Source organism: Spermophilus citellus, assembly GCF_964194105.1.
Source record: "Spermophilus citellus genome assembly, chromosome: 17".
Classification (NCBI taxonomy): domain Eukaryota; kingdom Metazoa; phylum Chordata; class Mammalia; order Rodentia; family Sciuridae; genus Spermophilus; species Spermophilus citellus.
The window spans coordinates 67,850,470-68,138,827 of NC_138199.1; the positions used below are offsets into that span (position 1 = coordinate 67,850,470).

Genomic DNA, 288,358 nt, shown 5'->3' on the forward strand with positions numbered 1-288,358 from the left:
GTGACCTTTGAGATAAACCACAACAGTCCTAAAGTTTAATATTGTGGCTTATAATTGTTACAAAGTAGCCCGGTGGGTTTTGCTGAAGGACCGGTTTTAGGTAGGTTTCAGTGACTGTCTCTAGTAAGATAATATTTAAAAACCTCTAGCTCTAGGAATATGGTGTGTGTGTGTGTGGGGGGGGGAATTGCCAGAAAACAGCTTACTAATTTGTTTTTATCCCCAAATTATATATGAACTTCACCTTTGTATTTCCCTCTCACTCTCCTGGAGAGGAACACGGCTGATTCCCGGAGGCATCTCTATTTACACGGCTTCCTCTCCCTTGCAGATTGAACTGGCCATCCTCCGGTTTCCCTACGATTCCTGGGGGACCCCATTTCAGCAGCTCAAACAGGTGGTAGAGGAGCCGTCGCCACAGCTGCCCGCAGACAAGTTCTCCTCACAGTTTGTTGACTTTACCTCACAGTGGTAAGACAGCCCCGTCTCCCCGCTGCCAGGGCTGAGGAAGGTGGTGCGTTCTCATGACTTCCCTCCACTGGGATTGGTCCATTCTGCATACATTCATTCTGGAAGCATCTACGGAGTCTGCCCTCCATGCTTGAGAATAAGATGCCAACATCACAATCCTGGCCCTCCCTGAGCTCCACCAAGTCAAGTAGGGCAGTCTCATGAGTCAACTGTTGTAGTGCAGTATTACAGTAGGGCAGGTCCAGGGGTGGAGATATGCTTAGGGTATTCGGAGAAGTCAGAGGGAAGGCATCAGGACAGAGTTTTCTGGAGGAGATGAATCCTGAACTGAGCCCATGGGAGGTATTCTCCAAGTAGAAGGGGGAGTATGGGAGGGAAGGGATTCTAAAGAGAAGGAATATCACACACGATGTCCACAAGCAAGAAACTCCCTTATGGAAGCTGTGAGCAATTTGATGTTGTTTAGAGCATAAAGAGAAACGTGGTGAGAATTCCTGGAAGCCCAGGGATGGGGAACAGAGGCAGAGATCTCCTTGGAAGAGACAGTGGTGGTTCAAGGGTGTTGCTGTGCTACCTAGAAGTGTGCAGAATCTTGGCTTCTACAGAATGCTTGCTCACTGCAGAAGTACTCACCCAGGAGGGCGCAGCAGACGATGTTGGGGATCTGGGAATACAACCCAAAGAAAGCTGGATTCAAAGAAAGTTGTCTTAGAAAGAGGGCAAGAACCACATTAAGGTGGTCAAGTTTTGTTTTCCATGGAAATTGCCGGTGCCATCAAGGAAAGTAAGAAGGGGGATGGTATTCTCCAGACAATCCAGTGATTCCTATCTGCAGTCTGGCCAGAATGCCCAAGGTCACGTGATAATGACCCCTGCACAGAGGACTTCCAAGGTCAAGCACATAACAGAACCAAGTTAGTTTATCTGGGCATCCTGAGAAAGCGGCTGAGAATTGGGAAGAAGGAGAGAGTCAGAGCTGGTGGCAGTCGCAGCGGTGCCTCCTGGTGAGGAGCAGTTTCTGACCACTCCCTGCCATGGAGGGTCCTGGAGCTCTGTAGATTCCGAAGGGCACAGGGAAGTCGGAGCGACCTCTTCCTCACAGCATTATTCCTCGGCCTTCTTGCTCTTTGGAAGGAGCATTGTGAATACAGCTTTTATTGGGAAACATGATGACATGAGAAAGGCTCTTGTAGCTGGTGAAACTAAGGCCTGTTGGACTTTTTCTGGTCCCAGGCCACTCTCACACTGGGTGTTTTCCCTAGTGATTTATGAGGCTGGCCCACGGTGGTTTGGTTTGGTTTTGATTGGGCTGAATGGCCAGAGAGGGGCTGGAACTCTTGGATAAGACACGTTGGGTGTCTCTAAAATAAACATTCTCTGGGCTCTTGAGGTATGTCCCCTGTCTGCCTTCCTCACGTGAATGGGCTGGGTATATCTGCCAGTTGAAATGGGGGTCATGATTTTGCCTTCTGGATTCAAAGAACTTGATTTTTTTCATTGTTGTTTTCTTTTGCCTTATCCTCAAATGTTTAAATGTCACAGAGGAAAAGGGTGAGTCATCTTCGATATTGAGCCCAGTAGTTCCTAGGAGGAGTGGTGATGGGGAAGGTTCTCATCTAGGGAAATTTCTTCAAGCTTGTCTTCCTGTTCCTCTTCTCCCACCCCTCCCCCTTGGCCCAGGATTCTGGATACTTTGGGAAACTTTGGTAAGAAGGATGAGGCTGGTGTGAAAAGTTTGAGAAAGAGAGATTTCCACTGTGAATCACCCATTCAGTCCAGTGGTTCTCAACTCTGGCTTCTCATTTATACATCTCTAGCAAACATTCAAAGCACTGTCTCCAAAGCCTCACCATCACAGATTCCAATTTAATTGGTCTGGGGAAGGACCGATTTCAGTACTTTTCAATGTTCGTAAGTCATCCTAATGGACTTCGAATATACCTGCTGAGAATCCTGGGTTTATACGAAAGATTTATGGACCTGCTATCAATTGCTTCTCGTTCAGAATTACACCTCTCTGTAATTTTTTTTTTCCCCAGGGATGGGGATTGAACCCAGGGGTGCTCTACCACTGAACTACAACTCCAACACTTTTAATTAATTTTTTATTTTTGCTGAGGCTGGCTTGGCACCTGCGATCCTCCTGCCTTAGCTTCCTGAGTTGCTTGAATTAGAACTGCACCCCACCATGCCGGCCTGTAGTTTATTAAAAAATCATTCAATTAATTGATTTTTCTGTATCAAAATGCTTTTTTTCTCGAACTTAAAACCTCCTCCAAAGAAATAAGAATGAGATCATTAAAGCTTCTTACAGTATTTAAAAATGAATGCATTGAGAGAGGCCTGTTTTCTAACGTCAGTGTGTGCACACACATGCAGAAACTCCTGAGGCTTGTCCTGTTGCTCTTTCTATAGTGACTGCACTGTGTCTATGCTCCTGCTACGATGCCTGTGTGTTGTCCATCTGAGATCTCCCTATCTTTCTCTTTTTTTTGCATGTCTTGTTAATCCAATCATTTTTATTTTCTCTCTTTCTCTTTTTCCTCTCAATTTTAGTTCCAATTACCATAGTTTATTCATTCAAATGTTTCGAGTGGTAGACAAGTTCCTACTTACCTGGAAATTTTACTTTGGTTAATGCTGTGTCACTTCATTTACATTCAGGAAGTCAGCTTGTCTTGCTTATGGGGCTTATTAAAGTAGTAATAATAATAGAAACAAAATTCAAATCGCTCAGTTTAAAGTCACCAAAGTACAGATTTTTATTTTTTATTTTTCAAAGCATCAGTAGTATATCTCTGGGAGAAGCTGATACTTTGGAATATTAATTTTGTAAAATAATAGGTCATATTTGTTGATGCGGGGAATTGCAAAATAGCAGAGGAGCATTAATTATGAATTTTAGGAGCATGCTTACTTATCCTCACTTGGACTTTAGGAGAGTGTACCTTCTCCTATTTGTCAATAATTATTTTTCTTTTTGCCTGCCCTCAAGCATCAAGATATTTTCTTTGATTCCTCCTCAGGATGTACATCAAACTTTTTAAGGCCTCTGAGTTGAAAATTGCATGGATTTCCCCCCAGATCTTATCACTGGCTTGGGTATTTATGGAAGCAATTTTATTTTTTATGTATAGTAACATCTGGATCCATGCCTCATTCAGTAACAGCTTCAATGTTGCACCTGTTTTGCTATTGACAGTTTTAAAGTTGGTCTGGAGCAGAGTAGAAAGAACGAAGAGGTGACTGTTTCTGAAGAACACCTATTGCTTTTTTTTTTTTCCTTTGAATTTATAATTGACATTTTTAGAAAACGTAGATTGGGTTACTTGCAATTAAATATCAAACAAAGGAATATTTTACAGGTATTCCTGAAGAACACCCCTTCCTTGATGAAGAGCAGGACACAGCCTCTGAGCACCTTTTCCTTTATTGCCTCATCTTCCACTTTCCTCTTTATAAAGCTGTAATCTTTATAAATCACCCTTTTTCTGAGTGACTGCCATATTATATTTTTACAACATAATCAGGCTTTGGTCCTGTGAGTGATAAGGGAACTCCAGATTCGGGAAGTAACATTTTGAATCTCAAATTTCAAGATAAATATATCTCTCTGTATTTATTTCTTCATCCTTATTTGGGATAAGGGTACAAAAAAGGCTTGTTACTCAGAGCCTAAGGGATCTGTCAGAGCATTGATGACCTTTGGGGGCTTGCATTCCACCCAAGCATTTGAGGGCATCCCAGTGTGGCATCCAGGGACTCAACTTGGACCGGGATCTCAACCTGTGACCTCCACCCATCAGTACCGAGTGATGCTTGTCAGATAACAGCTAATCAGGTGCATGGGGTGAAGTGGCATCCACAGGTGTCTCTGGAGCCCAGAGGTCCAGGTGCTATAATGCTACTGCAATAACTTCAGAGAAACATCTTAAGGAATGAAAGGAAAGTGAAGGCATCATTGTTTATGAACTTGAAGAGAAGCAATGATTCCTTATAGACTCTTCCATTTTGTAATTATTTGGAAATTGGACTAGTGAATGAGACTTTCCATCCTTTTTCTCACACATGGTTTTACTGTAGAGTATTTTAAAAGTTTCTAAGGTAGACAGTGCTGACCAGATAGGCCTTGTTTGGGGGATTCATAATAAAGTCTAATAGAAAAGCCTTACAGTCCAATCCACAGAAAGGTTCACAAATGAGTTTATATAGTTAAAAAAAAAAAAAGGCATCTCAGCAGGTTTTTACTTTCCACCACAAACTCTTCCTACTGGTTCATAGAAGGAAATCTCTGAAAATCAACTGTAGCACTGTCCAACTCAGAATAACTAGTACGAAACAGAGACAATCAAATATAGTCTCCTACTTGTTCAGAAAGGACAGCAGAAAGAGGCAGTGGATATTTATTTAGCTTTTGACAAATGGATAGCTTGAGAGGCACAGTGTGTTTTTATTCTGTGGATGCGCCAAATAGCCCTTCTTGGAAACAATCGGTGGGAATTCAAATAGGCAGAAATCCTCTGGTCAGCACAATCTTCAAGCTAGCAATTCTCAAGACAGCACGAAGCTGGTTTTTAGTGTCAGCTACGGTCAGAGGCGTGTGTTGTGGCATTTGGAAGAGGAATTAGGGCAGTTAGCTAATTGTATGCTTGAAAATGACAAGCCACTTGAAAATTCAAAAGTCTGACTTTCATCCAAGAAGAAATTGGTGTAGCTTTGAACTCTGCAGTTGTTATTTTATACTGAATTTCAAGCACTTCCTATTAAACATGGAAAATTTGCTTTTTTCCTACCTAACCTTATCCTGGGTATTTGGCTATTCTTAGAGCATGTTTTGAAGTGTTCTCGATTTAAAAGATGGGGAGAAACTCAGAATGGGTTGCACCAGATACAGGAATTCAATAAACAGTGCTGCTCTGCTGTGTAAGTGTTTTCCTTGAGTACTCTGTTGTGGAGCTTGGGGTGAACTTTGACCTTTGCAATCAAGGGCCATAAGCCAAAATGTCACCTATTGGCCAGCAGGCTCTGAGGTTTCAGAAATCTTAAACACTTTATGATGGACCAACTTGGGGGCTTTTGCTACTTCTTTTTTCTTTTTTTTAATAATGAAGATTTTCAAAGAAGAAACTTTTCTGGGGACATTTTCCTCACCTGCTCTGAAAGTGAAGATAAGGCATCTAGAATCAAAATCACTTCTACTTAAAAAACGAGAAGCCGTCAATCCCTCTTACCTGTTGGGAAGGAAAAGTTCACTTCATTATCTACCAAATAATGAGCTCAAAAATCAGCAGACCCATGAAGATCCGTAGTTGATAAAAGAGGCCCCTGTTTTGACATTTGAGACACGGGCTCTTTCTCTTTGCTGGTCATTCCCTTGGTTCTGTTACTGACCATGAAAACCACTCATGGAAAAGTGGGCAGAGGTGCTCAGTGACAGTGTCTCAGATTCAGTGCAGAGTTAGGGTCTCCAGTGAGATTCCAGAATCAACCCCTTGAATACTATATATGGGTTTGATATTGTGTGTGCTTCTTGTTATCAATTTAGCAAGTTAAATTGTTGAGCCTATAGAGAAGAATTTCTGGGTTTTTATTTGCTTTGATGAACAGCTAGAAATTTAGGACTTGTACACATTAGACTTTTTTATTTTATTTTTTTAACTGGGGTCTATATGCAAGTGAGCAATACCCTGGGACCACATTGCTTCCGCTGGGTTTCTTTCTGGGTAAACTAGCTCTTGAACTTAGGAAAACTTTTGCTTCTGAGAGTAGCGGGTAGAAAAGGGTAGAAGGCAGGAGGTGGCAGTGAGTGACAAATGAATCAGATGGAGAAGATCCTTCCAGGTAAATTCATCTAAGAGGAGATGAGCAGTAGCAGCCAGGGAGATACCCTAGGATCTAAAGTCCAGTTTCACTTGTACTGTGACATTTTAGACAGAATAGTAGTGGGGGACTGCCCTGGGCATTATATCATGCTTAACAACATCCCTGGCCTTTACCTAGTAGATACCAGTGACCCTCTGCACCTAGCTGTGCAACCCAAAATGCCTCCAGATGTTGCCAAATGTCCTTTGGAGGGCAAAATCACCTTCCTTTGGGAACCATTAGCACTGACTCTCAGGATGCAGATGCAGGCAAAGCCATCAATGGGAGTTCCAAGGCTCATTCATTTCACTCAGGTACACATTCCCATTATCAGTCCGACTGTGACAATTGGTAATTCTATCTAATGCACTCTTGTTTTTATCCTCAGTTGAGATGAAACTTTCTCTCATAGGTTGTCTGGTCACTGAGGTCACTAGGTCCTAGGTCTGCCCTCAGTTCCAGATTGAAACTTCTCTCCTCACATCTACCTGTACCCTGTCTCAGGTCCCCTGGCTTCTACCCACAGCACTGCCTGGAATAAACTGGTAGGCTGCTTTTCAGTTGCTTTGGTTCAAAAGCTTCTCTACCCCACCCCCTCTCTATCTTTTTTCATTTCATTTTTTTTGAAACCCCACAGTTTCTCAGAGCATCTCAATGACTTCATCCTCTGTGGTTCTGTACCTGGCTCCCTCATTATGATGAGTTTGTGTGGCTGGATCAGAGCAGAGCTCATGTCACACATACCAGGTCTCATTGGCTCAAAGATGACACATTAGCGCAAACCCTAGCATTCTTATGATCAGTCACATTTCTGTTCCTTTCACTGCAGGCACAATTCCTTTCCATTCATGTATGATTGTGTGGGCCAGTGGGTGCAGGAGGATGTAGATGGACTTGCAAAACATTGTTTTCAAAATCATGATTCTCTCCATTCTATATCCTGGAATTCCAGCTCCAAATACGCCATTTCTCTTCTTCCTTTTTCTTTTCTTTCCATTTTAAGGCCAAGGGTTGGTAGAGGATGGGGTGGGTTGGAGATAGGGGTGATGGGTTATTCTCTTCATCCTGCAATTTTATCACTGTGGCCTCTGGTATCCAGGGTTATTTGAAAGCTGAACGATCAAAATGCACTTGACAGTATTCACAGTAGTGCACGACCACGAAGTATTTCTGAAAAGAATTGCTAAGTCACGGAGTGTGTTTTCCTTTTTATCAGTTAAGATGCATAAGCAAGTAGTTTTAGCCTAGAGACTTTATAGGTTTATTTCTTCTCTCTGAGGCAGGTTTGGCTAGGAATATATTGAAGCAAATTATAAACTCAAGGGAACTGGAAGCTGCAAGAACCAAGTTTCATTGAAGACAGTGAAGGGATAACAGATGCATCATAGGAAACACTTGCCGATTTCTTTGCCAGGGGAGGTGGGATTAAAAGCTTCCTTGAAGGAAAGTAGCTATTCATTTTGAAATAGAATGACTGCAGCTCAGAAGGGTTAGTCTCAATGTCACTGGTAAAGTGTCAAAAAATAAACACACACACACACAAACACACACACACATACTTGTCTTATTAAGGGTGATTTAAAGCATAATTTATCTTTGTAACAGAACCATCAACATAGGAGGTTCATATTTTCAATACATTTTTAAAGCTGGTTTGGTTCTAGAGTCTTAGTTTAGTGATAAATGGTTTCTACATTTTAATGTGATTAATTTCTTTTTTCCCTTTAAGCTTGAAGAAGAATTCCAAAGAGCGGCCTACGTATCCAGAGCTTATGGTGAGTGTCAGCCCTGTAAATATGCCCAAAGTTATAGCAAGGGAAGTAACTTCAACCTAAATTATGGTCAGATAACCACATTGGAAGAGACATGATTGATTCATGGGGACACTCGTGACAGGAATTGGACTCAAGAAAAAGTGAAGAACCTTTCATTCATCCTATGTCCTTTATAAACATAATAAAGCCTTTCCTCTAGTTGATTAACCTGTAATTATATAGACAAAGGGTGTCTGTGAAATTTATATTTTCAAATTTAAAACCTACCCATGGTCACAAAGTACTATATAAAATGAAGGAAAGCATGGCCTTCAGAGATTTCAATAATGAGAGGAAGAGGTGCTATGTGCCTACTCAAATTTTGATAATATATCCAGGATGAATTAGATGAAGTTCTTTTGGCTGGGTGGCTAAGGGAGGAAAGAATCACTGTTTTTTTTCTCCTCCTGTTTTTCATTTTGGTGAAAAGAAGTAGGAGACAGTATTATGAATTGGATTCTACGATCTGGCATTCACAAGTTGTCATTTGCTCTACAGTGAAAAGAGGGATGAAATTCAAAGCTCAGCCTGGTTTAGAATTGTTTCTCTTCCCTGGTGGTAGCTGCCACTCTAGGAATTACCAGAGGGTCTTTGGTACAGATGGCAAGGATCTAAACTTGGCAATGCTCTAAGTATCTTTTGAATGTGGGAGGAACACATTAGGTGAAGGGAATATCACACAATTCAGACTATGTATGAATTGGTGTTAACTCCTTCCTAGACTTTACCTTAAGCAGGGGAAGGAAGAGTTAGGTTCACGTGCAATTTCAATAAAGAGAAGAGCACACGCTGACATCCCTTTTTACCGGAGCACGGTGTGATGTGGCAGGCATGGGATGCTTCCTCCCATCCTGTCCCACCCACACCTGTCAAAGCCAGCCCAGGGACATCACAGAATGTGGACATTCCTGGCATCTCTTACCAAATGGTGTGCTGAGGGGGCTGAGATATTTCCTGACTTGGAAATGTCAAGTCAGAAGGTGCTCCGGGGACTCTGGTTGAGAGGGTGTGTGCTCAACAGGGCCACCCATGTGGATTTTCAATTCTTGTGGATAGGCTTGGGTTTAAGTCTGGACCATTTTCCTAATGGATGAACTTGGGCCTCCATGGTCCCCTTTAAAGGACAGTGCCCTGTGCTTGACACTCGGTAGCTTTCTTAACTGAGACCCACAATTGAGGAAGAAGAGAAGATGAGAAAACAGCATTCTATATGCTTGGGTTAAATATTTCCTCCCTGACTATGTTTCTAACAGCCAGAGGCCTTTCCAGTCCTGGCTACTCTTTTGTGGTAGTGTGACACCTAAGCCCTTTTAAAATTAATTTCACACAAAGTTCAATAAATATAGAACGATTCCTGTAGGATCTTATGGAATCTGTAATCCTATTTTAAAACCTCCTTGTTTTATAACTAATTTTGGATAAAAGAAGAACTTTCAATATAATTCTCTTTAAAATGTAGGACATTTTTTTTTTCTTCCAGACAACCTATTATAAGAAAGTTCATTAGAACACATTAGAAAAAATTCAGGCTTAGTGTACATTGGCAGGGAATGTTGACTTCTACCTTTCCAGTATATTCTAACACTGTGGTATGTTTTGGCATACATATCAACGTTGTAAGATCATGTGGGCTCCCCCCCCCCCGCCCCCGCCCCTTTCTCCTTATAGCATTAGTCTTTGTGGTCCTGGAAATGAACTTGCCTCTTAAGACCATAACTATTGCCTGCTTTCCTGTGGAATTGAGGTTTTTAAATGGAAAATCTGAGTCCAGACTCCCTGACTTCAGTATTGGGAAACACGTGCTGGGAGGCTATTGTTTAAGATTTTTAGGAGTTTGTGAGGAGGTGGGAGAGAAAGAAAAAATCATTTTTTCAGATGAAGGACAGTGTAATTAAGGCTTAACCCAGACATGGACCACTTAATGGAAATCCCAAATGACTTTCTCCCTGACTCAGATTGAGGGCTATCTGTGCTTTAAAATCATCTTCTCTGCTTGTTCTCCCAAACTTCAGCTGGGGGCCATGACTCTACAGGAATTGTTCTTCAAGTGTCAGCATTAGCCAGCTAGATAGTATTTTAGATTCTGGGGGAGCTACAGCTGCTATTATGACTCTGGAAATCTGCTGTTATAACCTGAAAACAGCCATATTCAATATATGGGGGGGGGGAAGGGGTGTGTGTGGTTGTGCTCTGATAAAACTTTATTTAAAAAACAGGAAGTGGGCTAGAGGTGGTCGTGGGCTGTCCTTTCCTAACCCTCTCCTAGATGATAACCACCATAAATGATAACCAGATCATTCAAGTGATTGTCCCGTGGGGTCATTATGTTCTCCAAATATCTTAAAAGTACTAGAGTAGTAAACAAGGATGCCTGGACCACAGAAAACATCATCATTTTTTTAATAGTAATTTTTTTAAAAAAAATTTTTTAGTTGTAGGTGGACACAATACTTTTATTTTTATTTATTTATATGTGGTGCTGAGGATTGAACCCAGTGCCTCACACGTACTAGGCATGAGCTCTACAGCTGAGCCACAACCCCAGTCCCAGAAACCATCATCTCGACAGCTGAGATGTGCATAGGCTCTGGAGACCTATTAGAGATATAGCTTGCCCCTTTGCTCCTGATGGTGTGTCCATGGACGGCCTTGCTGACCTCTGGCTCTCACACCCATTTCCAAGCCTGGGAATAAACATGCCTGAACATTTGTTTTCAAGACTGCAGGCTGGCTTGTTTAATTCATTCACACATTCAGGCTACAGCCACTGAGCTAATAGCAGCAGGACAGAGGTGAGGTGGGGGGGCTGACTGGCATTAGAAGTGATCACCAAGACAATCTGAGGTTTGGTGTGTCCTGTTTTGATAGTAAAAAGGCTTTTAAGTACATTAAACATCTCCGAATGTTAAGAGAATGTGGGAAAGCTAAAAAGCATGATGTGAAGACACTTGGTAAGTGCGCCGTGTTAAGTGGGTTAGGAATGGAAAGTGGTACTGCTGCTTGGTAGTTGAGGGAGGCCAGGATGAGAACCTTGCCTCTGGACTCTCATTGAATATTCTGGTGTCAGGCTCAGAGCCGGTATCCAGCCTGTATTCTCTAGCTAAAGCAGGAAACCTCCTTTCCATTTTCTGAGTCACAGTCCTTGCAGGACAACCTGCTTTTTTTTTTTTTTTTTTTTTTTTTGCGTTTTCTTTGTTCCTTCCCCATTGCGTTGTTCCCTAAACTCCCACGGGTGGGCATTCAGTTCCCCACAGAGCTGACTCATCCAGCCCTCTACTGTCAGGCTTAAAGAATTAGAATTAGAAAGCCAACAGCACGGCAACATGATGGCTGTAAATGAAGTCTCCAAGTCAGGGAAAAAGAGTGAGTCACCCAAATGTCTGTATGCTAAGTGCTCACATTTAGTCCTGACCAGCCATGGCAAATACTACTACCAGACAGTTGGGGATGTAGGGGTGGTGGTGGGGGACTAGGCACTGGCTACCAGAGGGAATTCCCCCTTTGAGTTGGTTTGATTGGGTCTGTCTCTACGAGGAGTCCTGGTGTATCTCTAATATGAGGTGGACGGTACCCCCAAGACAGCCAGCCAGTTCAGGAGGATTGTTGTTCTGCCATGGAGAAAATGGGTTGGTGTTCTGAATTGTTTCTGAATATGTGGCCTCTTGCTGTCCCTCACCTTTTCCCGCAGCAAAGTGCAGGACTTCATTTTGTTTTTTACAGTCTGCTTAGTCTGAGCTGCATGCATACAGACCATGCTTCCCTTTCCCATCTTTAATCTCCAAGTTGAATTTACTCGGCACATACCTGTAGTTGGTAGTTTATTTCCCAGATGGATCAACTCTTGGTCAAGAGGAGACGTAAGTCTAACTCTTGGCTGTAGGTATGGCTTAGAAAATGGCTTTGACTTTGTCCGTCCTGACTAGCCCTCCAAAGTCAAGGGCTGGGATGCTTCCTTGCACAGTCATGGATCAGCAGAGTTGGTGTCTTAATTCTACTACCCATTTCCTGAGACATGAAAATACCTGAATCTATGGAGTTTCCAATTATTTTATAGCTCTATCGGTCTAAAATGACTTTTTAGGGGACCAAGTTGTAAGTCAGAGTGTTAGATAGATGGTCATTGCCAATCTTTGTATTTGACTATAGATGGGATTTGTATAGCATATTTAATATTTTTTTTAAAGAAAGCAATAGATTCTTGGTGGTGGAAACCTAGAGATATCAAAGTGGGAGGAGTGGAAGTAAAGGTATCTTTAAGGTATTTGCATCCCTAGATGTGTACTTATTTTGGAAAGGGTAGGAGGGATCTCCCTTCCCCCTGATAGGGATACATAACTCATTTATTAAACAAACTTGTTCATTTGCTTATCTCATGTATTATCAGTGACAAATATTAATCCATGCTTTTTTTTCTTTCCTTTCTCAGCAACATCAATTTTTCACCCTACATGAATCCAAAGCAACAGATGTGGCATCTTTTGTGAAATTGATTCTTGGAGACTAGAGAGCATTGGACTTAAATTGGTTGACCCTACTGTGGATTGGTGGGTTTATGGGATGAAGCAAGTTCACTACAGTGCCAAGAGAAAGTCATCTTTGAGATAATTTTGCCCTGCCTCTCTGAGGGTTTTCTCTCTCTCTTTTCTCTTCTTTTTCCCCTCCTAAGGGGGCCTTGGAATCTATAGTATAGAATGAACTCTCTAGATGGATGAAATATGATAAAGGCTTAGGACTTAAAAAGGTGATTAAATATTTAATGATGTGTCATATGAGTCCTTAAGCTTCTCAGATTTCTCTTGTTCTTTATGGAATGAATGCATTGGCCCTGGTAAAAAGGTGCTACAGGTAGTGATGAAACTGTAAGTAGATTTGTAGTTTGTCCCATTTATTATTTTAATATTTATGTTTAAGCGCTTGGTTGGAAAGATCCCACTTTACACAAGAAGACAAGGTTGGGTTGGCAATATTTATAGGGCTTTTATTTTTTAAGTTCGATCATGTCTATGGTCCAGAAGAAATTATTTAATATGCATCTTTAAGAATATTATAAAAATCTCAAAAAAAAAAAAAAGGAGCTCTTCCTGTGAAATGTCTCTTCCTCTCTCCCAGACTTCAACTCCATCTTGGGTGATGACCATGTGTTTTAAGTGAGGTGTTGAGGTATCCTATTTCTGCTCTTTTTCCAAATTTGTAAAACATAAAAAATCACTTTTATCACAGCTCAAAGAAACAAGTTTGGTTCTCTTGACATTTGTGGTATAGTATTCAGTGGAAAGTGATTTGTGATGTGATTTTATATCTACCTGTCTATCCATCTGTGTGTGTGTGTGTGTGTGTGTGTGTGTGTGTGTGTGTGTTTGTGTGTGCGCACTTGGTAAATCAAGTTCCACCAAGGGGCCTCTGTGAACATCTGTATTCTGTAGGGAGGTCATTTGTTGGTCATGAGGAGAGATTGCACACCACAGAGAGAATCGCGGTGCCTTCTTCTGCTTCTGGTCCTCTTGCCGTGGAGACGCCCCAAGGATGATCTTTGTAATCAATTTGCTTTTTTCCATTTGTTTGTTTTCCTGTTCAATGAAGAAGCCTTATTATGAGTGGAAGGGCTACAGTTGTAGAGAATTAAAGGCCGTCAGTTGTTCCACGATACAATGAACATGATACAATGAAGGCTGAATCAGTTCCTAGGAATAGACTGTTCCATTTCCACACCTTGTTCCTAAGCAGCCGGCAATTTAGCAAGCCCCACCCCGAATTCCAAGCAGGTTGGCTTAGCAAAAAAAAAAAAAAAAAAGAATTATTTGCCATGGCTAAAGACACCACAGGGGTCTGATATGGGGCTCTTGATTCCTCAAGGACCAAGGAGTGAAATGATTGATGGAGAAAATATAGACCTTACACTAGTAACTAGGACCCAATTCTTTTGGACATTGTGTTTATATAAAATGACTCTTGGAATACAAAGACAAAGGATGTTGATTAAAAAAAAAAGAAGAAGAAGAAGAAGAAAGGAAGGAATGAAGGAAGGAAACTATGCTTTCTTTCCTTGTCTCAAGTTCTCTGATCTGGAGAGGATTGCTCCTTCAAATCCTCCTTCCCATTTCAGATTTTTGAAGTGCAATAGTATATTATCTGTTTGTATTGTTCCGTCTTGTTCTTGACCTCTTGCTCATGGAAGTTGCTCAGAGTGAGTAGGACACTTTCATTCCTTCCTCATATTCTCTTCTGAGACATGTCTGTTTGATTCAACATTGGCTTTATCTGCTTCAAAGCTACCTCTGCCTTCATTTTTTTTTTATTTTTTCCTAGCCAGAAAAGGCGCATTATCCTTGTAATTAGAGCCATTCAGTTTCCCACCCACCTTTCTAAAGCTGGAAGTTCCTCTTCTTTGAGACTGAGAGAAAAGTTGCAACTTTATTCCTGCTCTATTTACCCATTTTATGAAAACAGAAAGTACTAGGAAAGTCATCTAGGGTCACTCAATTATAGCTTTCTTTCTTTTCTTCTTCTTTTTTTTTATGGGTGGTAATATTGTAGATTAAACCCAGGGATATTTTACTGTAGAGACACATCCCCACTCCTTTTTCTTTTTTCTTTTAAGACAGGGTCTTGCTAAGTTGCTGAGGCGGGTCTCAATCTTGCAATCCTCCTGCCTCAGCCTCCCTGGTTGTTGGAATTACAGGCATTATGCCACCACGCCTGGCTTTGTTTTAGCTTTTGGTAAAATGTAGAAAGCAAATCATCTCCCTGGCCTGCGTCAGGTTACGCCTGCCTGTTTGTCTCCTTTGAATCATTCTTAACAACAACAACAAAATGTTTCTCATTTGTATGTCTCTCTAATCTGTGGGCCCAGGGCCAGAACTGCCAAAACAGTCATAGTTGATAGAGAAGTTGGTCTGTGGTTGTCAACCCTGGTACACTTTGGAATTCTGGAGGAGCTTGTGCATACTGTCAATGCTAAAGCCCCACAGCCACCAGAGACCTAGATTTAATTGGTCCCATGGTGAGGCCTGGGAATTGGGAGGTTTCTCAAGCCCTTGTGTGATTCTGAAGTGCAGCAGGGTTGGGAACATTGGACTAGTAGTACCTTTTAGGGAGATAACTGACTTCTTTAGGGAGATAATCACCTTCTCTTTAAGGTTTGCAGAGAATTACAAGCGATTATAAAGAGGAAAAAAAGCTGCTGTTTCCTTTCCTGTCCTCCCCCGTTGGAATATCCTTGTCACCACCAGGAAGCCATGTTCCTGGGATATTGCTTTGAAAATTGAAATACCTTTTCCCCAGAAAAGCAGTATTCTACGTGGTGGTGATTAGGTATCTCATGTACTAAGGAACAATGTCTCGATAGCCCTAGGAGTCTAAATTTTAAAGCCTGGTTTTATTTTTCAAGAACCACGTGTAAATCCTTAACAACCAACTTAAAACAACGACAACAACAACAAGATACATAAGCTGTGTCTGTCAGGAGTTTCTTGTATATACAAGCAGATATGTATATAGAGAGGAAAAAGATATCTATATTCAGGAATGAGACTCAGATTATTTAATTGTCTGCCACCACAGGCCATCTCATTATCAGCCCTGTATGTATCTATCAATGCATTGCAGAATCAGTATAGCTGTACACCAGGGGTCATGCTCATTTTTACAGAGGTATTCGATTTGGTATCATATAATTGTCTGTGTATGCATTTTCTTGGTATTTGTGAACATACCCGTCTGTATCCCTCTCTCTGCATGTGTTGTTGATTTAAAAGATGTGCCAAAAACCTAATGTGAATGATTTTTAAGACAATTACTATATGTGTGTATCTATTAATGAGTGTTGCTCTTCAGAGAAGCTACCTTGAGAGACTATATATATATATATGTATATATATATATATATGTATATATATATATACATATATATATATATACATATATATATATATATTTATATAAATACTTTTACTAAAATATTTTTGTAATTATCTTCCCAAAATTTATTTCCTCCTCTCTATCATTACTTTAGAATTACTGCTTTTTTTTTCCCCAAAAAAATACTAGGTTGTCTCCAGTTTGACTCACCTGCCTGGTTTATCTGATTTAGCACCAAGTGGTGTTTGGCAATTTCTAGAAATTAAATCTGCTCTCAGAGCTGAAGTTTTTAACATCACCATCGTCTAATAGGCTTAGAAGAGAATTTCAAATGAAAAATTTGCCCCATCCTTCCCAAAAGTTATGCCTGTTTTTAAGCAAAAACAACCTTTTGTAATAAGTTTAGGTCTCCCCTTAGTGGCTACTTTGATGGAGGAGGAAAAAACTCACATAGATGTATATATTGACAAAATATCAAGACAGTCACTGACTTTATACATGGTGTCCACCTATTAGCCATGATTGAAGGCCTTGACCCGAAGGAATAATCCATTATTTTAAAGATTGTATGTGATTACACTGAGAAGCTCAGAACCAACTGGTTACCCAGTAGCTTTTGTCTCAGTGAAGCCATCTGAAATGGAAATGAGTATATGTGGGTCCAGCTCAGAATTGGTTGTATATTTCAGTTCTTGTGTGTCCTCCAAGCCTAAAGAAAAGCTCATATGTTCCAGGGGCTCCCAGACTTTCTGTTTGTGATGCCATTATTCGACTTAGTAATTGTTTCAATGGTGTCCTTTCCCCAAATACTTAACAGTTCAGTGTAGGAAGTAATTATGTTCCAACAGTTTAACAGTTGTAATTTACTCTGTGTCCTGCAGATGTCGCTCTGCTTCCTTCAAAATTTATACAAAATTTATACAACATCTTAGCGTGTTTGCAGTGGGCCGCACAGTGTCTCAGTCAACAGTCTGGGGACCAGAGATCTATGCTCTGCTGATGTTTGCTCTGTCTCCACTTAGTTACCTTCAAAGTCTAGTTCTTGTTCACTCTGGTCTCCATATTATTTTGCTCTTTGTTTTGTTATTATTTTTTTGCCTGTCTCTGGCTAATTCACTTTTTAATGAGATTTGCCCCCCCCTTTGGCTATAATTCATCAGTTCTGCATTGTCAGATGTCATAATCCACAAAATAAAATAAATATTGATAAGCACCAGCATGAGAGAAGGCTAGTACAAGACAGGATCTCTGAATTTTCTAAATGAAGTTGATTTAATGTTTGGAATTTAATCAGAGAGGGACTAATTAGTTTTGTAATTATCTTTGTTGAGCAAGGGACTTCATTATCTCTGCTTAGAGGAAGTTTTCTGTTTCTCTCCAAAGTGTCTAACACAAAGCATCTTTGGCCTGAAAATACAATGAATAACTAGTTCCTAATTTCCCACTCAAATGTTCTTTTGCTATGTAATTCCCTCTGGCCTAAAAGTAAGATTCCTATATTCATAAAATGCTTTGTAGCTGGTATTCAGATCAAGTAAAATGAGTTAAACCTTTGTGCATGGATTTGGACTTCTTAAAATCTATGATGACTTCAAGGAATCTTCTACTTTTTTTTAAAAAATTAACAAGTAAAAAAGGAACTCAAGTAAATGTCACCTTATAATGTTTATTTGTTTTTAAATGGAAGGTATAGTTTTCAGTTAGACCCCTGAGAGAAAACCTACATATTCAGATGGAAAAATGCCTGATTAAAATCTCAGAAGAGAAAGCCACCAAACTTGATGGATAAAAAAAAAAAAAAGAGAGAGATATTTTATTCTAGAAGTTACACATTCCTCTTTCTTAGGGGTCTGTGTGTGTTTCAGCCTTGTTCAATGTACTGACAGCTAAAGATCCTCTTTGATTTTTCTTTAGTTTTCCTTGGAGTATTCTGGATTCCTTTGGGAATTTTTTTAAAGCTAAGACATTTTCCCTAGGAAAATGCACATCATACGTGAAACACATAATTTTGCAAACATTTCTTTGTTGGGGACAGTTCCCATAGGATCAATAGCTTTGTTCTTTATAATGTGACTGTGACATCTAAGAACAGATTGCCAATCTTTCTGGGAAGGGCCAGACAGTATGTATTTTTGTATTTCATATGGTCTTTGTTGCAACTACTTGGCTCTGCCGCTACAGTGTGAAATTGTCCAGAAACAATACATAAATGAACATGGCTATGTTCCAATAAAACTTTATTTATAGAACCAAGCAATGGGCCAGATTTGGCCCACCCATGATGGTTTGTCAACACCTGTCTTAGGCCATCAAACACAAAGTTCTAATTGATTACACAAGATAGAATTTTTCTACTTAGTGAATATTTAGCTCAGCTGTTGCCAAAGGCAGATTAGGAAGATGGACATAGGAAAATTAATTCATAAATAAAAGTTGTCTGTTAGTTGCCTTATGCAAGTATTAATTGTTCTAGAAGCCATTGGAACAGTTTTCTACAGGTTAAACTGAGTGCTTAAACTTTCCATTTCTATGCAATCACAACATAACTGACTTCAATTTGGATATGAAAGGCACATTCTCTTAGGTGTTAACTGTACCCTTGGTTCTTAGCTTCTTCATATTTTCTTTCGCTGTGCTACAAATCACATGCAAAAAGAATCATGAATCCTAATCATTTTTGAACTGTAGTGGGATTTGGGAATGTGGTAGACTGAACTTCACTCAGAAGTAGGAGACAGATATAGTTCTTAACATCTTTCAATTCATCCACCTCATCTGTAAGGTTGTTTTGGGGTCAAAATACTTATGGTCAGGGGGCCTCAGAGATGCAGGTTCTCCGTGTGATGACAGACTCCTGTCCAGCCAGCCCTTGTATAGTCCATCCCCTATGGACTGGGGGTGGGGTGGGGTGGCGGTACTCTTCTTTTTAAATCATCAGCAATTTTCTGTTTCAAGGGCCTGTTCAAAATACTTCTTTCTGATGTGATGTTTGCTGGGTTTTCAGCCCTGGTTGAACTTCTGGGCCCCAAAGCCCATGGTGACAGCTCTGGTTCCCCACAGGCCGAGAACAGCTGGATAGTGGGTCTCAGTGTTCAGGTCTTGGATCCTCTGAGCTATACAGAGTGCTGGCAGATGATGTCAGCCATTGACCTGAGCTTTCTTCTTTCTTCTTTCTCCTGGATCAAAACAGAACACATCTTAAAGCTTTAGTCTCTTTATTATTATTATTTTCCTTCTTCATCATCAGGTAAACATAAATAACATTAGGAGACTCCTTAAAAAGGCATTGGACTAGATGATTTACCTTGAAAAAGGATTTCTCTTCACCCAAGGAAACACAACCTGAATCCCAGAGTCCTCAGTGAAATTATCCTCCCAGGGGAAGCTCATTGCCACCAAATCCACCACTCACTACTTGTTTCTGGTGACGACAAAAAAGAGGTGTCCTTTTTCTGAGGTTAGAAGTCACTATTCGCAGCTTTGCCAATGTCCTTAAACCATTGCAGGTTTTCCAATTGAATCCTTGGAAATCAAGACTTTAGTTTGGGTTCATCTTTTCAGTTCTTGGCCCCCCAATTCCTCTGAAAGCCTCTTTTTCTTAAGTTAAAAGGACTTTAGTCTAAGCAGAAATATAAAGAAAGGTCAAGGAATTTTTGTTTTGAAGAAGCCGGTATCACCTTGTAACACAAACATGTTAATAGAGTTTTAAAGTATTCAGCCTAATTCCTTGGGACTTTCGGTATCTTGTCATTTGAACTTGGTTCCTGCACCCTTTGTTTTGAGGAGTTTACAGTTAGAATTTGAGATGTGGACAGGTTTTTATCACTGTGGGCCGTTCATTCCGACATGCTCTGGGTTTACTCCACTTTATACGTTAGTGCTCCTGAGGTCAGGGTCTCTTTCCAGCAACGAGGCTTTTATGGTTGGAGATTGAATTCAGGGAAAGTGAGGACAAGGGTGGGAACTTACCTGTGTCTTGATGTCGGAAACAGAGCTTCCTCAGTGATCCCCAGTGTGGGTGGCTTAGACCAGGCCAGCAGCCGTCTTCTGTCCTCTTTCATGGGCTTTCCTTGGCTTTCGACCTGGGAGGGTCATAGGTGACCTGGGCTGACTTAACATTTCTGTGCAAAGGAACTCATCTGGTCATTTTCATAGACCAATCATTAAAACCAACAGTTGTGCACCTGTCTGTCTAAATGAAATCTATTGTTCCCAGTTTTTGAAAACATAAAGAATACCTAGGAGAACTAGTAAAATCCTAAAAAAAAAAAAAATCTCATTTGAAACCAGAGTCTTTAGAATAAGAACTTCTGTTTGGTCTTTTCAGCAGAGTAGCTGATTTGTTCTCTTAAGTAATAGTCTGTTGTGGTCAGAAATGAATAATTAGCATCACTTGCTCATTACCAACATTTTCATTGGAATCACCAATATATTTCAGCAAAGCAAATCAGACCACTGTTTTAGGTGATTGTCACTGGACTTGAGAGTTCAAGGCTGAATAGGAATGTGAAGTCATGTTTAGGGGCTGGGAGAAAAGATTAATGCAAACAGTGCTGTTCAATTAGGAAGCCCTTGGAAGAGCAAGCTGACAGACAGGTGTGTCTTTGAATTTACTTGCAGTATTACAACATGGTAGACATCATCTCTTATGGAAAAACTCATCAAGAAGGTCAACCTGTATTATTACTTTTTTTCTTAAAAAATACTGAACTATATAAATATTCCAAGAGTGACCTTTATTGAAATGTCAGGAATTTTGTTTGTTTGTTTGTTTCTCTAGTGTTGTTGATTCTAAAATTTTGCCATTCTACACTAATGGCATCTACCCCAAAAGCCAACAGAGGCATGATCCGATGGCTGAGGACAAGAAGCCTGATGTTGAAAGTACTTTAAGAGCATATGGCACACCCATCGTCGGCTGCTTTCAGAGTAGAGAAATGTGAATACAAAATCTGAGCCCATAACCTTCAGTTCAGATGACTGATCTTTGAGGAAGGGTGGATGCCAAGAAAGGTTCTCAGAAGAGGATGCTTTCTTTCTTTCTTTCTTTTTTCCCCCACAAGGCAGATCGTTGGGAATGTTCTTAGAAATACACTACAGGTGTCTGCCAGGAGAACGAGAGTAACTGTGAAGTCCAGTTCTCAAGGCTGATTTGGATTTTCAGAAGCAGCAACTTGGGGAGAAGTAGTTGTTTTATTTTGTTCTCTTCTGATGTCACCTTGTCTGTCCTATCCTGTGTTCAGTACTTCTGAAGGCAGTGGTTTCAGGCCATGTTCAGTGGTGCCCTTGGAGGAACCTTTAGGGGAGAGGTGGTGGTAAAGTTCAACTGGGCCCATCAGAGTGTACATCAACCTCCAATTGGAGCTTTTGGCCACCAGTATTGGTCCCTTTAACTGGAAGCCTCCATGATTACTAAAGCCTTGGGAAGGAAATGACCACTTGAGGACCCTGCACATCCCCAAGCCTGTAAAATCTTATAGTTGACCATGTCTGCAAGACCCCCCCCCTTCCAACCCCCCTCTTTTTTTCTTTCTCTATTGAGTATGCTGACAGGGCTAGGGAGGTATGGCAGCAAGAAGAGAGGACCGTTCATTTTAATTTTTAAACAGAAATTATTTCAGAGTAAATGCACAAAATCAATACCAAGCCATAGGGATCCTGAAATAGGTTATTTTCCTAAAGTAGTTGAGAACACCCTGATCCTCATTTACTCTCCCACTGATGGGGAGTGGTGTGACTGGACTCTTGATGGACAGTATAATTTTTAAATTTCCAGGTTTGCAGAGTCAGGGGTTAAAATTTGTGTGCATTGGCCTATAGGAAAACTAAAGCGCTTGGGTCAATTGTGATACAGCCTGGGCTCCTGAGATGGGAGCTAACAGAGCACCTCATGCTTGCTATTACAGAGGTGCTGTGTGTGGTTAAGGTTGCAGAAACTCTTTGGCCAACAGAGATGGGAAACTTCAGCCGTGTATGTGTCAGGAAGGGGGCACAAGGGAATATTTAGACACCGACTGAATCTTTAGGTGCCTTCTACATACACACAAAGGTTGGTGGTAAATTCTGGCCCTAATATGTTTGCCACTAAAGGAAATTTCACAGCTTGGGTTTCACAGAGCTATTTTTGTAACAATAGGTACATCATAAAGTTGTATTTGAGCAACAATCTGAAGCATTCTGGGCAATTTTCTGTGTACAACCTATGTGAGAAGGATTGATTGAGAAAATTTGGACAATTTATCTCTTGTATTACCCCTGTTTCTGATTTATTTCTTTGTCTCAAATTTATTTTCTGAATGGAGTGATTTTTCTATATGAATTGAAATGTCATTTTAATAGATTATTTTTAGAGGAAAAATATTTTCTTTGCGCAACGAACTTACACAGTAAGAACGTGTTTCCTACTCTGCAGAATCATCAAATTGGGTCATTTTAAAGCTGACCAGAGGTGTTAGAGATGTAGTTTTGAATTCTTTATTTAAATACAGGAAAAGTTTTTTTTATATATTTTGTGAAAATAGATGGTAGACAGAGCTTCTCTATGGATTTGAACTTTACAAGAATTTTAATAAAATAGGTGGACTTCCCAGCTTCCTCTGTGCTTCCGTTTTCTAGATGAAAATGCTGCTTCTGTTTATTGATCTAGTCTCTGCGAGAAAAGAAAAATCAACACCTTTTCTTACAGTCTGTGGATTTTATCATAGACAATTGTATTTGTATGTATGATCAATTGTTCTCCTATGTTGCACCTGAATTTTGTTTTTAAGCCATGTTTATTGTAAAGAAAGCTGGTTGGGCCAGTGCAAGCATGTCTGATGCTAGAAGGAAGTAATTCCACATGCTAGTTAAGAGCCCCCTACCTCTTCTTGCTACCTGAATGATTCTGAAAGCAGATCAGAGAAGTTGTGCACACCTGTACTTTGTAACTCACACCTTTAGCACTTCATCTTAGTGTCTCTGGAGAGTTTGAAGTTGAAGAATGAACAGTGATTTCCCTGGACTCTCTCCATCTTTGCTGCCCTGTGCAGCATGCTGCTGAGCTTTCCCGGTTGGAATCATCTCTTCTCTGTGGGTCGAGGTGTCTTTTCTTTATGAATGAGGTGGGCTGAGCTGTAGAGTATGGAATTCATTAGAAGCTTCTCTACAGGGAGGACCTCTGAAGCATGTGGGTGGAATGTTTCCATGCCTCTAAGGTGAATGTTAAATTTAAATTCTGGCTCTGGGAACTTTTTTTGCTTATGAGCTAGAGAAGTGAAGAAGAAACTGGGGTTGGGGGTTGTGGACTTCGTGTTTTCCTATACGGAAACAGGTGGGGCAGACTTCCTCAGGTGAGAACCTCGCTCATCATCGTGTGGGGGAAGGGAAGTGATGAATGTCAGATGGTAACTTCCATACGCCCCAGCTTTGTACTGAAAACATACCTGTTTTACAGGACGGTATAGCTTTTTGAGCTTTGCCTGTTGACTGTGGGGGCCCCAGATATTCTCATGTTAGCCTGACTTTCCTGTTATCTAGGTTGTGAGCATTTTCCTCACTTTGGAACTATGGCTTATCATGATGGGGATGCTGTCTCAAAATCCTGAACCAAGGAGATAGCCCATGCACAGGGCTTGGAGTAGACACAACATTGGTGTTGATGTAGCTTATGTATTAATAAGAGTTCCCAGAAACAGACGGGATTGTGGGAAAATGTGGCTCTAAAGAAATCTTGTTAGTTTATAACATTTGGAACAGCTGCTTTCCTGGGTTGCTATTCTTTAGAAAAAAAAAATCGTCTTTTCATGCAGATGGTACTGATGGTATCCATAACAGTATGGATTGACATCTAACAGTCAATAAGCGAGGAATTATAATTTTTGCCTTACAAGTATATAGGCCATTCTGTGATGAAATTTCCTATTGTAAAAAAAGCATAATTTTATCTTTCCCGTCTCCTTTTCCATCTAAGAACCCATTAAAGGAAGAGTAAGCTTCTGATGAACTTTGAAATATTTCTTTGAACCTGTGTTTTTGACCAAGGAAATGACCGAGATGCCAAACCAAGTGGCTTGTCACGTGGTTCCTAAGGGCTCCCCCTGCATCTTTCCTCTCACCACCCCAAAAAGGAAAATGAAATTGGGAGACTAAGTCAAACTTGAACTCCTCTGTTGATGAGGAGCCTTCACTTTGATTTCCTATCTCAGGACATTCTTCAGTTTCAAACTGCTGCTGGGGAGGAAGGACCAGCTGCCAACCTTGTAACTGGTCTCCAGATGTTTGTGCGTGTGTATGTAAAACTTCACACCGTGTGTGTTGTGTTCAATGTCGTGTCAATCTATGAACTGACTCAAGCAACCGTTTAAGGATAGCAATGACAGTGATAATGACAAAAAAAAAAAAAATCACCCAACCAACTCTCTCTGTCAAAGCGTTGGCTGTGAACTTTCATAGCTGGGACAAATAACATCGATCAGCCTTCAGGAGCAAGGTGTCCCTGAAAGAAATGGTGTGTTGATCTCATAAGAAAATGTACAATGAATAAAAGACATTTGGAAAAGCGAGTCTGCCTGTTCCTTTGAATTGTGTGTGGAAATCCTGGGTTTCTGGGAATGCCGCGCTTATGTGTATCAGGCCCTCTGGGGGAAAGCGCCTGACTGGTTATTCCTTCATTCTTCCTCTGCTCTTCTCCTGTCTCTACCATCCCATTTCCAACGGAGAGCAGAACAAAACACAGCCACACGGTTAGACGAGTCCAATGAATACGCATTTGGAAACCGTTCCGTCTGGGGCGTGCTTCGGATTCTGCATGCTTACAGACAGTCCAGGTTAGGAGGGAGCCCCGTGAAGATTTTATTATTAAAATCAAATGGCCTGTGGCAAGGATGAGCCCAGATATCTTAAATGAAAAGATTAAGACAGCTCTCTTGTGGCTTGCGTGTGTGCCTGACACTGAACCGTGAGGCTAGCTACTCATTCAAGTCCTTCCTGGATCTGTGGGTATAATGTTAGGGAAGTTTGCTTTATAGGATTAGGCAGTGCCTTGAACCAGATGTTCAGTGATGGAAAGAAAATGTTAGTTTAAGTAAATGTATTTGGGTTTGCAGAGCTCTCTGATTTGTTCGATAAGCCGAGACCCATTCGCTGTGTATCTGCCTTAACTCATTGAGTCCCAAGTTTTCAATTATGTGAATATTTCAACGAATGACATAGGTACATTGAAAAGAGGCTGGATGTCGTGTTGACTGAAACTAATTTGCCCCACCAAAGTAACTGTCCTCATTCAAGATTTTGAGGGAAACTGGATTAAGTGGAAAATTGCAGAAAGGCCATTGGATTGAATAACAAAAGCATTTGGGGATTTATCCATTGAAACAGCAAACCCCACAATAGTTATGATTTCTCACAATTCTGTGGGTCCACTGGGAATAGCTGGGCAGTCGTGGGTCATCTCTCATGTAGCTGCTGTCGGATAGTGGCTTGGGTAAGTCATGGAGAACTTCTTCATTCACATGTCTCTTCATTGAGGAAGCCCAGGCAGAAGCTTTGAGTAAACTGTGGAGCATAATTTCCACGGTTAGTACTGAAACATGTGCTTCATAGTGGGGGCGGGGCGTCTTTGAAAACTAGCTACCATGTTTTGTTAGTTCAGTACAGTTGGAATGTACTGGTAAACTTTAAAAATTGATCTTTTCCCCTCTTTTCTAAACTGGTAATTAAAAGGTTGTGGGAAATGTGCTAAAATTAATGATGAAATTAGTTCCCGTGGAGTAATCATCCACGATTTCAAGGAAGTTAATTTGATCAAGATAATGTGAACCTGTTGGAGGTAAGTTAGCCATCTCTGCCTGAAAGTCTCGAACAGTAGTTGGCATTAAAATGACACAAGAGAGAATTAAACATTGACACAAGTGATTCACTAAACTCCTGTCTGTACTTTCCACCACCCCAGATGGTCATGGTTCATAAATACTTACCGAGTAGGTGTTTTCCCCTTAAATGGAAATAGTGTTGTTTTGTCATTTTAAAATAATATATTTTCAGAAAACTCAGAGGATACATGCAGGAAAATAAACATTATTCATAATTCTGAGTTAATTGTTCCTGCATTTAAAGAATACATTGTTCCATACGTTTTTCCCTTAGAAAACACACACATACATACACACACTTACAAAAGCTTAATGGAATTATACTATTACTACCTGCACGCGTTCCAAGTTATATCAAGGGCTTTTATCAAGTCTATAGATGTGGATAGTGTTGTCAATGGCTATATGATTCTAACATATATAGATATGGACAGATATAGGTGTATATACCTATATTTAAATATAGATCGATTATCTGTCTATCATCTATCACTGTTTCCTTGTTGGAAATTTCGATCATTTCCTTTCATTTGTTTTGATACATATGCTCACATCTTTATGCACTACACTGATTGTTTAAGAGGAGTTTTGAACAGGTGAAGGACCTCACCTCCTGCTGAACATGAACACTGGTTTTACTTCCTTGTTCCATAGGCTCTCCTCTCCCACCCTGCAGGTGCCCATGCCCCTCAGGTCCAGCTTAAACTACGGCTGGTCTGGCAAGAAACCCAAAGCAGGGATTGGCAGCACAGGAGTCTACCCACACTTTGATGGTAGACCTAGAAGAATATTCTCTGAGTAAAATGGAGCTTAAGGAATGTCTCTCAGGAACATCCACAGAGGAAGATATGATTAGGAAGAAGCTATTAAGAAAAATTATAGAGCCTAGGAACAGAGAAATGGAATCTGCTTCTAAAAAACAAAAGTTAGCTTAAAAAAAAAGTTAACGTCCCTTGTTTAATATTATTAGATTCATGGAACAGGCATCCATCACAATTTTCCAATTAAAAAGATAGGTGCCAGTGATTATGTGAAACCCATTGTGGGCAGGACTTTCCACTTGGTCTGAAGTGCATGTAAGACCATGTATCTCAGTGGAGCTATAGGCAGAACACAACAAAACCAGATGAACGAAGCTGATCGTCATTGACCTCATAAGATCAGCCTTGGAAGCCCTTTTCAGATGGGTGCAGCTTTTCTAGCTCTGGGAACTCTGCACTATCCTGGAGTTTGCCTTCTATGCCTTTGCTCATCAATGCCACCTATTCCCATCACCAGGAGCTCATCAGCAAAGCAGAGAAGAACCTGAAGTTCAATGCCATCCGCAGTGATTCATATTCCCATTAGTTAAGAAACACTGGTCTCTGTCTCATCCAGTTGTGAGGGTTCAATTATGAGAGCTCAAATGCTGTAATACTCCTGCTATTTACCCTCATGTTACAGAATTCTGGAAGTGATCATAAAATGTATAAAGTACAGTATCTATACCAGACAGAAAGCTATGTGTGTTAAAGTGTGTTTAAATGTACCAGCACTCTGGTTAAACTTAACCTGGTTTGCTTGCTTTCTATCTTTGTCTGTCTCTCTCTCCCTCTCTCCATTTCATTGCAGAATTATTGAAGAGAAGTTTTGGGAAGAAAAAGAAAATGACCAGTATTGATGAACACATTTGTACCAGTTGTAGATAAAATTATTTTTATAGATTCCCAAAGCGATCGTGCAGGTTTCATAGGAGATGATGACCTACAAGAATGCTACTTCCATTCTTCCATATTCACTGACTTGCTGGTATTGTTGACATGGTCCATTTTGTCCCTGGGTTTCCTTGCATTGAGCATCAGAAAATTCTTTGGCAAGTGGCATCTCTCTGTCCTCTAAGGGAGGACAAGGCTGACTCAGAACCTAATGCTAATTGCCTAAGAGTAGTCAGTTTAGCTTAAGCAGTTGGTTTTCCTAGGAGCCAGTGACCCTGAAGACTGGGAGGCCAAGCGCTGCTCTTAAACAAGAACTTGCTAAACCACTTGACCTTTTCAACAGCCGCAGAACTGTTTATCGGGAGCATACCATCTCTTTTGGCTCCTCCAATTTGGCAGCTAGGATAGTCAAGCCAGTGACATTGTGTGCTTTAGAAAAACTTCTGAATAATTCACAACTTCCACCATAAAGTGGCTAAATTAAACCCACTAGTCAGATAGTCATCTCCGGTGGGTCATCCTCTCCTTGAGCTGATTGGCTTTTTGGGACTTACTCACTGGAATCCAGTGAGTCATTGTGGGAGATAAATGTAAATCCCAATTTGCCAGAGCCTCTGGTCTCTGCTTCCCTAAAAACTTCAGTTCATGAAGAAAATGATGAGCTCTGTTTCCAGCCACAAGCCTGGAGCAAGTGGCAATGTCTGCTTTTATTTTGGATTGAATTCAGGGGCGCTCAACTACATATCCACACCCCCAGCCCTTTTTAATTTTTATTTTGAGACAGAGCCTCACTAAGTTGTTTAGGGTCTTGCTAAATTGCTGAGACTGACCTTGAATGTGCGATCCTCCTGTCTTAGCCTCCCTGGTCGCTGGGATGACAGGCATGCACCAACACACAGGGCTAGCAATGCCTGTTAGTCAATAATAACAAAGAACATGAACTCTCCTCATTTATGGAAGTACTTCGCCAAGAATAAAGGAGCCAGTGTGTTTTATTTTAGCTTATTTGACAATTGTGTGCAAAAATATCCAGGCTGCATGACATACCTTCGCAGGATAATGTGAGCTGAAATATGACTTGGTAGTGCTAATGGAGTAGGCGGAGGATCATTTTAAAAGAGGGAAAGTGGCTGAGCAAAGGATGGAGCTTGTGTTTGTTCTCAAACAAGGAAGGGGGTTCTCATGTAGGGCCACGCAGGCCTTGTCAAATGCCAGTCCTACCACCTGCTAGCTAGGTGATCTTGGACACATGCCTTGATTCCCCGTGCCTTGATTTGCTCTTCCTTAAAATGGAGATGATAAGACCTACCTGAATGCTTGTGTGAATCAAATAAAATGCTGCCCATAAACCTAAGCGGTTTAGTGTCTGCCACAACATTGTCACTCAATAAGTAAGTTCTTCTTATTAATTAGTAATTATATAGTCATTATATGCATAATAGTTGAATTGATATTATCAATATTGTCTTTGGATGGTTTAAACGACTTTTCAGAAAATAGAACTCAGCAAAAGCGTAGATAAAAAGATGACCAAGCCGTTTCTAGTTGGAGGCACTGTAGAACCTAGCTACAGATTGTTATCACGATCATTCCTGGCTGTTGTTGGTTGAACATGGAAGAGTAGACATTTGAGCCAGATCTCAGTGTCAGGAACAATCGCTCACATTTTTTTCAGGGTGTATGTAGATTAGCAACTTTGTTCACCTCCTCACATAAGTGGCAAAGCCAATGTTGTTACTTCTGCAAACCCTGTTTTATGAGATGAGGACGGTGACGGGGTGTTTTCAAACAGCAAATTCAACATGTACATTGAACATGTTTTCAGGGTATTCACTAAGATTGAAATATGTTACATCAGAAGAAAAGAGCAGGCTTCATACATTTTTTTTTTTATAGAGATTAGGTCACAGGTAAAAAAATACTATAGACTGTCAGAATATGCTTTAAATAATGAAGACATAAAAATAATTTCAGGTGGGTGTGATGGTGTGTCCCTTTAGTTCCAGCTACTTGGGAGGCTGGGGTAAGGGGATCACTTGAGCCCAGTGAGGAGTCAACCTGGGTGGTCTATGAGACCTCATCGCAAAAAAAAAAAAAAAAAAAAAAAAAGAATTTAAGCAATTTTTTTTTTTTTGCAATTTATCAAATACTTCAGAGATTATTCCATGTGGATTTAAGACTTTGGAAATCGTTTGTACTTTATTTTTGTACTCTGTTCTCAGAGGACATTCCACCCATTTGTCAGTGGAGAGTGGAGCTGTTGATGTGATGTCATCCAGTCCTGGGTTTGAATCTCTGTTCTACTTGCTTTTTGGGGTCCAGGATCCATTTCTTAAACATTCTAAATTTCGGTTTCCTTCTTCAAAAAGGAGAACACAGAACTGTAGGGGGGAGGGAAGCATGAATTATGAAGATATGACACGGAGAAGCTAGCACTGTGCCTGGTGTATACAGGCAGACCTCACTTGGGTGGTGACCTTAGTTATCAGAAACGGGTGATGCAGTTCCCACATGTGTGCATTTCAGTCCATGTGGTGCCACACAGAGCAATGACTGTCCTTCGTAAGCTCTCAACAAGTGGCAGTTCTATGTGATTTTGATAAATTAAAAATGTCAATAAGACAGCACCATTTCAACCTCATAAGGAGATGCCCGAAGTGACAATCATATTAATAACTTCAGCTTCCTTTCACTTAATCCTCACAAAATGTCGATAAGGCACACACTGTTGGTGCCACCCTTTCTAGAGCGGAGGAAAGGAAGACCCAGAGATTCCATTGTGGGGGTGTGGGGAGGTGGGGGTGTCTGGCCTCTATCTTGTACTGTTTAGATTTGCATTAAAACAACAACAAAGTATTCTCTAATTTTCTTGACCCTGAGAATAATTGTTTAGTCTTTTAGTTTCTCCAGGGAGAGCAGTGTTTTAAATGGACCCATCTGGGGAGCTGGGCCCTCCTACACTGGGCCCTCCTCCTGGGTGATCCTTGGACCCAACTCATTGGGACCAAGCTCTAGACGGTTCCGGATCAGCCTCGCCAGCAAAACTCGAGAGGCCATGCCGAGTGGGTGGCGGGACTTGGAGGGTCAGGTGAGTAGGCAGACAGGCATGGGGGGGTAGGTGACCAGGACTTCAGCAATTGGGTGGCTTTGGGGTGATGTTGTGTTAGACTGGGGTAAGACAGAATAGAGACTTGGGTGCTGATCAGAGCTAAGAAAAGGGAGTGTACACAGAAACTTCCACCAGTGTGCCAACCTGAGACAGATGGAGGAGCAGAGTCGGCAGCGGAGTAACCTGCAAGTATCCCTGTGGGCTTGACCCCTTGCAAAGACCCAAGGGAAGGATACTGGGGGGTCCAGTGCCAGAGACAGGCAACCCGCAACTCTACAGACAAAACGACAAGACCACCAGGTCTGGGGAGCAGGATTAGCACAGCACATGGGGAGAGGAGCTGGTCAGAGCGACAGCAGCAGCCAAAGCTGTCCTTCTGCTCTCAGGCTGAGCAGGCTGGGACTAAGCCTGAAGGTGACGGGGTCGGATGGATCCAACTGAGAAAAGATTAGAGATTTGGGGCCTAGGAGCCAGGGCGCATGACCTTGGTCTTGAGGCCATGGCAAACATCTGTGTTTCCCAGCTGAGGACAATGAGATCCCATTCTGACGACAGGCAAGGTGTGGGCCAAGAAGCTCAGGAAGGAGTCTCACGCAGCCACGTCCATGTTTATAGCAAGTCAGTTCACCATAGCCAAGCTATGCAACAGCCTAGATGCCCTTCAACAGATGAACAGACAAAGAAAATGTGGTGCATATGCACAATGGAATATTATATCAGACAAAAAGAAGAATGAAATCATGGCATTTGCCAGTAAATGGATGGACCTGGAGACTATCATGCTAAATAATATAAACCAGTCCCCAAAAAAACAAAGGCCGAGTGTTCTCTCTGATATGTACATGCTCACCCACAACAAGGGAAGTTAGGGAGGGCAAGAACAGAAGTTCATTGGCTCAGTCAAAGGGGAATGAAGGGAAGGGAGGGGGATTGGAATAGGGAAGACAGTAGAATGAATTGGACATAACTTTCCTATGTTCCTATTTGAATGCATGACCACATGTACTCCACATCAGGTTCCACCACAGAATGGAATCCTAATTGGAATGGGTTCCTAATTGGGATGGGTTGTGCTCCATGTAGTATGACGTGTGTTCAAATACACTCTACTATCACGTATATCTAAAAACAACAAACAAACACAAAGGAGTCTCAAATGGTGTGTTTGACACTTTCGGGAACTTCTAAAGAGGTGTCTGAGATGGGGCCACCCCCTTGAAGGTGGCTTTATCCTTGGGAGCCTGGGGTTATAGGAGGCAGTTCTGTTCCTGCCATTAGAGTGAGTGTGAAAAATAGGCCCAGCTGTTGATACCAGTGGAGACAGAGCCTGTGAGCTGCTTTTGTCCTCAAATTTAACAGAGAAAAGGAAAAGATCTCATTCTTTAAGAAGCATGTCAGAGACAAACCCACTGTCATTCAGAAAGGCAGTCATGCCTCATGACTGAGAAAACACATTGTCCCCCTTGATCTGTGTCTTCAATTTCCATGGGTCGAGTTAGATATCCATGGTCAACTGTAATCTGAAAATACGAAGTAAAAAGTTCTAGAAATAAACACTGCATAAGTTCTAAATATTATACTGTTCTGACTGGTGTGGTAAAATCTCATGCCATCTTGCTCCGTCTCACTGGAGACACGAACCCTATTTTTGCCCAGTGTACCCTTGTGGTATGTACTACCCTCCCTTGGTCATTTGATAGCTGTCTGGATTATCAGATCCATTATAGGGGATCTCAGGACTGGTGTTGAATTAACTTTTATGTAGTGGCCTGAAGTATAGCTATCGCAATGAATGATTCCATCATTCACTTCACTTCATCTCATTGTAGAGGTATTGTATCTCAAGAAACAGAGTGAATACAGTCCCTCTTTACAGAGCGAGAGAGACTGCATTTACATAATTTTATTTCATTTATTATTAAATTGTTCTATTTTATTATGAATAAATAATAACTATTAATTGTTAATCTCTTACTATACCTAATTTATAAATTAAACTTTATCAGAGGTATGTATGCACAGGAAAAAAAGTATGTTATAGGGTGTGTTAGTATCTGTGATTTCAGACATCCAATGGGGGTTCCCCTGCAGATAATGGGAGACCACTGTACCCTTTTAGCTCCTTTAAACTATTACAGGGATTTTTATGAAATGGCAGCAGTTTTAAGAATCAGATGGGAAGATTTAGGGCTGGAGGTGGGGCTCAGACTTCCAAGTACACAACCCTGCCCTGGTGAACCCCGGAGAACAGCTTCTGTGTCTGAGATAGTCTGGCACTTAGTTAACAAATGTCTCTTGTGGTCAGAGTAAGTTATGGAAAATGTAATGTTAATGTCTTTCACATGTGTAGAGAAAGCTCATTCAGAGCCAAGTGATACCTAACATTTACTAGGTGTGTGTGGGGTGGCAGGCAGGGGGAGGTGAGAAGAGGCGGGAACAGCTCCATTGAAACTCTCCATTTATCCTCTTATTAATCCAGAAAAGACTCTGGGGCATTCACTTATGGAAACTTTGGAGGCAGATGGAAATATTTTAAGATGTAGAATACACATGGGCCCATAACATGAATTTACATTTTCCTTGCAGGAGAAAACACAATGGATCTCTGCATTACCCTTTGGATGTTTGCAAAGATTCAAAGGGGAAATGATATTTTATGCTGTGATGTCTGGGTGGTTTAGGCAGTTACTCCATAAGATAATTATTTGGGGAAAACAAGAAAAATTGACCAATCGTTTGGTCAATTCAGCAGCCTTCTTTTTCTTTTTCCCCCAAATAATTATGTCTTTTGAGGGAAGAAATGATCGAATCCATAGGAGATGGAATAACTGTTTAAAGTCATTTTTTATGAAAAAGCTGCATCCATTTTAAATTGTAAAGTTATCTTTGGGAAGATATCCTGACTTCAACCATTTACTGAGTGTGGGGCATTCTTCTTAAACAATGAACTGGCCTCCTTGCCAGAGCAGAATTGTCTGCAACAAGATCTCCGTTGTAGCAGCTGCATGCAGTCATTTCCTGGGCACACGGATCAGGACGTAACACTGTGCACATCAAACAGTGCTGAGCCAAGTTCAAACACATGTTCCAAAGAACCACACTGCAGGTACTCAGCTCGATACACCGCCCCATGGTGTGACAGTCACTGAGATCCACTCTTGTCCTTGGCCCAGGTGGACCTGTGTGAGCCCCTTGCAGCAGTGCCAGGGACCTGGTGCCTGCTGAGTGGACAGCAGTGGAAAGCATTCAGAACAGGGTGACTGTGGCTGTCTTGGGACACATGGATGGCTTCAAAGAGGCTCTGGCCTTGTAAAGTGAAATGCAATTGGTGTGGTATGAATGTATGTGCATTTCCCCAAGAGGATTCAGAGCAGTGAAAACTTGAAACCAATATAAAAAGTCCAAAATCGACTTCTTACTCTTATCAAAAGAAACACTACTTTTATTAGTATTATAAATTTTAGCGACATGCTCTGTCTGCTATTCAGGTAAGTAAGTAACCAGATGACTAAATAAACTCATCAACACCAAACTTCATGCTAACTTTTCCACAAAGCAAAACAAGGTCTCCTTATGCACTCTCTATATGCTAAATGTACCCAATAAAATTTTGTATTATACCTTAATATATAGTATACAGATATCATATAGTATACACTATATGTATACATATGGGTATGCATGCTTCATATCTACTTTATACATTGTATAATAATTGGTATGGTATTATACTATGCATTATAATGAAATATATTAACATAATTAATATAGACTTTAGTCTATAACAATTATATAATTGACATATTAATATATAGACATACTATACCTTAATAAATATTGCTTATAATAGTTTTGCTATACCAAAGGCAATTTATTCCCCAACTAAAAGAGTTTACAAACTAAGTGCTGGTAGAGAAGAGTAAGTTTTTGACCCAACATGGCGGCCGGCGAAGAAGCAGTATTTTCAGTATCTCCACAGTAACGCGTTCAGAAAGACCCATTAATACACCTAGAATCTACCTACGGAGGGACTTCTAGCAAAATTCCGTGGAAAGGAGACCTGCCGGGAATCAGTAAGTTTATCAGAGGTGACAGTTTGTCCTAGACGAGTGAATCTTGGCCACGCGGTGCAGGGGTTCAGTCTCACTGCCAGCCGCCGCCAAACGTCGCCTCCGGCGCTGCCTGCCCGGTTCTGCAAACAGCCCCAGGCAGCCGGGCCCAGCGCAGCGATAAGGGTCCCCGCCCGCACGCCAAACAGCCCCCCACCCACCCAGCGCAGGAGGCGACGTGAAGGGAATCTAACCAAGCCTTTATGAAATAGCGAACTGGGCTGCATACGGGGGTTGCTGAAGTGCTGAAACTGGTGCTCAGAGTAGCGGCTTTAATAGAGACTTTGCACAGCTTGTTAGAGCTCCTTTCACCATTAGTCTGTAGTGGACCACCCGAACAAGCAGCAGAAAAAACAAAGAGATTGAAAAAGAGACGCTTGGCTCCCTGACGCTTTCCTGTTCAGAGCCACGGGCGCTTTGCGCCCATATGCTTCCTCTTTCACTTCGCCCCCTGCGGAGAAGCTGAATGGGTAATCAGCAGTGGATCTTAAGTACCTGAGGCAAAGAAAGCTCAGTACACCCCGCCCTTTTTTTTTTTTTTTTTTTTTTTGAATAATGTCTATACAGGGAGAGTTAGTGGTCTGAAATTGTTGGCTGGGCTGGGGTTTCGGGGCCGAAAACCCACTCCACGGGAGCCGCCATTTGCTTTCGGCATGCTGCCTTGATGGCCTTGTCTGCACGGTCCAGCAGCCACATCTAGAGACTGGAATTGGGCTGCATGCCGAGCCCTGTCCTCTGAAGGCTGGACCACGGCCTCAAGCGCCTCGGTCGCCTGTTCCCTGCTGCACCTTGGGGCAGAGCCTGCTCTGGGGTCGTTGGGCATCCCCCTGCAAGGGGACCCGTGCTCCGGAGGAGGGGGTTGGAGAGCCGCAGCGGCAGCCGCTTGGGCCCCAGGAGCTAGGCACCGGGCCGAGGAGCAGCGGAGGCCGCGGCGGCGCTGCTAAGGTCGTGGACCAGCGCGGTGCCCAAAAACGCGGTTATCGCTCCCACCAGGACTGACAACAGAGGTCCCTTGCACCAGCTACCAGGGGAGTTGCTACCTGAGGGCAAACAAACTCGCTGGGGGTCCTCAGCCCCAAGCCCTGGGGGTCTGAGGGAGGAAAACAGAAAGGGTGTGCCCAGGCATCCTGGAAAACAGGGCTCCCAGGAGCAGCAGACCCGGCGTGTGGCCAGTAATGTGGTAAGCATCACAGGCGAGTGGGGCCTGGATTGAGGAACCACAAGAGAAGGACCTAAGCACTCAGGACTGGAGACTCGCACAGTATGGGAAGAAGAGCTGAGGCACAGTGATCGGTTTCCACCTATCAAGAGGAGAAGCCTGGCCCAGCGGGCATAGCTCCACCTACTGGAAGAGAAGTTAATCGAGCTCTATGACTGCATTTATTATTATTATTATTATTTTTTTTAATGATTATTATTAGTATTTTTTTTTATTTTCACTTTTTGTAGTTGACGTTGTTGTTGTTCTTTAACTTTCTTATCAATGGTTTCAATTTTTTTTAATTCTTTTTATTCTATTATTATTACTATTCTTTTTTTAAACTTCAATTTCCATTTTTTAATACCATTATAATTTTTGTTTGTTTGTTTTAAATTTTTATTTTTTCGTTTTTTCTCTCTTTCATCTCACTTTTCTCTTTTGTCTATTCATTTCTTTTCAACTTTCTTATTCCCCCTCTCTTGAACCCCACCTGCCTACACTCACTCTCTTTAGTGACTTCTTCCCTTCCCCTCTAATACCTCTCCTCCCAAGCATCAAATAAATTTATAAGAGTAAACAGTAACTCAGCAGTCAAACAGAACAAGAAGTATCATGAGCATAAAAAAGCAAGGAAGAAAAGGAGTACAAACAATGCAGGACAGCCTAAATATTCAGGAGGACCTGGAGTCATCAGAAAAATGGCCATATAAAGAACTCAAGGAACACCTTAGACAGATGGAAATGAACCTTAAAGATCACATTGAAAAGGAATTACAAAAACAGATAAAAGAAGAAGTTAAGAATCTTTATCAGGAGATAGAGATTATTAAAAAAAATCAAACAATAATTCTAGAAATGAAGGAAACGATAAACCAAATTAAAAACTCAATCGAGACTATCACTAACAGAGTGGAGCAAGTAGAAGCCAGAACGTCAGATAATGAAGACAAAATATATCAACTTGAAAAGAGTCTAGCCAACTCAGATAGGCTGGTAAAAAATCACGAGAAAAACATCCAAGAGATTTTGGATAACTTAAAAAAACCAAACTTACGAGTCATCGGGGTAGAGGAAGGCACAGAGATTCATGCCAAGGGAATGAATAACCTGCTGAATGAGATAATTACAGAAAACTTTCCAGAAATAAAAAAGGAAACAGATATACAAATTGTAGATGCATACAGGACACCGAGCACACAAAATCACAGTAGACCAACGCCAAGACACATTGTTATGAAGCTATCCAATATACAGAACAAGGAGAAAATATTAAAAGCTACAAGAGAAAAGAGACAGATTACATTTAGGGGTAAACCAATAAGGTTGACAACGGATTTTTCATCACAGACGCTGAAAGCGAGAAGATCCTGGAACAATGTATTTCAAACACTGAAAGACAATGGATGCCAACCAAGAATTCTGTATCCAGCAAAATTAAGCTTCAGATACGACAACGAAATAAAAATCTTTCATGATAAACAAAAGCTAAAAGAATTTGTAGCCAGAAAACCAGCATTGCAAAGCGTCTTGAGCAAAACTCTACACGAGGAAGAAATGGAAAACAATAACCAAAACCATCAGCGGGAAGTGCCTCGGTAAAGACAGAGGAAGGGGGGAAAGCTAATCATGGAGAAACAAACTAAATTAGGGTGAAAAAAAAAAAAAAGATAAATAATCAAACATGGCAGGAAGTACAAACCATTTATCAATAGTAACTCTAAACATTAATGGCTTAAACTCTCCAATAAAGCGACATAGGCTGGTAACATGGATTAAAAAAACAAACCCAACAATATGTTGCATCCAGGAGACACATCTGATTGGAAAAGACATACACAGACTCAAGGTAAAAGGTTGGGAAAAAATATACCAAGCACACGGTCCTCGTAAGCAAGCAGGCGTGGCCATTCTCATATCGAATAAAATCGACTTCAAGACTAAGTTAATCAAAAGGGATAAGGAAGGACATTATATACTGTTAAAAGGAACCATTCACCAACAAGACATAACAATTATCAATATTTATGCACCAAATAATGGCGCTGCGACGTTCATAAAACAAACTCTCCTCAAGTTCAAGAATCAAATAGACCACAACACAATAATCATGGGTGACTTCAACACACCTCTCTTACCATTGGACAGATCCTCCAAACAAAAGTTGAATAAAGAAACTATTGACCTCAATATCACTATCAATAACCTAGACTTAACTGACATATATAGAATATATCAACCATCATCAAGTGGATATACTTTTTTCTCAGCAGCACATGGAACCTTCTCAAAAATAGACCATATATTATGCCATAGGGCAACCCTCGGTAAATACAAAGGGGTTGAGATAATACCATGCACTCTATCAGATCATAATGGAATGAAACTGGAAATCAATGATAAAAGAAGGAAGGAAAAATCCTACTTCACATGGACAATGAACAATATGTTACTGAATGATCAATGGGTTACAGAAGACATAAAGGAGGAAATCAAAAAATTCTTAGAGATAAATGAAAATACAGAAACAACATATCGGAATCTATGGGACACAATGAAAGCAGTTTTAAGAGGGAAATTCATTGCCTGGAGGTCATTCCTCAAAAAAAGGAAAAACCAACAAATAAATGAGCTCACACTTCATCTCAAAGCCCTAGAAAAGGAAGAGCAAAACAATAGCAAATGTAGCAGAAGGCAAGAGCTAATTAAAATCAGAGCAGAAATCAATGAAATTGAAACAAAAGAAACTATTGAAAAAATTAACAAAACAAAATGTTGGTTATTTGAAAAAATAAATAAGATCGACAGACCTTTAGCCATACTAACGAAGAGAAGAAGAGAGAGAACTCAAATCACTAACATACGGGATGAAAAAGGCAATATTACAACAGACGCTTCAGAAATACAGAAAACAATTAGAAATTATTTTGAAAACCTATATTCCAATAAGATAGAAGAAAGTGAAGACATCGATAAATTCCTTAAGTCATATGATTTGCCCAGACTGAGTCAGGAGGAAACTCACAACTTAAACAGACCAATATCAATAGATGAAATAGAAGAAGCAATCAAAAAACTTCCAACCAAGAAAAGTCCAGGACCGGATGGGTATACAGCGGAGTTCTACAAAACCTTTAAAGAAGAATTAATACCAATACTTTTCAAGTTATTTCAGGAAATAGAAAAAGAGGGAGCTCTTCCAAATTCATTCTATGAGGCCAACATCACCCTGATTCCGAAACCAGACAAAGACACCTCAAAGAAAGAAAACTACAGACCAATATCTCTAATGAACCTAGATGCAAAAATCCTCAATAAAATTCTGGCGAATCGGATACAAAGACATATCAAAAAAATTGTGCACCATGATCAAGTAGGATTCATCCCTGAGATGCAAGGATGGTTCAATATACGGAAATCAATAAATGTTATCCACCACATCAATAGGCTTAAAGATAAGAACCATATGATCATCTCGATAGACGCAGAGAAAGCATTTGACAAAGTACAGCATCCCTTTATGTTCAAAACATTAGAAAAAATAGGGATAACAGGAACTTACCTCGACATTGTAAAAGCTATCTATGCTAAGCTTCAGGCTAGCATCATTCTGAATGGAGAAAAATTGAAGGCATTCCCTCTAAAATCTGGAACAAGACAGGGATGCCCCCTATCACCACTTCTATTCAATATAGTTCTCGAAACACTGGCCAGAGCAATTAGACAGACGAAAGAAATTAAAGGCATAAAAATAGGAAAAGAAGAACTTAAATTATCACTATTTGCGGATGACATGATTCTATACCTAGAAGACCCAAAACGGTCTACAAAAAAACTACTAGAACTAATTAATGAATTCAGCAAAGTGGCAGGATATAAAATTAACACACATAAATCAAAGGCATTTCTGTATATCAGTGACAAAACTTCTGAAACGGAAATGAGGAAAAACACTCCATTCACAATAACCTCAAGAAAAATAAAATACTTGGGAATCAACCTAACAAAAGAGGTGAAAGACCTATACAATGAAAACTACAGAACCCTAAAGAAAGAAATAGAAGAGGATCTTAGAAGATGGAAAAATATACCCTGTTCATGGATAGGCAGAACTAACATCATCAAAATGGCGATTTTACCGAAAGTTCTCTATAGGTTCAATGCAATGCCAATCAAAATCCCAATGGCATTTCTTGTAGAAATAGATAAAGCAATCATGAAATTCATATGGAAAAATAAAAGACCCAGAATAGCAAAAACAATTCTAAGCAGGAAGTGTGAATCAGGTGGTATAGCGATACCAGATTTCAAACTTTATTACAGAGCAATAGTAATAAAAACAGCATGGTACTGGTACCAGAACAGGCGGGTGGACCAATGGTACAGAATAGAGGACACAGAGACTAACCCACAAAGCTACAACTATCTTATACTTGATAAAGGAGCTAAAAACATGCAATGGAGAAAGGATAGCATCTTCAACAAATGGTGTTGGGAAAACTGGAAATCCATATGCAACAAAATGAAACTGAATCCCTTTCTCTCGCCATGCACAAAAGTCAACTCAAAGTGGATAAAGGAGCTAGATATCAAATCAGAGACTCTCCGTCTGATAGAAGAAAAAGTTGGCTCCGATCTACAGATTGTGGGGACGGGCTCAAAATTCCTTAATAGGACACCCATAGCACAAGAGTTAATAACAAGAATCAACAAATGGGACTTTCTTAAACTGAAAAGTTTTTTCTCAGCAAGAGAAACAATAAGAGAGGTAAATAGGGAGCCTACATCCTGGGAACAAATTTTTACTCCTCACACTTCAGATAGAGCCCTAATATCCAGAGTATACAGAGAACTCAAAAAATTAGACAATAGGAAAACAAATAACCCAATCAACAAATGGGCTAAGGATATGAACAAACACTTCACAGAGGAGGACATACAATCAATCAACAAGTACATGAAAAAATGCTCACCATCTCTAGCAGTCAAGGAAATGCAAATCAAAACCACCCTAAGATACCACCTCACCCCAGTAAGATTGGCAGCCATGATGAAGTCAAACAACAACAAGTGCTGGCGAGGATGTGGGGAAAAGGGTACTCTTGTTCACTGCTGGTGGGACTGCAAACGGGTGCGGCCAATTTGGAAAGCAGTATGGAGATTCCTGGGAAAGCTGGGAATGGAACCACCATTTGACCCAGCTATTGCCCTACTCGGACTATTTCCTGAAGACCTTAAAAGAGCACACTACAGGGATACTGCCACATCGATGTTCATAGCAGCACAATTCACAATTGCTAGACTGTGGAACCAACCCAGATGCCCTTCAATAGATGAATGGATAAAAAAAATGTGGCAATTATACACCATGGAATATTACGCAGCACTAAAAAATGACAAAATCACGGAATTTGCAGGGAAATGGATGGCACTAGAGCAGATTATGCTTAGTGAAGCTAGCCAATCCCTAAAAAACAAATACCAAATGTCTTCCTTGATATAATGAGAGCAACTAAGAACGGAACAGGGAGGATGAGCAGGAAGAAAAGACTAGCATTAAACAGAGACATGAGGCGGGAGGGAAAGGGAGAAAAAAAGGGAAATCACATGTAAATGGAGGGAGACCCCCATTGTTATACAAAATTACATTTAAGAGTTTACTAGGGGAATGGGATAACAAACATGGAGGGAAATGAATTACAGTAGATGGGGTAGAGAGAGAAGATGGGAGGGGAGGGGAGGGGGGATAGTAGAGGATAGGAAAGGTAACAGAATACAACAGTCACTAATATGGCAGTATGTAAAAATGTGATGTGTAACCAATGTGATTCTGCAATCTGTATTTGGGGAAAAAATGGGAGTTCATAACCCAATTGATTCTATTTTATGAAATATGATTGGTCATGAGCTTTGTAAAGTTGTGAACATCCAATAAAAAAAAAAAAAAAAAAAGAGTAAGTTTTGACAACAGAGAGACCAACCAAAGAGTAAAAGATAATTTTCAAATATTTGTTACTATTTCATAGTACACAACTGTCCATAAAATATTTGTTTTTATTGTGTTTTGCATTTCTAGAAAACAAATTGTATTAATGTTAAGGGTACAACTTGAGGATGATGTGGAGATGATGTGGATGACGTGGCATATATATATATATATATATATATATATATATGCACATAAGTTGGAAAGAGGAGGTTGGTAAAGTTTAACTAAATTTTTTTAAAGCTACCCAGTGACAAACTTGCTTAAAATTTATAGGCATATTTTGATCAGCTCACTATGTAGTATGGTTTTATGACTATTTTATTCCATTCTTCCTTTCTCCCTCAGTCTCAGCTGTGGTCTCGATCTCGAGTATTTCTCTGGCTCTGAGGAACAAATCATTTCAGTATGATTCCTGACTTCTCTCATATGCTGCCTCTCTCTTTTCTTTCAATTTAAAATATTAACCTATTTTAACATCTTCATAAAAAGTAGATAACAATAGAAAACTTGCAATTCTCTCCCACTCCTTTCCATATAAACTTCCTTTTGTGTTGATGCATGATCAAGCTCCACACTAGGCTGTGGAGAAAAGAGCTATCCTTGGGTCGACCAAGTTTCCATCAAAAGACACTTTCTAATGCACTTGAGAATTCACACATCATCGTATCACTCAGAGATCAATTAAAAGTTAGTGTGCTAGTGTTTATACATGTTTTACATCGATGTAAATAGTACAGAGAATGCAAACTTAGCCCCCTGAGTTGAGGACTGTATCAAAATTTCATGCTTCACTTTTAGGAAAAGAATTTAAAGTGACCACAAGAGGGCAGCAGAACACACCGGATTCCCTTGATCCTCCAAGGGAGTGTGTTCTGCAGTTTGGCTTCCCACTGTGTGATGGAGGTAAATCCAAGAACCACCTGAGTAGCTGGGATTTGAGCCATCTCAAAGGCTGGCATCTCTAGCACAGATACAGCAAGTCTGGGTGGGGCTGGGGCGGGAGAAACTTCACTTACTGGGATAACTGAATATATGAGACAGCAGCTTTCTAAGTCCTTCTTAAGAAGGGTAACTGGTGTGAGGATCGCAAGTTCAAAGTTAGCCTCAGCATCTTAAGGAACGTAGCAAGAACCTGTCTCAAAATGAAAAGAGGGCTGGGGATGTGGCTCAGTGGTTAAGTGCCCCTGGGTTCAAACTAACAACAATAACAACAACAACAACAACAATAATAATGATGATGATGGAAGGGCAACTGATATTTGACACCCGGGGAGAGCTGAAACCTCACAGTTGCTCATTATACTTTCCAGTGGAGCAAATTGTAAATTCTTCTTCCTCCTTTTACTATTAAGATTTTCCTATATTGCAGGGGCAAATAACAATAGGGTAAATGTCCATTAGCTTTAACATTTTAAAGTAGGAAACAGACCCTCTTGCAGAGGAAACACTATTTACTTGTGAATCATAGTTACCAGGCTCTTTTCAAAAGGAAGCCTTATAAAAATGTAAGAGTCCAGGTTACTGGTCAAACCTGGGTTTTATTGTTGAGACTTTCTTATACAACTGTGGGCAGATTTCTTAACCTCTGGGTGTCTTAGTTTCTTCAGTTGTAAGATGGGGATAATGGAGTGGGTTGTGTTAAATATTAAGTTAAATAACATTTATCTTGGTGCCTGCCATATGGAAAGAATCCAGTTAACTAAGCAGTTATAAAATTATTACAAAAGATGAGTGGCATGTAGTAGTGCTGAGTAATTATTTCTTGGTAAGCAAATGATCATATGCTATTTTGTTTAATTCTCACATCTAGTGTGTGAGAGAGTTTTTTTCCCCCTCCACTTTTATAAATTAGAAAGTTGAAATTCAGAAAGGCTGATCATCTGACTAACATAAATTGAAGGAAAGAGCTGGGATTTGAACCCATGACTTTCTGCCTGCAAGCCCATGTGCTTCCAACCACCCTTAGGCAAGTAGAATACCATCATCTCCCTCCCGCCCAGCTTTTGGTAACTCCTAAAGTCACTCGAGCCACCTGAAGCCTGACAGATCTTTAAAATGGCTTAGTGATTTTACAAGGTCAGCACAGGGCAGAAGGCAATTCCAGGGGCAAATGACAATAGGCTAAAGCGTTCTTACAGTGAAGATAACGTGCACCAATCAGACCAATGCAGCCTGTGGGGGCCGGTGGGAGCAGCTTCTTGCAGTCCTGGAGAGAGCGGCTGTTACCCAAGGGTCTCAAACCCAGACTAGCCGTGACTGGGCCATCAGTCTAGGGCAGCATACTTTAAACTCACGATGACCTCTGTTCGTGCATGTCCTCGTCACCTAGTGCCACCCTGGTCTACAGGAGCAAGAGGCTGTTGAGACCAGTTGGCTCATTTACAGGGAAGAGATACATGCCACCTGGAACACAATGTTCCTGAGATCTGTCCGTCTTTATAAAGAAATATTCATGAAATGCAGACTTTGCTCCACCTGGTCTCCCTCAATATCATGTAGACCCACTTTTCCATTTTCATTTACATGCAGATGGAAACTGGCTTCTCACCAGGTGCACTGAAGAAGCACACTGAGTCTACTTACTAAATTAAACTAAAAATACAAACATGCCAACCAGCAAACCCAACCCAACCCAAACCTCTTTAATGAAAGCAGACTGATGATCCCCAATTCTGAGTCATTTTAGACCAGCAGTTTCTCACCTAGGAAAGAAGCCCAAATTTTCAAAGGAAAAGGCCACTAACCTAGATACACTCTTATTCCTCTAGATTAATGTTAGGGAAACTACACACGCCTTTTCCTTTAGCTCTTATTTATTTTTATGAATTATTTGACAGAAACTCTGGCGTGCTCCCCAATAGGGAAAAAAAATAGCTGTCCTCTGGTCCTCACGAATTCATGGGATATTGTGAGCATCCCAAAGGCAAACCGGGGTCTGATCAAGATCCTTCCTGGTCAGTATTCTGTTGCTGAAAGTGGTCAGATGGCACTTGGCCACCATGACATCAATTTTAAAAGGTTAGAGCTAAACGGTGAATGTCCTTAACATATCTTAATTATCTGGTGACTCCTATTTGAAAGTGGTATTCATTTATATCCTGAATATAAATTAACTTGTTTTTCATTTGAAATTGAATTGCTGTGGTTTGGGGAGAATTCTGAGGGGACTGTACTTGTTTTACTGAGGGTGGTCTTCCAGCGCTTGGTCTCTCCACTGGAGTCTAGCAACCCTGTCAGAACAAGGGGTAAGGGGGCTCTGGGGCTGGGTTGAGAGTCTCGAGGTTGCCTCAGGTTTTCCCTCCATCCTTCAGCTTCTTCCAGAACCAAGTATATACTCCGAAGAGTACTGTCTATGTGCTCCAGAGAAAGCTCTCTGGTGTTGCTTAGGGTATTATCAACCTGTGAATCCGACTTCTATGAGCCATTGTTACATGGTTGGTTGATTCTCATGACATGTGATTATCTGAGCAGACGGGAAAGAATTCTACGAAATATATGCATGGGATAATCTGATATGGGAAAATGCAAGAATTATACTTCATCTAGAGGTTTCTCTCTGCACTCTTGATCAATTATAGAATAGCTTCTCTTGTCTTACCGTGCACTTAATTTTAAAAATACAAGTATAGGCTTGATAAATTTTTATAGAGGAGATTCTTAGGTCGGGCTTCAACCTGGGAACGTGTTTCTGATAAAAGAGTAACCCAGAAAGACAACATTTATTTATTTATTTATTTTTTAGTTCTCAGCGGACACAACATCTTTGTTTGTATGTGGTGCTGAGGATCGAACCTGGGCCGCACGCATGCCAGGCGAGCGCGCTACCGCTTGAGCCACATCCCCAGCCCCCAAAGGCAACATTTATTTACTTAATCAGTGTCTATACAGCTTTCCCCCAAAGCTGCAGAATTGCATGGTAGCATGCCTTGTACCAAGTGGTCTCCACAGGGGATCTTCAGTAGGAAAAATTGATAGACAAACAAAACAAAACAACAACAACAACAACAACAACAACCCCAAACAAGCAAGAGAATCACTGATGTTGTTTTCCCTCCCCTTTGTTCTTCTTCTCTTCCCTCTATTTTCTTATTTCCCCCTTTCCTATCTTTCTTCTTCTACCCTCTCTTCCTCCTCCTCCTCCTTCTTCTTTAAGAAATGACATAATTTAAGACACTGCCACAGGTGATTTAAAATATATATTTTAATCTTCCTTTTTTTTTGGAAATGACCTAAAAGGGAAAAAATGATGCAAAAGGGGTAGGCAGGTTGGAATAGCTCCGTCTGGGTGAGCACCGATGTTCTAAGAACAACTGGACTTCCTCAGCAGGACTGGGTGAGGGTGACTGGAGATGTCTGCCCATTGTCAGCTGCTGTGCTGTGCTTGTTTGGAAAATGATGAGCTGACTGAAGTGTGTGTGTGCGTGTGTGTGTGTGTATGTGTGTGTGTTTCTGAACCACCCATGCCCTCAAGGGAGTGGCTAAGTAAGGACGTACCTAAGGAATGGCACGATGAAGCACCGTCCTGGAAACTGAGGGACGTGTGGTAGCTGCGAGTCATTTTGGACCCTCAGTTACACTCACAGATGTCCGCTGGTCAGCCTCAGTCCTTCAGGCTGAGACCTCTCCATCCTATTTTGACTCTCCATCCTCAGGTTGTTTTCCTCTCCCGGTGCAGGGGAGTACTACTAAATCCGGTCATCAGGAAAGAAATGCAAAACAGGATAATCTGGAAATCTACTTGGGAGAAAGTCCTTTTGCCCACTCATATAAACATGTTGGTCTGACCTAGAAAACAACAAACAAACAAAAACATAGCAAGAAACAAAGAAAAATCGCCCCAAATGACAAGAACCCAATCAGATGAGATCAAAAAGCAGCCTCTCCCTCTCTCTGCGTTGCAGACTTTTAATGTAATTTAAAAAAATATTAAAAATAAAAGACTTTCATGTAGTAAATGGAGATAAGTAAGTGGAAGAAATGAAACTCACCTACAATCCTACCATTCAGAAACTTCTGCTGAAGTTTTTGGGTAAAGGCTTTCAATGTGTGTGTCTGTGTCTGTCTTCTCTCCTACACAAGTCCGATGCACACAAATATAAATTTGCAAAAATGCAAATACGTTTGTCTTTTGTTCCTCTTAATAGGGACATACATTGTTATGGTGTGGATATAAGGTGTCCCCCCAAGCCCTTGGCTAATGCAGGGGTATTTGGTGGTAGAGTGATTGGATTGTGAAAGGTGTAATCTAATTGGTCATCCTAGTTTGAATGACTCGGTGGAAACTGTAGGCAAAGGTGGTGAAGCTGGAGGAGGGGGTCACTGAGGGCATGCCCTGGAAGGGTGCATCTTCTCTGGGACCCCTCCCCTGACCCCACTGTGCTTTCCAATCTTGCCATGAACTGAGCAGCTTTCCTCTGCTGGGTCCTTCCACCATGAGGTGCTGCCTGACCTCAGACCCAGAGCAATGGAGTCAGCCATCTGTGAACTGAGATCTCTGAACCTTGGAGCCCCAAATTAAACTTGTCCTCCTCTAAGTTGTTCTTGTCACAGTGACACAAAGCTGACCAAAAAAACTCTTGTTATAATAACTATGACTGTAGGCGTGCACCGGCTATCACCATTGGGTGTGCAAGGTGTCTCACAATACTTTTTTCTTTCTATGAATTGTTTTATAAAAATTGTTCTGGTAATTATTTTTTTGGGGGGACATTTCAAATTCTTACTTAGGATAAAATTCCTAGAAGTAGGATTTCTATGTTACAGGTTAAGAACATTTTGGAAACATCTGTTATTAAATAACACCAAGATACCAAAAGGTCTCACCCACCTGTTTCCCTCATCAGCAGTGTGTGAGACTACCCAGCTCCTCACTGTTCTTGAGTATAATCATTGAGGCTAAAGAAAATATCAAAAGATGGGTTTTCTAGAGAAGAAAGACTGGGCAGTTGATTCTGCTGTTCTGAATATCCAGGATTTATTGCTGAACCAAGGTCTTTTCAGGAATTCACTTGTTACCAAATGACTTCGAGTCACATTCAAGGCAGAGGCCTGCACAGTGGTCCTGCCAGTAGCATTGTTCATTCACTTACAAGAAAGGTCACGTCTTTCTTGCTTTATTCAAAGGGGCGGAAGCTGGCTTGCTTCCAGGTGGGATATCCTGATTGGAAGTTCATGCCGACACTCAGTTTTGCTGCTTCTTAGCATTGTTGAGATTCGAGTTCCTTAATGTGTGCACATGCTGGCTGGCACACACATAGCGCACCGCACACACAGTCTGCGTTAGTCATCCATGTCGCTCCAGTGTAAGGAGGGGAGAGGAAAGAGGCTGAGCACTTGGAAGTTCTTCCTGGTAAACCATATCAAAGATCAGCATTGGCTCATGAGCAGCTGTTACACTAATTATTCATAGTAATAGAAATGAGTAATAATTAAAAAAAAATCATGAGGGCCAGCCAACACTGCACTGAGCGCTATAGAATGTACTTAGGTCAAAGTCCTTGTTAGACCTGTCATAAGAACCTTGCAAATAATATCTTACATTCTCAGAGCTCTTTAGAGTTGACAAAGGATTTTTATATTGATAAAATCATGCATGGTGGGTGGGATCATGCATAGTGGGTGATCAGATTGGGTGGTACTTCATGCATTTACCTGTGTTTGAATAATGATCCATTTTAGGCTTTCGGAAGGCTCCTTCTGTTTTAGTTTTGCAATTTAAATCCTTAATTTTTTTTTAAAGAGGGGTTCAAATTTTTTATCCTATTGCTTAATGGGATGCAATAAAAGATGTGCTTAGCTCCTATGACACATTTTAATAAATCTAAAAGACATAAAAGTCCGATGTGTGACAAGATACGCTTTCTCTCTGTGCCTGTCCCCTGCAAGTCAACATGAAAAGGTCCTTTGGGTCTCGGATGAGAAAAATCCCCAAACATCTTTCATGCACGGCTGGAAGTGTAAGACATGGATACTGGCTGCAATCCAGTTCAAAGGGGAATTTCAAGAGCTGGTTCACATATTTGTAATTTTCCAGTTTCAAGCACACACTTCCTATCCCAGCCAGTAAGGCTTTCTGGGAGCAGCCAGTAAATTGCTCTTGCGGAGGGCAAAAGCTTCTTGGTATCTAAATGCCATAAAGCACTGTGGGGTGTTTTCAGATGAGGAGTGCGGGAGATCATTAATTTTGCCACCACGGTATTGTTAGCGCAGTTCTAGACTCACAACGTTTTATGGGTGTGGTTGGCATGATTAGTTTACTGGGGGAATTGTTATGAATTATTGGTATTGTCATTCCACTGTGGAGAAGCCCTAGTAAACTAGAGGGACTTGAAAGAGGTAGGTATTTGCTGTTGCATTTGTTTTTAATTCTACTTTGTAAGCTGCGGTGTTTTCTTAAGTGTTTTGGAAATCTACCGAAATATTTAATTCCCTGAAAGACATGCCAGGGCCGAGGATCAACAGAGAAAACTTTAGGGAGCAGGAGGGTCCAGAATGTCTGGGAGCACTGCCATAGTAGAATGTGTGACCGTCTCTCTGGACTGATTCTGTCAAAGTCGGGGGGCAATGGGTTAAAAAGAGATCATCAAGAGCCATTTGGTTCTGAGGTTAAGAGTAGCATTTTAAAAGCCAGAGCTATCTGCTAAGAGAAATCTCCCAAGACAGACACATATCATATGTTCCATACCAGCCACATGGCCCATTGACAGTGCCTTATGGGCTGTCCATCTTGAGAGGCTGCCTAGCTGTGACCACCTGTAACCAAACACAGTGACTGTGATTCCCCAGAGACTTTTGTCTGAGGAAAGGTAGAGAGCTGAGAGGAGCCGAGGGCTTTTGTACAAGAAATACATCAGTATGTACCATCATAAAAACCTCACAAATAATTTCACAGCCCTCACTGGTGGCTACACACGGTCCCTGAACTCACTGAACAGTTTCTCATTCTAGGTGGTTGGTGTTCTAGGATTTGGACTTTCTATAAAATGTACCACATTGACCACATGAACTACAACTTGTCTGTAGTATGACAAGTACCTCTTGAGGCTCTTTTTATATCAGCATATATAGAACCATCTTCTATTTTAAACTGCTGCGTTCTATTCCATACTGTGGATCTATTCTACATACATGTTCATTTTCCTATCAATGGATATTTGTGTTTGTTTCTGATGCTCCCTCTAAGAAAAAAATGTTCCAGGTTTCAGAGGTTGTCAACTATTTTTTGCTGAGACAGAACAAGGAGAAATGGTATTCTAAGAGTTAGGACCACCAAACACGTATTTTTTGAGACCACCATTTGCATAAGTAAATGCAAGAGACTCGTGTTGTTCCTCACACAGTCTGAGAGGCAAACGGCTCCTTTATATTAAAGGATGTTTGTAGCCAACCTGGGGACACTTGTATTCATTCCACAGGACACTTAGGTTATATTAACACTTCTGTTTTTCCTCTCCATTCTGCAAGGATGAGGGGAAAATAAATTTTCAAATATGTTTTAGACTTTAGTGAGATTCTTCTCTTAAACATATGCTTTTATTACTTCTCAGCATTCAGTAGATTCATAGAAACTAGTGTGCAAAGCGAGCATTGTGCCTTTAGTTGATGGCAAAGCTTATAACACATTCTTTGTAGCCTCAGGGTTGGTACTGAATTCTACTTTCAGTGACGGTGTGACCTTCTTCTTCTGTGACTGAGACTTGGGTGCTGGTGCTATTTTATGTGCATATAATCCAAGTTTCCGTAAAGCGCAATTCCTATTAAGGGATATAGTGATTTGATCACATTATCCATGACAAGCAGAGGAATGAGATGATCTAAGGTTATATATATATATATATATATATATATATATATATATATATTTTGTTTCTGTGTTTCTGCTTTTTATTCCTTTTTAGCAGAAAAGGAAAATCTACCTAAGACCAATGGAAAGTTCTAATGGTGGCATTGTTACAGAGTGACTTGTGCCATTTAAGGTTTCAGGCCTTCTATATCATAAAGTAAATATCAGGTGTTTCACAAACAATGAAAAATTGGCTTTGCTCTCATGACTGGTCACTGATTCCATGTGAAATAGAAGACATGGGTTCAGTTTGGGGTATCTGAGAACAAAGAGCATGGGGAAAATTGTGAAGATAAACGCCTCTCTCCGGCGGTCTCTGAGGGCAGAGTTTATCTGGTTTGCCTGGTGTAATTTATTTGGGAATTTCAGACATCTGAAAGGGTCCTGATGGAGTGAGCTATTGGCTCTGAATTTTGACACTCCTAAGGGAGATAACTTGGACTTTTGTGGGAAATTTCATGATGATGTGTGGTGCATTTTCTTTTCTGGGAAAGCTATGTTTTGGAAGTATGATGGAGGGAGTCTTTCTGGAAGGGTCTAGTTTGGACCGTTTTCCTGCTAGCTTCCCGAATGCTGCTTGAAGTGATCACATCTTCGGGAATACTCATGGGGCTCTGAGATGGGCAGGGACTCTTGGATTATTCCCTAATGGAGAGGTATGGCATTTCCAGTCACTCACTCCTGTGGGGGCTCGACTCTGCACAATGAGAAGGAATTGTCCTTTGAAGGAGCCTTTTGATTTGCTGAGCTAGCTTGAGTACGGGCCCTGTGACTTGATATGACTTACTTTTTGTTCACAAAAGGAAAATAAACCAACCTCCACCTGTCAGGTAACCAACCAGCTTATGGACACTTTACTGTGCACTTGGTGCCATGTCCTTCTGGGGATATGAAAACACATTATCAGAAGTTTCCGAAGGACCTCATCCTCCCATCCTCCTCTCTCAGTCAGACTTTCCATTTATTTCTACCTAAAAGTCCCAAGTCAGATAATATTCATGACTGTGTCCTGCCTTCCCAGAAATCCCAGCATATCTGGAGCTCTGGCCTTGCAGTGGCTTGAACTTGACTTCTTGCCCAATCCTCTTCCTGTGTCCTGGACCCCTTGCAAGTCAACTGTTTTTTGTTTTCTTCCTAAGTGGATGTCTGGCCTGTCCCTCCAAATTCTCCTGTCTGTTCCAAGGGCAGTTCCCAGCTCCCCTTGTCCACTGGATTCGAGTTCTGTACCCTGGATCTGCTCCTGTCTTGGTCTCACTTTGGTGATCCTGATTCTCATTCTGTGTCTGGGATTCTGTCCTCCTTTCAGGTAACAGCCTGGTGCAGAGCTATGGTTTATACCACCTGCTCTGATGTTCTCAAGGGGGAGGTTGTGCAAGAAGATGTACACACCTTGGTTAAAAATAACGATCTCTTCAGGAAAACTGGAGGCATTATTCAGAGTAACTCTGTGTTATAGTTTGGATCTTGAACATCTCCCCAAATCCCATGCATTAAGACCTATGGTGTGGTGTTCGAACCTTTAAGAGCTGGGACCCGTTGGGACATCTTGAGGTTATTGGGGGTGCCCTTGAAGTGATAGTGGGACCCTGATCTTCCCCTCACTCTATTTTCTTCCTAACAGGAGATAAGAAGTTGTATTCTGCTACACGTTCCCCATCACTACCAACCAACACCCCCACGAAAGACCTAAAGAAATGGGTCTGCCTGATCAGAGACTGAAAGTTCTGAAACCATGAACCCAAGTGAACACTTTCTCTTTCTAAATTGACAATCTCAGGTATTTGTTACAGTAATGGGAAGCTGACTAACACCATGAAAACATATCTGTGTTGTCCATCATGGTTAATGCCTGGTAGTTAGAATCATATTCTGGAACAAGAAAGTCCTGATTCTGTCTCTTTTGTTTCCCATCTGTGCAGCTTTGAAAGTTATTAAGCATCAGTTTCCTCAAATGTAAAATGTGAATGCAGCAAACAAATCCCATAGGATTGTTGCAAACTGGAAAATGTATGCAATATCCTTGGCATATAATAGATGCTTAGTAAATGATAACAATTGTTTTCACCATTATTATTGTGTCCAGGGAGATTATCATTGCATGATGTAACAACTTGGGAGTTAGGCTACAAGCTTCAGTTAATCCTTTTAATTGATTACAACAGATATTTATTAGGCATCTTCTCTTAGAATAGGATTGTGTTAGGTACTCTACGGGATATGAAGTTGAACAGGATAAGATTCCTCTGAAGGAGCTTGATATCTGTTAGGAAAACACACAAAACAATATTAATAAACGGGCAAATTTCAAGAACGACTCAGGGGGTGCCAAGACCAGTGTGTGTACATGGTGCAGAAGTGGGGGTTGGGGGTGAAAAATGAGATGGCTAATGGCCCAAAGAATTGGGGTTCTTTATCAAGTAAAGGATATCTGAACTGGTCTTTGAATGTTTCTGTAGACAAGGAAAGGAGATGCAGGAATCTGTGCAGACAAATATGGAGGTATAAGGACATTTCATGGGAAAATCATCTTTCAGTATTAATTTTGGGATCTTTGTATGTACACATCTGGAGACCATGGGTGGTCTCACATGTCATTTCCAGTGAGTTTAGATTTTATTGTATGGCAAGCAAAAGCTATTGTGCTGGTTAAGGTTATAATTAGGTTACAGTTCAGGGAAGAGTGGCTGAAATGGTGCATGAGATCATTTGGAGCTGGCATAGACCTGGAGGTCGTGAGCAGAGGGAAGAAACTATTTGTCAAGATGAAAGGAAAAACAGTATTAGACTATGAAAGAAGACAAATATGAGAATCACTTAGGTGGTTGTAGCAAGTGGGTTGACTGAACGTAGAAAAGCGGGTGGAGGAGCTGGATGTCATCTGAATTGGGGATCCTGGGGAAATGGGATGCCATTACCATAGAGAGGAAAGGAAGGAGGAGGATAAAGAAAGCTGAGCCATCTCATTTTGTGCACGTAGGAAAGGTGTCTAGTACCAACAAGATGTCCAGGGGAAGATATGGAGCACACAAATGGGAAAGCCTAGTGGAGGAGTGTTGCTCCATTGGCCAACTTGCTATCAAATCTATGAGGGCAAATACAATCCTTTAACTTACCTGGCCTCAGTTTCCTAACTTGAAAAATGTCATTAATGATAGCCACCTTATCCGTCACCTAGGATGGTTGTTAAGTCCAAATCTGAATATTGCTAACAACACAACTTCAGTGCTGGGTAAATAAAACAGATCATCATCGTTAACAGTCATCATCAAAGTCCAGAGCGGACACCGTCAGGGAGATTTTTAGACACGTTTTCCCACGGCTTCCTATAAAATAGGAAATCTCTGTGAATCATAGATGTGTTTCTTCTAAGGTGACAATTCATAGAGAAAGCAAGCTCAACCGCATAAACACATCTATTTCTATTTTAAACTCAAAAGTGCATCACCCAAACCACGAAACCCCAAATCAAATTTAGCTCCTTCCGAGAGACCTGCTGGGAAAGTGGCTGGGCTCCCAGCCCAGGGTTGTTTCAATGGCTCTTTCCTCTCCCCTCCCCACGCCTTCCCCCCCAGCACACCTGTTTTCAGGGCTCCTTCCTCTCCAGTCCAGGCGTTTTGATCCTGGTCACGGCCACCTGTTCAGGATGACGCACATTTAGCCCTACGCACGTCCTTGGCCTGTTGCTGTCTTTAGGGTCCCCAACTGGGTTGATTCACCGCGTGGGACATTATTTTTAGTCTTTATCTCTTGGTGGTTTTGTTTTCTTTCCGCCACCCCTTGACCCGAGAGCTGGAAATAAAGTGTGCCTTCCATAAAGACGAGAAAGTTGTCCGCCTTTTCCTTCCTGCTCACACCAAAGGCGGGGGCCAGGGGAGAGCGGGCAGTGTCAGCCCACCAAGCCCTGGACACCCAGGAGCTGGGTAGCGAAGCTCCCCCATGTGCACTCTCAGCAGAGCGGTGCACCGCCCAGGCCTCTGGAAGGATCTGGAAAATGATCCAGGGGAATAAAATTTTATAGAAATGTCTTCTTTTTGATCTGATTGTTCAACTCAAACATCTGGATATCTTGCCTTATTTACTTACTTATTTACTTATTATTATTATTATTATTATTATTATTATTATTATATACCAAGGATTAAACCCAGTGGTGCTCAACCACTGAGTCACATCCTCAGCCCCCCTTTTATATTTTATTTTAAGAAAGGATCTCATTAAGTTGGTAGGGACTCACTAAGTTGCTAAGGCTGGCTTTGAACTCGTGATCCTTCTGCCTCAGCCTTCCAAGTTCCTGGGATTAGAGGTCTGCATGCCTGGCTCCTTTTATTTTATTTTATTTTTTAAAATAATTTAAAGAAATTCATAGGCACAGTGAGAAATAATTGCTTTTAATGTGAACTGTTATACTTGAAATATATATACGTGAAATATATACTTCATTGGACCTAAGACCTGTGGGAACACAATATGGGAGAATGTTTAGAAAATGGAAAAAAAAATGTTAGTTTATTTTTTCTGACTCTGAAATGTGCACATACATAATTCTAATAAGAGAGAAAGAATGAAGAAAGTGAAAAACACAGTGCACCTAGCATCCTTCTCAATAAAGGAACCCATTTTTGTGTCATTATAGTTCAACCAATTGCCTGTGGATGAACTTTTAAAAAATTAAAAATCAATGGTACTATCATTAATTTTTATGTTATCTTAGTGACTTTTTCTATCATTATCCTTCAGCTTAAATTCTAAATATCAGGTTACTGACTCAAGACATACACGTTTAAAATATTTTATTGAGATACAGTTGACAAGTAAAACTTGCCTATGCTTATATTGTATACCATGATATATGTATACAGCGTGAAATGAAATGGTTAGATCAAGCTAAAGTATCCATCACCTTGCATGCTTACAATTTTTGTTGTGAGAACTATTTCTTTAGCAATTGTCAAGTATATAACACATTAATATTAATGATAGCCACCCATCTGTTCAGAAAGACTGTGCAAATTTACAATTTCTACACAAGCATGGAAAATTTCCACTTTCTCAAACACTCCCCAACAGAGGGTTTTACTCATCTTCTTAATCTGTGTGGCTCTGAACATCATCTTTGTTATCAGATAACTTGAATATTTTTGTATATATTTTTCAACTACTTATATCTATCTTTAATGCTTATATTTCATCTTTCTCATTTTTTTTCCAGTAAAGTTGTTATCTTTTATTAATTGGTTTATAATAGTCTTTTCCCATTGAATATTAATTTGTTTTCTCTTAATGTATGTATCTCCTCCCTGTGTTTTATAAAAACAAAAACCTGAAGGAGGATGACTTTAAATCTCATGACGCTTTGTGTTGATAGATATATATATATATATAAATATAAATTGGGGGGGGTGGGCTTTAAATAGCCATGTCTATCAGTCTTTTCCATAGTGATTTCTGCTTTTTGTGTTTCCCACTAGATGCTGTTCCTGTTGTTGGGTATAAGGCTTGTTCTGGACAGGGTTTGGGGCTCATGGGACAAATTAATCCTCCCTTCTGTCTCATGCTGGCAGAGACTCCCAGAGGTGAGATCACTTGCACAGGTAACTGGGACTGACAGTCACAGTTATTTCACAGTGGTGTTCAGGAAGGTGATAGGGCTGAGGGTGGAGGGCTCACCACCCAGCTTGTTGAGAAGGAGAAGGAGGGTGGAAGGAGGGTGTTAGTTACCTCTCTCTTCTCATATTCAAGGTGAGCTCAACACCAAATTGATTTAAATCCTCTAAACAAGAAAATGATAGTTGTGTGGCTGTCTTGCTTCCAGACAGGTGATTTTCAGGATGTCAGATGGGCACCAAGACACTACCCATCGGTTCTTTGTTTTAGTCTATTAACATTATTATTTTTTAAAACAAAGTAGCAATTTCAATTCTTGCATCTTCATCAAATTATACATTTCTGGAAGAATAATTTTAATAATGACAAAGTGAATCTTCAAAAGTTAAAAACTTAAAAGATTAAAGGCACCTGCTCACAAATAGGTTTCAGGCCAAACAGAAAAGAGGAAGCTGAGATGCTAAGGAGATTCACAGATGAGGAGTTACATTGGAACTTACTGGAGACAAAAACTTTGAGAATTTTCTGTCACTTTACCACTTCTAGGCTTACCTTTATGTTGATGAAAACTAGGCTCAGACATTAGTTAAAAAATAAACAAACAAAAAAACCCAAACAACTCTCTTCCACATCAGCCATGATTCATTAGAATGCCCAAAGCTTTTATCCATCAGGTGTGCAGACGGGATGAAATGTGAAACTGTGGACCACCCAGGGGCTTACACAGCCTTCTTCTGGTTTTCATTCTCTCCAATAAATAATGAAGTTATAACTTTCATCTCTTTACAAAGAGAGTGAACTTCCAGGGAAGCTTGTTTTCTCTGCCCATTGTAGGAAGCTGTCCTCACTTATGTCTGCAGGTACAAAGCGACAGAGGGAATAAAGCCAGTTGACAAGGTAACCCAAGAAACAGGAGCTCACCTCTGCTCTGCACACCAGAACACCTGACATCTACGTGCTTCCTTCAGCCTGAAAATGCAGAAATCATATGGACTCACTTCTAAGTCACTTAGGTGTGTTGGCACTGTCTCTTTTAGGGTTCTCTTCTTTATAGCCCTAATGAGACAAGCTAGTGTATTTATATTGAGCTCTGTAAGATAAGTCTTGTTTCTTGTTTCTTTAATAATCCATCTCTTAATCCTCACATAATGGAATTCGAATTTCAAACCCCACTGAAACCATTACTTTGGTGGGATTAGGGATAAATTCAGCATTCATCATTAAAGGTAATCCAGATGCCAGGTACACTGGCATACACCTGTAATCTCAGCTACTTGCAGGGGCTGAGGTGGGAGGATCACAAGTCCAAGATCAGCCTGTGCAACTTAGGAAGACCCTGTCTCAAAATAAAATAGATAAGGAACTGGGGGTATAGCTTAGTGATAGAGCACCCCAGAGTTCTGCCTCAAGTAGCTCAAAAAAAAAAAAGTAATCCAGGGATAGGATGGTGTGGTTTTAAAAGGTCAGAGAAACAATAATAACAACAAACTACATATTAATTATTAATAAAATAACAATCAGATAACATAATAATCATAGAATATTGGGATGCCTAGAATAACTGGTTGATTGACTCATCCAACACATATTTATTGAGTACCTGTTAAGTTTTACACCTGGTTCTGTGTGCTGAGGATTAATATGGAGCAGACAAGTTCCTTGCATACTCAGAACCAATTTATCCTACAGTTACCGGGGTATAGATTGCAAACAGAAAAATGCAGAGACAAATAAGATTATTTTAGATAATAATAAGAACATGAATTTAAAAAAAAATGGGAAGAAGTAAGAGATTGTGTTGTGTTAAGGAAGGTGGCCAGGACCATTGTCCACAAGTTGGTCAGGGCAGGCCTCTCTGTAGAGGTGAGGATGGCACTAGGATTGGAAGGATGAAGCACAGGCAGACTGGGGGTGTGTTTTTTTTTTTTTTTTTTTTTTTTTTTTTAGCAGAGGAAATAGTGCAAAGGCCCAGCGGCAGCAATAAGCTTGCTATCGTGTCTTCTGCTGTTTCTAGTCTCTCTCTGGTTTATTTCTACGACAATCTTTCCCACTTGCAACATGAAGTATATATTACAAAACATATTCTAATTAATCACTCACAGTGACACAGGATACCATTCCGGTCTGTGTATGCATGGGACCATGAGAGAGAGATGGAGGGAGAGATTACTTACCTAAGGAGGTGAGACACCACTGGGGGTGTCTCCCAGTGGTGTTTCAGAGACCATGTTCTGCTGATGTAGAGAAGCCTTCCCGGCACTCTTTGAATCATAACGCAAGCTGACTTGAATTTATAAATGTTTAACCCAATGAAATCACCATCTCCCTAGGGCTGTGCATGATACGCCCTGGGAACAATCGACTTTCAAGGCAAAAACTATTTTTCTTCCTTTGCTTCATATGCCATTTAGGATTGTCTCAGCATAACATGGTATTATTGAGGACTTTAGCAAGAGGGAGAAAAAAAAGGTCTCTGGTCATAATATGATTGTTTGCAGCTCTCAGACGCAGGATATCATATAAAACAGAATTTTAATTTTGTTTATTTTCCAGCTTTCGAAGTGACCTCGGCATGTATCAATGGCGCGGGCCAAGAAACTGTTTATTTCCTGCTCTCAGACGTCACATTGCTTCCTTTCACACCTTGGAATGTCAGAAATCTAGCTTCTTTCTCTCTGAGATGTTTTTCTCTTAAAGTATTATTATGGTGACAGTGGTATTCTGTTTACTTGTTGCTGAGTAGTTTTCCAAACCTGGTGACAATAGAAATAAAAAGTCACTCCCGCCCCGCCCACACATTCTCCTTCCACCACCTGACTTCACCAAGAACAACAAAATCAATTCTTGCAGTCCTCTCTGTTGCAAAGAAAACTTTCCATGAATGTTATCTAGGGCTGGAGATTTAGGACCAAAACACGTTTTGGACATTTATAATGTTTGTCTTGGGTGTAGAACAGGCAAGTGAATACCCTGGCCTGGGTGGGTATCTAATTCTACTCTCTATTAAGGAGCAATCTTGATAGATGGTTGCAGGGTGTTATGGTTTGGATCTGTAATGATCCCCAAAGGCTCAGGTATTGGTCCCCAAGGCAGCAATGTTCCGAGGTGGGGCTTTGGGGAAGTGGTTGGATCATGAGGGCTCTGACCTCCTCAGTGGATTAATCTATTGATGGATTCAGAGCTGATCCGTAGATGATGGCAACTACCGAGGTGGGACCTGGTTGAAAGTTGTTAGGGACATGCCCTCGGGGTCTTTGTTTGTCTCCTGCACAGCCCTTTTCTGCTTCATGTGAGCAGCTTTGCTTTAACACATCCTTCCTCCATATGCTGCTCTGCCTCACCATAAGCCCAGAAGCAAAGGGCTATCCATGCACTGAAATCTCTGAAACTGAGCCCAAACAAAATTTTTCTCTTTTAAGTGGCTTTTCTCTGGTATTTTGTAACAGTGATGAGAAGCTCACTAACCCATGGGGTCTTTACTAAAAAGGCAGAAGAGATTTGGTGGCTGAGGTAGTCAGTGCTTACAAAAATAGCCACTTATCCTTGCTTCTGATTCCCAAGGCTGATTCCTTGCCTTTGGTTGGATCTGTTGACCAGTTCCGTCAAATGAGGTGCGGACACTTTCACGCCTGGTCAGAAATGACTTTTCGTGACTTTTGAGATCTCTCCTCCTGTGCTGCAGAAGCCTTGGGAGATGAGGGGTTGAAAATTGGAATCAACAAGAAGTTAACCTTTTCCATGCTCACTCACCCAGTTTTGGGGGTTTCCCTTGTTACCTTACAAAAGTCCAGGTTAACCTATTACACATATAATTTATTTAAAAAATATCAGAATGCTCACCCAAATTTTGATTATGGTTCAAAGCATAACCTTGGAAACCAACCCATATGTAAAGAGTTTTTATTTCCACAATCTCATCATTCTCATCCATGTGATTTGTTCATATATCTGGAAAAATATTTGGTTGCCATGGTCAGTGGTTCTTTGTACAATGTAAAGTATTCCTGTGGGTTTTGAAATGCCCAGACAACCCCAGGGATGTTGATACTGCTGGTTACCGGTGAAGAGTTCTGCTCCCTCACATGCTGAAGTATAACATTGGAGAAGCAGGGTTGATTTTAAAATAAGTAACATAAGACTTCTCCCAGGAGGGAGAGGGGGGCCATAACTGGTTATCCTGGTATCCTAAGAAGTGAGGCGTCTTTTTTATATGTCTTAGGCTCCCTTTGTTCTCCTGCTGTCTTCCCCTTATCTCTCTCCTTCCTGCATTGTGACTAGGCCCAGGAGATGCTCGGTGGGATAGCCAAAAGGTGAACAGCAGATGAGTTGGAGGGACAAGGTGGAATGATCTGGGCAGGAAGGGGGCATAATTAACAACTCCCTGTAGAGAGGGATAATCCCTGGGACAGGTTGGAGCTGGGGAAGGTCATCCTGATAAGGGTGGAGGGAGGACTCTGAAGGCATTTCAATCCCTCTCCAACTTCCCGGACTCACTCAATTTGGCCTCCTTGATCCGATCTGACTTGATTTACCTATTTATGTGACTGTCTAATTCTGGCTTCAATATGAGAGCCAAGAAGGAGAAAAATGCAGAAATAATTTCCCTTCAGAGTTATGCTTTTCGAACACAGTGCATGGTACGTGGAAGGTTTACAGAAATTGTGCTGGGGAGCATCATTTAAAATCCTGACATCACTGAGCACAGTGGCACACACCTGTAATCCCAACGGCTCAGGAGGCTGAGGCAGGAGGATCACAAGTTCAAAGCCACCCTCAGCAATTTAGCAAGGCCCTAAGCAACTGAGCGAGACACTACCTCTAAATAAAATACTAAAAAATGAATGGGGATATGGCTCAGTGTTTAAGTGCTCCTGGGTTCAATCCTCAGTAACAAAACAGACAAAACACTGAGGCCTCTAAGAAAGTGGAAATCAGATGAGTGCAGGTTGGTCTTGAAAGGCAATGGAAGGGGAAATTTCACCCCTGGTATCTCCCAACTGGTACATTTGTGTCTTGATGCTGTCAGACTCCTGCTTCTCAAGTGTCCTCCCTGCTTGGTGTTATTCTAAGTGAGCTTCCCCCCTAATTTATTTTCTCAACTTCTTCTTAAACCTGCCTGTCCTGGATGTCACTCCTTCCATAAGTTCCATGATTCATTCGCATGCTTATCAAACTCCAAGAACCTTCTTTATGTTGGATAGTAATGCTGTTGGTGGGTTCTACCCCAAGAAGTCACTCTCTCTCATGATGTTTTCTTTTCCTTTTTAATCATTTAAAAAATGACTTCAGACTATCTGTGGACTGGTACACAGAATTTCTATATACTCTCCACTAGGTTCCCCTAGTGAAATTTTACGACATTTATTTATCATTTGTCCCCTGTCTTTCTCTGAACTCTTCCAGAGTAAGTTGCACACATGATATCTTCTGTACACAAAATTTCTTAAAAACAAGGATTCTCGTATATAACCACAGTATGACTAACAAATTAGAAAGTCAGCATTACTCTAAGGTTCTCCTGTCATCTTGCAGTTGGCCAATGTGGCTCAGCACCTATGTTTGTAAATAAAGTTTTATTGGAACACAGCCCTGCTCATTTGTATATGGAATGCCTATTGCTGCTTCTCCCCACAGTGGCAGAATTGAATAACTGAAATAGAGACCATGTGGCCTTGCAGAACTTAAAACATTTACTATTGATTTTCTACAGAAAATGCTGTGATCCCTGATCTGATGGATAGATCTTGTCAAATTCATCATTTCTTTATAATGTCTTTTATTTCAAAGCAAACAACAACAAAATTCTAGTTTGGTATCCAATCTAGGATCCCAATTGTATTCAATTTTTTTATATCTCTTTATTCTCCTTCACTATAAAATAGTTCATTCAATCTTTATTTCTCATGAACTTGACATTTTTTGTTACATGTAGCTCATTTATTTTATAACACAGTTCAGTTTGTTTGGACTTTCCTCATGATTAGATTTGTTATGTTTTTGGCAGGAATACCCTAGATATGACGCTGTGTCTTTCTCAGTACAACCTAGAAAGAGCCACACAATGCCCATTTATTAATGGTGATGTTCTTTTTGATCTCTTTGGTTAAGGTGATACTTGCTTGATTTTCTCCACCTAAAATTACTTTTTGTACTTAATACGTATGTTTTTTGTTTTGTTTTGTTTTTGTATTGGGGATTGAACTGAGAAGCACTCGACCACTGAGCCACATCCCTAGCCCTATTTAGTATTTTATTTAGAGATAGGATAGGGTCTCACTGAGTTGCTTGGTGCCTCACTTTTGCTGAGGTTGGCTTTGAACTTATGATCTTCCTGCCTCAGCCTCCCAAGCAGCTGGGATTATAGGAGTGCACCACCCAGCCCAGCAGTACTTAATAAGTATCTTATGGGAAAATATTTTGAATCTACCTAAATATCTTTGTTGTTAAACTTTCACGTGGTAGTTTTAGCATTCATGGATAAGTTGCCTCTATAACAATTATCACTATGATGGTTGCTAAAAGAGAATTTTAAAATTCCTTTATTCCTCTTTTTTTTAAGAAGAACAAGCTAGAAGAACAAACTTTCTTCTTGTTTTGTTAAGAAGAACTTTACATACTTTCTCTCCCTCTCTCTCTCTCTTCCTTTTTTATTCCATTTCATGGATTTTAAAGCTTTTCCTGTGGTTTATAATCTGTTACTACCATTGTAATTTCGATACCTAAAATATTCCAGGACATTTTTTTTCCTTTTAGCAATAATTCATTAGGAAGCAACTCGAAATACTGGGGGACAGGCACTATATTCTTAACATCTCTGTGCCTGAAAATGTTAATACTCAATATTTTTCTGCAGGCAAGTCCTAACTCAAAGGCATAAATTGGTAAATGTGAAGTGTTAGAATCTTGTGTTTGATATATTTTTGACCAGAGTTTCAGGTAACCTTCCAATATTAAAGCCAGTGTGATGAGAAACCAGGATCATTTTCTTTTTTGATGAATATTTTAAGAGTAGTGAAGCTTACTTGTTTTTCTTTCTTTCTTTCTTTCTTTCTTTCTTTCTTTCTTTCTTTCTTTCTTTCTTTCTTTTTACAAAAAATTAATTAATTTTTTTCTCACTTACTTTGGAGACTGTAAAATCTCTCTGTGGAAATATGGCTTTTCCTAGACATAGTCTCATTCTTGTTCAGCAGGAAGAATTCCAAATTCCCTGTGGTCTAGAAACTTCTTGGTTTTATTTACATACTGGGAAGTGATCATTTTTAGGGGTTCAGGAAAAGTTTGTACAGGAATCAAGAAAAACTGATTCCAAGTAGAAGCAGTTCTACATATTTCCCAAACCTGTGCTTTCTGAAATCTATATAAACCGATCACAATACTGATTCTAAGAAACGGTATCCCTTCATTTAGTCCTCTTTCCGCCCTGTTTTCCCCCTGCAAGGGGAAAATGACTACTCATGTTTTTTTTTTTTTTCTTTCCAGAAGGGTTGCCATTTGTGATTTGCCCTTGAAATCAGTGAAGGGGTCGGGGTAGTATGATCCTGTCTGGGAATCAGAGGGCCATTGCTGGAGACCATTTATGCCTGGAAGGAAATCATGAGTAGTGGAGAGGAAATAGCTGAGCCTGGCTCAGAGGAAGTGCAACGGGTGATATTTTCCCCAGTCCTAAGTCAAGACTTCGCTTTACCGTCAATAACTGATAACTCAGAGGATACCCCTGTAGTAACTCATTTCCTTAAGTAAGAGCTCTATGGAGGTGTGCTGCTGCTTTTGTCGGCAGGCATGGAGATGTCTGTCTGGGCTCCAGCATCTCTTCCGTTCTGTGTTGTTGGTTTCTGTACCGTGGTGAGCCTCTCTCTGCCCACCTGCTAATCTCCCTAGCATGGAGGTAGAATGGGGCAGAGGTGGATTTTTCTCTCAATTCTAAGGCCTGTGGTCCTGGGTCAGGAGGTTTCGGTGCAACTCAGGGTCCTTGCTTTCTGATTAGCTAGTGAATTGCTAATCACTATTGGAAGGTGTCTTATTGGAAGGTGATCAATGATCTGAGGAGGTAGTGACATTTTCCCTTGGAAACAGGATTCCAAAAGTTTATTCACTGTGGAGAGAGAGCTAAATCCAGGTTGTTCTTGGAGCACCATGGCCATCAGCACTAAGCAATGTAGGATCCACCGTGTGACATGTCATAGACTCTTGCTTTTCCCAGGAAGGTTACGCATTGTACTTTATCAGGGTCTGCGGCATCTGAGTGTGGGAATTCTCTTAGTGTCTCCCATGCCTACTTCCTGCCATCTCCCCCACACCTTCTGGACTCTCTATCAGCAAGAACACTGTTCCTCTTAGGTGGCCCGTGGCACATCACATAATGGTCTTACCAGACCATTCTCAACCTTGTCATGGGTGGAAACTGCAACCCAAGTGGAAGATAACCTTTGACAGGCTCCCTTCTATTCTTTAGCATCCAGTTTCTCACAGAGGCTACAGGAAGCTGCTTCCAGCAGGCTGAACCCTGAGGAGGAGCCGATAACAGAGAGGAGGAGAAGCACCTGGTACCAGCAGCACTTCAACCAGGATGAAAACAGGATCTAAAATATAAACAACATCCTCCCCACACAAGTCAGTGCTCAGCTTACTCCCAGGTTTGTTTGACTCTATTCTCCCAAGAGTCTCATGAGAATCTTTATTGAAGCAGGAAGATGGTCAAGACATGAAGCAAAGTCTCAAGATTTCCGGTGGATATCATCAAAAAGTTTTTTTTTGTTGTTGTTGTTGTTATTGTTGCTGCTCTTTTATTTTTAAGCATGAACAGCCATGCCCTATGTGAAACGTTCAACTTGCTTTCAGCTCAGCAAGACTCTAGATACCTCAGCACTGGCACAATTTTAAGGGAAATGATGTCAATGGGAACAAAGCAAAAAAGAAGAAAGAGTTTTGATGATCTTGTCCTTCCGAACTCGTTTCTTCCCAAGTAGATGTTATCTTTATGAAATATCATATCATCAGTTAAAGATGACATTTATTGTGTTTATCATTCCTGGCATCGTGCAAGGGGCTTCATGTGTCTTATCTCACCTGATTCACTGGGAAACTTAGGTGAGGCAATCCTTCCAGTGTGTCACAGCTAGTTTGTAATGGACCCAGGACTAGAATCAGGTGGTGTGTCTCCAAGCAAGCTCACTGGTCTCCTGTAGGCTCAGCTGTCTGTGCCATCCTGACTTTCTAATAGACACGGTGTTATATCCATGTTCTTCCTTAAAGACCCTGTAGTTAGTAAATGAAAAGTCATGATCTGCATGTTAATTTTGTTTATTAAAATTATCAATGCCAATGCAGATTCAAAATACCAATGCAATTTCATGCCCGAAGTCTTTTGCTTCTATTTCTGTTGACATTCAGTGAGTGCTACTAAGTTGCTTAATGGCCAGGTCTAAGACCTTTTGTGCTGTAAATGATGAAGAAAAACAACATCTTTACTTCAGAATGTCTCTGTCCTCTTCTTGGATTATTGGAAAAGAAAGAAACCAGGCAGAAGACAAGTTGAGAAGACAAATGACAAAATCAAATGCATGTGTTTGCATCGGCATAGGCATCACTGTTATGAATTTTTAGGAACCAAAGAAGTGGCATCTATGCTGGTTGGAGTTATTCAAACAGAGCTCTTCTTACAGCTTCAGGGGCTTCATTAGCTGGAGGGTGACTGACATTCTGGAGAGGCATGAAATCTTCAGAGATCAAGGCTTTCAGAAACAGATCTATCCCACCATCTTGAAAATCTACCAGCCCACCTGGGCTCATCTGAAAAACTATGATTTCATCACATGGGTCATTCATTAAAAAACAAACAAATAAACAAAACACAAAAAAATCCCCAGGATTTTCATCCTGGTGGTCATCTTGCTATCATTATCTTTATGTTATCAATTTATTCCTTCATATAGCAAATATTTGTTGAGTCAAACTATGGATCATGCATTATTCTAGGAATGAATGCAGTAGTGAAAAAAAACATAAAAGACCCTGTCTTCTGGGATCTATCTTACTTTCTTTTTTTTTTTTTTTTTCAATAACAGGGATTGAACCAAGGGGCACTTAACCACTGAGCCAAATCCCCAGCCCTTTTTATATTTTATTTTGAGACAATGGCTAAGGGTCTCACTAAGTGGCTGAGGCTGGTTTTGAACATGAGATTCTCCTCCCTCAGCCTCCTGAGTCTCTGGGATCCTAGTGCATTCCTGGCTAGGATCTTACTTTCTAGAGTGTTATTAAGAGATGTATAGATCATAAATATTCAATAATTATAGACTGAAAGAAAAATGACAAAACATGATAATAATACAAATTATTTATTTGATTAAATCAACAGGCATTATCAGTATGCCAGGAACTTAGGTATTAACTCATTAAGCCTTATAAAAAGAACTTATGTAGGGATTATTGTACAAAAACATTTTTTTAAAAAAAATATGATTCAATAAAATGCAATTATTATTTCTATTTTAAAGGTGAAGAAAAAGAGACGCTTAAAAAATGGACAGATTTCCTCAATGTTATACAGATAAAAGTGCTGGAATTGAAACTTGGGTCCCCTTACTCTAAGTCCATGCTGTTAATCACCATGCCATACTGCATCAGAAGGATAGAACTTAAAATCAAATATGACCAGGTGAATAGGAGATTGGTTCAGAAGAAGGTTGGCAGCTGTCAATATAATCACACTGGATGTTAATACAATCTCACCTCTTCTCATTGGCTTAATTTGTTTCCATCATCTTTAGATAACAATAACATTTAGCCCTTGTAATGATTGCCAGGTGCCAAGAGAAGGCCTGGAGGAAGAGCTTCCTTTCATAATCAACCCAGGTGAATCATTTATCCTTCTCTCTAGGACCAGAAACTACATTAAGTACCATGTTTTGGAGATTGATATAGACTGCTTGCTGGTCATGATTCGCGGTTTCATGAACTCATCAGCTCTGATCTTCCTCCAGGCATATCATCAGTGAACTGGTCCGCCTATGTGTGGTTCCTTGTGACTCTTTCGTGGAATAGAACCGATCCTTAAAGTGTTAAGGAACCTTAGCTGCCTGCAGGAAATCTGCAACCGCGTCCAGGATCTAGGGCGGAAACATTAAGTGTCTCGTGGGAGAAGAGGAAAGCAAAGTGCTAAAGTTGTTACTGTGAACAGAGGATATTAGAGCATCCTGCAAAAAACTTCCTGTTTAGCCAGTAGACTAGCAAACACCATGAAAAACACTCAACTTCAATGACTATTGTGCAAACATATTTTTATACTTTCATTATCTTGGGCAGGGATTACTCACAAGAACGCATGGTTTCCCAAGTGCAGAGTTAGCAACTGAATCACACCAGCCTCCCCGCTTCCTTGTGTTGACTCACACCAAATCCTCATGTAGGGCTATCCCTGGGCCTGAACTGCCTTCTAAGTTGGACCTCTCCCCCCTCACCCCACCTCTTCCCTGTCCCTCACCAACCACCAAAGGCTCTTTCTTCAGTTGAACAACCTTGTGAGGTGGAGTTGGAGAAGGCATCTCGCGTATGTTGGTTCAACTTTCCTGCCTCCTCTGGGGTCAGGTGGTGGAAAACAGTGATTTCCCCAAAGAGCAAGCAACACTGATGACCAAACGCAGTTTGTCTGCTATTTATGTTTTTCATTTACAAATACTTCCAAATGGTAGAAAAAGTTTCATCTAGGCAGAGAAACGGAAGTTTTCAATTCCTATTAAAAGCGTAAACTTTTAAGAAAATTTGAGGTATGTGGTCAAACATGTCTCCAATGGTGTTGTGCTATATATTAGAGGAAAGTACCCTGATTAAAGATCTTCTAGCTTGTCTTTTTAAACTTATAAGACTAGATTGCTTTGCATGAAATAAAATGGAAATGGTTTGAATGCTAATCCCTTTTAATTTAATGTTAGCTGTCTAGATTTCTCAATGCATGTATATAATGCATGTCTATGGGCTGTTGACCAGCTGTTTGACTAGGACATCCTTTATCTTTACCTTCTTCATCTTGTTCACCTTCCAAATTAGCATGGGAAATTTATTTTTACCTCCTTCCTTTCTGAAATTTTCTGTTAAATTACACTCACAACAGATAGATAAAGGTAGAGAAGCACGTGCATATAAATCAACAAGAGGAATAACATTTAATTAGTAGTGTATCTGTCCTCCTGTCCTCTATTTTTTTTCAGACACCACAGAGTTAAGTGTAAGCCAGCTTGGGAGACAGCACTCTGATGGTACCACTTTTGCGAGATAATATTTAGTTGCTTTCTAAGACCTTCTCTTCTATATATAATTTTAATATTTCTTTTAGCTATTAAGAATACCATGGTGATCTAAAATAATAACAATCACAAAGGTACCTAGCAGTTGTTGAGATGATACATAGACTCTGAGCAGTGTAAGTACTTGGAGTACACCTGCTATTGGACTCGCCACTTTTAATGTCGGTACTGTGGCTCACCAGTCCATTGTCCTGGTCATTAGGCTGGATAACCTCTTCATCACAGGGACCTCCTCTAGTCTACCTTCAGTGTTCTACCTGTAGAACAGGTTCTGACCATGTAGGCTCAGGTCACTCCTCTTCAGAAGCCCAGGGTTTCTTACAGAAGAAGTTCCTAGAATACCTGCTCTTTGGACTTACTGGTCCTTTAAAGGTCTGTAGTATCTCTCTCTCAAGCTCTCTCTGGTCTCTATTACCCCTTCTACCTAGCTTAGATCCCACATTTCATTTCTTCATTCATTTCTTTCACCCACAACCTGGGTGCCTTTGCTCGGCTTGTCACTACCGTTGTTGACCTCATGTGACAGGGGTGAGTTGTTACTACACTTTACTGTTAGTCTGTGCAAGAATCCTCCTGTCTTTAATCTTATTTATAATATTTATTTTCTCCATCTTCCTCCATCTCCCTAACCCCTAATTTTTCTTGGAATATGAATTTATACAATTATGATAGGGCATATCCTCTCAATCCAACTTCCGCAGATTCATTTTGACTTGACTATATAGTCAACTACCTATTTGACAGGTCCATTGCTTTTGCTATTTTATCTACCTGGAATATTCTGCCTCCAAATGTGTGGAAAGATTTCTCTTTCACTTTGTTCAGGTGTTTAGTCAAATGTCAGCTCCTCAGTGAGTGTCCTCTGAACCAACACACAGGCAAGTTCCATTCTTCTCCAGCAGGTACTTCAGCTGCTGGTGTGATTGCCCGAGGACGTTGGAGTCCAGCTCCTTCACTCTCCCAAAGCAGATTCTGACCAGTGATCCTCCAGGGAGTTCCCAGGCCTTCAATCACAGACTGGGATGCATTATTGATCCTTCTTCTGAAGCTCCAGTTTCTTGGACTGTTCTTTCAGCTTATAGTCTGCAGAGATCCATTGCAGGACTAACTAGCTTCCGACCCTGTGAGCCAATCTAATACATTATATATTTCCTGTTAGTTCTGTTTTTCTAGAGAACTCTAACTAATATATGCATCTTGCCTCTATGAATGAATTCTCTTTGTCCAGTGGTCTCTTATAAAACATACCTAAGGCATTCTTGTTGACTATCCTTTTGACCAGAAATCTGAAGAATTTTACTAAGGACAATTAACTTGAAATATTCATATACTTTGGTTCGGTAATTCCATTTCCAGAGTAGCTCCTTACAGATAAATAAAAAATGCACAAAGATATGTGCTGAAAAATAGTTTATATAAGTAAATATGTAAATAGATTGAAAGTTTAATAAGAAAATAGTTACTAGAAACATGAGATATCTGTGGATAAATATCATGTAGCCATTAAAATAATGTTTATAAAGTATGTTTAATAGCATGGGGAAATACTTATAATAATGTTTTACATTAAAACCTGATAAGCAAGGGCATTCTAAATGTGCTTGAAGGGTTGATGCATGCACACATATATAGCCACATCTGTTTTTGTACATGGTCACAGAAATACAAACATACACATGTACATCCAGGACCAGCTATATAATTGCAGTGCTCTGTGCAAAATAAATATTCAGAACCCCAACACAAAAGTTATTAATTTTAAGATGGTTACCAGAAATGGTTAAACCAACAATAGGTCCTTCTGAGCGGGGTTGGGGGTGGGGCGCAGGTGGGGGGTCGGGGAGGGCGGGGGTGGGGTGGCTATGACGGCACAGGTTGTACACTCGCAAAGCCAGCCCTGTGTGTGCATTTTGATAACAAAATAGTGGTGAGAGGATATAATCAGATATTTATAGTAGTTACCTTTTGTGAAAGCATTGTGAGTGATCATCATTTTCTTCCTAGTACTCTCCTATATCACCTAAAATATCTTCTATGAATACATATTGTTTTAGTAGAGACAATATCTATTTTAGAAAGCATAAGTTTTAAAATAAATCCTGCAAAACTACAGTATAATACCCTGAAACAGCTGTGAGTTTCCCTAGACATAAGTACTCTTAGCTGCTGAACACTCTGAATGCTTCTCCCCACCCCATAGATTTGGTTATTTCATCTACAATTGCCTAATAGCAAAAAGATTAGCCTTTAGCAAGATTAATTGACATTAATAAAGATCATTTTTATTGCCCTTTTGCCTTTCTCTTTTCCCCAGGAAGCCCCCCTCACCCTTTGCTCCTTTCAGCTACCTACAGCTCATTGTTTTTTTTAAATGCGTCTTCCTTTTTGAGAAAAAAAAAAAACAAACAAAAAACAGTTGTCCTTTGTTAGAAGGATACTGTAAACAAAAACACCACACCAAATAAATTGCATTACCTTCTTTTCCTCTTTTGACCAGTCCTATCAAGTGAAGAGTGTTAATCTTAGTTTTACAGAAGAGCATGTTGGTATGGAGGGGAAGGGTCTGTGGCTCGGGTTTTAGTAAGAGATGAAGCTTAGGGCTTGAACCAGGTGGGGTACATTAGTCTCCAAAAACGACCCTTAGCAATCCCTCCCATTCCCCTGCATAACTGTGGTTCCTGACATCGAGAGATGAACACTTTGCTCATTCTTGAAGTCAGAGACAGCCTTACAACGTGCTGTGACTGTTGGAACAAAACAGGAATGACTTTCTGGGAGTTTGGAGTCTTGGCCTTAGGAGAACTGGAAGCTTCTACATCCTGGAACTTGGAAGCCAGTCACTGTTCTAGAAGGCAGTCCAGGCTAGACCTCTGAGTGACTGGAGACCATATATGGAGAGGTCGGGAAAGAAAGATCAAGTTGCTGTATTTAAAAACCTCACCACCACGTCGGGGAGACAGCTCTATAAACCCCAAACCACAGGCATTGTAATGTGTATTGTAATAGGAGTAGGCAAAAAATGCTGTAGAGGCTGGAATAAAGAGTGAATAGCCTTGTGTGTGTGTGTGTGTGTGTGTGTGTGTGTGTGTGTGTGCGTGCAGAAGATACTTTAAAGGAAAAGGTGACATCTGATCTCCATTTTATAGATCTTTCTTTTTGGGGGAGGGTACTAGGGATTGAACCCAGGGGTGCTTAATCACTGAGCCACATCCCCAGGTCCCCTTTTTAATTTTTTATTTTGAGACAGGGCCTCGCCCCTTGTTAAGTTGCTGAGGCTGGCCTTCAACTTGTGATCTTCCTGCCTCTGGCTCCCAAGTCTTTGGGATTATGGTCGTGCACACTGCACCTGGCTTAAAGATTTTTAAAAAGCGTTTCCTAAGTAGGAAAAAGCATCCCGCATTTGCAAAGGCAAGGAAGGATTACAGAATAAGATATGTTAGGGAACAGGGAGCAAACAGTTTTCTCTGTGGTTTCCTTGATTCGTACATGTCTCAATTTTTTCACTCTAAAATCTGCATACTTGCTGGTGGGTCTGAAGGGTAGATGAGAAGGTCTTCTTGTACCGATCAGAGGAGAAGGATTTGTTCTTAAAACATTCATTCCTCTTCATTAATCCTTTCATCGTGATATTTGAGTGTATTGGATTCAAACAAGGAATTGACTCTCTCCTGATTCTGGAGGGCAGGCATCTGTCGGCAGGGGTGTGCTTCCTCTAAAGACACCCGGGAGTTCTTTACCGCCTCTCCTAGCTTCTGGTAGTCCAGGTGTTCTTGGCCTGAGGCTGCATGACTTCCACCTCCACCTCTGTCCTCACGTGGCCTCGTTCTCTGTGTCCGTGTTTCTACTTCTTTTCACGAGGATGTGGTCACTGAAGTTTGAACCTTGTTCCTCCAGACTGATGTCATCTCGAGGTTCTTAATTACATCTTTAGTTGCAGACCCTTTCCCCAAATACGGTCACCTGCACAGGCTATGGGTAGACACATGTTTTGTCAGATGTCACTGTCCATGAAGAGTCAACCAAAGTTTCCCTTTGCTAATGGTGTATATTGAAGAATAGATTTTTAAAGAAATAAATGCTTATTGTGTTACATTTAAAAATTTGCAGATGTTTAGTACCTTGGAGTGTTTAATTCTCACTGTGACTTTGGTTGGATTTTCCTTCTCAAGTGGCACCTTTGTAAATTTTTCAGGCAGAACTTAACAGGTCTATAGTCAGGGCATAAGCGCCCCTGTGATTAGCTGTGCTAAATTGAAATCTTAGGAAATAAAGCATGGCCGCATTAAGTGGCAGTTAGAATGCGGTCTGCATTATTACAAGTAGATATCTTCCACTACATTTTACTGTCAGGAACTGTTGGTGGGGACCTGTTGCCGTTGCTCTTGTGGCTACCTTGGGGAAAGTCAGAAAGCACAGTGGCATCTGAAGTCCGTGTGTGGATTATTTGTGAATTCCAAAGACTCCAAAGTCAGTTCAAAGAAATGTGAAATGTGAATAGAAATTTTGTGGGCTTTAAGTTGAGCTTTTATTTTTGCTTCTTTTTTTCAGTGAGGAATGGCTGTTTTGGAACTTGAGATTGTTTCCAGACCCTGGTTGTCCCTTGTTTTTAATTTATATTTTTATTCTTTATCAACCATTACTGGGAGAGGGTGGACTCATTCTGTATAGAGGATGGCAGAATTTGAGCTATCAAGGTAATGTGTAATGGACAGGTTTAACCTGCTTTTTCATTAGAAGGGAGCGAGATTTCAGGTTTATAGGGCTCTTTCTTTTTCCAATTGCTATCAAAGGAAACTGTAGTGGTTTTAGGTATTGTGTTTAAAATTTTTAGGTCTACAAGAGACAGTAGGGATTCTATTCCATTGAGAGTTTAATGCTTTTCCCTGTGAATATGAAACAGCTTCTGTTTCTAGATCATTATTATCCTTATCATCTTCATCTGGAAAATTCCCTCATAGAACTAATGATGGGTAATCACCCAGCCTTGTGGGTTTAGATCCAGACCTCTGCAGTAAAATGTATACAGCATTAAAGGGAATCACACACATATTTTTGGTTTCCCAGTACATATAAAAGTTATGTTTACACTATACCACACTCTGTTAAGTGTGCAATAGCATTATGTCTAAAAAAATAAAAGTGTATGCTTTAATTAAAAAAAAAAAACCTTTATTGCTAAAAAATGCTAACATGATTTGAGACTTCCATGAGTTTTAATCCTTCTGCTGGTGGAGAAACTCGATTTGATGTTGATGGCTGCTGACTGATTGGGGTTGCTGAAGGTTGGTATGCTGTGACAGTTTCTTAAAATAAGACTACAGTGAAGGTTGCCACATCGATTGCTTGTTTCACAAAAAGTCTCTCTGCACCATGCCATGGCAGAACTTCTTTCAAAGTTGAATTCACTTTGAATTTGAGTCTTGGCTAATTGGCCTCATCAGCCAGTTTTACTAACATTCTGTGTACTTGTCATTCCAGGAATGTTTACAGCGTCTTCACCAGGAGATGTTTCCGCCTCAGGTACCGTTGCCTTTGCTCACTCATCAGAAGGAACTCCTCATCCATTAAAAGTTTATCATGAGATTGTGGCGACTCCGCACCTTTTCAGGTTCAGGCTCCACTTCTAATTCAAGTTCTCTTGGTATTTCTACCACATTTGCATTATTTCCTCTATTGGAGTCTTGAGTTTCTCAAAGTCATCCATGAGGGCTGGGATCAACTTGTTCCAAACTTCAGTTTATGTTGAGATTCTGATTCTCTTTCCATGCATCACAGACTCTCTTCATGTGATCTAGAATGGTGAATCTTTCTAGAAGGCTTTCAGTTTACTTTGCCCAGATCCACCAGAGGAATCATTGTCTATCCTCTTATGAAAATAATGGCTTATGAGTTGAAATGACTTCTTGATTCACAGGCTGCAGAATGCATGTTATCAGGCATGAACGTGGTCTTCATCTCATGGCACATCTTCATCAGAGTCCTTGGGGACCAAGTGCACTGTCAATGAGTAGTAACATGTTGAAAGGAATCATTTTTTTTTCCTTCTGTGATGTATGCCTCAATGGTGTGCTTAAAATATTCAGTAAACCAATGTTCATAATGACTCAGTTCACAATATGCCAAATTATAGAACTATCCCAGTTCCCAATGAAGGTGAGTGGATAAAGGAAATGTGGCATAGATACACAATGGAGTTTTACTCAGTTGTAAAGAAGAAGGAAACTATTCTATTTTCTGGTAAACAGATGGAACTGGAGAGCATCATGCTACATAAAATAAGCCAGACTCGGAAAGTCAAGAGTGAAATGTTTACTCTTCTATGTGGAAACTAAGACAAGAGGGGGGGCACCTCATGAAATTAGAAGGGATATCAGTGGAGCAGAGGAGGGGGAGCAGAGGGAAGGAGGAGGAAACCGTGGGAAGAAATTGATCAAACCATCCTGTATACACATATGAATCTCACACTGTGAAATTTTCCTTTATGTATATTTAGAAAGCACCAACTAGAAAACTACAAATAAATAGAAGGAAGGCCATTAGAGTAGAGGAAGCAAAATGGGGAGGGATGAGGGGAGGAAAGGGGAAGTACTAGGGAGTGAAGTGGACCAGATGTATTCCATGCATGTATGATCATGTCAAAATGAACCCCAATACTAGGTGTAACGATAATGCACTAATAACAGCATAAAACATTTTAAAAATATTCAGTAAAACAAGTTGTAAATAGATGTGCTGATATCCAAAATTTTTTGTTCTATTTATAAAGCATAGACACTCAGTGATAAAGCACTTCTGGGTTTCATCCCAAATACACACACACACACACACACACACACCTGGGATTAAACCCAGGAAAATATAAATACACATATATGTATATGGTTCAATATAATTCCTAAGGGCTCTAGGACTTTGGGATGGTGAATGAGCACTAAGTTAAATTTAAAGTCACCAACTGCATTATCCCTAGCAAGAGTCAACCTGTCCTTTGACACTTTGAAACTGGGCATTGACTTCCGGCAGCTTCTCCACCTTGCACTACTATGTTGTGGAGTCGGCTTCTTTCCTTAAACCTCCTGAGGCAAACCCTGCAAGCTTCAAACTTTCCTTCTGCAGCTCCCTCAGCTCTCTCATTGTTCACAGAATTGATTGAAGGGAGTTGGAGTCTTGATCTGGAGGTCTGTGCTTTAAAGGAGTGCTGTGGGGGGTTCGATTGCCTAGGCAGACCAGGAGAACTTTCTGCATGTCAGCAGTAAGGCTGTTTTGCTGTCTTGTTATTTGTGTGTCCACTGGAGAAGCATTTTTAATTTCCTTTTACTTTGAATTGGCATCTTGGCTATTTGGTGCAAGAGGCCTGGATTTCAGCTTGCCTTGCCTTTTAACATGTCTTTCTTACCAAGCTTGATTATTGCCAGCTTTGGATATTAAGTGAGAAGATATTAAGGGGCTCCTTCTTTTGTATTTTAACACTTAGAGGCCATTGTAGGGTTACTAGGGGGCCTAGTTTCAATGTTGTTATGTTCCAGGAATAGGAAAGCCTGAGGAGAAAGAGGGAGGTGCAGGAACAGCCGACTGGTGAAACGGTCAGAACACACACATTTATCAATTAAGTTTGCTGCCTTATGTGAGTGCTGTCGGTGGTGCCCTAGAACAATCACGGCAGCAACACCAATGCTCCCTCACCACAGGTCACCAGAACAAACATGCACATCCCATAACAAAAAGTTTGAAATACAGCAAGCGTTACAAAATGTGACACAAAGACATGAAGTGACACATGGTGTTGGAAAATCATGTCAACAGATTCATGTGAGACAGGGTTAGGGTTGTCACGAATATTCAGTTCATATAAACACAGCGTCTGTGAATCTCAGTAAAATGAGGTGTGCCCCTATTGTCCTGACTTCCAAAACAAAACACAAAGAAATATCTTTCAGAAAGTCTAAGTAGGCTATCTTCTTATCCTATGTATTTCTTGGCGATGTTTTTATTTATGTATTCCAAATGCCCACTGACTTTAGATTATATCCAATTATGTTCCCAACAAGGAAGGATAAACCCAACCCATGATCCAGTGTCCCTCCATTTCTCACATGGTAATACCATCTACAACAAAGATGGGAGACTGATGTTTTGGAGGAGATCATTGCATCTTTTTAAGAAGGTGAAAATCATAACCCACATTAAAGTTGACATCAGAAAGATTAAGTGTATCCTGAGATTACGGGAAATTGCCTATTGGCATTTCTCCTTGACATTCTAATCTTTTTTCACGGTTAGAATTAAAGTTGTTCACTGGATCCAAGTGGATCCTCTCACATTCTGCAGCTGGACCTGTGAATTAAACTGAAAAAAAGACAGATTAACAGAAGAAAAATCACATAAGTTTTATCTGATGTTAGTATTTTTACATGCACAGGAGTTTTACCATAAATAGGTGAAAAACCCAAAGAAGTGATTAGATTTGAGGGTTTATATATCATTTTAAAAAAGGGATATAAATTGTGTGTGGGGAGGTGGTGTAAGAAAGTGACTAGATAAAGGAAAGAGTCTGGACTTCTAGGGAGGCTAAATTGTGGGAAGGTAAATATATGTGGAAAACTAGTGGTAAATAAGGGTTTAAACATAACCCTCTTTTATCCATGGGGATACATTCCAATCCCCCAGTGAATGAATGCCTGAAACCACGAACAGTACTGAACAGTATATATATACTATCACTTTTTAAATACATATATGCCTATGATTAAGTTTGATTTTTAAGTTAGGTATAGTAAGAGATTAATAGCAACAGCTAAAAAGTAGAGAAATTATAAAAATATACTGTAATAAACTTGCCACATTTCTCCTCTTGCATTTTGGGGCCATTCTTAAGTAAAATAAAGGCTACTTGAATATGAGAATTGCAGTACTGTGACAGTTGATCTGATAACTGAGATATTTACTAAGTGCTTAATGGGCAGATGTGTGTATTCAGGGTGGTCTTGTTGGACAAGGATGATTCACAGCTCAGCCTGGACAGAACGGAACTGTCATGGGATCTTATTATGTCATTCGGAAAAGCACACAGTTAAAATGTACGAATTGTTTATTTCTGGAATTATCTACATTACATTTTTCTGCCATGGTTGACTTTGGGTAACATAAAGCAAAACCATGGATCAGGGGGATCCATGGTTTAGACTTACCTGGATACTGTCTTCATTTCTGATGGTAAGGGCTATTCTGTTCCGTGTGTGTGTGTGTGTGTGTGTGTGTGTGTGTGTGTGTGTGAGAGAGAGAGAGAGAGAGAGGGAGAGAGAGAGAGAGAGACACCTTCATAATGGGGAATTTATGTTCTGCATTTGGGCAGATGGGGGAAGGCAGAAAATAGTTCTGTGTCTGCTTTTAAAATTCACTTCCTATACCAATAATCCTAGGACAAAGTGGCATATTTTGGGGTGACATGCTCTGCTCTTTATGGGGAAGCAGGCCCTGAATGAGTCTTGCCAGGATTGTCTTAGAAACTCTCCCTGATTCAGAACACAGTAGCTGAATTCAGAAGCCAGGTCTGGTCTCTGTACATGTTATCTAACTGCATGGCACATGAAGAATTTGCTGAAGAAAAGATAGTCAAGCAGTGCATTGAGAAACTGTGTCAGTTCTTCCTACAGTTTCACAGACTTAGAGAATGTCTTTGCTTCTGACAACTATTCAAAGCAGCCTATGTAAACAAATTTGCAGGTTCTTTTTAGGTACCATTTGCAAACAACCATGCCGTTCTAGAAACAGGCAGGAGACTTTTATGAATAGAAGAGGAGACCTCACTCTACAGCCACCTCTGCCCAGCAGCAGGGTTGTGTTCTGAGGGCTGTGTTATCAGGGGGTGTGGCATGCATGCGGAGAGAGAACAGGCAGAGTTTTCAGAGTAGGGCCAAGCCTTTCTGAAAACAGGACAGCAGTTTTCAGGCTGTGCCTAACCCTGACTGACGGCAGCTTTTAAAGCAGTAGATTGGCAGGAAGTATTCCATGTTGAGTTCAAGTGCTGAGGCAGAGTGACTCCACACCTTGTTTGTACAAGTAAACAACCACGATCTTCCTAGCACAACCATAAGACACCTACAAAAGACGTATTGTGCTAATAAAAATGACCAACCGTGAACTTATCGAGTTAAATCAGAGGTACATGGATGCACCGGCGGACAGACCTACATCAGGAAAAGTAGGCCTGTGAGCTTATCAAACACACCAGACCACTGAATGAAGCAATCCCCTCACCTGAGAACATAAACTGAGGAGCAACCCTAGATTGGGCACAGTGGCATATTGACCCCGTCACCTGCTCACTCATCAGGAACCTTGCCCAGGAAAACTGCCACAGTGATGAACCTCCGATTCTCTGTCCCAGGGCTTCCGCTCAGCCCAGTTTCTCCTGCCCTGTGGATGACACACGGTCCACTACAAGCTGAGGTTTCAAGGTGACAGAGACTTTAAACTGATACTCTGAAACTGCCCTCCTTGGGACCCAGGTCTGGAGTAAGTTCCCTGCTCTGACAGCTACGTAACTTGAACAAGTTCCTGGGCTGCAATCTTATCCACCACCTGCGTTGACCCTTGTACTTTTCTCTGCTCTCTGTTGTTGCTCTCAGCTCAGCCCCTGAGATCATCTCAATCCTTTTTTTTTTGCCTTTCTGTAATTGTGTGTGTGTGTGAAATGTGATGTGTGATTTGAGTGTTACACATTTTGGGGAGTGGGGTTGAACTCAGGGGCACTCCACCATTGAGCCACATCCCTAGCCTTTTTTTTTTTTTTTTTTTTTTGGTATTTTATTTAGAGACAGGGTCTCACTGAGTTGCTTAGCACCTGGCTTTTGCTGAGGCTGGCTTTGAACTCGCTATCCTCCTGCTTCAGCCTCCCGGAATGCTGGGATTATGGGTGCCACTGTGCCCCTCTTTAATGTTATCCATATTAACAATTAAGATGGGAATACAAGAATCCGTGATATAACTATCAGATAGCTCCTGGTGAATCACTGCTGCTGAAATTGGTAGAACGACACAAAAATGTTTGTAAATGGCACGGTACCCTCATGCTATCTATCATCAGAACTTTACATGGAAAGGGGAGGGGATTCCCAGGGATCAGGGTGCTCCCTTGTTTCTTCCCTAATTTGGGCATGGTCAGGTCCATCCTGGCTCTGGTGTGTGTGCTCTTTTTCATTGTAATGAAATTATAATGAGCCCAAGGTCATCTGGAATGTCAGCTTCACCTCTGGGCGGGATCAAGCCCGTCTGGCGCGCCCAGCGTGGCTTGGGGTATGTATGATAACTGATGGTGGTCAGCAGCTGGGGAGTGAGCTAATCAGCATCCAGGCTTTAACTTTTGCAAACAAGTGGCACAGCTGAGAGGACAACAGGCCATCAGTCATTTCGGGGTGCAGTGTGGTGATACTTGGCTATCCCAACTCCCATTCCAAGTTCCATCACTCAAAATCTGTGAGGTTGACAGGGAGTCCTGAGGGAGGCCTCATTTAACAACTTGGAAAACTGTGGAGTTGAGGAACTGTGGAAGCTAGGTGGCGCTGGCTGCCATGCCCTGCACAAGATCAGCCCTCTACATGTCAGAACATGCCCCGTGCCCCAAGGACACAGCTGTGAAACCTTTCTAAAGGGCCTGGTAATAGACACAGGGAAACTGATTTGGAACAAAAGAGAAACACAGAAACACCACTGCACTGCTCCCAGACCCTCCAAAGTCACCCATTTCCTTCTGACTTAAAAATGAAGACCTATAAAGCACCGTTTGAGTTTATCTATTTTCTAAATGAACTCCTCCTGGTCCTTTGCTTTTCTAAGACTCTGTTTGGTCTTTTTGGTTTTGTAATCACCACTGACTTGGAATTCCACAGGAAAACCAGAAGTTCTGAAATAGCCATCGGAAGAGACCTTGGTCTCAGTCCCTTTTCCATTAATGCCTATTTTCCACCAACCACAGAACCTGTACATCTGGAATATTTTCCCAATAGCCCTGGCTTTCATAAACTGCCGTGCCTGTCAGGAAATAGAACTGCTTTGGTAGAAACACCACAATTATAGCTGAGAAGGCAGGGACGCCAAGCCAGCCTGAGACATCCTGCAACACAGGGAGAACAACATGGGATGTGTCTCTCAGGCAGGTTTCATAGAAGGAGGGCATTTGGGAATTTCTAGCCATATCTTCTCAAATGTCATCTACTTAGGGTGTCAGTATCTTTTTTTTTTTTTGTCACTGTGACAAAGCACCTGAGAAAAATAATTTAAAGGAAGAAAGGTTTATTTTGGCTTACAGTTTCAGAGGTTTCAGCACCTGGTGATTTGGCTCCTCTGCTGTAGTCCTGAGGTGAGGCAGGACATCATGACAGAGAGGGTGTGGCAGATGGCAGAGAAGAGCTGCTCACCTCAGAGCAGCCAGGAAGGACAGGGTTGGGGGAAGGGCCAGGGACAAGATGTAGTCACCAAGGGCACACCCCCAAGCATCTACTCCTTCTACAAACTAGATTCTACCTGCTCAATTTCTACCACTATCCAGTACCCAATGCAGCTGTGAATTCCTCAGTGGACGGATCTACTGATGAGGTCAGAGCCTCAAGAGCTGATCATTTTTCAAAAGCCCCACCTCTGAACATTGAGACATCGGGGACCAGGTCTGCAATGGGACATACCAGTCCAAATATAATGCTCAGCCTCAGCACAGTAGATATTAATCCTATAAGTGGAAGATGACCACACTTAAGCTGGGTTATCGTGGTCACAAAACTTTCCACTTTGTGAAAGCTTATATGGAAAGTGTCTTATGTATAGAACATTTAAAATTGTATTTGCATGCATGTTTAATAGATTCCATTTAGCAAAAATAATACAACTGCATTAAAATGAAAAAAAAATTCATCAGGTTAATATTTCCATCTGTCCTGAAAGATATGGAGCCTGGGTATATACATCTGTAATCCCGAGGGATTTATTGACCAAGAAAACGCAGAGCACACTGTTGATTGTTCTGGGGATATATGGGCTGATAAAATGTTGATCATCATGAATTCCTAAATGGAAACAGACTTCCAGGCTGGCAGACAGGTAATCAAGTTTTTCTTTCATTCATCTCTGAATTGCCAGAATCTTTGTCGTGGCTGGGGCTGGCCCAGATTTTGTTCTGTGTCACTCTTTTTTCACCCCTCCCCACCAGCAAAGGTGCCTGCTGGAGAGAATTTCTTTACCTACCAAGATGCACCATTCTCTGTTACCCATCTCCCATCATTTCCTCTCTCCCTCCTAACCACGCACGCACTCACAGACTCTTGTTGCAACCTGGTAGCATAAAGTGTCCGAGAACTTCATGAGAGAAGCAAGGAGTTGAGAATTCCAACTTAATTCTTGTCATAGGAAGAGGCTTCAGCCTCATTGAAATAGAAATGGATGCAATAAATTCACAGAGAAGAGAACAGGTTAAAAAAAATGACAGAGAATGCACCCAGTTGTTGCAAAGAACAACATATTAGTACGTGCTCCCTAATGATTACCTATTTATTAGTAGATAACTACACATCTAAGGAGATGTTACAGCATTTGCCTACCAGCCATCTGCCTCAGAATCTATTTGTGTTTCTTATAGTTAAGTTAGCCAAATGCCACAAGAAACCATGGGCCAATTTTTGTTCTCAGATAATTATGTGCAGCACCCATCCTTTTCCCTATGGGCAGGATTTGGCCCATAGAACTCATCTGCTGCCAATGCTTAAAAAAAAAAAAGTCAGGAATTAAATAAACCCATTTCTGTATTTCTAGAGTGGTGTCCATGTGTCCATGAGGTCACAGTCACAGTGGCACATTGGCAAGTTCAGGACACTGTTCTGCCATCTTTTGGGTTAGTTGATGTGCCCTGTTTTCAACGTAGCCTCCCTTATTGTGTTTCAAAGACTTTTAGCTTGCCATCCTGATGTTGTGAGTTTTGTTCCATGACAAAGTTCATGTCTATGTCAGCTGTCTTTTTCTTATAATATTCTTTGATGACACCATATTATACCAGTTCCCTCTTTTCCTTACTTCCATTCACAGGCAAATCATAAAGTGACATGGGTTTCTCAACCTCAGCATTATTGATATTTGGGACAGATTATTCTTTGTTGTAGGGAGCTATGTTAGTTCATTTTCTGTTGCTATAATAGAATAGCTGACACTAGGTAATTTACAAAGGAAAAATTTTATTTTGCCTCATGGCTCTGAAGGCTGGGTAGATCAAGACCCCATGTCTGCATCTGGTGAGGGCCTCATGCTGCACACTAACACAACAGATGGCATCATATGACAGAAGCCTATGTGACAGCATTGAGGAGGTACCTGGGGAGGAGAAGAGGGGACAAAGGATCTTACTTGCTTACACCAACCCACTCTCTCAAGAACAAATTCACTCACGCACAAGCTAATCCAGCCTTGCAGGAAAGACATTAGTCCCTGTCAAAGACCACACTCCCCAACACCACTATGTTGGTAACCAACTTTTAATTTTTTGTTGGGAACAAACCACATGGAAATAAAAGCAGAGGCTGCCCTATGTGATGTAGGACCTTTACTAACATGTCAGGCCTTGGCCAGTAGTTGCTAGTAGAACATCTTCCTCCCTGTTGTGCATTGAATCTGGGAAGTCCCCCAAAGGCTCATGTGTTGAAGGTCTGGTCCCAAATGCAATGACTTTCAGAGCTGGGGCTTTGGGGAAATGGTCAGCTCATGGAGGTTCTGATCTTATCAGTGGATTAATTCATGAATATCTGAATCAACTACTGGGAGATGGAGAAAACTATAGGCAGGTAGACATGGTTGGAGGAAGTAGTTCACTGGGGTGTGCCCTTGGGAAATGTATCTTTTCCACCCAGCTCTGATTCCTGAATGCCATGAGCTGTGCCATGATATTCTGGCTCATTTTAGGCCCATGGTAATAGAGGTGGCCAACCATGAGCTGAAACTTCTGAAACTTTGAACCAAAATAAATCATTCCTCCTTTAAGATGTCAGGTATTTTGGTCACAATGATGAACATGTGATTAATATACTCCCCCATCAAAAAATGATCTCTAGACATGGACAAATGTTGGAGGGGAGGGTTTGGATTTATGTTGAGAGCCACTGATTTATATATATGATTTCTCTGTATAAAACTGGTAGATATCATTTCTTAATATTTCTTCTTCAAAGATAAAATATATCTCACCCAAAGCGGTATATTCTCCTGTCTCTGCAACAGTTTTCTGTTGTAATGTGAAAAGCAGGGACACAGAATCGTGGGCTTGGGATTCCACTTCAGCTACTCTCTGACTTGCTCCTGAGGCTCTCCTTACATGGATATGCAGATAACAAGTCTGAGATCTGCTATTGCAACTGGATTGTTTTCTCCATTACTTATTGCTGTGAGTTGGAAGTGGCGCAGATGGAAAGAAAGCAAAATCACAGATTGGAAAGAGGAAGAAGGCCAAGCCAGATGCTGGTGGTTGGATATTTACAAGTACAGTTAGTGAATCAGGGTTCAAGTCATATCAACTGCCCTCTGAAATGTTCTTTAGCAATAACAATATATAGGCATTTCATAGTTGATTCTAAGGACTTCCTTCTGCCTGCCCCAAATCATGCAGCAAAACATAGAGTTAAGGGGACCAGACATTGGAGGGAGGAAGAAACGGGCAGCTGTCAGTCAATGGGTATGAAAGTTCAGTTATGCACTTTAAGTCCTAGAGAGCTGCCGTACGACATTGTAACTATGGACAATAATGAAATATGAACCTGAAAATCTGTTGAGAGGGTAGATCTCATGTTAAGTGCTCTCAGCACCATAAAATAAAATAAATAGTATTGTGAAGTTTTGAAGGGAAAAAAAAAACCACAAAAACTTTTAGGAAGAGAGATCTGTTTCTTCCCACCTCCAGGTTTTTCTGACAAAGTGACTTTGGAAGATGGGGCTCTGTTTCTTTGGGTGTGCGCTGGTCTGTTTCCTCACAGCCGTTCCTCGTGAGCCTGGAGTGAGGTGGGTAAGGAAGGAAGCTCATGGAGAAAGCCCTGGAGCTGGACAGATTGTTGATTGGGCATCAGTTAGTACTCTCATATACTGCTTATAATAAACTTGTGCTTATTTCCAATTTACAGGTAAGAAAACCGAGGTGAGACAAGTTAGTAGATGTGTCTTGGGTGAGAGCAGCAAGCAGCCAGGCTGACACTGCACTCTTCTACTGTGAGGCCCTAGAATTCATTCCTTCCTCACTACGCCATGATGCCTCTGGAAGGGAGGATATGCCTGTCACCTCGGCTTCTCATCTCCTGCTGATGAGAGCATTGCAGGTAGGCATCTTCTTTGTGAGATGTGAAACGTCCAGCCAATACATTAGGACGACACATCACATCACTGCCCAAACATTTGTATGCATTGATTACCATCTGGCGGTGGAAAATGATATGTGATTGCCAAAGATTCATTTTTTTTTTGTTTTGCTTGCTACTGAAACACATAATTCCTAACAAAGAAAAGGCTGATTAGAGTGTACCAGTCACACAAAGTATGTCCAGATATGTTATTTTCTATTTAAAGAGAAATTAAAAACATTATGTGTGGTTCCAGAATTTTGTTTTACAAACATTTCCGAACCTCATAACGGCTCTAGAATGTGTCATGAAAATTAATTGACGTGAGCAGAGTGAAGTCTGCTGAAACCTGGTGACATATGGAATTTGTCTCATTTATGTTTCTTGTTGATAGGTTGACCTCAGATTCGTGAAAACCTTGTTCCCAAACTACAGACCAGGCACTCAGTCTTTTAGGGTATGCTAACACAGTCATCTACACAGCCTCAGCAGCCCATGGATGCTACCAAACCATGCCCTGTGACATCTCAGTTACCTTCATCCCTGACCTCCAAACTCCCTAGTGATGGTGGTCCATCCCTCTCACCAGTGCCTTCCTGATGACCTAAGCAAATGGTGCCTGTGTTCTCTGGGTTTTCCATGGAATATGTTTCTCTGGTGGATATTCTGGATTCACATAATTTGTCTATCACAGCCTGGTTATATCTCTCAACCTCTTTGTTTCTTCTTCTACCACCTGCCATGGCAACTCTGGCATTTCCACATTGCTGAAAGCTAACCACCGTTTTTTTTTTTTTCCCCTAGGTTTGTAAGAGCCACACTGCTGCAGTCCGACTGCAGCAAAATAAACGGGAGGGGGGGGGGGTGACAAGCAACTTGTGTAGATTGATACAGCAGGAGTGGGAGCCGTTTATTGTAGGACAGGAGGGGTATATATACATTCCACACAGCTTATCTTAATTAGCATAAACTAGATACAGCAGTCAACCAATAAGGAATCTCCACACTCAATGGCTCACTGGTGTTACTTCACAAACCACTCCCCCAGGCAAAATGCCAGGCGCTATCCAGACTTGTTTACAGATTCTAACACCACACCAGTCACAAATTTGTCCCATCTCCTCAGTTCCTGGCTAGAATGGTAAATCCTGTTAAGAATCTTGCTTATCCAGGCTTCTATTCCAGCACCCTTGATGAAGCATCCTCAAATTCATATCCCAGGAGAATTCCCCTGACTCCTTCTGCTCTTAGAGAGACAGAGTTCTTTCAGTAGATGATTTCTTTCCTGCCCTTTTCAAGTCCAGCATGTCCCTAGCTGGGTCAGGTTGAGATTAATCCTAGTTAGCCGGCTGGAAAAAAAGAGTATTTTGGGAGGAACACTGTCAACCTCCTCTCTGTAACATTTCCACAATTTTCCAACAATCTTAGGGTGCAGGTATTATTTCCATTTAAGAAATTAAGATCTTGAGGCTTGGAGGGCTTAAATTACTGGTCAAAGAACCCATCACTACTAAATGGTGGATGCACAGAGCAGGATGCTGGGTCGGGGTGGGGGATAGGAGCAGGAGTTTCTTCTAATAAAGAATTGATGTGGTTTGGGAAAAGTCTGGTTTTGGTCAACACGAAGAAACTGAAGGAGTTTGTGAATAAGAAGGTGCAATTTAGTGGTAACAGTGAACTTCCAGATGATGCAGTGGAAAGGAGACTATGGAGCATGGGGTAGGGCTGGAATTGTCCAATAATTGAATAGGAATAAGAGAATGGAAAGAGCCCGTTGCAAGAAAGGGTTTGAAAATCGAGAGTTTAGGAAACTTTTTTCTTTTGACATTACTTTGCAGTTGTTGAGGAACTCTAGTGCAGAATATAAAACAATAGAAAAATCAAGTTACAGCATGGATTGGTTATCTATTGCTATATAATAAATCATCTCCAAACTTAGTGGCTTAAAACAAGAACACATGTTTTCTTGCTGTCTCTGTGGATGAGGACTCTGGGAATGGTGCAGCTGGGTCCTCCAGCTCAGAGATTCTCACAAGGCTGCAATCAAGGTGTTTGCCAGGGTTGTGGTCATCTCCAGGCTTAACTGGAGCAGGGTCTGCTTCCAAGTTTACTCACAAGGCTGTTGTCAGAATCTGGTTCCTGGCAGGCTGTGAGACTCAGGGCTTTTGTTCCGTGTCTCTTCGCCTCTGTATAGGGTAGTTCATAACAAAGCGGCTGGCTTTACTAAAATATGCAAGTGAGAAAGAGCAATAGAATCGCACCATGAGGAGGTTACAGTGCTAAGATAATTTAATGGTAAAATAAGAGTTTCCTTCATAAGTGGTTCTGAGTCAATGGCTATCCACCAGCAATAGGAGAAAGGTGGATCCCTATCGAAGACCATACTCAAAAATTATCCTGAAATGGAAGGCTTACAATTATTCACCTATTAGTAGAAAGTAAAAGTGTAAGTCTTGGCGACATTGAATCGGGCCATGGTTTCTTAGACATGCCACCAAAAGCACAAGCAACCATTCATCAAAATTGAAAACTTTTGTATTTCAAAGGATACTACCAGTGAAAAGACAACTCACAGACAGGGAGAAAACTTTTGTAAATCACATATCGACAATGAAATCATATCCAAAATATAGAAAGAACTCTTGCAACTCAATAAAAAGACAAATAACCCAACTTAAATTCAGGCAAAAAAAAAATATTTGAACCACGACATTTGTCTCAGGAAGATATGCAAATGCTCAAACAGCAGACAGAAAGCTCCTCAAGTCATTATTCATCAGAAAGATGAAAACCACCACCACGATCAACTGCCATTTTATAACTACCAGGACAACTGTAATGAAAAGGAGGATGAAGTGTATGGTTGGAGAAATTGGATGTTTATACCTATTAGATGGGAATGCAAAATGACCTATCTGTTTTGGCAAATAGTTTGGGAATTTGTAAAAAAGTTAAACATAGATTTATCCTAGGGCCTACTAGTTCTACTCTCGAGTATATACCAAAGAGAACTGAAAACATATATCCACGTAACACATTGTATAAGAATATTCATAACAACATTATTAAAGCCCAAAATGTGAAAAAACCCAAACGTCTATCAGCTGATAAATGATCAAACAAAATGTTTACATTGTATATGACCTTGGAATATTATTTGGCCATAAAAAGGAATGAAGCACTGATACAAACTCCGACGGGGAGAAACTTTGAAAACATGCTCAGTAAGAGGAGCCAGACCAAACCCAGCACGGAGGGTCTAACTCTTTATACAAAATGTTCAGAACATGCAAATCCTCACGGGAAGTAGATGAGTGGTGGGCGGAACTGAGTGTAGTTAGGGAAGAGGGATATCTGTTAATGTCTACAGAGGTTTTTTTCTTTTGAGGTGAAGAAAATGCTGAACAATTAAATAGGGATGATCACTTCACAGCTTTGCCAATATACAAAAACCACCGAATCTTGCCCCTGATAGGGTCTATTTGATGATACATGAATTATACAGTAAAGCTATTGTTTAAAAAGAAAAAAAAAACCCCTCTCCCATGATTTCACCTCTTCTGAGTCTTAACATTTAGTAAAACAGTCTGGATTATGATGTAGAAGCTCAAGCACCAACTCTGACCAATTTAACTTTTAGCCACAGCTTTCCTTTACAGGTTTTTGAGCTGTTATATTATGCCCTGGTGAATGTGTCTGACTCACTCCAAGGAAACCCATCGCAGCAACCTGATGGCGTATCATTCAAAGGACTGCAGAGTTCCACTCAGCATGAACACATGGGCCAGGAAGAAAAAAAAAAATCTATCATTCATCGTTTCAGCGTTTCAAGTTTTCATTAGCATTTTATCCCTAAAGATAAGTAATCTAGCAAATGTAATTAGATGAGATGATGACACTTGTCACATAAAACCGCAGTGAAATTCAAGTTCTAACACTCCACTCCCTGAATTCTCAATCCTTTTTTTAAAAGTGGAAATAATAATTTCCTGGGCACAGGATCAGATGTGTTTCATATATTTTAAAGCTTAAGATACATAATGACAAAAATTAAAAATGCCCCTAAAGAGGAAATTACAGCACATGACAGCTAATTTTTTAATTTGGTAATTTTCTGCTAAGTTCAGAGCAGCTGGGGAGAGTAGCAAGTAACAAAATAAGACAGATTTATGGAGCCCACACATGGCAATATTTTTGTGTAAAATTAGTCAAAATCATTATACTTGTAGATGAAGAAATGGATTCCAGCAAACTTGCGTTTTTTAAAAGAGCAATCACATTTGGTCTAAGTGAACTGTAAGAAGTGAGCAATTTATTGGATTAGTTGATCACCAGCATTGTAACTCATAATAAAATTTGAGGAAATCTGCCAAGCACTGACTCTCAGAAGATTAGGATAATAATACATTGATTTTCAATAAGTAGAATTCAACCCATATTGCAGTCTGACTCCCTGTCCAAGAAACTCAAGGGAAATGAGCCACTAGAAGAATTTTCCACTGAACTTTCCTTGTTTTGCCTTTATGTACTACTAAAATATTTTGTTAAAGGATGAGGCAGATATTAATGTGCTCCATTTTAAGAAAACCCCGTGTATAATACTTTAATTTTAAAACATAATAGAGACAAATGGCTGAGTCTAAGATGGGTATGAGGCAAACCTATAATACCTTATGCCATAAAGTAATATATACTTTGAGTCTTGCCCTAAGAACTCAAAATCCAGCTTAAAGAGGCTACTACTAGCCAAATCTAGGACAATATGAGAATCAAAGTAACTAAGACAATAATAACTGACAAAACACTGGAAACAATAATAGATAGATAGATAGATAGATAGATAGATAAAAATAAATATAAGGGAAGAGAAGTCTCTTGCTAATATAATACTGAGGGCTAATTGGTAAGTTTCGGGGGGGTGGGGTACCAAAATTTGTAGCTTACCATTTTGCAATCTTCACCATACAGAATGAATCAGGGAACAGTAATCATTGGATTCTAAATATTGGAAGAAATTTTAATAAGGAACAGGATATTTATATGGGCTTGGTGTCTTCCCATCCTTATCTGATAGAAAGAAGATTAAAATACACAATTATTATGCAGTGAGAATCAGATCACACATCATTTGCACCTTGACTGGGAATCCCAGTTACCATCACCCTTGAGGGGCAGATGGACACTGTGTACCTCCAGGTGTGGTAGTCTCAAGTGGACCCAATCATGTATATGGTTTTCTAGCCAAGAATATGTAACTTCAATATAATCAGGAGGAAATACCAGGTAAACAGCAAAGAGCGATTTCTATTAAACAAAAGAGAGACTATATTTTTCCAAGGCATCAATGTCATAAAAAACAGAGAGATGGTGCAAATATTTTAGATTCAAAGTGTAAGAGTGTAAAAGTGTTGAAGTGGTTATGGAGAAAAGGGGACCCTTGCATTCTTTTGGTGGGAATGTAAATTAGTGTAGCCATTGTGGAAAGAAGTGTGGAGGTTCCTCAAAAAATTAAGATAGAACTAGCATAGGATCCAGCAATTTCACTTTGGGTATATGTCTAAAGGAAATTAAATCAGTATGTTGAAGAGACATCTGTAATCCTGTATTTATTTCAGATTTATCCACAATTGCCAAGATATACGACAAACCTAAGTGTCAGTCAGTAGATGAGTAGATGAAAATCCATGTTATATACACAGTTAAATTGTGTGTAATATATGCTACTCAGTTTTATAAAAGAAGGAAAGTTGTCAACATGGATGGACCTGGAGGATATTATGTTAAGAGAAGACAGGCACAGAAACACAAATACCACATGATGTCACTTATATGTGACTTCTAAAAAGTCAAATTCTTGGACGAGAGTAAAGCAATTGCTACCAAGAACTGGGAAGGAAGGAGGATTTGGGACATGTTGGTCAAAGGACATAAAGTTTCAGTTAGAATGAATAAGTTCAAGAGATCTATTCTACAATATGGTGCCAACAGTCAATAACAATGAAAAAAAATGAAAAGACAAAGAAACATGACAAATAAATATAACGCCTGGCCTTAGACTGGACTTACGTGACACCATTGGATCAGTTGACAAAACTGAAATGTGAAGCATAGTTTAGAGAAAAATATTCGTGGATATTAAATTTTCCATGGTTGACAACTCTTTGAAAGAATATTCCTACTCTCAGGAAATACACACTCAAGTATTTACAGGTAAAAGGCCATGATATGCTTAATGGATCATCATATTAGTCAAGAAAAAAAATTTAGATCTAGCTAGTGAGTTAGATACATAGAGTAAATACTATTAACAGTAGAAAAAATGGGGTGAAATTTAAGGATAGGTAAATCCGAGTTAACGGCCTATGGGTATTTTCACATTATTTTTGTCCCCACAATTTATTTGTAAATTTGAAATTATTTTCAAATAAAAAGTTAAAACATATCATCTATCCAAGGCATTTCTGTTTCTGTGGGCAAGGGATTGCTTGCTGTGAAAAACCCAGTGTGGGGCTCCTACTATGGAAATCTACCAGTGCTTCTGAAATACCCTGACTCTGCAAATGAAATTTGGATCTGAGTCAGAGATGGAAAGGCAAAGGGGCGAATCTTTATTTCTCTTCAGGATTATCTGGTAGCAAGAAGGACAGACCATGTCAGCCAAAAGGAAATTCATTGGAAGAACCAAGGAAACTTCGTGAAACCCAACTGTGGGGAGTGCGAGGGACCTCATGGGAACTCCAACAACAGCAGGCACTTCTCTGTCTCTGTTTCTGTCTCTCCCATCTAGTCAGCTCTGGTCCGAGTTAGAGGGTCACCAAGTGGAAACATGAAGCAAACTTCTTTAGCAAAATTTATGTAGGCATGTCCAACTAAGAAGGCACCAGACCAGACTGTGGTGGCACATGTCTATATCCAGGGCTTCAGAGGTTGAGGCAGGAGGATCACAAGTTCAAAGTTAGCCTCAGCAACTTAGCAAGTGCCTGCCCTGTCTGAGGAAAAAAAAAAAAAAAAAAAAAAAAAAGGCTGGGGATAATTTGGCAACTCGGTTCAATGGTTAAACACCCCTGGTTTCAATCTCTGTTACCAAAAATAAATAAATAAATAAATAGATATTAAAAAAAATAAAGGGAGAAGGCAGCAGAGGCTGTGCAGATCTTCCAAATGTTTTATTTTTTATGTTAAAATTACAAGACAACTGACCATTGCTCTTTGACCAATAACACAATTAATTGGAATGAATAATTTGTTTCAAGGAAGACATAAGATTACAAAACATTAATTTGAGTGGCAATCTGTTTAGGTTTTCCTTTCATTGGCATCACATTGGTGAGTGGATATTAGAGAAATAAAATGCAGGGTGAAGGCAGGACATAGTTTAGTTGCTATTGTCATAGTTTAAGCAAGACATGATGACGTGGACCAGGAGCGCAATAGCAGTGGATGGGGAGAGAAGCCAGTAGATGAGGGAATCTTTAAGGGCTACAGTTGCCAAGCCTTGGGGTTGGACTGAAGGCAAATGGTGGAGGTAGAGGAAGTTTCCAGGGATACCTCCAGGTTCCCAGTGGAGCCATTTATGGAGAGTGAAAACCTCAAAGGAGGAGGAATTTGGGGGAAGGAAGGTCATGAATTCAATACAGTCTTGTTTTATTTTATTTTTTAAAAATTGTCTGAGAAACCAGTTGAGACACAAATGGAACCCTCGAATAACTAGATATATGGGTTTGGGACTTGGGACCCTCAACTGATGTGAAGACACAGTCCTGAGAAAGGTTGATACTCTGGCATTTGAAGCCACGGGAATTTATGCAGTGACTTCATAAACGGAAAGAGGAAGATGAGATGAGGCATTTGAGTCATACCCGGAAGAACTCCAAACTTTAAGGGCTACATGGAGAGGGAAGATCAGCAGTTAGAGGCTGACATGAAAAGGCTTGAGATGGAGGCAGGAAATGGAGAGGGTCTCATGTCATGGAAACCACTGGAGGATTCCAAAGAGGAGTCAGTGGTCACCCTTACCATGTGGTGATGATGGTCAGGGAAGAAGGGGCAAGCATCATTCTGGCCCCCTTTTTGCAAATGCGAGATCGGTTAAGGCTCAGCTTAAATGACTCTCTCAAGATCATGGAGGTAGTAGACGTTGCAGTTGGAATCTGACTCTAAAGCCTATGCTTCTAAGCACTGCCTCATTCACTTAGTCCACAAATATTTATTTCATAGCAACTACACATAACGGAAATCAGAGACGTGTGAGGTATGCCACCGATATGACCTAGAACCCATGCAATTTGTTTCTTTCAACTCTATTTGTTACAGATGGGAGGGTGCAATTGGTAGGTGCATTAGTCAGCTTCCCACCTCTATAACAAATTCTTGAGATGATGACCATATAAAGAAAAAGGATTTATTTGGCTCCCAGTTTTGGAAGATGAATCCATTCAGAGCATTGAGAGAATCCGGTTCCTTGCTGCTCTAGTACAGAGGTCCCCATTTCCTTGCTGGCTGACAGTTGGGGTCCCTGTTCAGCTTCTAGAAGCTTCCTGCAGCTCTCTGTCATGGGCTTTCTCCCAGACCTCTCATAACACTTCAGCCGACTCCATTTAAAAGTGGCCGCAGGACCCGTTGCACAGAATTCCCCACAAGCTTCAAATCTCCCTGACTTCTGTTGGGCTACCAACAAGGGAAATCCCTCTGCTTTTAAAGTGCTCTAACTAGAGGATCTTCCTCTTGCTATCTAACCTCCCATCATGTTCCCATGTCTCATGTTCTACCTAAACTCAAGGACCAAAGGATTGGATCAGAAAAAGAGGGAGGGTCAGTCCTAGAATTCTGTCCATCACACAATCACACAGACCTAAAGCCCTTGATGCTTCCTTCCATCCTAACTCTCTGTTCTCCCTGGTAAAAATTCCTTTTTTGGAGAGAGAGAAGGAGGCATGTGGTAAGTGAACCATTCATGGACTTGATAATAATATTGTGGGCATTCTCAGAAAAAACAACAACAAAACAGTGGTCGTCTCTTTTCTCCCAGTTAGTGGAAACATCTCAGACGATGCCACAGCAAAGAGGATCCATTCTGCTTCTCCAAGACACCACAGCTGGGAAGCTGAGCTGCCTTTCTGGGAGGAGGGACGGGCTCTGGTCTGCAGAAGAGGCCACCCAGGAGCAATCTGAAGAAACCGTGCAATGCCACGGTCGTGGCATGAGATTCTACCACAGCTGCTTTGTTGCCTCTCCCAGCGAGATCAAGACAGACTGCTGTCCAGAGCGCGAGCGACTCCTTGTCCAGGAGGCTGGTGATTAAGGGGGAAATAACGCTGTGCCGATGAGCATCCTCAGGGGACTTACTGCCCAACCTCCCAGCGAGCTTTCAGCTTGCTGCTTTTCGAGTCCTACCAAGATGTCCTTTCTTTGGAGAAAGCAGAAGGAGACACAGGGACATGCACAATGCAATTGAGAGGGCTGCCAGCTTCGGAGAGTCTGGGGCCCAGACTCTTGGCTCTCAGGGTGACAAAGCCTTTAAAAGTCCAGGGAAGTGGGAGTGAAGATGAATGGAGAGCCCGTGACAGGCGGGCCGTGCGCTGCGAAATTGCAAACAGACTTGGCAAGCTGGCTCAGAAGCCCAACGGAATCTGCACAGCGCTTGGTGTGATAAGTCATGGGACAGCAGGCGCTGGTCTCGCTGGAATGGGCCTTGGCTTTCAAAAAATCACCATCTGCCATTTCCTGGCGATTTCAGAGCCCCAGGGAGAGACTGTTGTTGTGTCTGTGTTGTGCGCCTCTTTTGTAGCACAGGGAATCATGCAGCCGAATCCCAGCTGTCTTGAAGCACTGGAGAACACAGAGAGACCTCCACAGGGAGGGCACTGGGATAAGAGGGCGTGGATGCTGCCAGGCCCAGGTTCAAAGGCACATCCTGCCCCCTGGGCTCTGGGTGATCATTCTGCTTTTCCTGTGTTGTCCTCAATCGGCTTCCCTGAGCCCCTGCACCTCATCTGCAAAACGGGAGTATGGGTGGCAATAATGTGTACAAAGCTAAGAAAAGAAACTGGCCTACAGTAAGTGTTCAGTAAATGGTAGGGTTTCGGAGGACCTGTAGGCTCCTACTGGACAGCTGTTCCTCCCATTTTCTTCAGGACTGGCAGAGCCTGTCTCCCAATACACGCAATGAAATGGCAAAAGACTCATTTTCCTAGCTTTTCTTATGCTGGACATGGCCATGTGACCTGGTCCTGGTGTGGATCTGCCACAGTCACTTTGAAATATTAAGGAGAGAATATCAATGGTCTGCAGAAGAAAGAATGGAAAGAAAGAAGAAAGCTCAATGATCTGTGGCATTGCAGAACAGAGGAGTGAATCCTGGAACCCCCTGCCCGTATTGGTCAGGCTTGTCTGACATATGCTCAAGAAACAAGCAAGCCCCAAATTTTAGTGGCTTAAAAAAGCAAAAAGTTCTTTTTATTTATTTATTTTTTTGTTCACATTATATGGATGGTGTGGATTGGATAGGGGATGTCCCTTTGTTTTGGAATCCAGGTAAATAGAACAACTACATCCTAAGCATTATGGGTTTAAGGAATTGGAATGTAGTATGACATATAAGTTGTGTTGGAAGATCAATAACACCTCTAGGCTCTCTATAATAACTTGTCTTCTTATTTCCAAACAATTGAATCTATTGGTAGACTGACTTCTCCAAAGTCCCTCTTTTCACTTTTATTAGATAGTTGTGGTTGTAGCAATCCTGGGTAATGAACATCTCCCAACTTCATTGACTTACAATCATAAATGTGCTTCTCACTCAGAGGTCTGTGGGTCCGTAGTGGGTTTGTGGGAATCAGCTAAGATTGCCGATGCTTGACTCCACAGGTGTACTGAATTCAGGTAGCATGAATTCAGTCTTCTCTAGGTAGCATTTTTTTTTTGATGAATCATTACCTGGTTTATGTTTCTCTCATGTCTAAAGAACAAGATGCAAGTAAACCAATCCATGAGGGCACATTGACATCTCTGCTGATGTTAATGGAGTTCAAATTTCATCGGTCAAGGCAAGCCACAGGGTCAACCCAAAGTAACAATGACAGGGGTGAATATGCTGTCTTCCCTCCTGGGAATGACTGCAAAGTCATGTGGAAAAGGAAATGAGCATAAATTTTCATACAAAGAGGAAGTAAGGCTTGAGAACAAAACTCCAATTTATCATATACATGCTAGTCAATATCAATCTCTTCCTGACAAAATAAAGTTTAAGGTCCTAAGTTGGACATGTGATAGGATTTCTATACCTTGGCCTTTTATAGTTTTATTTGTATTGGTTATCAATTAAATATCTGTTTCTAAGGCTACTTGTCCAGTTTTTGTATTTGCAGAATACGCTAGGAATTTCCAATTAAAGCATCACTGATACATATGAATAATTTTGTTTTATGGAAGAAAACTATGAGATCATGATGAAGGTTAAATGACTTGGCAAAGATATAGCTGATGATGGCCTTTTACTTCTTTTTTATCTTTTTCTACTGTTCCTCTTTATTCAAATGTAATTAGTCTATTTTATTCATCTCTAGTTATCCATGAGTGATCATATCATTTGTTACTATTGCTGATTATATTCTTCCATTGGGAAAAGTAATACCCTTCCATACTCTACCTAAAACCTAAGATGACCTCCTGTACTTTTGGACTCCTTATGATTGTACACCATAGCATTTATTTCAACTATTTGGGGTTTAGCAATTGAAAATTTGGATATGTGGTTCTTTTTATCTCTTCTAGAAGCATACAAAATAAGTTGAGCAATTGAAATTGAAATTCTTGGTTTTACTGTAGGGGAATATGTACAGGCATGCAAGCTAGTGAAAAATAAAAAAGCCATGTGGAAAGGACATGGAATGAAATTTTAATAGAAGGAGGAAAAAGAATTGACAAAAAACCTCCAATCTACTATCCACATGTCAGTCAACTGATCATGACTGTCGATGGCTCTCTGATAAAACAAAATTCCCAAATTGGTGATGTGATAGACCTTCCTTGAGATATGATTTTTACAGACAGAACCTCCTTTTTCATTAGTCATGGGCACTTGGAGTCAGATAATTCAAAATAAAACCAAGAGTAAGCCTCACAGGATCTTGAGGAATTTAACTGACTGCATGTCATTTGGTTAAACAGGAGCCTGTTCACAAAAATAAAATTGATATACGAGGGCTAATATAAGAAAGAGAAACACCTTCTCCCACCACAGAATTTACTATTTAAGTTTCAGGAAATTCCTAACATCCAGAGCACACAAAAAATGATAAATATGTCAAAAATGAATGAATGAATGAATGAATGAATAAATAAATAAATAAATAAATAAATAAATAAAAGAAGCTACAGGGTTCAGAAAATGTTAATCCATTTCTGCTACTTTTACCCTTACCATAGAAACCTTTGCCGTGGGAGGAGTCTTTCCATATTCTACTTTGAAAACTCAGTGTCTAGAAACATGGAGCTCCAAGGAGAGGGTCTGGAAATCTTGTCTACGTCCAGCATCAATTGGTCAGAATTCAAATGCTTAAAATTACAAAGACTGGGCCTAGTCTCTATTGGCAAGGAGAGCAGCATTCGACAGAGAGAGTTGAAGTTAGCCCAGGGCAGCTGTCTTTGATAAGGAAGAGAATGTTGTTAAATGCTGCAGTATTGCTTAACCCTCAAGCAATTTGTGTTAGTCAGGGTTCTCCAGAGAAACAGAGCCGTAAGATATGTGCATGTCTCCTTCGTGTGTGTGTGTGTGTGTGTGTGTGTGTGTGTACACAGTCATCCCTTGATGTTCTTGGGGGATTAGTTCCAGGACCCCCACAGAGCAAAATCTGCAGATGCTCAACATCCTTACATAAAGTGGTGTAGTATTTGCATGCAGTCTATGTACTTCTTCTTGTATGTGTTACCACCATATTATTTATAGTACCTGTACAATGCAAAGGCTCCATGAATAGTTGTAATACAATACATTGAAGGAAATAATGGGAAGATTAAAAAGTCTGCACATATGCAATACCGGTGCAATTTTAAAAAAAATATTTTTTATTTTGATTCACCTCCAAGATATCTTTTATCGGAGTCTCTGTGTTCTCTTCAGAGCTTGTGCTTCATTATTTCTGTGCCACGTTGGGGCACAGGCAGCTTTGCCAAGGCTGGGAGACTGTCGGCCTGGGGTCTAACATTCCCAAAGCATTTGATGCCATCCCCTCTGCGGTCTTGCTCTGTGATGAGCAGTGCTTGTGTCCACGCACATGGGACTGACTGATGGCCTAAGAGCGGACATAGGCTCCATTTGGTTGAATTTCCCTTCTCTCTTCTTAATCACATAGTTTCCCTATCTATGCCCACCAGTTGGAGGACCTCTAGCATCCTTTCATGGGGATTCCAAGCTTTGGGAAAACACAAAGAAACCAGAAAATACCTGCTTGTAAGAGAGATCCAACCACAAAGACTTCGGGAACTTTTATAGATTTTTCCTTCTGGGCTTCATGCTGGAGTTCAATTGAACAGGACTTGAGGTGAAACCCAGGAGTCTGTATTTGCAGGACATGCTAGGAATTTCCAATGAAGGCATCACTGATACAGATGAAGAATTTTGTTTTATGGAAGAAAACTATGAGATCATGATGAAGGTTAAATGACTTGGCAAAGATGTAGCTGATGATGGAGATGACCAGAGGATCCAGGTTTTTTTAAAATCACTTTTTATAAATATAATTATTATTTTATTAGGTAGAAGGGTGAAAAGTAACTTTTGCCTTTCATCTCTCAACTTTCCATTTTTGTCCCCAAGAACTAATCACAAATTGTATTTCTTAGATATTCTTTCAGACAATTTACATATAAATAGAGAAAATGCACACATATTTCCCTATTTTGTACATATGATCTTATACATAAGTTGTTGTTTTTTCCACTCAAAATATCTTCAAATTTTCACTTATGGTTCTATTTCATTTTCTACATAGTTCCTCTTTTAAGGAATTAAAGCATTTGATAAAATAAATTTTGCTCCTCTAACTGATGTTTTCCCAATATAGACTGGCTTTTAAATATAGTTTTACTTGTATTTGTTATCAATGAAATATCTTTTTCTAAGGCTGCCTGTTCAGGTTTTGTTTCCTCAATTTTTAGCTTTCTATTTTGGATTAATTTTATTTTTTAGATTTTTCATGAAAGGAATTGAACCTAGGGCTTCATGCACGTTGGGCAAATGCTCTACCACTGAGCCACATCCCCAGCACTGGAGCTCATTTTAGCTTTATAGAAAAGTTTCAACAATAATACAGAACTTCCATATATATATTTCACCTAATGTTAATATCTTAAATATTTATAATTCATTGATTAAGGCCAGAAAATTAACATCAGGGCAAAACTTTGAGCTACAAGACAGAGCATTTTCAATTTTTACCAGTTTTTCCACTTTTTCTGTTTTCTGTCCCAGGATTTTATTCTGTATCTCACGTGGCATTTAGTTGTAATTTTTCTTTATTCTCCTCCAATTTAGAACAATTTCTGTTATTCCACTTGTCTTTCATGATTTTGACGTTTTGAAGTGTACTGGTCAGTCATTTGGTAGAATTTTCCTCCATTTGGGCTTGCCTGGTGTTCTCTTGTGTTTGGAGTAAAAGTTATTCATTTTTGGCAACAACAAAAAAAACCCACAGAAATGATACTGTCTTCAAAGTGCATTTCATTAAGAGGCTCATGATGTTGACTTGTCTTGCTTTTGGTATCTTGCTTCTGGCTTCTTGATCACTTGGGTTAAAAAGATGGTGTCTGCTGGGTTTACACCCTGTAAACTTACCACCTTACTTTTTATAGTTTATAAATATCTTGAAAAGAGAGACTGTGATACCAGGTGAATTCTGTTGGTCTTCAAAATTTTGCCAATGGAATTTAATGCTCATTGGTTTTGCCAAGTTTTTTTTTTTTTTTTTTTTTTTTAGCAGATTCGCCTTCAGGGTGAAATATATCCCAATAACCCATTTCTCAGGCTATATTTAATATACTTTATTACATAATTTTTAGTGACAGCTATGTGCAAGATACCACAAACTATCTTTTCCTTTGAATGGGGAAATTTACTGAGACTACCTATGAAAAAAATATTAAAAAATGATAGCAAACATGTTTTTAGTGCTTTCTAGAGACACAGTACTGAGCATGATACATTATCTTTGCATTTCAAGATCATAGTAATCCTGTTGGTAATTACTATGAACCCCACGTGACAGGTGAAGAATTTGAAGCACAAAGGAGAAAATTCCATAAATTTACCTGCCACAGGATTGCATGTGAAGGGGAGCCTGACTTCTTTGACCCCAGAGCCTGGTAGCTTTAACCCCAGGCAGATTTTTGTTCTGCCATTTTTTATTGCTTATGGGAGTCAGTGTCGCAGATTTCTTATAAAAAATATTGTTTGCAATTGATTTTAGCAGCATATTATATTGCTATAATAAATATGGTCATAGAAAAACCTTTTCTTTGGCTTCCGAGGAGCCCTCAATATTTCATTTTCTTCTTGTAAATATGGTTTCTGTCTAGTTAATGCTGTGTCCAACTGTGTCAGCTATTTTTGAATATTCTGGCACTTTCTCCTTATTAAATACTGATGCATGCACCTTGAGGATGACATCTGTCAAAACAAAAGTCACCAGTCATTTAATGTCCATGGAATCCTGCTAGATTGGCACAAGTTGGCATACCTGTACGATTCTCGCCATGGGAGGTGTCAAAGAACCCTGTAGAGGACTCTTCTATCACCCAAAGGAGGAAGATACAGAGTTCCCAGGAAGGTATGCTAGTTAGTGCTAGGGTTTGGATAGGGCTTGAGTGTGTCTCCCAAAGTTTCTTGAATTGAAACTTGGTCCTCAGTGGAGCAATGCTGGGAAGTCAACTCTTTTCAAGGTAGGACATAGCAAGAGGTCCTAAGGTCAATTGGGAAGGGAAGGGATTGTGGCACCCCAGCCTCTGTGGCTTCCTGTTTGAAGATTTGCTCTTTCGCTCCCATACATGCTCCCACTATGATGCCATGAGGTCTTCATCAAAGTACTCAGGCCTCCAGAAATGTGAGCTAAAAAAACATTTCTCATTATTAGCTTGCCTCAGGTATTTTGTTATAGTAATGAAAAATAGACTACTCTAGTACATAGTATGTGTAAAATTTTTCTGTAAGTGCCAGGTAATTCAAAATTTTGTAGCTGCCTGGGGATACAGCTTGCTCATAGGTCAATTTCCTAGCAAGATTGAGGCCTTTGGTTCAATTCCTCAGCATCACAAAAAAACCACAAAAACACAAAATCCCCAAACCATGGCTTTAACAAGAAAGGAGATTATTTTCCACCTACAAATGGTGCCCAGGGTGAATGAATTAGCAATGATGTGGTAGCTCTTCTCCATAGACTTTTCAGACATAGGCTCCTTCTAGGATTCTGCTATCCTGTCTCTAATTTGCAGCCTTTGTCTTCATGATGTAGGAGGCCAGGGTCTATATTCTAGGTAGCAGATTAAAAAAGAAGATAGCAAGGGGTTCACATCAGCCATTTCTTAGGGGAAGTTCTTACATCCTTTTTTTATTTAAAACTTTTTTGAGGTATAGTTGATATACAAAGAGATACCCATGTTAATGGAGTACCATCTGATGAGCTTGGACATGTGCAGACACCATGATTCCATCAACACAATTAAAGCCACAGATATAGTCAACACTCCCCAAAGATTTCTTGTGGACCTCTCCTCTATTTTTTATGGTCAGAACACAATGTGAGACCTTCTCTCTTAGCAAACAATATCATATTATTAACTGTAGTCATTGTGTCATAAGCAGATGTTTAGAACTTACTCTTCTAGAAAAATGTGCTTATTATTAGAACATGCCTTTGACTTTATCTTTTTAGTAACAGAATCATAACTGAAGGTACATAGAGTCATAGATTCTCTATTAGGGGTGTTCAGCTAAACATTCTATTGCTATTAAAGAAGAGGGAGATGTGTAATGTGGGGTATGGGAAGGAAGACAGGGGAAATACCATCTACTGAACACTGAATATGGTACGGTATGCACCGCACCAATGCTTTTTTAAAACTCTACCTCTGCACGTGAGTCCCATGAAAAGCTGTATTGGGTTCATTTTACATAAGATGTGATTGATGCTCCAAAAGAACGTGTTTCTTGTCCCAGATCTTGTGGTGTAGATGGAGCAGTTGGGATTTGAAGGCAGGTCTGGTTGCCCCATCAGATGTGTTTTTCCTTCTAAGCCACTCTGGAGGAGACACCGAGACTCAGATCAGAAGAGCGAGGGGAAATTTGTCATTAGCACACTCTTCAAAAGAGCCTCATCCTCAAGGCAGAGTGTGTTCAGTGAAGGAAAAATGGACAAGCTGGATTTACCAATCTTGTGAAGGTGTAAGAGGGAGCAGATGAAATAGAAAGTTGAACAGTTGGCAAATTACTGGCTTATGACATTTTTGGACATAGATTCATATTTTTAAAAAGTTTGGTAAAATATGAAGGTCAAAAGATATCCTGGACTTTTTATTCCATGTTAGTTTTGACCAATAAGGACCTAGTGATGTAATAGTTAATAGAACTTTTGGAGAAAATAGTCATATTATTGGCAGGTTCACAACTGAAAGGAAGAGAAATCTGACTATAGGGACAGGAGTTGCTGGTTTGTAAAAAATTACATGTTTACATACTTGAAAGGTTTTGCTTGAAAAAAATCAAGCTTTTATTCATTAAAGTTTCTGATATTCAGAGAGCATGGTCTATGATGGAGGACACAGATTCTAAATCAATGCATTGCATTTGTTGGTTGCAAATTTTCTGTTTTTTAACAATTATCCTTCAATTTTAATTTTTTAAAAACTATTAGATTATTTTTATCTTTCTTACTGTAAAGAAGAAATATTATGCATATTGGATAAATATGCATAATAAAATTTCCATTTCAACTAGGCTAAATTGTATGGGGTAGTGCCATTAAGTCCAATCACAATACTGACTGATTATCATGACTATTTATTTCCAGTTCATCATCCCAAACAGAAACTCTGAACCCTCTAAACCATAACTTATACCCCTCCCCAAATTCTGAACACCTCTACATTTTCTTTTGTAGGTTTGCCTATTCTAGTTTCCTCACTGAAGTACAGTTATACAGTATTTGTCTTTTGTGTCTGTCTCATTTCATTTACAAATATGTTTTCAAGGTTCATCCATGTTGTAACATGTATCAAAATTTCATTCTTTGTTGTGAGTAATGTTCTGCCATATGCATTTTCTATGTTTTGTTTATCCATGCACTGACTCTTGGGTGTGTTCCACTCCTCGGTGGAATAACAGCAGTAGTAATGTTGTGGAAAATTAAATATTATGAATAATGCCACCCTGAACAATGCTATACCAATTATATACTTTCTTTTAATTCTTTTGAGTATATACCTAGGAATGAATAATCTTAATATCCTGACTATATACTAAGAAGTGAAACTGTTGGATCATATCATTGTATATTTAAAATTTTGAGGAATTTCCTAATTGTTTCCTTATAGTGGCTGCATTTTTTTATAGTCCTACAATTAATGTGCAAGGGTCCTCATTTCTCCACAACTTCATACATACTGGTTATTTTCAGTTCTATTTTTTTCCTTAGCAACTGTCCTAGTGGACATGGAATGAAGTCTTACTGTTGTTTTGCTGTGCATTTCCCTTATAAGACTCAGTATCTTTTCATGTACTTGTTATCATTTGTTAGGGTTTAGATGTGAGGCATCCCCTAATAGCTCATGTGTGAGGCAAAGCTAGAAATTTCAGAGGTGAAATGATTGGGTTGTAAGAGCCTGAACCTCAGCAGTGCAGTAATCCACTTGAATGGATTAACTGGGTGGTCACTGTAGGCAGGTGGGGGGAAATTGGAGGAGGGGGTCACTAGAGGCAATCCTTTGGGGTTTATATTTTGTCCCTGGTGAGCAGAGCTCTCTCTGGTTCCTGGTGCTACATCTTGAATTGTTTTCCTTGGCCACACCCTCCTTTCAAGTTCTCACTATGGGCCTAGAGCAATGGCATAGGCCATCTGTGGACTGAGACCTCTGAAACCATGAGTGCCAAATAGACTTTTCCTCCTAAAATTGTTCCTTTTAGGTCTTTTGGGCACAGTAACAAAAGAGCTGACTAAAACACCATTTATATATCTTCATGGTGTAGTGTCTAATTAAGTTCTTTGTCCATTAAAAATTGTTCTTGTCGAGTTGTCCAGTGTTCACCTTTTTTTGTGTTAACTGCTCCTCATTAACCGAGTATCCTGCCAGGACACTATATGTCTGATCACCTTCATTATTGGAGAGCTTAGGGTCCTGGATAACCTTTCACTGGCTGTAGTATATTCTGTGCCACCCAAGCTGCATTTCCCCAGGCCTGACCACACTGCTGATTGTAGTTGACTTCCATCTGTTTGACAGCTCTCTGGTACACAGGGCATTCTGCAAGTGTTTGGGAATTAACTCTTTACCCCATTAATTCTCAACCAATGACCAATGGGTATAAGTGTAAAATTAATTAACTGGGGGTGGGATAACTTTGAGGCACGAATTCTATGCTGGCTTCCAGAGTTCCTGCAGGTTTATGCTCTACTGACACTTAGTTGAAACTCACTTAATAATGCACCATATGACACCCTCCTTGGCTTATTCCTTCATATACCTGGTATTTCCTACTATCTTCTCCCAAACAAATAGCTTGCATTTACATCTCTATCTCATGGTGAACTTCTGGGGACTCTGAGCTAAGACAGAAGCACAGACCATGTGCGAATAAGTAGATGGCACCATACTGGGTAGAGTGAAGGGATCTCATAGCTTTCCTGCCATTACTGTCCTTACCCAGGATCTTCTTCCTGTAGTCTCCCAGGGTAACTCCTGGAGTGTGGTGGGGCAGATGGGAAGCAGGTTAGCAATGGACAATTGAACAGCGACTGTGACTCTCAATTATCTAACAAAGTCATCTACTCTTTCTTTCTATGGGAAGCTTGAGATTGGTACATGGACTTTAGTTTCTTTGTCCTTTTCCATTCATTATCCCTTGGTTAGATCAGAGAGTGGTTTGATATGAAAGACTGAGCAGCATCTTAAAACAAGATGTTCTTCCAAAATTTCAAGTGATAGATAAATACTACCCCATGGCTAAGAAGTTTGTAGGCAGTTTGTTACTTGATCTTTGGTACTATGATTTCTTTCTCAAAGATGAGAAAAACTGAAATGTGGAGTGATATTTGAAACACAATAAGAAAAAAAAACCTTTCATTTTTCTTACATTCAAGTTTTTGTTTCTATAATTCAAATGTCACTTCAATCAGTGAATGGGACAAAGAAAAAAGGTCCCCTTATCAGAATTGCATCTGTAATAAAAGTAGAAGGACAAACTAATATGCTAGTTAAAAGACTCAGGTTTCAAATATCTCAACATTTTTAATTTAGGCCCCCAAAATTATAGCACGCGTATAGGATGTGGGAGCCCTGGCTAGACAGAAGTGGACCACAAATTTTATATGAGCCAGCAGTGTGATGTGGTAACTGTCTTGTGATGTCCAGCCTCATTTAAAGAAGGGATCTCTTCAGAGGATGGGTGAACTACTTGGTCAGATCATATGTGTTCACTGGAAAGATCAAAACTTAATCTCTAGGATATTTAAAGAACTCAAAAAACTTAACACTAAAAAAAACCCCAAATAACTCAACCAATAAATGGGCTAAGGAACTGAACAGACATCTCCAGCAATTAGAGTCAAAACTATGCAAATATTTCATTCCCTGTCAGAATGGCAATTGTTAAGAATACAGGCAACAATAAATGTTGGTAACGATGTGGGGGAAAAGGTACACTCATACATTGCTGGTGCAACCACTAAGGAAAGCAGTATGGAGATTCCTCAGAAAACTTGGAATGAAACCACCATTTGACCAGCTATTCCACTCCTTGGTTTACACCCAAAGGATTTAAAATCAGCATACTACAGTAGTACAGCCACATCAATGTTTATAGCAGCTCAATTCACAATAGCTAAACTATAGAACCAACCTAGATGTCCTTCAATAGATGAATGGATAAATAAAATGTGGCATATATACTCAACAGAATATTACTCAGCTGTAAAAAAGAGAAAAAATACAGCATTTGCCAGTAAAGGGATGGAGGTAAAAAATATCATGCTGAGCAAAATAAGCCAATCCCCCAAAAACAAAGGTCAAGTGTTTTCTCTAATATGGGGATGCTAATTCACAATAAGGGGTGGGCACTATAGAAGAATAGCGTTACCTTAGATTAGGTAGAGGGAAGTGAAGGGAGGGGGAGGGGAGGGGATGAAGGGATAGGAAAGACAGTAGAATGAAACAGACATTATTACTTTATGTATATATGTGACTGCATGACCAGTGTGATTCTGCAACATGTACACTCAGAAACATGAGAAATTATGTCCCTTCTATGTATGATATATCAAAGTGTTTACATGCATGCTAATCCCATGTATACTAATTAAACAAGTAAAAATTAATAATAAAAAATACTTGAGAGGTGTTGCTTAAGTAGGAAGCCAGTAGAGGGTTTTCAGAATGGTAAAATGTCCTGAGATACAAAACACTTGAGGGTGATAGTGTTTATCCGCCTGGGTCTGGAAGATACAGCGCCACCATAAGCTTCAGAATCTAATAGATCTTAAATCTCAGTCCCTCCACTCTGTAGCTTTGTGAACAATGCAAGACAATTCATGGACTTCAGTGCCCTTTTCTTTAAAGGGAGGGATACTAACTTATACCCTCATCCTAAACATCGTAAAGGCTCCAATGAGAGACCAAATACGAAATATCTAATATCAACTGTGTAATAAATATTAGTTTTCATTCTTTTTATATTTTGAGGATTTTCATGCAAGAAATTTTCTCCCTCATGACCTACCTGAAGGTAGAAGGACTGATGGGTACTAGTAAAAGGGTAGAATGTTTAAATTTGGTATTAGAACTATCCTTTTAATAATTCAATTTTCTTAGAAAATGCAAAGGTCTCAAAAATATGCTCTCTTCCCAGAACTTATTTAGCTAATACTGTTCATGACAGGTATCTCAAGCAAAATATGATCACCACAGATCTTGAGTGATCTACCTTGTCTACAAACCTGATCATCTCCTGCTTTCCACATACCAGAGGATTGTACCACCAACTGCACAGGTGCTGAAACCAAGAATCCTGGAGTTGTATGATATTCTGTCTCTTCCTCTTCTCTACTCACCCCATGCCACGTGTTCAATATAGCCAGGGTTGTCAACCCTTACCCCATATATGCTGCCAATCCATCCACTTATCTCAATCTAAACTATCAAAATCTTTGTCTGATACACAGCTGTTTAAAATTGCCTTATAGCGTCCCATTGTTCAGAGATCAGAGCCCACAATTCTCACCACAGCCTACAAAGCCCGGGGCCCATCATTCCAAACTTGTTATCCAGCATCTTCACCCCAGCCCACCTACCTCTGGTCACTGTTTCCTTATTTCACTAGGCCATTCTGACACCCACCTTAGGCCCTTCATCTCTCCTGTTCCTTGTGCTTGGACACTATTGTCCCTGAGCCCCAGTGCCATCTTTTTACCCAAGGCTGCCCTTGAGCACTTAATCTTCAGCCAGTGTCTAACCACCCTAACAATGTAGTTCAATGCTTTCAAATGAACTCGGCACTATCTTACCATTTTACTCTTTATTAACGTATTACCCTCACCGATGGAGCAACTTAAAATATGTATTTAATACATAGATGCCTGAACAATGGGACTAAACTCCTCAAAAAATAAGGGGGTCCCTTATCCATGAAAACATACACGTTCTTTTACCAGATGTGATGGAAAAGATTCTCGTGCTGGCCGGCTATCCACTGGATGGTCACTTGGATGTCTCTCAATCCATAGATTCTATGAAATTATTGACCATTTCCATTCTCAGGTTAAAAGTCATGTTAAGTGTGAAGAAACCAATGATTTGCTTTGCAAGTTTTTTTTGAAGAGAACAAGGGAAAAGGAGGAAGAGTAGAAGGAGGGAAGAAAAGGCTAACACAAGTGTTAGTTTGGAAATGGATGCACTAAGACACAAAGCCATTAATTAGTTATTTTTAATGAGTTTTTTTTTTATTTGCTGGACCTGAGATAGATATCCTATACTTAGAAGCATCCACAGATATGGATATTCTCCCACACATAAGCTTCTACTCTGTGCAATTTTCTCACCGTGTTTGTGTCAAATGTTGAAATTTGTACTTTTCTATAAAAATAAAAAAAAAAGCAGAGATTCATTCTCTTCCATGGACTTCATCTGTTCCTTGTTTCAACTGTATAAATATTATTTACATGTCATGGGTTTCTGACCCCTACTGGTGGAGACCAAATCGATTACCCATGAGTCGCTCAATTTGCAATCATTTAAAATTCCAGACTGTCTCTGGCTCAGAAAAAAAAAGAACAATGGAAACTTGTCACAGTCGTCTCTCTTGGTTTATTTCTTTTCTCTCGTTTTTCTTTTTTTATTTTCTCTTGCCTTCCCCACCAGTTTCTCCCTTCCCTTTCTCCACGTCCCAGGAGTCACTGAGGGAAACTCAGATCTTCTTTCACCAGCCAGCTCTTTTTTTGGGTCACTACATTGAAATATCACATCTTTCCAAGAATGCTTCAAATTGACTCCATCAGTCAGTCTGAGTCTAGTGAACGCAGGTGGACCAGTCTCGAAGGAGGCAGACGGGGGTCCAAGGGAAGTGACAGTCCTGCGCGCCACATGTGGTTTCTCTACCGAGTGGCAACATCTCTCACCCACTATCCCAGCACTACTCTTGGGGCAACTGATCTGTCTTTAATCTACTCTGACCACAGAGCAAATGTTTTGAATAAAATCCCTGCAAGAGTGAGTCACTACTCTTCTGGCTTTTATATGACATACCGAGGAGTGATGGTTTACTTTGCCTGAGTAACAAAATTAATATAAGAGAAACATTTTTGTTATGTGGTATCTTAAAAATTTTTTTTCTTTTTCTTTTCTTTTCTTTTCTTTTTTTTTTTTTACAAAAAGAAAGAAGAGACATATGGGCCTTAGCAGTGAAATTTGGTTGTAAAAGTTCCACTTGACACAAGGAAACTAATGAAAAAAAAATGTAGTAAATTTTCTTGGCAGACAAGGGCAAAGGAAAAAAAAATGCACAGGAAGAAGTAGGAAAAGAACATTTTCACTAAACTGCTGCAGCGACTGTATTAAGGCCACTTATCTAAGATCCCCATCTCTAAGATCTTAATGTTTGCTGTTATTTTAAGTGAGACAGATGAAAGCATTTCTAAATCTAGAAGGTGGTGTCTGGCAGAATGTGCATGTCGACGAAGGAAGGTGTCGGTATTTTTGTGTCTTTTCTGGGAGGCTGGTTCAGGGGGTACACCTGGACAGGCAGTGCCTCCTCTGGCTGCATAGATGGGGAGTCCATGATACATGCAAGTTTCTACATGCAATGTGGAATCAGCTCAGTTTGGGTGAGTTCTGTAGCCCAAGCCAGTGTTCTACATCTAATGAAAGAGGCGTGGTCAGCAGCATTCTGAATCCAGCAGTCCTCTGCTGTTGTAGTCATATCCCTCTATTCTACTCTAGAAATAGAGTAATACCCTGATGCTTCAGAATAGCCAAGTACCGTGAGGATCTCAGCCATCACTCAGGAGTGAACCCTTGGTGATGTGTGCAGTGGAGCTGATGTGGCAGTTTGAATATTCCCTGAATTGAATGGGATTCCAACAGGAAAGGCGGTGGCTTTGGGCCTATTGTGTCTTTATCCAAGAAAGGCAGAACCTATAAAAGCAGAGATACTCTCACCTGGTGTGGTGAAAATTGTAAGAAAAGAGGGTCTTCTAGGGACATGGCAGACCCAGGTAGGGGCAGAGAGCAGAGATGCCTATGTGCAAGAAAGCAGAGGTTTAGAGTGAGCTCTACATCTGCAGCTATGGGTGGGCTGCACTTCTTCCTGTTATCTTGAGCAGACTGTCTTTCCTCTTGGAGATGCATTCCCTACATCTCAGAATGGGGCTCATCATTACTCCACACAGTGAGATGACAAATCATGTATGCCCAAGTGCTGGCATACTTCTGGCATATAATTCAATTCATTATTCAGTAGCTGTTGCTCTATTTTATAAAACACTTCTAAAGACTTCTTTCAAGTATTCTTTGTCTTTCTTCTAATATCAATGAGAAACTTTTCCTTCTTCCACTCGGAGTTCAGGGTGTGATGGTCTTTAGGGGATCCCTCCATACTTGGTTCTTGAAACAAATGAAATTTTACTCTACAAATTCAGAGGAAAACATTGTATTATCTTTATAAGATTTCAGTTAAGTTTGACTCTTTTCTAAGTAATTAGCTTAGCAGGGACTTAGAATCTCAGTCACAATTGGGGTTCCTGAAAGAAATTCCTGGCATCTTTCACAAGTGCAGAATAGTGAGGGGCTGACCCTGGTGTGGGCTTGTGGCAGAGCTCAGTGGCTTTTCTGCCAATTTGGACATTGGCCTCTGCCAAGATGGGGATCTCCAGTGTTTGGAGTCCAGTGGTCCTAGGTATCCACTCTGTCCACCGATATCTGGTCATTTTCAAGAAAGTTGAAAATAAACAGGTTTAGGTTCCTATAATTTATAGGATTCAAAAAGCTCTGTAATATCTCTGGATTTGGGAAGCTATATTCTTCCTTTTTTTCTTTACTCTTAATAATACTTCATTTCATCCACTGCCCTCCTCATATTTTTTTGCCTCATGAGAAGAATACCTTTAATGATTTATTCCAAAAATTTAGTACTTTGAAAACACAATCAGGAGAGTGAAGTTGGGAAAGTTCAGAATTTGCCCTGTCACACAAACTCTATCCAAAAAGAAAACATGAAAGTTTGCCTTTTTTTGTAGAAAGAAATACAGAATAAACATACTCTTTTATTATGGTAAATTAACTTGCCATATGCCATTTTTGAGAGTGAGTAAAAAGGACATTTTGGAAGTGTTGTTTTCAATGTACTTTTCACAAATTTAAAATGGGTAGACACATTCCTTGCTTGGGATTGATAATGTGCAGTTGGAGAAAGGAGCTCAGTCTTAGATTTCTTTTAGTAAACTTTTTATTTTGCAGAAACTCTGGAGGCAGCATAAAGTGTTCCCAAACACCACACACACCACTTTGGCTCATTATTAACACCTTACCTTTATGTACATTTTCCACAACCAATGAACAAATAAATTGATATATTATTATCAACTAAAGCAGAAGCATTTATCCAGATTCCCCTCATTTTAACCCAACGTCCTTCTTGGGATCCTACCTGGGATGCCACATTACCTGTGGTTGTCATGTCTCTTCAGGTTCTTCTTGATTGTGACAATTTCTCAGACTGTTCTTGTTTTTTTGATAGCCTTAGAAGTTTTGAGGAATTATGGTTGGGCATATTGTAGGATGCCTCCTGTACTGTATTTTTTAAAAATGATTTTCTTATAGTTATCCAGAGGTTCTAGGATCTGGGGGAGGAAGACCACAGAGGTATTGGGCTGTTCTCACCAAATCCTATGGAGGGCACATGCTATCAGCATGATGTATCCTTGCTGCAGCTAACCTTGATTACCTGGATGAGATGATGTTTATCAGACTCCTAAACTATAATGTTATGCTCTTCCCCTGGTCACCATCCTGTGCTCTTAGCAAGAAAGTCAACATCCATAGTTCACACTTACGGAGTAGGGAATTAGGTACTATCTCCTTCAGGGGGAGAATATCTTCATAAAGTGTTTGAAATTCTTCTGCATGGAAGATTTGTCTAATACCTTATCTACTTATTTATTTGTTGTGATTTGTAATTAGAAATGTTTTCTTGATCTTATTCCCATTTTTTTTTTTGCCCAGAGCTCCTAACACCCTGGGAAACTCATGAGTGGTAGGTATCTTCTGTGTCCTAATGAGATGACTGATGGCTGGGGGTTCCTGGGGAGCCACAGGGTGGACATTGTTTGCCTGTAGAGACAACAAAGCAATGAGAGGTTTGGAGTTTTCAACCCCATCCTGTGACCTTCAAGGTAGGAAGAGGACTGATGGCCGAGTTGATCACCAATGGTCAATAATTTAATTAATCATGACTGCAAAATGAATCCTCCATAAAACCCTAAGAGGATGTCACTCAGGGAGCTCACAAGTCAGTGGACACAAGAGGCGCTGGGAGAGCTGTATGTTTGAGAGGGCTCTGCTACTCCATGATCCTTCCTCCATACCACTCTTCCATGTCTCCCTCCTTGAGTTTTATTCTTTGCAGTCAACTGGAAATCCAGGAGGGAAGAGGCTTTTCTGAACTTGGCGAGCCATGCTGGAGGATGACTCTGCCTGAGGAAGAGTCATGCTTGTTTCTTATTTGTTGTCCAATCGGACAGAAGTTTGAGTAATGAGGGGACCCACCACTTGTGGTTGGTGTCTGAAGTCAGAGGCCATCATAGAGGACTGAGTCCTTAACCCCAGGGACTAAGTTAACTCCAGGTTGTGTCCAGATGGAACTGAATTGAAGGACACCCAAATGGCATACTCAGAGACTGAAGAATTGCTTGGTGTGGGAAAAAAACACACTTGTTGTCAAAATTCTTGTAAATAGAAGAAAATGTTTTTCCTCCTTATATTTGTTCATTCATTCATTCATTGATGTGTTTGTATCATTTTGGACTCATGGCTACTTATTTTACATATTGGGGTATAATCCTATGTGTGTGTGTGTGTGTGTGTGTGTGTGTGTGTGTGTGTGTATAGGATATATATATATATAATATTGAACTGGGGGACACTCAACCACTGAGCCACATCCCCAGGTTTTTTTCTTTTTCATTTAGAGATAGGGTCTCACTGAGTTGCTCAGGGCCTCACTGTTGCTAAGGCTGGCTTTGAACTCTTTTTTTTTTTTATTGTTGGTCGTTCAAAACATTACATAGTTCTTGACATATCATATTTCACACTTTGATTCAAGTGGGTTATGAACTCCCATTTTTACCCCGTATACAGATTGCTGTATCACATCAGTTACACTTCCATTGATTTACATATTGCCATTCTAGTGTCTGATGTATTCTACTGTTTATCCTATTCTCTACTATCCCCCCTCCACTCCCCTCCCCTCCCCTCCCCATTTCTCTCTCTACCCCCTCTACTGTAAACCATTTCTTCCACTTGTATTATTCTTCTCTTACCCCTCATTTCCTCTTATATGTAATTTTGTAAAACCCTGAGGATCACCTTCCATTTCCATGCGATTTCCCTTCTCACTCCCTTTCCCTCCCACCTCTCATCCCTGTTTAATGTTAATCTTCTTCTCAAGCTCTTTGTCCCTACCCTGTCCTTGGTTACTCCCCTTATATCAAAGCAGTCATTTGGCATTTGTTTTTTAAGGATTGGCTAGCTTCACTTAGCATAATCTGCTCTAATGCCATCCATTTCCCTCCAAATTCTATGATTTTGTCATTTTTTAATGCAGAGTAATACTCCATTGTGTATAAATGCCACATTTTTTTTATCCATTCATCTATTGAAGGGCATCTAGGTTGTTTCCACAATCTTGCTATCATGAATTGTGCTGCTATGAACATCGATGTAGAAGTGTCCCTGTAGCATGCTCTTATTAGGTCTTTAGGGAATAGACCGAGAAGGGGAATAGCTGGGTCAAATGGTGGTTCCATTCCCAGCTTTCCAAGAAATCTCCATACTGCTTTCCAAATTGGCTGCACCAATTTGCAGTCCCACCAACAATGAACAAGTGTGCCCTTTTCCCCGCATCCTCTCCAGCACTTGTTGTTGTTGGACTTCATAATGGCTGCCAATCTTACTGGAGTGAGATGGTATCTTAGGGTGGTTTTAATTTGCATTTCTCTGACTGCTAGCGATGGTGAGCATTTTTCCATGTACTTTCTGATTGATTGTATGTCCTCCTCTGAGAAGTGTCTGTTCAGGTCCTTGGCCCATTTGTTGATTGGGTTATTTGTTATCTTATTGTCTAATTTTTTGAGTTCTTTGTATACTCTGGATATTAGGGCTCTACCTGAAGTGTGAGGAGTAAAGATTTGTTCCCATGATGTAGGCTCCCTATTTACCTCTCTTATTGTTTCTTTTGCTGAGAAAAAACTTTTTAGTTTGAGTAAGTCCCATTTGTTGATTCTAGATGTTAACTCTTGTGCTATGGGTGTCCTATTGAGGAATTTGGAGCCCGACCCCACAGTATGTAGATCATAGCCAACTTTTTCTTCTATCAGATGCCATGTCTCTGATTTAATATCAAGCTCCTTGATCCATTTTGAGTTAACTTTTGTGCATGGCGAGAGAAAGGGATTCAGTTTCATTTTGTTGCATGTGGATTTCCAGTTTTCCCAGCACCATTTGTTGAAGATGCTATCCTTCCTCCATTTCATGCTTTTAGCCCCTTTATCAAATGTAAGAAAGTTGTAGTTTTGTGGGTTGGTTACTGTGTCCTCTATTCTGTACCATTGGTCCACCCACCTGTTTTGGTACCAGTACCATGCTGTTTTTGTTACTATTGCTCTGTAGTATAGTTTGAAGTCTGGTATCGCTATACCACCTGATTCACACTTCCTGCTTAGCATTGTTTTTGCTATTCTGGGTCTTTTATACTTCCATATGAATTTCATGATTGTTTTATCTATTTCTACAAGAAATGCCGTTGGGATTTTGATTGGAATTGCATTAAACCTATAGAGAACTTTTAGTAATATCACCATTTTGATGATGTTAGTTCTGCCTATCCATGAACAGGGTATATTTTTCTATCTTCTAAGATCTTCTTCAATTTCTCTCTTTAGGGTTCTGTAGTTTTCATTGTATAAGTCTTTCACCTCTTTTGTTAGGTTGATTCCCAAGTATTTTATTATTTTTGAGGATATTGTGAATGGAGTGGTTGTCCTCATTTCCATTTCAGAGGATTTGTCGCTGATATACAGGAATGCCTTTGATTTATGCGTGTTGATTTTATATCCTGCCACTTTGCTGAATTCATTTATTAGCTCTAATAGTTTCTTTGTAGACACTCCGAGCTCGGTGCACGCTCCGCTGGGAGCAGGCTCAAAGACGCAGTCCCCGCGGGCTCCCCAGCCCTGGGCCAAAACTGTTCCAGGAGTCAGAACCCAGCCGCCCGAGCTCAGCGCAGGCTCCACTTGGAGCTGGCCTCAACATGCAGTCTCCGCAGGTTCCCCAGTCCTGGGCCAAAGCAGCCCCGGGAACCAGATTCCGGCCGCTCAGAGCCCGGCACACGCCTTGCCAGGAGCGAGCCCCTAGGAGTATTCTCCACTGGTTCTCCAGCCCCGAGCCTGAGCAATCTGTCTGTGAGACGCAGGCAAATACCAGCCTGAAATCACCTGTTCCGTAGCTGAATGAGCTGAGATCAGTAGAAAACAGGGATGATTACATCAGCTCTCCAAGATGGCGGCTGCTGTCCTCCTCCGTGGTCTGACCGGTCTGGCTTTGAACTCTTGATCCTCCTGTTTCAGCCTCCCAAGCCACTGGGATTACAGGCATGAGCCACCATGCCTGGCTATAATCCATTATTATGTTATAGACTTTGCCAAAATTGTTCAGTTTTGACATGTAACAAAATTTCCTATGCTTTCTCCTTAATGTCCACACACACACACATTCTTTTATGAAAATGAAATGTATGAATACTTTCAAGATTGATGAATCCTAATTTCTGTAAACACACCTCAGGCCAGGTAATTTTTAGGATGGAGGAAAGTAAACAAACAAGTGTTGCCACATTTAGATTGCACCATGAACTGTGGGTGTTTGAAGTTTGAACTCAACATATCCTCTTAGGATTTTCAAGTAAGTTTATTTACTTTTGGCAATGACCACTTCCTGTTTTTACAAGGAAAAAAAATACTATGAAGGTCTGAAATATCAAATGTCCTTAAAACACAATATTTGGTTGATCGAAGTTGAGAAGTGTAGATCAGATGGATTTGATTTCCTACAAAATACACACAAGTTGTGAAATTAAAGTGTAAAGAACTCAAAGCATAGCCTTGAGTTAGGTAAGGTTTTTTTTTTTTTCCTCACAAAACTTTAAAAAATATTCAAGATATTTAATCATTTCTAAAATCATGCTGGAAACATCATCTAAAGTTCTTATATTGTCTTCTTAACCTTATATTTAACTCCATACTATTTCAAGGTTTCAATAACATTGTGGCTCAGGGGCATCAAAGCTAAACTCCAGGATTAGGTTAATTAAGGCAGAAACTTACCTGTGCTCCATGCTGACCCTGAATGTTAAGTTTTATGTGTAGATTCTTCTGGCTTCTGGTTCTAAAAATAGTGCCAGCCTATCTTCTCCACAGATTACAATTGAAAGTATTTGGAAAAATACAAGAAAATCAGATGATGCTTAAAAGTAAACAAAGCTAAAGGGGCTGTGCAATGGAGCAAAACACGGGAGAAGTGGCTTGGGAGGGAATGTGTGTTTTTTATCGTTTCATTCTTTCGTTCTTCTCTCGTGCATTCTAAACTCCAAGTGTGGCCATGGGACGTGAAAATTCCAATAGGCGTCTCACCCATGTCACCCAAGCCGATGAGAAACGCTGCCCCTGTGGTCTGAATGGTGCGGGGTGTGGGGGGGGCATTTTCTCCACTGATTTTCTTTGGGTCCTTCTTTTCTTCTTGCTTTCCTTCCTCCCATCCTCCCTACTTGTCTTTTTTCTTTTTGTTTTGTTTTTCTCTTTCTCTCTCCCTTCTTTTTTTCCTTTCTTCCTTTCTTTCTTTCTTTCTTTTGCCTTCATTTCTTTCTCTTCTCTTCCCTTCCTCCCACACCCCTCCTCCTTTCCTCTCTTTCTCTCTCTCTCTCTCCCCACTCCCCCATCTCTCTCTCTCTCTGTCCCTTTCTTGCCCTGGCCTCATTCACAGAGGAACATGACGGGGCCAGTGCAGAAGCTAAACTCAAAGGAAGCCCAGTCTTTCAGGCCAGAGCAACCAGAAGAAATAGAAATAACAAAGGAAATAGAAATAACAAAAAAAAAAAAAAAGCAAACGCAAGCTTTGTAGTCATAAAAGAGAATATCTTGACTAAAAAAGCTACTGGAGAGACCCAATGCCAGAGTGGATATGAGAATGAAAAGAATGAGTTTATTTAGATTTAATGAAAGTTATTCAACATGAGAATGGGGAGGAAAAACAAATTAGGAAGGAGACACACAGAGCTTCTGGAACCTTCAGAACAATATCAAAAGCTTTCATATATCATTACATTTTCAGAATGATAGGAAAGAGGTGGAAGGAGAAAAATGTGTGTAAGGTAATTGTGGATCAGAACTTTCCAAATGTGGGGGAGGACCAAAGTTCACAGGAGTTCAGCAAACCCCAAATGCATAAACACGAAGGAATCCAGGCCCAGACACACCATAATAAAAATGCGGAGAAACAAAGACAAGGAAAACATCTCGAAAGGAGTCAGCAAGAATGCCACGTTACGTGTATGACAGAATGTGATCTGAAAGAACAGAAATCCCTGAGACAGTGGGTACAGCGCTCACGTGCTAATAAGAAGACAAGCCCAAACCTTCTGTCCAGGGAAACCAGCCTGTCTTGGTGTGTTTTCTGCTGTGATGGCAGAATACCGCAGGCTGGGGAGCGTGTCAAGACAAGACAGACTTATTTTTCACAGTTCTGGAAGCTGGGAAGTCCAAGGTCAGGGCTGCGTCCCAAGAGGGCAGAAGTATCACAGGGCCAGGAAGCATCTGCACCAGAGAATGGGAGCAGAACTCCATCTTTTTATCAGGACCCACTCTATGAGAGGGCACAAGGGGTGGAGCCTCATAATGTCATCATCTCTTATAAACTCCACCTGGACACTCTGTAATGAATAGCAATTCCATATCAACATGAGTTTGGAGGGGACTTTCACTACAGTGCCTCCTTGAGATATAAGGGCAAAATGAAAACCTCCAATGAGCAACAAATGAGAAACACATCACTTAATAAACATGCTCTGAAATAAATGCTAAAAAAAATTCTTTAGGATGAAGGGAGGCAATAAACGATGAAGAACAAAAGAGGGAAAGCAGGAAATATCTAGGTAAACATCCACAGGATTTTTCTCCTCTTGAGTTGTTTTAGATAGGTATTGCTGTTGAAAAAAAACATAACATCTTCAGATACACTTTTCAGTGTATGTGATACCCTTCATTTGACAAAAGTAACATAAAGGAGGAGGATAAAGGCACCTACATTTTACATGAAATGTTGCAATATTAACTTTAGTTAGACCATGAAGGGTTACATATAGTATATGTTCATACATTTATATTGATATTTAGGAAAACCATTGCACAAACTCATACAAAGAGATATAAAGAAAAAGACACTAGATAAATTGAAATGAAATGTGAATATATTAAAATAACATTTAAAAGTCAGGAAAGAAAAAGAGGGAAAAATTAGCAGGGATAAGAGAAAACAAATAATAAAAGGCCTAACTTCAACCATATCAATAACTGTATGAAATGTAAATGATCTAAATAAATTAATTAGCAGAGATTGTCAAGTTGAATTAAAATTGAAACAGTTTCCAACTATAGGGTGCCTGTAAGTCATCTTTCTTAAATACAAGACACACATTACAGTATTTTCCTAGTAAATGCAGACAGAAAAGCAGAAAGGCCCTGTAGCTCCTGATCAACTGTCAATCATCTTACATCATGTTCATTCAACTCTCCACCCAAATAAAAGCAAAAAACACATTATTTGGGAAAGAGCATTCTTGATTATTGTGATATAATCACCATCTACAGACTGAAAAGAGGTCATCTTAATTAGATCACAGAACAGCTTAATACAAGGCAAACTAGAAAACTTGACACCTTTGAGAAAACAGACAAATTACTAGAAAACTCAAATAATTGTTACTGACTCAGGAAGAAATAGAAAAATATGAACATGCTCAGAACAAGTAAAGTAACTGAATTAGTAATTAAAAATCTTTTCCTGAAGAAAACAACTGACTTCATTCATAAATTTGACCAACGATTTAAGGAACAAATAACATCAACTCTACACAAACTCTTTCAGAAAATAGAGGATAACAAACACTTGTTAACACATTTTGTGAGGTAAACATTATCTTAGTAATAAAACCAGGCATAGATATTTCAAAAAATGAACACTATAGACCAATATCATTCATAAGCATAAATGTAAAAATTCTCAACAAAAGTTTAACAAATTGAATTTAGCAGTATATAAAAAAAGGAAAACAGATCATGATTTATTAGGGATTATTCCAGATATGTGAGGATGGTTCAATATTCAAAATTCATCAATGAAATTCACTAATTGTGAGCTTCTTGGTAATGTTCAACATCTGTTCATGATAACATCTTTCATGCAGACTAGGGATGGAATGGAATGTCCTTAGAAAAGATCATGAGCCTCTAAAAGAAGGCCTCACAGTCTTAACAGTGAGAGGCAGAATGCTTTCCCTTTAAGACTGGGAACAGGGCAAGAGTATTTTTTTGTCACCATTTCTAATCCACATCAGACTGGAGGTCCTAGCCAGTGCACTTATGTAATCCAAAGAAATAAAGGACGTGTAGATTACACGGGGAGAAACCAAATTGTTAACATTTGCCAATGACATCATTGCCTCTGTAGGAAACTCCAAAAGATAGATCTCCAAGTAATAAATAAGTCTAGCAAGGTTGCAGGATACCAAGTTAATATGCAAAAATCAATATGTAATACACTAGCACTGAACATTAAATACTTAGGTATTTCATTTGTACATAACAAATTTTAACTCTTCCTCTAATAAATTTGTCAATTTACTTTTTTTTCCAGAGAATTTACATCCACATGTAACAAGCCAAGCTGGATAAGTGATTGAAAGGACCGGATTAGGAACTGTCTGGGCAGCAATTTCAGCTAAGTCTGTAGAGTAAGGTTCAGAACTGAAAATGTGAACACAGGTGTGAAGAATATCTGTGATTTTTTCAAGAAGAGACATTCAATCTGGTAGTTTAGAAGGTAGATTTCACCAGGCGCAGTGGCGCACGCCTGTCATCCCAGTGACTCACAAGGCTGAGGCAGGAGGATCTAGAGTTCAAAGCCAGCCTTAGCCACAGCAAGGCACTAAACAACTCAGTGAGACCCTGTCTCTAAATAGAATACAAAATAGGGCTGGGGGTGTGGCTCAGTGGTCGAGTGTCCCTGAGTTCGATCCCTGGAACCCAAGGGGGAAGAAAAGTAGAAGGTAGATCTTGAGTCAGGAACACAAACCTAGGAAAACAGTACAACAATGCTACAGACCCCCAAATTGAATTCATGGGAAGAGACTTTCAGGGGTGTTCTGTGCATCCCTGAGTTTCTGCAGAACTTCCTCAGGGTATAATGTGTGTGTGTGTGTGTGTGTGTGTGTGTGTGTGTGGTGGAGGAATTTCTAGTGGGGATCTGCCTACGTTTTCCCTTCCCCCCACCACCTCGCTTACAGACTTGGCTTGGTTTGTATTTTATTGAAGTTTTGTATAAGATTTTTTTTTTCTGGAGAAAACTTTCATGGCTAAAAATAAACATGGATTACTTCATTAAACCAAGATAAGACCAAAGCAATTGACAAAGATCACCATGGCAGGCAGCAGGTAGACAGCAAAATACTTTCCCCAAAGCTGCATTAGGTAGACCCTGAAGAATTTTTCCATGACCTTATCAGGGGTAATTTGGGCTTTGAGGACAGGAACCTCACTTTAGGTCTGGTGGGGAGTTCAGCTGTTGATAGGAAAATTACAGGGAAGTAGTCGACCACGTCATTGAGGCAAGAACACATTTTGTGTTAAATTGGGCCGTAAAGGTCTGAACTCTAACCATGAGGAATATGATCCAGTAAACTATGGGTGGGGAGCAGCTTTTGGTCCCAGGATCTAGGATGGGGCCAGATTTGCAATGTGGTAATGTCCCCATGCAATGCCTCTCAAGGGGTGTTCTTGAAACTTTTCATTTAGCACCTGAGCAAGTCAGTTACAAGGCAGAGCCTGTCCACCTCTACCAACCTACTCCCTCAGGATCCCAGGATGGGATCCAGAGACCTGGGCTGGTTAACAAATTGCATCCTAATGAATCTGAAGCCTTCACTTTGGTGCTCGTTAAACATTCAGCTTTTCAGAACTTTTCTCTAAAGATGCCTGGTGAGATGAAGTTGGGATATTTCTATCCCAGGTCTTTCTTATCACAGAGGATACCAGTGAGAGAGAGTGAGGTAGCAGTCTGAGCCGTAGGATTTCTGGCTCCTATTGAAGAACAATTATAATGTTACAGATAACTAAGACTATAAAAGCTCATGTTCAGATTTTCTTTTTTCATGAGAAACAGATTCAAGAAACTGTCATCATGGACAGTTTCATGAAATTTGGGCAGAAATTATGTGTGACATGAAGTGTGGGTTTTGATGGGGAAGACCAAGGGGCTTCTTGGCATTGTTTGCATAAATATGACTTGATTTGCAAATTAAATCAGATGGCATCAAATACCATGCTTCCATGGACAGAAAAGGGCATATTAACCTCCAGGGGTGCTTCCCTTAGATGTCAGCTCTGCAGGTCATATGTATTGCTATTTAATGAATGTAAGGAAGGACTAGTCCACAAAGGAAGGGCTCCTTAGTTTCCTATGTAAGTGATTGGGACACACAGAGATAAAAATCATTTGCTCTCAGTGGCGCACACCTGTAATCCCAGCAGCTGGAGAAGCTGAGGCAGGAGCATTGTGAGTTCAAAGCCAGCCTCAGCAAAAGTGAGGTGCTAAGCAACTCAGTGAGACCCTGTCTCTAAATAAAATACAAAATAGGGCTGGGGATGTGGCTCAGTAGTTAAGTGCCCCCGAGTTCAATTCCCAGTACCAAAAAAAAAAAAAAGAAAAAAAAAGAGTCATTTGCTGTGACACCTTGAACCAGTACTTCTGGACCTCTACTGTGTATATGAATCATCTGGAGTTCTTGGAAAAACACAGATTCTGATTTAGCAGATAAGAAGTCAGTGATGAGATTCTGCATTTGTATTCACCTCAGGGTAGTGCCAATGCTGCTGGTCCTTTGACTGCACTTAGAATAGCCAAGGGCTAGAATACAGCCGTCCATGCCAACAGGTGGGAGGATGGACTTTATGTTTCAACTCTCTGTTGAGGGCCCCTTTAAGAAAGCATGACAACTCATGGAAGAGTGAAAATGGTCCGTGTACTGCAAATACCACAGACGGCTGCAGAAAATGCACCTCAAAGGATAATGCAATATTATGTAATTTCCCCGTGCTTGGAACTAACCCTTGTGGAGGTGGCCCCTGCTCATAGGGGATTATCAGGCATTGCCTGTAGAGGTGGTTTGAGAAAGTAATATTGGGTTAGGCCACCACCAGCTGTCCTGGGAACACTCTGAATGTTTGAGAGCTAATCCTAAGAACTGTGGTTGAGATCCTAATGCAGGAGATCTTCACCCTCAAACTACCCAAGCATTTTATTTTATTTTATTTTTTTCTGGGAGAGAGAAGGAAGCCAGGCTTTGGTCTGGAGCAAGAAGAGAATAGAAATTTGGAGTTTCTCACTTTTTTTTCAATAACGGAGAGGCTGAAAAACAATGCTTGCTTCCTTCCATGGAACCTGGCTGGATTGGCAGTCTAAAAGCCCTCCTCCATGCAAGGTATGGGGTGAGGGTGGGTATAGGAGAGAAGGCTGTGTGGGTCTGGAGGCCCCCAGTCACCCGGTTTCAATCCTGAAGGAAGAGCATCAAAGAAGTTATGCTCTTCTGATGCAATCAATGAATTTTGAGAATTCTCTTAGAAATGATCGTTATAACAAGTTTGGCATGACCTTGATTTGTCATTATTCTTACTACCCAGCTCCAGGTTTTCTCACTTATTTCTGGGTAGGTAGGATTAGCTTTTTTTTTTTTTTTCTTCTAAAGCTCATTTTCCACTGTGTTCTTTCTGGTGAGTATTGTTGAAGTTTTATTTCTCTTCTCTAGAATGAAAGTGCTTGACTTAAGGCCCTTGGCAGTGAAAGTTAGATGAGTTTTTATTTCAGTAGGACATTGGCTTTTCCATCAAGTTATTAATTCAGATTACGTACCATGAAAAGGAGTACAAAAGCTCCGTGAATTTAATGAGAAAAGAGTCTATATTCACATTTTCTATTATCTACTAATTTTAAGTGCATATGAAATGACACATCTTGGGTTTGGGGATTGTTCTTCTGAAATGGAATTTGAATATTTGGGATGAAAGAACCCAAAGATTAGGAGTCCGAAGTAAGATGACACACGGTAGTTCCTTCACTTAATACAAAAGTTTTCATAACCTTATTCACAATTTTCATTGGAGCATTGTTAAAAAGATTTTTCTCTCTCTCCTTCTATTCTTTTTCTCCCCCTCCCCCTCCCCTCCCCCCTCCCTTCCCCTCCCTTCCCTCCCCCCCTTCCCTCCCTCCCCCCTCCACTTTTCTCCTCCTCCTCATCCTTCTCTCCCCATCCCCACATCTCCCTCATGCCTTCTGCTCCTATGGCAGAAAAGGAAACCAAGACTTCTGAAATTAGAAGCTATAGGTTTGGAGTGATTCAGAGCCACATCTTGGACAGAGATGGGGTGGTGTCATAGGCTTTCATTTAGTTCCTGCCTAGGTGTTTCTGTGACCAGGTACCAATCTCACTGACTTTGAGTGGTGAAGTGGCCTTCAAGCACTCACTGTGGGGAAATTTTACTGGCAGTAGTCTGAGTAGGTTCAGATAAATGTCAGTACTGATGTCTTATCAGTGTCACAGCAGGAAAATGTGATCCTGATGAGTAAGTCATTCAGCTTGTCCAAGGCATCTGTATTGGCCCAGACTGATGGTTAATGGGAGATAAGACACAGTCAGAAGGTGCTGATTCTACTGCTTTGGAATTTTTTGAAACAAATTATGTTTCCAAAGGAAAAAAACAAATGAGCAAATGAACAAACAGTAAACCAAAAACAAGAACAAACCTAGTTGCTTAATACACAAAACCAAAGGAACCTGAGCCCAAGAGGTGAATGTGTACATGGATTATTTTAGTTTAGCTTTAAAGATAGCCTTTCTGTACCAGCATCGTCCAGGGAATGACCCACTGAACTCGTATCCCATGAGCAGACTTCAAGCTTCCCAGGACACTCTGCTAAAGCCTTCCTTTCCAGGACACCCCTGTTAGCTGTGCTTCTTCCTCTGACCTGCAGCTAAAGGTTAAACATCAAACAGGAAGAGTTCTTGTGCATTAGATTGAAAGCTCATTGGAAATATAGGTAAAGAAGGCAGATGTTCTGCAAATGCAGAATTGTGATTAACCTATGGGGGAAAAAATGTTCACTGTATCAATCAGAAACTTGTAAGTGAAAGATAGGATGGTATTCATTTTGAGCCTTTAAAGTGGAAAACAAAAACATGGAAATATACTCAACAATGAGTGGAAATATACCCAACCATGCTAGCTGTTGAAATCAAGCACCCACTTAATGAATGGAGCACTTCTCTAAACATCTGTGGCTCTGAAAATGGTGTAACTTTCTAAAGGCCATTTTGGTAATATAGATCCAGAACTCCCATTCTTCATAGAATTGATCCAGTCTAACATGTAAATATAATCATTTTTTTCCCTGCATTTTTATTCTATTTTGTCCCTTGTCCATCCTTTTTTTTTAAAGAGAGAGTGAGAAGAGAGAGAGAGAGAGAGAGAGAGAGAGAGAGAGAGAGAGAGAGAGAGAGAGAGAGAGAGAATTTTTTAATATTTATTTTTTAGTTATCGGCGGACACAACATCTTTGTATGTGGTGCTGAGGATCGAACCTGGGCCGCATGCACGCCAGGCGAGCGCGCTACCGCTTGAGCCACCTCCCCAGCCCTTGTCCATTCTTTAATTAAAACAGAGGTCATCAATTAATTTTGAGACAGGGTCTCACTAAGCTGCTTAGGGCCTTGCTAAATTGCTGAGGTTGGCTTTGAACTTGTGATCCTCCTGCCTCATCCTCCCAAACTGTTGGGTTACAGGCATATACCACTGTGCCCAGCTAAATAGATCTTTTCTGATCACAAAATCTCTTAATAAAAGAAGTGCTTCAATTTATTCTGCTACAAACCCTAACAGCTTTAAAATGTAAATTGAAGTAAGACTTTTTTTTTAATGTGAATCAAAGTTCATTTAATCAAGAAGAAGCAGTTACTCGATTCTCTATTCTGATACTGTTGGGGCTGAAGACTGCAGGAGGATAGTAGGTGTCTGGCTTTGGAAGGATTATCACTCAGGAAAACGGGAAAACAGGGCTTTTAAATCAGCAACGACTTGACGGCTCTGCGTTTCTTTTCAAGAGGACTGAGACAAATGAAGGCCACCTAGGGAAGAGGTGACTCAATGAGGCCATGAACAGAAGCACGGCTACTTGTTATGATTTTAAAAACAGAGATAATTAGCTATAAAGAGATATTGAGATTGGTGAACTGCTTTTCACTATGGTGTTTCTAAAAACTAGACTGTTTTAGGCGAAATGATCGCAAGATTAAGGCCAGCCTACCTGCAACCTGGTGAGACCCTGTTTCCAGATAAAAAAATTAAAAGGCCAAGGGATGTAGCTCAGTGGTAGAGCACCCTTGGAATTCAATCCCTGGTTCTGCAAACAAGTAAAACCCTTAGGACGCTTCAGTGGATAGATTTGAAAACACACACACATACGCATTACTGAATGTGTTACATATATAATATGCACATATACATATTACTTAAAAAATAAATAAGTGCCTTTGGGAAAACTAACTTTGGGAACTCTATAAAGTAACAAAATAATTCTCGTAACTAATTAACAATAACTAACTGAATGCTTCTGTAATAAGTGCTGTCAAATACTTTTTACTGCATTATATAATATGCACATATACATATTACTTAAAAAATAAATAAGTGCCTTTGGGAAAACTAACTTTGGGAACTCTATAAAGTAACAAAATAATTCTCGTAACTAATTAACAATAACTAACTGAATGCTTCTGTAATAAGTGCTGTCAAATACTTTTTACTGCATTATCTTTTTCCTCTAAAATTTAATCACAGAACATTCCAAACCTGTGCAAAAGGAGACAGATTACCATAGTGAATTGCTCAGAACTCATTTCCTAGCTTCAGCAATTAATTCATGATCAAATTTGTTTTATCCATCTATCTGCTGATTCCCTCCTCAATGTTATTTTGAAAGAAATCTTAGACCTCATATTATTTTATCTATAATATTTTTGTATGCATCTCTCAAAGATGACTAAAAAATAAAGCCACAATGTCATTCTCGTACTTAAAATTAATCATAATAGTTTCCTAGTACTGCCAAATATCTAGTCAGTGTCTAGCTTTCCAAATGTCTCATGAAAGTTAAAAATGTGTGCTTGTACTTTAAATATTTTATAAATTGTTTGAATTGGAACCAAATGACTTGCATAACTTACAGTTGGCTGATATGCCTCTCAAATTAGTTTTAATTGACAACACTTATTACAGAAGCATTCAGTTAGTTATTGTTAATTACCTACTAGAATTATTTTGTTACTTTATAGAGTTCACAAAGTTAGTTTTCCCAAAGCTATTTATTTCCCCTCTCTCTTTCCTTGCGATTTACTTACCAAATAAATTGAGCTGTTTGTCTAGAGCCTAGGTTTTGCAGATTTTACCCCATGTGGCCTTATGTTCTGAGTTTTCTATAAAGTGAGAGCTACATCTGTAAGGCTTGATCATGTAAATCTGACAATTAATTGGTGGTGGCAAGATGACCTGTGGGTGGTTTGAGTTGTTCTTCCAGGGGAGGCTTATTTTCTCTTTCAGTGGTGTTTTGAATGCTGTTATTATCAGCTGCAACACATTCATCCACTAGGTTTGAAAATTGTTGTAGGGTAATTCTAGCAATTCATCTGTTACCCTGCGATACAGCTTGTGTAGGAAAATCAAGATAAACTCTTGCCTTTTTTCCTTGACATTTTAATAGTTTTCAAAACAATGAGTAAGTAAGCCTTCTCCAGTTGTGATCAATTAGTGTGTCTACGTATTTGGGGGTTATTCTGAACTCATAGTTTAGACACACAAACATACTCAATACATTTGTGACACACCCATCCTTAGTATATTTAATCCACTGTTCTTATTGATGGGCATACTATCCCCATCGGTGGGATAAACTCCAGGAAGAAATTACTCAGATAGACTCCTGGGTCCTTTTTAAAGACATCTGTTCTTTTGTAGGGTCCTTTTGGTATGGTAGGAGTCCAGCCTCACCTGTGCATTTCCTATATCATATGTATAAACAGTCTTTTCTACAAGAAGCTCTGATTCTTTTTTGTGGGGGAAAAATATGCAGACACCACAGTCCAGTCTGTAGGGGTCATCATTGCTACTGGGATGACTTGCTCAGTGGACAGTACTAGGAAATAAATAGACGTTTTTAAAGCTTAAAAACCACGAGTTGTATTGATGCTTTCAAATTCAAATGCTTTTTATTTCACCTGCCTTGACAGCACATCTCTATCATCTTTCTCCTACTTCAGGAATCCAGTTCTCTAAAATGCTGGAAATGACAGAGAATCACATAAGAACTCATGTCTTTTCACCCCTGATCGTGTTCACAAGGCTCTGCAACTAGCAGAACAAATTGAACTCCATGTGATGTCAGGGAAGAGTATAGATACGATTTTCTCCATAGTTGTCCTTGACTTCAGCCAGTACAGTATTAGTTTCCCTTTGTGCCAATTTTCCTGCTTGCATGTCACATGCATTGCTTAGTTCCCAGGCCACTATACTACCAACTAGTTATATATTTAGGACTATATGTTTTATTTTATTTTATCACTCTGGGGCATTGCATTAACAATAACTAGGTTTTTATAATTATATACAACATTTACAAAGTTCTAAAGGTGAATATTCAGAATGAGGCAGATTCAAAATCAAAGCTAACTTCTCTCCCTAGTCCATCCATCCCATGCCTTTACTTTGTCTTATGTATATTTTTTTTAATTAGGCTTTTGTTATTTTATTATTTTAAGCAGCAAGCAGAGAGTCTAATATATTCTGGTATCTGTGTGTCTTATGGTATAAATCTGGGTAGAGATGAGTGGTTGTGTACCATAACAGCTTTTCTTCTTCTTGCTTTAAAAAAAATTTTAATGTCATAATCCTCAAAATTGTGCCCTAGTAATATATGGAGATATTCCATGCCCCTTTATAAAACAGCAGTCACCAGTATGTGGATGTGCTATCGATTATTCACTGAACTCCTAGTAGGTAACTGGATTGATTCCAACATTTTGCTGCTAAAAAGAGTCTTGCACGTACAATCTGGTGCATACATGATTTTCTATTGCTGAAGTATGGCTTTGTGAATCACTCTTTCTAGGGGTCAGGTTGTTAGGCAAAATGGTAGATGCGTGTAATTTTGCTGTAAGTTGCCAATTTCTTCCCCATTTTCCATTCGTACCAGCAGCATTAACTTGCTCATGATTTGTTCATTGACTAGTTATACCGTTTGGCTTTTGGCAATTAAATAGGTGAAAATTGGTGGTCAAGAGCCATTTGCGTTTCTCTTCTTGTGAACTTTATTTTTTCTTCGCCTATCCATTTTTCTAATGAGTCCCTAGTGTTATACTTCACTATGCTTAGAAACTCTTCATGTATGAGAGACTGGGAACCTTTATGATAAGAAAAATTGAAAATATCTTCCTCCTTGGTGAATTGTCTTCAGTACACTTCTGTGGTCTTTTCTATACAGACTTTCTGTTTTTATATTTTCAAGTCTATCTAATTTTGTATTGAGACTTGAGTCTAGAAAGTTTCCATTGCCTTCAGGTTGTAAAAGAATTCAATTCTAACGTGGCAGTTTTCAATTTTTACATTTAGAGATCTTATCCATTTTGAATTTGCCCTGGATTGTGATGTAAGAAAAATTTCCCAAGTTATTTTTTTTCACACGGCCATCTAGTTAACCCAAGGATATGATGTGCTGCTTTTATTATATATTAAATCAGTGCCTATAATTGGGTCTATTTCTGGACTTCCAACTATGTTTATTGCTCTATGAAAATTTATGTTCTGCTACTACACTGTTTTAATTTTAGAGTATTCATAATATATTTTAGTATTGGTAGGGCTCTCTACCCTCTCTATCTCATCGTTTTTTTTTCCCCATGGAGTTGTTTACTATTTTTATAAATGAGCTTAATAATCAACTAATAAAATCTAGCTATAAAGAAAACCATAATATTGTTCTTTATTGGAGCTGTGTAAATTTATAAATTAATTTAGAATAAATTATAGTAACATGATTTAAAAAAAAATACTTGTTTTAACCCTAGTTTTAATGGCCAAATTTAAAATGTTAGTGCTAAGATTTTGTTTCATGTAAGATGTGTGCCAATAGGAAAGATATGGTATGACTTGTAGCATAATTGCTTCTGTTTATTAATAGGTCATTTGTAATCGAGTTTTCTGTATCCACGGTTACCTTAATAATTGAGTGGCTTGACAGATCCACTCTGAAACCATAATGGTTGTATTTTCTTTCGTCTTACTGTCTGAATCACATTTCATGGTTTTAGGACCAAGAGGGAATGGGTGTCTAGGTACAGCTTTACAAAAGGAAATCTGCTCCCACTCTTTCTGTATCACCAACAAGGCAATTAACTACAGTGGAAATTAAGAACAACAGGGGAGTGAACGGGGATGGAAAAAGGGAGGAACTGTGGGCTGAAATTGACCAAAGGATTCTATGTATGTATATACATATACTACAGTGGATCATACCCTATGTATATCTATAAAACACTAATTTAAAAAATACTGAAAATAAATATAAGGAAGACTGGTACAGTAGGGGAAGGGGAATAGGGAAGGAGGGAAGGAAAAGGGGAAATACCGGGAAATGAGTTGGAGCAAGTAATATTGCATGCCCGTATGATTATGTCAAAATGAACTCCAATGTTATGCTTAACTACAACGCACTGATAAAAACATTAAAATTTTTAGAATGCTGTAGAAATAACAAAGGGTATGTTTTAGTTTTGTTGCTGTTGCAAACAGTATTCCACCAAGAGCAAAGATTGATCCTTCAGAGCTGGCTCATCACAGTTGAGTGAGCGGCCTGGCTGTGACGGGTCCCCTGTACAATTGCCTTCATCTGAGCCTAATTCCAATGCCATGCATAGACTCAGGGAATCTTGTACTTAAAGTTATTTTCTTAATTATACTTCATTAAACTATCCACTGGGGCTGTTAGTATTTCAGAATAAAGTTAGTGTTCTCAAAGTCTAGAATAAAATAAGTATATCAAAGGTGAAGCAATGTAATAAGCAATAATAGCAAATACTTATTGTTTTCCAGATTCTTCCCAAGTGTTTTCTATTAATAACTCATATAATCCTCATGACAATCTGAAAATTTAGATACTATGTCCTAATGTTATAAACAAGGAAACCAGGACTCAAGTCTCATGGTTAGCCATTGAGATTCGGGCTCTGGCCGTCTGGCCCAGGAGCTTATGGTCTGACCACCACATTCTTCTGTTCTTTGAAAATGTGCACTTAACACCTCACAGGAGCCTGTAAGGCATTGAAGGACACAATGATGACAGGGCAAATATGACCTCTTTGCCCTTGGGAGAAGCGTAGTTGCAAAATTAGAATAGCAAGATGTAGGAGGTGAGAAAACAGTGTTATTGAAAGTGCTTATAAACCATATTAGGGAGACCAGATTATTTTTTCTCCTGGTAATGGGAATCCATGGAAGGGATGGGGATTTTATATATGTCTATAATTATATATATTATATACCTATCCATTACATATTATCTCTCTATATAATATACATTGTATTATTATTATATATTACATTATATATTCTGTATATATACATAGGTCCAAACCAGCGGCACAGAGGAAATTGATGACGTTAGAGAGAACAGTGTCAGAAGCCTGTTGAAGTAGAGTGGATTGGAGTGGGATAAGGGATAGCAAGAGGGACATGGAAATGGTGACGCCAATCAGTTTATTAAAGAGGTTTGGCAATGAAAGAAAGAGGACAGAACAGCAGAAAGAGGGAGCGGAGAGAAAGTGAAGACTCTTTTGTTTGTTTGTTTTTAAGATAGGGCAGTGTGAATGCTACTTGAAGCAGAAAAAGGAAAACAGTAGTAATAAGAGAGTGCGTCATCACCGGTGGGAATCAGTGAGGGAGATTTAACTTTCTATTGTCAAGAGGTCATGGTGAATACATGAAATCGACATCATGGTTTATAAAGAGCCTCTCAACATGCTGATCCCTTTACAGTCATTGTGCACTGAATCTCATAGTAACCTGATGAAGGAGGTATTCTTTTTGTTACTTTATATGTGAAGAAATGGGTTCAGGGAGATTATCTACCTTGCTCAAGCTCCCACAGGGAGTTGGTGTCAGAGCTGGGGTTCTGCGATCTCTTCTCTATATTTGTTGTTGACTTTAGGGATCAGCAGGACTCCTCCAATGGAGAAGGCAGAGATGGGTGTTCCAGGCAGAGATTCCAAAGCGTGAGAGCACATAGGATGGTTCCTAGTGGGCAGCCTGCTGCTCACCATGATTGAAGGGTGAGGTGGGAATGGGAGGTGATATAAAGGCTAACGGGGACTGGTAGAAGGATCTTGTCAGCCTTTCTCAGGAGGAAGCAATAAATGGTCACCTGTAGGTTTTAAGTTGAGGAGAAGAATGATTTTATCTGTGGTTAGACAGAAAAACAATTGTTGGAGAAGGTAAGTCACAGCAGTACAGAGAAGAGGTGGCAATTATCTTAGCTATAGCAGTGGCTGTGGGATGGGGGCCTGAAAGAAATGGAAGAGAGACTTCTAATGTAGGATGGGACTGTGTGTCTAAGTGCTTGGGAAAAGGCGAAGATGCTTGTGAGATCCCATAAGTACACTAGAAGCTGGGAGACAATGGGCTGTCTTTAAGCTTCTCAGATAAAATGATTTTCCACATAGAATTATGTACCTAGTCAATCCATGAATAAAATGTGAATTTAAATATCAAATATTGAACAATTTACTTCCTCCTTATTCACTGGAACTACTAAAGAGTGTGCTTCAGCAAAACAATGGAGTAAGCCAACACAGAGGTCAGAGAATACACCACACAAGGGCAGTGAAAACAATCTCCAGGAAGGTGGCAAAAGGAAGATCCAGGTGTGGGGAACAAAGCCCTGAGTCCAGACAGCAGCTGGTTTCCATTGCCGTTGGAGATTGTAGGATTTCACGGACAGTTTCCAGGATGCCGAAAATGCTAGAACACCTGTAATGGAGGGAGGAATTAGTGCTGATAAAATATTTGTGTGTAAAACTTGATGGATAAAAGACATGCTATGGTCTAGATGTGAGGTAGCCCCCTAAATCTCACTGTGAGACAATGCAAGAAGTTTCAGAGAAAAAATGATTCAGTTGTGAGAGTCTGAACCCAATCAGTGGATTAATCACCCGATGGGATTAATTGAGTGCTAACTCAAAGCAGGTGGTATGTGATTGGAGGAGGTGGGGAATTGGGCGTGGCTTGGGGTATTTGGTAAGGAGAGAGAGAGCCCTCCAGCCCTCACCCGCCCCCGCTGGCTCACTCTCCCCTTCCGGATCATCATGTGAGCCACTTCCCTCTGTCACACTCTTCTGCCTGATGTTCTGCCTCACCTTGAGAACTAAAGAATGAAGCCAGCCTTCTATGGACCAAGTAAGACCTCTGAAACCCTGAGCCCTCAAATAAACTTTGCCTCCTCTCCAATTGTTCTGTAGAACTCGCCTGTGCATCCATCGGGTCCTGGGCTTTTCTTGGTTGGTAAGTTTCGATGGCGTCTTCTGTTTCCTCACTTGATATTGGTCTGTTTAAATTGTGTAAATCTTCCTGACTCATCTGGGCAAGTCATATGACTTAAGAAATGTGTCGGTGCCTTCAATGTTTTCTATTTTATTGGAGTATAAGATTTCAAAATAATTTCTAATTATCCTCTGTATGTCTGTAGAGTCTGTTGTGATTTTACCTTTTTCATCACATGTGTTGGTAATTTGAGTTCTCTCTCTCTCCTTCTCTTTGTTAGTGTGCCTAAGGATCTGCCAATTTATTTTTTTAAAGAACCAACTTTTGTTTTGTCAATTTTTTCAATTGTTTCTTTTGTTTCGATTTCATTGATTTCAGCTCTAATTTTAATTATTTCTTGTCTTCTACTGTGTTTGCTGCTGATTTGTTCTTCCTTTTCTAGGGCTTTCAGATGTAGTGTGAGGTCATTTATTTGTTATTTTTCTTCTTTTAAGGCATGAACTCCATGCAATGAATTTTATTCTTAGTACTGCTATCATAGTGTCCCAGAGATTTTGATATGTTGTATGTATGTTCTAATTTACCTCTAGGAATTTTTTAATCTCCTCCTTGGTGTCTTCTGTAACTCAGTGATTATTCAGTAGCATATTGTTTAGTCTTCAGGTGATAGAGAAATTTATATTTTTTATTTTGTCATTGTTTTCCAATTTCATTCCATTATGATTTGATAAAATGCATGGTAATATCTCTACTTTTTTTGTATTTGCTAAGAGTTGCTTTGTGGCATAGTAATAATAATATCATGACTGAGTAATTTAATAAATTTTGATATTTCCAGGTTGGGAGCTGGCAGGGAGGGCCAGAGGGTATGTGGAGTGGTGGTGGTGGTCTAGGTGATCTAAGAGTTGAGACCTCAGGTTCTGTAGCAGGAGGCCAATAGGTTGCACTCTACAGTTAAAAAATTAAGAAGTGGTAGTGTGTGTGACTGAGATCTTGGGACATCAATACCAAAAGAAACATCCAAGAGAGTAAAAAGTAGCTCCTTAACAGGAGATTAGAACAGGGCCACAGGACTGTGAATTTCAAAATGAGTTCTGTGAAACAGTTTGAGTTTTCAAACGGCATAAATATATGGCACCAGTAAGTTCCACTCCTAAAAGAGAAGGTCAGATGGGAACCAAATGTGGAAGGGGCCATGTTATGTGATGGTCATTGTCAGCCTCTCAATTCATGATCAGTACCAAGAACATCAACAGTCATTTTGTCAAGGGTCTGGAGTAGAATAGTGAGGATTGTAATTGCAACTGCAAATTGTGATGTCTCTATTCAGCAAAGATTGATGGGTTGACAAAACCAAGAAAAACACATATTATTTCCAAATGGAATTCTTATTTAAAGTAAATGACCTTGATGTGTCAACTACTAATTAAGTTGGAACCCCAGGGAGAGCAAGAAAAGCTATTCATTGTGAATACATCTTAACAGTGAAAATATTGTTTAATACATTAACACCTTCAATTTGCCAAAGAAGCACTAATAATGGCCAATTTACTACTCACTTAGAAATCATATGACTGCTAAATTGTCTGAAGAGATCATCTGGAGTTACAAAATGCACTGTTTCCTTTGGAGGGAGGAAGGAAATTATTGGCTGAAATTGTCAATTATGTTCAAATAGTGGTCCCTTGGAATAGACAATGTCATTATTATCTTTGGGATATTGTTGGGGGCATGGATGAGGGGAAGGAAAAAAAGCATTGACCAATATATTTTTTTCAAACCACGAATTTCAAAACATTTTTACATTATCTCAAATTTTATGACTTGAATGAATCCATTTCTTTCTCTTCCTTCTTCTACCACTGATCAAAAAAAATATCATAACATTGAAACTAAACTGGACATGGAAAGCTGTGCATACATGAAAGAGTTTCTGTGCTTTTCAATGTAAAAATTAAGTTCCAACCCAGGAACAAGGCTGAGTTCCCAAGAGCTGCAGTTCTCTCTGGCCTTTCCTGATATCTGAATATGGAAGGTGCAGCTGGACTTTGAGTTCCATACTGGCCAGGATATCTTTTTTTGTCTCTCTTTGCTCCATGCTCTTTTGACTTCTTTTTTATATATCCTTTGGCTTGTAGTTTACATTTTATTTGTTTTCCATTTTAATTTCTTTAGTATTATTTAAATGAATGCCCTGGGAATGGGTGTCTATTTTTAGAGTACAGCTAGGTTTGAAGGATAGGGGGGAAATTCCTTTATTTATTTACTTATTTAGTGATTCTGAGGAGCCAACCCAGGGATTTGCACGTGCTAGGTGAGTGTTCTACCACTGAGCCACATCTCTAACTCTAGATTTATTTTTGATTGAGGCAATAAATGTCTGTGATGAACATTTGGGCCCCATAAGATTTATTATTACAAACTATTCTTTGGTATTTCTTAGAAAATCTTTTTATAAATTAGGATTTACATGGGTGCTAAGTGCAGCAAATGTCCTACCTTGATGTTATCATTCACAAGCAGGGACCAAAAACCAACCATGGATGAGGTTTGTTGGAAGTTGGGCTTTTTGAAAATTGTCCAAAGTATGATTTATTATTGAATTTTGGCATTCTAAAGAACATCCAAATGGGGCATACTGCCATTGTATAACATGGTCCTTTTCTAGTATAAACTCAATGTGGCTCATAAGTGACAAATGTCATGGTTAAATGCTGTGTATCATATACTCTGAGTCACACTAAGTTCTAAGATGGCCTGCAATTGAATTACTTATTACACTGGAAGTAGCATGAACGCCTTATATTAATGTTGAATGATTGTTGTTCAGGATAAGAGAGATGATGTATATTAAAGACTTGGCAGAGTGTATCAGTTAGACTGTGCTGTGTAATAAACCACTCCAAATGTAGTAGTGAAAAGTGATAAACATTTATCATTTCTTGAGAATCTCCAGGTTGGCTGGGTGGTTTTCTCTGTTGGAGTAAACTCCTGGAGGTCTCGGATCAGTATCTGGTTGTTTGATTTTAGTTAGGGTATGAGGGTTGACTTGGCCAATGGTTTCTTATCAACCAGTGGCAGTAGGATGTCATGACCCAATGCTCAATTAATTTTCAAGTCTCCTTGTATCCTATTTGCCATTGCTATTATTTCAAGGCTTCAGGAAGCTGAATTGCTAAGCCCAGAGTGAGGGCAAGATGTGACTACCAAAGCAAGTAGATGCAGGAATTCTAATTAATTGGGTGGACCTTGTTTGTGAATCTATTGTATTGTTCCACAAAAGCTGTGTGCTTTATAGAGGATTTGTCTTGTGATGAATACTTTGACACAAATAAAAGGGCTACCAATAACATAACTGAGAAAAACATGTTTGATAGGGATTGAGGGCTTTCTGGACTAACCTTGGAGAGCCACAGATTTCACTCTTCTTTCTGAGTAAACACAAGCATCTCTTCTAAATATAAATGTATAGAAACACTAGGATCCGAGTGTATACATTTAGAATAAACTGTGTTGCTGCAATGTATGTGAATGTGATTCATATCCAAATATTTACTGCTCTAAGTTAGTTGCCCTTCATTTATTGGAAATGTTAAACCTAAGGATAGGAGCGTGGAAGCTAAACTTCCTGGATTCAATCTCTGACCACAACTTTCTAGTTCCATGACAACAGATAAGAACTTAACCCATTAAGTTTCAGCATCCTTTCTATAAAATGAGGGATATTAACAGAGTGAAATGCATAAGTCCACATGAGAATTAATACATATTTAGGTACCCAGCATTTTTGAACACAAGAGTGAGCATTAATGGTCATCCATTGTCATCACTTACAAATAACTCTGAGCCATCTGAATGTGAATGGGCCCCTTTATGGATTTACCAGTGTATGTGAATTCTTTCCTTGGTGTCTTTATTTGTTAATTTTTTACAGAATTCAGATTCAAATTTTAGTATAAATTGATCCCTTTTTTTCAGTAATAGACTATAACTTAGAGAGGAAATTTGTTTATAAAGATCAGCTTGAGAGTAAATCCTTCCCTTTAAAATGCTCAGAATGACTTTTTGAGGATACAGAGCTGGTGAATTGTCTGCCTGAAAGAAGAGCAGGGGTCTTAGAATTCTGGTATGGTGATCCTTCTAATACTTTATTCCAATGTTCTAGACATAGAAGAGAATGAATCCATAATTGATTTAGTAAATGTAAAAAAACTTCATAAAGTGAAAATGTTGTACTTTTTAAACATGATAATTCTGGAATTCGAGAGATACCAATTTGGCTATGTAGGCTTTGTGCCTAATTTGGGGGAAACATTACTTATAGTTGAATCAGGTATCAATCTAAATTTCAGAAGCAAATTTCATTTCCAATGTACTATAATTTAATGTCTCTCTAGTCTAGGATCTAAATATTCTGGACCTTTCTGGCTGACCTCTGAAATGCTTTTAGAACACACATGTAGGTGTTGGGGTAGTTTGATATCCCCATGCCTTGGAACTGAGGAAGGAATTAAGGCTGGGAAATAAATCTGACCCCAGTTTTCAGTTTGTTTTGGATTCAGAGGCCATTCTGTAACAAATGAGTTCACAGAGATGACACAGCAGCAAAGTAAATACTGGCAATTCTGGCAGAATTGGAGCTTCTGAATAAAATTTCAAATTAGCAAATGTAAAATAAAGTAAAATAGAATTAAAAGTGGGTAAACGGTATCACGGCCTCAGCCCCAGGTGTCACATTTGTGATTTCATGGTGACATTCTGTGACTGCAGGGCAAGGTAAAGAAGTCAGGGTGGGGAGAATGTTGTTGAAAAATCCCACAGTAGAGGATCACCCTAAAGGATCAGTTCTTTTGAAAGAGAACTTTTTATTTGTTTTGAAATTTCTGAATCCGTGAAACCAAGGTGGGGAATCTGGGCCCTCTTCCCCCACCGTCTTCACCCCATCTGAATTCACTGTTTCTCTAGGACTGTTTCCACAGCGAGGTAAACTCCAGGGCAGAGGGGCTGCTTCAAAGCAAACGAGGCCCTTAATTTATCATAAAAGAGAAGACTGGTTGTTAAGGTTTTATTGGATTACAATAAAGGCTCTTAGCACTAGGAGCCTGTGGTTGGATTCCCGGCACCGCTGGGGGACCTGGAAATCGTAACCACAGATTATAGCAATGAGCATCCAAATTTCCATATCCTAAGCAAAGATGCTGCTTTCCTGGAGCAAATGTGGAATTACATGCTCTGTGATTTTAGGATATGTATTGGAAAATTTTCTGTTTGGATATCACTTCAGGAGGGCTGTGATTCTCCAATCACCTCTGCGGTTATAGCTTCAGTGTTCTTAAAAAAAAAAAAGAGAAGGAAAGAAAAAAAAATAATGAAATCCAACCAAACAAAAGATGATTGTTGTGCCTCCTTCTGTCCTGTCCTCTTGTACAGCTTGAACGCTTTCATTAATTTTGTTCTTTCACCAAGTTCAGCAAAAGTTCTTAGAAGGTCATTCTAGGTTATAGCAGCGGCTTAAGCACATCTCTTAGGTCCGTCTCTCTTCCCAAACCTCCTATTATGGAGTTGCATTTTATGAGCTAAATAGACTCTAAAATCTGCTGTCTTTTATGTGAACTGTACATGTATATACATTCACATGCATTTACATACAGACAGATGCACTCCACTTCTGAATTTGAGCAAATGCTATATCTGATACATATATCAGTAAACATATTTACTAAATTTATTAGCTATATTATACACATTATATATACATATATGATATATGTATATATATAAATGTAATATTTATATGTAATTTATATGTAATATATGTAATATTATTTTTTAAAGAGAATTTTTCAATATTTATCTTTTAGTTTTCGGTGGACACAACATCTTTATTTTATTTTTATTTGGTGCTGAGGATCGAACCCAGCGCCCCTTGCATGCCAGGCAAGTGTACTACCGCTTGAGCCACATCCCCAGCCCCATGTAATATTATTTTGGTGGGGTTCTGGCAGACAAACCATACTGATTGGATCATATGGGAATGAAGTAACGAGCAAATGGAAGACATAAACAGATACATTTGATTTTTCTTCTTGTAAAATATATCTGATTGAACTGGTCAAGCAAATACTGTCCGTCGGAGTTATTTTTCTTCTCAGATTCATTGGTGTGCATTCATGTACTTAACAGCATGGGAACAAAACACATTAAAATGTCATGCATAGGTTCATCACACCCCCAGAAACTCCTGCCAGTATTTGCCCTTAAATTTTTAGTCTCAGAACCATCCTGGCACTGTAGGAAGACTTTCCCCACATATCCCATTTGGAGAGAAGAGGTCCATCTGCGTGGGAGGAGGGGAAGATTCATGCCTGGAGGGATGGAGGTTTTCTACCAGGTCCAAAGACGGTTTCAGTTTTCTTCCTCCACTTCTGATTATGAGCAAATTATTTAGAGTTTTCTCTGCAGGATTAGGATGTCTTCTCCAAAAGAGCATGTTTAGAAAACTCAGCTTAATACAATAAGGAAGAATGTTATCACATAGAGGTGGAATCCAGAAAGAGAAGCCTGAGGGTGTTTTTATTAGTGGTCAACCATATCACCAAGGACTTTGATGGACTATATTTTTGTTCCCAAATACTCATTCTTTCCCTGTAACAGGATTAAGTATCCCTGCCCTTGTTTGCCTGGCTTTCCCTGCCCCCACGAGAGGAGTATGTTCTATTCCCCTCACCCACCTGCTCCTCGCACCCCACCCTCCTGACCTTGGGCTTGGCCCCACACATGCTCCAGGAGGCGGGGGGAAGAGAGTGGCCATGACACACCCTTGCAGAAGCACAAGGTGTGGGTTGGCTCGGGCTGCCCTGGCAGGTTGCTGCTGCCTTGTAGAACAGCAGTTCTCCACAGTGGCTGCTGCTCAGCCTGGGTCTGGAATGTGAAAATACTTGGGGATGACTGAGGGCCAGAAGTCCCACAGCCCTCAGCAGATGGCAGCAGGACTTAAGTGCGTGTTGCCTTAAGCCACTAACACGTTGGAGATGTTTATTGCCACAGGAAAGGCTGATTTTAGAACCCAGTGTCTTTCCATCTTTCCATTCTTGTCACCACCAGTTAAGTTTGCTTTCTAAAGCTCATTTTCCTTGTGGTTGGAGAAAGGCTGCAGCAGATCCAAGTGTCACCTCCAGATGTGACAACTGCCAGAGGCAGAAAGGGGTCATCTCATCCTGTGTTGGCTTAAGAAGAGAGAGACGTTTTGCAGAGCTCCCAGGGCAGGTCTCTGCTGCTGTCTCACTGGTTGAAAATGGGCTGGTCACAGGCCAACCTGGAACTCCATCATAATAAAATTAATTCTGCCACCTTCATCTTGCTGATCTGAGAAATAACTTACAACTTCTTCAAGATTGAACTTGAAGCTGGCTTCTTGTGTCAAAACCTTCTTAGACCTCCCCAGGCAGTTAAACCTAAGGGTAAATGAACTTCCATTGTTCACATGGCTATTAAAATTTACAGCCACATATTGTGGTGATTTTTGTGCAGTTTATCTTCTTGCCTAGATTTTTGTGTTATTCACAGGTAAAAATGGTATGCAACTTGTTTTTAAAATGAGCACCTAGAATGTATTTCATGCTTAACATATTTATAAACATATGACGATTAATGAATATATAAATGAATGATTGTAACGTAGTTTGCTCAGAAAGTAACACAAGAAGCAAATTTCTAAATGAATAATTGACTTATTTAACAGAGACTAGAAATAGAATTTGTAATGGAGTCCATATTGTGTTCTAAGTAAATTGGTCAAAAGTCTTCTATGGAAAATTTACTTCTTAGTTTCCTCTCTGCATTTCTCAACTGACAGAATTTCCAGAAAGCAACACCCTGGGTGTGTTGTTGATTCTACAAGTAGGGACTTTATCAACAGCTAAATAACAAGGGCATCAAGAAGCACACACACACACACACACACACACACACACACACACACACACACGATTGTTTACAGCAACTCTTATTTGATATATTATCTCTGCCATAATTCACATGTCACATGGCTCCAAATTATAGTTACCTTTAAAAACATAAATACCATAGAAAGTGGCTTGCAAGTCATTGTCATTCTTTTCCTTAATGAAGAAAGGCAAGAAAAATGGCAGCACATGTGGTAGTAATAAATTTATTGAAGTGCAGTATAATAAACACTGAATAAGAGATGGAGTACTAGTCATTCTTTGGCTCTATTATACTTTAGCTAGGCATCCACGTCTGGTGAATCAGAAGGACTTTATGAAGTATCTTCTCTGTTTTTGTATGGATGACGCATGTCTTCAGTCATACATAAGAGAATGTCAAATGAAAGCCATTCCATCATATGAGAAATTAATTTTAGGGCTTTATTAGTTTCTGATGTCTGATTTTAGGAATGAATCACTTTAATAAAAAAGAAACCTGTACAAGCAGCAATACCAGAAACACTTGTAGAGAAGAATAAAATATTTCTTTGCTTCTCCATGTTCAGACTTAGGTTTAAGCCTCTTGGTCAACCCCACCAGCCTTGCCCAAGTGCTCAAAAGAACCAGCCTTTGCAGTATTTATCTAAGGATTACCAAAAAGCTTATTTTCAAATAACTTTAGATTCAACTTTCTCATAATCATGATGGATATTTTAGAAGATTTAATTATATTCAGCACCTCTCTGTTGTCTATTGTCTGTTGAGTCCCTGGACCCCAACCACATACTGTCTAAAGTGGGTAAAAAAAAAGTATGGCTGACCCCACCGAAGAGCACAGAGGTCAAGTTATTGAGTTAGTAACTGGGGACAGTGCTGGACTCGAACACAGCCCCAGTCCTGTATTTAGCAACCATAGCTTTCTTCTGTGTCTTTCCTCCACAGATTTACTGCCGTGGAGTCTTCTCTCCTTCTTGTTTTTTATTTTCTTTTAATAGAATAACAGTTCTCAAAATATGGTCAGTGAACCCTTGGAGGTCCCTAAGGCCCTTTCAGGGAGTTTGTGAGGTCAAAGTTGTGTTTGTGATAATACTGAGGTGCTGTTTGTCTTGCTTACTGTGTTGACATTTGCACTGAAGGCGCACTTGCAACGGTGGGAAACTGCAGTGGCTTAGCGTGCGTCAAGGCCGAGAAAACATATCTTTCTAACAGAAAGCATGTGGTCAGCCCTCTGCTGCTGACCAAAGCAAGGGATCTTCTCGAGGAGCAGCCCTCATGCAGGTGTTTGAGTTGCAGACTAAAACAATCTGGCTTTTTTCTTTTTTTCCTCATTGGATACTCTTTTTACTTAAAAGGATAATTGATAGACAAAGGATGAATATTTACACTTGTGATTTAGGCAGAACTCTTTTTGAAAACAAAGGAAGTGAACCTGTTAACATTAAAACAAAAACAAAAACATCAGCTTGCTCTTGTTTTTCCCCCCAATGATACAAACTTGAGCTTCCAAGGAAAATCAAACTTTGGAAATCAAATACGTGCCACAAAGAATTTCCAAATACCTGCCGACTTTGCTGATGACATAGAGGTTATTTCTGATGTGGCATGATGAAAATATGTTAATATTTGGAAGATGCGTAAAACTCGGTGATTAATTTTTGAATATACCAGGAGTAAAGGATCTTTTTGTGGTGCAAGGTAGACCAGTGGATTTTAATAAAGCCGGAACAAAAAGTTCCTTTCTATGGCTTTAGCTATCACAACGAATTTAAATTAACCATTAGTTGAAGAATTTTGGAGTAGTGTTGAAGATGAATTCCCACAATGATGTGAAAAAGACACGAAAAATACCCCAACCCTTCCCACCTATCTGTCTGTGTGAGGCTCCACTGGGAAAATACACATCAACCAAAACAGTGTATCACAACAGATTCAATGCAGAAATAGATATGAGACCCGGCATGTCCTTCAACCAGACATAAAGGAGATTTATGAAACAGAACAGTTCCATTCTTTTCACTATATTTTTTTGTGCAGAGTTATTTTTAATGTTATTTATGTTAACATGTGTTTATATCAGAGCAAATCAATATTTTGTAAATTTCTTAGTTCAAATTTCAGTCAGGTCAAGTGCTTTGGTTCCAAGATTGTGTTTCCTAGTTCCTGCGGGGGTGATAACATTATATAATAGGCCTTCTGATAAATGTATAAATCATGTTTTGAAGGATAGTGCCCGAGTCAGGAAGTCCACCTCAAGCTGATGCTAAGGCAGGGCCTTCTGACCTCTTTAGTACTTTGCTAAGACAGTTCTGTCATCTCCATCTAGTTCATTGCAGGCCATCGTCCTCTCTACCCTTCACGGGGCTCTCCCAGCCATGAGTAAGGACAGATGGCAGGAGTCTGCCAGGATGCTAACGTCTTGGCAATTTGAGAGTTCCCAAGAAACCTCTTCTTCTGCAGTCTTGTATGGTGTCTTCTCCATGCCCGGTCCCGTATGCTCAATAGCAATTTCTAGGCATTACCTCCTGTATTCTAGATCCTGAGAAGGCACGTCTTCTAGCTATGTTGGTGATGATAATCCATTTCCTCCCATAGCAGTGATGTACTCCCTCTCTTGGGCTGTACTGAGAACTGACTGTAGTAATTGATCTATAGACAACAAAGAGAGCAGAGGGGTAATCTTGGGTGGCCAAATAGCATTTTGTATGGTGTCTTCCCTGGGGGATATTCTTCAAGCCATATCACACTGTTCTTCACTAGCTAGGGTAAAGGGGCTGCTTCTGAACACCTGGAGGGCTCACAGGACTCTCTAAATTCAAAATTTCTGCATTCTACTGCTACAGTTTTGGGACTTTGGGTTTTACATTGGGGACATTTGGGGCTGTGAATTCAATCTCCTTTGTAATTTCACTACTTTTAAGATCAAAGTGTGGGCCTGGTTTTTGGTATAATTTGCCTGCCAGTTGCAGGTTGTATGTTTTTCTGAAGCTTTCTGTAGGCTTTTTGGCTCCTGAGTTGACCACTAGCCATGCCCCACTGTAATTCTCTTTAATGTGGCTTCTAGAACTTTGAAAAAAAAAACAATGAGCTTTACTATCTTTACAATCTTTGCAATTTCTCTTTTCTTTTACTTTTTAGTGCCAGAGTGAGTGTGTAAGCCAGGGTTATATCTTTCCAGTGCTACACCAATGCATAAGCCCTTCTGCCTGGACTTGGTCCACCATAGATGAGCATCTTAGCAACCACGAGGCTGCAGCCATCAGGGTTATCACTATTCCCCTCTCCACCATCAAGCGGCATCCTCATGCCCTCTGACTAGGCAAGTGATGAGATTCTAGAGTCTCAGCCTGGGAGCCACTCTTTGGGACCAATTGTGATAGCAATTGTCTACCAAGCAGACCTGGAGTCGAGGACTCAAGTACAAGTAGCTTTTGAGGGAGGTGAACCCAGGAGGCATGGAGAATGGAGAGGTGACACAGGAAGGGAAGAATAAAAGTTTAGGTAAAGAATGGATAATGGCTATGAACAAGCAGGGTTCTCTCTTGCTAAAGGTGCTCTATAAGGCTAACTGTTCCAATGTAGGCAAGAAAGCTGGATATTGATCCACCAGTTTTTGTCTTTCCTGATTGCCTGAGACAATACTTCACCTGGTCTGCCCACTGCATGCTGGGCTTGCAGCTGCAGCCAGAGCCTCAATCTGGAAGAGCTGCAGACATTTGAGGAAGGAGACCACAGATGTGAGCAAGAACTGGTCACAGAAGCTGCAGGTGACTTCCATGGTGGGCTGACTGTTATGGGCATGACCTTGACCTATTGAAAGTTAGGCAAGGGAACTTGCACCTGATAATAAAGAACAGAGGTTCACTGAAGAGTTTTGCACATTTTAGTGTCTGAAAAGTAGTGACTTTAGGCGAAAGCCTGGCAGTGTAACAAAAGGTATTTTGGAGTAGGAAAAGACTAGGGGCAGGAGTGCCAGGAGGAAACAGGTCACAATCCAAGCAGAAAGTACAGAGAGGCCATAATAAAATTCTGGCAATGATGATGCAGATGAAAAACAAATAAATCATTCATACTTCTTTTTCTTTCACTACTATCCCAATCCCAGGTAAGAATATGCCATGATGAATCTCACAAAAACAGCACAGAACACCAAAACCCAGCAGGTATAGGAGAAAATATATGGTAAAAAGCCATATGATGGTAAACACATGACACTTATTTACAGGTAGTTTAGAGACCTGCATGTGGGTCATGTGGGTAGTGAAAGCACAAAGAAATTCTCTAGAGTAACAAAATCCGAATTCTGGATAGTAATTAACTTCTCAGGGAGACAGAATAGATATAATTGGGAAGAGGTTCTTTGGAGCTTCAACTATACTGCTGTCATTTTATTCCTTAGGCTGATTGGTGGGCACATTGATGCTCAGATATAATTTTTTTATTCTTTTTTGGTATTTAATGCAAGACATATCTAAACACATGCTAAAGCATAGGGCTTGATGACTTGTGGTATGAATAGGAAGATGAGGATGAGCTAAGTTGATTTTGCATCTTCTTTTTGTGGTTTCTGACCAAATAATAAAGATAAAATTTTTAGCACACCCTTGCACACATGTGTACAATATATTCCCATAAATCTATGAGGAAATAGTTCTCACATGCTCCATTTTTCTCTCTCTTCTCAAGTTCTGATAAAGAATGTTTTAATTAGCCGATGAACTGTAATTTCCATTTGCAGAGGATGATTTATAGAAGGTAAAATCTTTGCATGTAAAGGGACGCATGATTTAATGGAGTCATTCTTACAAAAGCGTCTTTAAGAATAGCACTGAACTTGAAGATGGATTTTCCTTCAAGGAGCCTGTCTCAGAGCGGCAGCTGAACATGATGAACAGGTTTTATCATGCAGGACTCCAAGGGGGAGCTGTGACACTTCTTTTCTGTACCAGATTTCCAGGAATAGCAGCACAATCCGCCTCTGTCTACGCACAGTAGGGCTAAAAACTACCACTTGCACAAGATTGCGTGATGAATGATAGCACCAATGAATGACAACTGCAAAAGAAACAGGATCGGTGCATTTTCCGCTAGTTGTGGTTTCTTTTGACCACAGCCTGTCTTTACTCTCACGGACTGTTAGTGACGTCAAAGCCAAATGTCCATGTTAAGGGAGGAGTGGAAAATAACTCGGAGAACAGGCTGGGTTTCTTCACTTGCAATTAAGCCATTCGATTTAATGATAGTACCAAAACTCCCCAGGAAAGAATGGTATTGAAATCATTTTCAGAACACTGAGGCTTGAGCATCTGTGAAGTCATACAGGATGGAGTCACACAGTTGCACAAGGAGAAAGCCCTGACTGTGGCTTTTGATAAAATGAAAGTCAAACCTTGAATTTTTCCCCCCCTCTGAAATTTTATATACTAGCTCCCAGGGGCCGTATGACTTGCCATATCGCTACACTTTGAATGTTGAATTTTATTGTAATTTTTATAGGAGAGACTGACTGCATTTAATAAGACTTGACTAAAATAGCATTTTGTTTTGTTTTGTTTTCAGCCGTCAAATAAAATGGAACCTTAGGATAGTGCTGAAAAGATGTGTTGGGTTTCTGGTTACCTTGTACCAGGAAAGGGCGGGGGGAGAGAGAGAGAGAGAGAAGAGAAGAGGAGAGGGGAGGGGAGGGGAGGGGAGGAGAGGGGAGGAGAGAGGGAGGAGAGGAGAGAGAGAGAAAGAGACCCAATAATTTCAGGTAACACAAATTTTCAGGACTTTTTAATTCTTCTATCTTAATTTTGATTTTTCTTACTCTTGGAGAATGGGAACATAATGATTTGAACCTGGCAATGGCATTCTTAATGACACAGGAGGAGGGAAATTGCTCTGGTTATTTATTATTCAGTCAGAAAGGGGGGTTCCTGATTTGCGCTGTAGCAGGAGGAAGGCATCAGCCTCTCATAGAAAGGAACCAAACTCATGACTCTCTGTCTTGAGTGAGGGAAGGTGGAGAGGGAGCAGAGAACGGAGTTATTTCTCCTTCATCGAGTTCAATTACCCCTAAAAAGATTAAGTCTATTAGTCATTGAGACTGTACTGTGAACCACTTTAAGTGGATCATTAAATTGCTTTTATCTTTACAAATGGCAAGGATCAGAACACTTATTAATCCTTAATTCAACAAATACTGTATTAACTGCTTGGCCTGAGGCATTTTACCAGGATTTAGGCTCCAACACTCCCCTCCAAAAGAAGGAGAGGGGCATGGATGAGAGGGAAAATCCAGGAGAAGGCAGGACTTTGGGTGGGTACTTAGGGCAGCTACAGTTCAGCAGAAGAAGGATGTTTAGGAGTTTGGAAACACATGGTGTAACTGTGTGTGTGTGTGTGTGTGTGTGTGTGTACATGTGTGTACGTGTGTGTACACATGCATATGCACATTCTGGAGGGGAGATACGACTGTCTTTTGGTGCCTGGGGCCACTGATGCCCAATGTGCTCGTTGCAGTGGGCTGGATTTCACAAGGAATCCCCGTGCCCCTGTTGCCTCTGTTGAGAAATAGGTCAAAGAAACGAACTGAACTGAGGAATCCAAACCTTTTTCACTCTCTGAGCTTTTGCTCAGAGCTCAAGTGGCAGCAATAGAGAGTCGCTGACTAATTTATTTGGTGCCACCAACCTTGGTATTTGGGGAGTTTGGTGTTGCCTGCACTGGAGTTCAGAAATCCTTGAGTCAGTTGAGAGATGAATCAAAGGAAAAGCCAATAGCAAAAGCAGGCTCTTGACCTGCTGAAAATATCATCGATTCCACCCAAAGCAGCAATCTGTATGTTGTAAATAGACTATGAATACCCAGTAATCTTTGATGGCACTTCCACTTTCATCCACTAATCAGTACATTCCATTTCCTGTTATACATCATTGAAAAAGAATGTTTTAACTTAAAATGTTAGTGACACTGCAGATATGTAGGGATGCTGATGAATCATTGACACTCTCAGTGGAATTAGGACATGAAACCACACGTGGGTGACCATGTACCCAGCTACAGCTCCTTGGTACCTATAGTTCCTGCAGTGGTTTTAATGATTTATTTCAAAATATTAACAGGCTGGGGCCAGATTAGTGCACAGATGTTTTAAATCTGTGGCGCACACACCTTTGTTGAGCCTGGCTGTTGAGTGGAGGTCCTTCCTGGGCTTGTCGGCCTTAACACTGGTTAGTGATTTGTGTGAGGCTATTAAGCATGAAAGGAAAGCAATGTGGTTTTTTTTTTTTCTTTTTTTCAGGAAAAGAATAGATAAAGTGTCCCTGAGTAAATACTAGAAGGGCGCTATGACTTTTTAAAAGTTGGCTCAGGCAAGTTCAACTTAACCATGCTTGGGAGGCCCCTAGGAGCGAGATAAATCATGGGTAGTGATATAATAATTCCTTTAAAATATAGTGTGGAAGACTAATGCCTACTTGCAAATGTCATCTCTATTATTGAGGAAATGAGCATCACTACTTTTTGAGAGGGTCTGTGTATTTAAACTAAAAAGAATGTTAATAGCCTTTGATGAAAATAAATAATTTGACAATAAGCAAGACAAAGGAATAGAGCAGTTTTTGCTTTAGCTTTTAAGGATCTGTCTCAGTAGAAGGAGTTGATGCTCAAAATGTTCCTTGCAAGTTTTCCAATATTTGGTTCAAAGAGTTTGATGAATAAATCTATTATACTGGGGTTGGTGCAATTGCTGAAGAAAAATAAATAAATAAAAAAAGCATAGAGCCTTGCTCTGTCAATCAAGTAACAGATTTCAAAACAGTGGCACCATTTCTAATTGTTTGAACAAATAGCTTTTGTTGAGACTATTTGATGAAGACCTAGAATATGCTCAATTCTTGTCCTTATTAATTTGGAAGGCCAAAGTTGAATGAAGAACAGTAGTGAAATATTCAAACTGGCCAACACAGATACCTATGTTTCTGGGCAACCTTGAAGAGTCAGGAGAAAGGAGGCCATGCAGGGCATCTAACCACCCAACTAGACCAGTGTGTCATCCATGTACATCTTTACTGCTCCCAGTCGGTGTTTATTGTTCATTTTGACAGCAAAACATTCAACTGGCATGTAGACTCTTTGCCTGCAGTATGGATAACTTTCTGCTACTTTAACAATGCATATGAGAAAAATCATACATTCACACCAACACTCTTTTTCTTTCACCAGATTGGAGTTTGCAATCTCATGGAGGTGGAAGGTAAATTAGAGATTCTGTGTCTACACGATCCAGAATCTCTTCCTTCAGCATACTGTCAATGGAAAAGACTATAAAGATGTGAAAAGAATTTCCCACGGTCAAGTGCAGTCTAAAAGTGTCTTGAAAGGCTGCCAACAGGCTCAGATTTTTCGTTACACAGCAGGGCAAGGACTAAGCTTATCAACTTGAGCTTTATCTTTCTGGGGAATTAATCAAACTGGCAGATTATAATGATCTCTCAGGAGAATTAGAATATGAGTCTCTTTGATAGATGTCCAATTATTTTGGATTACATGAAGTTTATGAGGTTCTCAGGAAATTACATGTGACCCTAATTTGACCAAAGTTAATTGCCCTTTCATTCTTGGTATTGCAAAGCCTGTACCTGGAAGGAATTTGATTGAAATGACTAGGCTCAGAGCTATTGACTTGGGGCTCAGAGATTAAAGTGGCAGAAAGGTTAGGGAGGAAAAGAATTAGAAATGTGATATGTGGCTTTACAGATTTAATTTTAGGTTTGGGAAAAGAGATGCCAACCACAGTCTTATTCTCAAGTTAAAGGGGATTAAAATTATCTCAAATCCCTCCCAATTCTATGGGTCTATGATTGAATGACAGTAATGGCTAAGAGGCAAAGTAAAAGGACACAAGGACACCAGGCCCCCATGGTGAGGAGATGAGTGGAGAGGACAGGGTGGGTTTGAATAGGCCAATCTCACCTTCTACATCTCTCCCAGGTCACCAACCTAGCAATATATCCAGGTGCAGCTGTGGCCACGGTTTTCTATCTCAGTGCTTTTGGGGTTTACCCTGATTGGGTCCACTTTGAGTAGTAATAGAACTGGAGAAGGCATTGATAACAGTAATGCAGGGACAAGGAGTCTCACAGGAGCACACGTCATGTTTTTACTGGGGGAAATAGACTACAGCATGACCTGAAGAGAGAATGCTTAGAGATGAAGTTTAGTTGTAGCACCTGCTGGAATATTAAGGAGATGACTTACCCTTTCTGTACCTCAGTTTCTTCCTCCATAAAAGGGAAGAATAAAGTACCTACCTTCTGGAGTTCTTTTGAGGATTAAAATGCAATTATTTTGATCTACCATCTGCTCCATGCAGGCAGGGACTTATTGTTTTAGCAGCAATTTCTATGTAGATAACAATACTACCTATCTATGCAATTATAATAGTCACCTACTCCCCACTTATGGCTGTGGAGCACTTGTGAATAATATGATATAGTCAGAGTTTTTGATGTTTACTTTTAGTTAATTTAAATTTAAATAGCCTCAGGAGATGAGTGGCTATTGAATAGTTTGGGCTTAGAGCTTTATGAATACAGTGAATAAAACAAACCTCTATCTTAACTCCTATGCTTATTTTTCTTGTATCTACATAAGAAAGTATGATAGGGTCATCAGTAAAAGGCTTTAAAGACTGGGCTTATTTTATATAAGTCTATTACATTTGTATTCAATTCTGTGTTAGATAGAGTGAAAATTTAGAATCAAAAGGGAAAAAAAGATAAAATTTCCAAATGTCATGTAGCTCTTCCTTATCTATATGTACCTTTTTAACTGGACCAAGTAGTTATCAAACCCTTATTGCTAAATTCGCCCCCCCCCCACCCTTAGGCCACTCTGCTTACAGGTAGGGATTTCTGTGCATTTTATTTACTGTGGCATCTCCAGTATCAGAGCATTGTCTAAGAAAAAGTACGTACTGATATTTGTTATAAGGAAATGGATGCATATAGGGCTTCAAACAATGCTTGAATGCAGTAAACCCTCAGCAAATGTTGGTTGTCAGGGTAAGTGCCTTGTCTTCAGGTTTGATACCCAGCATAGTATGAGTACATGGAAAGACAATGCTGGATATAGGAAAAATAATGCTCCCACTCCAAACTGGCAAATACCTTGCCTCTATAACTAAAATTTAGATAGTCTTGCATTTATAACAGTCTCTACCAACTCTATTGAAATAATTGGTGTTTATTTACACTAGTTTACCTCTGTTAAGGAAATTCAGCCCAATAAGAGATCCACTGCATAAATACCCTGAGGGAGCTGCTCCCTTTTGTTTACAGCATTATTGTCTGGGGACTTCAATGCTAAGTTTGGTGGGAAAAAAATGATTCATTAACACATGTTCAGAAGGCCAGCACTATTGAAATATTTCTTAGTGATTTCTTTTTTGCTTGCTTTGTTCTTCCTGGACAGCCACGGCTTGGAACTGGTTTGGTAAGAGGGCCCTTGCTAATGCTGTTTCTCAGTACATTCAGTGATGTGTTTTCAGGATCTGAATCAAAAGAACATTTTTCTGCAATCTGCACAAACCTGCTTGGCACGTGCCCTTGTTTATGGAAAATCCAAACGTATATTTGTGTTCTTTTGAAAGGGGTGGGAGTTGGAAGAGAGGTCACACAGGAGATTAAGGCTCTAGCTTTCCACTCAGCAAGCTGAATTCTTGAAGCCTTATCTGATTTCATAAAGTAAGCAGAAGTTTGAACTCTGTCTAGACGCTGGCTGACATGTAGACAAAAGAAAGGAATCTACCCCATTGAGAGCCTGTAGCAGATTCTATGAGGAGGATGACCCGGGATGAAAGAAGAAATCGGTCCCTTTCCTTCTTTGAGTAATTGCTATATGCTGGTCCCTTTACATACACCATGTCATTCATTTTTCACAACTCCAAGAGATAGTTATTACTATGAAGGCTGTACAAATGGATTAGGTTTGGCCTAATATTATACAGTGAAGAAATGGTAGCATCAGAACACAATCAACACATACTACATAAAAGCACATTTTCAAAGGTTGTCATTAGAAAAAATTTCATACGCACAGAAGAGATGAGAATGAATTACAGTTACCTGTCCTGAAACCAACACTGTCTATTAAAGCACAGATAGTCCTCTTTATGTCTGTCATCCTTAATCCTGTCCCTCCCTAATTGGATTATTGTGCAGTGAATCCCATATGCATTTCCAAAATTAATGATTTATCAAGTGTGTGCTCAAACACCCCTCTGTGTCCAATTAAAACAATAATTACTTCATAGAATCTGGTATCTAGTTGATATCTGAAACTCCCTAATTGTAGGGCGAGGATTTTAGCACAAGGTCTACACACAAAGCTGGAGATGGAGGTGTGTGAAGAGGTTGGTGGATGTGATTGTCTCATTCTGAGAATAATGGCTTGGCAGTGGCTGTTTGTCATGCATTCTTTAAATGGGCACCTGTTTCAATAAAAGTCTAGATAGCTTCCTTGTATTCTCTGCAAGCAAGCAATGTGATGGTTCCATTTTATGTTTGATGTATTTTATAGACATAGCAAGCAAAAGAAACCAGAGAAAGGCTTCCTCTTGCCTCAGTTCCTCCAACAAATAGTGGGTGTCTGGGGGAATAAGATAGGGAACTAGGAAAGAAAACAGAAGGGGTGATGAACCTTTCCCCAGAAAAAATAAGGTGGACGTTTTTTACTCCGAGCCAGGAAATAATATTGTAATTCCTGATCACTTTGTTCTTGTCAACATGAAGTTAAGGAATGATTATCTAACAGAATGAAACATGTTTTTGCTCGAGTTGTTTGACTGGGCTTTCTTGCCATTTCCAATAAAGGATTTCAGCTACAGCATTAGCTCAGTAGCCTTTGATTTCCAAACTTAGGTAGAAATCCAATTTTGCTCTTTGGTTCTCTTTCCGCACATTCCTGGAATTCATGAGTTTTGTCCTGAACTTTGTCGGAGCAAGGGCCAAGGTCTGGACAGGACTTTTCAATTAATGCACATCGGTCTCTGGTTCTCCTCGATGTCAGCATGTGACGTTGGCCAAAGCCCTTTATTTTGCTTCCCTCATTGACCAAGCAAATGAACACACGCTCTAGAATATTTAGCAAGTGTGACAAGTGCGTGGCCGGGGCTGCAGCTGGTGGGGCTCAGCTTCTTAACTGAGGTGCTCGCTCGGCTGAGGATGTGTGCTCTGCGCCACCCAACTAGGGTTTGTCAGGTCAAGTCAGGAATGCAGTTGTGCTTTTGGCTGTCGGGTGTGGAAAAATAGTTATGGACAGGACCTTCCTTATAATGTTCAGGGCCTGGTGCAAAATAAGGACATGAGGCCCTTTGTTAAAAAATCTACTAACAATTTTAGGATGGCAAGGGCAAAGCCCTCTTGAGCAGGGATGGCACAGGAATCAGACACAGGAACCTGAGTCTGGTCATGGAGCACAGAACAAATAGTCCGAGACAGATCTGGGTGGCGCTTCTCAGAGGGAGAGAAGTTAAGAGCGGAGAATCTAAGCTAGCTTGGAGCAGAATTGCAGGAGATGGGCCAATGCCTCCCCTGGCCCAAGAGGGTCAAGGGGACAGTAGTAAGAAGTTCTCTTGGATCTCCTGACACTGTTTGGCTAAATTTGTGTACAAGTTTTCTAATCTATATGTAGGTTGGGGAGAGAGGAAGGACAGCAGTTATCTGGCCATAAATTAAAGCACAGGTAAGGAAGTTGGAGTGCAATGATAGGGAAGCAAAACCCCTTTGGTCAAAGTTCTGGAGAAAGTCTGTTCTTATCCACCTCTCCCTCCCACTTTCAGCATTTTTTTGTTTTGTTTTGTTTTGTTTTTTTAAACAGTTTTCTTAGAAAAAAATTGTTCAGAGCCAAACAGCAAAAGGCCCAGAGCAGATTTTTCTCAGCCCGTGAGCTGATCTTGAACTTCTCAGGGGCTTGCACTTCATAGAAAAAGCAATCAGGCGTTTCTTCCCTGTTTTTGCGTCTGGAGAAGGAGGCCCCTCTGTCCAAGTGTTGAGTGACATCTTAGAGCCTATTTCTTTCCAGTAAAAGTGGAAAATATCAACTAAGGTTTCAAAGGAAAGGAAATGTAATGTATTTTCTCATCAAATTTGGCATTATCTATTTAGCAGGCAGGACTTTAATCTTCTGTGCGGTATTTTTCCATTGTATAATTCTGAGTTTGCCTTAAATCTGTCTTGCTCTTTTAACTTTGCCTTTCAAAAAATACAAATGGGGTTTGCACAACTTATCTTCTTTTCTCATTTGTTTCCTTGATACTTTCGATTATCACTCGCCAGGGTTTCTCTAGAGAAGCTCACCGTTTTGCCTCTGCAAATATTGAATGTAACCGCAGATAAAGCTTCTTTGTAAGAGTGCATTCATTAATGACCTTGATAAAAAGTACTTTCTGTGTCCAGCATCCTGGGAGGACTAAAATGATTCAGGGACTGTTGATATGAACATATAAATGGGGAAAGTGCAATAATGGGCCTTTAAAAAAAATCTCATTAAAATTTTTAATGGGAAGGAGAGCCAGTCACTTCTGTTCTGGGACTTGGGATTTTGGTGATGTCACCGTTCGTTCTTCCCTCCAAGTATGTGAAGAGGTGGGATTTATCTTTAGGAGTTAAATGTTTAAACCAGCGTGTATTGCATGGATCATAATAGAGATGTGTAAAAGGGAAGGGGAAGGGGAGAATCCATGGCTTGGAAAACTGAACTGCGAATCTAATGAAATGCAGGGGCAGAACGCCTGCCAGCCCTAGGGGTAGACAACACAAACAAAATTTGCTGAGGTAAAGATTAGCAGGGTCCTTTCAAGTGCTACCTGGGGGAGAAAGCTTGTAGATTAACTTCAAACACTCCTGAGGTGCTAGAAAGGCCGCCCCGGGATGGGGTGTGTATCCTTCTCTTAGATGGATTCCATGAAACATTCAGGCCACGAGTCAATAGCCATCCTTGTTCATATTCCATGTTTGCCTGTCAGTCTAATGAATATTCTTTGGCTAACTCAGCTGATGGGCTCTGAAGGAGGAGAGCTTGGGCTATCCATTCCCAGTAAATAATTCCGTGTCTGAGGCTGTCTCCTTTTCCATGTAAATTAATACATTGACATTCTGGCCTGACACATGAGCTTGGTGGTTAGGTGAAGTGAGTCAGCCGAGGAGAAGGGCCTGTACTGGGGTGCTGCCTGGGCTTCTGCTACCATCACACAGGACATGCCAGTCTCTGTGTGTCTCAGTGGATGCAGCCAGTTGCGCTCTGTTAGCCAATGTCACGAGTCCTCATTGAGCTAATTAAGAAATACTTTTCTCAGTTGTCCCATCAAGCTTGATTTCTATTTTCTTCTGGATCAATCTTGAGTTCCCGGGCACTCCGAGAACGGGTCTGGGTGTCTAGCTCGTCCTCTGCCTTCTCTCAGTCCTCGTATCCATTTCTTTTGTTTGTTTTTAAAATGTCGATCCCTAATTTAGATCTTGTCATTAAATAGGACTCCTAAAGGCTACAGCTAGAGGAGTGACACAATTAGGCTTCCAGGCTCTCTGTGACGGGTACAATTAACTCCCTATTCACATAAATTTGTTTGGAAAATTCATGGACCCATCATGACCTTTGGTCTCATTCTCTTAATTAATTTTACTCTTCTCCGGAACTTTTCCATGTCGCCTTTGCTTCCCTCAGATGGCGAACTCCCAGTCGGTCCTATTTTCAAATCGGCTTTTGCTTCACACACTAGTTTTTGCTGCATGTCTGATTGCTGTTCAGGGTTATGCTGTATTTTCAGTTTTTCTGCATCCGTCTCGACAGTCATTGCTGTTAATGGTGACTGACGTGCAGTCTAGGACTCCATCCTTGGTGATTCCTCCTTGACCCAGCTCTCCTGTTCGCCCCTCACTGCTCTGCCTCTCTAAACTTTAAAACATGCCTTTCAAAGCTGCGTGGGTCTCTTCAGTTATTTTATCCCCTTTTATTTCTTACTAAGAAAAGTAAAAAGAATTTTGAGAAATGAAAGAACGTGAGCATGGATTACAGATAAAACAACCCAGGGAACCCAGACGGGAGGTTTGTTGGCTTCAGATTGCTGTTGGGTAGAAAGGGACAAGGTTATGGAGGTCTGCAGATAGGAAGAGGCTTTTGGAAGAAAAGGAGAGGGACATAGAAGTCATGGTTTCAAGGAGAGAAAATGTCATGTGACGATCCTGTTGTGCACAGTTGCCATGAAATCCCTGGGGGTCCCTGGGGAAAGTCACTGCATTCCACGTTTGGAGGGCCCAAGTCTGGAGCAGGGGGTGGATAAGCCACCTGGGGATTGAGCACCAGGCTCACTTATGCACCTGTTTTCCATCCCCAGTGTGCGGTGACTACGTGGTAACATTACTCTGTGCCTTGGAAAATCTAGATTGACTTGCAGCATGTTTTCGGGGTGTCAGATTAGGAGCCTGGGAGTTAATTTCAATTCATATGAATTCTCTGGGGTTATCTGGAGAACAAAGTCTTTCTATATTAGGTAACTTTATATTTTCTGAAATTAAAAAAAAAATGGACCTATGAAAATGTAAGTCTCGGGTTTTCCCAAAAAGGGATCTTTTAAAAAAAGTATTTTTACCCTCTTTCTATATTCCACCAACTCTGCTCCTCATTTATAGCATCTTGCTTTGGCTCTAGTTGAATTTAATCTTGCCATTATTAGCTTTCTGTCAATCAGAATCCCACAGTGGTAATGATGTCTGTGTATTTAGTTAAAAAGCAAGAGTCTTTTATAAATGACACGTATGTCGAGGAGAAAAAAAAAATGTCACCTTTAAGAAGGTAAAACAAGTTGACAAATGTTTCTTTACGTGAAGCTAATTGCATGGAATATTTTATGACATTTCCATGGAAAATGTTACAGGACATCCCTAGAGGATTTCAGGGGAACTTTTATAGCTGTTTCCTGCTCCATCAGCGTTTTACAGAATCCTGTGGAAAGCAGGGGTGGTTAGTCATGGGCATCAGTTTCTGTTGGTTGATGGAGGAGCCGAAAGCACAAACACAGTTGTGAAGACGGTCCTGAGATGAGGGCAGGAAGTACCCTCTGGGGTTCCCCCTGGGGCTCTGTGACTGGCCAGGTGCGGTCAGGTCAGGTGCACAGGGAAATCCCGTTTCCCTTTGTTTCTCACTAAGGTGCTGCCTATGTGTTACAACAGTCCTCAGATAGGAGACCTTTCTGAAAATCCTCACCAGTAGTGGAGACTACTTTAACTTCTATGTTATTGAGATATTTAAAATGTCATTAAGTGTTCAAAAAATTCAGTACCTACTACCTTGAAGACATACTGTGTGCAAGGATTATAAACAACTGTGAACCCAAAGCCTGAGCTCCAGAGACAATCATCTGTAGTCTTCAGGGCTTTTCTCTCATTTGTCTGCCATGATCTGCTTTTAACGTGTGAGGCATAGTGTGAAGCCACTGCACCCAACTCCGCTGCCATTTCTCTGCTTAACAAATGCTAGAACATAATCATAAAGGCTCTCGAATTATCATCTCCTGAAGATTTAAATAGCACTTTGAGTTCTCTTATTTTTTTTTGCATACAATTCTTAATACACCTTTATATCACCATTTATCGTATCTCTGTTTGTATATTATGAATGTAATGCACTCCACTATTGTCCTGTATGTAAGAAATAAATGAAAAAAGAAATAAAATAAAATAGTACTTTGAAATATCAATTGATTTGCACATGGCTGTACCACATTTACACAATCAATTGATGTCACCCTGTTTGTAGGAACTGTACAGCCTTTAAGTGGACTCTGTAATGGGGAGGATTTGGTGGTATCAAGGGTGCTCATCTGATGTGGAATTAACGCTCGAATACCCAAGCTGCTGGCCCAGAATCTTCACAGTGAAGTCAGAATCCAGTTCAGAAGTCGGGAAACCTGGGTGTGGTATAAGCTCTGACACTAACTGAACTGTGGTACCATTAAAACTCAGGTTTTTCTTCTGGGTATACAGTCTTCATATTTTACCATGCTGTGTTCTCTTGAAGGAGCATTATAATTAGAGGCATTAAAAATATAGCTTCAGCTGGGCATGAGACTGCATGCTGGTAGTCCTAGCTGTAGGCTGAGGCAGGAGGATCTCTTGAGGCCAGGGCAACACCAGGAGAACCTGTTCGGGGTGGGGAAAAAAGATCACTTTTCACCAACTTATTTAAAGTTAATTTCCTAACAACAGTACTGAGAATGAGTAAGGCAGAAGTTATTATCCCTATTTTTATAGGAGAGGAAGGGTGTTTAAATGACCTGCTTTAGTTCACAGATTTATTGGTTGAAAGAGCAGATAATACAACTTGGGGATTGAAATTCCTAAGTCTCAGATATTTTCCATTGGCTGGACCATACAGATTCTCTGGAGAAATTTTAAAAGGTGCTAATTTCTCAAGAGGGGGGTGCACCCTCTGCTTCGTGTCTTGGTCGCCTCAGTCATTGGACGAGGCCTTCTGCGCTTCTCCTGTGTTTGCCTTCTTCACATGGTGTGTGTCTCCACGGTGCCAAAATAAATAATCAGTTCAAGATAGTCTTTGAGAAAGTAAAACCAGTAGGTGTTTAGTGTCATGGAGACAAAACAACCGGTTGATTTGACGTTTCTCCATTTTCAATCCGAAGTTCCAGAGTCAAGGGGAAATATCCTCCTTCCTCACCCCATAGGGTGTTTTTCCACCCTCTGCTTTCGCTCTTTCCCCATCTCTTTTTTCCTTCCCGTCTCTGTTTCCTCCTCCTCTGTCTCCCATCTCTCGTCCTTCTTTCCCTTCTTAACACATTTTAGGGTTTTCCCCATCTAAGGTAATAAATGGTTATTTTAGAAAATTGGAAATACAAAATAAAAATAATGAACCTGTAATCGTATGAAATCCATGGATATCTTTTCTAACATGAAAACAAGTAATATTCCTTTTTCTTTCCTATAAATAACTTGCTGGTTTTGACTGCATGTTGAAAATATCCTCTGCTTCTAACTTATTTATTAGGTACTGCTTGATGCCTGACTTCAGACAGGCTTGATTAATTTTTTTTTTTTTTTTTTAACCAGATGAAGTTCTCTCTCATCTGGCACTGGTTAGTAAGCAGTGGTGGTACTCTGTTCTACTCATTGAATGTGGCCTGATTTGGGTAAACCAAGTCTTGGATTTTGAGATTTTGCTCACGAGCAGAGGCAGTTGAATGAGTTTTGCTCTGCATTGTCTTTTTATCCTGTTATGCCAAACATATACCCATTCATTCAGAGAATATTTGTAAACTACTTCCCATATCCTAGACACTGTCCCAGTTAATGGAAATTGGTTCTGGAAAGGTCAGATGGATTCCTGTCTTTATGGCATGTGTCAATCATGAAGGAACACATGCTTCAAGGAACCCATTACAAGGTGGGGCAGGTTGGAAGGAGAAAGGCAGGGCAAAAGGTCAGAGGCTAAGGCTCTCGTTGTCATGCAGAAGTTTAGGCCCAAGTCCCACAGACTTTAGCATCTCATAAGCTTAGCCACAAAGAACCCTTCAGCTGTCCAGGTGTCATTGCACCAAGAACTTAGAAACCAACTTCCCGCTGATGTGCTGTAGGAAAGAGAGAGAGAGAGACACTTCAGCGATGACCTGCATGGGAGAAAAGCTATGTCCTAGTCCTGGATCTGTGAGGAACCATGTGACTTTGGGCGAGGCACTTTGTCTCTCTGCATTTCTGCTTCTTCATCTGAAACAGAAGGATAATAATTCAATGACCTTTAAGATCCCTTCTAGTTCCATAATTTTCTAAGGTGATAAGAAATCAAAGTTCACAGAAGAGTGGTTTTGCCTAAGACAAATCCTCCATCTCTCTTTTAACAGTTGATGGTACACAAAATCAGAATCTTTGAGAAATATAAAGAACAATATTATAAAAGCAAAAAGAGCGTTGAATTTAGTCAGTGAACTTTATTTAGTTAAGGTATAAACCTACGTGAATTGTACTTAGTTTCTTGGAAGGTCAGTTACTGCATTTTTAAAAATATTTTTTAGTTGTAGTTGGACACAATACCTTTATTTTATTTATTTATTTTTATGTGGTGCCGAGGATCGAACCCAGGGCCTCGCACAGGCTGGGCGAGCGCTCTACTGCTGAACCACAACCCCAGCCCTCGGTTTCTGCATTTTTGAAACAGGGCAAGAACATTCCCCCTTATTGGTTCCACCTGACCCACAGCAAGGCCATTCTTCCCTTCTTCCCTCCCATCCTGATGAATATAGTTGGCTCAGTTTACCAGGATGATGTTGGTCTAGCTTCCCTTTCTAACCAAATCCTCCAAGACCTCCAATAGATGTTGGACTGCCACCAGTGACTCTGGGATGCTGCTTTTGATGTTTTTAGATTGAATTCTTGTCCTGGGCATCTTTGCTGTGGGGAAACTCTGCTGGGAACACTGGCAACAGAAATCTAAGGGTCCTCAGTTTGAGTAACTTCCTGACTTCTAGCTGAAACCATCCAAGAGAGTAACACCTTGGCACAGGCGACAGCAGTGATGGCTGTCCTCCCCAGGGCCTCACAGCGGTTTCCCAGCACCATAGACCTCTGTGCTCTGAGAAAGAATTCTCTTATGATGGGAACCTGACTCTATGACTGTACAACTGTATCAGGAAAATCCACATGGACCCACGTAGCTGAAGCCCAGTAAAAATATTAGGAATTAAAAAAAAAAAAAGAATAAGAGACGAGGAGTAGGAGAGGAGCAAAAAAGCTGAGAGGAGAGTGAATGGAAGGTGAAAGAGATCCAAAAATGGGGAAGGATGGATGTCAACAGTTGTTGAGGTCTATGGATTGTCTTTCTCTGACATGGGAGAATCAGAATACAATTAACGGGATCTTTCACAAAGCAGACCTTCAAAGGGAAGAATGTTTTATTTCTGTAATAATCCAATGGCTTGGGAGTGGTTCCAAATGCTGAATGCCTTATATGAGAATATTTATTAATACAGATTTCTGAGTTTCAGATGCACATGGACTGAATTGCACTCCTCTGAGGTGGGGCCAGGGAACCTGCATTTTTAAACAAACATTCAAAACGATACCAATCTGGTTGATATTTTATATTTTCTCAAACACAGCCATTGGTTAAAAACACTTTGTGTGTGTGTGTGTCTGTGTGTAGCCTCAGTTATTTAGGAACAAAGAAAATCAACAGCAAAACCTGGGATTCAGATGGATATTGATGAGAGGTTCAAAGTCATGGGTATGCGTGTATTATAACACTGTATTATATGATGAAATATTAATTATCAATAATGAGATCATGGGTGGCAACCTTAAATTTGAGGTTCTGTCTCTTCTAAGAGCTGTAAGCAACTACTTAAGTGAGAAAGGAAAAGAAAACACAGCTGTGTGTCATCCCAACCTTGCAGTCACCATATGTGACTGCTCTTGTGAAGCCACATGTAGACCAAGGGAGGATGCTGGGTAGCCAGGACAGTGAGTCCAGCCAAGCCACTGGAACGGAGGAGTGAGGACACCAGTGAGACTACTGTGTGCCTCCTTCTATGGATTCAGACCTGGATCTTCTCCCACATGCATGCCCATCCCATATGCTAACCCACTGTATCCTGTCTGCCTTGGGGTAGCATGATTTCTAAATGCTGCAGTTAGATATAGCACATCTGCAGAGAAATTTTAAAAATCTTGTCAAAGTTGTCCCACCTGTCTAGCTGTTTCTGCAAGCCAGAGTGACCTCGCTGTCTGCGTCGTCAGTGTCTGTGACACCCAATGCAAATGCCCTTTGGATTAATGGCACGCTCGAACGTGACTATTTCTTTCCATTGGCTGTATTCGCTAGATGTGCACAAAAGACTGAACTGTAGCCAACTCGCAGCTGCTTATAGGGCGTGTTCTGTCATTTTGGTCAAATTCCTGGACTGTCATCTACCATCTATCACAAGTGTCTTTCTTCAAAGGGAGAATAAAAAAATAAACTTTGACTTTTGCAAGCAAAAAGAGCAAAGACTTGGTTCGACGATATGAATGTCATTAATTATGCAACCCTTTTGGAGAAGAGATAGAAGTCTGCTCTGTGTTTGGAAGCACCAAAGAATTTAACAATCTACCTCCTGACTTAAGCAAAACATACCCATATGCTAATATATGCAGCTGTAGCAGCAGCTTCTAAGGCTAATTTAGGCAAGCCAAAGGACCCAAGATTTTCAAATCTGCCTCCCCATTGGTTACATTTGCAAAATGTCGCCCTGATATTTTGTTGATTGCAAAATAAACAGATCTTTGGAGGACAAAAAAAGGACTTTCTCCTCTTTACTTGATAAATATAATTTTATTTTTTTAAAAAGAATTTTAGGCAGTTAAATAAAAATCAGTGATATGGGAATATTGGATTTGTTTCTTTTTATTATTTATGGTTAGGAAAATTAAGTCTTGGCTAAATGTTACAAACAAACATTTAATCATTTGGTAATTTAAAAAATAGAAAACTTAATTTGGATGCTAACTTAATTTCAAGCACCTGTGAAAGTCACTAAACTATGTATGCAAATATAAATAAACATTGAACTTTTTAGTTGTGAGATTAATATGTATGCTGTTTGCATAGTTTTAGTTTTATTTAGTTAGTAAAAAAGGTTAGATAATGTGGACATTACCATTGTTTATGCTGTTTCTTCCATTAGGTTAGAAGAATTCTGATGTTCTGGGGCAACCTGAACAATACTCTGCTCTTTTTTTTTTGTTGTTGTTTTGCAAATGTTTTATTTTATTTTTTAAATTTTTAAGATTTGTTTTAATTATACTTGACAAGAGAATGCATTTATGTACTTTGATATATCATATATAGATGGAATATAATCTCATTTTTTTTAAAGAGACGGGGCGGGGGGGGAGAGGAGAGAGAGAGAGAGAGAATTTTAATATTTATTTATTTATTTTTTAGTTTTCGGCGGACACAACATCTTTGTTTGTATGTGGTGCTGAGGATCGAACCCAGGCCGCACGCATGAGAGGCGAGCGAGCGCGCTACCACTTGAGCCACATCCCCAGCCCTATAATCTCATTTTTTCTGAGTGTACATGTTGCAGAATCATACTGGTCATGCAGTCACATAGAAACATACAATAATGTCTGTTTCATTCTACTATCTTTCCTATCCCCACATCCCCTCCGCTCCTCTCCCATCACTTCCCTCTACTAATCTAAGGTAACGCTATTCTTCCCTAGTGCCCCTGCCTTATTGTGAATTTGCATCCATATGTTGGAGAAAACATTTGGCCTTTGGTTTTGTGGGATTGGCTTATTTTCTTAGCATGGGATTCTCCAACTCCAGCCATTTACTGGCAAATGCCTTCAACTTCATTTCAAATAGAAGAGGAAAGAGAGAAGACTGGGACGACGTACTCCCCTCCAGTTCTGGCCACAGTGTCTTTGAAAAACCATCTGCCTTCAGCTGCAGCCCTGAGGAGTGGCAGGAAGGCAGATCTGTTAGCAGCAGGCACTGGCTTCTGCCACAGTGAAGCACTCACCGACCAGCTGAGTACTCGTGGGTACTAGGATCTGAGACCCAGACATCGGTAGGGCTGCTTGTGAGAAGAAACTGGAGCTGGAGTTCATGGACAAGGCACAGGGCCTGGGTTAAGTCACATTATCTGAATACACAAAAACTAAAATCCTGTTAGAGAAAGCTGTTTTACAGAGGAGAACAGAGCATGTAACAGGTGTCAGCTGGCCCTGAGGTCTCATGTGGAGACTTGTTTGGGAAAGGTCCGCTCTCAATTGACCAGCATGAACCTCAGTGCCTTGTCACGTGAGTCTCTCTCCATGGAGCCATGTGAGAGCCAGCAAGGGAGATAGTGGGACAGCAAGACGGGAGCTACAGTATGACATGGAGTTGCCTCACAGAGGTGACTGCAATCTAGAAGCAAGATGCTGCCCCTGCTCACACTCAAGGGTAGATGCCTACACACTTATGTGAATTCCAAAAGGTAGGGTTGGTGTTGGGGGCCATCTCAGAGTCTGTCTGCCACCTAGACAAAAATCCAAGACTAGACAGGGTGGGCGCCAGAGAGGGGAGAGAGGAAGCAGTTGCAGGGGGAGGAGGATCAAGAAGAGGAGGAGGAGAAGGAAGAAACTTCTACAATTATTTTTCTATATCTCATGAAGGGTCAGAGTCATATAACCTCCCAGTAGCATTATGATCATAATCTCTTTGAAACATTTTTTTTGAAAATTTTAAATCATGGTAAAATAGACACGACATAAAATTTACATCTTAGTCACTTTTGAATGTACATTGGAGTCGTATTAAATTCATTGGTATTGCTGTCAGTCAATCTCCAAACTTTTCTCCCATCTTGCAAAACTGGAATTCTATACTCACTAAACAGTAATTTTCCATTCTCTCCTTTCCATTATTCTAGGAAATCACTTTCTGCCTTCTGTCTCTATGAATTGATCATTTTGGGCACCTCACATAAATGGGATCGTACTGTGTTTGTCTATTTTGACTGGTTTATTTCACCTTCCATTCATTCATAACCCAGCATGTAGCATAATATTTTTCTTTTTGAAGTCTGAATGCTATTTCATTGCAGGCACATTTTCTTTATCATTTATCTATTAATGGAGACTTGGGGTTTCTTTCACCTTTTAGCTATTATGAATATTGGTGTATGAACATCTCTTTGAGATTCTGCTTTCGAGTCTTTTGGGGCTATGTACTCTGAATTGATGTATCATAGGAAAATTTCAGTTTTAATTCCATACAGTTTTCTACAACAGGTGCACCATTTTACCATTCCCACCAACAGTGCTCAACGGTCTCCTTTTAACCTCAACATTTGCTATTTTCTTTCTTTCTTTCTTTTGAATCACTCTAAGGAGTAAGAGGTGGTATCTCATTGTGGTTTTCCTTTGCATTTACCTAAGATTAGTGATGACAAGCGTCTTTTTGTATCCTTACTGTTCATTTGCATATCTTATTTGGAGAAATGTCTAGTCTTTTGCCCATTTTTCAGTCGGGTTGTTTGTTTTTCAGACCAATAACATATCTAACAGGGTTTTGAAATATTATTATAAAAGAATGCTTCTTGTTTCACAAGGTGCTGACAAATGAACCAGTTCCCCTCCTCATTTTACCTAAACAGGCCCCTCTGAGAGCTGAATACAAACCCAGGTCTACCAAATATGTTCAGGTCTAGAAATTTCCTAGAAGGAAGTGGGGAAGGGGGATCGAGAGACTGCAGGGACTGGGACACATCAAGCTTCTGGCATTTCACTAATATCCTTCTTTCTCCGACACTTCCCTGTAGCTTCTGATAAACAAATTAGAACCTTTATTCTTTTCACAGACATGAAATTAACCATAGCTGTTAAATCAGGTGACCTTTCCAAAATATATTAAGATTCTGAAAGGGGCAAAAATTCTTTGTTCTGAGTTGACTGATGCTCATCTTGGAAATGCCTGTGAAACAGGTTGGGGGTTGCTTCCTGGAAGGACAGATATGTGTGTGCCCATGCCTGTGTGCGACTGTGTGTGTGTGCATGTGTGTGTGCATGTGTGTGCAAGTGTGCTTGAGCGTGTGTGTGTGTGTGTGTGTGTGTGTGTAGTAGCAGGTGAATTCCAAAGCCATACATAGAAAAGTTTTTTTTTCCCCTAAGCTGGGGGCATATGCCTTAGGGCTAGTGTTATTTTAATGCTGCCCCCCTCACCGCTGTCCCCCTTCCTAGCCTTTACAAAGACCTTGATTGAGTGATTGAATCTGAACTTTGCAATGAAATAAAATCAGAAGGCTTTTCTTTTTTCCTCCTGCCCCCCCTTTTTTCCACCACTCTAATGAAATTTGCAGACATGGAAAGGAAACTGAGTTATTTATAGGAGTGGGAGGAATGTGAGCGCTAATTGTGCTTAGTCTATTCCTAAGTACATAACCTGTTTGCTATTAAATTTTACAATCTTTCAGCAATATACACATTTTTTAAAGGAGAGAACTTCATAAATTTGACAAAGAAAAACCAGGGTAAATGATTCTAAGGGTTTAATCTGCTAATCAAAGTCAGGTTTAATTTTTTTTCCAAGTGCAGGATTAAGTTCTCTTGCAACACCGATCTTTCCCCTCCTCTCTGGATTAGTTTATTCATTTCCTCTGCAGACTTGTAAGATTTGATAGACCTACTCATCAATGGTTTAGAGTTTTGGTGGCGAGTCATCCAGCCAGTGTGCACACTCATGCACAAGTAAACTGGGTCAAACAGAAAGCTGCTGAATTCAAGTGCCTGCAGAAGGCACAGGACCTTGATCTCTAAGCTCAACATTATGCATTCCAATAGCCATGCCATCTCAAAAGTTATTCTGTCCAGCATAAAATCAGGCTGCATAAAAAATTGTCACGAGACATAAATTTTTCCTAGCATCCGCCCCACCCTTCTTGTTACCTCCTCCTAATCATCCTGGGGGCTTGCTTAATTAGAAGTTAAATACTTGTTAAGAGGAACTAAAAACATCACAATCATTCCTAGGTGAATTTTCCTGGGTGAGAATAACTTCCTGTTTGAAATTTGCTTCAGTTTGGCTGTCAAGGTTGAAGGGATCAGAAAATTACTCAGATTACTTATGAAAAGACGGGTTTATTAAAATACAATAATGTATTAAATTCAGCAATGGAAAACCATCCAGAAGCCAGACAACCAGAGGGCCATGTGGAGTCTGACACACAGCATTTTCTCTGGTTCTTTGCAAGGCTCCTTCTAACTTCTTCTGCTTTGGGGTATCAACCAATGCATTATTTGCCTGAATTTTTACCTGATTTTCCTACTTCCTACTTGTTCGGGTCATTGTACTTCATACATTCTTCCAGCTTTGCTGTGTTGTGATGGGTTGTATTGCTGCCTAGCACGTTGGCTCTGCTGCTTATTTGCCTTAGCCATACAGTATTCTCAGTTAAAATCCTTGAGAAAGGGAATTCTATGAGTTGAGTTCAGCTTTCTATGCTAATCGAGTCATGCTGTGGGTTGCTGTTCAACTGTTGGTTTGGCTGTTTTTTTAAATAGGGTGCGAAATGCTTTCAACCACCTGAGTCTTGGGGCTGGGTTGGGGTGCAGAACAGGGTCATGTGACCCAGGAGGGGTCTCCTCTTTAGTTTGGAGCTGTGGACAAATGAGTTATTTTGAAGTTTAACTCACTGTTCTCCAAGGAAGGGGGCAATACAAGTCATGAATAAAATAAGGATGTGAGTCTGATCTTTTGCCGATTCTGAGCTTCAGTTTCTCCTTTGTGTGAGACAGTGTCTACTATTGAGAGTGCTTTAAACAATAGAAAATGATTGTTTTATGAAGGAACTCTCTCTTTCTCCAAGAGCCACTAGTAATATTGCAATATAGGCATTCCGTGATCCAGAATGGAGTTGATGGGTTAGGAGAAAACTCTTAGAGAGGGAGCCTTAAGAAGTTCTCAAGTAAAGAACAGTGATCATTGCATCGGCTGTGGGGTCTCCTGATTTTGCAGAAGAGGAACTGAAGCTTATAAAGGAGAGCAGGCTGCTCAAGATCATGGCCAGTGACCAAGTCAGACTTTCACTCAAGATCTGATACATTTATCCACCACAAACATTTATTGAATGCCAGACACTGTATTAGACCCTTTGTATGTGAAAGAGGAAAAGAGAAATAGCCTTGTCTTCGTGGTGGTATGTATAGTCTAAGCAGAGATAAAGACAGTAAATCAGTGAGCTAACAATTCAAAATGAGATAAGCACCTTGAAAGAACCCAACACAGTGCAATGATAGAGAATGTTGCTGGAAAGAGGGAAAGACAGGAAAAGTTTTTTTTCTGATGATGTAAAATTTAAGCCACACTCTGAAAAGAGAATTAGAATGAATCAGCTGTAGGCAGATCAGGAGATCACATTCCAGACGGAAGGAGCAATGTTTGTCAAGGGGTTGACCCTGGAAAGATTTTGATGTACCAGAGGAAGTAAAGAAAAAAAAAAAAAACCTGCATGACTGGAGCACTTTTAAAGAGGTGAGACTCCAGCTGGGTGCAGTGGCTCACACCTGTAATCCCAGTGATTCTGAAGGCCAAGGCAGGTGGACTACAAGTTCAAGGCCAGCCTCAGCTATTTAGCAAGGTCCTAAGAAACTTACTGATACCCTGTCTCAAAATTAGAAAAAAAAATAAATAAAAGGGCTGGGGATATGGGGATATGGCTCAGTGGTTATGTACCCCTGGGTTCATTCTCCAGTACCAAAAAGAAAAAAAGAGAACATGATAAATAAATAAATAAATAAATAAATAAATTCATTCTTGTGAAAAACTTGGAGAAGCAAAAGGGGGAAGGGGTTATATCCTGCATGGCCTTTTATGGAAAGAAATTTGGATCTTATTTTAGATATGATTGGAAGCCACTGAAGTATTTAAGTGAAAGTGTGGTATAATTATATTGTATTTTTAAAAGGACTTACTCAACAATCATTGAGTCCATTTGTTTGCCAGGGACTCTCCAGGTGACAAACAAGTGGAAGATTAACTTATATCCTTGAACAAGTATCCATAGCATGATGGGCTGGAGTGTGGGTGGTGGGAAGAGAGACTCATTCATCAGTGACAACCCAAGTGTGATAAATAACGTCACAGATTATTTTATGTATTGCCCACAAAACTTTCCTCTATGAACCTGTCCATGCCATGCTGAAATGACAAGTTAATGTGCTTAATACCATGGAAACCAGTATCCCAACCATAGCTGATTAGCACCAGACCAATGGAGAGCCAATGGAGAGCCACTACAGACCAGGAATACATTGAATTCTCCCTTAAGCAGTTGACAAAACAACACAGAAAAGGTTGTCATTAATGGTTAGCACTGGGCCTTGAAGGTGACAGAATCATGAGGCTAGCATTTTTGTTGACACTATCAACCCAGAGGAAGCTGGTCATCCCAAAGAAGAATCAGAAAAGAGGCAGAGAGAAGCAGGGGATGAGAAATAGACTATGAAATTGGGAGGCACATTGAAAGGTATCCAGTTGTAGGGGCTTCTTGGTTCTCATCTTTTCAAGTCTGGGCTCATTTTAGGCATTTGCCTGTAAGTCTGAGTTTCCCTATTGTGTTTTTAAGGATGACATGTGCCTTTCCCAACAACTGCTCCCATCCTCCAACTTGAGTCATATCTTCAAAGATTTATTGTCTTTGTGCAATCTTAGCAACAGGACAAAATGCTCCAGGCAGAAACAACAGTTTGTTCAAAGGTACAAAATCCTAAACATTATGAAGGTGAGCTACGTTGCAAAGTGCTCTCTGCGAACCTGGTATGACATCTTGGCCAGGAATGAGAAGACCACCAATCTTGATAATGGAAGCACAGGGAGGAGAAATCTAGAGAATATTTGGAACTAGATGTCCACTTACAGGTCAAATAATAGGTGTTGATGGAAAAAAGTGTACTTTGCCCTACTTCTGTGAATTCCTTTAATTATAAAACAATTCCCGTGGACAATTGTTGACACTAAGCACACTACCTGGCATTTAATAGGTGTCGACAGGTATCCAAGGGGTGAACCTTGTCTTTCCTTTCCTCATCCTCCACCACCAGTAGTAAACATGGGCTTATTACAAATGGAGATCCAAGTTGTGTACTTACAAGGTAAGTAATGAAGTTTGCAAGGGTATTTGCAAAAAGAACCTCAAGTTCTGTTCCACCATGAATAATAAACTGGCTTCCAGTTGGCCAGCTGCCATTTCTCTCCCAAAGCCAACTGGCAACCGGCTCACCCTATTCCTCTTGGAATTTACAGATGTGTGCTGGACAGTGTGGGAAAGGGTGTTTTACAGCAGCAATTAGTTTATTCCTGGGGTAAACAGTAGAAATTTAAGGATAATTGCAGCAAGAAATTTGTTTCCTATTGCAGTGTGAATAACCTGCGGGCAGCCAATTGGCTGTTTGCCCTGCAAATCCCCAAAAGGATGATTGGCAACTGTTTTGCATTTGTGCCTAGTAGGGATTTGCAGATGCATATTAGGGAGGGCAGGAGAGTTGGGGGGGGGGCGGGGGTGGGGGGGCGGGGGTGGGGGTGGGGGCTCTGTTTCTATACATGTTTACTAAGCCAAGGTTGGTTTTCTAGGAGGGGTTAAAGCAGGAGGAGGGAATTCTGGTCTGTGTAGCAGAGCTCATTTCTCTTTAAGGAGGGAGTTTCAGCTTAAGTGCCAGTTGGCATGTCCCGACTCTGCTATAGGGCCAACACACACGCAGGCAGCAGTCACTTAATCCTTCTGACTTTGCTGTTTGCTGCCTGTGACAGTACTAAGTTTGTTGGAGCCTGAAGCAACATGCGATTATGAGGCTGGGAGCAGCCAGGAGCTGGTCTTCTGTGGCCTTGGATGAACTGACTGTATCACCCTCTGCACTGTGCCTCTCAGCCAAGGTTGGCTGCACCCCCAAATTTCTGTTTCAGGTGTGGCATTCCAGAGACCATTACTATCATTACTTTTGCATTTTATGAGGATGCAGGGAATAGCTTTCAGCCCACTTTTGTACACCATTTCCCTAAGAACGTTCACTCTCTCTCCAGGGCATACTCGGATTTGAAAAGTCAACAGGGGTAGCAACAATATCACATATTTATAGAGCCTTTTCTTTTATGATTCTTACATAATTATGCTTCAATGTTAGGTATGGATGTTAAGGAAGGAGTTCTTTCTGCCATAGAGATGATACAAATTAACTAGGAAGACAGAGAGAGCTCCAGTTGGAGATCTTGATTCCTGTTACTGCAGAGCATTTGCTCTTTCCAAGGAGAAGGGAGAGGTGCAAAGTCTCATTCTACTGATTGGTAATAATTTACCCCAAATAAACTCTGAGCACATCAAAAGCAGTGACTGTGCCTCATGCATCTGCTGCCTTTTAATTGATTTTCCTGAGTCCATCCCTGTTCCTCTTCCCCACTCCCTATCTGGGCTGCTTCCTTCTGATATTCCCTGCTACAATTGTGGTCCTGTCAGCTTGAAATAATTCAATATTATATTCTTATTTAGGATACGGGTCGACATCTTGGCATGGCCACTAAAGCCCTATTTGATCTGGCTCTGGTCTGTCTTTTAGGCACCAAGTCCTCGTCCTTTGCTAACCAGTAATGCTGTTTCTTCTCCAATCTCTGAGCGCACCACGTTCATCTTGCCACTGAGACATTATACATTCCATTCTTGTTTCCTGGGGTTCTCTTCCCAATGGTCTCCCTCAGTAGTTAACTGCTTCCTGTGCTTCAATTCTCAGTTGAGCCTTACTCTCCTTCCAGAATTTCCAGAGTACCATATTGCCCTCATGCAGTCTCAGTAAATATCTTCTGTAAGTTTGACAACAATCTGCCATTCTCTGTGAATGTGCAATTACTTAGCTGATGACTAGCTTCCCCCGCTCGATAAGAACAAAGATTGTTGCAGGTGTTTGCATGCCCCTGGAGGATGATGGAAAGAAACAGTGAACTCTGTGGGAAGAGGGCACACGCCAGGTCAAGTGAAGGAGATGACAAATTTAACACAAGATGCAAAATGCAAAGGGACTGAGGGAAACAATTTGGAAGGAGCTCTGAAGGAAATAAATCAAGGTCAGTATCAGGCTTAGTTTGAAGGAGTTAAAGGACAGAAAGTGGATTCAAGGAAAGCAGCCTCTGAACTTTATTTTGAAGTTGAATGTTGGTTTTCAGGGTACAAAGAGATAGCATTTTCAAGGTAAGATCACTGATCTCCAAACAAGGGGCATTTTTCTTTGTCAGGATTTTCCCTGGCATAAGCATGGACAGATCAGATTGGTACCTCTGTGGCCAGAGCAGAGAGGGCTCTGGCAGTGCCCAGCGTGGTGTATGGCTGAGAATCAAAGTTGCTCTGGGGAGCTTTGTGTGGTGCTGTGTGGTCCCACAGCAGAAGTGATTGCTGAGGGTGTTATGTAAAGGGGAAAACAGTTGAACCTGGGGGGGACATCTATAGTCACAAAAGTGTCAGAGAGAAGGGAGAAGTGAAGGGACAGAGGAAAGAGCTGGCAGAAAGGTGGCCAGTGAAGAAAATAGAGCCCACCATTGCAAGGAAGGAGAGGAGAGACCTTTAAGAAGGAGGGTTCAGGGAGGGAAGAGGACAGAGAGATTGCCTGGAGATTTATGTAGAATGAGGTCGTCCATGACCTTGGAAAGCATGTGTTAGTGAAGTGTCAGGGGAAGGAAAGAGGAGAGCGGGATGCTGTGGAGGTGGTTCTGAGAAAGTGCGAAAGTCAGAACAGAGCAGTTGGGTTGCAAGATCTTTAAATCTTTCAACCGTTTAAGAAAGTTGCCAAAGGCATTTCCCAGAGTGCCTGCCACGGAACTGTTGGACAAATTGTTCCTTTTTGAGGGGTTGCTGTTCTCAGAAAGCCCAGGGCAATCAGATCTCAGCCAGAAGTGTTGAGGGTCAGCACTGAGATGGACATCTTGGGAGATGGGGGTGAGGGATCAGGGTTTTATGCACTAATACTTTTGGCAGTATGAACGGGCAGGAGTCCATCCTTTGGGATGGTCCTCCTTGGCTTGACCTGATGTTGTTGTGAGTCTCTCATTTCCCGGAGTGCTAAATGTATCCTAAGGCATTAAAACCGGTGTTTGGAATATGATCGGATTAATGTAGTTTGCTTTATCTGAAGTCAATGGAAGAAGAAATCTTGGCTTTGAACATTTGTCTCATGGTTATGTGGTGGTACCAGGATAAGAACTGAGACTTCAGAATGGTGTAGCCTGTTGGACTTTGACAAAGGCCTGGTTAGGAAGGTAGCCATCAGTGTACGTCAGGTTTCCTAGCAGGACTTGGGCCATACATGCAGTTAATGCAGGTACAAGTTATAACTGGGACAATTTGGAACCAAACATCCTGGCCAGGAAGGCTATGGATGAAACAGCTTCCTGAAGATCTTCATCAAGAGGCAGGCAGCAACATGGGAAGTCATTGCACAGACACTGGATAAAGTCTAGTTAGCTTCTTCAACCTGGATGCTGCCCAGGTTTCCATGTTCTGTCCTGGGTGCAGAAGCTGCTCTGTCTTATCCTAAATGCTGCAGTTGTCTTGCACTCGAGAAGACTGCTTTGTTGTTTTCTTGGTGGAGTTAGTGGACCTTGGGGCCCTTAACTGCTCTGCCAGGTAAGCAAGGCTCATCATCATTCTATTCATTGGGATCTTCTTCTCTGAGGAACCAAATATCATTTGAAAAACTTGTGAGGCCTCTATTGTGGATTTGAATAGCAGTCTCTCTTACCCTCGGCAGAGTGGCAGTGGGGGAGTCCCTAGGAATGTCAGGTGGGAGTTTCCTGCACTAATTCTGGGCATTATAGCCATTTCTGCCATACAGTAGTGTCTAGAAAGAGACAGACTTCATAGTCTCCTGCTTTGTTGATGTGATCCAGAGCTCTAATACTAAATTGGGTCCAGAATAGGAATTAAGTGTTGAAGCTACCCATGACTTATAATTTTCGCTTACAGTAATCAAGGCGTTGACCCGTATCTTCTTGGAAGAAGGTAGGCAGCGATTCTCAAGCTGTTTCTCCTTTTATTAAGTGAACTTTTTTTCCCTTGGAGGACAATTTGTAAGTTGTTTTGGACGGCACAGAGTGCTGAGAATGATGGATGCTAGAAGCCGTGTGAATGGAATTTAAGGTCCCTGTGGGTGGGGCTGTTCCAAATGAAGTGTCCGGCCGGTGGTCAGGGTGATTCTGGAGGGAAGTTCCTCACTGCTGGCCTTGAACTGCATGTACCTGTTGGTCTGTGATTAACAGTCAGAAGTCACTCTTATTACTCCTTGAAGTAGACAAAGGTAGAATTTCTTAAAATTGGCAACAACATGATGATCTAAAGTTGGTTAGCTGAGATTTCTTTGATATTGAATATATTCCAGAAGAAAAATAGACTTTTTGCAGGAGGAAGGGGAACCCTGAACAGTGCCTAATACTACACCATATTTTTGAGTATTTACTGTGTGCCTCCTGGTGTACTTAAGATGTTATTGACATAAAGTGCCATGTGCCATTTGTTTACTATGACAATATTGTTATCAAAATTTTATGGTCAGATCAAATGAAGCCAGAGACCTAACAAGTATCATAGTGATAGAATGTGGAGAGCAGGAGAAGAGTCTTAGATTCCCGATTTAAGATTTTCTGTTTGTTCCAATGTAGAACACATCTGGGAAGGAGATTTACTTTGTGTAAGACAGAAAATGTTCCTTAAAATGAATTGTAATGCATTCTGTTGTCATATATAAATAAAAAATATATATTAAAAGATGTGGGTGGAAAGGAAGCCTGATTATTAGTGAAGCTGTCTTAGAGACAGGGGCAACTTCCAAGAGATATGATTCTATCTTCTCATTTTCCTATGTAAGAAAGCTGAAGCCCAAAGACAGTGACTTGCATATGATCCTGTGGATAGTTTACTATCTTTAGCGAGGAAAAGGATGACCCTGGCCTAAGTACAATTTAGTCCAGTACTTCAGGTCCCCTGGTAGTCTTTTTGTGAGACTCCCCAAATTCCACACACAACATTTCAGAAGATTTAAAGCCCCCTAAAGTGACGTGAGAACAAGAATTCAAGACACAGCTCCTTGGCAGTAAAATAAGTATGTGAGGCTAGATGTTAAAGTCTTTTCCAAACCTAGTGTCCTATGAGTCTACGTAGCCTTGGCCAAGAGTGCATATTTTCAGGAAGAAGCTACAGTTGGGATCAGAACAAGAGATGTTTGTGGATGGAAATTCTCCCCCAAAGTGAAATGTTCCTGATATAAAGATTTTTTTATCTACTCTGCAAAGTCAGAGATGTCCAAATGACAAGAAAATGTTGCTCTGAGAATGTGAGGCCTCAGCTTTTATGACTGTATATTGGGCCTGCATACAGACAACACACAACATAATCAACCACTAAGTCAGTTGTTTTTTTTTAAACAATTAACAATTTTCTTACATTTAAACAAATGTAAATAAATTTAAATAAATTAAAATTCTGATGCAGTTGAATTAGTCACATTTCAAATGCTCAACAACCACATATGACCTGTGGCTATTATTTTAGATACAGCAGATAGAGAACATTTTCATCATCACAGAAAATTCTACTGCATATGGATGCTCTAGTTCGTGTGAATCCTCATGGTTAGACATGAACGTTACATAAACAAAGGGACTTCTAATTCAACCAGGAATAGTAAGAAAGAGCTTGCCGGAGAGTGGCAACTGAGGTGACTGGGAAATCAATTCAACATTAGCCAAGTAAATGAGAGGAATGGATCAGGGCAAGAGGAGGAATTGGAGACAGGTGTTGTAGACTGAGGACATCAAATGGTTTTGCGGAATCTAAGTCGTTTTGTAAGATGCATGGGGGGCATGATGGGAGTCTGACCGAGGAGATGAATTGGTAAGATATAGATTGCCTTGTCTGCTATTATGAGTTTTAATTTTAATCTGGGATGTGAAGGGGGACTATTGACACATTCTCTGTAGGGATAGCTCGGGGATAGCTTGCATAATTTTTATTTTACAAAGATGACTCCTAAAAATGTGTGAGAATGAATATGAAAGGGAATATTTTGGAAGAGAATGGAGAAGGTAGGTTAAGAAGCTGTTGTGGTTTCACTAAACAATGAATTCATGAACTAAGGCTTTGAAAGTGATTCCAGAGAAAAAGGCAACTATAGTAAAAGTATTTAGAGAATATCAGCTGTTGGTTATGAGGGTGGGCAAAGAGGAAGGCGAAATCTAAGGTGATCCTCAAGAATTTGGTTTATATGGCTGAATGGAAGAAAAAACTAATAACCAAGATCCTAAAATAGGAATATGGGTTTGGAAAAAATGATGATGCGTTATGTCTTGGACAAGTTGAACTTGGATATATTGGGATTCCCAGTTGTAGATATACAGTGGGTAGAAATACAGGGGTAATGCTTGAATGAGAGAATTGGGACAGTGGTGTATATTTGCTATCGTAAATGTTGATGTTGGTTGAAAGAGGCTATCCCTGAGACAGCACTGAGAATGAAGAGATAATTGTAACCTTGAGGAACACCAATATTTAAGGAATGATCAGACAAAAATAAGCCAAATATTGAGATCTCCAGCCAAATAGTAGTTAAATTCATATTAATGTTGTTACAGAATTTATAGAAGAGAATTTGTAGAGGAACAAAGTGGTCAAATCCTTTAACCTGGGATATTGGAAGGATACTTAAATCCAATGATAGAAGATTAGCTTTCTTTTTTTTTTAATTTATTTTTTTTATTGTTGGTTTTTCAAAACATTACATAGTTCTTGGTATATCATATTTCACACTTTGATTCAAGTGGGTTATGAACTCCCATTTTTACCCCGTATACAGATTGCAGAATCACATCAGTTACCCTTCCATTGATTTACATATTGACATACTCATGTCTGTTGTATTCTGCTGCCTTTCCTATCCTCTACTATACCCCCTCTCCTCGCCTCCCCTCCCCTCTTCTCTCTCTACCCTCTCTACTGTAATTCATTCCTCCCCCTTGTATTATTTTTCCCTTTCCCCTCACTTCCTCTTGTATGTAATTTTGTATAACCCTGAGGGTCTCCTTCCATTTCCATGCAATTTCCCTTCTCTCTCCCTTTCCCTCCCATCTCTCATCCTTGTTTAATGTTGGTCTTCTTCTCGTGCTCTTCTTCCCTAGGCTGTTCTTAGTTACTCTCCTTATATCAAAGAAGACATTTGGCATTTGTTTTTTAGGGCTTGGCTAGCTTCACTTAGCATAATCTGCTCTAATGCCATCCATTTCCCTCCAAATTCTATGATTTTGTCATTTTTTACTCCATTGTGTATAAATGCCACATTTTTTTAATCCATTCGTCTATTGAAGGGCATCTAGGTTGGTTCCACAGTCTTGCTATTGTGAATTGTGCTGCTATGAACATCGATGTAGCAGTGTCCCTGTAGCATGCTCTTATTAGGTCTTTAGGGAATAGACCGAAAAGGGGAATAGCTGGGTCAAATGGTGGTTCCATTCCCAGCTTTCCAAGAAATCTCCATACTGCTTTCCAAATTGGCTGCACCAATCTGCAGTCCCACCAACAATGTACAAGTGTACCCTTTTCCCCACATCCTCGCCAGCACTTGTTGTTGTTGGACTTCATAATGGCTGCCAATCTTACTGGAGTGAGATGGTATCTTAGGGTGGTTTTAATTTGCATTTCTCTGACTGCTAGCGATGGTGAGCATTTTTCCATGTACTTTCTGATTGATTGTATGTCCTCCTCTGAGAAGTGTCTGTTCAGGTCCTTGGCCCATTTGTTGATTGGGTTATTTGTTATCTTATTGTCTAATTTTTTGAGTTCTTTGTATACTCTGGATATTAGGGCTCTACCTGAAGTGTGAGGAGTAAAGATTTGTTCCCATGATGTAGGCTCCCTATTTACCTCTCTTATTGTTTCTTTTGCTGAGAAAAAACTTTTTAGTTTGAGTAAGTCCCATTTGTTGATTCTAGATGTTAACTCTTGTGCTATGGGTGTCCTATTGAGGAATTTGGAGCCCGACCCCACAGTATGTAGATCATAGCCAACTTTTTCTTCTATCAGATGCCATGTCTCTGATTTAATATCAAGCTCCTTGATCCATTTTGAGTTAACTTTTGTGCATGGCGAGAGAAAGGGATTCAGTTTCATTTTGTTGCATGTGGATTTCCAGTTTTCCCAGCACCATTTGTTGAAGATGCTATCCTTCCTCCATTTCATGCTTTTAGCCCCTTTATCAAATATAAGAAAGTTGTAGTTTTGTGGGTTGGTTACTGTGTCCTCTATTCTGTACCATTGGTCCACCCGCCTGTTTTGGTACCAGTACCATGCTGTTTTTGTTACTATTGCTCTGTAGTATAGTTTGAAGTCTGGTATCGCTATACCACCTGATTCACACTTCCTGCTTAGCATTGTTTTTGCTATTCTGGGTCTTTTATACTTCCATATGAATTTCATGATTGCTTTCTCTATTTCTACAAGAAATGCCGTTGGGATTTTGATTGGCATTGCATTAAACCTATAGAGAACTTTTAGTAATATCGCCATTTTGATGATGTTAGTTCTGCCTATCCATGAACAGGGTATATTTTTCCATCTTCTAAGATCTTCTTCAATTTCTCTCTTTAGGGTTCTGTAGTTTTCATTGTATAAGTCTTTCACCTCTTTTGTTAGGTTGATTCCCAAGTATTTTATTATTTTTGAGGATATTGTGAATGGAGTAGTTGTCCTCATTTCCATTTCCGAGGGTTTGTCACTGATATACAGGAATGCCTTTGATTTATGCGTGTTGATTTTATATCCTGCCACTTTGCTGAATTCATTTATTAGCTCTAATAGTTTCTTTGTAGACCCTTTTGGGTCTGCTAGGTATAGAATCATGTCATCTGCAAATAGTGATAATTTAAGTTCTTCTTTTCCTATTTTGATGCCTTTAATTTCTTTCGTCTGTCTAATTGCTCTGGCCAGTGTTTCGAGAACTATGTTGAACAGAAGTGGTGAGAGAGGGCATCTCTGTCTTGTTCCAGATTTTAGAGGGAATGCCTTCAATTTTTCTCCATTCAGAATGATGCTAGCCTGAGGCTTAGCGTAGATTGCTTTTACAATGTTGAGGTATGTTCCTGTTATCCCTAGTTTTCCGAGAGTTTTGAACATAAAGGGATGCTGTACTTTGTCGAATGCTTTTTCCGCATCTATCGAGATGATCATATGGTTCTTATTTTTAAGTCTATTGATGTGGTGAATAACATTTATTGATTTCCGTATATTGAACCAGCCTTGCATACCAGGGATGAATCCTACTTGATCATGGTGCACAATTTTTTTGATGTGTTTTTGTATCCGATTCGCCAGAATTTTATTGAGGACTTTTGCATCTAGGTTCATTAGAGATATTGGTCTGTAGTTTTCTTTCTTTGAAGTGTCTTTGTCTGGTTTCGGAATCAGGGTGATGTTGGCCTCGTAGAATGAATTTGGAAGTTCTCCCTCTTTTTCTATTTCCTGAAATAGCTTGAAAAGTATTGGTATTAGTTCCTCTTTAAAGGTTTTGTAAAACTCTGCTGTATACCCATCTGGTCCTGAGCTTTTCTTAGGTGGTAATCTTTTGATGGTTTCTTCTATTTCCTCAATTGATATTGGTCTGTTTAGGTTGTCTATATCCTCCTGACTCAATCTGGGCAGATCATATGACTTAAGAAATTTATCAATGCCTTCACTATCTTCTATTTTATTGGAGTATAAGGATTCAAAATAATTTCTGATTATCTTCTGTATTTCTGAAGTGTCTGTTGTGATATTGCCTTTTTCATCCCGTATGCTAGTAATCTGAGTTCTCTCTCTTCTTCTCTTCGTTAGCATGGCTAAGGGTCTGTCGATCTTATTTATTTTTTTCAAAGAACCAACTTTTAGTTTTGTCAATTTTTTCAATTGTTTCTTTTGTTTCGATTTCATTAATTTCAGCTCTGATTTTAATTATTTCTTCCCTTCTACTTCTTTTGCTGTTGTTTTGCTCTTCTTTTTCTAGGATTTTGAGATGAAGTATGAGATCATTTATTTGTTGGTTTTTAAGGAATGAACTCCAAGCAATGAATTTTCCTCTTAGAACTGCTTTCAATGTGTCCCATAGGTTCCGATATGTTGTGTCTGTGTTTTCATTTAACTCTAAGAATTTTTTAATTTCCTCCTTGATGTCTTCTAAAACCCATTGATCATTCAGTAACCTATTGTTCATTCTCCAAGTGATGCTTGATTTTTCCTTCCTTCTTTTATCGTTGATTTTCAGTTTCATTCCATTATGATCAGATAAGATGCATGGTATTATCTCTACTCCTTTATATTGTCTAAGAGTTGCCCTGTGACATAATATATGATCTATTTTTGAGAAGGATTCATGTGCTGCTGAGAAAAAAGTGTAACTGCTTGATGTTGGGTGGTATATTCTATATATGTCAATTAAGTCTAGGTTGTTAATTGTGTTATTGAGTTCTATAGTTTCCTTATTCAACTTTTGTTTGGAAGATCTGTCCAGTGGTGAGAGAGGTGTGTTGAAGTCTCCCATGATTATTGTATGGTGGTCTATTAGACTCTTGAACTTGAGAAGAGTTTGCTTGATGAACATAGCTGTACCATTGTTTGGGGCATATATATTTATGATTGTTATGTCTTGTTGGTGTATGGTTCCCTTGAGCAGTATGTAGTGTCCCTCTTTATCCCTTTTGATTAACTTTGGCTTGAAATCTATTTTATTTGATATGAGTATGGACACTCTTGCTTGTTTCCGCAGTCCATATGAGTGATATGATTTTTCCCAACCTTTCACCTTCAGTCTATGTATATCTTTTCCTATCAAATGTGTCTCCTGTAGGCAGCATATTGTTGGGTCTTGTTTTGTGATCCATTCAACTAGCCTGTGTCTTTTAATTGGTGAGTTTAAGCCATTAACATTTAGGGTTATTATTGAGATATGGTTTGTTCTTCCAGCCATATTTGTTTATTAATGTTACTAAACCTGATTTGTTTTCCTCTTTGATTATTTTCCCCCCTTTACTGTCCTACCTCCCACTGTTGGTTTTCATTGTTATTTTCCATTTCCTCTTCCTGTAATGTTTTGCCAAGGATTTTTTGAAGAGATGGTTTTCTAGCTGCAAATTCTTTTAACTTTTGTTTATCGTGGAAGGTTTTAATTTCTTCTTCCATCCTGAAGCTTAATTTCGCCAGATACACGATTCTTGGTTGGAACCCATTTTCTTTCAGTGTTTGAAATATGTTATTCTAGGATCTTTTAGCTTTCAGAGTCTGTATTGAGAGATCAGCTGTTATCCTGATTGGTTTACCCCTAAATGTAATCTGCTTCCTTTCTCTTGTAGCTTTTAAAATTCTCTCCTTATTCTGTATGTTGGGCATCTTCATTATAATGTGTCTAGGTGTGGATCTCTTATGATTTTGCACTTTTGGCGTCCTGTAGGCTTCTAGGATTTGGGATTCTGTCTCATTCTTCAAGTCTGGGATGTTTTCTCGTATTATTTCATTGAATAGATTGTGTATTCCTTTGGTTTGGAGCTCTGTGCCTTCCTGTATCCCAATGACTCTTAAGTTTGGTCTTTTAATGTTATCCCATATTTCTTGGATGTTCTGCTCATGGTTTCTTAGCAGTCTTGCTGAGCTGTCTATGTTCTTTTCAAGTTGAAATACTTTGTCTTCATTGTCTGATGTTCTATCTTCTAAGTGATCTACTCTGCTGGTAGTATTCTCAATTGAGTTTTTAAGTTGGTTTATTGCTTCCTGCATTTCTTGGATTTCTATTTGTTTGTTTTTTATTACCTCTATCTCCCTGTGTAATTGATCTTTTGCTTCTTGGATTTGTTTATGTAATTCATTGTCAAAGTGATCTTTCCTTGTCTGATTTTGCTGTCTCATGTCTTCCTTGAGACTCCAGATCATCTGAAGCATGTATATCCTGAATTCTTTATCTGACATTCCATCTGTTGCAGCTATTACGTCTTCTAGAGTTGAGGTGACCTGCATTGCTTGTGGTCCTTTCTTTCCTTGTCTTTTCATACTGCTCGCGTTTCTTTCTGCTTGGTGAAACTGTTGTGTTTTTGAAATTTTCCCTCTATTTATTTATATTGCTCTTGTATAGTTGAAAAATCTCCCTTGCAGGGCAGGTAGTGGCTGTGATCCTCCTCCATTTGGGGTGATCTGTCTATCACGCTGGCGGGCCGCTAGTTCTGCTCTGCCGGTTGGTCGCAGGTCCACCTACCCTGCAGGCGCGTGGGGCAGCTCTGTCACTCTGCAGGTTGCTGGGCCTGACCTGCCGGTGGGTCGCAGGTCAGAACATTAGCTTTCTTATTCCATGTCTTCTCAAGCATTAATGTATGGAGTATATGATAAATCTTCATATTTTGTTTTTTGCAATATTTGTGTTCCTAAGTATTTTGCATTTGTATGAATTTCCTTTCCTTCAACAGACTTGAAGTTCTCAAGGACTACATATAATTGTGTGTTTTATCTTTTCAAAAAATTTCCATCCCAATAGTCACTAGACATATTTCATACTATGGGAACTCAGATGAGTTGATTTGGGGTTCCCTGTTTGTTTCTCTGCAAAGATCTCAATAAGACTGGCAAATAATATTATAATATTTATGAAGATAATTACAGTGATAATTATCTTCAATGTAAAGAATTATTCATGTAAAGATAATTATTCATGTGAAGAATTATCTCACCAGAATAATTCATCACATCTCATATCTAGTATTTAATCAGCACACGTTAGATATTCATCTCATTATTGCTATTATCTTCTCGTTCATGGTTTCTTCATTTGTTTGAGGACTTGAGTGAGGTAGGAGATTTTTCCATGTCACCTTCTAACCATGCAATATCTCCAAATTTTATGTAGTTAAGAACTTGCCTTTTTCAATCTGTAGCAGTTGATTCCTACCACTAATCACTGTCATTTTCTCATGTCTCGGACATGACAGGAGATCAATAGGTTATCTTGTCTTTATTTGGACCCTTGATGAACTTGATGACTTGTCTTGAGAATCGGCTGGGAATCCTGGTTGCCGATGAACACTTTTTCTCTTTTACTCTTGACTTGGTGAATGTGTAAGTAAAAGGCAAAAAGAAGACCTTTCTCATCCTTCTCTTTGTTGAGTCTATGGAATGCCATTTCCATTTAGGACTGAGTAAAGGCAGGTGACGAAACCACCAAGAAGTTCCAGGTTTATCTAACGGCTGCCTCAAAGGTGATAGGTACATACAGCTGAGCCCCCATCCAAGATTTGGCAAACCAGAACCTTCTAGAAGTCAAACATCTGTTAAAAGAACACAGAATTCTAGGCACTGTGTATCCAGGAGCAATTTGTATAACCTGCCAGGGCTTTTTGTTCTCATGATTTTTTTGTTTTCAAATGGGTTTGCTTTTGGAAGTGGCAGGGTGGGTAGAAGTCAGTAGAAATATCTTTTCAAAATACTCCAAGTACATTGGGTTTTCTTCTTCTCTTTGATTTTGGATCAACATCAATTTGGCAGTATTTGGAAGCATATTTCTTTCTCCTGAGAGGGAAAGAACTTCAGTCCAAAGTGTTTTATTTTCTTTATCAGCGGAATACTGAGGTTATCATCACAGACAACGGTGGTTTGGTTCAGAAGATAGCAGACCATTTGATTTAAAAATCTGTCAGATTATTTGCTCCACCATCTTAGGGATGTTACTTATCCTGTGTCCCAGTGTCATTCTTTTCACAAAAAACAAAAAACAAACAAACAAAAAAAAAAACAACCAACCTAGACTACATCAGGTTCGCCAATTCCTGTTGTCCCTTTAATAGGAAGCGACGGCAATTATTGCATGAATATTTCAACTTCATATCAACTCATCTGATCAGAAGCATTTTTTTTTAAATTTCTAAAATCCCCAAAGATGGTGGGTAAAGGAGAAAATAAAGCAGGATTCCTCTGCAACACCACGGTAGTGAGTCTGCTGTAGGTACAGCCCGCAGTAGCAGCCCTGGACACTTGGGTCCACTTGATTTTCCTGGAATATCTTCTTACACATTTGCTTAAAAGTCACTTGGTGACCCATCCCACCAAGACAGCATGTTGTTCTATTTGTAGGCTTTTCATTAGACCAGAACCCAAACTGTCTACCACCTTCCTTCTTCTGGTCTCCTGATGGAAACACCAAGCCTTTCCCACTCAACGTGCCTCCCTCTCCCTTAGAAGTGCTGCCTCCCCAGCAGGACCATTGCTGGCACTAAACATTTTCAAGCTCCAGCGCCCGAGGTCCGAATCCTCTGGTCTCAGATCTGTTCTCTGTATTACTTCACTCAGGACAGGTTCCTGTCTGTGTGTGATCCCACCACTTGGATCCCATGGCACGTTCTTCTTTATCTCAGTCTCCACCTGGATCTCTGCTCCATCGTGCTCAGGATCCCTCACTGCTGATTTCAGTAGATCTTTACCAACTTATAGGAAAACTGGAGTCAGTAGCATTATGTGTGCCTGGTAGTCATCGTGCCAGAGGCATGGGCTGTGATCCACGCTACTGGCTCTGCTTGTTGATCTGCATGGTGCTTGGTGGGCCTGGAGAGATTTGCATTTGGATGTATACCTTTATCCTGGTTTATCATTTTACCAATTAAAGTAAAACAGAAATTCTCTTTTGCTACTATTGAACTAGAGCACTTCACCCCGCACTTTTTCCAAACTTAAGAAGATCCTTATTGGAACTGTGTGAAAATGGTTTAGTACTACAATCTGGTTGGTAGGTCAGAGATACATTGTCCACATATTCAGTTACAAGTACAAAAATAGATGAGTTCTTCATGTGTGGGCATTCTGTTTTCCCTTGGACAATCTCAGTTGAGTCAGTTATGGCTCAAAAAGATTCTTGCAATTATGGAGGGTTCTAAGACCTTATAGCCAACAGTGCCCTCACACCTGTGCAAAGATTTCTTCTGGATTCTGAACTTTAGAGACTTGTGCATCTCTCTCTCTCTCTCTCTCTCTCTCTCTCTCTCATACACACACACACACACACACACACACACACAATTTGTTAAACAATAAGCAGTATTTCTTGTCATTAGGGATTAAGCATTTGGTGTATCTAATGACCATAGACATCTATTTTTGTAACCAAAATTGTAGCCCCAGAGAAAAGCGCTTTTGTATTTCTTGCTATGTGCTCTCAAAGCAAAAGCAACCGTGTACAAATGCAATAAGATTTGTGGATCACACCCCCAGCCTTGCTGATGTCAGAGGTGAACACTGTCTCAGCAGGGAAGATTGAGACCATGGAATGCCTTAAATTAGAAGAAAGACAAATCAATGAACTTGTCAAATAGTGTCATACATTATTATATAGTATGAATACAATAGATTCTTGCATGACAAAATGTGATTCCAATAGTGCCAAGCATTCATTTTCTTTCTTCTCATGTTTTTATCTTGTTTATTTTTATCTGTGTGTGTGTGTGTGTGTGTGTGTGTGTATGTCTGTGTCTGTGTGTATATGTTTGTGAGTGGTTCTGGAAGAACCCACAAATTAGTGACGGGTTTATCAGCTAAGGAATATTTTAGAATATTAAAAATCAATACTACTTTAAATTTATAAATATGCATATAACCTGTATGATGTGCAATTCTTTATAATATTGATTAATAGACCCCAAATATAGAAATTATAAATAGTTTGTTTTTAAAAATTAAAAAAATTAACAAATAATTTTGAATTATTAGATGAAAAATGACTTTATGGACATAATTTTTATATTTCACATTTAGTTTTCTATTTTTAAATTAAAGCATGTTTAAGTTCATATGCTTTGAATAAAATTGCATTTTATGATTTAATTCTTTAGTCACTACTCAGTCCTCCTAGATATTTGGTCACTTCTCAGTCTTATGACAACCATAATGTTACACAATTCTTATCTTGTCATTTTGGAGGTCTTATGTCAAAATTGGGTGATAGAATATTAAAATAAAGCTTAATTTGTACTATTACTCCAGGCCCTGCAAATGTCAGGAACAATCTTCCTTGGTAAATTATTCTAGAAATTTTCATTTTGTTATTCAAAATGGGTTTTTTTTTGGGGGGGGTTAAACAGAAGTATTATTTTACTTTATCTTAAGCTATTTCACCTTATACCTAACACACACATTCACATACTATTGTGAACGTTATCAGATATACTCTGCAAAATGCATCTTACAATTATCTTCCTTTAAAATGTGAATTTGGGAATTTTTTTTTGTTATTCTCATATTTTTGTGATTAATTTCTCAGTCACATATAAAGACATATATCTCTTTTTGAGAAGTAAGATGTACTCTATGATACTGTTATTAGAATAGCATTGAAAACATACGAGAAGGAAACTTAATAGAAAAACATTAGAGTTCTCATTTCTCTGCAGTTGATCTAAATTCAAATTTTCTTTGGCTTGTGCACTAGAAAATGAGTCTGTGGAGAGCAAGTGAACTTAGCTGGCCTGGCAGTTTGGGGTCCTGTCCCCTAAGGACTTTCTCAGCTGGCCAGAGGCTCAACTACTCATCTGTAAAACATTCGGCTACTGATTCCAACCAACTACCTGCCTTACAGACGTGATGTTATGTTTTAATGAAAAGTACTTGGAACTCTTTGGAGGGGGTGAGGGGGTGCACCCTATAAACAGAGAATTGTTATCAAAATGTTTTTTTTTTCATTAGATCTTTGGATCCCTTTGTAAAAGTGCAGGCTTCCCAATGGATGGGGATTTATAGATAACAATTTGTAAAAGCACATCCAAGCACACTCAAATATTAAACAAACACAGATGTTTAAATGAGATTATGAAGCTGCCCGACAAGAGTACAGCCTGTACCTGGGAATGGATGGGACGGCCTGGTTTGTCATAACTCTTAATGATTCTCACTCTCTACCATACATTGGAGACTTAAACTGCCTGAGCTGGCCAGCATTGAAATGGCAATCATTTTCTAAAACACTTAACAGTCATTCTAGACAAAATTAAATTAGGAGCAGATTGTCTAATACTGGGTCTACATTGATTTTTAGGCTTTTTAGAGATTTTCTTATTGTGGTGGTGGTGGTAGGAGTTGAACCCAGGGACTCAAACAAGATAGGCAAGCACCCTACCACTAAGACAACCCTCCAGCCCTACACATTAAAAAAAAATCTCACCTAGATCACTGCAGATAGCATGTCGTAATCCTGAAGGATGTACAGGTAGTTGATGGCTAACCCCATGTAGACATGTTTTGCAGTTCTCTGTAGATCTCAGGAACTGCTATAGAAACAGGACTTTGGGGCATCTGAGAGCTGCCCAGGGTTTTGTTCTGACATGAACAGATACTCCCAGGAGGGTGATAATCCCAGAAGATGTTGATCAAAGGTTCTGTCTTTGGGATTTTTATTACTTCCTCCTTCATTAAGTCCCTGAATGACAGAGATGAGAGGAGACTCAGATGATGACAATGAAACATTTTGATTGGGACCGTCTACACCGGTGGCCTCTTCTCCCAGATTCACTGAGTTGTTGCTCAACCCTCTGCTCTGCTCTCGCTCCCATTGGCCCGCTTCTGTTACCATTTGGCAAAAGCTCCCTAGCCTAAATGTTCCTGTCTTGCACAATAGAAATGGTACCCATAAGGTCTCAATCAAATGGTCATGTGAATTATTTTACATTTCATGAGGAAGACAAAAATAAACTGGATTGGGATTGGAAAAACCATTTCATATCATCAACCTCAAGCAGTCTCCATCTGTAGTCATTCCAGAGTGGTTTCATCTACTTGCTAACCTATCTCTGAGTCCTCTTCTTCATGGTGACTCAGGCCACCCTCCTATTGCCCAATTCTTGTTACGACTTGGGAGGTTGCTGTGGCTGGTTTGTTTATAATATCTTGCCCAATCTTTCCATTTTTAGTTCCAGACTATTGCTTTTAACCACTTTCAACTATCCCATTCTTTACAGAATGACACAGTACTGTATACAATCTAGCTCAAATATTTTTTCAATCTAATTCCAGGGTGGCTGCATCATACCCGTGGACTTTGCAAAAAAGCGCAAGTGGGAGATTGTTATACAACCTCCTTTTGTCCTCTTCAGGTTCAATTTCTAGGAAATTTGTAATTATGAGTGCATCAATTTCTCATTGTTGTCTTGTGATATAGGTGACATTAAATGCCTGTTTGGGAGATGAGAGAGCTGAGGGCAGGAAAGGTGAGTCAACTACCCAAGGTCATCCAATTAGTAATTGAGGGTGCTGTTGCCCTGAATCCAAGCCCGACTGATTCCCAAACCCCCTGCTGCTGGTACACACCTGCCTCACTAATAATCTGACTTGATGAAGTCTTCCATGGATTTGCCTTTTCCCATCTCTTCAGAGAGTCCTATTTTACATTCTAAATATAATTTCTTAAAATCATGTTTTTGTCAGAGTCCTTCCTCTTGTCAGGTTTCATTTTACTTAGAAGAGGAGAAAGCCCGGGCTGTCCGTGCAGCACCCCATCTGCCTCCCTCCTCTCCTGGGAGGTGCTACCGCTGGGAACTTTCCACAGCCACCTCCTCTCGGGGCACTGCAACCAGAAAGTCACTCAAAAAAGACAAAATCCATAGAAACCTTAGGCAGTTTATTGAAATAAATAACCATTACTTTATTCTAAGTTCCAAGAAAAAAGGTTTTAATCTTTTAGTGAAGTAAAGAATATTTATCAATATAGTCAGGGTACATTTCCTGTGGGCCTCTGTTACTATTTGCAGCCTCTTAAAGAGTATTACATAATTATCATTTATTTTTGGAACCATGGTTCTTTATCTTAATGTGTATCTTAAAGTGTCTGAGTTGGTTGTGAGGGGTTGCTCATTCATTCAGAACTATGCTATATATATATATATTTGCAAATGAGGATTGTGAGGAGTTTTGTAATATATTTGCTGTTGTTCAAACTGTACTGCAATTTTGGACACCCCGTATTGTCCATGTGAATTACAATAGAAGAAAATACGGCCAACGGTTGCATTTTTTCCAAGTGAAGTTTCTTGAACAGTTTCAAGAATGTAGAATGACTGAATGTGCGGTAATGGCATTACTTCTTAGACGTATGTATTTTTCGCAACATGTTCATTAGAGGTCAGAGTGTTATTTTGAATGCTTTCTATTTCCTTTCCTCTTATGAGCCTGATTTTCATCTAAGTGGCTTTTCATGTTGTACACTTATTTAACTTTAAGTATACCTGTATCATAATTGTGTTCAACAACAAAAAATAAAATTGAAAATGTGAGCAAGATGTCACAAACAATGCGTCTGTCACCACCTCTACATTTCTTTAGTTCCCTTTTAATTCATAATGCTTACTTTCTCAAATACATTTGTTCTATTCAGAAGGCAGCTGCATAAATCATTAGAAAATGGTCAGGAATGCAAAAAGGCCCCAAATACCCTTCTTTGTTGTCTTATCTTTATTTCAATGGAATAGAGCCAGCACAGGTGTGGCCAGTGTTTTTCTAGTGGTAGTTTGGGGCACAAATTATTTTCTGTCAAATCGTAGAGTATCATGGAACTTTGAAACCGCATGAATGGAGCTGCGGGTCTCCCATTTCTCTAACTTGATAAACCAATTGCTTTCCACTATGAGTGACTTTTTTAATATTCCTGACTTTATATCATCATTTTGTATAGAAACACTGGACTTTAGTTAAGGCTTGGAATAGGTCACCGAACAGAACTCAGAAGGAAGCAAATCAAAGGAAAATGAAGGGAGGAAGGGGTAGAAGAGAGTAGAGGAGAGAAGAGAATATAGGAGAGAGAGAATATGTGAGTGCAGTAGTTTGGGTCTGGAATATCTCATGGAGACCCATGGATTAAGGTGTTGCTCCCCAGCTTGCTATAGGGAGGTGGTGGACACTCTAAGCGGTGGGCCTAGGAGGAGAACTTTAGCTCATTGGCAAGATTCCCTTAAAGGGTATAGTGGGATCTCAGTCTCTTTCTGCTTCTCTCTCTCTCTTTTTTTTTTTCTCAAAGGCCATGAATGAATGAATTATTTTTTTCCTCCATGAGCTCCTGACGTGATGTGGAACCACAGGTATAAAAGTATAGATCATAGACTAGAACCTGGAAACCATGAGCCAAAGTAAGCCATTTCTATTACTGGACTGATCATCTCAGGTATTATAGAAAAGTTGATTAGCACAGTCAGTATTAAAAGTTAAATTTTATGTAGTTCCATAGATGATGTTAAAGGTAAAAAAAATACTCAAAACTTGTTATTTTCTAATTATTTTGCTACAGTTTACTATGAGCTATGCTCTTGAGGTTACTTATGCCTATCATTTACAGGAGGTGTGAATACTATTAATGATGTGAACTCTGCAGTTAGTGACCTCTCTCAGATGGCTGTACATTGGCTACAGCAGTGATATTTACATCATGGGAATTGAGAAGCACTTTCACTCAGACCTTCATTAAGTTTTTCTCAGCATACAATAGGCAGGAACACGTATAACAGAAAAGGGAGAAGAAAGAACAAAACCAGTTGTAGGCATTAGTGCACTGTGGCTGGAACAGAGGATTGGGTTGAGGAGTATAGTTAAGTGAGACTGGAGAGGTTCTTCTGAGACGTAGGGGGCTCTAGAAGTTGGAAAACCCTTGGAGAATACATGGTCCAACAACCTTATTTCACAAGAGAAAACTAGGTCTCCGCATAGTGGTAATTTTCCTACAGATAGACAGCCCGTCAGTGCCAACCAGGGCTTGAATTACTGGACTCAGGCTCTTTTAACTATACCACACATCAGTTTTGTCCTCTTTCACTCATTTCATAGGAGATGCCCGAGAGCAATAATCAGCCTCATTCTGTGCTTTGCCTATGACAGGTACCCAGCAAATCTTCTTACGTGACCTGCAGAGTGCCACTGGAGCCGATATAGAAAGGAGCATGATTATTCTAACCCAGTGCTGCAGTGCTAGCTAAAGAGCACTTTGGCTCCTTAAAACATGTGACCTTCCTACTCAGAAGGAATGCAATTATATTTCAGTCTTAGGTGGACAGATTACATTGAAAATGGAAAAGAATGCAGAGTGAAATACATATTTCCAAACTCCATATTGGGAGCTCCAAGGGACCCATGGAGGTGTTCTGGGGATATAGTGTTAGTGGGGTGCAGGGTCTGGGGAAGACAGGTAAGTAGGGATCTCTCTATCCCATCATCCCTCCTGAAGGTTCAGTTCCATTTTTCCATTTTGGATTTCTGTGAAGCATTTCTTTTAAAAAGTTTTCCATAAAAAATTTAAAAAAATGGAATTTTGAGAGGACTTGTGTTAGTGGGCACAGCATTATCTATGAAATGGACTGTAATGATTAAAATGACCTTTTGATCTTGAAAACCACATATTAAAATAACTACAAACCAGGGCTTTTGTGAGGATTTGAAAGAAATGTGCACATTGTCTGGCACATGGGACCCAGTGTTTTTATTGTGGTAACTGTACCTCTCCTACATTATCACAGAGGTCTTAAGCACGCTAGCCTAATCTTCCAAAAGTAGCTTTAAAAATAAGCCCTGTCAAATTGATTGTCCTTTAAAGTCTTATGCAATAATGTTTGGTGGTATGTTAACTTGTAGACTGAACTAATGGAAACTTTCAATCCCAAATAGAGAAAACAATAGCAACAATAATAATTTATCTTCTGCCTTTCAGTGGCCTTTCCCATCCATTGCATTTGAATTTCAAAACGATCCAGCTTGGTGAAAGGGCAAACATTGTAAGTCTTCACTTTACAGATTTGAGAAATGGAAGTGTAGGAATACAACACCTTAATCACAATTACTTCCAGAGGGCAAAAACAGTCCTCCCATCGTGGAAGGAATTTGGAACAGCCACTGACTACTTTTACTCTCACTTTTCTTCCCTCTGTTTCTTAGTTCCAAGAAGAAAAAAAAAAGAGAGAGAGAGAGACTTAGGGCCGGTCTCCATCTATATTCCTGACTAATACTGGTCCAAGAACTATTTAAATAAATGTCAGTTCCAATCCCACACACCCTAACATGACCTATGAGGCTTCCTCAAGTTTTCTGTTTGGAGTGACCTGAATTTTCCTCCATTCTACTCAATGCTGTAGTTCCTCTCTTACACTAACAGAGTTCAGGGCCTGATAACTCACCAGGATTCTCGACATGTTGGGATATACCTTCCTGTTTCACCACACAACTCTCATATGGATCACTTGACTGAAATGAGACTGGAAATTATGAGAATTTTGGATTTGAGCATCATGCTATTCTCCTGCCTCTCTTTCTACCATCTATTCCCTCCTTCACCCACACGTCTGACCAGCTTACCCCATTCTCTCCTGGCTATATCACAGCCACGCTTTGCCATAATATGTCAAATGCATTCATCATGGATCTTGGCAGCAGGACAGGACCAAACAAGGATCAGAGCTCTCATTATCCTTGGCTCAAGGAAACGTGATTGTTAATAAAGCTGGCAGAAACAAGGCAAACATGACTTACTCCTATTTTAATTCAAGGATTTTTAGGATGATGATATATAAATGGCAGAATGTTACAGTGACTAGGGTGCAAACTATGGTGATTGAGGGCAAAGGCATCTTTCTAAGAGTGATTCTAGGTGAAATGTGGAATAGTTATTTATATTTATAGACCTGGTGAGCACATACTGAAGGAGAAAGGAATGAGACACTTTTTAAAAATATATTGTTTTAGGCAAGACGCACACACACAGAGAGAGGGGGCACACAGAGAGGTTAGCTGAGGCAGTAACGTGCAGGGAAGTACCAGAGAGGGTGATGTGAGCCGAGAATGAGGAAGGGTTATGAAGAGCTTTGGAAAGATGGAAACTTGGGCTCCCCAAGATGGGGAGGGATTGGTGGAGTGATGTGGTTAGAACTGAAGTCTGGAATTAACACTGGCAAAGAATCCACTCGTGGCATGTTGGAAAAGATGGATGAAAGCAGAAAGAGATGAAAGGAAGGGAAATTGAGTCATAGTCCCCCCATTCCAAATATTCACTGCTAAGGGGAATTGGGCAAAAAGCAAGGCTTAAAAGGAACTCATGACTGGATATGCTCAGTGAGAGTGAAACCCCTTTCTTCTAGTTTCCTGTTTAAAAGTACAAACAACATGCAAATTCAAATAAAAAAATTCTTCCCGTGTCACGTTGGGAAACTCTCTGTTTTCTTTGTTGTTGTGACTCACTTTGGGACTATTCTGACAAGAATGCAATTTGTAGGGATGGGCAGACCTGTTGGGGGGAAAAACAAGAACCTCTCTGGAATGTTTACCCATTCTGGGGACCATTGATTTTGTTTTTTCCTACAAAGATCTCAGTTCCTTTTAAAAGACCCAGTTTAACTTTGAAGAAGAAAAACATCTCGGATATCACAGCATAGCTAGTCTGAGGTACACAAGACGGGAGAGCCATACAAAGAGCGATCAACGATGCTCATGAACCTTAATTTGGTTCTTTACCCAAGTGACTGAAGAGAGGACGAGTAAACTTGCAGGTGTGGGATGATGGATAGGTACACTTGATCTGTGCTTGTCCAGAATAAAGAAAGATTGGACTGTTGATATTTTGATGTAGCCAGAGGGTGAAAGGGAAGTAAGGGGAAAGCAAGAGGGAAATATATTTCAAATCAAGTCAAAGAATTAAAATCCTGTGCTTCAGATAAAATGTTTTCACTCCACCCAGTGTCTGCATGAGGGGACTAAATGTGTAAGGTGGGGGTACAGTTTCAAAACATGAGCTTTCTTCCATAAACCTAGAGTCTACATTGCAAAATTGGGGATCAGAAAAATGAGAAAAACATCAAGTAGCTTTTCTGTAAGTTTATGGATGCTGTTAAAGGATTCAAGTCCTCATTTCCTTTTTTTTTGTGGATAGAGAGAGGTGATCTTGACTTTGGAACATTTAATCCCGACATACTCTGTAAGTACTTGCATAAAAAATAAATAACAAAGACATTCAGCACAGACTTTTGACATTCTTAACCTGTCAATCTTTTTTCTCTGGAGAGAGGAATCTTTCTGGTTATTTGAAAAGAAAAAGAAGTATTTCAGCAATGTATGTGTTCGTGTGTGTGTGTGTGTGTGTGGTGTGAAAGTGTGGTGTTGTCAGGGATCCAGGGGTAGTTTGGGCAGTTCTGGGCATTACACTGTTACATTGGATTTCTGTGCATAGATCTCCTGAGCAAAGGGATTGGAGACAAAGTAGATGGCATTTCAAAGGACATCAAAGCAATGCTAATTTATCTGTTTTACTTTGACCCCCACTTAATTTTTTTTCCTGAAAGCATTTACACTTAAAATGAAAACATTATTTGAAGAAATAATACACAATCTTTCCTGATTTTTTTTTGAAGCCAAATACACTTCGTATATGCTTACTCATTTTTAAATGTTTCACATATTTTCAGTAAGTAAAACTGCATTTGCCAATGCTTTATGTAAGTGTGGCTGTGAAGTGCTTTTCCAAATTTGCATGGCACATTTGCATCAATCTCACTTCTAATATAGTTATGTGGCATAAAATAATTAACTTTGGAGACTCCCTGGGAAATACATCAAAGAAATATTGAATCCCCCCTTGGAGGAGATAGAAACCAAGACTGATAAGAGAGCTTGCTGACTCTTCAGAGCAGATGTGAAATTTAAACTGAGGACCATGGACAGAGGACATGGAGGGTCCAAAGAGGAGCCCCACATCTAAAGTCTCACTATGAAATCTGAAATGTTGGAATATCTGTGGTGGTTGTTATTCATGCAGGTGATTTTATGATCCAGGGTAGCAGCAGAGAGGTATTTATTTAAAAATTGCTAAGAATTCTTCTGCACCTTGCAGTGAAGTTTTATTTAGTATCCAGGTGGAAGACTGGAAAAACCCTTATGGTCTTTAGTGAATTTGACGATTGCCATCTGCATTTAGGACTTTATTCTTCCATCTTTGGATAAGTTCTGTTCCTGGAAAGAAGCAGATTTCTCTTAGGTTGACAGTGTATTGGTATTAACAGTTTTATTTTACCCAACTAGATTGCAGTTATGGGTCATGCTTTATAATTTCTTATATTCCTTCATGACATGTAGAATTGGGATGGGTACATAGCAGTCACCAAAATCTATTTCTTGTATAACTAATATAACTTAAAATGTTGAATAATTGAGTCAAATATTGTTAGTTCAAAATTCTAGTCGGTTAGACATGCGTATCCGAAAAAATCTTTCAAATTGTTTTGATCATGCAATGAAAGTGAATTGCATTTTTTTTCAGCAGAATTTGTTTTGCAATCTGAATTTCTTGGACTTGAATTTGAAAAAGGTTGAAATGAAAGGCATGGCAGTGAATCAGCCAGTTAAGAAGGTTAGCCATTAGTCATAACTTCAATAGTTGAGACAATTACACCATCTCTACCTTTTAAAAATAACCACATTTTTAATTAGATTTTAATCATAAAGGTCAAAGGTAGTATAAGTTTAGAAAATCAGAAACACAGTCTGTGTTGGCAAAACTGCTTCATCTCAGATGTGTGAAGTTGACCAAATTAACTAAAACAGATGGTGAGAGGCTTTTGTTCCTTAAATGATCAATTGCCGATCGCATGATTCTGATTATCTTCAACATTTCCAGACTGGGTCTCAGAGATGGACTTTACAGGTATTGCTTCTATTTGTTTATCCCTTCAAATGTTCTAGGAAATACAACTATGTGCTCTTCTGCACAATATGATAATTGAAAAAGCCTGATTCTTCAGTTTTCACTTTGTCTGCAAAACATAGATATCCTACTTTCTGTTGCAGATTTGGGTTGCTGATACCCTATTCATTTTGAAACCACTCATTTCAGACAAAAAAATTATATCTATATATCTATATCTATATCTATCTATCTATCTATCTATCTATATATATATATATATAGAGAGAGAGAGAGAGAGAGAGACACACACACACACACACACACACACACTTCAGATTGCAGTTGCTCTTTCTAGCTCTCTAATACTGCAGAGCAAATCACTGAAAGCCTTAGTGGCATGAAACATCTATCACTGTATCATGCTCACCATTTTGTGTCTCTGGAATTGGAACAGGACACAGCAGGATTGTTTATCTCTGCTCCATGATGAGTGGGAACTCAGGTAGGTGGCTGTAAGGGCTAGAGTTGCTGGGGTGGCTAGCCTGGGACCTTGGTATGGGCTGTAGGTTGCTTTCTTAGTTCTCCATAGAATATCTTCTGGGCTTGATTGTCCAAGATGTCATCTGACTTCTTTATCTGGAGCTTGGGATGGAATGTGTAGGGCTGCTCAGACAGGTCTTCCCCCTTCACTTCTCTCCTTCTCTCCCTCTCTCATTCTTCTTCCCTTTTTTTCCCTTCTCCTTCCCTCTCCTGGTCCCCTCCATGTGACTTTTAGACAGCTGGCTGGAGCTTTGTCACAACATGGTAGTATCTGGTAGGTAGATAAATGGTGACTCACTTCCCCCAGAAAGATCCTTCCACTGGAGAGAGGACTGACAGCCCTGGTGGAAACAGCAAGACTTCTTATGACCTACTCTCAGACATCCTGCAATGTCACTTCTACCTTATTCTATTGGAAAAACCAGTCACTGAGGCCTGAGCAGATGCAAGGAGATGGATGGAACAGGCTTGAGGTGGTACAGCATATAAGTAGAGGGAGGGAAGGAATTCATGACCGCCATTTTGGAGACAATGTACCAGACTGCCATTTTGTTTTGACATCTGTAACAAGAAATGTCCTCAAATTGAGCCACTTTTTCTTTTATAGCCTATGTTCCAGCTTTTTCTTGTTCCACATATGCTGTCTTGTCATAGCACTGTGCTTCGTGGAATCAGTGTTTTACTGATTTTCTATTTCATTGCCAAGATGCTATTTCAAATTGCTTACCTCAGACCACAAATATAATGAAATGCTTTTGACTTTTCTGAGATTCTAATGCTTTAATTATGCCTTTATTTAGAACGGACACTGTCAGCAATTAATACTGTTTATGCTAGGGTGTTTTAAATGTTAGCAAATCCAGTTATACTGTACTTGGGAGGTATAATTTTTCAAGTTCAGTGGTTTTTCAGCTAATGTAGGGACTTGCTCCAATTATTTGATTCATTTGGGCTGTGAGCCCATTAAACAGACAGGACCAGATCTTATGATGTCACATAGTCACCATTTGCTATTAAGAATTTTTTTTATAGTAATGATTTCCCTCAACAATTTGGATTAAATTATCACACGGAGTTGGCTCCACAGAAACATTTAAGTCAGGCAAAATTCGTCTTTAATGGCTTTATAATGCCCTTCAAGGATTTTTCACTTCCAAGACATCCCTTTTTTGAGGTTCCTGGAGTCATTGATTGCAAATGACCTCATTCCAATACAGGTGACTGTAGGACATACCTGTACTCACTGTGACCACAGAGATAACTGGCTTTTCAGGAGGCCAGTGATAATGGATGATTTACATTGGTGCCACCTTGGGAATCCTGAACTCTTGGTTTCTTTTCCTCACAAGTGATAGAAAAGTCTACATCAGGGAGTTTAAACCAAAAGGGATTATTTGTACAGAGCTGAGACCTCCTCATTACATCACTTGATTTAGGCTCAAAAGATGTCATCAGGATCCATTTTTTTTTCATCTGGTTTCTCTAGGATGTCTCTGTTGTCAATTCTCCCATGTGGCTACTTACCCAACACAGTATTCAGAAATATTATGAGGAACCTCTTCTTCCTCAGTATCTCTAGCTCTAGTAGAATTCCACACATTGAGCCTCCCAACTCTAAATGTTATTTATTTTTGGCTGCAAGTATTTTTTTTTACATTTTGTTCTAATTAATTATGCATGACAGAAGAATGCAGTCTGATACATCATGCATAAATGCAGTATAATTTCTCCTTCTTCTTGTTTTACATGGTGTAGGATCACACAGGTTGGGTAGTCATATATACACATGGGGTATTAATGTCCTATTCATTCTACTATTCTTCCTACCCCCATATCACCTCACCTCCCTTCACTCCTCTCTGCCTAATCCAAAGCACTTCTGTTCTTCCCTAGCCGTCTCCCTATTGTGAATTAGCATCCACATATCAGAGCAAACATTTGGGCTTTGGGTTTCTGGGAATTGGCTCATTTCACTTAGCATGTTATTCTCCAGCTCCATCCATTTACCAGCAAATGCCATAATTTCATTCCCCTTACAGCTGATTTCATTGTGCATGTAAACCATATTTTCTTTATCTATTCATCTTTTGAAGTGCATCTAGGTTTACTCCATAGTTTAGCTATTGTGAATTGAACAGCTATAAACATTGATGTGGCTGTGTCACTGTAGTATGCTGATTTTAAGTCCATTAGGTATAAACTGAGGAGTGGGATAGCTGGGTCAAATGGTGGTTCCATTTCAAGTTTTCTGAGGAATCTCCATATTGCTTTCCAGAGTGGTCACACCAATTTGCAGTTCCAGCAGCAATGTATGAGTGTGGCTTCTCCCCCACGTCCTCACCAATATATATCATTGCTTGTATTCTTGATGATTGCCATTCTGACTGGTGCAAGATGAAATCTCAGAGTAGTTTTGATTTGCATTTCTCTAATTGCTAGAGATGATGAACTTTTTTTAAATATATTTTTTGATCAATTATATTTCTTCTTCTGTGAAGTGTCTTTTCAGTTCCTTAGCCCACTTATTGATTTGGTTATTGGGTGTTAAGATTTGTGAGCTCTTTATGTATCCTGGAGATTAATGCTTTGTCTGGGTGCAAGGGATAAAGATTTTCTCCAATTCTGTAGGTTCTTTCTTAACATGATTGTTTCCTTTGCTGAGAAGAAGCTTTTTAGTTTGAGCCCATCCCATTTATTCTTGATTTTTTTTTATTAGTTCTAATCAGTTATACATGATTCTTGATTTTTCTTCACTTTAGGAATCTGGTTAAGGAAGTCAAGTCTTAAGCTGACATGGTGAAGACTTGAGCCTATTTTTCCTTCTACTAGGTGCAGGGTCTCTGTTCTCGTACCTAAGTCTTTGATCCACTTTGAGTTGTTTTGTGCAGGGTGAGAGAGAGGTATTTAAATTCAGTTTGCTTTACCTATGGATTTCCATTTTCCCCAGCACCATTTTTTGTAGAGGCTATCCTTTGTCTAATGAATGTTTTTGGTGGCTTTGTCTAGTATGAGATAACTGTATTTATGTGGATTTGTCTCTGCATCATCTCTTCTGTATCATTGGTCTATGTGTCTTTTTTTTTGGTGCCAATTCCTTTCTGTTTTTGTTACTATGGCTCTGTAGTATAGTTTATGTTCCCGTATTGTGACACCTGTTGCTTCACTCTTTTTGCTAAGGATTTCTCAGGCTATGCTGGGTATCTTTTCTTTCCAAATGAATTTCATGATTGCTTTTTCTAGTTCTATGAAGAAAGTCATTGGGATTTTAATGGGAATTGCATTGAATCTGTATAATGCTTTTGGTAGTATGGCCATTTTGACAATATGAATTCTGCCTATCGAAGAGCATGGGAGGTCTTTCCATTTTTCTGAGGTCTTTCCATTTTCTAAGGTCTTCTTCAATTTCTTTCTTTAGTGTTCTGTAGTTTTCATTGTAAAAGTTTTTCACTTCTTTTGTTAGGTTGATTCCCAAGTATTTTACTTTATTTATTTATTTTTTTGAGGCTATTGTGAATAGGGTAGTTTTCCCAATTTCTCTTGCAGTGAATTCATCACTGAGGTATAGAAATGCATTTGATTTACAGGTATTGATTTTATATCCTGATACTTTGCTGATTTCATTTATTAGTCCTAAATGTTTTCTGGCAGTGTTTATATTTGTCTTTTGTTTCTTTCTTTAAAATCCTTCCCTGCGGACTTCCTATCCCTTTCACAGGCACTCTGGAAAACCCTCATTCCTCATATAATTGAAGGATTATAACAGCATTTGGATAGAGAGCCTCAGCCTCCTAGAGTTTGGAGTTCAGAGCATGGTGTCTGACTCACGGGAAGGGTGAGAGCTATTTGTGGTCCTGTTGGTGCTTTCTTCATGTGGCAGATGTAGTTTGTCTTGCGCTTTTCACTCCAGGATTCAGCTCCCTGATGGCTCAAGGTAGCCCACATATGCTCATGCCGTCACCACTTTCACTGAGATCTTGTAGAAAGAAAAAACATTCCTTAATGAGTTCTGATCTTATACAAGTTGAAAAATGCATTGAGAGCCCCTGTACAAGAACATGGACTGTATCGCAGACTACCTGCAGTGTAGAACATAATGATGATCAATTAGAGAATATCTCTCCTAGCATACAATTATGTTGGAAAGTAAAACAAAAAAATGTGAATATTCCTTTGATGTCTGTATATAAACCTGGACTCTTTTCTTAAGAAAGTCATGACATTCCACCCTCCTTCATGGTCCAGCAGAGTTATTTGGGTACCATATTGTGACAATAATAACTATCTATCAGAATTCCCCTAAAGATCAATGTCCTAGGAAGTAGAAAGGAACACTTTGATAAGCGGCTGTGGCTGAGCGGGACTCTCAAAAAGCAGGCTCAAGAAATCCTATGGCCACCCTGATTTTCTCCAGGAAGGGTGGTCTGATTAATGAAGGATGTTTTCTTCTCTGAGTGGATTAGGCACTTCTAGAGACAGTAAAATTTCTTGGCAAAGTGGAGCAGAGAGAATATTTTACAAAGAAAAGGGAGAAGAAAGACATTCAGTTATGGGGCAGAAAAGACTTGGCAAGGAACACTTATTTCACAACCAAGTAGAGGGCTTTTGCTGAGGTGCAATTTATAACACGAACTTTCTTCTCCACTTTCTCTTTAAAATCGTAACTCCACTCTGTATTACCTGTGATGTCTGGTGGGAATGGACTCTTTATAGTGCACATGAGGAAGTGTCGAGCCCCACTTTATGGTAGGGGTGATGTGAGAATCAGATTGTCTGTTGGGAAAGCCGATTGGTAAACTGTATAAGTTTTATGATGTAGGTGAGTTTGTAGTCTATGTAATTTGATTATGTAATTACCATAGGATGGAAAAGGAAACACAATATTTATAGCCAAACCAGTGTATTATTGTGCTCTCTTCTTCAGTGTTCTGTAGTATTGAACATAAAGCAAACACACCTTTAAGATTGTACTTGAAAGTGCCCACTATGTGCCAGATTTCACACAGTAAAGGTCAAGCCAGATATCTAGGGGAGTCAGACTTATCTCCTCCCTATTCTTCAGACCCAACATCCAAACACTCAGTAAGACCTGCAGCCTCTTCTGTCAACACTGACCCTGAGAATTCACTCCGTCTGCCCCAGAACCCTTAGTCGGAACTTCTCTCCAAGTAACATGTGGAATTTTGCATTACCCCTCCACCAAATTTCCTGGTTTCTGCTCTAGTTTCCCTCCATTCTACCCCCATCTGATTTAAATCATGCTATGTTATTCCCTTCCTTGAAAACTTCTGGTGGCTTTCAGCACCAATAGCTTATTTGGTTCAGTGTATGCTGGTCAGAAAGGATCATTTGCCCAGTTTATGACTAGTTCCCTGCTTGTTCCCTTGACCCCTGCAAGAGTGACCTACTTCTCTTTCTTCAATCTGCAAAGCTCACTCTTACCTCTCAGTGATTGCTCAGACTCTTCTTTCTCACTGGAACTCTGTCCTCCTCAATCTTTGTGTGTAGACGCCCATGTACATGTGATCTCTATAGAGTGGTCTCTGGCCATCCTACTTTAAACTTCCCATTCAGGTTACTCCTTTTTCTTCTTATCTTATTCTGGTTTGTTTATTTTTTTTCCCCATTTCCATTTTGAACTGGTTTTAGACTTGGAGAAAAGTTGGGAAAATAATACAAAAAGGTCCCCCACCCCTGAACCTCTTATCTCACTTCACCTAATGCTAACCTCCTGCATCACCATCATAAAATAATCACAAACTGAATTCTGTTAGCTAAAATGAAGATTTTTACTTACATTTCACCATTTTTTCGCCAAAGACTTTTCTGTTTCAGGATCCTGTTTTACATTTGTTATATCACACATCATCAGTTGGAATTACATTATTTGTTCAGTTTTACTTGTGGGTATTCCATCTTCCCAACAATTCTGCAAGGGTAGCAAATTTATGTCTTGTGTACCATCTGGTCCTCAAGGTTCAGGAAGTTGCTTAGCATACAAAAAGTGCTTCGTGTTTGTTGAACAAAGAAATGGAATAGATGCTTCTGGAAGGCAGGGCTGAGGTTGGTTTGACTGTATGTTGTTAGTTCATGCATCTTGAAGAAACAATCCCCATGAAAAGAGCTGGTCAGGGAGTTAGCCAGGAAGGGCAATTCTTCTGACTTTGTGATACTTCTCTACCACCATCCAGTGCCTTTGGGTGTAACAAATGTTAAGGAAATGGTGCTGAAGAAGGAGAATGTTATAGTAAATTTTGGATTCCTTGATTCTAGAATCAATGGCATGATCAAGTGCTAACTGTGACAACTTAGCAGCATTTGCTAAAAAGAAAAAATGGATGAGATTGCCAAGTGTAATGGAAGAAAAACTACTTCTGAGGACTAAACTACTGCCGGTCCATCTCTAGCTACTCCCGCAGTAAAGTGTGAATCTGAATCTGCGCATATGACAATACAAAGCTGCAATCCCCTCGTCACATAATGTCACCAACCCATTTCAGAATATTCTCAGCCTTAATTTTAACATTTTCTTCTGACAGAGAGAAATTCATCTGAAATTTGATTATGATATCTGGCTAACAGCATCCCCCGCTTACTTTCTATAAGTTAAGGAAAATGAAAAACATTGTATGTACAAGTGATGCTACTAAGTGTGACTTGCATTAGTAGAGTCAGCTCTTGACGTTGTAAATGGCGCTGGCAGTTGTACGGAAAGATACCAGGGGAAACAAAAATAAGAGACACCTTCCTGTAAAGAAGATACACCAAAGTAGTAACGGGTAAGTTTACTTTTTCTCACTAGAAAAACATGACTCATCTCATAAAATCTGTTATTTAAATCACATCCAATTTAAGATTTCTTTCTTTGGGGTCAGAAGAATTTTAGATATTTCCTATGGGAAAAAGAATTATTTGTTTAACTATCCTGTTAGTCAGGCTTTTGTTACATAAAGAAGGTTACTCAGAGGTAAAGTGTGAAGCAATTTGTGCTTGTTATTGCTTGTATTAGTCATGGTTCTCCAGAAAAACAGAACCGGTAGGCTATATGTGTCTATATCAGAGGGAGATTTATCATGGGAATTGATTCACACAATTATGGAGTATTGGTCTTCCGTCGGAAAGCTGAAAACCTGTGAAAGCCACTGGTGTAATTCCATCTGAAGCAAAGGAGCCAGGGAGATTCAGCCTGAGAACCAGGAAGCCAACAGTGTAAATTTTAATCTAAAGTCAAAGGCCAAGAGTGAGCGGGGCCAATGAAGTAAGTCCCAGAATCTCTAGGCCCAAGTGTATGAAGATCTGGTGACTGAGGGCAAGAAAAAGTGGAGGCCCAGATCAAGAGGAGAGAGACAGCATTTATTGTCTTTCCCTCTGCTTTTATTTTTTATCTATTTGAGCTCTCAATAGACTGCATGGTAGTCATCCATATTGTTGAGGGCAATGTTTTTCTTTTTTCTGTATTGGGTATTGAACCCCGGGGCCTCAACCATGCTAGGCAAGTGTGTTACCGCTGAGTCACATCCCCAACCCTTTTATCATACATTTTCCCAGGCTGGCTTTAAACTGATGATCCTCCTGCCTCAGCTTCTGAGGAGCTGGGGGTTAGGCCATTGCCCCAGTGCCAGATAGATAGAAGGCAAATCTTTTTTTTACTTGGCCTACTGATTCAAATGCTAATCTTTTCTGGAAACACCTCACAAACAGCCAGAAACAATGTTTTATCTGGATATCTCTTAACCTAGTCAAGTTGGCAACCATTATCCATCATCCTGTTTATACATGTCTTGATTCACAGTTGGAAAAAGAGAGTCTGTATTTTTAAAAAAGCTGGAAGATTTTTCTACCAAACACCGCTTAATTTGACAATTGCTGCTTTTAAGAATGCGTACTAGTTATTGGAAGCTATCAGATGCAAGGTTTCGCCCTCATCCAACAAACTCCTCAGCCTTTCACTGGCGGATGCTTCTTGCAGGGCCCATCAGCTGGGTGAGTGGGATAGACAGTGTGGGGCAGGAGTCGGTGCAAACCTCTAGGTCTAGAGGATTAGAAGGCAGTTCAAGAAAATAGTGTGTGAGAGTTTTAGGCAGACTTTTAGGTAGTCTTTGATGGGAGTCCTCCAATATTTATTCTATCAGGAAAAAATACATTCTTGGTGCTCTGCTTTCTATAATAGCCCTGGTTGTGGGAGTCAACCTTGGCTTTGCTCTTTGTCACATACCTAGAACCTACTTCTGAAAGAGGCCAAAAGACTCAATGGAGAGATTTTGGATTTTTTTTTTTTTACCCATACACTCCCCAAATGGGGCAGGCCAGCACGCAATGGAGGACTTCACTGCACCTATAGCACAGGGGATATATAGAATAGACTGCCTGTCTGCCGTGCAGGTGGATTTATCCAGATGTTTTATGAATGCATTAGTTTACTTTCCAACCAAGTTCCCTCTGCTTTGGTTCTCTCCTGAAAATTGGAGATAAGGGAAATGGCCAGCCTCCCCTGTCCACTTCCTTCATTATCACATTCTTTAGAATCCTTATTCCTATCTTACTGAAAGCTTTTTGTAGACACTGATTGCATCAGAATTATTTTTTGAATGTTGCAAGTTCTATATTTTTAAATTGATGAATTGTCTATACGTTTAGAGGGTACTGTGTAGTATTTTGATAGATGTATAAATACATCTATCACAGTTTTAAAAGAAGGACATCAGGAATGTGTTTTCAAAAAGATTCAAGACAACTCTATCTAGCTTCAGCTCAGGTCAGTTCTTTGATCAGCAGTCAAGGAACCCTAATAAAAGGCTAGGTTGGATTATTCTTCTGCATTATGATTTCCTCTCTCACTGAGAATAAAAGTCACGTGTTCCTCAGAATAACCTCCAGGGCATCTCCCAACTTCTTAACCTTTCTCTAGTTCTTTTCTTTACATACTGTATTCCAGGCAGACAGGACTTTCTTTACAAATCCCACCTCAGGGCCTTTGTATTTTTCTTCTCTTTGGAATGCAATTCTTATAGAGAGACCTGTACCTTCACTTTCAGATTGAATTTGACTCTTCTATCGGAGAGGCCTCTCTAAATAAATCCCCGATGTCTCACTTCTCACTTAGGAGAAACTGATGTGTTATTATCTCCCACTTTCTCTGAGCTCATACTTCCGAATTTGCCTGGTGAGAAGAAGCATGAGAGAAATTCATTGACACACACATTGCTGTTTATTCAACTCAGCACTTTCATCATATACACAGTTTATTTTCCTTCATAGAATATAAGTACCTGACATATTATCAACAACCCAGATGGTTTTGCTTCCATCTTGTGCGCCTCCCTTAATAGATCGTAAGCTCCCTGAGGGTATTGTGTAAATGTATATTGCTAGGCTATAAAATAATTCTGTACTTCTAATTTGTTGTCAAGATGTGTCTGTCCAACTATTCATTGAGTAAGAAGGTAAATGAATCTACAAGTTGATGACTAGTGGTGCAGAGCATGTTTACTACACTAATTGGTTCATTAAAAATAGATGATTTAGATAACATGGAAGATAGAAGAGAAACTATAAAAGATAGAAAGCCATAGCATGTTTCTGGATAAAATTTTCCCTCATGGTTGAACAGAATAGAGTTCCTGGGGTAATGATATGTATGAGAACGACTTGCTTCCCCCAAGAAGAGGTTTCCATGCTGGAGAAGTTCCAACTGGAGTTTGGAATTTGGAAGTTTCAGAGTTTGAAAGTCCACTGATGGTGAGCATCGTTGGCTTTCTTAATGAGAACACAAAGAGCATAATGAAATCTCTATTTGGTCTGTTCATTTAACCATTTTTACCTAGCTGATTTGAAGGATACTGTGTTTGCTAGAGTTGACATACCAAATATCCTAGACGGGATGACTTTAACTATGGACATTTATTTTCTCTCAATTCTGGAGGCTAGAAATCTGAGATCAAGCTGTCAGAGGAGTTGATTTTTTTTTTCCTGAGATCTTTCTCTTTGGTTTGTAGTTGGCTGCCTTCTTCCTCTGTTTTCTTGTGGTATTTTCTCTATGTATCTACCCTAATCTCTTCTTAGCAGTACACTAGTACTATTGGATTAGGGAACACCCAATGACCTAATTTAACTTTATTGACCTCTTTAAAAAGTTTATCTACGGAGTCACATTCTGAAGTTTTGTAAATTAGGAATATAATTCATGTGAATTTGGTGGAACATAATTCAACTCAGACACTTTACATTGCAACTGAATAAAGGCCAGAAAGAGTCCACTAGAACAGAACTGAGCTCACGTGTGGAAGGAGCTGTGTGCAACTTAGTATGTAAACTTCAGTGTAGGTATACCTATATGTATATGCATGAGACTTATCCTCATGCATATTTATATAGGTATAATCATGCTTGTAGTATCTGAGAATAACTAGGTTATTTTTCCTTAAGGGAAAAAAAAAGTTTTCAGTATTAAATTTCTTTATTGTTTACAAAGTCCTAGACTTTCCTCTTCTTTCTATCCTGTTTCTCTTTTGTATTTGTGAACATATTACTACTTACATTGAATGAGTTAGTTGAGATACACATGTCAATTTCTGCTAATAGATTCATGTGAATGTTGCTCTGAAAATAATGAAAGTACGTTGGATTATTATCAAGCACTAGACACAGCTATGTGCTATTTCTGAAATTCACTCTTTCCCCCCTACAGTGGTAAAACTAAAGCCCTTAATGAGGACTAGGTACACATAGTATGGTGGTTCTCAAAGTGAGTTCCCTAGAGCACTAGGTAGAAGGAGGAAGGGTGAGAAGTACTATTTCCCCCAGACACTTTGCATGGGATTTATGAAGTAAAAACTATTTTCATAATACCAAAGTGATATTTGTCTTTTGAGCTCTGTTGATATTTTCCTTGGCGTTACAAAAGCAATGGTGCGTTACACTGCTGGTGCCTTGCAGATCAAGGCAAGGGTTCCAAAGTGGACCGGAATTCACTGGAATCTCGGCACCATGCAGTTGCGGTGAGAAGAAAGACAGGAAGGAAGGAAGAATTGTTGATAAAACAGTAATAATGGTTAATCTCATTACAGCCCAAATTTGACCACCTTTGTTTATCTTTCTAATACTCCATGTTAAAATGGGAAATTCAGATGAAGCACATTTGCTACATTCTGAAGAATGATGAGTGTCTCAAGAAAAGCACATGAATGATTGAGTTATCAGCTAGACTAGCTTTTCTTGTTTCTCTCACAGAACACAATTTTTTACTTGAAAGAGTAACTGATAAACTGGGGATATTCAGATTTTGGGATTTGGGACTTAAAAATGAACAAAACAGTTTTATATCATCACAGGAAACAACTGACAGTATGTTTTGCTAATGATAAAATTCAGGTCTTTGAGCAAAATTAGAATTTTTTAAAAAACCATGCCTGTTATTACATGAATGACCTGTTCCTAGTACTTAAATACTTAGCTATTAAAATTAGAGGTGGTATTACCTATGTGAAGTTTTGATATTGAATGATAGAATCTGTTAAGATTTGGAAAAACTGTAAAAGTTAGTGAAATAATCAATGTATGCTGATACAAAATCATAGCTGACTAAATGAGACAGTGCAAGTGCAATATGCACCGAGGGATGTTAATGTAACTGAGAATCAAAATTTATTTAACAGATTACACATCAAAACTACCCTTCAGGAAATGTTCACTTGTTAAATTTTGGCAAAATAGCAAAGACAAGTATTCACAACTATATGAAATTGTTACTAAGATACTTCTTTCCTATCCACACACCTCTTTGTGGATGTTTTATTTATTTTTTTCACATGCGTCAACCAAAACAATGGACCACGACATGGTAGGTAGAAGGGAGAAGGATGAGAAGTACTAAGGATGAGAGAAAATAAACAACATGGAATACAAAAGCAGCCTTGGAAATTCAGCCATCTCTCCTCTGCTAGGCATTAAGCGAATATGCAAAGCTAATATTTATTTATAATGAAAAACCTTTTTTATACTAACATTAACATATAATTGGTTTTTATTAAAAATTGAATAAATAAATAAATGTATTTAGAAATGATGAGCATTAATGTTTAACATGGTAAATAAAACATCGATGAATTAAACACATGAATAATAGCTCTCTGGAAACCTCAGTGATTTTTAAGGGTGTCCTGGCATCAACATATTTCAGAGTCCCTCCTGCTGTGGAATGTCTCTTCTGTGGTCCTGGTCAAGATACTTTGGTCCTTTCATTGCCTTGGTCCTTTGCCATTCTGGCTTCAGACCAAGTTGTTCATTTTGGAATTCCTCTTTCATCTGCACCACCGACTTCAGTGTTGGTGTTTATGTCTACTTGCAGAGAGCTCTTAGCCTCTGTATCCATTACAAACAAATTTAACAGTCTCCTGATTTCCCCCCTGACCTCTCTTAACTAATCAACCCTGTTCTTTTATACAAGCTCTACGTTAAATTTATTACCTTGTTGATCAACATATTCATTTACCTTTGTTTACACCCTGTTCATTTTACTAATTGCTGAACATCTAAGATAAGTAGGGCAGATACTATTATCACGATCAAGACCTCTAATGGGGAAGATGGATAGATGCTAACCATTGATGGACAGTTGGATTCAGACTACTAGAAATGGCACAGGATGCTAGGGATCCACAGGAGGAAAATCCCTGTCAGTGTGGAATAGGAAAAGCTTTTCAAAAGCAATAAGTCTATAAGTGATGACTTTTTAAGGGCAATTAGCTACTGCAGGGAGCAGTCTTGCTCATTTACATGTCTGGCCATTGAGGCTGGCTGTCAACTGACAAATTATCCAGGACTGATGGCTGGGAAACACTCTGTGGCCTCTTCACATGGCCTGGACTCCTTCACAACATGGTGGCTGGCTTGTAAGGGCAAATATTTTTAGACAAAGTCAAAGGGAAGCCAAGTATTTTTTTTATGACCTAGACTAGATGTCATGTATCATTATTTCCATCAAATTCTACTCTTGAGGTTGTTACAAAGGCTCTTTGATTTCAAGAGGAGAAAAAATATATTCTGCTGCTTTCTGGTGTACTGGCTCTGGACTGGAAGTACTGCTGTGGATATTTTGTCCTTTGATTGCAGAATTCATACCACTTTCACATGCAAAATTAGTTTCTATCCTCCCCAGGCCTCCTCAAATCTCCTCCCTGATGGCATCTGGCTCACGTCCATGGTCTGGGATCCCATGATCTAAATCAGATACAAGTGCCTTAAGTACAAGTGCATGAGGCACCTTGTAGTTCTTTGAATATAAACCCTCTAATGTGGACTTTTTCTTTCCAATCTGAAGACCTTTGAATTAGTAAGACAAGCTATCTGCTTTCCACACACTTACCACACAATGGTAGTGCTGGCATGGGGTAACTGCCATAGAAATTTATTGACAAAGGAAGAAAATGGAACATACATGTTAGTTGCTGGTCCACTGAAACTCTGAAATCCCCCTGGACACATTTATGACTTCCTTGATTAGGGTTTAATTATTTACCCTAGTAATGATTCTCCATGGTTTATGGCTCCACTCCCTGAGTAATCTTTCCTTTACAATGAAAACCCCACTGTGTTTCCAGCTCTCAGCCTCTTTCCTGCACTTAACATTCAGTGGTCAAAAACTCTCTCTTAATTTTGTCTTGGGTCCTTTTAGTCCAAATGATGTTGCAGCAAATAGAAAAGTGATCCATGCTGATGTGGGTACATGAAGGCTACAGGATGAATGGACACTAGATGATGAAGGAGTCTGGGTCCTGAGGCAGAGTGTCAATCACAGCACAATACAGTATAGAAATGTCAATTCCTGCTGCTTACTCCTTGTTCTGGTTGGGGGGTGAGGTGTCCCCCAAAAGCTCATGCATGAGACAATGCAAGAGGTTCAGAGGAAAAGTGATTGAGAACTCAATCAGTGAACTAATCCCTTTATGGGATTAATTGGATGGTAACTGAAGGCAGGTGGGGTGTGGCTGCAGGAGGTGGGGCATGGGGGCATGGCTTTGGGGTATATATTTATATCTGGCAAGTAGAAACCTCTCTCTGCTCTCTAATCATCATGTGAGATGCTTCCTCTGCCACACTCTTCCTCCATAGTGTTCAGCCTCACCTTGAGCCCCGAAGAGTGGAGTCTGCTGTCTGTGGATTGAGACCCCTCAAACTGTGAGCCCCCCAGACAAACCTTTCCTTCTCTACAGTAGTTCTGGTTGAGTTCTTTTAGTCACAGCAGTGGAAAAGCTGACTACAATACTCCCCTCGGCTCTCACTTTTCCCTGTGTACTCTTACTGCTTTAAATATCTATTGCTGTAATGGGGAAAGGGTGATGGTTGTCAGTGATGATTTTAAAGTCATCTTAGTTGAACTCTTACTGTGAGATACTCCCTCGTGTGTTCTTCTCAGTATTCCTGTGCGGCTCTGTGACAAACGGAGCACTCTCCAGCTAGCTGTTGTGTGTCCATTGTGTATGTTTTGTTTTAAAGGAAATCCTCTTTGGGGGGAGACATAAACCGTATTTTCAAGTAAGACCGTCTCCAGTTCATTATATGAATGCGTTTGAATCTTAATTGTAAAGTACAATTTTTACCAGAGCATTTCAATTCAGGAAGTTTAATACAACTCCTATACCCATCATGGAACAAACTCTGTTAAGAGACGATATGATACGAGAAGCAAGCATGACGTTAGGTACTTGAGAAACACATTGTAGTTTCTTATTTTTTGAATTTTCATGGAGGTGTAATTTTCAACTTGCAAATATTTATGCCGATCTGTGTTACTGTGGGTTTTTTAAAAAACTGATCTAGTTGAGAAAAGTTAGGTTTTTTTTAGCGTATTTTTCCCGGGATGTCTAGACTATAGTCTATTAACATTTATAAAATACCATTATCATTAAGGGTCCTGCAGTTAATAACTATTCACATTTTAGTTACAACATTGAGTAAGAGAGAAAAGAGCTGAAAACTTCCAAATATTAAATTCCTCAAATTAGTCATTCCATGGAAAAGCTCTAGGATATGAATAATGCATTACAACGCAACAGATGATTTCACATATGGTACAAAAGAATGTGAATAAAGAAGAGAAGAAATAGGAGAGATGAAAAACTGTGTTACAGACAAGTGGGTAAATCAGTGCTGAACATTCTTTCGTTCCCTTTGATTTAATTAATACTTTTATCAACCATTTGCTCATTTGCTGAGCTCTGGGAGGGAAACACATCTGAATATGATTTGGTCCTTGCCCTTTAGGAGGCTGTAAATGTCTGTGGGATTGTGGGATGGGCATTATAATCGTGTGTCACTGATGTAATAATAATATGCACCATAGGACAACAGCCTAGAGAGAACTTCTAGTGAAGGACTCCCGAAGGTCAGGGGAAGTGGCGGTAATTATTCTGGAGGGCAAATAATGTGTCCAATTTGGGCTTTCAGTCTATATGCATGGAAGAGGTACTCAGAGACAGTAGGAGAATATGAAATAGGAGGTGCCTCTGGAAACTGGGAGGGTCTCCTCTAGCTGAAATGAAAAAACAGTGAGGAATGAATTAGAAAGTGGATTATAACTAGATCCTACAAGATCTTGAACCACAAATAGAGAAGATTATCTTTCCCTCCATACGAATGGGATATAACTAAAGATGTTTGGGAAGCTGTGTTGCAAGATTAGATGGTGATTTTAAGACTATGCGTCAGACTGCTCAGTGAGTAATGACTTAGAATTGACAAAATGGAGTTTTCTACAATCGGCAATATCTAATAAAGACACGGTTTTGGCCGAGTAAAAGAAATATCAGTAAATTACGTACAGGTGATTCTTTCTGAATGCAATGGTAAAGGAAGGAAATAAATATAAGAGGCAGCTACGAATTAATAGGAAGTTTCTACATTTGAATCAAATGTATGAAATATGATATGTCAAGAGCTTTGTAATGTTTTGAACAACTAATAAAAAAATAAAAATTAAAAAAAAAAAATAAAAATGTCCTGCAAACATAAATACGACAAAAGTTAAGGGTAACTGTCTAAAATATTCTAGTCTGATGACACACACAGCATTTCTGCCTTAATGGTCATTGTGAGAGGCTGCACAGCATTATGTCAAGAGGACTGAGGCTGACACCGAGTTAGCTATTGGGCTCCCTTCATTTCCTGGTGCCTCTGTGTTCTTAGGTATTAAGTGGGAATACTAAGAGCTCTTGGGACTGTTGTGTAGCTGAAAGCAAGTTAATATATGTAAGGTGCTTATAATATTACTATTGCTTTATTAACAGTTACTATTAGGTCATGTGTATGCAGACAAGACAATCTGTTTTTTCAGTTCATAAGTCTTTGAGTAAAGAACTGCACCTAAAATCCTGATGTCAGAGCTGCTGGGTATTAAGTTTTATTAGAAATACTAGCAAGTAGTTAAAAGAAAGGTGCTAAATGAAACCTTCAAGTAGAAAATACTAACTTTATCAAGTCACACGATGAGAAATACAAATGATTATTAAACATGGTACAAAATATTCTCTTTTGGTGTTAATCACAGAAACAGAGGTGAAAAGAGTACTGTGTTATGACATGAAAAGAAGTGATGTCTATCTTTGGTTAGAATGGGAGTGGGGGAGTTTAAAATCTGTTTTAGCTTCAAATTCCAATCTCGGTGGGGATGTAAAATTATCATCTATCCAGAAGCCAACTTGAAAGTATGTATCAAAACCCTGCATAGCATAAGCATCAGACAAAAATAGATAAACACTGCATTTTCTCACTCCTATGTTGGAAGTTTAAAAGTTGATTTCATAGAAGCAGACATTAGAACTGTGATCACTAGAGGTTAGAAAGGGTAAGGAGGAGAGTGTCCTGGGAATCAAAATATAGTTACAGTAGGAATAGGTTTTGAGGTTCTACAACATAATAGGATCTCTATAGTTCATGACAACTTATGCATTTTATAAGGAACTAAAGAGAGGAGTTTGAAGTTTCCCTGGATAAAGAAATGATAAATATTCATGGAGATAGAAATGCTAATTATCCTGATTTGATCATTTTGTATTGTATACAAGTGTCAAATCATCACATTGTACTCTATAAATGTGTACAATGTTTATGTTAATATATCTAAACTGGAAAGATCTCATAATATTGTAATATATTGTATGTTGCATAAACATAAATACTTATAAATAAATACTTATAAATAAATAATCTTCACTGACTATCACTAAAAGTCAGCACTCTGTTGGGTGTGGTGGTTCATACCTGTGGTCCCAGTTACTCAGGAGGTGGAGGTGGGAGGATCACTTGATTTCAGGAGTTCAAGACCAGCCTGGACAACATAGTGAGATTGTCTAGCAATTGTCTCAATAAGATAAAAAAAAAACCCAAAACCACCAAAGTATGACTCCCTTTATGAAAAATAATACATATGCTATAGTTTGAGTGTGACCCCAAGGGTTCTTGTGTTGGAAGCTTGGTCCTGGGTTTGGAGATGTCAAGTAGTGCTGAGAATTTTAAGAGGTGGGGCTCAGCAAGAGTTGGTTGGATCCTGGGGAGGCTGCCCTCAGAAGAGATTAAGGTAATTCTCATGGGACCCTGAGTTACCTCTTGTGAAAGTGAGTAGTTATGAAAAAAAAATGCTTTTTACTCTCTGGCTTCCCCTCTCACAGTACAATTGTTCTCTTACACATTCTCCCCATGATGCCATCTGCCATGAGCTCCTCACAGTGCCAAGCTGATTCTGGTGCTTTCCTCTCATACCTCCATAACTTTAAATTAAATAATCCTCTTTTCTTTATAAAGTACCCAGTCTCAGGTGTATCATTATAGTGAAAGAAAACAGATTAACAGAATCTATAATATGATTCAATTAGTGGAATCTATAATATGATTCAATTAGTGGAAGAAATAGTTTTCTGAATATGTGTATTCAGAAAAGGCATAATAAATTTTTTTAAAGTCACAGGACCTTTATTTTATTTATTTAATTTTATGTGATGCTGAGGATCAAACCCAGTGCCTCACATGTGCTAGGAGAGCACTCTACCACTGAACCACAGCCCCAACCCCCATTAAAAAGGTTTCTAAGAGTTGTCATTCAGGGCTAAAACACAGTAATTATGTTTCTTTCCTGTACTTTGTTAATATACATTAACTCTTCTCCACTGAGTATATTGCTTAAGCAATATAAACTTCAAGGAGGGTGACACTATGTTTTAGATCATGAAACTAGCAAACCAAATAGTAAATATTTCAGAGTGCATGTGTCATAATCCTCATTGCAACCAGTCCACTCCAACTTTGTGGTATGAAAATAGCCACAGAGAATCCAATAAAATTTGATTCACAAAGACCAGTGATGGGCTGGATTTGGCCTGTGGGCAGTGGTTTGCCGATCCAACATCCAAACAAGAGATAATAAATACTTGATTGGGAAAATGACACTCAGATTAGAAAGATAGGAATAGATTCCAGACACGTTGCTGAGCTGGAGTTTACAGGTCTTGAATGGATGATCTGTGAAGTCTAAAGAAAGAAAGAGATGACCATGACTTTTAAATTTCAATTTTAGACATCAGCATTGAAAGATAGTGAGTGATAGATACCAACCAACGCAGAAAAGTCAAATGAAGGACCAGATATTTGGGGATCCTGATGGAATCAATTTGTGTTGTGTTGAGTTTGCAAGAAGGCGTGTACCCACAGGGCCCTCGAGTTCATCCATGGAGCTGAAAATTTAGAGGTTATCAGTGTATCAGGGATCATTTGATAATCAAAATCATGGGAGTGGTTGAGAATCAGTAATGTTTAAAAGAAATCAGTGACTAACTGGGGCTTTGGGAAATCTAAAGTTGATCTTCTGAAGATACACCAGGGCATGTAGGATAATTTTGGTCTTTTACCAGTCTATCTTTTCCCTGCTCCTGACAGTGGGAAAGACAGCTATGGAAACAGAGAGTAGCCCCCAAATTTTATGGTCACTTTTCTATTGTATTGCCAGAGAATGCAAAGGGACTCGCTAGGAAGTTAGAACATGAACTTGTTAATTACTAAAAGCAAATGGCGACATACAGATCAGACATAAAAGTGGCCCATTTTTAGGATTTTGTCTAAGACATCAAATTCTGTAGTTTGAGAACTTGCATTTCTCCCTTCCCCATTCAAATTTATATTTTAAAATAACCATGTGAAGAGAAGTTAGAAGGCGCTCACTATGAGCCAGAAAACGGGCCCTTGCCGGACACTGAATCTGCCTTTATTGTGGATTCATCAGCCTTTAGAACTGTAAGAAATAAGTGTCTGTTGTTGATAAAATATCCAGCTTCTAGTATTTGTTTCTAGTATTTTAAACATGAACGGATTAAAATATCAACCTACTGCTGAATGATAGGAACTCAGAGAGGCTGCTTCCATTGAAGAAATCCATTATATTTTCATAATTAAAGAATTAAATAGAGGTAGCATTTTTGTTTTCTTCCATAAAAGTCATGTAGAATTTAGGCATCCTGTTGATCCTCATTCAGGAAGTTGAATAAAAATGAGTACCTCATTTGGCAATTTAGTGGCCAAATAAAAGACAAAACTGCATGGAATTTAGGTATTTCTTTTCTTTGGACATGCCTTCTCAATAGTAATGTCATTAATATTGTCATTATTATTCAGTGTTACATGTAGTCATATAAGTAAATATTTTGATACTGAGTCTAAATGTTTCCATAGAGAAATTATCCCAATATTTTGGCCTCTTTATGAAAAAAAAAAGGAAATGGGAAAGAGATCTAGGGCAGATTTTTAATAATATGGATTTTTCCCCCTTTCACATAGTGTGAAAGTTACAGCCGTTGCCAGCAGCATTAAACCAGTCAGACCACTTTCAGAAATTCAGTCACCTCTTAAACACTTAGAGCCTGAATTGAGTGAAAACCCATTTTCAGAGGAGTTTCCAAGGAAGTAGAAAATTTCCACACCCTACATCTCGTACTGAAAGAAATGGAAACTGGGGTCTGTCTGCCAAAAAGTCTGAATTGTTGTGTCACAGGCTGTTGAATATTATAATCAGTAATAAAAATGCGAACATGCTTGATGCTATATTAAAACGCACTTTGAAAAGCTTAACCTATTGTTTTGCATTTATCTTTTTTTAAAAAATTTTTGCAATGCTGTGTTTCTACATTTCAAGTAGCAATAAGGAAACACAAAAGAGGGAAAAGACCAATGAAATTCAAATGGGGCATTGTTTTGTACTGAAATATTCCTCTTTTTTTTTTTTCAAAAAGTTACTTTAAAAAAAATCTTAAGATTGTCTATTTGATGGGCCAAAGCTAGTATGAGTAGAATGCATGATTATATGAAAACTTAAATGATTCAGAAAAGTGTAGGAAAACAGTATCATTCCAAGATGTCTTATGATAATCATTGTGGCTGTTTGGACAATTCCAGGCTCTATTCAGTGTGTACCTGTGTACAGATACTGTGTATATGATTTTATGTACACAGAGTTTTATGTAAGTAGGTGCAGATTTTAGGTTTTGTTTTGTTACACAACCTTTTTCATTCAGCCAATCATATCTACTTGATATTTTTCCAAGTCAATAAATATAAATCTATTACTTGATTCTTGTTTTTGTTCTTTTATTTATTTTTCTTAGTTCATGTGTTGGTCAAACAGGTTGCTTCCAATTTTTTGTTATTTGAATAGTACTGTGATAGATATCCTGGTAGGTGTAGACTGCTTATCTTGTGTTAAGATCAATTTCTAGAAAGAGAATCCATTCATTCATTCATTCATTCATTCATTCATTCATTTATTCATTCACTGTCCACTCAGTCAACAAGCATGTACACACAATGGCAGGCATTGGCTTGGGCACAGGAGATTTGGGGGGATGAGAGAACAAGAAACTTTTTCTTACATTTTCAGAAGCAAGAGACAAATCATAAATAAGCTAACAAACACACAATCTATTCAAATTACAGGTGTTAACAACAGCATTGGTGCGGGGTGATGCTCTAAAAAGTGATTGGTGACCCAACTAGTTAGAGTGACAGGAAAACTTTAATGATAAGAGAATGACTGAGCTGACAAACAAATGTTAAAATATTTGCTGATATATAAAAATAAATGTTGGAGCATTACAGTTAGAGGAAAAATCAAATGCAAAGTTTTTAAGGCAGGAAAGATATTGGCACATTCAAAGAATAGCAAGAGAGCCAGAAAGCCTACTTCGGCTTCCATGGAAATCGGGAAGGCACCAAGTAATGTAGATGAAGGTGCATGTCTTGTGAAGCACTGGACTCACTGTAAGAAGCCAGGAACTAAAGTCTTACTATACTGGGAGGCCTCCTGTAAGTTTCATGCTAGGATTGCAAAGAGCAGTCCTGGCTGCTCTATGGACTGTGGTGAGATCCGAGAGGATAAGATTAAGTACAGGGAGGTCAGTCAGGGTATATTTCAGCAATCCAAGGAGAAGTCAGAACAAGAAAGAGTTTTGTGGAACGGATGTTTAGATAAAGGATTTTATTTATATCATGTTAAACTTGAAATGCCTCTTAGACACGTGTGTAGATACACACAAAGTAGCTGAACTTCCAAACTTGGAGTTCAGGGAAATAGTTTGGAAGTTATCTGTATGTAGGTAGTATTAAGATTTGAACTGGAGGCAAAACGTTGGGAGAAAGTGTAGAGAGAGAATTGTGGAGTCTTAGGACGAGTCTCTGGGGGCACCTAAGGTTGCCAGACTGGGGAGAGAAAAGGCAACCCACAGAGGAAACTAAGCAGGAGGATCAGTGAGGGATGAGTGAGAGCAGGAGGGTAAGCACCCGAAGCCAAGATGAGATGGTGTTTAGTTGCTAAAGACTAGGGAACTGTGTTGAATCCTGTTGTGTTCTGAGCAAAATAAATACAGCAAAGTGACCACTGGATTTGGCAACACAGATATCCCTGGAGACCTTCAGAAAGACAGTTTCAGTGTAGCGGTGGGAATTACAGTCTGGTCGTAATGGATGGAGCAAAGCACAGGACGTGAGGAAGTGAGCACCACATGGACAATTCTTTCAGACAGTTTTACTTTGCAGGGGAGAGAAAATGTGGCAGTGGAGGGTGGGAGATGTAAGAAACATTTCAGAAAGGAACATTCCAACTCTGTATTCTGATGGGATTGACCCCATGTAGAGAAAGAAATTAAAAATGCAAAAAGCGAGGTTAAAATCCAGAAGGCCCATTCTTGCATGCATAAGGCAAAAGAGAATGGGATTCAGAAAATAAGTGGAAAGGAAGGCTGTAGAAGACATTGCAGTGCCAGGGAGTGTGGTGGGTGGTGTCCACTCAGACAAGGTGCTTCAGTTTCTTCACTATTTATCGTGACCAAACACCTGATAAGAACATGTAGAGGGGAAAAAAGTTGATTTGGAAACCATGGTTTCAGAGGTCTCAGTTCATAGATGGCCATCTCCATTCCTCTAGGCAGGAGGTGAGTTTGAACATCATGGTGGAAGGGTGTGGGGGAAGAAAGAAGCTCAAGACATGGCCACCCATGAAGAATAGAGACAGGGGTGGGGGGAGAGGAAGAGGACAGTCTCTGCTTAACAAAGACAAAATGTATACCCCAAAGGCTCGACCCCAGGAACCCACCTCCTCCAGCCACACACTACTTCTCTCTACAGTTACTATCCAGTTAATCCCTATCAGGTGATTAATTCACTGATTGGCGTAAGGTTCTCATAACCCAAAGTCTCACACATGAACTTTAGGGAGACACTTTACATCTAAACCATATCAATTTTCCATTAGTATTAAGTTCTCATGTAAGATATGTATTTATGAAATGGAGACTAAATCATGTGGCTTGGTAATGTACAACTACATGAGTATAAATATGGAATAGATACTTGAGTTTAAATAGTTTGGGGTTTTCCTAGCTGGGTATGGCAGAGGGAGATGGAAGTTGAAAGAACGAGCAAGACTCATCATTGGAGAAAATGCCCGTTTATTGAGGAACAGCTCTGCATATTTATAGAGCCCGGGGTAGTTTGACAGTTATGACAGTTAACGGTTTAACGGTTTGATAGTTGGCATGGGGCGCTTTCTGATTGGTGGGTAAAGATCATGTGAGCCAGCAGGGCTCACCATTGGACGGCTCTTCTTGGGGGATGGGGAAGTTAGTCTTTGGAGCTGGGGTGACTCCCAACAGAAGTGGTTGCTGATGGTGTTCACAAAGCGGTGATTGAAATGCTAGATCATGGAATCTAACCTGGTAAAGTGTGAAGTATCAAGTATATTTTTTTGCTTGAGCTGTACATAAGTAGATTTCTTTTCCATTGTCAAATAATATAGTGTAACAAGTATTCACATAGCATTTACATTGTATTAGGTATTATAAGTAATCTAGAGATCACTAGATGTATTTAGGATGATGTGCTTGGGTTATATGCAAATACTATATCATCTTATATAAGGGACTCCAGCATCCTCTGATTTTAGTATCTTTGATGGGGTTTGGGAAATAACTCCCATGGATTCCAAGGGGCAACTATATTATCACTGGAGCATAAGGAAGGATGAAATATACATGCATAAAACAGAGATCCACATGATTTACACACGCACGCACACACACACACACGTGTGGTGCACATCACCATTAATAACCAACTGACTACAAATAAAATTAAATATATTTTTTTCAAGCAGATTGTCCAGTATTATAACATCATTTATTCTACTCTGTGTTGATGAGGGTGGACAGTATGCACCATCCTTCACTGTTGGGGCAGACCAGATTGGCACAGCCTTATGGCAAGGCTGGCTTATCAACATGTGACCCTGTTTGACTGTGGAACCCCTTGATCCAGAAATCTCTCTTTGTTCTGCAATGAGATAATCTGTCCCCTGGCACCTACGGTTTCTGTTGTTGCACAGAACTCTGCCATCCTCTAGGTTACTTAGGTAACCTTGTCTACTTCTTCCTCTGGCTGATCTTTTATTTGTGGACCATACACTGGGATTAGGGAAATAAAGGTGTTTTTTTTTAATCTTTCCTATTGATCAACTGTGTGACCACATGCCCTATTTTAACCACAGCTGATCAAACTACTTGAGCACTAAATGAAATGGAGTGTGTGAAATTGCCTGGCATCATATAAAATGCATGTAACAGTGATGAAGATAAGGGGATAAATACAGGTCTATATTATTGAACTCCACAATTGATTCTAATATGAGAGACAACATAGAAGTAATGGTACCTGCTGAATGTTTTCTTTGATATTTAAAATTTAGATTCAGGTCTACTTACTCTAATTCAGGTATACTGATCTGAAGACCAGTGCCTCTGTGGGTTTCTAGAAAACAAAGGAATTCTGTTTATTTTGATAACACTTAAACACCTTGGCTCACTTAAATTTTATTGGGAAGTGAGCTTATAAGTAAAATATGAGTAGAATAAATTTCAAAAGTAGAAATATAGTAAATCTGATGTAACTATGAGATTGTGAGCATAGTATTATCATTCAAATTCATTGAGGCCATTTATCCCCTTGTGGTGGTCTAGAATGGCTTTGTGGCAGATGATATATTTTTTTAAAAGATGGCTGCAACAATATTTTCCATTTTGGATAGAATTTTAATATATTATCTTTCCATCCTTCCATGAAAAGCTTGAGTATAATTCCTCATCTCTTGCATCTGGGCTGGGTTATATGTCTTTTGCAATCAATAAACTAGACAACTCTATGAAGGCACCTAACTCTGAGCTGTACCCGACTCTGATCTGAAGAATCCAATACATAATGAAGTGGTGGTTGTTTTAAACCACTAGTTTGGGAGGGGATGCTATACAGTGACAGTAACTAGAATAGACACCACTCATAGAAGGGCATGTGTGGATTTTTTCCAGGGTGGGTTAGAATAGAGAAGCAGAGAGAAGCAACGGTAGGATTATTCCCTGGGGATTTGGTAGCATAAGTGTTCTAGATGAGGGTGTGTGGGCCTCCTATTCATTCACATGCCATCAGCCAAATCAAGCCACTCGGATGATCCCAAAATCTATGGTGCAGGAGAAACCTCTTTTCCTTACAGGGAAACTTGGTAACAAATAGTGCAATTCACTGTGGTTGATAATAATGGATGCTGAAGTTGTCACAAATGTTATGGGCTTTTACTATGAAGAGGTTTATGAACCAGTTGTCAAAGCCTTAGAAGACAATAATGATAATGGTTAGAAATACACAGCTAACATCACCATAAAATTGTCTAAAAGGATCATGTTTGTATTAAAACAGAGCTGGACAATGACCACCCTTGAAGTTTCATGCTTTATATCCTCCTATAAAATCATATCCTTCAACTAAAAACCAATGGGATGGTTCAGTAAAACAAAATGAATGTACTGAGCTCAATTTAGATCTGTAAAATCTCCCTACATTTGCTGCTTTCCTTTTTCAGCAATTTTTCTTCTTTAGAAGTTATCATAATCTCACTACCTTTTCCTGTTGATAAATGTGCAGAAGTGGAATGCCAGTTTCCCCTGAGTGGGTTGGAAACTCTTCATGTCCACAATCAAAAGCTTGGCTAACTTCTTGCATTTCTTTTTGTATTTCATTGGACACTAAAGATATAGAGACATTATTTTCTTGGAAACTGCAATGAGTTGCATGACTAAGCCTTAATTATAACAAGGATTTTGTTTTAAGGAAAGATGACACGGAAGACCTAGTTCTGCTTATGGGGTATCCTGGGAGGAATCTCTTCGTAAGACTCTTCAGAACTTCATATTCCAGCTTGTTACAAATAAGGGAGCTGGGAAAGGGTGTCCTCACACCTACACACACAACTCTGTAAGTCAGATGCTGTCTGAAAGCAATAGAAGGGGAATATTGTATGATATATTCTCAATAATTATGATCATAGATTTTTACAAAAACTGTACATAAGAAAGAGTTTTACATAAATTTTCTTAACTGAAGCCTCATGATAACAACTCTATGAGGTATTATTATAAAATTCGATCTATAATTGAGTGAACTAAGGTATGAAAAGGTGAACTACAAGTTGCACAAGTTACATATTTAATCATCAGTGGAGTCGGGATTGAACTATGGTTCAGGAGCCTGAGTTAACCCATAGAAAATGCCTGTGGTTCCCACTCTGTGTGCAGAGACACCCTGGGGTAGTGTAGCAAATTTCCGTGGTTATGTTGTTTAATTTTTCTAAAATAACAACAATATTTGTTGGATGTGATGTAGATGACTGCTTCTAAGTCATTTGGACCTAACTATTTAAAGCATGGAATTATTAGGTTATTTCTTTTGACCTAGAGATGCCTTGGAGCAATCCTGGGCACTGAGACTATTGAGCTCTGAAGATATTTGAGAACATTGGCTCAATTCTGTCTCCATACAGCTACTAATCTGCATACCAGAATTCCAAACATCTCTGTCACAGGCCATTGGCACCTGTCACTTCTGAATCATCAGCGTTACTGTTTCTAATTCTTTTATGTTAGAATTATTAGCATTTTTTTCATCCTAATCATCATTACTGTTAGCTTTTTTAATTTTGAGTAATTGTAAATGTTTGGCTAGAAAAAGGAAAAGAAAGCCACTTACAAGGAAGGTTATCTGCTTGCTTGGTTAATCCAGAACATTGACTCTAATAGGAAGGGTTCACCAGATCCTTCTCCTGCTAGATTGCTCTGGCTAGAGTTTCAAGAACTGTATTGAATAGGAGTGATGAGAGTGGGCATCCTTGTCTTGTTCCTTGCTGAAAGGAAATGTTTTCCAGGTTTTCTCTGTTCAGTAGGCTATTGGTCTTGAGTTTATATAGTCTTATAATGTTGAGATAAGTTCCTTCAATTCTTAGTTTCTCTAGCATTTTTAACATAAGTGGGTACTGGATTTTATCAAAGGCCTTTTCTGCATCTATTGAGACTATCATATGATTTTTGTCCTTAATTCCATTTTTGTGGTGAATTATATTTATCGATTTGTGGCTATTGAGCCAACCTTGCATCCCTGGGATGAAACACACATGAACATGGTGTATTATTTTTTTAATGTGTTTTGGAATGTGGTTTGCTAATATTTTAGAAAGAATTTTCACATCTATGTTCACCAGGGAGGTTGCCTTGTAGTTTTCTTTCCCTGTTGTGTCTTTGTCTGGTTTTGATATCAGGATTAAACCAGCTTTAAAGAATAGATGTGGAAATTTTTTCTCCATTTCTCTTTCATGGAATAATTTGAGAAAGACTGGAATTTGTTCTTGAAAGGTCTGGTAGAACTTGTCTGAGAGTCCACATGGTCCTGTGCTTTCCTTTGTTGGACATTACAGAAACTGTTCAAGCCAGAACTGATATTTTCTTTCAGATTTTTGGAATCCATTTTGTTGGTCTTCTTTGTCTTATATATACCCATTCCTTGCTTCAGGGCAGGGAACTTATTAACCACTAAAGCATTTTAATCTTGCTTATTAACTTGTTCAAGGACTATATTGAATTCCTGGTATTTATTAAGCATGTTCTTTGGAAGGCTTTGCTTTCATCTAATATTCTCTGCTGGTTGCTAACCACCGTTTCTTCCTGTTAGAAAAATACAGCTTGTCTTGTCATTTTTAATATCTCTAACTTGATCACTCTGAGTTTGACTTTTCTAAACAATAATTAGCTAGACAAGGCAGGGAGACACCTGTAAAACCCCTGATATGTCACATTATTTGGCATCTGTCAATCAAACAGTCCCCCATTCCTCAGAAATATGGCTTTACTTGTCTAAAGCTCTTAAAGATAAATCCTTATATTTTATCCTAAATCCCTATTCTTAGTAGCCCCAGTCTTTCTGTCCAATAACCTAAAATTGAGTGGCCTTGATGACATATAGGACAGTTACAGACTGAATGTTTGTGTTACCCCCAAATTCATTGTTGAATCTTTGACTGCCAATGTAATGTTGTTAGGAGATAAAGCCTTTGGAAGGTAATTAGAGTTAAATGAGGTCATAAAGGTGGGGCCCTCACGATGAGATTAGTGTACTTATAAGAAGTGATAGCAAAGAGCTTGTTTTCTCTCTCCCTCTCCTACTGCCTTCTAAGGACACAGCAAGAAGGTGGCTGTCACCCTCTTACACCAAGCCAGGAAGAGGGTCTTCACCAGATCCCAACCTTGCTGGCTCCCTGGTCTCAGTCTTCCAGCCTCCAGATCTCTGAGAAAGTATACACCTATTTTCAAGCTATCCATTTGATGGCATTTCATAATGGCAACCCAAGATTACTAATATAGGCAGATTCTCATTTTGGGAGCTTGGTTGTTTAATGATCAATATCCTAATATCCTATCAAATAATTTCATTGTAAGTCAAACTGATAACCTGTATGCACTGTGGAATGGATAAAATAAGGTCAGAAAAACACTTAGCTGCATTTGCCTGACATGTCTAGACAGCTCCTCCAGCCTTCTTTTCATTAAGCTGAAGAGATGTCGTCATCACTTTGTTACCTTTGGATGAAATTCACAATGTAAATGTAGACAAGTGGTGTAGACTTGTACCTCTCAGAAAATGAACCCACCCTTTATTTCAAGACAAATAACTTAGCTACAGATGAGAATGATTGCTGAGGATAGGTTCAGAAATGGCTTTGAGTGTTAGAACATATCTAAATAATATTAGTGCTGTGTAATAACAAGAACTGAAAGCAAGCACAATCCTAGTAAGTCTACAGAGCAGAAGGTGCTGGCATTCTGATGATTCATTGCCTCTTACACTGAAATGAATAGCCTGTGGGTAATCTGGAAGAGTGGCTTTCTGGGTGAGTGAAGTTTCCATTGTTTTTTCTTTGTTCAAAAACTTTCTGAGGATGAATTTGTTTATAGTGTTTTTGGTGAATATCAATTGAGAATTGGAAGCAGCCCCAACATGCCAATAATCCTGCTTTTATTTTAATACAAAGTAATAAAATAAGCACTGAGTTTTATTCCGTCCTCCATTGCTCTTGTCAGTTGAAGCAAACTTAGCATCAAAAAATTCATGTAACTTCCAGTCTACCATAGTATTGCATCCTCTCAAGACACCTCTGAGAGTTTTCTCACTTCATTCATGTAAATAAGACCTTACTGAAAGTAGAAAGGTCTATGTTTCACCATCTAAAAGACGCCTATTTCTTATTTCCACCTTCCTTGCTACCATTTTGGTAGATCTTTCTGATTTTGACTGTTTCACATTATATATTGCATAATTTAAAGCATGTTTCTTTCTGGGACTGTATGTCCAAACCTGTATGTCTCAAATAGAAGAAGTTCCCAGTGCTGGTCCAGTGACTGAGGCTGTGAAAACTCTCTAAGAATACACACAGGATCTTTTAAAATAATATCAACGTTGGTGTCTGAGCTCTAGACATGTTGATTTTGTAGGTCTGGGATGTAGTCCAAGAATTCATTTTTTTTAAAGTTCCCAGTTTCATTTTGGGGTGGAGCCAAGAATAGGGACAACTGAAATGGAAGACTATTCAGTAGAACTCTTTTTTTTTTTTAGTGTATAATGATGTAGCCCTTACATTGATGTTGTTCTGTTAAAAAAAAATGAATTCATGTGAAAATCAGTTTCTTCCTTTTATGTTATAAATAAAACATATGGAGATTAGAAACACACAAGTCTATTTAATGCTGTGGCAATTTGATTTAGAATTAATAAGCTAATGAATTTCGAGCACCCCTTTAAGTCAGATTTGCTGCTAGGCACCAAGGAGGCAAAATTTATTCAACCTGCAATGATGAAGAATTAGTAGTGGCCATGAGAGTACATAGAGAGGGTGCTGAAGTCAACCTGTAGGAATAAAGAAGGATTTGGGTGACATCTTGTCCTCACTTTATACAATGAGTGATAAGGACTAGGCATGCATGAGTAGAAGGCTGAGTAGTCAGGGAGCCCATGAGTGCAAAGCCTTGGAGGTTAGAAGCCATGGAATATTTCTTGAGATTGACAAGACTTTTGACTGGTTGAACATCAAATGTAATCAGGTAGCAAACGGGTTTTGTTTGCTTGTGAGTATAGAATCAGACAATAAGGCACAAGAAAGTACTGATGGTTTCTTTTAAAGTCAATACTTACACTAGGTAAAAGAAAGATGAAAATAGGATTTGAAAATGTCTGACTCTGAACTTCAGACCTTGCCACTACATCTAACATGTACGAGGTGGAATAACTTGAGAGCGTGCACACCACATGTGGGCAGAGGGACAGAAGTAATGTGAATGTGAGGGTCAAAATGAGTCCTCATGTGACACTGTCTTACCTCCTATAAACACCATGAACACTGATTATATATTTAGAAATACATGGGTCAACCATGATGCAGGTAAGTGAGTGGCATTCTGCAAAGTCTTCTCTTGAATGCACGTGCTTGAGGTCTATTATAAACTCCTGGAAGGTCAGTAATCTTTTTTAAATTTCTGTCTCTCCAGTGCCTTGACTGTTATTATCTCTTAATGATTTAATTAATGTTGATTAATGCAATGAGCAGGATGGAGGGCTAATGTTATTAAATGTAAACTCATCACTAGAGTGTATAATGTCTCCTAAGATTGAAATACAAGAAAAATTCACTTTCTGAAAGTAACATTGGTACCAGAAGAAAGAGGAGGAAAAAGGAGTGGAAGGGAGAGGGAAGGGGGAGGGGGAGGGGGAGGGGGAGGAGAAGGGAGAGGAAGACAGAGAGAAAGAGACGCAAATAAAAAGAGTTGCTACTGATATTAGATACTTTTTCAGTTGCTATAAAGCAAAAATATCTACAAAGTGAGGTGCTATGGTTTAAAAGTTAGATTGCTTCCATTATAAGAACCATCAAAATAATGATACCACAAGGTAGAAGTATTATATAATGCTAATACGTAATTTGGTATATATATTTAAATTAGTAATTATATATTTGATGAAAATGGAATATTATAGAGTCAGTAGCTTATATCTAAAACCTCATGCAACTAAATAAAAAATTAAAAGAATGCTATAACCAAAGGGCTTAAAGCTCATTAAGCCCTATATATGTTAGTGGAATATATATATATATATATATATATATATATATATATATATATATAATTTATTTATATATAATATATAATGTATTTTTATTTATTTATATATAATATATATAATGTATTTTTATTTATTTATATATAATATATATAATGTATTTTTATTTATTTATATATAATATATATAATGTATTTTTATTTATTTATATATAATATATATAATGTATTTTTATTTATTTATATATAATATATAATGTATTTTTATTTATTTATATATAATATATAATGTATTTTTATTTATTTATATATAATATATAATGTATTTTTATTTATTTATATATAATATATAATGTATTTTTATTTATTTATATATAATATATATAATGTATTTTTATTTATTTATATATAATATATATATAATTTCCCTATATTATATACACACATATATATTCTGTAATATATATATTACTATATATTCTATAATATATATGTGTGTGTATATATATGTGTGTGTGTATATATGTATATATATACATATATATATATATTTATAAAACAGAAGAATCATAAGACCTTCATGAGTCCCAATGATTGATGTGAGTTTTTTAAAATTAAAACTCAAATATATATATGCTTTCAGAAAAATTCCCTCCATCTGTGAGCAGGGGTTCCACTCTATATACATCCTTGTCAGCACTGATAGTCTTTTGTTTTATTGATAAGAGTAATCTGGACAGGTGTGAAATGACATCTCCTTGTGGTTTGGTTCTTCATTTTTTAATATATCTTTTGGACATTTTTTATCTTTCTCATAAAATAGATTTTGCCTGTATCTACTTACAGGATATCTGGTATTTGGTTTATAATTTTTTTTTTGCTCATTCTCCATATTGTATTTTCTTTCTTGATGGTTTTCTTTGTTGAAATGCAATTTTGAATAATTTAAAATGCAAATGAACCCTGTTGCTGTGCTATTCTATAGAGGACAGCCATGGGATCTTTAAAAGTACCCACAGTCACAGAGTAAGATATAGAATTTTTAGATGAGGTCTCAGGATTTCCTTGTGTCTTCTGCAAAATTGCTTATTGCTTTTCTTGGATACTCTTGTTTCTTTCATAATCATCCACATGTTTCTTTGGTAGCTATGTGAAAATGGAAATATGCAATCTCTCTCATTTTAGCACACGTCATCTTGATACTCAAGAAATTATTATGGCCCTAATTGATTTTTAATATTAAGAGCCAATTTTCTTTGCAAATCATTTATTCAGTGATGAAAATATGATACTTGTTGTTTTAGTTAGTTTTATTGTCACTGTGACAGAAAGTCCTGACAAGAACAATGTAGAACAGAAAGAGTTTATTCTGGCTCACGGTTTCAGAGCTCCCACCCATGGTGGATTGACTCCATAGCTCTAGGCCTGAGGTGAGGCAGAACATCATGGCAGAAGGACTTGGAGGAGAAACACAGTACAGAATGTGGCAACCAGGAAGCAGAGAGAGAGAGAGAGAAAGAGAGAGATCTTCTCACCAGGGACAAAATATAAATCCCCAAGTTACCTCCTAAGTGACCTACTTCCTCCTACAGTTACAACTCAGTTAATCCATATCAGAGGATTAATCCACTGATGTAGTCACACCTCTCATGATCTAATCATTTCACCCCTGAAAATTCTTACACCGTCTCATACATGACCTTTTGGGGGATGCCTCGTATTTAAATCAGAACTCTCATTTCAACACTTCACAGAAGAAAGGTAGCAAAAAAGTTTGGTGAAGGAAAATCATGTAAATGTGGTGTTGAGGCCGCTCTCTTTATATCTTTGTCTTAATTATCTTCTTATCTAATTTTTTTTCACTAGATACTTCAATTATTTTATCAGTTTGTGACTTGATTTTTTGTTTTTGAGACTCTTCTAATCTTCAGGCGTTTACCTTTGATGACCCGACCATCCACTTATTTTCGAGACATGAAAATGTTTGAATATGTGTATGTTCAAAGAAGGCAGGAACCCCCTAAAAGAAAATATCCACAGCCTCCTCTTTTCTTCCCCGTCCTCCTGCCTTTCTTGACTTGTTGACACTCTATGATTACTGTCATTTGATTGTCCCAGTGCTACCCACTGATAACCATTCCTGTCGCTGCAATTATGAAGAGAACAAGAAAGCGAACACTGTGCTCTCCGTTCTGTCTGCATTCAGAACTATAATCTTGTGGCTGCCTTTGGAGACTATAGCAGAAGAATAAGATGCACTTTCCTCTCAGTTTGGCAGAGGACCATTGTTTGGAAGGGAAAGTATGTTCAATTTCAACTGAGATCCTCATTTCACAAGTCTTTGGCCAGATACAATAAGTTGGGAGATGGGTAGTTTTTTGATGGGTGCAGAAAAAAGAAGCTTTACATTCATGCATACAGTCATTATTGCATATTATCAACCAGACTCAATCACTGTAATAATTAAAAATATTTGAATCATCCATTGCTGTGCTGGCATTCAGAAAAATACTTGACAGTCAATATAATTGAATAGGGGATCTAGTAAATATTTAAGCAAAATTTCCATAAGGCTCAGTGAGTTTGGTGACTAAATGAAAACAGGTGAAGTAAAATGTTAATTTTATATTTAAAGAAAGATTGATTTCACAGCTAGAGATCTATCTTTGTGCTTTTGATCGGATGTTTCTAGGTCATAGCCAGTAGTCTTACATTTTGATATTGTTTTCCATTTCTTCTGGGTCTCAATTAATGTACCAATGTTTATAAGGAGCTAGGTTGACAGGAAATAATACAGATGGCTGTTATATGTCCCACTGCGAAAGCTGACTTTGGATGTATTTTGAACCTTTCAGTGTCTCAAACTGGCCCTGGGGTTTTTATTGAAGGAATGTTTTATTATGTTTAAAGCAAGTCTAATGTCATAATAAGACATGTTCATTCATTGAAACATCAGAAATCTGAGTCTTGATCCAATTAAGGCTGATTGACATCGTCTTTCTGAAGTGAAAATGTTGTTGTCCTGTTGGGAATATTTCTTTCGCATATTCTTTATGAAGTCATTATTTCCAAGAAGTACCTCCCGTTGTGATCGTCTGTCTGCCTGCTCATCTGGTTCCCATAGATCAATGTTACATAACGTACACACACAGTGACATGGACAGCTTGTTTGCCCATTGCGGAGGCTCTTGTTCAAGTGACGGATGCCTCAACTTAGATACACCAAGGTCAGAAAGCAAGTTTATGGTGTGTTTTCAATCATTTCCAAATGGATCCATTAAGAGAGGGATAAAGAAGGGGAGAAGAGATACCCATGGAAAGTTCTTATGTCTTGGGGAAGAGTGCCTAAAGATGTTTCCTTAAACATATGGGCACTTGGTCAGGGACTCATGGAATAACTTGTACTTCCTCCACACTCCTCAAGATGGAAGAGAAAACAGTAGCCTAATTCCAGTGTACTTTACTGGAGGATCTTACAGTTCCAGAGGTGAGGTTTTGGGTCTTTAAATCTCCATTGAAATCATGTTAAAACCACTTCTTGAACAGCTAGCTTGGTGTACTCAGCACTTTCTTCTTGTCATACACTTGAAAAAAAATTCCATTTTCTTTTCTGCATTTTTGTGTGGTAAGTCCAGGATTTTCATAGGAAATTTCTTTTGTAAATACCCTCATTCAGGTTCTGTGAGTGTATGTGCCAGGTGAGTTTCCACGTGTTTCTGTTTAGAGATGGCAGATAGTTAAAACAGCAAGATCATTGGCATATCTTCCTATATGCAGTGTTATCAATGTTCCTCAAGTTTCAACACATTCAAATTAATACACATGCATTTTGGAGGGAGAAAAAGCCAACTTCTTAAAATAGTGATTTTTCTTAATTGTACTGAAACTATCGCCCATTCTAAGTCTTTGGATTTCACAGGCCATCAAAGTCTATGGGCACTTTAATTAAAAAAAAAAAAAACTAATGCTATTAAGAGCATCACATTAAGCCTTCACAAGAGATTCTTTTTTTTTTTTTTAATGGAGGAATATTTAAGGAATTCTGAAATAATATCCACAGGTTTGGGCAAGTTGGTAAAGCCATTTTCTACTATTTATTTTAAAGTGGTTCAAGAACTGGTCTGCTTTCCAGCCCTGAAGCATCCCTTAGCCATGAACACCAAAATAGCTACATGGCTCCTTTTTTTTTTTTTTTTTTTTTTTTTTTTTATGTGCTGCTGCTTAAAATCCAGCTCTGAATCATTTGTGGGAATCTGAACTTTCTCTGGGAGTCCACCAGCATCTAATTTCTGTTTGTGGATAAATTAAAAAGGATGATTAGATTCAGTTCTTATTTCATCTCATTTCCTTATTTTCCACATTTCCTAAACTCCAGCCATCAAAATACCGAACTTGTGAATCTATTTATGTTTTGTTTCCATTTTCTTCAATGGCTGGGTATGCATTTTTGCCTTTAAGAGATCCCCCCCCACCTTTTTTTTTTTTTTTCTGTGCCCAGGAATTGTTGAGATTTTGTGATGGCAGCCTGCCCACACTGTGCCATGGGCTGCTGCTCCATAGAGCAAGACGGAGCAGTCTGGCTCACCATTAGAGGGCTGCCATTCCTTTTTTTTTTTTTTTCCTTCATATGTGGAAATGAAAATCAGTACATGGCTTTTTCTCTGCCTCATTTACTAATTAAGTTTCAGCTCTTCATGCACCACAGGCAACCAAGGTCACAGAGAAATCTCACCAAGTTAATAGTTATTTTATAGACAATACTCATTTTCATTAAATCACTATACTTACAACCCCATTCTCTTCTCTTGTAAGACAGTATATGAAACTACTTACAGTAGTAATTAGAACACAAGTTTAGATGTAATCAATGTTATTGGCACCCTGTGGTCTTCTACAGTGATTTTTTTCCTGAATGACGTATAGTATGTGATGAAGGATCTCTTATTTCCTATTTTTTTTCCCAATTATATGACCAAACGTCATGCTTCTGAAATCCTGACCACTTGAATTCCTCCTGCCTTTTAGATTTCCTATCACTGAAACCTGTGATGACTTATGTTTATTGACCGTTTAATTATTTTATATAGATTTAATTTTCCTCCATGAATAGCAAGGATGCTTTTTTATTATTTTATGTTCTCCTCCTCTGCCCAGTGGTAATAACAGTTAACATGTATTGAACATCCTCCATGGGATGATCCCCTACTATTAATATTGATGACCATTTATGATTCTCATATGAACCTCAAGGGGATAAAATCATCGTCCTCATTTTCTTGATGAAAAAAGCAAAAATGTAGAGAGATTAGGGAACTTTTATGAGTTCTAAAACCAGCCAGTTGTAGCAAAAAAAAAAAAAAAAAAGGAAGAAAGAAATGGATTCAAATAAATTTTATTTCAGTGCTTTCACTATTAATCTTTGGACCATAGTGTCCAAGGTACTGGACATATTGTTCCTGAAACACATTCTACAATTCCAACTTCATGCCCTTCAATTTCTCTCCTCTCTGTAATGTTTATTCTTCTGCAGGGTTTGTGAAGAGAGGCTGGGACTCACTCTAAGGAGCCCTCCAAGTTCCCACTGGCTTGGTTGAGGCATCTCTTACTTTGCATCACAGTTAAACTTCTCCCTCTCCCTAGTCCTGCTTTCCTCACTCCCCGGAATACTGCCTGATGATTGTGCAGAATGTAGAACTCAGAATCTCAATGTCTATTTCCCAGGGAACCTGACCTGTGAGAGCTGGTATAGAAAATACATGGGGACTAAGTGGTCCCAGGAAGCATGGTGATGGAAAGTCAGCGAATGCTTAGTGAGACTTTTTTTTTTTAAAGCCATTGTAGATGTTGCGGGTATGGTGAAGTAATTATAAAAACTGGGACCCTAAAACTCGGATGAGTTATATCTGGTCTGATGCATGTGAAGGATGAAGGTCTTGAATCCCCAGATCTCTTTGGACCTGCAGAAGTAGCCCACTTTTCATGGATATTAACCTCTGATATGTAGATATCTAAGCCCCTAAAGAGTCCTCTCTTTTTGTATTCACCCTTGGGTAATTCCTTAAAAGTAAGCTGAGCCTAGTGGTTTAATTCTAAATTAAGGAATGTGGAAAAGATGATGGAATGATACGTCTGTGATTATCTTACAAAGGATTGTGACTTTCATCTTTTTGCAGATCTTCTTTATTGTGTCCTCAGCTCACATGAAGCAAGCTGTCATATTAAAAATGCTCCCATGACCACAGCCAAGTAAGAACTGAGGCCTTCAGCCCCAAAGCTCACATTGAGTGTACCCTGCTAACCACCCTAGGACCTTAGTTAGACTTGGGTCCTTCCCTAGACCAGGTGGCACCTTGATTGCATCCTGGGAGAGATTCTAAGTGGAGAATCTAGCTACCCCATGTCTATCCTCCTGACTCATCATAATGAGACGATCAATGTGTATTGTTTTGATTTGCTAACAAATTTGCTAATTTGTTCTATAGCAATAAATAATGAATATGTTATCCTAAAAATATATATTTACATAAAAAAGCACATACATATTTATATCAGCTTTATTTATAGTTTTACTAAACTAGAAACAACCCAAACAATCTTTAGTAGATGAAGAAATGAACCTTGATACACCTTCACAGCAGAAAATCACTCAGCAATTAAAAAGATTGATATATTAGGCTGGGGATGTGGCTCAAGCGGTAGCATGCTTGCCTGGCATGTGCGGGGCACTGGGTTCGATCCTCAGCACCACATAAAAATAAAATAAAGATGTTGTATCCACCGAAAACTAAAAAAAAAAAAAAAATTAAAAACTTCTCTCTCTCTCTCTCTCTCTCTCTCTCTCTCTCTCTCTCTCAAAAAAAGATTGATACAACTTGTTTTAATTTCTTTTTTAAAATGTATTTATTTATTCTAATTTGATATACATGATATGCATTTAAATTCATAGTACACATATAGAACACAATTTTTCATTTCTCTGGTTGTACACAAAGTAGAGTCACACCATTCGTGTCTTCATGAATGTACCTAGGGTAATGATGTTCATGACATTCCACCATCTTTCCTACCCCCATGCCCTGTCCCTTGCCCTCCCTCCCCTTTGCCCTATCCAAAGTTCCTCCATTCCTCCCATTATGGATCAGCATCCACTTATCAGAGAAAACATTCGGCCTTTGGTTTTTTGGGATTGGCTAACTTCACTTAGCACAATATTCTCCAACTCCATCCATTTACCTGCAAATGTCATGATTTTATTCTCTATTTAATGCTGAGTAATATTCCATTGTGTATATTTACCACAGTTTCTTTATCCATTCATCTATTGAGGGGCATCTAGATTGGTTCCACAATTTAGCTATTGTGATTTGTGCTGCTATAAACATTGATGTGGCTGCGTCACTGGAGTATGCTTTTTTTAAGTCCTTTAGGTATAAACCGAGGAGAGGGATAGCTGGGTCAAATGGCGATTCCATTCCAAGTTTTCCAAGGAATCTCCATACTGCTTTCCAGATTGGTTACTGTGGGAGTTTTAATGTCTATTATAATCTATTGAATTTTGAAGAACTTTTTGTTCTCTGAATGTTCCCTTTTTCATATAGCAAATTATTTTTGTTTCATGCTTGAAATATTTGCTTTTTAATTTTTTTCTTTTTAGTGCTAGGAGTTGAACCTTGGCCCTGTGCAGGTGGAGTGTGCACTGTACCACTGAACTACATCCTCAGTCATAAGATGTCTTCACTTATCTCTCTGAATATATATTGAGAGCTTTTATTTTTTTTTATTTTTATTTTTTATAACAATCCTAATTGGCTTCATTTTTAATTTTAAATTCAGGTAACACTTCATTCCATAAAACAGAATTAGTTTTCCTATGAGCCAAGCACTCATAAAAAATAATTTGATGAGTTAACATCAGATTATTTATTTTGCTTACACAATATAAGGACAAGGGAGCTTCACTGTTTCGCCAGTTGAGAATGGCTCTTCTCCCCCCACTCCACATTTCTCTGGGAGGACCAGATGTGTCCACTTGGTTTGATTGACTCCATGTCCCCCCCCCCACCTGGAATATTGTCTCTGTTGAAAAACTGGCTTCACAAAGAAGGTGGCAGCAGGAAAATTTCAGAATCCAAAGCTTAAAAATAAGTCTTGGGCAGTGTGGGGTTATTTTCTGTCTTTGGAGGGATCATCCGGTGTTCAAGGCTTGGGGACAGAGGCAAAGTCCCAGCCACCCATCTAGGAGATGTCACTCTCAGTAGCGTCTAGTGTCCTGACCTTTGCTCGCCCAGGATGACAGTGGGTAAGGAGCAGCAGGTCACAGGGACCCCCCCGACCCTCTGGGAGACAGAGCTCTCCCTGGGCAGACCTCGGGGCTGAGGGTCAACAGCCAGGGGAGAATCATGTTAACGACTCCCCGCCTGTGGTCCCTGAGGTCCTGGGGCAGGGATGTAGGAGGCAGCTAGTGTCATAAGATGTCCCAGTCCCCAGCCAGGCCGGGCGCCTGGCTAAGCAAGGAGAAAGACAGTGTCCCTCCTCAGGGCCTTGCCCCTACTCCTGATCTCACTTCCTTCCTGGCACCACCTGGAAGGGGAGGAAGTGACACCCAGAGGAAGGCTGGGAAGTGAGGCCATGGTCACATTCAAGTTCAGGGTGCAACAGCTGTCTACCCTCCCCCCCCCCAACAGGCCCCATACTCTGCTCCCCTTCATGGGCTACGTCCCTTCTGAGAGTCATGCCTTGCCCTTTATAGGCACAAGGACCCAGAAGTTCCAGGGACACGTCCATGTTTAGGCCCCCGGATCCGGAAGTTCCTCAGACATCCATGTTTAGGCCCCTGGATCCCGATCCAGAAGTTTCAAAGGTGCACGTCTGTGGGAAGCCATTCTGACACGTGATTGGGTGACTCATGTTAAGGGCCTGAGGCGCTTTGGCTGTGTCGAAGCTTTCCCGACCCTTTCCTGATGAGAGAGCCCATCCGTGTGGGGGTGTGCCTGACCACTGACCCCGGGGACCCAATCACTGACCCTGACCTTGGAGTGCAGCCCCCCTTCAACCTTCATTGGATGGAATTCTCCCCTGAATCTCTTGTTCTCCAAATAAAAGGCTACTCCCCGGCGTGTTCACTCTCTCTCTCTCCTGCTAGCCCTGAGTAATCCTCGCTGCCCTGCTGGGCGGCTAGAGGTGGGAACCAGAGAGGTGAGCCGTCTCGGACCTAGCAATATAAATAAGGTAACTGGTCTGTGTGTTTTATTTCGATCTCTTCTAACTAACTTTATGCCTAGAACCTCATTAATGAAACCACTGCGCAGGCCGCGTGGTAGACACGTCCATGTTTAGGCCCCTGAATCTGGAAGTTCCTGAGGCGCATATCCATATTTAGGCCCCTGGGTCCAGAAGTTCCTCAGCATCCATGTTTAGGCTCTAGGATCTGGAAGTGCCTCAGGCGTCCATGTTTAGGCCCTTGGATGCGGAAGTTCCTCAGGTGAACGTCCATGTTTAAGTCCCCGGATCCAGAAGTTCATCAGTCCTCCATGTTTAGGCCATAGCAACTGGAAGTTCTTCAGGCACACATCCATGTTTAGGCACCTGGATCCGGAAGTTCCTCTGGCGCACATCCTTGTTTAGGTTGTAGTTCCAGAAGTGCCTCAGGTGCACATCCATGTTTAGGCTCTAGGATCCGGAAGCTCCGCAGGTGTCCATGTTTGGGCCCACGGATCTGGAGGTTCCTCAGGTGCATGTCCATGTTTAAGCCCCCGGGTCTAAAGTTCCTCAGCATCCATGTTTAGGCTCTAGGATCCAGAAGTTTCTCATGGGCACACCCATGTTTAAGCCCCAGGATGCGGAAGTTTGTTGGGTGCACGTCCAGGTTTAAGCCCCCGGGTCCGGAAGTTCCTCAGGCATCCATGGTTAGGCTCTAGGATCAGGAAGTGCCTTAGGCGTCCATGTTTAGGCCCCCATATCTGGAAGTTCCTGAGGCACACATCTATATTTAGGCCCCCAGATCTGGAAGTTCCTCAGGTGCACTTCCATCTTTGAGCCCTCAGATCCAGAAGTTCCTCAGTCTTCCATGTTTAGGCCATAGCATCTGTAAGTTCCTCAGGCGCACTTGTTTTAATTAATAAGTATTGTATTAAGTGAAAGAATCTAATTTCAAGTTACTTGTGTGTGATTATTTTTATATGGTATTCTGGAAATGGAAAGAGAACAGAGCCGTGGTGGCCAGGGCTTATGCACTGTGTGTGTGTGTGTGTGTGTGCGCGCGCGCGCGGGATTGCATTATGTGCAGGGGGGATTGGAATAAAAGGGGCAGCACAAGGAAATTCTTTGGAGTGTTGGAACTGCTCTGTATTCCATCTGTGGTTTTGGTTACAAGAATCTCTATGTGTTTAAAAACTCAGAGCTCTCCAACAGATCAGTGAATATTTTTATATATCTAAATGAAAAATAATAATCCTGCATTTCAAGGGGGAAAAAGAAGAGTTACCTTAAAGACTTAAAATATGCAAGAATGATGATCCTCTTCATATCTCCATTTAATTTACCAGGCTGGGGCCTCCCAGAAGTAGACAGACCCTAAAGAATGAGAGCAGAATATTATGAAATCAATCAAATAGTAGCCCCCATTGCTGCTGTGTGTCAGATATGGTGTCCTTGTTAGAGTAGACTAACATGGCCTCAAGTACATGGTATGTGACCATTGACTTATTGAATTTACTTTTTTCCATCCTTCTTAGGAGGGACAACAAGAAACAGTTTGAATTTGTATGCAGTCAAAACCAGTAAATATTTATAGTCTAGCTCCTTCCTTAATTTTCTTTCATTGGTTAGGACAAAATCTGAAGGGATCGGGATCACCTGGATATTTTGCAGACTGTCACACAGGGTCACGTTTATGGGTGATATTGAACTGATGGACAGGAAGTAGAAAATCTCTTGGAGGTCATGGTAAGCTAGATTCACTACAAAGGGTGGTAGAGAAACCCTTTGAAGATTCAGGAGTCCTTCTCATTCTTAATCTTAGGAGGAGTCCAGGGGCCTGGGGCATGCCAGGGCACCCTTCAAAAGCACCTTCAACCCTGAGAAGAAGACCTACCATCAGGCCTGTTGGGGATCTGGAGTTCGCAAATTTGTAGGACAATATGCTTCTGTTTTCTTCTTCTGTGTTTCAAAAACAGACTTTTCCCTTCAACACCTAACAACTAATGAAATAAAATGGCAATATCGATAATAAAGTGTCTCGTGCCAGGGCTTCCCATTTTTTTCTGCCTTTGTTGGGATCAGCAGTGGGAAGTGAATCCTTAATTTTCCCCAGCGAGTCATCCTCAGAGGATACTGGCAACAGGCCATTTTTAACCACAGGGAAAATAAAACATATGACAAAGCTAAAAGCTAAAAATATAATTCATTTCCCATCAGCATGTTGTATGCCGTGCTTTTCATCCGTGGCTACCCTTCCCATGAGCACTCCAGTCACATGGACTTGTCTGGTGTCACCAGCATCAAGGGAGTTTCCAAACCCTTCCCTATAGCAAATGGAATTCTCATTCTTTACTATGAAAACGTACGTGAAGGTCTCTGAGTCGTTATCCTGGATCTTTTCTGGAGAAGCTGTAGGGATGCTGTGTTTGCCTATCAGACCTTATTCTTTTTGTCATCTTTGCTAGGTACATGGGCTCTTCTAAAGCTCTGATTTATAATCACTTCCTGTCAAAATGGACACACACCCATTTGTCCCCATTCTGATTACAGTTTTAGGTAGTGAACAGAACTCCTGAGGACTCCAGGGATCCGTAGACTCCCATGCTTAAGAACATTGCCTTAGACAATATTTTTCTAGTCCCTTTACCCAGCAGCTAAGCTGGGTAATACAATGATGGAAGAAGGGCCTACTGAGACTCTTGGGTGTTGAGGCTGTGAAAAAGCTTACTCTGAGTAGAAATGTCCTCCTTCACTGGGAGGTTGCAATCAGGAACTCTGTGTTTTGCTAGATTGAGCTGCTGAGCAATTCTGGTATATTTGAAAATCAAAATCTGTGTTCTGTCTGCATAAAATTTCAATGGGATTAAAAAATGACATTATGAGTGATTGGTTAAGTTTTCCATCTTTATAAGTTCAAGAATTCTGTTGGCTTTACAAATGCACTTAATATATATGCTTATTTATAAATGAATTCTTCTGAAATATTGCTATGAGGAAATTATCAATAATGATATTGATAACAATGGTAAATAAGTAGTAGTAATCCTATGTATGAATTTTGCTTAATGCTTTCCAGGGATTTTCACTGTAATTTAAGGATAATTCTATGAGATCCTATTATCTAACTCTTACAGATGAGAAGACAGAGGCTTAAGGAGGTAAAATGACTTGCCCCGTGCTTAGCCTTTGGAGATCACTGTATATGTATCTATCTATCTCCTCAGTCTCTCAGATGTGCTGAATATTATTCTGGTCTTTAACTTGCTGTTTTGTTTTCTTTATAGTGTCTTCTGAAGAACAGAATTTTAAAATTTGGATTAAGTCCTATTAATATACATTTGTACTTTATGGTTCATTGATTTGGTGTCCTAAGAAATCTTTTCCTATCCAAGTCTGCAGATTTTTCTGTATGTCTTCTTCTAGAAGTTTTGCAATACTCCCCTATAAACTTGATTACCACTTTACCTTATGATTCCCTTACTCCTCCTACTTCAACCTGTTCCTCCTATATTACTCCTATGCTCTGTGTCTACTTTATATAGAGTTGAGTGACAGTTGAATCTGACATCCCTTGTATGACCTTCCTAGGTCTCCATAGAAAACCCTGAGTGACCAACAGATTCTTTTTTTTTAAATTTATTTTTGTTTTTTATTTATATATGACAGCAGAATGCATTACAATTCTTATTACATATATAGAGCACAATTTTTCATATCTCTGATTGTATACATAGTATATTCACACCAATTCGTGTCTTCATACCTGTACTTTGGATAATAATGATCATCACATTCCACTATCATTAATTACCCCATGTCCCCTCCCTTCCCCTCCAACCCCTCTGCCCTATCTAGAGTTCATCTATTCCTCCCATGCTCCCACTCCCTATCCCACTGTGAATAAGCCTCCTTGTATCAAAGAAAGCATTTGGTTTTTGGGGATTGGCTAACTTCACTTAGCATTATCTTCTCTAACTCCATTCATTTACCTGCGAATGCCATGATTTTATTCTCTTTTATTGCTGAGTAATATTCCATTGTGTATATATGCCACATTTTTTTTTATCCATTCATCTATTGAAGGACATCTAGGTTGGTTCCACAGTTTAGCTATTGTGAATTGTGCTGCTCTAAACACTGATGTGGCTGTGTCCCTGTAGTATGCTGTTTTTAAGTCCTTTGGGTATAGACCAAGGAAAGGGATAGCTGGGTCAAATGGTGGTTCCATTCACAATTTTCCAAGAAATCTCCATACTGCTTTCCATATCGGCTGCACCAATTTGCAGTCCCACCAGCAGTGTATGAGTGTGCCTTTTTCACTACAGAGGTTCTTAACACTGATTGGTCAGAATGAAAATCTCTTCTACTTGGTTAGCTCCAGAAACAGGTCTTCTTTTCCAAGTGCCTGTTTTGATATGATTTTATGGAGATTTACCCTTTGCACGTGCAAGCTGAAGTTCAGCCAAAGAATTTACGGGAATTCCTATGTCGATTTCTGGAGCTTTTTCTTTGAATAGCTCCCTCTTCTCAAGAGCTCAGCTCCACAAATGATAGCAGGCTTTTGCAGGAACTCACCTCTGTTTCTCCTTCTCCCCCACCTCCATTTCATTCCAGCTCCTTGGCAATGGGATTCCTAGAAACCCCTGTCACGTGCTGGCCTTCAGGAAGGCCCTCTGGTCAGAAAGTCGGGATGATAAAATAAATTGCCTCATTTGATTATCTTTCCACAGAGATCACAATCCTTCTCTCCTAGTTGCCCAATGTTTGATAACTATTTAAAAATATTTTGCCCTGTTTTCTAGTTTCCTCTAATGGGAAGGGGGGTTGGTTCAATGCCTGTTGTTTTATTATGGATGAAAACAGAAATCTAACCTAGAGCTTTAGAATGCACTTTCATGTTATTTTGTTTGTTTCAATGCCTTTTTCCCCTTTCTTCCTAAATTTTAAGGTGAATTTGAAGTGAAGGAAAAATAGTTTGTTTGAATTAAAATATTTAGAAAACAAAGCATTTTAAATGTATTAATTTTTGAGTAGCTAATGCAGCTTTCTGGCTAAAAGCATTTCATTTTAAATAAGAGAATGAAAATAATTTTTAATGGTCTAGCACTTTTTAAAATTAAGGATATGGAATTACAGTGTTTATGGGTGATTTGGTAAAGGTTATACAATTGAATTTCATTTCATAGAAGTATGAATGACTAACAACCATTGTGTGTTTACCATTATATATATACTGTACATATACATACACACTTTTTAAACTAAATTTTCCCAGTAATAATAGTCTGATCTGGAGCCTGATTTTTTAACCACTATAATTCATAATTTTTATTAACTGAGCAGTATAGGTCACCCTTAGGTAATAGCAATGAGTAGTGAAATGTGAACAAATAACATGGCAGGGTCACAGGGTTTCTTTGAAATTGCCTTGAATGAACAGTCAAGTAACTTATAGCACAACAACAGGTGTACTAACCGTGAGAAAAAACAGAGAGAAATAAATGGAATCAATTAAAAAATATTTCAAGAAAGAAAGATCAATGGGGTTATCCTCTGGCAGGGTCTCCTGGGGTCATTATAAAGTTAGGATTTATAGTCATAGGTTTCTCAGTGTATTTCAGAGGGGAAAATTCATTAATAGAACAGCCACATGAAGATGAATTCTGCCCAGTCATTGACCCCAGAACCTGCATTAATATAGGATTCACTTACAAGTGAGGATCTTATGGATAGGATGGCTTTCATAACAGTTCCAGAGAGGACCAACTAGGGTCAAAAACTCTCCTGTCCAACACAGAGGAGGAGTTCAACATCTGATTGGTAAAGACTGCAGAAGGGGGACCCCAGTTCTCCTGGTAAACATCAGCAGCGATAAGTTTGGAAGCAGCATGGTGTCCTCTGTCATTCTCTGCTCAGAGACTTTCCACTCTCTCGAGGGTGTTCTTTGCTTGAGCCTCACTTTGCTTTCAACACGCAGCAAAATTCTCTTGCTTGACCTTTTGTGGGTGACTTTAAATTTTCTTCCATCCAGACATAATAACGGGGGTTTGGAGCTTCAGGTCCCCCACTCTCCTGTGACAACCCTAGGCAAAGATGAACAGTGTTCCATTCAGTTTCGATCATCATTGAGCTTACAACTTTTTGACAGGGAGACAGAAACATGAACAAATTACCACAAACACAGAAAGTTGCTAGGATAGATATTATGCATGAAGAACGGTAAAGGAAGGTGAGGAAGGAAGGAACTTCCAGAGTAAAGGATGAAGATCTATCAAGATACCAACATGAATAAGAAATGAAGTGAAGCATGGCGGGCGGTGGTGGTGAAGGAGAGGTGGAAAGTGCAGGCTGTAAATGCAAAAATATTTTTTATTTTTCTGGGCAAATAATTCTTGTGGGAGGCTCAGAGAACAAATATTCATCCAGTATGGAGGATGGCATGAAGATCATTGGAGGTAATTGCCTGCAAACTGGGCAGAGAAATCACCCCTGGTCCATTAGTTTCCCTTTGGGCTCCATGAACTGTACTGCAATCTATGGAAAATAAAATACTTTCTTTTATCAATTTGTTGTGAGGGGATCTGTCTTTGCACCTTTGTTGTGAATTGTCCCCAAATTGGATGTGTTATGTTTCCTGAACTCTTTTCAAAGTGGTTGGTGTTATGTAAGTTGAGATTTTTGAATCATTTAAGGCAACTTGAAAAGTCTTCCGCATATTTGTAAAAAGAACCCATTCCTAGACATCATGTTTATTTCTCAAGTGGTGGCACTATTTTTAAAAATTAAGGACTTCAAAACCTTCAGCCACATTTTTAAGCCGTTACACAATGTGTTCCTCAAACTTTTGCAAAACAATGACACAGAGAAATCACTGAGCTTCGAGGGGGAAAACAGCAGCTCAAATTCAAAGTTTGTTAACAAATATTATGATTTGTTATTTAACAGTTGGTTTCATTTGACATTTGGAGATTTTTTTTTCAAATGCAAGGAAATATGGCATATTAAGATTTATTTGTATAATAAGCAAACATTTTTTGGTTGAAATATGGCTGGCATATTTAACCAAATCAAGAATAAGGAAACAACACATCCTAGAGATTGGTGATATTTTGGAAAATATTTATAAATATGCAAAACATTTTATTGATTCTCCAGAATTTTCTGTGCCTGTAATTTTTTTTAATGAGTCACAGTCAAAATAATATTTTTTCTTTTTCTCACAATTCAGCCTGGGCCACACATAATATTTCAGTACACAGTAACATCCTGTTGAGGATGAAGCCTCACGGGGTCAGTGTTAACTTCTCTCTCCTCCCACTGTAGGTCAACTAATGAATTTGTGAGTCTTTTTTTTTTTTCATGCATATCCATTATACCCTTCTCATGACAAGTGTGTAGGCTTCTCGATTTTTCTATCTCAGAGAGATGAGCTACTTAGAAGGATGAATGAAGGGTGGGTTTGTGAGTTGAATTCAATACCTCTTCATTGCAGGATAACTTTAAACGCCCTAATTTAGGATTAGCAGAGCTTTTGGACACAATGCAGATGCTTCAACATGCTGAGAACTGTTGTTGAATTTTCATCATTCCTGAGCATCCACGTGTATGTTCCTCTGCACATCTTTTTTAGAGGTGTCTTTGACTCTTTTCTCTGTGATTATGTGTAAAGTCATTTATTGAAATGTTACAGCATGGTGTAGCAAAGAGTTAACAGGGTAGGCTACTTGCTTTGGGAATACTATCTTGACTCTTTGGAAGTGATAAATAACAAAGGGTTCCATTAGTACTTTTACCTTTGAGAGAGAGAGAGAGCCTTCTTGATTGGAAGTCAATTGCAATTTGAAGACGCACACTTATTAGAGCCTCTTTCTTTGAAACAAACAGGAAACTTTGATGTCACCATTAAGCAAGATCTGAATAGAGAAGTTGGAAAGGACTGGGGGCAGGGATGTCTCCACTGCCCTTCAGGGAAGAGACCAACCTGACCAACTCAAAGGTTGTCTGGCTGCATTTGTGGGGCTGTTTCTATAGATTTTTTTTTCTTTCTGGTTCTTACTTACTGGGCAGCTCGATCGTCATTTCATTTCCAGAGTGGATTCCTCTGTGAGGAAGAGAATGTGTTGCCCAGCCAATGTGAACATCACTGTGCTTGGCAGTGAGGGCCTCGTAAATTACTCTGTTGATCCTTTGACACAAATCAGTCTCATGTGAGTCTGAGTTGCATAAGCTGGACATTTTCATTGTTGTGCCTGATTGCCACACTGGCAAGGCTGGTCATTAAATATCATCTTAAGACATAGGTATCCTGGAGTAAAGGAGGATAACCGAAAGCCTTTCTCCAAAGTCACACCAACTCTGCCCAATTATCAGTAACATGAGCTCATCCTAGAAACAATCATGGAAAGCCATGGAATAAACAGTTGTGACTAATTGCATAAATCTTGGTAGACCATTGTACCCTGGTTTAGATATCTGTTCTCCTATTCTTTTTAACACAAGTTACATAATTCAAATTGTATAAGTGCAGCTTATGCTTATTGAGTATTTCTGATACTCTGGGCACTGTCAAAGTGCATTCTGTGCATTAATTCATTATAGTCCCCACTCAACGTCGAATGAGGAGGACAGCCTTATCATTATGCAGGTGAGAATACTCAGACACAGAGATGTTTAAATAACCTGTTCAATATCAGAGAAAGTAATGGGGCTTTTATTTAAACTAAATGGTCTAATGTGATAGTACACATTGTCAGCCATTATTATGATATAATAATGTATATAAACTCTGTATTTGCTATTTTTCAATTCGCCTAAGTTAACACGATGTATAATTGTAAAGGTTTGACAGCTTTCTTGACTACCATCCAATTTCTCATGCCTGTGTGACCCTTAACTGTATTTTTCCATGAGAAGATTCAAAGTAAAATTTGCTCAGCTGAGTATGAAATATTTTCCACCCATTGATGGTAAAGCTCAGCTGCTGAAGAATAAAATGTGGAATGGGATATGGTATGAGATGTAAATTCACTGACCTATATCCCCTTAACACTTCTAAATTATACTGAGTATCATGTTAAAATTTCACTTGAGAAATAAAATTGCAAGTATCATGTAAAATTTTTGCCTGGGTTGGGGATTCGCTTAGATTGTCAAGAAAGTGTTAGGCTTCTGTGATTGTTCTCATTCAGAGAGTGCCCTTCAGAATACAAATAAATGTGCTCTCTGCAATGTGTGAACATCCTTCAGTCTGATGGATTTCCACTTGGTGTGATTTAAGACGTCCCTTTAGTTCAACTCCACATCCAGAAACCGGAGGCCAACAGGATTTAGGGCAAGGGAGGGCTTGGTTTTCTTTTGCAAGTGTTGATTCTAAGAGGTTCATATCTATTCTGTGATTTTTATCTCCTTTTATCACAAACAATATATAAAATTGAAAGTAAACAAGAATCCAAAGTTTTTAACCGATGGTATAGATATGCAAACAAGATGCTATATAAAAAAAATTTCTAGCTCTTTGTTTTGTTTCTTTGTGGGTTTTGTTTAGTTTTGTTTTGCTGGTTTTATTTATTTTTTTTTCTGATTAATGAATACTTAGAAAATAAAACAGGCTCTTTAGGGGCTGCCGAGAGTTTACTAAGCTCCAATTTTTCAAACTTGCCACCTATGCTTTTCTTTCTGTCTCTCTTTCTTTCTTTTCTTCTCTTCCTCCCTCCCTGTGTCCTTCCTTCTTTCCTTTCACAGTGATAGATTGAGAAAATATTATAATATTTATTTATACAGACACTTTTATAAATACCACATGATATCACTGTAGGTAAAGTAATTTGCATTCAATAATTAAGTAATGAGAAAAACAGAACCATGTTATGTTGCTGCTCTTCCACGAGGAAAAGAGGAAGAGAATCAGAATAAAATATGGTTTTTAATGTATCTAATGGGTGGTCTCACTATCCCTAATAGTATATAAACTGCTGTTAACTCACACAGTATCAGAATATTAATAGCATAGCAATAATTTTTAATAATTCAGCTATAATCCTGAAAGTTTTAGATAACTATAACTCACTTGCGGATGGTACCATAGAATGGTTAATTAAAAAATGGCTAATGCCAAACTAAATAGCATGGATAGAAATTTACTGTCTAGAAGAAGGAGGTAACAGACTCTACAATTCCTGTCAGAAAGACCATGACTTCAGTTTAATATGTATTTCTAGGGACTGGATTTTGAGAAGTACATTGCCTTTAAATTGGAGTGCATTCAGAAAAGGGCTTAAGATGGTGATATCTAGACCCCATTTTCAGTGGGGAAAAAAAAATCAACAATGGATAGCTGAATATTTGAAGGTTGAGGAATCTAGTGTTAATTATTTCAAATATGTAAAACAACGTGTGAAAGAAAAATTAGACCCTTCTTTGTGATACTGTAGACCGCTAATGCTAGGATTGATGATGGGAATCCCAGGAGAGTATTTTTTGATTCAAAACAAGGAAGATTTATGAAATGAAGCTTACCCCAAATATATCATCTCACAAAAACAGTCACAATGTTTGTTTGCAAGAAGATATTGGGTGACTGTCTGTCAGAAACATTTTTATAAAGAGAATGTTCCAGGGACTTGTTGATCTAGAGGCCTCCAAATTGCCTTCCACAAAATCATTTCTTAATTCTATGTATTTTTTCTGCATCAAGTTAGATCTATTACAATTTAGTTCTTTTATTTTTCAAGTAAATTATTCTGATGCATATCCTATACGTTTGATTATCCTGGATAGCTTATTAAATTAGAAAAGAAGGCCAGCCCAAAAACTTATCTCACAACCTTGCTATATTACATCCTCTCCAAGAGACACAAGATGTATTTCTCAGGTCTTTATTGAGTAATGTCCAGTGATTGTGAGGTGTGGTCAGAAAGACTTCATTTAAATGGACAAAATAAATATGGTGTGCACTTTCCTTGATTTCAGAATCCTAACGTGTAGGTGGTTGGCTTGGCTGAGAGTAGAAACTTGTGGGGGGAATTAGAGTTTGAAGTTGATTTATAAAACAAGAAATTCAGTATTTTCTATTTTAAAAGTTTGTAGGTATAACTGCAAAGTGAATATTTAAAAATTGTGTGAATTCAGAGCCAGAAAGCAAAATGTAGTTTGATTACATTGATGAGAGCGATGGCAGAGCCTGACATTAGTGAGACCGCAGAATAGGATTATTCAGTGCTTGTCTTCCACAGAAACATCAATTTGGGCAACCATTCATCAAGCATACTTTCTCAAGAGCTCAGGATCCCAGGGGAGAGATCACAGCTTGGGTGTGCTCAGCAATAAAAGATGCACTGGAGAGAATAGGAAGGATAGTTTTACAATACTGGAATCATCCCAGCTCCAATCCTAGACAGCACAGCATGGGGAGAGATACCCTCCACATGAGACAAAGAGAAAAATGGACACTGGATTTTGCCTCAGGCCCTAATACCTGACCCAGCACAGTAAAACCCAGTTCTGGGAAGGTGCCTATGGTCCCAGACTTCAGACAATTACTACAGAATGAGTCTCCAAGCTCACCCCATTGTCCGAAAGGAGCTATTGGACTAGGACCAGGTTTCCAGCTACCCCATCACCAGTTAGTACCTATAGACTCCATATTCCATACCCACTCAAGGGCTAAGCTGGCTTCAGTTACCCTGGACTCCATATTTCTCCCAGTAACAGGTCAGATCCTCTAGTTTCAGTCAGTAGGCTAACACCCTTGCCTCAGAATCCAGTTTAGCTCCTGTGGATACAGGCTCCAGGCCCATCCTAGTCCCAGAACAACTCTAAATCGGATTGTTCCATATAGTCCCAGACTTCAGGCCTACACCAGGCTAGGCTGGTACCTTCAACCCCAGATACATGTAGGTTTCGTTTGAACACAGGCATCAGGTCTTTCTATTAGCAGGTTGTTCCTGGCATTACTGCCCTCCAGGCCAGCTCCTCTGGTTCCACACCCCAGAAGACTCAAATTCTAGGTCTATCCCAAGAAACTCCACTGCCAGACTAACCTCCAGCAACTGAGACTCCAGGTTTATCTCTGCAAACTCGGGGTTCTAGGCCCTCTTCAGAACCAGAGGAAGAGTGAAGATATATCACTTATCTTTTCTAACCACAATAATATAAAAGTGGAAATCAGTAACTGAAGGATTTTCAGAAAATTCACAAATACATGGAAATTAAACAATAACCAATAGGCCAACGAAGATATTTAAAAGGAAATTGAAAATATCTTGAAAACAAATTTAAACGGAAGTAAGACATAGCAAAACTTATGTGATGAAGCAGAAGCGATTCTAAGAGACAATGATTTGGCAATAAATGTCTATACTACAAAAAGAAGAAAGATCTCAAACAATCTAATGTTACACTTGAAAGAATTAAAAAGAATGACGAATCCCAAAGTCAGTAGAAGAAAGAAAATAATAAAGATCAAAACAAAATAGATGTTAGAAACATTGTGAAAAGATCAAGGAAACTGAGTAGGTTATTTGAAAAAATAAATAAAATTGACAAACCTAAGAATAAAGGGGAGAATACTAAGATGAATAAAATCAGAAATGAAAGTAAGACATTATGACTGATAACACAGAATTACAAAGGATCATAAGAGACTATTGTGAAAATTGTGTCTCATTATATCAGATAATGTAGGAAAAAAAGGATGAATTTTTAGGCATACATGACCTACCAAAACTAAATCATGAATAAATATATAATCTGAACAATGAGAAAGAGATTGAATCAGCAATGCAAAGTCTCCCATCAAAGAAAAGTCCAGGATTTATTGGCTTCACTGTTGAAGTCTACCAAATATTTATAAAGAGACTAATAACAAAACATCATACTCATCCAAGAAATTGAAGAAAGAATATTTCCAAACTAATTTTACAAGGCCAAAATTATTACCCTGATACCGAACCCAGAAAAAAAAAAAAACACTGATGCTATAAGAAAAGAAAATTATAAATCAACATCTGTGATAAAAACAGATTTAAAAATCCTCAATAAAATGCTAATAAATTAGCCAGGTATGGTGTAGCACACCTGTAATCTCAAGTGACTCAGGAGGCTGACATAGGAGGATCATGAGTTCAAAGCCAGCCTCAGCAACTTGGTGAGGTCCTAAGCAACTTAGGAAGACTCTGTCTCTAAATAAAAAACATATAAAAAAAATGGAGGCTTGGTATGTGGCTCAGTTTTTAAGTACCCTTGGGTTCAATCCCTGGTACCAAAAAGTAAAAATGAAGGCTAACAAATGGAATTCAACAGCACATTGGAAGAATTGTTCACTATGACCAAGTAGGGTTTACATTTACCCCTTGGATGCAAGGTGTTTTGACATCCATGAATCTGTCATTGTGATACATTTTTATAGAATGCAGCAAAATGTATCAACATATTCATAAAAAGCATTTAACAAAAGTCAACGTCCTTCTTCTGTGAAAACACTCAAAACAAGGATGCCCACTTTCACCACTTCAGTACTCACCACTTAAAACTCTCACCACTCTTACCCACTTTCATCACTCTCATCTCTTCAATATAGTATTGGATATCCTAGCCAAAGCAATTACAAAAGAAAAGGAAATGAATGGCATCCAGATTGGAAATAAAGGTGAGAAACTTTTCCTCTTTGTAGAAAACATAATCTTATATATAAAAACATATCCTATAAGACTTCTCTCTCTCTTTTTCACTTTCCTTCAACCCTCCACCCCGCAACAAAACCTGTTAAAACTAATAAATGGATTCAGTAACATTGCAGGATGTGACATCAACATACAAAAATCGGTAGTGCTTCTATACAATGACTACCAACTACCTGAAAAAGAAATGAAGAAAACAATCCCATTAATAATAATTATAATATATAAAAAATACTTTTGAATAGATTAATCAAGGAGTGATAGACCTGTATGTAGAAAACTACAACATATTAATGAAAGAAGTTGAGGAAGACTCAAATAAGTGGAAGGATATCTTGTGTTTATGGATTGAAAAAATTAATATTATTAAAATATTAATTTTAAGCAATCAATAGATTCAGTGCAAATCAATTGACAGAGCCAATGCAATCTGTATCAAAATTCCTATTATATTTTCACAAAAGCGGAATAAAAAGTCTGCAAATTCATATGGAACCATATAACATTCCCAAAATCCAAGGCAATCTTGAATTAAAAAAAAGAAAGCAGGAAACAACACACTACTTAATTTCAAAATATATTACAAATTTATAGTAATCATTACCATATGCCACTTGCCTTAAAAAAAGTAAAGAAAAGAAAGTAAGACATATATACTAATAGAAGAGAGTAGAAAGTCCAGAAATAAATCACATTTATAGTCACTTGAATTTTGACACAGATGCCAAGAACACAGGGTGGTGTATGTAGGACAGTCTTCTCAATAACTAGTCTGGGGAAAGTGAGTATTCCATGAGGAAAACTGAAATTGGACCCTTCTCTAACATCATAAAGAAAAATCAACACAAAGTAGATTGAAGTTTCAATTTGTGACATAAAATTGTAAAATTACTAACAGAACTCCTAAAGCACAGGCTCCATGACATTGGTCTGGGCAATAATTTCAGAACATGGCCCAAAAAGCACAGGCAACAATGTGAAAGTACACAAATAGGATTGCTTCAAACTACAAAGCTCACAGCAAAGGAAAAAGTAGCAGTAAAGTGAGACATCTTATAGATTAGAAAAATGTGTTTGCAAACTTAAGAGATTAGCACCCCATATTAGGAACCCAAACACCTTAATAGCAAGAAAACCAATAATCCAATTAAAATAAAAGCAGTGGACCTGAATAAATATTTCCCATAAGAAGACATACAATGGTGAACAGATATATGAAAAAAATGCTCAAGGTCACGTCATTGGAGAAATGTAAATTAATAGTACAATGAGTTATCACTCATGCCTCTTAGAATGGCTATTATCACAAACACAAAAGTCAGGTGGACGTGAAGAAGAGGGAACTCCTGCATACTCTTGGCAGGAATGTTAATTAATGCGTTATGGGAAATGGTAGGGATGTTCCTCATACAATTGAAAATAGAGTCATCATGTGATCTAGCAGTCTGACTATTGAGTGTGTCCTCAAAGGAAATTAACTCAATATATTGAAGAGACATCCATACTCCTATGTACATCGCAGCATTATTCATAACCGCCATGATATAGAAACAACCTCAGGGTGCATCAGTTGATGAATGGATAAAAGAAACAGAGAAAGAAGGGGGACAAGATATACTTTTCAAGGGCACATTCTGATGCCATTCCCCACCTACCTACAGATCCCACCACCTCCAATTAGTCCATTTGGATTATTAATCCATCAAGTGGATTATTCCGTTGTTGAGGTTATCATTCTCATCATTTACCTAATCTAATCATTTCATCTCTGAGCATTGCTACATTGAACATCATATTTCATGTGTTTTGGGGATATACTTCATATCCAAACCATAAGAATAAACATGTATACTTTTTTCAGTTTAAAAATTAAAAAAAAAATTTAAAAGATAGATGGTAGGTACTTGCTGGAAACAAGTAATTTTTGAGGAAATTTAATTTTTATTTTCTAGTGGGTGAGATCCAAATAACTAATAGTTTTCCTTGAATGATTTTGAATGACTCAAATGTAATATTGAATGTCATTTTTCATTTCTATTTTGGTTCCAATTGGATTTTTTAACCTGAGGTACACAATTTGTAAGTTCTATATTGTCCATAATGCCGACTTATTAACAGGAATCACTAACTGGTTTAATGATGACATTGGTTTCTCTATTAAATATGTTTTCAGTGACGTCTACATGTTTGCAAATATCAAAATAAAAAAAATAGCTGCGCATTTCTTGAGTGTCTCAAATATGAAATATCAAAGTGACTATTAAACCTCACTCCAGTGTTCGAGTGATTTGTCCCAAAGGGTTTTTATCAGGTAAGGTGGAGTACGTACATGTACACACTTGCCTATAGTATTTATTTGAACTATTATTTGTTACTGCAGGTAACTCTGTGCCACTATTTATTTAGTAGAAGAGTAAGATCTGATTTTTTATTTAACTAGTTTATTGTTATAGATGAAATATTATATTTATTAAAAGAGGACAGATATATATTTTCCTAAAGAAAATAAAAAGCTTATTGTATGTAAAATTTGGTAGATATTCAAAGGAAATGAACTTAATATATTGAAGAGATAAAATTGAACATGAAACATAAGAACACTTTTAGGGGAAGTGGCAGAGCACATAAAACCTAGGCAAGTTTATGTCCACAACCTGAACAGAACAATGACTGACACTTGAGGAGACAGCCTGGACTCTGGCATGGAGGCTCGGCAGGCCTGGAGTCTCTTCCAAGGACGTTCACAAAGCTCCAAGAGTAGGTAGAGGGAAATGCTGACTTCCAGGCAGGACAGCAATACAAATGCAAGAGGAGCTCAGATCAGTGGCCCTGCTTCAAGGGTGGGCACAGGTGAAACCCTAGTGACTGGGGATAAAATGCAAGGCAAAGCCATAGTGAGCCCTTTTTGAGGAGGAGGCCCTGAATGCAGACTTCAGTTTTGATTTTTTCAAAAATAGAACTGACAGTGCTCTTTCTGCTTCTAGTTGAGGGCACGTTTCCTTTTCTGCTGAAATTTCTGAATCTCCTTTCACCATTTTTTTTTCATGTATTACCTAAGAAAAAATGCTTGTCATCCAGCGCGGCTTCCAGATGTACTAGCAAATAGATCTCATAGAAACCTGTTTTAAGATAGAGTTTTTGAAACTTCAGTGCACATGAGAAGTGCCTGAAGAGTTTCTTCCATACAGATCTCTAGGCCATATTTCTGACAAACTCCCAGGAGAGCTGATGTCGCTGGATGGTGGCACAGAGCCACCTTTGAGTGGCAAGATGGTGGCCGAGCAGATGTCTTAACACTGGCTCTTCCTCCGCAGGTGAATTTCTAAATTGATGGAACTTATGTTGAATGTGGGACCCATTCTTAGAGAGAATGAGACCAAATAAGAGCATCTCACTTTTAAATAAAATTTTATTTAAATTTTAAATAAAGCCTCTACTGTGTTCCATAGGATTCCATCTTCCCCCTGGGACAGGTCACCATTCAGGCGCACAGTATTCGTAAGCATGCAGAATTATAACTATTACCTCAATAGGAACACCCTTTATTTGACTTCAACTGTTGATGAGAGACAGGCAAAAACAAACATTCAAAGTAATAGGTACGTGTATTTGGGTCTGTCCATCATCCACTACCAGATCAAACACACTTCTTTTTATATAAACCCAAAGCTTTCAGGGAAACCTGAGTGGTTTAGAAAACTCAATTTAGTCCATCTGCTGAACATGCCTGCTTGCCTGGTTTTATTTTCCTCAACTTGTAAAAGAATTATGTCTAGAAGGAAAAAGTTTTCATCTTTGTTTTTGGAAGATAAACTTTGAATAATGCAGAAGCTCATACTGGGTTGCCAGCTGTGTATGCTTTATCCCTGTCTTTGGGTTTCTGGTGTCTAGTCTGGAAATGAAGTGGGTGGCTACAGGATTGCTAAAATCTACTGCACTTGCAATGTCTGTGGGTCTGACATTTGGAAGCTAGCCTGGCCTTTGCTTTGAAAATCATGTTTTGGATCAAGTGAGCTAATTACCTTTCTCATCTTTTCAGTTCCTCTGTTCTTTCTGTGCATCATCAATTCTGCTGAAGAAAAGGCAGTGGCAAGGAAGGTTTATGATGCCATGCCCATGCATCACCTGAGAGAAGCAATGCTTAGGAAAGTCAAGAAACAGAAAAGCTCACGGTAGAGGACTATGTATAAAAGAGTAGAGGCATGTGGGAGTGCAGCAATTAAAAGTTTGACCCTGGAAGGAGAACTGTAGGCCTCTCCTCAATCCAGAACACATTCAACTGTTCGATCATTCATTTATTTGACAATTGTTTATTGACTATTTGGTGGCTGGCATTTTGATGCACTGTTGAGGGGAAAGAAAAGAAGTCTTTGCTCTTATGGAATATATAATTTAGTATTTAGAGAGAGTGGATAACATTAACCTAAGAATCATATAAATATATGTAAAAGTGTTAGCTACTAGGCCAGAACTCTTAGGGACAACCTAAACTTGTAGGGAAAATGCTGTCACTCCTTTAAATGACCATCAGCCTGTCTCTAAAGTTACTTTTCGTTGCAGACAAGGCTAGCCAGAGAAACTTCCAAAGTGACCTATGACTGAAATCTATGTAACCTTCAAAGTCATCCTGTTCCACCCTATTAGGTGACCAAGAAGTGAACTTTGTTCATCATAATACTAAGTTCTCCACCCAGGGGTGTTCCTGTTCTCTCTCTTTTTTTTTTTTTTTTTTTTTTTTTGCACTTTCAAGGTTTGAAGAGGTGTGGTGGTGAACTGAGCATGCTCAGGTATGTGTCCAGCTCTACCCATGATACTGAGTCTCTCTGGTGTGAATAAGTCTGAGTGCCTCCAATGAAAGCCCCTTGCAGTGTTCACTCAGAGAGATACTGCTCTGGGAATGATCCCCAGCGCTGTCCTTGCTTTGCTTACTTGAATAAACCATTCTTCCCTCTTATCTATGGAAGTACTTATCAGCACTCACCAAGAGGAGAACCCATTGCATTTGGTTTGATAACTGTGATAAACCCTACAGCAGAGCGGCACATGTACTTTTGAAGATTAAAGTGAATGAGATTTGATCTTGCCTTGGACTTCAGGGAAAGCTTTTATGAGGAAGCTGAGATCTGAGGGAAGATAGGCATTAATTAACTGATTAAAGCAAAGCAGGAGTAGCAAAAAGAGGTTTTGGCAGTGGAAAGGTTTTCAGGCAAAGAAATGAAATTTAAAATGCCTTGATGTGGAAAATCCAAATAATTCAAAGGCCAGTATGGTTTGAATTTTACAGTAGTCCAAATTCCTGATGATAATAACTTGTGGGACCATAGCAGTCACTTTACTAATATAGATAGAAATAATTGGATTTGAAATCCAGTTAGGACATATGGTGGAATGATTGTGGAAAGTAAGCAAGAGGGTGGTGTCAGAGTGCTTTCTAGGTATCAGGTTTAATTAGATTAGTATTGTTGTGACTTATGGTACATAGGGACTTTGGAAAAACAAAAACAGGGTTGAGTTTGAACATGTAGATGTTGAGGTGCCTTTGAAACCCCACATGGGGATGTCCAGAAAGAAGGCAATTGTGTATTCAGAAATGGGCTTAGGGGAATCAGAGGGGAACCTTTGAGAGTTACCTGCATGTAAGTTGTAGGTGAAACTGTGAACTTGATAGGGAAAGAGTGAACTAAGGAGGAACACGGGCTGAGCCTTAAGGAACCCCGAATAGTAATAGCTAAAAGTGAGTTTGCAGAAGAAGTATGGGAGGGGTGTAAGGCTAAGTGGGTAGAAAGAAAACCAAGAGAGTTATTCAAGAAGGAAGAGAAGGGAAATAATGTCAAAATACAAGGGCATGGGAATGAGGGGAAAGCAAGGTGGAAGACAAGGAGCTTATGGATGAGGATTATGAAAGTGAAAGAATTAGGGATGATAACAAGGTCCAAAGCACAGCCCTGGAAGAGCGTGGCTGAACTGGCATGGAGTGGTCAAGGCTTCATTGCTATTTAACACCCAAGGAAGGGGGGGGGCACCGAATCACGAGCCACTCAAGCAGGAACAAAACTTTATTTTTGAAAAAACCGCCAATACTCCGTACGCTCCAGCAAGCCAAAACTGGTCCACCTGAACCGGGGGCCCGGACCTCCCCCGGAATTCCCTCCTACTATCCTTCCCCAACCAATGGGAACTCTCCAGGAGTCCCGTAACATGAGTCCCGTAGCAGGCCAAGGTGAACAGCAGGAGTCCAATTTCCATATGAATGTAAATCTTAACATAATCATATCATCTCAATGGCTAGCTGGCGTCACCTTACAACCGAAAGTGCCACGCATCATATTATTTGCTTGTGGCTCCTACCATCTGCCCCCTTCTGTTTAATTAAGCAACAGGCAATGTGGCTAGGGATTGTGCCTGTTAGGTATGTCCAATTCAACATATGGTTCTTACCCGTCATCGGAAAACTGACCTCTAGGGGTCAGCCTCCTGTCTTAGGTTGATACCACTGCAACTGAATCATACCCGTCACTGACTACCAGTCCAGTATATAGCCATACCTGTGGATAGGCCTATGCACCAGTTGGGGGGGTGAGGTTCTTTGCCTCACCTCTGTTGGCCCCCAAATTTGACCTTGGTGCCGGTGGGGGGGTGAAGTTCTTTGCCTCACCTCAGTTGGCCCCCAAAATTAGACCATCACTAGTAGAAGGGAGGAGGATACAGAAATGCCACGACATCAAGTCAATAGACAGCTCTTTAGGAAAAATTGCATCACTGGTGACACATCAGCAAAGATACGCCAGCACTACCATAATTCGCTGCATCAACAGATAGAGCACAATGCATACAAGTGATACATAGTCCAGGCAAGTTTTGTAAGCAGTTCAAAGTGGAGGAATCTATCAATATGTCCATTTCCTCCCAAAATAAATCGACTCAGTGATTGAGCATTACTTGTTGAGTTATTATTCATTGATGCATCAGTTTATACAGTTTGTTGTGATAATTATTGAAGAAGTTGTAGTTTGGTTTCATCTTTGTCTTCACTGGCACTGGGATGAAAATAGGGATTGACAATGATGTTAAGAAAAGAGAAAAAAATGTAACATTTCAACAGGTATTAAGAAAACAATTTTTAGAACAATTTATATTATCCTGAACAGAATTATTAAATATAATGAAAAGGAAAGGTGAAAGTAAACAAACAGATCTGTTAACCTGCTTATTTGTACACATATTAAAACAGTCTTCAACAGCTGTTTACCCAAATTAAATTAAACCATTAAAATCACGTGAATAATAAAAAAAATTTGGGATCCATATTTTTATGAGCGCTCCTCATATATGATATATGGACATACGCACATAGAGACATACAACACAAAACAGAAATGTGCACACGTAACATACAACATATAAGACAATAGTAAAGGCCTTGTAGATTACCTAGGTGAAATCTCCATTGCAATGTTTAAAAACTCCATAGTCAAAAAATAAAACTGATCAGAAAAACATTAATTTATGTCTGTTTGAGCTCAAAAATAAAATGGAACTTTATGATGTGGGAAAAGCAATAATAAAATAGATATTGAAAAAAGCATCCTGGTTGATCACTGTCGAAGATGTAAGAATAGCCAAGCTGGAGTTCTGGATATCAGCTGTTATGGATTTGAGTCAAATCATCTTCTTTTTCTGTAGAAATTGTTTTGGTTAATCTCTCTGGAATCCAAATCGGTTGCTGTTCCTCCTGTGGAAAAACACAGACAGAGCTCCGACTCCAGACTATCACTGGATCCGGACCTTTCCATTGTCCTGTTAGAATATCTTTCCAAAGTACCTTAGGCTTATGTACATTTTTTGGATACAAATGTCTTTCCTCAGCACTAAGTCCCGATGAATCCAAATTTAAAAAGTTTAGAGTAAAAAGGGTTATTTTAAGTTTATCTTTGGGGGATATATACCCCTTTCCAATTCCCTCCTTTTGTTTTAATAAGTACATTTTAATAGTTTGATGAGCTCTTTCAACTATGCCTTGTCCTTGTGGATTGTATGGAATTCCTGTTATGTGAGTAATGCCAAATGATGAGCAAAATTGTTTAAAAGAGGTGGAAGTATAACCAAGACCATTGTCGATTTTTAACTGTTTTGGAACGCCCACAGTGGCAAAATTTTGTAAGCAATGAGCTATAACATCTTCAGTTTTTTCTCCGGCATGAAGGGAGCCCATCAAAAATCCAGAAGAAGTATCAACTGTAACATGCAAATATTTTAATTTTCCAAATTCTGGCAAGTGTGTGACGTCCATCTGCCAAATATGGTTAGGTATCAGTCCTCTAGGATTGACTCCAAGATTAACTTGTGGTAAAAATATCACACAATTTTGACATTGTTTTATTATATGTCTGGCTTGTTCTTTAGTTATTTTAAAACGCTTTTGTAAAGTATTAGCATTGACATGGAACCTTTTATGAAAATTTATAGCTTCTTCTATTGTGGGGAAAATATGTATGTCATGTGTAGATTTATCTGCTAGTTTATTGCCCATACTAAGGGCTCCAGGCAATCCTGTATGTGCCCTGATATGTCCTATAAAGAATGGATCTTTTCTGTCCCAGATTAGACTTTGTATAGCGGAAAACAAAGAGAAAACAGTAGAAGAAGGTGAAATCCTACCAGCATCTTCAAGGGATACTATAGCATTAACTACATACTGACTATCAGAAAATAAATTAAATACAGAATCTTTAAACATCATAAAAGCTTGTAATACTGCATTAAGCTCTACCTTTTGAGCTGATTGTTTGGGTACTAAAAATGTAAAAGTTTGATCAGGAGTAACTACTCTTGCTGTACCATTGTTTGACCCATCAGTGAATATATTTGGAGCATTTATGATAGGTGTTTTTCTTGTCATTTTTGGAAAAATTACAGGATGCAATGACAAAAAAGACAATAAAGGATTAGATGGTAAGTGGTTATCAAATGAAACATTAGATTTGCACATGATTATTGCCCAAGTATTTAACTCATTAGCTAACTCATCAATTTGATCCATAGTATATGGAGTAATAATTTTATTGGGAGAAATCCCAAACACTCCCTTTGCTGCTTTTATTCCTTTGAGTATTAATTGTCCTACAGCCTCAGGATATCTAGTAAGAATAGTGTTAGGAGAATAAGATAAATGTATCCATAATAATGGACCTTCTTGCCAAAATACTCCTGTAGGAATAATTTTTGTTGGTAGTACAATAAATAATAAAGGCAAACTTATATCAATTCTATCCAAAGGCATATTTTCCATATATGTTTCAATGATTTTTAATGCTTTTCTTGCTTCAGGCGTTAACATGCGGGGTGAATTTGGATCTGATGGACCTTTTAGAATATCAAATAAAGGTCCCAACTCTCCTGTTGGTATGCCTAGATAAGGCCTTATCCAATTTATGTCCCCTAATAACTTTTGAAAGTCATTAAGTGATTTGAGTTGATCTACTCGTATTTGAATTTTTGGTGGACGGACCATGGTTGAGGATAATAGAACTCCTAAATAATTAATTGGAAGATTTAATTGTACTTTATCTATTGCTATCTCTAGATTATAATTTTTCAATAAGTTTGTAAGTGTGGCATAACATTCTAGCAATGTGTTTTTATCTTTATGTGCCAATAACACATCATCCATATAGTGAAATATTTGTAGTTCAGGATTTTGATTTCTAAGTGGCTGGATTGCTTTATTAACATAAATTTGACACATAGTTGGGCTGTTAGCCATCCCTTGAGGGAGTACTTTCCATTCATATCTCTGATCAGGACTTTCATGATTCAGTGCAGGGATAGTAAATTCAAAATGTGGACTATCCTCGGGATGAATTGGAATTGAAAAGGAACAATCTTTAATATCTATAGCTAAAACATGCCAGGTTTTTGGTAAAGCAGACAATTGGGTAATCCCTGATTGAGCAGGTCCCATAATAACCATCTCATTATTAATGGCTCTTAAATCTTGCAATAGTCTCCATTTACCAGATTTCTTTTTAATGACAAAAATGGGAGTATTATGGGGGGATACAGAAGGTTGTATATGTCCTTCCACTAATTGTTGTCTGACCAAGTCATGGGCTACTTGTATCTTTTCTTTAGTCAGGGGCCACTGAGGAACTCACACTGGTCTTTCTGATTTCCAAGTAATTTTGATTGTCTCAGTGGCCCTTTCTGAAAACCCAATCCATGTCTATTTATTTCTTGATCTATTTGAATAGGTGCTGTCATACCTTGTTCTTGTTCTCTTAATCTTTTTTCTTTCCTAACGCCTTGTTTAGCCCTAGTAGTGGGCGCATTAGGATTGATGTTATTTGTTAATGTCAATCCTAATTGATCTAGGACATCTCGTCCCCATAAATTTACGGGAAGATGATCCAATACATAGGGCTGTATAGTTCCTTCACATCCTTCAGGATCCCTCCAATCTAATACCATAGCACTTCTATGGGGATTTGTTGCCACTCTTAGGCCTCAAAGCGTTTGAGTGGCTTGTTGTAATGGCCAATGTTTTGGCCATTCTTGAAGAGATATGATGCTGAGGTCAGCACCTGTGTCCAGCAGCCCATTAAAGTCATGTCCTTGAATATTTAATTTTAGCATTGGGCGAGAATCTAAATTTAAAGACAGCATAGCCCAATCTACACCTGTGGAGCCTAATCCCTTGGAACCTCTTTCTACATTACAACTGGAAAATTTATCATGCAGGCTGGGTATTATTAATAACTGTGCTATTCTATCTCCTGGTGAAATTACTGATATACCTCTTGGAGAACTAGCTATAATTTTTATTTCACCCTCATAATCGGGATCAATTACCCCAGGACTTATCATAAGTCCTTTTAGTGTAGAAGAACTGCGTCCCAATAATAAGCCTACTGTTCCCTGGGGAAGAGGTCCTTTTACTCCTGTGGGAATGATTTGAACTCCCATCTCTGGAGTTAGTACTGCTCTGGCAGAGGCGCAGATGTCCAACCCTGCGCTCCCTCTAGTTTGTCTGATGAGGGATTTAATGGATAATGCGTCCTGGGCACTACCTTGATGGTGCTGCTGGGTTCCTCCATTGCCCCGTATATTTGTGGTTTTGGGCCCCGGGGCATTGGGCCCTCTAGTTCGTTTTTTGGCAATGGAGCCTGATACCTTTCTCCACGATATCGTGGGTAAACAATTGGTCCTTGTCCGTTTTTTTGATAATGGAGTACCCTCTATGGTGGTTTGAGAACGGCATTCATTAGCCCAATGTTTCCCTCTATGGCATCGTGGGCAAATACCCGGTATTCTATTCCTTTGATACCTAGTTTTGTTAAACCCTCCTCTTATGGGGCAACTCCTTTTAAAATGTCCTGTTTGATTACAATTATAGCATGTTTTTGGCCTGGCATCTAAAGCCTGTTGTACTGCTGCTAAGACATGCCCTTGTTCATTAATGTCTCTACATAATTTAATATATGTGTTTAAATCTTCATGTCTCCATGGTCTAATGACCTCTCTGCACCAACTATTTGCTTGGTCATAAGCCAGTTGTTTTATAAATGGCATTGCCTGTTCTGTATTTCCAAATATTCTAGAGGCTGTCTGAATAAGCCTATCTACAAATTCAGCGTAAGGTTCATTAGTTCCTTGTATTACCTTAGATAATTGACCTTGTAAATCTCCATGCCCCTGTAAAGTTTTCCATGCCCTAACTGCATCTACAGCAATCTGTGCGTATACGCCAGGGTCATATTCAATTTGCTGTCTTTGACCCTCATAAGGTCCCTTTCCCAAAAGCATCTCTATATTTCTTTGAGGATAACCAGCTTCTGCATTTCGCCTAGCTGTCTCCATGCAAAATTCCTCATTGGCAACCTTCAATAACAAATATTGTCCTCCATTTAGCACAGATTGACACATGTTAGCCCAATCTGCTGGTGTCATGTCCAAGTTGGTAACAGATTCAACCATGCTTACCGTGAAGGGAGCTTGCGGCCCATAGGTTGTTACAGCCTCCTTTAATTGCTTTACTGTTTTGAAATCTAAAGCATGGTGAATTCATTGCCCTCCTGCCTGCTCAAGTACAGGGCATGCTAATCTTTGGGGTCCTGCCTTAGAATTCCGTCCATCAACTACTGGAGTTGAGGGCCGCTCAGCTGTAGATGGATCTGTTGGTTGAATTATGCCCTCTGGTGATAGAACAGAGTTAGTAGCAGCCTCCTATTGTAATTCTCCACCTGATGGCTGTTTTTCCTCTAAGCTTTCTTTCTTTAAATTTTCCTCTGTCTGACTAGCTTGAGAGACCTTCTCTTTTGCTTGACCTAGCATTATTTCTACCATAGTTTGGACCTCTAACAATTTACTTAACAGTTTTTCGGTTTGTTTTTTACTAGATTCTAATCTACTATAAAGGTAACGTAACCCAATAAGATAGGATAAAACAAAGCCGAAACAGAATGAAACAAAAACGGAGCAGAGAATGGTTGTATCAATTTTCTCTTTCTCAGGGCCAAATAACTTCAAACCTTGAGCCAACCATTTTTCCCAGTTCGCCTGAGAAAATTCTAGGGCTAGGGAGCTTGAAATAAAAACAAAATAAATCAAAACAAGAACACATTGTTTTTTGAAATGGTCACCCATTCATTCTGTCGCCTTCCCTCAGGGGCGAGCAATTTTACTCACCTCTAAGTTTCAGGCGTTCCCCGTCCGGGCCACCAATTGCCTCAGTCTGGCTGGGCACAGAATCACGAGCCACTCAAGCAGGAACAAAACTTTATTTTTGAAAAAACCGCCAATACTCCATATGCGCCGGCAAGCCAAAACCGGTCCACCCACGCGCACGTCTACCAGAACCAGGGGCCCGGACCTCTCCCGGAATTCCCTCCTACTATCCTTCCCCAACCAATGGGAACTCTCCAGGAGTCCCGTAACATGAGTCCCGTAGCCAAGGTGAACAGCAGGAGTCCAATTTCCATATGAATGTAAATCTTAACATAATCATATCATCTCAATGGCTAGCTGGCGTCACCTTACAACCAAAAGTGCCATGCATCATATTATTTGCTTGTGGCTCCTAGCAGTTGTGACTTATGGTACATAGGGACTTTGGAAAAACAAAAACAGGGTTGAGTTTGAACACGTAGATGTTGAGGTGCCTTTGAAACCCCACATGGGGATGTCCAGAAAGAAGGCAATTGTGTATTCAGAAATGGGCTTAGGGGAATCAGAGGGGAACCTTTGAGAGTTACCTGCATGTAAGTTGTAGGTGAAACTGTGAACTTGATAAGGAAAGAGTGAACTAAGGAGGAACACGGGCTGAGCCTTAAGGAACCCCGAATAGTAATAGCTAAAAGTGAGTTTGCAGAAGAAGTATGGGAGGGGTGTAAGGCTAAGTGGGTAGAAAGAAAACCAAGAGAGTTATTCAAGAAGGAAGAGAAGGGAAATAATGTCAAAATACAAGGGCATGGGAATGAGGGGAAAGCAAGGTGGAAGACAAGGAGCTTATGGATGAGGATTATGAAAGTGAAAGAATTAGGGATGATAACAAGTTCCAAAGCACAGCCCTGGAAGAGCGTGGCTGAACTGGCGTGGAGTGGTCAAGGCTTCATTGCTATTTAACACCCAAGGAAGGGGGGGGGGCACCAACTTGTGGGAACTCCTGGCTAAATGCTAGGGTGTGGAAATTACAGTGAAGAAAGAGGTCTGGACTCTGAGACCCTGTGGGGACTTGGATCTCTTGGAACTTCTCCTAGGATTAATTCATTTGTATAACAAGTAGAGTTGCATCTCTACCAGGAGCTCCAAAGTAATTCTGGATGCCACAGAACAAAGCAAAAAGTACTAGCATTCTGATGGATTTGTGTCTCCAGAGTCTGGTGTCTATGTGAATGATGCTTTCAAAAAGATCAGAAACCTGACGTCTCCAGTCCTCTTCTCCAAGTTGAGAAAGGTACCTGGGAGGAGAAGATTAGATGAGCTCTATTCTAGCCCTTTAAAGGAGACCTTTGGTCTGTGCGATACCTGTCATTGGAGCAAGCAGAATTTGTGGGAAAGAGCAAGTCACTTACTGGCTTTGGAAAGGACTGCTTTTATTTATGTAGTAAAAGTCAAAATGACCCTTTTATCTAATGAAGATGTGTGTTGAGGATTTGCATATAGCATCAGGCCTGCAAATAATGAAAAGTGTGAACTAGGGATCAGAGAATATGTGACTTCTGAGACTATAGGACAAAGTGCATTTCCTACCATTGTATAGATAACATGACATGTCAAGAATTTCATTACTATCGATTATGTTTACTTATGAAGATCTTCCAACTTTAAGTGACTCATAAAATAAGCCAATGATATAAGTGAGTGAATAAATATATCAATTTAATTTGTAATAAGTCGACTATATCGATTTAATATAAAATCAAGTTCATGGCAAATCAGGGAGCTGAGCTGAGCCCCCTACTTGTGCCACTGTTCTGTTAATGACTTCAGCGTTCTATGTGCGGGTGATTTCAATTCTGGTTTTGTTTGGGCTCCACTAGAATCCTCTCCTGACCGGTCAGTAGAAGCTTCTCACCTCTCTGGACACTGCCACAGATAAGTTACATAAAACAGAGGAAAAATTTCTCTTATTCTTTGGATCAATATGACATAGGTCTTGGCATTAAGTCTGGGCCCTGAAATGTCATGAGAAATCCAGCCATTTCTTTCCAGTTTTGATGAATAGAAGACAATACTCTTTATCTTTGAAATCAGACTGAAGAATTATACTGCATCTAAAACATTCATATTCCTCCAAAATTTCCTGGAACTTTTTGGCCAAGGCATCCTCTTTCCTATCCTGGATCCCTTCGGAGACTTTGATCCGGTTTAGTTTGGTCTGCCCTTATCAGCAGGAGCCGTGATGCTAACATGAGTGGTGAGGATGAGATCAGCTCTCGACAGGTAGGACTGGAATATTGTGATAAATCAGGAGACACAGGGAGCCAGCTGCAGCAAACAGGCTCACTGAAAACTCCCTCCGACCTTGTGAGATAATAAATTTGAAAAGTGTTCTTCAGCCTTCTTTCAAATTTGTGTAAGCTGATGATAAACCACATTTTGTTTTCTGTTTCAAAGGAAAAGGACCACAAAGCATCTTTGGCCACCAAAGAGCTCAGCTCTTACAAAATATTTTGATGATCTAAGTGTAAATGAATCAGAAAACATACGGGTTGAATTTCTACCATTATACTCATGGGAGACTCTTTTCCTTTTTTCTTTAATGAGAAAAATTATGCAGTTGACAAACAGAGTTTAGGTTTTTCTGAATCAAATATTTAGAAACCAGTTCAAGAGATTTTTCCTGAATCTGAATGAAGAAAAGTTTGCTTGCCCATTTTTTTTTTAATTTTATCATTTGTTTTGACTTTCTTGGTCTTTATTTGTCTAGGGGCCCAATGGAGAAAATGAGTAAACTCGAGCAAGCTGACTTTAAAGGTAAGCTTCCATTTTAGGAACTTCCTTAATGAAATTCAGCTGTTGCAGTGAGCTATTTATCTCATGAGGAAATTTTCTTCTTTGAGAATGTCACTGGCACTTCTATTTTAATGACATCAGATGGCCAGAGAGGTTTCACAGTAGATTGCCCATAGGGTTCTCTTTGGGCAAATATTTGAATTTTTTTCCCCATTTGTCACCTCACCACCCCCACCCATTTCCCCCTCTCTCTCTTCTCTCAGAATATTGTCATCCTCCCAGTAGATGTCATACCCTATCTGATGACCAGATGCCCAGTACCCTGGGTTTTTGCATTTTCTTTAACTTTCCAACAAGCCTCACACTAGCCCAAACTAGTACATCCCACTAACATGGTGAGGTCCCCATTATCAAAGCTTACACTTTCCTAGTACCCATTCCGTAGTGTCCAAATAGTATATGTTCATTTAATTATGCAAATTCCTCAGAACTGTGTGCAAATCTTATTATTGTTTTTTTTTAGCTGAGGTATTCTTTACTGAATTAAAATCTTGTCAATACATGTCCATCAGGAAAATACATAAATGGAAAAACAGATTTGGGAGTATGTCAAGGTTAGTCTGTTGTTGATGCTCCCTGTTCTGCTCTCTGCTTTGAATCACTGTTCTTTTCCATGTGGCTTTGAAGTTTCTCCCACAAAGAAGTGGAGAATATTTTCCTACAACTCTATTGTCCATGGGGTCATTTGGACCAATGGAATGTTGGTGGGCATAACATAACTAAAGGGTTAGAAAGCTCACTTCTGTATGCTCTGTCATCATGAGAAGAACATGAGGCTCAGGATCACCCAGAAGAAAGATGAGCCACCTGTGGAGCAGAGCTGACCTAGCCAAACATCTCATGGGGAGCCCAGTTCTGAGAATCCGATCCGTGGCTAACACTGGAAGCATGAATGACCACATCCAAGATCACAGAGCCATCCACCTGAGCCTGGCTGAAGCTGGCCACCCCAACAGTGGATCACAGATGCAGGAGCTAAATAAGCATTCAGTATTGCTGACCACTAACTTTGTGTTCATGTTTGTTACTCAGCCTTACTGCAGCATGTGGTTAATGGATAAACCCCACTATAGCCTCCTCTTTGGCAGCTACAGATGTTAAGAAAAACACATATCTGTAAGTTCTCACTGATAACATCATTTTAAAACAGATTTGTTGGTCAAGAGAGACTTTAAAAAGTAATGGGAGCCCTGGGCGTGATGGCACATGCCTGTAACCCCAGCGGCTCAGGAGGCTGAGGCAGAAGGATCACGAATTCAAAGCCAGTGTTAGCAAAAGTGAGGTGCTAAGTCAGTCAGTGAGACCCTGTCTCTAAATAAAATACAAAGTAGGGCTGGAGATGTGGTTCAGTGGTTGAGTGCTCCCGAGGTCAATCCCTGGTACCTCCCTGCCCCCCCAAAGCAAGGAGAATATAAGGCATCTAGCAACAGCCTCAAAACTAACATGTGGGTTACATGGTCTGGATATCTTTCTGAATTGTCAAGGCATCTTAGAGCTATATGTTACTTTCTGTGTCCTTTGTAACAAATCCACAAGGTAGATCCAATGTTATTATCATTTACCAAGAATCTTCCATGTGCTCAGGACTGCTCCAAATGCTTGATATATGTTAACATCTTTATTTTTACAGTTATTCTATGGGGTAGAAAATAGTTCTAACTTCCTCACAGAAGAATGCCAAAGCTCCTTTCAGGTTTATACCAGTTCTGTTGTATGTGTAAGAAAAACATTGTTGTGACTATTTGCTAAGTATTTTCTATGACTTTTGCATGCATCATCTCATTTAATTTTCCCATCAATTATACAAGCCAGGAACTCTCCATGAATAGTCCTACTTAGCAGATGAGACAACCAAGGATCAAAAATGTGAAGTATGTGATCCAAGGTCACCGAGCTATTGCACCCTTGCCGAGGAGTCTATATCTCAGAAACTCCATACAAGTTGGCCCTAGGTACATAGACTCCATGCTGGGGAGTCAAGAGTAACATCAATGGTTTGCTGTCAAGCTTCATCCTCAGTGTTCTTCTCAGGGGAGCCCACTCCAGTGGTCTCATGCAGTACTGCGTCTGAGTTTCTTCCTTTGAAACATCCATGGGAAGCAAACTCCAAAAGCCGATTATTTAGTCCCAAAATGGCTGACAGCTGACCGTCTGTGCCTCTGGCTAGCTAGTTCTGCACCAGTCACTAAAAACCTAGGAAGGCTACTGGACCCTCTCTCATTCACAGTGGACTCAGATGTCACTTTAGAAAAACATTTGCAGTCTTTAATAATACTTAATAATGAATGCATCCCAACTGTTTACTCTGAGAACGTCTCCCCATAGGGCCAGAAGATCAAAGGATAAAGAAAATTCATTTTATCAGAATGTTTTCTGCTATTTCACCACAAGTTCCAGTGTCAATTTGTTTTCTTGCTTTTAGTACTGGTTATTAAGGTTAGCATCCTGATTTTTTTTTCTCCAAGTCCTCAGATTGATGTAAAGTCAGAGGAAATTGTTGGAATACAACATTTTGGCTTCTTGAAGCATTGTTACTTAAGCCTGAGGATCTCTGTTGGGATTAACCATCATTCAGAATTTAAGAAATACTTTAACTAGTTACCTTGATAGCAAAAGCATGTGACAATTAGGCAACCAAGTTCTGACTTGAACGGGGGTGACACAGACGATGGAGGTTTGAATTGAGATAAACCTGTCTTCTGAATTCTGAATGCAAAATTCATTAATGCATTTTGATGAGTCTGGTTAAGATAAATGAGTATGTAATCAAGTACCTATAAAAAGGAATCATCTTTTTAAAAGCATGTCGGTATGTGTGCATCTTGGGTGACTGTGGATTTTGTAAATAATTACCATTCACTAAGCAAGATACTCTCCACTTAAGGACACAGAACATTTTGCTTGCTAGACCCCATGCCACGTACATTTTAATAAAGAGTCGGCTTCAGATTATGATATTTGGAAAAATTAGAAAAAATGATAATTCTTCTGAATGAATGAATGAACATGAGATCCTGAATAGACCTGAAGATGAATGTGAATGAGATCCAATATGGAATATCTTGAATGACTCTCAAGTAAGGAGCCTATTCCTTGGGTCTTGATTTTAGAAATAAGGTGAAAGTAAGAAGTCTAGAGGTTTTTAACCTTAAGTAATTTATTTTTGAAGGTGAACCTAAAATAAGAAGAAGGCATTGCCCCCAAATCTTGAAGGGATCTAGTACATATGTACAGGGTACCTTACCAACGAAGGAGAGGGTCAAGGATAGCTTTAATGGGTCTGGGTGTGGTAGAAGGGCAGAGATTCAAGAGGGGGCCCAACTGTAAATCCTGGCTCTGTTTCATATTAGTTGTATGACCTTTGTAGGTCATTGGACTTTTCTGAGCTTCAGTTCATGACCTAAAGGGTATAATAATATTTACCTCTGAGCTATGAATATTGCTATGAAAACCAAAAGAAACAACACATATAAAACGCCATGCAGCAAGTCTGAATCTGTAAGTATTAGAAACTTTTTTCATTTCCTTTTCACTTTCTCTTGTCACTGGGGAGTATGTGTTCATCAAATTTTTAATATCTAGCTCTGTTCCTTATCCTTAATAAAGGGTTCATCAAATGCCCTTTTTTTTCAGTGAATGAACTGATGGAACCATTGTATGAATCTGAAATTGTTCTCTAATGCATGACCCATGGTATAGCAAAACCAGGTAGAAGAAAACCATGCCAGTTTTCTGGCCACATATACACGCATATTTATGCACATACACACACCACATACCACACATATATATGCATGCATACTTGTACACAATTGTATTTTAAAATGATTATATTAATACTGTTTTAATTATTTAATATTATTTAACTATATTTAAACCATTTTAATAATTCAATGACATTAAATACATTCACATCATTGTGTAGTCATTACCATTACTCATCTTTAGAACTGTATTTGTCTTCAGCGGAAGCACTTTTGGTGCTCTGAGTTTTCTAACACATGGAAATCTAAGTTCATGCGCTATGAACTTGACAAAGTTCATGCATTCATCCAAGTGGAATCAGACAGATGAGCTTATTTTACCTAGCATATTGGTATGGTCAATTCATGTGGCAGAATGTGTCAGAATTTTCTTCCTTTTGAAGGCTGTATAGTATTTTGCTACATATGTATGCATATTTCATTTTCCTTGGACAGCCATGTTACTTCCAGTATTTGGCTACTGTGAATGGTGCTTCTGTAACATGGCTGCATAGAGAGCTCAAAGATGAAGCCCTTTTAGTTCTTTTCTTTCTGTACCCAGAAGTGCAATTACTTGATCATATTGCAATTCTATTTTTAGTTTTTAAAGGAACTACTATCCTATGTTATGCCATATTTTCTTCCATAATGGCTGAACCATTTTGTATTCCCACCAACTTAGGTCAGATTTCTGATTTGTTCTCTTTCTCACAGCACATGTTCTTTATTTTTAAAAAAGACATAGCCATTGAATGGCTAGGAGGTGCTATCTCATTGTGATTTGGGTCTGCATCTTTTTGTGTACTTATTGTTTATTTGAATATCTTTTCTTCAGTTTATTTTTCAAAACTCAGCAGTTCAAATTACACTGTTTTTTTTCCTTCTCCTTTTCCAACCTTCCCCCTTTCTTCTAGAAAAAGCAAAAGCTACCTACTGTCAAAGTTCTCTGCCAACATGTGGAAGCTCATGTGGTCTGCTGCCAGAAGGCTGGCATGTTCGCTTGGCTTGGGCTCCAAATCCCAAGGATGCTACCAACTTACCCAGCAGCACAAGCAGCTTCTCCAGCAGACCCCGAGGCCATGGCTCCCCCAATGCCAGCTCCGCTCACTGTGCACACTGACTTTCAATCTTTAAAGTCAAAACTCAGTATTTTGGTCCAACGAGATCCCTTTTTTATGAAGTCCAGAAAAACATTTCGGTGGAGGAGAGTATTAAAATTAGAATCCCCATGGTTGTCTCAACAATTTTGGTTTCTAATGGTTTTGACTGAGCAATGAAGCACCTATGTTTGAATATATGCCCCTTCGGTAGGAGATGCACCTTTACCACCATAGGAAAGCCCAGAGATTGTTGTAAAAGAAAATTAAAATCTCATAATAAATTTAAGTTTGGCAGATATTTTAAATTTGACTAAGAATAGTTAGAAAAACTCGGTATGATAAACAATTTGTAGTTTAGAAGTGTTATGTTTTAGAAGTATTACATCTAAGAAATAAGCACACTGATGACATCTGGCCCCACTTTGTAGCCTCTTGACTCCAATTTCTTTGCGGCAAATCTATTTTAGACATCGTGCTGTCTTTGTGAATCTACTCTGCCATCTTTTCTTTCATTCAAAGCATCCTCCTCTTCAGGGTAAATTCTGGAGCATTCTAATAAACTTTTTCTTTTACATTAAGTAGTCATTTGTCTTTGAGAATATACTCAGTTACATCTTGCCTTTTATTGGTTCGAACTGTGGGTTCCATTATTGAAATATAATCCATCAATTACATGTTTAGCAAACACATGTTAAAAGTGTCTTTCCAATCCAGAGTGACTCTTTCTTAACAGTAATTTAATGGCTAATTCTTCAAAGCTTTAGCAAAATTTCTTCATGTGTGTCAAAAGAATTTTTTGATGAAACATAGTTTCCATGAGTTATTTTATCTAGTTTTACCTTGTTAGGAGCAGCACCTGCATTCCCATGGAATATAACTGTTTTTTCCTTTGCCATTCAATAAAAAGTTTCAAATGAGATTCTTGCAAAACATTCATTACCGATTTTAATGAGATGTGGCATAGTTTGTATTTTGTATTACATGACGTTAAAAATGCTGAGAAAATTGTAGGGATGTTTTTTGTTCCTTACACTTAATATATACTCTTTTATGAACACACAAACACACATATACATGCTACGTATGTCAAAGTCACATAGCAAGAGGCTAATGATAAAGGATAGGAACACACATCACAATTAGTACTGATAATTTTAGATTACATATCATTAGATTATCAGCATTTTTGCCCTTATTAGAAGGATACTGATGAAAGCCAATTTTTGAAAGTGTTGACTGTACCTTATGGGTTTTGCTAATTTAATTTGCCTCACTATTACTGCTGTAGGCATTAGAGTCTCATATGACACCTGTGATTGACAAGGAGTGACTAATACACACTGAGATTAAGGAACGTGCTCAAAGTCGCTTTCTGAGTATATAAACAAAATTAAATATAAATAGAAGTTCTAATATATCCTCTTCATACCTATAATACATCACCTTGGATGCTCGGTGAGCAAGAAGCCCACCCAGGAGACCATTGTAATATTGCAAGATGAACACTTAACTGAGACTAGAGAAAAAAAAAAGTAATTGAACCCTGGACTGAATTTTCAGGAAAGAGTCAAAATAAAAAAGGATGACACAGGTCAACTAAGATTAACACTTTAAAATCTCCATTTTCTATGGAAACAAAAAATTTATGCCAGCAGTTTGAGAAGGCTAAAATGTCTGTGAAAGTCAAAAACTATTATCAGGCTTAACTGAAATTGGCTTTCGAGCCTCAGTCTGTGGTTACACAACAGTCAGCCTTCAAACAGCCTCTCCGCAAGTGGTGGCTGACACTTAACCTGCAAGAACGCCGGCAGCTGGCCTGGAGACTGGGGGCCGTGGCTCACCCAGGGGGTCAGTTCTTGCTGGTAATGGAGGCCCATGCACAGAGCGACACTGGCCACATTGTTTATTGAAAACGTTCCCTGCTAACCTCTACATTTTTCCACTGGTGAACCTTTTCTACTTTTTGGATATGGAAATAGCCGATAATTTTATGGACCTGCACATTTACTCTCATCTCATATTAAATGGCCGAGAGATTTAAGGAGTGTTCAGAGATTTACAATGTCTTGGTATAATGAATGTCTTATGTTACTGGGTCTGAGCCAATATACCCACTACCTTATAATTTTGTCTCTGATTAGTTTGCTTCAGGCCCTTTGTATGTTACTAACAACCAGATTTCACTGCCTGCCTCCGAGTGATGTTTCATAAGTTCCTGGAGGCCATTCTGGCTTCCTCTTTCAAGTAAATCTCCCTTTTCATAATTTATAACTGTCTGCATAACTTCTGGTCTTACTGATGACCCGCGTGATCCGCTCCTACAGGGAATCGGGTGCTAACAACCATCCAGAGACGAGTTGGAGAGAAGCTCAGTGACGCTTAGACACCCTTCTTAGGATAGCTGTTGGTGACTCCAGTTGACTTTCCATCCCATTCCATTCCATTGACCCTCGAATTACTAATGGACTCTGTTTGGAACTGGGAAACCTTTTCTCCACATATTTTCTTCTTCTCTCTCTTTCCTAGGCATCCTCAGCATAATCAGTCAAGAAAACACAGCTCTGTGATATGTTTGTTTTTATCTTTTTTTCTGTTTGTTCTTTTTTTTCATAGTTGAGTGGTAGTAACACTGGGCCATTAGTGTCAGGAGAATCCTGGATAAGTAATCAAGAGATACCAGTTAAAGACAGTCTAAAATCAGTCATGAGGTTAAATGCCATCATTTCCTGCACACCAAGTATCAGCTTTGATCCTCTCTTCCTTCTCCTGTTGCTGGGGATTGAATCCAGGCCCTCACACATGTCTAACATGTTTTCTACCACTGTGTACACCACCAATCCCATGATTCTCCTTAAGAACAGTTCATAAATTATGGGGCAAGTGAGCCCCATCTTGCATTTTTTAAACAGAGTTTAGATTACATGCACATTTTATGAGTCATATCTGATATTTACATAAATGGATTCCTACTGCTTGTATATTCCTGGTGTCAATAAGGAACCTCAAAGATCCTCCAAGGAGTATTTTGGACACAAGTGTCTGGTATATGACCAGCACCATGCTCCAGAAAATGGGAAATTAAAAGACAATGGGGTACTTTGGATTCTTAAAATGCTTTTTCACCAGTGAACCCAAGGCATTTCTATGTTTCCATCTATGTAAAGTAATACAATGATAAGACCATAGGGACCATCACTCTCTGTAAATGATTTCAATTTTGTTATTTAATTCTCTTGATCATCTTACAAAGTTGACAGTTTTATGTCCTATTTTAAAGATGGGAAAGTTTGTGTAGCTGGAAACCAACAGGGGAGAGATTTTAAGCCAGAGCCACTGATTCGAAAGCCCAAGTTCTTTACCATTCTGCTTTACTTCTATTTCTCCTCAGCTGCTTTCTGATAGAAAACTAGTAAGGCACATTTGCCTTTTATCAGTGGTAAAACTAAGCTTTGAAACAGGAAAACGGCACTTTGTTCCAAATTACTGCAAGTTATAGGACGCCCAGGTTCATAAGCAATTAGCAAAAACTCATATTTAGAAGGTAAGAATTTTATGTATGGTATTTACCATCTAAAAATAGTAACTAATATTTTTAGTACCAAGTATGTGGCATGCCATATATAGGAAGCACCACAGCCCTAAACTCTTTCAATTCCCACAAACTAATGAAGTAGCTACTAATGTTTAATCCCATTTTACTCAGAAGAAAACTGAGGCATTGAGAGAGGGAGTCATTTGCCAAAGAGCAGACTGCTAGCAAGGAAGGAGAACTTGCATCTAGGTTCTAGAGTCTGTGTGCCCTTGTACCCACTTACCTTCCCGTGGACATCTTAGTAACTGACTATTGAAACTTCAGGGCTTCAGTCGAAGTCCCTTATCTTCTGAGTGATACAGACCAAATAAATGATGAATGAGATCAGCTAATAAGAGATCATGGAAATACTGAGTAGCAGACAGAATTGAAGACAAAATTAGTAATTTTATCATGAGAATATGACCTAATCTGGAGCTACATATGGTTCAGATTGAATCCAAACTCATGGAAATTCAACAAATTTCCTTATTTTTTTCCCCTCTTGCTTTTCACTGTGAAGTCTATGCTGGAGAGACAAATATTACTCATTTTGTGTGTATCTGTTTGATGCAATGTCCTCCCTTTTGCTTTCTCAATCCAAATTTATAATTGAAGACTGTCGGTAGGCAGGCAAGTTTGGGAATAATTCTGAGTAGAAGTCTGTGGCTGATTGGCTTAGGGGTGGTCAAATTCAGTATTTTGAGATTTAAGAGGAGGGAAAAGATTACCCTCTGTTCATCCTGATGCAAAGAACATAAAATAAAATAATGACTCTTGACACATGTGATCACGTAAGCTGGAGACCCTGGGTGGCTGGGATATGCAATGGACTTGGCTGCTGTAACAATAACAAGGCAGGTCACACCAGCCCACGCTTCCCAGTGCTCGGGATGACTCATTTTGTCCATGTGGCTATCCAACTGACCCATCACTCTTTGGTGAAGTGGGTCTCTACCAACACCGTTCTGTGTATTTAGCAATTATATTTGTGTCCATACTACATTGTCTTACTGTGGCTTTATAGCACGTCTTGTGAGTCTTTTTATTTTCCTTATTTTTAGCTTTCTTGAAATAACCAAGATCTCCATTTCAATGCTGAATATTAATAATGTTTATTATTATGTTTCATTTTTGCTACTTGGGAAACATTTTTATATTTTATCATTAAATATGAGGGGGTTTTGGTAGACATGTTAATCAGTTTAGAAAAACTTTCTGCTGTTACTGATTTCCTAAGGTGATAAATTTTGTCACATATTTTTTCCTGTATTCATTATGATGTCTTCTTTCTCTTAATGTGATAAATCATATGAGTTTTGAATATTACCACACTCTTGCCTATGTGGAATAAGCTTCATTTCAATTTAATGTATTATTCACCATACATATTACCAGATTCAAATTGCTGACATTTTTTATAGATTTTGTACCCCTAAACTCATGAGTAAGATTAACCCATAATCCTCTCCCTACTTTTTTTTGTGTGTGATTTTCTTGTTAGGGTTTGGAATCAAAGTTTTACTCCTAGCCCCAAAAGAATTAGGAAGTATTTCTGTCCTCCATGATTTTGAACAAGTTTGAATAAGACTGGCTTATTTTTTCCATAAATGTTTGGATGAATTTACCAGTAAAATGCCCTAGGTCCAGATATTTTTTTTTTTTTTTGCAGAAAGATTTTACAATTACGTATTTAACGCAGACATTTTATTTCTTCTTTTGTTAGATATAGTAAGTTCATGATTTTAAGTTCTGAATTTCTATATATTACTAATTTTGCTGGTCACAATTATCCTTTTGTTATTTTTTTAATAGCTGTAGGATCTGTAGTAATGCTCCTTTTTACATTCTTGATATTGGTAATTTATGTATCTTATTATTTGCCCTAATTAGTCTTGTAAATATTTTGTCAATTTTATTAATATTTTAATATTTTCAAAGGCAAAATTTTAGGTTTAGAGATTTCCTCTACTTTATGTTTGCTTTTTAATCATCATTTTCTGCTTATATTTTTACTTCCTTTGTTTTCTTTTTTTTACTTTCATGGTAATCTTAAATAATTGATTTTTTTTCTAGTATATTTATTTATAGTTATAAATTTTCTTCTGTGTATTGCTTTTGTTTAATCTCATACATTTTAATATAATTTTATTGTTATTTGGTTAAAATACTTTCCAAACTTCTTTTTTTTTTTTTACTTTCTGGATTCATGAGTTACTTTGATTTTATTTCTTTTTTTTAAAATACCTATTTTCAAAACATTTTTCTGTTATTAATTTATATATTATTATCACTTTTAGAAAATTTCTGTTTGAATTGCTTTATTTGATATTTGTTTAGATTTGATTTCCTGTTCAAAATTCGATCTATTTTGTTAAATATTTCAGATGCACTTGAGGGGAAAAAAACTATAATTCTGCAGCTGTTGAATGTATCATTTTGTGTGTCAATTAACTTAAACTTCCAGATGATTTTTTTCCTTATTTCTAAATGGTTACTGAAAGAAGTATGTTTAACTAACTATATATGGAGGCTTGGTTTTATTTCTCTTTTAAATTCCTCTGATATTTTCTTTATTTACCTGAAGTATGCTATACAAAGTTTAGGACTTTTATATTTTCTTGTTGAATTTACCTTTTAATTATTAACTGTGTGTGTGTGTGTGTGTGTGTGTGTGTGTGTGTGTGTGTGTATGAGAGAGAGAGAAGCTTGTTATAAGTTTTTTTGAATTAAATTCTACTTTGTCTGATACTAGAACAGGAAGATTGGGTTTTGTTTGTTTTATCAGTCCTGTGGAGCATATTTGTTAAATAGTTTTAAGTTAAAGAATTTGGGGCTTTTATAGCTAAAATATGTCACTTGTAAGAGCCTATGATTTTTTTTTGCAATATTAATTCTTGACTTGGAATATTTAGCCACTTATATATAACATAACTGCTGATATATTTCATTAAATATCTGTGTTACAATTTGGCTTCATTTACTCTTTCTGGGCTCTGTTTCATTCTTCTTTTTTCTGCTGTTTTTGGATTTATGTAGTATTTCTTAGTATTTCTTTTGGTGGTCTCTACTTGCTAGACATCTTTGTATTTTTAAAGGTTGCCCTAGAGGTTAAAATGCACAACATGCCTTCATGATACTCTTCCTCCAATGAATGCTTTTACTACTTTCCAAACAATGTAAGAGCTCCGTTTTCCTGACCTTTCCTGTCTGTGGTGCTGTTTTGCGGTATTTTACTTCTGCATGTCGTGGACCTCAGAAGACAGCATTTTTGCTGTTTCAAGCAGTCAACTGGCTTTTGTACATTTCTAAGCAATCATCTTTCTTATTTTCTTCATTCTTTCTTTCTCTTTAATTGTGGGTCATTTTCCTTTGGATGGAAGAAATTCTTTCAGTATGAGGAACACTGTAGATTTTTTTTTAATGCATTTATTTCAGTTGTTGTTTTCCTGAGAAGTCTTTATATTTTTATTGTGTATGAAATTTGGAATTTGCGGATTTTTTTTAAACTGGATATTGAACCACTGAGCCAAATAAAATTTATTTATTTTTTAAATTTGAGACAAGATCTTATAAAGTTGTTTAGAGATTTACTAAGTTGTTGAAGCTGGATTTGAACTTACAATTCTCCTGCCTCAGCCTCCTGACCCTGCTGGGTTATAGACATGTTCCACTGCACACAGCTCAGAACTTTTTTCTTTTAGCACTTTATAAACTCCTTATCATTATGCTCTGGCTTTTGCATTTTGTTGAAAATAATCTTTGCTCAGTTATATTTACTATCCATTTCTTATTTATTTATTTATTTTTGGCAATACTGAGGATTGAATTCAATGGTGCTCTACCAATAACCTTTTCCCAGGCTTTTTTAGTTTATATTTTGAGACAGACTCTTGCTAAGTTGCCCAGGCTGGTCTCAAGCTTGTGATACTCCTGCCTCAGCTTCCTGAATAGCTGGGATAACAGGAGTGCACCACCATGCCTGGCTTGTCTTTGTTTTTTAACAGAAGATTGCCTAAGGGGTGTGTGGGTGTGTGTGTGTGTGTGTGTGTGTGTGTGTGTGTGTGTATGTGAGAGAGAGAGAGAGAGAGGGAGAGAGAGAGAATATTTGAAAACATTTTTCTTTCTGGGATTTGTGGAATTTACCAATGTATAACTTAATACTTTTAATCAGCCTCAAAAACTTTTCCAGCATTATTCCTCCTCAATCTATCTGTACTGTTTGATAGAAATTAGAAAACAATTTTTTAATTTTTAAAATTTTTAAAAATTAGTTATACATGACAGTAGGATACATTTGTCACTTTGATATATTATACAGAGATGGGGTATAATTTCTCATTTTTCTGAGTATACATGTTGCAGAATCATATTGGTCATATATATATATATATATATATATATATATCTATAAACAGTCACATTATACATAGTCATATATATACATACAGGAATACTGTCTATTTCATTCTACTATCTTTCCTATCCCCACATCCCCTCCCCTCCCCTCCCCTCTCATCACTTCTCTCTACCTAATCTAAGGTAAAGCTGTTCTTCTCTGGTGCCCCCCACCTTATTGTGAATTAGCATCTGCATATCAGAGAAAACATTCAGCCTTTGGTTTTGGGGGATTGGCTTATTTCGCTTAGCATGATATTCTCCAACTCCAACCATTTACTGGCAAATGTCATAATTTCAGTCTTCTTTAAAGCTGAGGAAAAAGCATATATACCACATTTTCTTTATCCTTTCATCTATTGAGGAACACCTAGGTTGGTTCCATAGTTTAGCTATTGTGAATTGAGCTGCTATAAACATTGATGTAGCTCCATCACTGTAGTATGCTAAGTCCTTTGGGTAAAACCAGGGTGTGGGATAGCTAGGTCAAATGGTGATTCCATTCCCAATTTTCTGAGCAATCTCCATACTGCTTTCCATAGTGGTTGCATCAGTTTTCAGTCCCAACAGCAATGTATGAGTAGACCTTTTTCACCACATCCTCACCAACATTTATTGTTGCCTGTATTCTTGATGACTGCCGTTCTGACAGGAGTGAGTGAGATGAAATTTTAGAGTAGTTTTGATTTGCATTTCTCTAATTGTAAGAGTTCTTGGACACTTTTTTAATGTATTTGTTGATCAATTGTATTTCTTCCTCTGTGAAGAATCTGTTTAGTTCCTTAGCCCATTTATTGATTGGGTTATTTGTTTTGGGGTGTTAAGTTTTTGAGTTCTTTATATATCCTAGAGATTAATGCTTTATTGGAGGTGCATGTGGTAAAGATTTTCTCCCAATCTGTAGGCTCTCTGCTCACCTTATTAGTTGTTTCCTTTGCTGAGAAAAAGCTTTTTAATTTGAATTCACCCCATTATTAATTCCTGACTTTACTTTTTGTGCTTTAGGAGTCTTGTTAAGGAAGTCAGATTCTAGGCCGACTTGGGGAAGACTTGGGCTTATTTTTCTTCTATTAGGTACAGGATCTCTGTTCTAGTGCCTAAGTCTTTGATCCACTTTGAGTTAATTTTTATGCAGGGTGAGAGATAGAGATTTAATATCAGTTTTCTACATATGGATTTCCAGTTTTGCCAGTACATTTGTTGAATAGGCTATCTTTTTTTTCCAGTGAATTCTTTTGGCACCCATAACCATATATATGTGGGTTTGTCTCTGTGACCTCTATTCTGTATAATTAATCTATAAGTCTACTTTGGTGCCAATACCATGCCATTTTTGTTACTATAGCTCTGTAGTATAGTTTAAGATCTGGTATTGTGATGCCTCCTGCTTCACTTTTCTTGCTAAGGATGGCTTTAGCTATTCTAGGTCTCTTATTTTTACAAATAAATTTCATGTTTGCTTTTTATATTTCTATGAAGAATGTCACTGGGATTTTAATAGGAATTGCATAAAATCTGTATAACACTTTTGGTAGTACGGCCATTTTGACAATATTAATTCTGCTTATCCAGGAACATGGTAGATATTTCCATCTTCTGAGGTTTTCTTCAATTTCCTTCTTTAATGTTCTGTAATTTTCATTGTAGAGGTCTTTCACCTCTTTTGTTAGATTGATTCCCAGGTATTTTATTTTATTTTATTATTATTTTTTGAGGCTATTGTGAATGGAGTAGTTTCCTAATTTCTCTTTCAGTGGATTCATTGCTGATGAATAGGAATGCATTTGATTTATGGGTGTTGATTTTATATCCTGCTAACTTTGCTGAATTTATTTATTAGTGAAATTTTTTGGATCTTCTAGATATAGAATCATGTCACCAGCAAATAGTGATAGTTTGAGTTCTTCTTTACCTATTTGTATCCCTTTAGTTTCTTTCTTTTGTCTAATTGCTCTGACTAAGAGTTTCAAGGATGATGTTGAATAGAAGTGATGAAAGAGGACATCCTTGTCTTGTTCCAATTTTTAGCAGGAATATTTTCAATTTTTCTCCATTTAGAATGATGCTGGCCTTGGGTTTAGCATATATAGCTTTTATAATGTTGAGGTATGTTCCTACTATCCCTAGGTTTTCTAGTGTTTTGAATATTAAGGTGTGTTGTATATTGCCAAATGCTTTTTCTGCATCTATTGAGATAATCATATGATTCCTGTTTTTAAGTCTATTAATATGAAGAATTGTGTATATTGATTTCTGTAGGTTGAACCCACCCTGCATCCCTGGGATGAATCCCACTTGATCGCGGTGCACTATCTTTTAAATATGTTTTTGTATGTGATTTGCCAGAATTTTATTGAGAATTTTTGAATCTATGTTCATCAGGGATATTGGTCTGAAGTTTTCTTTCCTTGATGTGTCTTTGTCTGTTTTGATATCAGGGTGATATTAGCCTCATAGAATGAGTTTGGAAGGGTTCCCTCCTTTTCACTTTCATGGAATACTTTGAAGAGTATTCGTGTTAATTCTTCTTTGAAAGTCTTGTAGAACTCAGCTGAGAATCCATCTGGTCCTGGGATTTTCTTGGTTGGTAGTCTTTTGATGGCATTTTCTATTTTATTACTTGAAATTGATCTATTTAAATCATGTATGACCTCCTCATTCAGTTTGGGTAGGTCATATGTCTCTAGAAATTTGTCAATGTCTTCTACATTTTCTATTTTATTGGAGTATAAATTTTCAAAATAGTTTCTAGTATCTTCTGTATTTCAGATGTGTCCACTGTGATATTTCTTTCTTCATCTTGTATTTTAGTCATTTGAGTTTTCTCTCTTTTTCTCTTCATTAGCATGGCCAGGGGTTTATCTATTTTATTTATTTTTTCAAAGCACCAACTTTTTGTTTGGTCAAGTTTTTCAATTCTTTTGTTTCAAATTCATTAATTTCAGCTCTGATTTTAATTATTTTCTGTCTTCTATTGCTTTTGGTGTTGATTTGTTCTTCTTTTTCTAGGGCTTTGAGATGTAGTGTTAGGTCATCTGTTGACTTTTTATTCTTTTAATAAAGCACTCAATGCAATAAACTTTCCTCTTAGTACTGCCTTCATAGTGTCCCAGAGATTTTGATATATTGTATTAGTGTTCTCATTTACATCTAAGAATTTTTTTATTTCATCTTTGATTTCTTCTACTATCCATTCATCATTCAATTGTGTATTATTTAGTCTTAATTTGTTATAATAGCTTCTATTTTTTATTTTATCATTGATTTCTAATTTCATTCCATTGTGGTCTGATAGAATGCAGGGTATTATCTCTGTTTTTTATATTTATTTACTAAGAGTTACTTTGTGGCATAAGATATGGTCTATTTTAGAGAAGGAGCCATGTGCTAATGAGAAGAAAGTATATTTGCTCATTGATGGATGAAATATTGTATATATGTCTGTTAAGTCTAAAATATTAATTGTATTATTTAGTTCTATAGTTTTCTTATTTAGTTTTTGTTTGGAAGATATGTCCAGTAGTGAGAGAGGTGTGTTAAAGTCACCCAATATTATTGTAATGTGGTCTATTTGACTCTTGAAATTGAGAAGGGTTTGTTGTACACAGATGCTCCATTGTTTGGACATAAATATTTATAATTGTTATGTCCTTCTTATATATACTCCCATCAAGAAGTATAAAATTTCCTTCTTTGTCTCTTCTTTGTCTACTTTCTACTGAAATGAGAATGGAAACCCTTGCTTGTTTACAAATCCATATGAGTGATAAGTATTTGTTCCCAATCTTTCACCCTCAGCCTGTGGATGTCTTTGCCCATGAAGTGAGTCTCTTGAAGACAAAATATTGTTGGGCCTTGCTTTTCATTCCAATCTGCCAGTCTGTGTCTTTTGATTGATGAGTTTAGGCTGTTAACATTCAAGGTTATTATTGAGATATGATTTTTATTCCCTATAAATTTTGATTTATTTCTGATTTTCTAATTTGTCTTAGTTTCTCATTTGGTTGAATGTCCCTTTATTGTAGATCCTCCCTTTGCTGGTTTTCACTTTTTTTTTTTCACTTCATCCTCATGGAATATTTTGTTGAGAATGCTCTGTAGTATAGGCTTTCTAGTTGTTAATTCTTTTAATTTTTGATTATCATGGAATGTTTTAATTTCATCTTCAAATCTTAAACTTAATTTTTCTGGATACAAAATTCTTGGTTGGCATCCGTTTTGTTTCAGAACTTGAAATATATTATTCCAGGACCTCCTAGCTTTGAGAGTCTGGGCTGAGAAATCAGTTGAGATCTAAATTGGTTTCCTCCTCTATGTGATTTGACTTTTTTCCTCTCACAGCCTTTAAGATTTTATCTTTATTCTCTGTGTTAGTCATTCTCATTATAATGTGTCTTGGCGTGGGTCTGCTGTAGTTTCGTATATTTGGGGTCCTGTAAGCCTCTTTATTTGATTTTCCTCTCCATCCTTTAGTTTGGGAACTTTTCTGCTATTATATCATTGAAAATATTTTGCATTACTTTGGTTGTTTCTCTGCTCCTTCATCTATTCTGATAACTCTTAAGTTTGGTCTTTTCATGTTATCTCATAATTCTTGGATGTTCTGTTTATGGTTTCTTATCATCTTCTCTGAATATTCAACTCTACTTTCAAGATTATATATTTTGTCTTTATTGTCTGAGGTTCTGTCTTCCAAATGGCCTAGTCTATTGGTGATGCTTTCTATTGAATTTATAATTTGGTTTACTGATTCCTTCATTTGAAGATTTCTGCTTATTTTTTTTCATGATCTCTCTTTATTGAAGTACTCTTTCACTTCCTGTATTTTTTCTTTGATTCCACTCCTTATACTATCCTTTACTTCACATATTAGTTTAACTATATACAATCTGAACTCCTTCTTGGACATTTTCTACTGTGTTATCAGTGGCTTCTGTTGGTGAAGCATCTTGGTTTGTTTGGGGCACTTTATTCCCTAGTTTTTTCGTGTTGTTAGTGAGTTTTCCCATCTAAAAGTATGGATCTAAGGCAGGATAAATTCTACCCTGTAGACCTATAGTGTCCCTGAAGGTTTCCAGCTCTTCTACTTTACTGGTGAGACCAATATCAACAGCACCAGGTGTATATGATATGTAGCCTTCAACCTAATAGCTCCCACTATGGTGTCTACTGCTTTCTCACATTGAACCAAAATGATGAGTTCAATAACTATCTATAGTACACAGAGAATATTTGTTAAAATGATTTACACTTTGAAATGCTGGATGAGAGAAGAGAGGTAGGGTAGCATGCGATATTCACAAAGGAGGAAGATAGAAGCTAGAGGTAAAAATTCTCAGGAAGGGTGGAAGAGTATCTGACAGAGATTGGCTGTTGGTTTGAGAATAGTTGGAAATAAAATCCAAAAAAATAGACAAGAGAGAGGAAAAATACGAACAAAGATAAAAAATTAAAGGCAAAAGAATACAACAAAAATGCAAAACACCATTCATATATCATTGTCCTCCACACACTGATGCATAAACATCCTGTTACAAAATGGTAGAGAGATTAGTGAATCAAAAAATAAAATAAGTCTTGCTGGAAAGTCAAACTGTCTCTGTCAGTGTTCAACAGTTTCTCAGCCCTGTCTCTGACATCTCTTGGAATCACCAAACCCAGATCAGCCCTTGCAAACCTAGACTCTATTCCACTGATCTGGGCCTCAGGTATCTCAGAATCGATCACGCTGCAGTTACAAGATCTCAATGCTGCTCCTACTTGCAGAGACCACCAGGGACCCACTCATGCATATGAGCAATCCTGAGATGTAGCAGCAAGACAAGGACCACCAGCACTTGCAGCAGGAAGACCCCAGGCTCCCCCAAACCTGCAGGCACCCCCACACTGCACCTGCAGGTCCCAGCTGGAGTTCTCAGACAGAGGCTCTTGTGGTGGTAAACCTGCTGGCACTCAGGTCCCCAGCTCTGGCTGGTGTTCCAAAATGGATGCAGCCACATGCAACCAAACCTGGAGTCTCCCCCAAAGCAGTCCTCTAGGCTGTGGCAGCAGCAGTAGTGGGTGGTTATTGGCAGCAGGCAGCGGGTCAGCAATAGCAGTGGCTGCAGCAGCTACAACTGCAGCTGTGGGGGCAGTGTCACCAGCAATCTCCGCAGGTCGCAGCAGTGTCAGCTTCAGTTGCACCCAGGGCAGTGGTTTCTTCTGTGGCAGCAGCGCACAGAAAGAAGACCTCCAGGTGATCTCAGGCTGGCAACAGTGGAATCAGAGGCAGCAGCAATGGCTCAGCAGTGCAGGCAGAGGTTGATTGACAGGAGGCCTCCGGTTCAGTGGCAGTGACCACAGAGGTAGCAAAGAAATTCATGTCCAAGGTAACTGAGGCCATTCCCAGAGAAGAGAACTCTGGGCACCGCAGTGGCTTTCGTGGCAGCCCAGAAAGAAGACCTCCAGGCGACCTCAGGCTGGCAGCAGCGGAATCAGAGACAGCAATGGTGGTAGTGGTGCAGGCAGTGGTTGATTCTATAATTTTAATATGTCATCCATGTATTTTCTTCCCTTTTTTTAATTTTTTGATGTTTTCTAATCCCACACGCTAGTTCTTCAGTCTGTATATTGTATTATTTTTGCTTTGAGTACACTAACCTTTTTCCCCCCACTGTCTAGACTGTTCTAATAGGTTCTTCATTTCAGATATTGCATTCTTCACTTATAGAATGTACCTCTGATTCTTTTTATGGATTAAAATCATTTTTTTATTTTCTCTTTCTACCCATTTATTTAGTTTGACCATTTCCCTCTATTTTAATATATTTGTAATTATATTTTAATTTTCTTATCTACAAATTGTAGTGTTTGGGTGATGTGGGGAAGCTTCTCTTGCTTAATTTTTCTCTTGGTTATTAGATAAGGTATCTGTTTCTTTCCCTTTTGAATTTTTTATGCTAAACTTTAAAACAAAACAAAAAAAATTAACTATAGGTAACACTATCCCTCCTTTCTTTAGTTGGGCAGAAAATATGAGAAGAGGTCATCTCAATTTAATCAGAAATTGGGCTTGGTCAGTGTTGGCCTGTAATTTTAGCTAGATTCTCCCACCCCTTATGTCACTGATCTTTGCCTGAAATCTTGGTGCATATCTCTCTCCTTAGCCTTGAAGCATTCCACTTCAATTAGTTTGAGCATAGCTGTGTAGTTTGCAGCCATATGAAGCTTTAACACCTGATAAACATTTGAGGAAGAGATCAGTGATGAACTTAATAGATACTGGACTTTTATCCTAAGTGCCAGAAATCTGAAATTTCACTTTCCCTTTTAGCCTTAGCCTTCCTTTTTGACTCTAACCCTACCAAGTTTTTGAGGGAAATAGTTAAATGAAACTTTGCTTCTTCTCCACTAAAATCTATTCCTTTTAGATACTTTAAATTAAGCTGTACAATCTCCCAGCACAAAAAAGTTCAAAACCTGACAAATACTTTGTTCTCATTGAAGAACTTTGTCTCCAAGGCACCTCAAACAGGTAAAAATGTCACTTCCTGCACTGTCTTAGCACTCAAAAAATGTCCTAGAGGGTCAAGTGTTTGGGCTTCATCTCTCATGTTACTCTGTGTGAACTTCACAAGCTCCAGGTTATGGTTTGGATATGCAGTGTTGCCCCAAGGGTCATTGTGTTGAAGGCTTGGTCCCCAATACAGAAGTGATCAGGGGTGAAGCTTTTGAAAAGGTATCCTGAGAGCTGTGGGGTCATCAGTGGATTGCTAATCAGTGTGATGGAAACTGTAGGGTTTGGGGCCCAGTTGGAGGAAGTGGGTCACTAGGAGAGTGCCCTGGAATGGTACTTGTCCCTAGACCCTTCCTTTCCTCTCGGCTTTGGGGTTTGCCATGAGCTGAGTAGCTTTCCTCTGATACTCCCTTCCGCCATGATGTTCTGTCTTACCGTAGGCTCAAAGCAATGGAGTCCACTGACCATGGACTGAGACCTCCGAAACCCTGAACCAGCATACATCTTCCTTCTCTGAGTCATTTTTCTCAGGTATTAGCCTGAGTAATGAAAAGCTGACTAACACATACTGTGAGCCTTCTGCTGAGGAGCTGCCCCACCTACGCCTGGTCCTCAGTCTTTGCCAGACCATCAAGTGCCCTCACAGAAGAAACAGCCGCTGGTTGGCAGATCTTCTCTGTTTGGAATTTTAGCTCATCTAGCCTTTGTTGCTTCCCTCAATTCCTGATGCCTTTAAAAATATAAGTTTTAATATACCTTTTTTTTTCTCTCTGATTATCACAGCTGGAGCAAGAATCTGCCAGTATATACTACATTCCACCTAGAAGACAAACTTTTACATTGTTTTACTGATTATTTGGAACAGTTTATTTCGGTACTTAGCTAATTGTTAACGATGCACGTACACTTTCGGGCTTGATGTTACATCAAGCAAATTTCCATCCAGTTTTCGCTCATATATGAGTGAAGTAATTTGGAAGTCCTTTCCACCACCTTTCTTCTGGCTCTGCTCTTCTTGAATCTCTGCCCTTGATCTTTGAGGGACCACATTGTGTAAGAAGCAGAGTGGGCTATAGGGATTTTCCTGGAACACATTTCTGTACAGGGAAGCCCAACAGTCATTTAATTACACATGGATGTGTCTGTGAATCATCTGTGTATGTACCCCACTGGCAGGTTAATTGTATTTTGATTGTAATGTCTCACTTGCATTACCAAAATGCCTATGGCCACTCAAACATGAGAAGTCATGGTGGAAAGAGAGAAAAATCTTAACAGTTTTCTGTTATATTAATTTTTAAAATTCATTAAAAGATCTGACACAAGATCATACTACTAGGGATCCTCCCTGTATTATAAAAAGACCTAGGCAGATGAGACCCGCTGTAAAGTTCTTTTGATTCATAGAAAACCCATTACTGTCAATCACTCTCTCTCTCTCTCACACACACACACACACACACACACACACACACACACACACCATCATCATCATCATCATAGTAAATAAATAAACAAGCACAACCAAACTGAAAATAGAGACAGTTACCTGATACTGACAAGTGGATTTCTACTAGTTTGGTTTGCCCCAATATTTGATAAAAAAAATTCTGAACATAAAACCTAGGGGATATTATAGTCTTTAAAATATTCAAGGAACATGGACAGTCCTGAAGAAGTGATTTTTAGAGTGAATTCTGAAACCAGGATTCCTAGGTTTAAATACTAGCACCACAATACATGGTTAACTGTGTAGTGTGTGTGACTCTGGGCTAGTTGGTCTCCTGGTGCCCTAAGAATCCTAACCTACAGAATGGATTTATATGTGTGTGCTATTTGTGTATGTGTGGATATCCATTAGCATATAGACATTTCTGTGTTGATCTACATCAAAACTTCTTTCTCTGCGTTTTTTCTCCTCCTTATTTTCTCTATTTGGCACCATAAGTACTAATATTTATGATTATTATTACTTGGATTTATTCTTGAGAGGGAAAAGCCATCATTCTCTTTCTCATATATTAGCATTTACACCATCTTTAATGTGGAATTCAGAAAGCCTAAGATTTATGTTTTGGACAAAAGACACGTATGTTCCTAACTTGCTATGTATGTGGCAGGCTTGAAAGTGTGTGGGGAGGAAATATATTGAGACAAGACCTTTCTTTAAAGCTCCCACACTGCATATTAGAGGTGACCACCTGTTGGACTATCTTCTTCTAGGCTGCCTACGGGCTGTGGGGTTCTGTGCTTTCAAGAAGACACAATATGTCTGACTACTTGATAAGCTCTTTGCTATCAGAGTGCAAAAAATGAGTATCCCATGAGCAGAAAAGATGTCTTTTCAAAGATGGAAAAATGATGAAACTGGACAGTTTAGTTCAATGGCTTGCTTAGAGCTAGCTAATAATAGAATTGGAAAATAATTCCATCATAAAAATCCAACATTGTCAGTGCTTATGTTTGTAAATATTTTATTTTCTATGTTTCATTTGCTTGGCTTCTTCAGAAAAAAAGGTGGTTTTTTTTTTAAGTTTTCTCAGAAATACAATTTGTGAAAGCCATAATATTTTTAGCACATGCTGTCATTTGTAGATGGGCCAACTAAGGTATGATTGTATGCACATGTTATGCTGAAACATATATAGCAAAGATTTGCAAGATAAGCTCGACAACCTAGAAAATAGGTTAATTAATTAGTTTGCTATCCAACTAGTTTCCAAATTTGTCCAGTTATTTGGTTCTGATTACAAAATAGAGCAGTGAAATATGTTTAATTTCAGAATATATGTTGATCTTTGTGTCATATGTAAAATAAATTATATTTTCATTACTGCAATATGCTCTGAGTAAAATAACTTTTGAAGCTAGAAATAATTCTTTATTTGAACTTTATTTCCTAGGAATTGTATTAAAGAGTATCCTGTAAATTGATTCTTTAAATGTGGCAACAAGATCAGTTAA

General features: G+C 39.3%; 1 protein-coding gene across 4 annotated transcripts in view; it reads left to right on the forward strand.

Annotated features, from left to right (window-relative positions):
• The window catches only part of MAP2K6 (mitogen-activated protein kinase kinase 6), a 105,842-nt gene extending 85,564 nt beyond the window's left edge, over positions 1-20,278 (forward strand). For all 4 annotated transcript variants that reach the window (XM_081272705.1, XM_081272708.1, XM_081272706.1 and 1 more), the window contains exons 10-12: positions 332-471; positions 8,063-8,108; positions 12,574-20,278. In XM_081272705.1, coding sequence (XP_081128831.1) covers positions 332-471; positions 8,063-8,108; positions 12,574-12,651 — 264 coding nt within the window. In that variant the 3' untranslated portion in view covers positions 12,652-20,278. The remainder of the gene's footprint in view (positions 1-331; positions 472-8,062; positions 8,109-12,573) is intronic.
• Positions 20,279-288,358: the final 268,080 nt, after the last annotated feature.